This window comes from Drosophila takahashii, chromosome X (assembly GCF_030179915.1).
Source record: "Drosophila takahashii strain IR98-3 E-12201 chromosome X, DtakHiC1v2, whole genome shotgun sequence".
Taxonomy (NCBI): Eukaryota; Metazoa; Arthropoda; class Insecta; order Diptera; family Drosophilidae; genus Drosophila; species Drosophila takahashii.
Window position 1 is genome coordinate 10,864,507 of NC_091683.1, and position 287,130 is coordinate 11,151,636.

Consider the following 287,130-nt stretch of genomic DNA (forward strand, 5'->3'; position numbering starts at 1 on the left):
AATTTTATTTTTTCAAAATCACACGGAAAGTTTTATGGATTTATAGCAAATTTTGTTATCTTTTCAAAACAGTATGTATTTTTTGTGTAGGACCATTTTTGGCCAAGTTACAGCAAAAAAACCAAAAGAAAATATTTCAATTTTTGTCAAAAAATGAAATCCCGAATTTCCAAAAAAAAAACAAAAAAAAAAAAAACCAAAAGAAAATATTTCAATTTTTGTCAAAAAATGAAATCCCGAATTTCCAAAAAAAAAACAAAACCGTTTTTTTCGCTAAAACAAAGCAAATACTGATTTAAAGTATGGAGTGTCATACCTTTCTGAACTCGTTATTAAATTTTCTAACGATTGGCATTTAAATCTTGACATTTTATGCATTTTAAATTTTTCGCAAAAAATCATGGGGTACCCCCTTATAAAAAAATTAAAATTTGGCGAAAATTTTATTTTTCCAAAATCACACGGAAAGTTTTATGGATTTATAGCACATTTTGTTATCTGTTCAAAACAGTATGTATTTTTGGTGTAGGACCATTTTTGGCCAAGTTACAGCAAAAAAACCAAAAGAAAATATTTCAATTTTTGTCAAAAACTGAAATCCCGAATTTCCAAAAAAAAAAACAAAACCGTTTTTTTCGCTAAAACAAAGCAAATACTGATTCAAAGTATGGAGTGTCATACCTTTCTGAACTCGTTATTAAATTTTCTAACGATTGGCATTTAAATCTTGACATTTTATGCATTTTAAATTTTTCGCAAAAAATCATGGGGTACCCCCTTATAAAAAAATTAAAATTTGGCGAAAATTTTATTTTTCCAAAATCACACGGAAAGTTTTATGGATTTATAGCACATTTTGTTATCTGTTCAAAACAGTATGTATTTTTGGTGTAGGACCATTTTTGGCCAAGTTACAGCAAAAAAACCAAAAGAAAATATTTCAATTTTTGTCAAAAAATGAAATCCCGAATTTCCAAAAAAAAAAAAAAAAAAAAAAAAACCAAAAGAAAATATTTCAATTTTTGTCAAAAACTGAAATCCCGAATTTCCAAAAAAAAAACAAAACCGTTTTTTTCGCTAAAACAAAGCAAATACTGATTTAAAGTATGGAGTGTCATACCTTTCTGAACTCGTTATTAAATTTTCTAACGATTGGCATTTAAATCTTGACATTTTATGCATTTTAAATTTTTCGCAAAAAATCATGGGGTACCCCCTTATAAAAAAATTAAAATTTGGCGAAAATTTTATTTTTCCAAAATCACACGGAAAGTTTTATGGATTTATAGCACATTTTGTTATCTGTTCAAAACAGTATGTATTTTTGGTGTAGGACCATTTTTGGCCAAGTTACAGCAAAAAAACCAAAAGAAAATATTTCAATTTTTGTCAAAAACTGAAATCCCGAATTTCCAAAAAAAAAACAAAAAAAAAAAAAACCAAAAGAAAATATTTCAATTTTTGTCAAAAACTGAAATCCCGAATTTCCAAAAAAAAAACAAAACCGTTTTTTTCGCTAAAACAAAGCAAATACTGATTTAAAGTATGGAGTGTCATACCTTTCTGAACTCGTTATTAAATTTTCTAACGATTGGCATTTAAATCTTGACATTTTATGCATTTTAAATTTTTCGCAAAAAATCATGGGGTACCCCCTTATAAAAAAATTAAAATTTGGCGAAAATTTTATTTTTCCAAAATCACACGGAAAGTTTTATGGATTTATAGCACATTTTGTTATCTGTTCAAAACAGTATGTATTTTTGGTGTAGGACCATTTTTGGCCAAGTTACAGCAAAAAAACCAAAAGAAAATATTTCAATTTTTGTCAAAAACTGAAATCCCGAATTTCCAAAAAAAAAAAACAAAACCGTTTTTTTCGCTAAAACAAAGCAAATACTGATTCAAAGTATGGAGTGTCATACCTTTCTGAACTCGTTATTAAATTTTCTAACGATTGGCATTTAAATCTTGACATTTTATGCATTTTAAATTTTTCGCAAAAAATCATGGGGTACCCCCTTATAAAAAAATTAAAATTTGGCGAAAATTTTATTTTTCCAAAATCACACGGAAAGTTTTATGGATTTATAGCACATTTTGTTATCTGTTCAAAACAGTATGTATTTTTGGTGTAGGACCATTTTTGGCCAAGTTACAGCAAAAAAACCAAAAGAAAATATTTCAATTTTTGTCAAAAACTGAAATCCCGAATTTCCAAAAAAAAACAAAACCGTTTTTTTCGCTAAAACAAAGCAAATACTGATTTAAAGTATGGAGTGTCATACCTTTCTGAACTCGTTATTAAATTTTCTAACGATTGGCATTTAAATCTTGACATTTTATGCATTTTAAATTTTTCGCAAAAAATCATGGGGTACCCCCTTATAAAAAAATTAAAATTTGGCGAAAATTTTATTTTTCCAAAATCACACGGAAAGTTTTATGGATTTATAGCACATTTTGTTATCTGTTCAAAACAGTATGTATTTTTGGTGTAGGACTATTTTTGGCCAAGTTACAGCAAAAAAACCAAAAGAAAATATTTCAATTTTTGTCAAAAACTGAAATCCCGAATTTCCAAAAAAAAAACAAAACCGTTTTTTTCGCTAAAACAAAGCAAATACTGATTTAAAGTATGAAGTGTCATACCTTTCTGAACTCGTTATTAAATTTTCTAACGATTGGCATTTAAATCTTGACATTTTATGCATTTTAAATTTTTCGCAAAAAATCATGGGGTACCCCCTTATAAAAAAATTGAAAATTGGCGAAAATTTTATTTTTCCAAAATCACACGGAAAGTTTTATGGATTTATAGCACATTTTGTTATCTGTTCAAAACAGTATGTATTTTTGGTGTAGGACTATTTTTGGCCAAGTTACAGCAAAAAAACCAAAAGAAAATATTTCAATTTTTGTCAAAAACTGAAATCCCGAATTTCCAAAAAAAAAACAAAACCGTTTTTTTCGCTAAAACAAAGCAAATACTGATTTAAAGTATGGAGTGTCATACCTTTCTGAACTCGTTATTAAATTTTCTAACGATTGGCATTTAAATCTTGACATTTTATGCATTTTAAATTTTTCGCAAAAAATCATGGGGTACCCCCTTATAAAAAAATTAAAAATTGGCGAAAATTTTATTTTTCCAAAATCACACGGAAAGTTTTATGGATTTATAGCACATTTTGTTATCTGTTCAAAACAGTATGTATTTTTTGTGTAGGACCATTTTTGGCCTAGTAACAGCAAAAAAACCAAAAGAAAATATTTCAATTTTTGTCAAAAACTGAAATCCCGAATTTCCAAAAAAAAAACAAAACCGTTTTTTTCGCTAAAACAAAGCAAATACTGATTTAAAGTATGGAGTGTCATACCTTTCTGAACTCGTTATTAAATTTTCTAACGATTGGCATTTAAATCTTGACATTTTATGTATTTTAAATTTTTCGCAAAAAATCATGGGGTACCCCCTTATAAAAAAATTAAAAATTGGCGAAAATTTTATTTTTCCAAAATCACACGGAAAGTTTTATGGATTTATAGCACATTTTGTTATCTGTTCAAAACAGTATGTATTTTTGGTGTAGGACCATTTTTGGCCAAGTTACAGCAAAAAAACCAAAAGAAAATATTTCAATTTTTGTCAAAAACTGAAATCCCGAATTTCCAAAAAAAAAAACAAAACCGTTTTTTTCGCTAAAACAAAGCAAATACTGATTCAAAGTATGGAGTGTCATACCTTTCTGAACTCGTTATTAAATTTTCTAACGATTGGCATTTAAATCTTGACATTTTATGCATTTTAAATTTAAATAGTAACAGCAAAAAAACCAAAAGAAAATATTTCAATTTTTGTCAAAAACTGAAATCCCGAATTTCCAAAAAAAAAACAAAACCGTTTTTTTCGCTAAAACAAAGCAAATACTGATTTAAAGTATGGAGTGTCATACCTTTCTGAACTCGTTATTAAATTTTCTAACGATTGGCATTTAAATCTTTACATTTTATGCATTTTAAATTTTTCGCAAAAAATCATGGGGTACCCCCTTATAAAAAAATTAAAATTTGGCGAAAATTTTATTTTTCCAAAATCACACGGAAAGTTTTATGGATTTATAGCACATTTTGTTATCTGTTCAAAACAGTATGTATTTTTGGTGTAGGACTATTTTTGGCCAAGTTACAGCAAAAAAACCAAAAGAAAATATTTCAATTTTTGTCAAAAACTGAAATCCCGAATTTCCAAAAAAAAAACAAAACCGTTTTTTTCGCTAAAACAAAGCAAATACTGATTTAAAGTATGGAGTGTCATACCTTTCTGAACTCGTTATTAAATTTTCTAACGATTGGCATTTAAATCTTGACATTTTATGCATTTTAAATTTTTCGCAAAAAATCATGGGGTACCCCCTTATAAAAAAATTGAAAATTGGCGAAAATTTTATTTTTCCAAAATCACACGGAAAGTTTTATGGATTTATAGCACATTTTGTTATCTGTTCAAAACAGTATGTATTTTTTGTGTAGGACCATTTTTGGCCTAGTAACAGCAAAAAAACCAAAAGAAAATATTTCAATTTTTGTCAAAAACTGAAATCCCGAATTTCCAAAAAAAAAACAAAACCGTTTTTTTCGCTAAAACAAAGCAAATACTGATTTAAAGTATGGAGTGTCATACCTTTCTGAACTCGTTATTAAATTTTCTAACGATTGGCATTTAAATCTTGACATTTTATGCATTTTAAATTTTTCGCAAAAAATCATGGGGTACCCCCTTATAAAAAAATTAAAATTTGGTGAAAATTTTATTTTTCCAAAATCACACGGAAAGTTTTATGGATTTATAGCACATTTTGTTATCTGTTCAAAACAGTATGTATTTTTTGTGTAGGACCATTTTTGGCCTAGTAACAGCAAAAAAACCAAAAGAAAATATTTCAATTTTTGTCAAAAACTGAAATCCCGAATTTCCAAAAAAAAAACAAAACCGTTTTTTTCGCTAAAACAAAGCAAATACTGATTTAAAGTATGGAGTGTCATACCTTTCTGAACTCGTTATTAAATTTTCTAACGATTGGCATTTAAACCTTGACATTTTATGTATTTTAAATTTTTCGCAAAAAATCATGGGGTACCCCCTTATAAAAAAATTAAAAATTGGCGAAAATTTTATTTTTCCAAAATCACACGGAAAGTTTTATGGATTTATAGCAAATTTTGTTATCTTTTCAAAACAGTATGTATTTTTTGTGTAGGACCATTTTTGGCCAAGTTACAGCAAAAAAACCAAAAGAAAATATTTCAATTTTTGTCAAAAACTGAAATCCCAAATTTCCAAAAAAAAAAACAAAACCGTTTTTTTCGCTAAAACAAATCAAATACTGATTTAAAGTATGGAGTGTCATACCTTTCTGAACTCGTTATTAAATTTTCTAACGATTGGCATTTAAACCTTGACATTTTATGTATTTTAAATTTTTCGCAAAAAGTCATGGGGTACCCCCTCATAAAAAAATTAAAAATTGGCGAAAATTTTATTTTTTCAAAATCACACGGAAAGTTTTATGGATTTATAGCAAATTTTGTTATCTTTTCAAAACAGTATGTATTTTTTGTGTAGGACCATTTTTGGCCAAGTTACAGCAAAAAAACCAAAAGAAAATATTTCAATTTTTGTCAAAAAATGAAATCCCGAATTTCCAAAAAAAAAACAAAAAACAAAAAAACCAAAAGAAAATATTTCAATTTTTGTCAAAAACTGAAATCCCGAATTTCCAAAAAAAAAACAAAACCGTTTTTTTCGCTAAAACAAAGCAAATACTGATTTAAAGTATGAAGTGTCATACCTTTCTGAACTCGTTATTAAATTTTCTAACGATTGGCATTTAAATCTTGACATTTTATGCATTTTAAATTTTTCGCAAAAAATCATGGGGTACCCCCTTATAAAAAAATTGAAAATTGGCGAAAATTTTATTTTTCCAAAATCACACGGAAAGTTTTATGGATTTCTAGCACATTTTGTTATCTGTTCAAAACAGTATGTATTTTTGGTGTAGGACTATTTTTGGCCAAGTTACAGCAAAAAAACCAAAAGAAAATATTTCAATTTTTGTCAAAAACTGAAATCCCGAATTTCCAAAAAAAAAACAAAACCGTTTTTTTCGCTAAAACAAAGCAAATACTGATTTAAAGTATGAAGTGTCATACCTTTCTGAACTCGTTATTAAATTTTCTAACGATTGGCATTTAAATCTTGACATTTTATGCATTTTAAATTTTTCGCAAAAAATCATGGGGTACCCCCTTATAAAAAAATTGAAAATTGGCGAAAATTTTATTTTTCCAAAATCACACGGAAAGTTTTATGGATTTATAGCACATTTTGTTATCTGTTCAAAACAGTATGTATTTTTGGTGTAGGACTATTTTTGGCCAAGTTACAGCAAAAAAACCAAAAGAAAATATTTCAATTTTTGTCAAAAACTGAAATCCCGAATTTCCAAAAAAAAAAAACAAAACCGTTTTTTTCGCTAAAACAAAGCAAATACTGATTTAAAGTATGGAGTGTCATACCTTTCTGAACTCGTTATTAAATTTTCTAACGATTGGCATTTAAATCTTGACATTTTATGCATTTTAAATTTTTCGCAAAAAATCATGGGGTACCCCCTTATAAAAAAATTAAAAATTGGCGAAAATTTTATTTTTCCAAAATCACACGGAAAGTTTTATGGATTTATAGCACATTTTGTTATCTGTTCAAAACAGTATGTATTTTTGGTGTAGGACCATTTTTGGCCAAGTTACAGCAAAAAAACCAAAAGAAAATATTTCAATTTTTGTCAAAAACTGAAATCCCGAATTTCCAAAAAAAAAACAAAACCGTTTTTTTCGCTAAAACAAAGCAAATACTGATTTAAAGTATGGAGTGTCATACCTTTCTGAACTCGTTATTAAATTTTCTAACGATTGGCATTTAAATCTTGACATTTTATGCATTTTAAATTTTTCGCAAAAAATCATGGGGTACCCCCTTATAAAAAAATTAAAATTTGGCGAAAATTTTATTTTTCCAAAATCACACGGAAAGTTTTATGGATTTATAGCACATTTTGTTATCTGTTCAAAACAGTATGTATTTTTGGTGTAGGACCATTTTTGGCCAAGTTACAGCAAAAAAACCAAAAGAAAATATTTCAATTTTTGTCAAAAACTGAAATCCCGAATTTCCAAAAAAAAAACAAAACCGTTTTTTTCGCTAAAACAAAGCAAATACTGATTTAAAGTATGGAGTGTCATACCTTTCTGAACTCGTTATTAAATTTTCTAACGATTGGCATTTAAATCTTGACATTTTATGCATTTTAAATTTTTCGCAAAAAATCATGGGGTACCCCCTTATAAAAAAATTAAAATTTGGCGAAAATTTTATTTTTCCAAAATCACACGGAAAGTTTTATGGATTTATAGCACATTTTGTTATCTGTTCAAAACAGTATGTATTTTTGGTGTAGGACTATTTTTGGCCAAGTTACAGCAAAAAAACCAAAAGAAAATATTTCAATTTTTGTCAAAAACTGAAATCCCGAATTTCCAAAAAAAAAACAAAACCGTTTTTTTTCGCTAAAACAAAGCAAATACTGATTTAAAGTATGGAGTGTCATACCTTTCTGAACTCGTTATTAAATTTTCTAACGATTGGCATTTAAATCTTGACATTTTATGCATTTTAAATTTTTCGCAAAAAATCATGGGGTACCCCCTTATAAAAAAATTGAAAATTGGCGAAAATTTTATTTTTCCAAAATCACACGGAAAGTTTTATGGATTTATAGCACATTTTGTTATCTGTTCAAAACAGTATGTATTTTTGGTGTAGGACTATTTTTGGCCAAGTTACAGCAAAAAAACCAAAAGAAAATATTTCAATTTTTGTCAAAAACTGAAATCCCGAATTTCCAAAAAAAAAACAAAACCGTTTTTTTCGCTAAAACAAAGCAAATACTGATTTAAAGTATGGAGTGTCATACCTTTCTGAACTCGTTATTAAATTTTCTAACGATTGGCATTTAAATCTTGACATTTTATGCATTTTAAATTTTTCGCAAAAAATCATGGGGTACCCCCTTATAAAAAAATTAAAAATTGGCGAAAATTTTATTTTTCCAAAATCACACGGAAAGTTTTATGGATTTATAGCACATTTTGTTATCTGTTCAAAACAGTATGTATTTTTTGTGTAGGACCATTTTTGGCCTAGTAACAGCAAAAAAACCAAAAGAAAATATTTCAATTTTTGTCAAAAACTGAAATCCCGAATTTCCAAAAAAAAAACAAAACCGTTTTTTTCGCTAAAACAAAGCAAATACTGATTTAAAGTATGGAGTGTCATACCTTTCTGAACTCGTTATTAAATTTTCTAACGATTGGCATTTAAATCTTGACATTTTATGTATTTTAAATTTTTCGCAAAAAATCATGGGGTACCCCCTTATAAAAAATTAAAATTTGGCGAAAATTTTATTTTTCCAAAATCACACGGAAAGTTTTATGGATTTATAGCACATTTTGTTATCTGTTCAAAACAGTATGTATTTTTGGTGTAGGACTATTTTTGGCCAAGTTACAGCAAAAAAACCAAAAGAAAATATTTCAATTTTTGTCAAAAACTGAAATCCCGAATTTCCAAAAAAAAAACAAAACCGTTTTTTTCGCTTAAACAAAGCAAATACTGATTTAAAGTATGGAGTGTCATACCTTTCTGAACTCGTTATTAAATTTCCTAACGATTGGCATTTAAACCTTGACATTTTATGCATTTTAAATTTTTCGCAAAAAATCATGGGGTACCCCCTTATAAAAAAATTGAAAATTGGCGAAAATTTTATTTTTCCAAAATCACACGGAAAGTTTTATGGATTTATAGCACATTTTGTTATCTGTTCAAAACAGTATGTATTTTTGGTGTAGGACTATTTTTGGCCAAGTTACAGCAAAAAAACCAAAAGAAAATATTTCAATTTTTGTCAAAAACTGAAATCCCGAATTTCCAAAAAAAAAACAAAACCGTTTTTTTCGCTTAAACAAAGCAAATACTGATTTAAAGTATGGAGTGTCATACCTTTCTGAACTCGTTATTAAATTTCCTAACGATTGGCATTTAAACCTTGACATTTTATGTATTTTATATTTTTCGCAAAAAATCATGGGGTACCCCCTTATAAAGGAATTAAAAATGGGAGACCATTTTAATTTTCCAAAATCACACGGAAAGTTTTATGGATTTTTAAAATTGGTTGACAAATTTGTTATTATTTGTCACGTTATAGGAAAAAAACCTTTTTACCCTAACCCTTATCCTGATTTTTCGGCAAAATTGATAGGGACAGCTTAAAGGGATTTTAAACGTGAATCCCTGAAGCTGTATTATATTTACCCCTCACCCCTTTCGCTTTGCTGGCTTTCGCACAATTTGATAATAACCATGCCCATATATTTGCAAAATAAAAACTAGTTTGCCCACTAACTTGGCGGGCTGCGAAAAAAATGTAAACAAGTAAGAAAAAAAAAGGAAAACAACAAACGAACATGTTCGAAAAATGCCAAAACAACTTTTGCAATGGGTGAAAGATATTTACAGCCAATTTCATGCTTTCCCCGCTCCTCGTTTTTAACGCCATATTTGTGCGTGGGTGAGTCCAAAAATGAAGGAAGTCAAAGAAATATCTGGGATAAGCGAAGATCACAAGATGACGAAGGCAGGATATAAAATTGATTCGAAATAAATGTGCATCTGCTCTCTTGCTTGTAAATGATTTCGTACCATTCGCCTTTTGAAGTTCAGTCACTGATCAATGGATCAACGATCTAAAGTCCAATTATCTCAGCCGAGTTTCAACATTATTTTCTTCGCTTCCCTTCAGTGGATTTGATGAAAAGGTTATTGATCGATTCGCCTCGAGATTCTTGACAACTTCTCCACTTGTCCCCTCTCTTTTTTTCCCATTTTTAGTCTTTCAGCGAGCAGCTGCGGATGAGCCAGATTCCTCCGTCTTCTACTGGAAAAACTCGTTTCGCGTTTTTCCTCGAGCGTTCAGGCCAAATGGTAACTCCTTTGGCGCCTCACTTCTCTTCGAATTTCTTTAAAATCAATTGAAATTATACGCACCATTAATTATTTTAAATTTGTTAATTGAAAACACATTTAATATTCCACATTTAACATCATCTAGCAGCATCATTTAAACTGTCCTTATTTTCTCTGCGTGCACATTTTCCTCTCTTAGCTTCACTTGAGTTTTTCCTTAAAGCGTTAACAGGTTTTCGGTCAACTTGGCCAATTGCTATTCGAACCAATCCGCTTTTGCCCCTTTTGTGCCGAGCTGAAAGTATTTCTTGCCTTGCTGGTTTTCCACTGCGGAAAATTCAGGCGACAACTCAGCCGATTCTGCTCCCATTCTACTTATACTCCCATTCCCATTCCCGTTTCCCAATTTTCTGCATTCCATCTGGCGCATTTTCCACTTTTCCACTGCAATTGCACTCTTGATCGGTTGGAATCGCATCGAACTGTCTTTGGTTCTGGTCCATTTCAAGCGGAATTCTAATATTTCCACTGGGGACTTCGTCGGCGGAATTGGGACAAGCGGAAAATGGAAAATTGCTGGAGAAAGGAGTCATTAAAGATGCTGCAACGGGAAGCGAAAGAACAGAGAATGGATGTCCCAATTATTGTGTGCAATTTCGGATTGAAGAGATCTTTAGAAAGGAACTCCCGAAATCAAAAAACAGCGGGACACGAAATTTGTAACCCACGATTAGGAGATGGAATTGTATTTAAATAAATATTAAAAAGGTTATTTTAAATTGATCAACCAGAAATAATAATATTATTTTTATATTCCATAGCATTTTGTTCAGGTTTTATCATTCAATATAAGAAGATTTCTCAAAATATATTATTTACTGATTAGTATTATACTTGATTCACATCGAAAGTCTACTTTCCTTGGGCCTAAAACTAAATAAAACCTCTTTCTGCAGTAAAACCAGTTAAGGATCCCCAGCGATCGTTTGACATTTTGTCGCCTGGCGCACGATCGCAAAATAAGGGGGTTACAAGGGGTGGGGGTTACGACTTTGGGTGGTGGGGCCGAAAGACCTCGTCTACGCGACTCGGTCTTCGGGTTTCTTCGCTCTTTTCCAAGCAGCCCGAAAATCAAGCCGCCAGTCTTCGGTTCGAGCTCAGCCAACGAAGTCGCAGAGCGGAGAGATATCGCAGAGAATCAGAGAGTTTATACGAGAGAGAGAGATATACAGTGTATCCCGCCTCTCTGTCGCACCCAATACGAGCTGGGCTTTTGGCCAAACTGTGCGTGAAATCGGTAAACCAAAACCAAAACCGAAACCGAAATCGAAAACGAAAACCCTTGGCTTAAAAAATAATTCCTTAAGTTCGCGTCGCGTGTTTTCTGCCATATACTATTTTTTATACATTTTTTTATGGTTTATATAACAAAGTTTTGAATTAATTTCATATTTTTTAGCCGACACACGAATTTGAATTTAAAATTGGACACATACCAAAAGGTGAGCTAAATCAATATTTGTGCTTAAGCGGGGGTCTAAGACTAGTTTTTGAGCAGGCTGCAAACGGGTCTATAGAGCTCGGCTCAATGTCAAAAGTCGGGCTTTCGAATGGTCCATTCGATTATTCGACCACACCACCCCCCGCCCACTGGAATTCGCTAATTAACATGCCAAGCTGATCTTGGCTTTAAGCGCAGATCTTAAAGATCTCTTTCGAGATACGAGATTCGAGATCTGAGAGACGAGAGACCCAAGCTCGTGCCGAATCGCTTGAAAGCCATCAATCTCCATTTAAACCAGCAGAGACAATAAAGCGACAGATATAATTATGCGAAAACAACGCAGTCTGAAAATACCTCAAGATATACTTCTTAGTATCTCAGTTCGTAGTTCGTAGTTCTTAGTTCTTAGCTGAATGAAGTCTTGGGAATGCGTGGAAGAAAACAAAAAAAGACCCGGTTGAATGGCTTGGAATGCAGGTTATGATATCTGAAAGACGTGACAAGGTCAGCGGGCAGTGACAGTCTCAAAGGGGCGAAACGGGATCCTGTTCTGGAATATCTTCCCCTGACTTCGATTCCGATTCCGATTCCTTTGTTCCCCAAAAGCCCGCTTCGGGCTCATCACAAATTCCAGGCAGGCACTCACGACCAAGACAAAAAAGTTGAGGTCATTGCTCAAATCGCTTAAGATTCAGATACGTTCTCAGTCTTCCACTTTGAGACTCGGATATATTTTCAGCCGGGGGAAAGATGATATAGGGGCAGATTCTGCGATTTAGACATCAAAGACCTCTTCACGCCACAGTCTTTTGTCTCTGGCTCTTGACTCGATTTGACTTCACTTTATTTCACTATACTTAACCACACTCTCGAGTTGACGTGACTCGAAGCGGGCTAATTGAAAGTCAGGGAAAATACCCTCTAAGTTCTGCGACTGTAATACTCCAGCTCATCTACTTTTTGGGCTAACTCAATTTGGAATATCAAACTAATTTTAGTACGGCAAACTAATAGCAATAAATCTTGGATATTATTTCTGATATAACTGATATAGCCACACCTTCTAAAACTAAAACCTTCACAGCTTCCCTAGAGCAACTAAAATTCGACCTTAAGATCTCTTCCCTCCGCTCAAATTTGTCTGGGTTTTCTTCTCCACACTTTGTGGTTCTTTTTTATGGCCGCATGTTCAAGTGAATGGCATTAGAAATGAAAAGAGGGAAGTACGAGGGGCCCGGGGGCAAATAGATCTGCCAAAAGAGATAGAAAGATGCTCGAGTATCTTGTATCTCCATTTGGTATTTGTTTTCCACTTGCTGGAAGATCGGAATCTGGATGATCTGGGTGTGGTCCCCCGTGGAAAGTATCTCTCTCCGTCTCGGATTGATTGCATCCTGGTCTCGAGATGCAGGCGGGCCGAAGTGAAAGCTAGATCGGTTTACCTGCCCTGTTGCCCTGATGGGAGATGCGAGATCCTTAACTAAAGGCCCCAGCATCGACAGCCATCGAACCTCGAATCCGGCAAAAGACAAAAGTGAAATTGCAAGAAAAACTATACAAAACAAGATAGAAAAAAAAATAAAATGAAAAAAACCTGCACATAACGACAAACAACTAACAATAAACGACTTTGGACGACCGAGGACGGACAAACTGTTGGCCATAATAATTGGCGGAACAACAACAACAACAACCACTGCAAGTAGGACGCTTGAGTGGCTGCCAAATGCCCGGAATCGATCCAATGCGATACGATCCGAGCCCCACTCCACTGCAGTGCAATCCACTCCACTCTAATCCAATCACATCAAAATGTTTACTATCGAAAACCGAAAAAATTAAGCCGAAAATTACGAGCAATAAAAATACCCTAGCTGCTGGGAATATTTTCGGTCCATAAAGAGGAAATGCAAGATGAGATCTCTAACTCCCAGGCACCATATAAAGTTTACAGTCCATATAAAAACCAATCAAGGGAAACCTTTTTAATTATTAAGTTATCTTATAAAACATGAATAATATAAATATGAACAGTAATTCAGACTTTTATGAACAATTTCTAAAATAAAATGATAAATCTACTGATATCGAGGGTATCCATCGATTCGGTTCGGATCCTTAGCAATCCCAATTTCGTTAATCGAATCGAAATGGAAACCAAATTGGCCTCCGTGGGGCTGGCAAAGCCAAATGAGAAGTAAAAAACCGCACAGACGTAAAAACAAATAATTAAGCATGTACGAAAAGAGAAATATGATTAAAATTCCCGGGGCATACGCAGATCGCCCCGTCAAGACCTCCATTATAAAGTGGCTGCGCCAAGAAAGGAAAGCGCGTTCGGGACGGCAAACGGCAACGAAAATTATTTCAAATATTTTCGCAATTATATTGAAAGTGTTTTCGATTTTTTTTCCGACGCCAAAGGGGCTAATGAGCCAGGGGGGCTGGAATCCACTTGGCGGCAGGTGTTAATCGGCAGAATATGGCATGAAAATCATTATAGCCATTGTTTATTTGGAATTATCGTCAAGCGAAATATTCTTTGATCGCAGTTTAATATGTTTGCCTTTGAATTGATAGAAACAATTGAAATATTTAATTTAAATAAATACTCTGTAAAAATATTAAGAACCTATAATTTACTTAAAAAATAGAATAGCATTTCAAAATAATAAGAAACCTTTATATTATATTACCAGTTTATCTATAAGCTTTCTTTGAATTTTTTCCAGATAAATGCGCTTTCTTTATGGTCCTAAAAAAACCTTTTTTCCAATACCTTAACTCCGATTTTTTTGGTTCCATTCGATTGCATTCCTTACTGTTATCAATTAGCTGGCGATTTTTCTTGTGGCTACTTTTGTTTTTTTTATCTGCTTTTTTTACGTTCTGTTTCTGTTCCATTTGATGCGTGACATTCGTGACTTTTGCGACATTCCCCGGAATACAACCATATAGCCCCTTTGGCTCCAATTGCACTATATACTATATACACTAGATCCCACCTGTTCCAGTGTCCATTGCCAACTTGAAAAAAGCTGAAAAGTGCATAGGAGGCAATCCAATCCAACTGGTTGCCAGCAGAAAAAAAAGAAGAAATAATAAAACAAAAAACTGAAAACAATCAAATCCGAAGAGGCAGAAGAAGTAGTGGCTTTTGCAGCAGTAGAAATAGCTTTGAAAGTGGCACAAAGTAATTTTAATGCTGAATGGAGCGTAAAGTTGTTCAACTGCAATTGCAATGGATTTTTTCTTCGCCTTTTTGGCCAACAAAAGAAGCAGAAATCCAAAATTAAAACCAAGTGCAATTATTTTTGACACACACACACGATGCAATCGCACTTGCTTTTGTTTCACCGATTGTTTGGCTTACAAAATACCCGAAACCCAAAGGCTTTTTCCAGAACGGAATAACTTTGCATATCTCACAAGCGTATCAACGGCCATCTCCTCAAATTGATCGTAAAGTGTTTAGGTTTATTGATACGCATTGGTCCCAATTTGCATGAGAAAGCGAATGAATGGGGTGAAAAAGAAACGCCGATGATGGTGAGGTAATAGCTAATAGGCGGAGAAAAAAGCCAGAGAAATGCCTAAATTAAGCTCGTCTTCGCGGGATGACAAACTCAAGTTGCTCGATTGGTCAACCTAAAAAGTACGGAATGCGTATCCCCCGAGCAAATCGAATCGGTACTAATTTCTATATACAGGGACAAAAAAAGTTAAGAGTCGAAATAAAAAAAAAAAATATAAATGAATTCTATTTTAATCGAGTAAACATATAATTTTACTATTTTTATATAACATAATGATTTAATAATATTAAAAAGATATTCTTGGATTTAATTCTTGTCCAAAATAAGATTCAAAATCCACAAATTCATACATTTTTTTTCTCTGTGCAGTGGGTTGTACTTTTTGAGGCATCGTGGGACCCTCCGAGTGGGGAATTACCTCATCCACTGCATCAGTCGCCCCTTGATTATGAACTGTTTTAGTCCCCACCCAAGAGGATGATTAAGTGCAGCTGGTTCGCATTGTTTTCAGTTAATTTTTAAGTTTTTATTACTAGATCTGTGTTTTTTAACTCGCAAATTACCTAATTTGATTTCATTTACTTATGATTTCTAAAAAATACTAAACTCCCAGAGGCAAAACATTAGGGCAACATTTGTTAATCATCATGTGAAATAGGTACATTCATTTGGAAACTAAAGCTAACCAATTTCCAATCAATATTTAAGAGGATTACTGATCCCAAGCGGAACAGGTTTTTTCTTTAGGAAGGCTGAGACTTTGTGACCCAATTATGTTTGGAATTTCTGTGAAATAACACATCTAATTTAATCAATCTTAACTGTTAATACTTTTTTATTTAATTTTAGAGTTTTACATGATCATCCCTAAGATAAAGAAAGCTTTCTTCTCGCTGCTAAATGATAATAATTTTCTAAATAAAACGAAAAACATTCTTGGGGATTGTCAAATATATACATCAGCATTCTAGTCCACTCCCACTGCAAATGGCCACATTTTGATGGATGGGTCGCCATAATGCTGTCATCCGATCCCAAAAACTCGGAGTCGAGTGCCATCATCGCAACGCCCGCGCTTAGCTCACTTAGTTCACTCGACTGGAAGGCGATGATCTAATCTCGGATGGCAAATGGCGACATCGAGCACATCGCCACTGTTTTACATCTGAACTTGAAAACTGCGCGAGATCGAAAAAAGGGGGAGTTTTGGGGGGGCACTCCAATTGGAAGACAATGCCGCAGACTCCATGGAAAAGTGGGAAATACAAAAAAGAAAAGAGCAGCGAAGATTTGTGGTTAACGCTTGTTTGGGGGAAAAGTTCATTGCTCTTGGCGGTGAAAAATCGCTGACTGTTTATTGCTGTTATTTGTTGTCATTGTTGACTTGTTGTTTACTACAACTACAGAAGTTGTAGTTGTTATTTTTGCAGACCAAATTGGCGAGGAGGAGGCAAAAAAAAAAAAAAACAAACGGAAAAAACAAGGTACCCATTTTGCCCCCCACCTTGAAATATTGCAATTCAATGACTCGAGAAATTTGTCGGCTGCGTTTGTCGCTAAATTTAGGTGGAATTTCGATGCGAAAAGGAAAGTGCTGCGTGACTATATAAAAAACTTATATATAGCAAAACAATTGCATTCAAAGAGCAATCAAAATGATTATAGCGCCATTTTCAAAAAGCTTAAAATTCTTATTTAATGGGAAGTATTTAGTGGCTTTTATCTCTTTATATAAAATTAATATTTAAGCTACTTAATAATGCTTAAAATATTTAGTAATGTTTGAGTTTACCAAGTTATGGATCAAATAAAATCAAGAAATATATTTATTATCTTTATTAAACATAAAGAAAGGGCTTTTTAGGTTAAACACCTCATTGGCTTTCTAAAAATACCTATAAAAACCCTGTATGTCGGTATGCTTTTACAACACCTAATTTATTTGCCTTGGCTTGTCCTTCCCTCACTTTAAAAATGCAATGGCACTCGGCTGTTAAGACAGTCACGTCCATTTCGACAGGAGATTCTGCTGATGGCGCATGCCAGCGTTTAAAAAATAAATACAAAAAAATATAAACAAAACAAAGAAACAAAAAACACCAAGACCCATAACACGAATTATTGAAATTCATGCCACCTACACGGGCCAAAACAAACCCAAAAAACAGGCAAAACGAACAGAGATTTTGCATATTTTCACCTTTTAAATTGAGGTTTACATACATACATATGTGTGTGTTACTGCCTGTGCTTTCGGCCATCTCACCGGTATTTAGGCCAAAACTGAGGCACTGGCTCCGGCCAAATTAGCACTTGAGGCCCGGCTGAAATGTTAAATGTGTTAAGGCGAAGTAGAAATCTCGATCGCACCTGAACATGAAATGCAAACGATAGGCAACAACAACAGCAACTCAGTCGGCAAATGGCCAAAACAAAAACGAAACGAATTCCAATTGGAACACACCATCCAGAGAGGGGAGGGATATGTACAGTATACAGTAGAACCTCCATAAGTCGAACAACTGTAAGAAGGAGTTTGAGTAATTTTTTGAATAATTTTTTAATAAATACTAAGGGAAGAACAACAGAAATAATGATGTAATTAAAAAATAAATGTAATAAAGGGAAAACTATTCTTTTTTACGAACGAAACTTAAATTTAAGAACTCCCCGGTATTATTTAATTTTATTTTCATTTTAATTTTATTCAATTTCGCGAAGTACGACTGTAAACACTCTTTTTTCTAGTACTTTTTACCACCGTCGAGGTGCAAATTAATTGGGGCTACTCGATTCGCTTCGTTTTGGTTTCGTTTTGGCTGCGTTTTTTCTCATTGTCTTTTTTTCGCTGGGCGTTTTTCGCTTATTTCTTCGATCGATTCTCCAATTATGGCAATTAGCCAACAATTTCGCTTTGCATGTGCATCAAAGCAGACGAAGGGGGAAAAGGCCAAGCCCAAAAATCAGTTTCGGTTTCGGTTTCAGCCATATCGAATATCCCCCATCTGAATCAACATTTATCGCTTCGTTGCATTTCAACTTTTTCAACTAATTTTCGCCACCAAAAAGGGAGCAAGACGCGGGGAGTGGGGGAGGGAGGGGCTTCGGACCTCCAAGTGGGTCTATTAATCTACAGGGATGGACGAAGAAAAAGAAATGGAGGTTGAGCCAAAGTTTACCTTAATATGTTGTAATGCGCGATGAAGTTCGTTGACCAACTTTTTTCTTATATTTTTTAAAAATTTTATACCATATTAATTACTTTACTAACACTGGCTAGACATGTTAGCCAACCATTCAAATTAATCATTAGTTAACTGAAACCAATCAAAGATTAATTAAATTTTCTAAAAAATAACTTCGCCTCTTTTTGAACAGAATTAGAATTTAATAAAGCCTTTACCAACACTATATTTTGCATTGCATTCAACCAACCAACACTGTTTAGGGAATCAAACAAACACTTGCCGCAGAAAATAACTCAATTTATCCACATAATTATCTTTGCCCCTCCGTGAATCCGGCGGAATCATTAATCAAGCGACCCAACTTTTAACCAACTGCATTCATAATCACCGCCACGCTGCGTATACGTAATGTGGCTACACAGATATTTGGTTTTATGGCCAAAGTGCCGTGCCTGCTTGCTGTATGGATATTGATCTCATGCCATTGGGATGCCTGTCTGGCTGCCGCCGACTGGCTGACATATTTGGGTTGAATGTTAACAGAAAAAAACAACAGAGGAAAACAGAAAACAAAAGCTACAGCCAGCCAAACAAATGAGAAAACCAAACTTGAAGTCGAAGTCGAAGCTTATGAATGCCTGACCACAGCAAAATCGGCAAATGTCGCAATTAACATATTTCTCATGTGTGAGCAAGTGCAAATGTGCAGTTGTGATGGTGTTAAAAGGGGGGCCATAAAACACAATAAAATCGGGGAATCAATGGGATTCTGAGTCGGAATATGGCACATATAAATTATACTTAAAATTCGTTATTTTTTTCATCGTAAAAGCCCCCCTAAAAGTACGCCCCTGGGTATTCATATTCACCTGACATTGTCTCGAACTCAACCCAAAGTGTGAGTAAGGCATGAATCGTGGCCCGAACAAGAAACAAAGCGTTTGTTCAAGTGATTAGCCCAACCCTGAACAGATTTTGGACCAACCCCTTTGAAACTGGAAACATGTATGGGAAAGATTTGCGAGTACATTTGGGAGTAATCAGTCTGAAAGGTGAGGAGAGCCATGTACTACATAAAAACTACAGCTGCGTAGCTGGATAATTGCAGATTATGATGGGGATTAGCTGAAAAATACAAATCCCTCAAAATACATATATCTAAGTAAGCACTCTATAAGATATGTAGGCTATCTGTAACCTCCAACTATCTTCCGCTCAAACAAAGATTTGTTTTATGTGACATTTCAATTAGCGCAGTGTCAAGAGACCTGACATCAGCATAAAAGCAGTTCAACTATTGTTGAATCACAGCGACAGAGAGACAATAGACAGATAAACATAGAAATATATGTAAGATATACACAAAGGGCGGTAAATAAGACTATATAAGAAGAGTACAAAGCATGAAAATTATCGATATTATCGATATTTTGACAATAACATCGATGTTTAAAAAAAATAAATATCTTTAAATATAAAACTGTCGTTTTTTTCAAAGCTCTACTAGAAATACCTATGAAATACGTATGATTACTGGGGGTTCGGAGTCACTAGTCCACCTGTCAATCGTTAATCATTAGTCGTTAATCGCTAATCACAGGTGCAGTCACCTGGTAATCATGGCTAGAGTCGCCGGCACACTCCACGCATTCCATTCCCAGGCGTTCGATGCCGATAATTCCGGAGTAATTGCCTCGGATCGGAGTAAGTCGAGCTCACTTCATCACTGACACATTCAACCGGTGGCTAATGACACACTTGGTTTGTTTGTCCAGTTTGCAGTCCGATGATTGGCTTGATTGAATGATTGGCCAATTGATTGATGCCAAAGTCAAAGACCCGCGCTTCGCGTTCCATTTGGGTCAGCAGCTCCAAGCTCTAAGATCCATTAGAACTGTCCGGCAGTTGACATAACCACTTGCGCAATCGAGAGCCACCAAGGCGACTCCACAAGTGGTCCGCATTCTGCTGATGCAACCACTGGTTGGCCAGAGATCTTGGCTAATGAAGCAACTCATTAAGGCAGCTTATTTGGGTTTTAGAGAATTTACAATGAACAATTAATGCAACGGTTAGTTAAGATCTAGGTACTTTAAGTTAAGTCTTTAAATAAGAAGGTTTTCAATTTCTAATAATCTTAAACGGAATCTGGGAAATTTATTTTTTGACTGAAAAAATTAAAAATTAAAAAATTAGGTTTAAATGAGAGTCGATTGGGAATTTAATTACGAACTCATCGATGTATGACACTCCATATTTGGATCATTATTTCCATTGTTATGGCCAAAATACTAATATTTTAGAGTTAAAAATATGGATTCGAATTTTCGACGAAAACAACCTTTTCTTATGATTTTTTAGTCGAAGCTTGGACAATTCGAGGCCTACAGCTGAAAGACCGTTTTGAACAGCTAACGACCTATACTATACATATTAAAAGCCGAACCATGGACAAAATCTTTCCCCAAGATCTGGCAAACCTCAAAAAATTTCTCCCTGCGTTTTCTCCAAGTTGCACGTATCGTTTGGCTGCATTGTCCATAATGCATTTGATTGTTCCGCTGTTTGTTTGTCTAATTACGCAACCGCCAGCGGATGCAGTGCCGCTGCATTGGTGGTTTGACCAAAAGCGACTCCCATTCCGATTCCGTTTACCCCGCACTCGCCCCCAAATTCCAAATTGCGAGCCCAAAACCGCAGTGCCGGCAAATATGGCAAACCCATTTCCGCGTGTCAACAAACTTCTTCATCGGCTCTGCACATAAGTGAAATTTTAAAGAGCAGGAGGGTGCAGGGTGGAGTGGCGCAATAAAGGGGAACCACCGGAACCTGGAAAGTGTCCGCTCGAGTAACTGCACCCACAAGCGGTGCACCGAGAGAAAATAGGGCACATATGTGCTAGAAATTCCCTAGATTATATACCCTAGAAATATTAAAAAAATAAATGAATATGGTAACAGACAACCAAGTGGAAATATATATTAAATAAATAAATAAATTATTATTATTTTAATAAACTATCTTTTTAAAACAAATATATACAGCAAGGTAAAAATATTTTATATAAAAGTATATAAAGAGGTTATTATATTATTATAATAATATTAAAATTATATAATATTATTTATTTTTTTAATTAAATTCTGGTTCTGAGACAATTGTGGTGATATGAATTATTTTATATATTATTATACAGGTTTATTGCATTGGCAAATATATAATATTAAAATGATATAATATTATTAAATAGTCAGAGATTTTTTTTTAACTGTGTGACTGTCTGAAAAAGACATGGCATAGATCACGGTTTGCTCCGGCTTCCAAACTGCAGTTGGTTGGGTTCCAACTTTTACTTACGTTCATCCTCCGCCTCCAAATAGCCCATCCCCCATCCCAGATCCCCTCCTCTCCCAACTCCGCCACCTCCCCATCCTCAGTAGTGAAAAGCCAAGAAGCACGTAGACATAATTTATTGCCAAATGCATGGAAGACTCGAAGTGGACACGCCTCGCTGACCACGTTCGTGTGTCGTGGATCCATGGATCCACAGATATCTATCTATCTATCTCCCCCTCTTGGAATTTTTTTGATTTCTTCGAGGGCCCGGCCGGGTAAATTGTTAAAAACTCGTCGAAAAATGTGCAATAATTAAAGCGTATTAAATAGAAAGAAAGAAAAGAGTGCAAGGCAAGCGTAAAGTTGTTACCCGATGCGTCGGCAGCCTAACGAGTCTTAATTAAAGTGAAAATGCCAAAAGATCGACATGGATACGGCTGTGGATATATATCCACGCTATAGCTATAGCTATATCCACTCCATCCATTGCGAAGTGCAGTGTCTGGTTACCCAACTCTAGAGGGTGGCGAAACCCCCCGTCAGGGAGAGAGTGTCCATTGGAGCCCAGATATAACAGGCGCTTTTCCATTAAATGGGACTAAGATATCAATGACAGACCTACTATATACACCGCTGAGCTCTGAAGGTATTATATCATACATTTAAAAGGGTTGTCCGTTCAAGAGAGCGTCCGTTAGCAAACACTTTTCAGGTTAAGTTCCTCTAAGTCTCTCAAAATCGTGGATATTTAGACTTCTAATAAAATTAATCTAGAATTGAATATTCCCAAAATACGATCTGTTAAGTTTAAGCCAAGCCACATGTGCAAAAAGGCTGTCCATTCAAGAGAGCGTCCGTTAGCAAACACTTTTCAGGTTAATTTCCTCTAAGTCTTACAAAATCGTAGATATTTAGACTTTTCGAATAATCTAGAATTGAATTGTCCCAAAATACTATCTGTTAATTTTAAGCCAAGTGCAAAAAAGGCTGTCCGTTCAAGAAAGCGTCCGTTAGAAAAGCCTCTAAAAATCGTGGACATTTCGACTTTTCGAATAATCAAAAATTGAATTGTCCCAAATACGTGTGCTAATTATAATTAAATGTAATTTTCACCCTGCAATATTTTCCTACTTTATCAACTGATCTCCATGAACAAACAAGAAATACAGTTTGTGCAAAAGTGTCAATTGAATTCTGAGTGGCAACGAATTTAGAGGCGAACTAAATGTATTTTTTAAGTATTAGTATCTAGTTGCATTTAAACTAATATCAGATTGATTTTATTTATGTTCCCATTGCAGCGATGTCATAATGGAGCCAATGACCATGCTGGTGTTGGCCTTCCAGCTGCTGGCGCTCTTCTCGATCGCCGGCGCGCTGCTCATCTACCTGATCTGCAAGGTGCGCGAGGACAGCGCCTCGGCGAGTGCGGACTCGCAGCCCAGTCGCGTGGTCCTGGTGACCAGCGCCGATACCGCCTTGGGCCTCCAGCTGTGCACCCATTTGGCCAACAAGGGATGCCGCGTCTTCGCCGGCATGAAGGAGGCCCACGACTCGCTGCCCGCGAAACTCCTCTGCGGCTGGATGAAGATCCGGGAGTACAGCGAGGAGCCGATTGCGGGCACCATTATACCGATGCGACTGGATGTCACGCGGGAGGATGTGCTGCGCGAGGCCACCGTCTCGATGGGCGCCCATTTGAATGCCGATGAGCGGGGCATTGCGGCCGTCATCAACACCAGCGGCAGTGTGTTCCGCGGCAAGGTGGAGTCGCAGGATGTGCAGCAGTGGGAGCACATGCTCAAGACCAACATCCTGGGCACGCTGCGTGTGGCCAAGGCCTTTGTGGGCTTCCTGCGTCCCACGCGCGGCAGGCTACTTTATTTGGGCGGCGGCGGAGAGACCGCTCGGAGCGGCGGCGATGGACTGGTGGCCTTCAATGCCTCGCGCGTGGCGGTGGACAAGTGCGCCGAGGAGCTGCGCAAGGAGCTGCAGCCGTATGGCGTCAGTGTGGTGGCTCTGGACACCTGCGGCATGACGGCGGAGTCGCTGTACAAGGCGCCAGTGGCACAGAGTGAGTTACTCCTTGGATTTCCAAACGAAACATAATGTATATTCCCTCTTACAGCCATTTCCTCAACTGCCGGAGCTCCCACGCAATACACGGCCGACGTGCTGAGTCCCGGCGCCCTGCAGGTCATCGAGCGGGCGCTGTGGGACTTTGCCCCGCAGCAGCGCTATCCGCTCCTCAGCCACAACAAGTATCAATTCACGTTGCCATGCCGCTCCTCGCTGCGTCTCCAAAGGGCGGTAGTTCCATCCGCTGTCGGCGAATCGGCCACTCAGTCGGTTTGAGATCGGATTCTCCTCCTGCTTCCATTTCCTGTATATATACTCCTGATCCCGATCCTTATCCCGTTTCTCCAGGTCCCGTCTCTCTCCGTTTTTTAATCTATCTGCAAATTATTTTTGTTCGATAATATTGCTTCCTTTAGGAAGGCCTCTATAATATTTACTTTATACTCGTTTTTTTACACACTGCTAAGGGTGTTGATTGATGGACATTGTACGTAATGTTGCGATATATGAAAAAATAAATCTTTGTGCTAATCTATTGTGTTGTCTGATGTCTGGATTCGATTGGTTCTGGATTGGTTTGTCTGGGCAGTTCCTATTCGTACTTGGAGATAAAGTCGTAGCGCAGCACGGAGGCGGGGAAAACTTCACCAGCCTTTGCAGTTGGACGATCGGAGGTTCTTGCCGGCAGGTTGACCAAAACATCGGCACCCACAATGCTCTGCAGGCGGCTGCTTATCTGGAATAAGCATGGTATTTAGTTGGGGTTAAATTCAGAGGAGCCACCTGGCTTACCTGGTCGCCATTAATGCTGGCGTACAGCTCTCCGGATTTGGAAATCACCGAGGCGCGAACGAATTCCGGACGGCCATCCAAACTGAGGTCGTTGAGCAACTGTAGGATAATTAATAGAAAAATCAGTTAATTTATATGTTACAAGGGTTCACCTAGATTAATCATAAAATATAATCACTGCTAATTTAAACAGGGTATAAAAACTTCCGCATTTACTCAAGCTTTCTGCTGACAAACTATTTCTTATCGCCTGTAAACAAACAGATAAGGCGACCCACTCGAAAGCAAAAGTGTCAGCGCGTCAGAAGCGATGACCTACAGCAAGCGGCGTTCTCGAATCCTCTTGATTGATTTCTATGAGATAGCCTTCATCAATCACAATCGATTTCGCCATGTGGTTAAATGGAACGAGGAACAGGGAACCTACCTTCACATTGATCACGGGCAGGGAGCACTTCTGGCGATCCCAGCCAGCCGCCCAGCGGATGGCGGGCAGGGCGAACAGGTGGAAGGTGACGAAGGCGGACACGGGATTGCCGGGCAGCCCGAAGAAGTACTTCTCGTTGCGGCTGGCAAAGGTCATGGGTTTGCTGAGGGGGATTTACAGGATTAATCAATAGATTGCAGGCATGTTAGGGTTTTCCTACCCTGGCTTCATGTTCACCCGGCCGCAGTGAAGCTTGAACTGCAGGTCCTCCAGCACGGGCTTCACGAAATCCTTGTCGCCCATCGACACGCCGCCGCTGCAGATGACAAAGTCCACCACCTCGAAGAGATCGGAAAGGGATTCCCGGGTCTGCGCGAAGCTGTCGCTCAGCACACTCGTGTGCAGGCAGTCGAAGCCAAAGTAGAGCAGCAGTTCCGCCAGCATGGTGGTATTCGAGTCGAAGATCTTGCCCGGCGTCGGTTGATCGCGCGGCGAGAGTAGCTCACTGCCCGTGGACACAATGGCCACGCGGGGCTTGGGCACGGCCAGCCGATGGCCCACGGAGGCCAGCAGGGATTTGACCACCACAGAGGAGGGATCCGCGGCGGGAAAGATGCGATCCCGGGTGCTTAGATCGTGACCCACAGGTCTGAAATAAAAGTAAGGGATTTAAGTGGGCTCTCCTTGGGATTCGGGACTGCCTACCGCACATCCAAGCCGGCCTGCGGCTCCACCATTATGTCTACCAGGCTCTCCTGGCCGTGCTTGTCCCGCTGCAGCAGCCTGGTGTCCTCCACCTGGACCACACAGTCCGCCTCCAGCGGCAGCGGTGCTCCAGTGTTTATTTTAAAGCACTCATCCTCAGCTAGAGGCGAAGAATTGAGCTGAAATATTAAAATATATATTTATTTATAGTTTACTAAAGTAGACCCACCTCATCGCCGGCGGCTATGCAGCCCAGAACTCGCTTGCTGCCCGAGAAGCCGGTGGACTTCATGGCGTAGCCATCCTTGATAGAAGCCCTAAAGGGCGGAATATTCACCGGCGAGTTGAGCTGCCAGAGGATCCTGTCCAACTCGCTGGTTCTCTGCACCGTTTCGAAGATAATCGAGAGCACCTCGTGGACGGGCTGCATGGGAAAGGGTGAATTGCGATCCGAATCGCTGCCTGCGCCCGTTTTATGGGGGCAAATGTGATTGCTGGTAGGAAAAGCTAATCCCTGAACCTCCGCATGTGTCTGCCGCACCAGCGACACCTGGTCACCGATGAGATGGAGGGCGTGGGGCAGGAGATCCCTCACCGTCGCAAAGCACTCTTTTACAGCCTTTTCGCTGCCGGGAAAGTTGAGGATCAGGGTGTTCCCCGCGATGCCACAGAGGCCGCGGGAAAGGGCGGCAAATTGGGTCTTCTTCAGGGAGTCCAGGGTGATGAGCAGCGCCAGTTGCGGGCACTCCTTTTCCAGCAGAGGTTTAGTGGCCTCCGGAGTCACATCCCTTGGCGCAAATCCTGTTCCGCCCGTGGTCAGGATCACCCGGAGATCCTCCTGGTTGATCCACTTCCGCAACTCCGCCTGAATTAAGTCCTTCTCGTCGGGCACAATGCTCCCAATCACCTGGGCATTGGCAAAGGATTCACCAATCAGTTGTTTTAAGCAGGGACCACTTTTATCCTTTGCCGGCTCCTTGCAACAGGTGTCACTAACTGAAAGGCAGGTGAATTAGGTGCTCCACGGCGGTTTCAGGGCCACTCACTGGTCAGAACTCCAAAGGTAATCGACTCCATTACGTCATGTGCAGCGGTTCTGGTTGCTCCCACTCACGAATCCCAATTAAATTGTTAAATACAATACATCAAATTAGCACGCAAACTTTCCGCTTGCAGGTGGAGACTATCGGTAATCGATAATTTGGTAAAAGATTCTGGTGTGTGAACACTGGCTCAGAAGCTTTAACCCTTCAATGGGCCGTGTCAAAAAATGAAAGGAACATACATTCTTGTTGTCATACAGCTAGATGGGCTATTTATTTACACTACCCTACAACAGTACAAAAATCACGCATCACTTGGCCTGCTTCTCGGCCCGCACTCGCTCTTCCAAAGGATCGTAGCCCTGGGCCATCTTCTCCTTGAACTGCTCGTAGGTGCGCTTGCGGTCGAAGTGCTTGACCCACTGGCCGGGACAGGATTGCTCGAACAGCTTGCGCAGACTTTGGCAGGCGGCGGGCACCTTCTCCCCGCTGGTGGAGCTGTGCTTCGGAGCGTGCTCGTCCAGGCACTTCCAGTACTCGTCCCGATTGCTCCAGCACTTGGTGCGCTCCGCCTTGTCCGGGAAACTCATAGTTTTCGATGTTTTCGCCTAGCCGGTTTCCGGTTTTCCGACTCTCCTCTTCGCCGTCACTTGGGTTTCGACTGGTTTTCGTGTAGCAGTCCCACTCTTCTGGCCTTGGCAACCGCTTTAACAGAACAAACCAGCCATTAAACAGTGGAATTTAATAAAATAGCAGGAGAACCCTAAAAACCAACCTCAAATATTACAAAACAAAAAATCAGCTGCTCGTTTCGATAACGATGGGTAATCATCGGACCGAGTGGCAACACTGGTAATCGATTCTTTTGGCGCGCAAGTTTAAAATTTCAAATTAAATTTAGAAAAATGAAACCCCATGCCACACCCAGAAAATACCATTTCTTCTGCACACTGATGATATTTGTTTATTGATCGCACCACTTTTGCTGTTCGTAATTATTGTTTATTTGATTGATTTAATATCTTATGGCTAAACGTTAACGTAATTGCAAAGAAAGTGTCTCTCCCACGGAGGTAAACTTTCGATTTTCCAACTAATCAGCAATTTTGGGTCGAAAAACAAAAGAAATATGGGGGAATCAAGGCAAACAAAACAAATAAGACGACAGCTTTATTGCTGTCCGCGATAACAATTCAAATTAAAATTAAAAACATACGTGTTCCGTGTGAGTTATGCTATAATTTCTAGGTGTGATCTTCTGATCCGATCCGGATTCGGATGCGATAAACCCGGGGACATCGAAACCGTACATATATATATTCATTGTAAATCTTGTTGCTTATCGTAGGTACACAAATACGTATAGAAAGGCCAGTGGAAAAGTCGCAGGCCGGAGACCTGTCCTGTGTGTCCTTTGTCCTTTGACCCTTGACCTTGCGGCTGGCGGGGAAGGGGGGAGTGAGAGGTCTGGGGGGATAATCTACATCTTAAACTACATACATACTCCTATATTGTCGTTACAAACATTTACACCTTATACACCTATAGACGCAAAACACACATCAAAGTTTATAGCCCGATATATCCAAGTCTATATAGCACACACGGGAATCAAGGGGGGGTTCGTTAGACGCGGGGGATATGCTATACTATACTATATATGATCGGAATCGGAGAACTCACACATTAAGTAAACCGCAGTCCGTCGACTATCGAGGGTCGTGTCCCAAAATGCAACGCAGTTTGTGATCTTGGTCGATTGATAGCTGTATAGGTAGTTCCTGTATATAACCATCTTGGTCTGAAGCCAAATCGGGGGGTCTTTTAGATTTCTAGAGCGTGTTAGGGTGTTGGGATGTTGGGGTATTGGTATTATTCTCTTTGAGGCACTTGTGGCTTGGCTAACGTTGCTTGGCAAACTGAAAAACTCTAACACGAATTGTGCAATATAATGCTTTCGATTTTGGTTAGGATGGGATTAGATTGGAGGAGTTGGTGGTGTCCAGTTGGGTGCGTGTGTGCATGTGTGTGTGTGCCTGGCTAAATACAAAAAACAACTTCAACTTATTTCCTGTTAACGACTATCAGTACTTTACCCTGCAACATATTATATGTATATCAGCTAAATGCTAGTTTAAATCAATGCCTGATATCAAAAACATGTTTTCTGCTCCGTTATTTATCATGTACTTTGGGTTATTGTTGCATTAAATCCTCCTAATGAAATTTGTATTGTTAAACGGAGAGGAAAACCTAATTAAAAGCTTTTCTATGAACTATGAAACTCACGAAACGAGTTTTCCCGCTCTCTCTCTATTTTTAAACTTCCGTCTCCCTCGTTCTTATGACTAGATGCACTTTTCCGTCTACAAGTCTAATTCTAAATTAAGTTTAGGACATTTACATTTCGCACACACACACCCAAACAGTGGGGAAGGGATGGGATTTGCACGCGGCAACTTGTTGCCCTTCTTGTCAATTAGCTTCTCGTAAATAACATAAAAATAATGGGTGATTACAGGTAGCGGTAATAAAAAATTAATTAATATTAGGGGGCAAAGGTAAACAAATGAATAAAAACCAAATAAAATTAATAATAAACAAACACTAACTGTATGCATAAAAATAGACAAAAAATTTGTAAACCATGAAACATTTGGCAGTCGAAGAAGAAGGCCCTTCCTTTTTGACGGGCTCCCATTTCGATTCATCATGCATATGATATATACTATATATACTACATATATGGCGATCTTTCCTGCTGGTGCTGTGATGTCAGATGTCGGCTGTCCGATGTATGTGGCTTGGTTGCTGGTGGCTTGTGGCTTTTGGTGGGGATTCTGGAATCATTTCGAGTTGAGGTCATGGTGGTGGCGGCCTACGCCTGCTCCATCTCCTCCGAGGCATTTGCATTTTCATTTGCATTTGCAGGTGGCTGCGTTACCGTTTCCGGTTCCGCTGCAGTCGCTGCATCCGTGGGCGAGGCATTTGTGCTTGAGGATTGGGAGGCGTACTTGCAGGAGGCGGCTAGGCAGCGGCAGCCCACACTGGAGCGGTGCTCCACGCGCCAGAACTTCTCGCCGTAGTCGTAGCTGAAAGGAAACCAATGAAAATAATATTTATTCTAGCTTTTTCAATTGGTTTCTCAAAAAACGAAAAGGAGAATAAGTGGTTCAATTAAGTTTATGGAAAATAATTGATCAATAAATTGTTCAATTGGCCTCTCAAGTACAATACCAACCAATTTACAAAAAAAAACTATTGTAAATTTACTCTATAATTATGATATATAAAAAAAAATATATTGAAGATTTCAGGTATTTTTTTAGCTGCGAAAAAATAAGAATATTATAGGTAACGTTAACTGATATACAAAAAAGTATTTAAATAACATTTTTAAATAAAAACAATTATTCTAAAATAAACAAAACATGTAGTATATGAAAATAGCAAATAAATAAAATCTATATGCCTTCTTATTCTGTTCTAGTTATTTGTTTCTACAGATCTTTAAGATTTCAGGTATTTTTTTAGTGTCGCAAAAAATAAGAATATTTTAGGTTATTATTAAATATAAAAAAAAAGCAATTATATTTACCCTATCAGGTGATATCAGTGTCGCAAAAAATAAGAATATTTTAGGTAACGTTAACTGTTATACAAAAAAGTATTTAAACAAGATTTTAAAATAAAAGCAATTATTATAAAATAAATATAAAATGTAATTTATGAAACTAGCAAATAAATATTGTAGATCTAGATCTTTTTTCACAGCTCCTTCGATCGGCTTACCAAATCTCCTCCCCGGCATCGATGTCGCGGCAGGCGAAGAAGGCGATCTTGGGGAAGCGGTAGTCCTGGTGCTCGTAGAAGACGCGAACTGGCAGCACATTCGGCTCGCACGAGTGGTTGAAGAAGCGGGTCACATTCCCATAGTAGTTGGCATCGATGCAGTGCCCGTTGTCCAGGTCAAAGTAGTAGCTGTCGTCGGTGCGCCGATCGGCCTCCATGGCGGTCAGGATCTCGCCCGTGTAGCTGGCCACGAAGGTGCCTTTGGGCACATTGGCCAGTGCCCGAACGCCCCATCCTTTGGCCTGTTCCTCGCACTCGACGATCTGCAGCGGTGTCCTTGTTCCGTTCTGAACCACGCGGTTCTTGCAGGAGAGCTATTAAGTAACAGACAAAAAGGTATGAATATATGAATAATATCTGATTAAGAATAGACTCGCACCTGATTGCAGCCGCAGACGTCGTTGCACTCGAAGATCACCGCCGGATCGTCGTAGTTGAAGTCGGCGGTGAGGCGGCTCTCGGCGGTGTACCAGTTCTGCGAGGAGGCTCCGTTGCACTGGCACCGATCGCTGCTGCAGCTGTCCGGGCAGGAGCAGATGCGCATCTGCGAGACGCGCCGGTCGATCTGCACCGAGTTCTGCTGGATGATGCACTGCGTCACGTAGCGGAAGTCCGGCCACATCAGCGAATCGGCCTCGTCCTCGCTCTCGGACATCGCCAGTTCGTTGCGCACCGCCTGAATGGGTCGTGCCTCGCGGCCATTCGAGGCATCGGCACAGACCACAAAGGTGCGCAGGCCCAGCGGTCGGAAGCTGCGCATCTGCATGTTGAAGCCCACGGTGCGGCCGCATTCGGACTCCTCGTTGGGGATGCAGTCGAAGGGCAGCTGCTCCGCCTTGTTCTTGATCATCAGATCGGCGCCGTTGGCAATCAGAGCGATGCACATGCGGGTGACCGAGTGACGGCAGGCAATGTGGCTACAAATCAGACATTTAATTATTCCTTAATTGACTAGTTAGTAAACTATCCTTACAGTGGCGTATCCCCCTCCACATTCTGCACATTACAATCAGCACCCGCCTGCAGCAGCACCGTAATCGTGTCCAGACCATCGTTGTGCAGCGTCGACCAGTGGAGCACCGTGTTGTTGTCGTTGTCGCAGATGTTCGGATCGGCCTCCTGGTTGAGCAGGAAGCTATAAAAGAATAGGGAATATTAATCAGGGAATTCAAGGGCTAACCAAAAATCCCACCTAACGATATCCGTGTGTCCCAGCTCCGCTGCCCACACCATGGCCGTCCAACCGCCCTCATCCTGGGCATCGATGAAGCTCAGGAAGCTGGTGATGTTCCGCGAAGCTCGGTAGCTCTCCACAATCAACTGGGTGGCCTCCACGTTGCCCAGCTTGGCGGCAATATGCAGACAGGTCTTGCCATCGGGGCCCTTTTTTAAAGATATATATTATATATATATTTTAATCATTATTTTATATCATAATTAATATTCACCTTGATGGCCACATCGGCTCCGCACTGCAGAAAGAGATTGAGCATGTCGCACTTCTCGTTCATCACCGCACACATCAATGCCGTCCGCAGTTCGCTGTCCACTATGTTGACGAAATCCTGCGAACTGGCGCCCTTGCAGAGCAGCAGGTAGGCCATCTGGAGGCTGCCCGAATGGGCCACCAAATGCAGGCAGGTGCCGTTCAAGTACTCCCGAATGGGGGTCAGCACATTGAAGTCGGCAGCTATTGGGGAAAACGGGGAAATTAAAAGATAGATAGGAGGATTGCAGTCTAAGAAACTCACCCAGAATCTCCGCCACCCTTTCCAAGTCATCGTTTTGCACCGCATAGTACATATCCCGGGAGGTAAACTCCGTGGTCACGCGTCCACTGGCCGAAACCACATGGCCGCGCAGCACCACGTTCATCACGGAGTCGGGAATCAGCTGGGCAAAGTTGATTGTGTTGAGGGCATGGCTTCCTGCTGCTTTGCTCCGTTGGCTGCCGTTCGACTTCGAAGCTGAACTGGTTGCTGCAGCAGCGGAAGATCCTCCCTTGCCTTTAACCTTGGCTCCTGGACTGCTGCTGCTGACCTTTCCAGCCGCTCCGAATTGCGCCAGATGTGAGGAGGTAGTCAACTTGGCGGGTTTGCTGTTTAGTGGGTTATAAAGCAGTTAAGTAGTTGCTACAAAGAGAGTTAATCACTCACATCTTGTACTTCTGGGTGGGCAGAAAGACGGGCAGCGACTGGCACTTCATGGTCACCGTGGAGGTGCGCTCGGGCGTGTCCAGTCCGCAGTGCGGGCACTTGAGCACCAGCATGGGACTGCTGAACTTGGCTGCCGGTTCCTCTTGGTCGCCATTACGTCCCTCCTCGTAGGGAGTGTTTAGGATGAAGCGCTGGGCGCAGTCGGGATGAAAGAAATGCTGTTGCTTGCACAGCACAAATTTACCCTGTAATAAGTGGTTTATAAATTAAAATTGGTACTTATATTTGAGAGTAATCATTCTATACCTGCGTGCAGAAGATCCCGCATCCTGCACAGCAGTTGTGCGAGTGCAGGCGCTTCTTGTGCTCGTCGCACAGGATCATATAGCTGACCCTTTGGCTGGGACGCAGGAGGTTGTGCACCTCCGAGGAGAGCTCGTTGCAGCAGCCGATCTTCTGCTCGTCAATGTGATCGATGGCACAGCAGTAGGACGAATCCGGCGCATTCCTGGCATAGTACTGCGAACTCTTCTGGCACAGGCAAATGAACTTGGCCACTTTCGAGGTGCTGGGCCGGGCATCCAGTTCTCTGATGGGCGCAGCATCGGCCAGGATCGAGGTGTTCAGCGAGTGCAGTTGTTCTGGATCGAGCGTGGTTGATCCAGCTACTCCTCCAGCTCCTCCTTTTACTGCCACTCTTCTCGTGAGTTTGGCTGGCTTTAGGTTGGCTTTCTGAGCAGCTGCTGCCGCGGATGTTGTGGGCAGCTCCTTGGCCACCGTGTTCCTCACCCTCAGCGTAACACTGGGCTTGCCCACCTGCACCCTGGTCGTGGGCACAAACTCATTGTCCGTATTGGAACTATCGTTGTCGGAGGCCTCCTCGCTGTGATTACGCTGCAGTCCCAGATGCTTCAGGTGCTTCTCCTTCTGCTTGGCCAGCTTCCTTTGCTGCTTCTTGTTCAGCTTGCGCTCCTCCGGCGAGCGATTCGCCATGATGCGCGACGCCTTGATGTCGCTGAGGAACTGCTCGACATCCGGACAGGGACGCACCTTGCTCTTGGCCAGCATGGCGGCTCCGTAGTTCTCGATGTCGCGCTGCGACTTGGAGAAGAGCCGCTTCTTGATGGCACTCGTGCCGGCTGGATGACCTGGAACGCCATCGAAGTTGCTGCCATCGGATTTGTCGCTCTTTTGCCGCGAAGTTGATGAATTGGAACCGCCTCCTGTTGGTGTCTCAAATTCCCCATCCGCTGCTGAAGCTGCTGCTGCTGCTGCACTCTCCCAGTGGGTCATTCGCTCGATGTGCTTCGTCTCGAACTCGCAGCGCAGCTCATCGTTCTCTAGGATCTTGGGCGTGGGCTTGATGCGCCTCTTGGAGCGCTTGGGCAGTTGCAACTCGGATGATCCTCCAGCTGTGGGAGTGGTCTTCTTCTGGCTGCCATTGGTCAGGGCAGGAAGTGCGGCGGAGGAGGTGGAGCTGCCTGGCGGAATCTTGGCCTTGCGACCTCGTTTCTTAGGAGGGGTCTTCTCATCGAGCACCGCAGCTGGTGGCATTGGCACCGGAGTGACCTCAATGAAGGAGAGCTCTGCCGGCTCAGTCTTCACCTCCTCCCAGGCGCCTCCATCGGCGGGTAAGCGATTGCCCAGTCGGACACTGCGACGCATCCTTTTTCCATCGCCACCCGAGGGAGCATCCAATGCCAGCTCCTCCTGCTCGGTTTTCACCACCACCAGGTCACTGAGATGGTCCATTTGTTCCTCCGGCAGCTTCCTCTTGCGTCCCGGCTTCTTCTCCACCACCGAATCCTCGCCTGGAGGCAGAATTTCACTGGTTTCCACTGGCATTTCGGTCACATCTGGTCTTATTTTCTTGGCTCGACCTCTTCCTCGTTTGGGAGCAGGTGCAGAGTTCTCCTCCGGGGAAGAAGTGGTCATGGACGACGGCTTTATCTCCTGACCACCACCAGCTGCTGCTGAGATCTCCTCCAGCGTGCTGATCTCCTCCAGGCGATTATCAGCCTCTTTTGGGAGTTCCAATGCCTCCAACTCGGTAATCTTCAACTGGGCGGGTGGCTCATCGGTGGTGGGCGTGGGAGTGGGCGTGGCACTGCGCGGCGTTTTCCTAGAGCGTCGCGTTCCTCCTGGCGAAAGCTGTTCCTGCAAAATAGAGACACTCATTCAGTAAGTCCTTCGTTTCAGATATTTTAGATTAGACCAGCCCCAAAGGAATGCTTCGAATGGCTTCGTCGGTTGCCAGGACAACTGATTCTACCAAACACACGCGGCCAGCTGGTTAAAAGGATGAATGAATTGGAATTTAGATGCAAAATTAATTCATCCCCCTTGGGATTTATGCAAATCTATTTATTTATTTGCTTTCATCTTCCTGTTTAACTTTCGAGGGGAGCTTGTTTATATTCTTATGGCAATTGCACATCACATCATCTGGAAGAAAAGCTATGCTTGCAATTTTATTGGGGCCTGAATCTCAGATATCTCGATTTCTCAATCCGGTTTATTATATGTAATATACGAAACTTTTCTTTTCTAATATAATAATAAAGAAAACTTCACTTCTCTTAAACTAATTGATTTATTCCACTATTCTATGCCCCTTTTTAAATTAAGAATCGTTCTATTTACTTTTGTTAATTATTATTTCTTTGTCAAAAGACAAATTTACCTCAATTAACATATGCATATAATCTTTATTAATTTTTGCATATTTGGCTAAATCGAAATTTGAGTAGTACTACATTATTCCCTGTTTTAAGTTATATTTAATCTTAAATTATAGTATAATATATTTATGATATCTCATATTAATCATCAGAATTATTATACATCGTTTTCCTGAATGAATTTTATGACTATAATTTCTTTTCATAAACCCAATGATGAGTTGTAAGCAGTTTAAACTCATGTTATCTTTATAGTAAGCAAGATAAGAACTTTTTTCCGATTCTAATTTTACTTTTTGTATTTCTTCTTTATTATAGTTTAGCTAAATGTTTTCCGGTCATTAAAAGTAACTATTCTCTCGGGTGATGAGTTATAGTTTTACAACAACTCGTTATCTCGAATCAGATAATGATTAGAAATCAAAAAAGTGAGCCAAAGTCTCAAGTTGAAATGGCGTGGAAATATGGAAGTTTTGGAGTTTGAGGAGCTGTTTTAACTGGGCTGTAAATCATTTGTATAAATTAAAAAAAAAATACAAAGCTTAAAAGCTCTGCATAGTTATATTTTTTACTCAATACCACGAAGCTTTTTCCTAGGCGGACGATAAAAATTAACAATGGCACATCTGTTGAATGGCACAAATGTGACTTAAACATGGGGTAGATAAGGGAAAAACTCTTAAAAATAATAAAATTAAAATCGCTTTAAAAATGTTGGCCAGTCAAGGGTTAAACAATTTCTAAATAAAAAAAAAACAGCAAGAATTTCGAAGCTCACACACACACACACGCACATTTACTTACATTTTTATCAGCTGCTGCCGCTGCCTCAACAACAAGTGGAGATGCTGCCTCATTTGTTGTTGCTGGTTCTCTTGCTTCTCCTGCTGCTTCTCCTGTTGTTGTTGTTAATTCTGCACTTGCTTCCTGTTTTTCTGCTGCTTTTGCTTCTTCTTCTTCTGCTGCAACCTCCTTTCCCTGCTCCTCCTCCTCTGCCTCTTCCTTTTCCAAGGCTTTTTCCTCTTCTTCCTTTCGCTGCTCCACTTGCTCCTCTTCTTCTACTTCTTCCTTTTGTTGTTGTTGCTGTTGCTCTTCCTTTTCCCCGCTGCTTCCTTCTAGCTTTTCTGCATTCTGCTGTTTGGCCTCCGCTGCAGCTGCTTCTTCTTCCTCCAACTTGACAGCCGCCGCATCCACAACATCCGCCAAAAGTCCCTTGATATCCTCGATTTCCACATCCTGATTTCTGGATTCCTGCTCCTCCTTGTTCTCCTCCCTCTCCCTCTCCTCCTCCTTTTCCTCCCTCTCCCTGTGCTTCTTGTCCTTGCAGGCAAACTGATTGTTGGCCAAATTGCGCCACTTGAGCGTCTTGTCCTCGGCCAAATCCAAGTTGAGCAGCGTCCCCCCCTCGGCCGTCGAAGTGGCACAGTCGCTGTTGAAAGTACTCGACATGCTGTTCATCAGCTCCACAAAGTCCGTCATTTTTCCCGACTTTTCTTCGCTTTTCACTGGATATTATTCGGGGGAATCAATAGTCCATGGCTAGAAACCATCAGTTTTTCTGAGGTCTCTGGAATATTATATATATTTCTTTTTTTTTTTTTTGGGGCGATAAGATTGCTGTGGTGCCTCTGTGGCAGCGCAGCAGCAGCGTTTTGTTCGCTTCGAAATTTGTTCACTATTTTCACACGGATTTTCTTGTTTAAAACCAAAAACCAATAAATACGAATGATTCAATTCGTATTTTACTTAAAATCGCTCCCCAATCTCTTTCTCTTCTTCTTCTCGACTGCGCTTTTTGGTGGCCACAAAGTTAACTGTTTTTCTTCGCTCCCGTTTCTTGTCTCTCTCTCCCTCTCCCACTGCCGTTGTTGTTTTGATTATTGGGCAAAAAACAGGAGAAAAACACGCGACGTCACTTGAATAAATCATTAACTAAATTATTAATAATTTGTAGCACTTCTTCTTCGCTTTTTTTTGGTGGCCTTAAGAAGCAGAAATGTTTGTAGAAATCGCTGCTTCGCTGATTAGCTCACATGCTGTTCGAATCGAGTATGGCCCTCTCTCTTGCTCTCCCTCTCCTCTCCACCACCTAGATTGCTGTTGTTGTTGCTGCTGCTGCTGCTGCCGCTCTGCCGACGTCGCTGCTGCTGCGTTTTTGTTGCTGCTGCTGCTGCAGTCACTGTTTTATTTTTTGTTTTTGTGATTCTGGAATTGTTAAGCCAAAATTCCGGGGGCGCAATTCTCTGGCTGCACTGCTTTCACTTTCTTTGGCTTCTGCTGCACTGCAGTCTCACAAGAATTATTATTAACAAAAAAAAATATTAAGAAAAGCACACGCACACACACACACGCCGTTGTGTTGGGGACGCACGCACACGCACGCACACCGCGCTGAAAACTCTTGAGGCACAAGAAACTCGGTATTATATTTTATTGTTGCTAGTATATAAATACCGGAAAATCGCTGTAAAGCCGTAGGCAAAAGATCCTAAAATTGAATGTATATAAATACCGGAAAATACCGCGGTTGGTGACACGGCTAAATTAAAGTGACCGTTTGGGGCATACACCCTATAAGTGGCAAGGGCGTAAAAAGAATTGTTAAAAAAAACACAGCTCTTTGTTGTTATTTTTGTTTATTAATAACAATAATTAATAGCAAGCAATATTGTTATTAGTAGCAGAGCCACACACACAGAAAACCCGAATACAGACGGCGCCGGGGGAATCCCACGTAGAATGTGAGAAAGATGCGCATGCGCGGACGAAGATTGCTTCCGATTATCCTGTCGCTACTCTTGATCGTCCTGCTGAGTTTCTGCTACTTTTCGGGCCACCTGAGGGACTCCGATGCCGGGGAGTCCTCCCCCGTGGACCAGTTCCTGCTGCACCTCCCGCCCGAAACAAAGGAGGAGGTGGAGGTGGATCCCCCGCCCAGTCCAGCTAATCCCCTCCTGAATCTCACCGATTTCCAGTATCTGCTGGCCAGCAATGTGTGCCGCAAGGCGGAGAGGGAGCTCCTAGGTGAGTGGATTGCTAGAATATCACTAAAAATCCTCCTAATCCCCTCCTGCTCAGCCATTTTGATAGTCACCTCCTACGCCGGACACGATGCCCTGCGCTCCGCCCACCGCCAGGCGATTCCCCAGAGCAAGCTGGCCGAGATGGGCCTGCAGCGGGTCTTCCTCCTGGCCGCTCTGCCCCAGCGCGAGCGCTTCATCAGCCAGGAGCAGCTGGCCAGCGAGCAGCGGCGCTTCGGGGATCTGCTGCAGGGCAACTTCATCGAGGACTACCGGAATTTGAGCTACAAGCACGTCATGGGCCTCAAGTGGGCGTCGCAGGAGTGCCGGAACAGGGCCAAGTTCATCATCAAGCTGGACGACGACATCATCTACGATGTCTTCCATCTGCGTCGCTACCTGGAGGCCCTGGAGGTGGGTCAACCGGGACTGGCCACCTCCAGCACTTTGCTTTCCGGCTACGTCCTGGACGCCAAGCCACCAATTCGGCTGCGAGCCAACAAGTGGTATGTGAGCAAGAAGGAGTATCCACATGCCCTGTATCCCGCCTACCTTTCCGGCTGGCTGTATGTTACCAATGTGCCGACGGCCGAGAGGATTGCTGCGGAGGCAGAACGGGTGTCCTTCTTCTGGATCGACGACACCTGGCTAACGGGCGTGGTGAGGAGCCGGCTGGGCATTCCGCTGGAGCGCCACAACGATTGGTACTCCGCCAATGCGGAATTCATCGACTGCTGTGTGCGGGATCTCAAGCAGCATGGCTACGAGTGCGAGTACTCCGTGGGGCCGAATGGCGGCGACGATCGGCTGCTGGTGGAGTTCCTGCATAACGTGGAGAAGTGCTACTTCGATGAGTGCGTCAAGCGGCCGGCGGGCAAGACGCTCAAGGAGACCTGCGTGGCGGCGGCCAAGTCGCGGGCACCGGAACACGGATTGGCCGAGGTGAAGCCACTGCGGCTGAGGTGACCTCGCGGGCCCACCGATGCCAATCTCCACCGGCTAAGCCAGCTCAGTAACTAGTAACTAAGGACTTTCATGTGCAAGAGGACGAGTGAGGGAGGTATCCTGCCAAACTGGATATCGTCCTGCCGTCACTCAACTTAGTTTGTAGCCTAGCCTAGGTATTGCTATCAAAAAATGCAGAAACTTTAAACCATTTTGTAATAACTTGTTTATTTATATTGATTCGCACAGCGCGAGATTGACAAGTTTCTGTAGAAATTATCATAAAGATTCTTGGTAATCTCTGAATTCAACAAAACAACAGAAGAGCTAACCCAAATCCTGATTATCATAAGCTTTTTTTGTGAAAATCTAGGATTAAATTGATTCATTTTTAAAGTAAAGCCGTTTTAGTATTTATAACTAAAACCGTATTATTAATTAAACCGTTTTGACGAATTCAGCAATAGTATAAGCATAGCATCCTTGTAACTATAAAGTTTTCAGCTTAAACAGACTCCGTCCTCATCAGATTGTTAGATTTCAATAATTGTCTAGCGATTAATTATGGATAAAAACTGCATTTATACAATAAAATTTAAATAAATGAAGAAAAATTTAACAAAACACCCAATATGTTGTTCGGTTTTTCATTATTTTATCTTGACCAAGTTATGCATTTCAAACTAAAACTTGCAATTTATTTCAATTGAAACTTTCTTTTCAAAGTCAGCATTTTGACCGTAACAATGGAAATATTGTCATACCTTTCTGAACTCGTTATTAAATTTACTATCGATTGGCATTTAAACCTGGGCATTTTATTTATTTGCCATTTTTGGCCAAGTTACAGCAAAAAAACCAAACGAAAATATTTCAATTTTTGTCAAAAACTGAAATTCAGAATTTCCAAAAAAAAACAAAACCGGTTTTTTCGCTAAAACAAAGCAAATACTGATTTAAAGTATGGAGTGTCATACCTTTCTGAACTCGTTATTAAATTTCCTAACGATTGGCATTTAAACCTTGATATTTTATGTATTTTTATTTTTTCGCAAAAAATCATGGGGTACCCCCTTATAAAAAAATTAAAAATTGGCGAAAATTTTATTTTTCCAAAATCACAACGAAAGTTTTATGGATTTATAGCAAATTTTGTTATCTGTTCAAAACAGTATGTCTTTTTGGTGTAGGACCATTTTTGGCCAAGCTACAGCAAAAAAACCAAACGAAAAAATTTCAATTTTTGTCAAAAAATAAAATTTTGAATTTCCAAAAAAAAACAAAACCGGTTTTTTCGCTAAAACAAAGCAAATACTGATTTAAAGTATGGAGTGTCATACCTTTCTGAACTCGTTATTAAATTTCCTAACGATTGGCATTTAAACCTTGATATTTTATGTATTTTTATTTTTTCGCAAAAAATCATGGGGTACCCCCTTATAAAAAAATTAAAAATTGGCGAAAATTTTATTTTTCCAAAATCACAACGAAAGTTTTATGGATTTATAGCAAATTTTGTTATCTGTTCAAAACAGTATGTCTTTTTGGTGTAGGACCATTTTTGGCCAAGCTACAGCAAAAAAACCAAACGAAAAATTTCAATTTTTGTCAAAAAATGAAATTTCGAATTTCCAAAAAAAAACAAAACCGGTTTTTTCGCTAAAACAAAGCAAATACTGATTTAAAGTATGGAGTGTCATACCTTTCTGAACTCGTTATTAAATTTCCTAACGATTGGCATTTAAACCTTGATATTTTATGTATTTTTATTTTTTCGCAAAAAATCATGGGGTACCCCCTTATAAAAAAATTAAAAATTGGCGAAAATTTTATTTTTCCAAAATCACAACGAAAGTTTTATGGATTTATAGCAAATTTTGTTATCTGTTCAAAACAGTATGTCTTTTTGGTGTAGGACCATTTTTGGCCAAGCTACAGCAAAAAAACCAAACGAAAAAATTTCAATTTTTGTCAAAAAATAAAATTTTGAATTTCCAAAAAAAAACAAAACCGGTTTTTTCGCTAAAACAAAGCAAATACTGATTTAAAGTATGGAGTGTCATACCTTTCTGAACTCGTTATTAAATTTCCTAACGATTGGCATTTAAACCTTGATATTTTATGTATTTTTATTTTTTCGCAAAAAATCATGGGGTACCCCCTTATAAAAAAATTAAAAATTGGCGAAAATTTTATTTTTCCAAAATCACACGGAAAGTTGTATGGATTTATAGCAAATTTTGTTATCTGTTCAAAACAGTATGTCTTTTTGGTGTAGGACCATTTTTGGCCAAGCTACAGCAAAAAAAACCAAACGAAAAAATTTCAATTTTTGTCAAAAAATGAAATTTCGAATTTCCAAAAAAAAACAAAACCGGTTTTTTCGCTAAAACAAAGCAAATACTGATTTAAAGTATGGAGTGTCATACCTTTCTGAACTCGTTATTAAATTTCCTAACGATTCGCATTTAAACCTTGATATTTTATGTATTTTTATTTTTTCGCAAAAAATCATGGGGTACCCCCTTATAAAAAAATTAAAAATTGGCGAAAACTTAATTTTTCCAAAATCACACGGAAAGTTGTATGGATTTATAGCAAATTTTGTTATCTGTTCAAAACAGTATGTCTTTTTGGTGTAGGACCATTTTTGGCCAAGCTACAGCAAAAAAACCAAACGAAAAAATTTCAATTTTTGTCAAAAAATGAAATTTCGAATTTCAAAAAAAAACAAAACCGGTTTTTTCGCTAAAACAAAGCAAATACTGATTTAAAGTATGGAGTAACATACCTTTCTGAACTCGTTATTAAATTTCCTAACGATTGGCATTTAAACCTTGATATTTTATGTATTTTTATTTTTTCGCAAAAAATCATGGGATACCCCCTTATAAAAAAATTAAAAATTGGCGAAAATTTTATTTTTCAAAAATCACACGGAAAGTTGTATGGATTTATAGCAAATTTTGTTATCTGTTCAAAACAGTATGTCTTTTTGGTGTAGGACCATTTTTGGCCAAGCTACAGCAAAAAAACCAAACGAAAAAATTTCAATTTTTGTCAAAAAATGAAATTTCGAATTTCCAAAAAAAAACAAAACCGGTTTTTTCGCTAAAACAAAGCAAATACTGATTTAAAGTATGGAGTGTCATACCTTTCTGAACTCGTTATTAAATTTCCTAACGATTCGCATTTAAACCTTAATATTTTATGTATTTTTATTTTTTCGCAAAAAATCATGGGGTACCCCCTTATAAAAAAATTAAAAATTGGCGAAAATTTAATTTTTCCAAAATCACACGGAAAGTTGTATGGATTTATAGCAAATTTTGTTATCTGTTCAAAACAGTATGTCTTTTTGGTGTAGGACCATTTTTGGCCAAGCTACAGCAAAAAAACCAAACGAAAAAATTTCAATTTTTGTCAAAAAATGAAATTTTGAATTTCCCAAAAAAAAACAAAACCGGTTTTTTCGCTAAAACAAAGCAAATACTGATTTAAAGTATGGAGTGTCATACCTTTCTGAACTCGTTATTAAATTTCCTAACGATTGGCATTTAAACCTTTTCGCAAAAAATCATGGGGTACCCCCTTATAAAAAAATTAAAAATTGGCGAAAATTTTATTTTTCCAAAATCACACGGAAAGTTGTATGGATTTATAGCAAATTTTGTTATCTGTTCAAAACAGTATGTCTTTTTGGTGTAGGACCATTTTTGGCCAAGCTACAGCAAAAAAACCAAACGAAAAAATTTAAATTTTTGTCAAAAAAAAAAATTCAGAATTTCCAAAAAAAAACAAAACCGGTTTTTTCGCTAAAACAAAGCAAATACTGATTTAAAGTATGGAGTGTCATACCTTTCTGAACTCGTTATTAAATTTCCTAACGATTGGCATTTAAACCTTGATATTTTATGTATTTTTATTTTTTCGCAAAAAATCATGGGGTACCCCCTTATAAAAAAATTAAAAATTGGCGAAAATTTTATTTTTCCAAAATCACACGGAAAGTTGTATGGATTTATAGCAAATTTTGTTATCTGTTCAAAACAGTATGTCTTTTTGGTGTAGGACCATTTTTGGCCAAGCTACAGCAAAAAAACCAAACGAAAAAATTTCAATTTTTGTCAAAAAATGAAATTTCGAATTTCAAAAAAAAAAACAAAACCGGTTTTTTCGCTAAAACAAAGCAAATACTGATTTAAAGTATGGAGTGTCATACCTTTCTGAACTCGTTATTAAATTTCCTAACGATTGGCATTTAAACCTTGATATTTTATGTATTTTTATTTTTTCGCAAAAAATCATGGGGTACCCCCTTATACAAAAATTAAAAATTGGCGAAAATTTAATTTTTCCAAAATCACACGGAAAGTTGTATGGATTTATAGCAAATTTTGTTATCTGTTCAAAACAGTATGTCTTTTTGGTGTAGGACCATTTTTGGCCAAGCTACAGCAAAAAAACCAAACGAAAAAATTTCAATTTTTGTCAAAAAAAAAATTCCGAATTTCCAAAAAAAAACAAAACCGGTTTTTTCGCTAAAACAAAGCAAATACTGATTTAAAGTATGGAGTGTCATACCTTTCTGAACTCGTTATTAAATTTCCTAACGATTGGCATTTAAACCTTGATATTTTATGTATTTTTATTTTTTCGCAAAAAATCATGGGGTACCCCCTTATAAAAAAATTAAAAATTGGCGAAAATTAAATTTTTCCAAAATCACACGGAAAGTTGTATGGATTTATAGCAAATTTTGTTATCTGTTCAAAACAGTATGTCTTTTTGGTGTAGGACCATTTTTGGCCAAGCTACAGCAAAAAAACCAAACGAAAAAATTTAAATTTTTGTCAAAAAAAAAAATTCAGAATTTCCAAAAAAAAACAAAACCGGTTTTTTCGCTAAAACAAAGCAAATACTGATTTAAAGTATGGAGTGTCATACCTTTCTGAACTCGTTATTAAATTTCCTAACGATTGGCATTTAAACCTTGATATTTTATGTATTTTTATTTTTTCGCAAAAAATCATGGGGTACCCCCTTATAAAAAAATTAAAAATTGGCGAAAATTTTATTTTTCCAAAATCACACGGAAAGTTGTATGGATTTATAGCAAATTTTGTTATCTGTTCAAAACAGTATGTCTTTTTGGTGTAGGACCATTTTTGGCCAAGCTACAGCAAAAAAACCAAACGAAAAAATTACAATTTTTGTCAAAAAATGAAATTTCGAATTTCCAAAAAAAAACAAAACCGGTTTTTTCGCTAAAACAAAGCAAATACTGATTTAAAGTATGGAGTGTCATACCTTTCTGAACTCGTTATTAAATTTCCTAACGATTGGCATTTAAACCTTGATATTTTATGTATTTTTATTTTTTCGCAAAAAATCATGGGGTACCCCCTTATAAAAAAATTAAAAATTGGCGAAAATTTTATTTTTCCAAAATCACAACGAAAGTTGTATGGATTTATAGCAAATTTTGTTATCTGTTCAAAACAGTATGTCTTTTTGGTGTAGGACCATTTTTGGCCAAGCTACAGAAAAAAAAACCAAACGAAAAAATTTCAATTTTTGTCAAAAAATGAAATTCAGAATTTCCAAAAAAAAACAAAACCGGTTTTTTCACTAAAACAAAGCAAATACTGATTTAAAGTATGGAGTGTCATACCTTTCTGAACTCGTTATTAAATTTTCTAACGATTGGCATTTAAACCTTGATATTTTATGTATTTTTATTTTTTTCGCAAAAAATCATGGGGTACCCCCTTATAAAAAAATTAAAAATTGACAAAAATTTTATTTTTCCAAAATCACACGGAAAGTTGTATGGATTTATAGCAAATTTTGTTATCTGTTCAAAACAGTATGTCTTTTTGGTGTAGGACCATTTTTGGCCAAGCTACAGCAAAAAAACCAAACGAAAAAATTACAATTTTTGTCAAAAAATGAAATTTCGAATTTCCAAAAAAAAACAAAACCGGTTTTTTCGCTAAAACAAAGCAAATACTGATTTAAAGTATGGAGTGTCATACCTTTCTGAACTCGTTATTAAATTTCCTAACGATTGGCATTTAAACCTTGATATTTTATGTATTTTTATTTTTTCGCAAAAAATCATGGGGTACCCCCTTATAAAAAAATTAAAAATTGGCGAAAATTTTATTTTTCCAAAATCACAACGAAAGTTGTATGGATTTATAGCAAATTTTGTTATCTGTTCAAAACAGTATGTCTTTTTGGTGTAGGACCATTTTTGGCCAAGCTACAGAAAAAAAAACCAAACGAAAAAATTTCAATTTTTGTCAAAAAATGAAATTCAGAATTTCCAAAAAAAAACAAAACCGGTTTTTTCACTAAAACAAAGCAAATACTGATTTAAAGTATGGAGTGTCATACCTTTCTGAACTCGTTATTAAATTTTCTAACGATTGGCATTTAAACCTTGATATTTTATGTATTTTTATTTTTTCGCAAAAAATCGTTATAAAAAAATTTAAAATTGTCGAAAATTTTGTTTTATCAAGATCACCCGGAAAGTGTCATGGATTTATTTATTATTTTCTTATCCCAACCAAAACAAGAGTGTTCAAATAGGTCATTATCGTTTCTTTATTATCATAAATAAATTTAAATTAAATAAATGCAATACAATTAAGCACAATTCCATTGATTTGCTATCGATGAAATTACTTTTCTTGTCTCTGCTTCTTCGTTCAGTTATCCTTAGTTCCATTTTGATTGCTTTTGTTTGCTGTTTATTGCGTTCAGTTTACAATTAAATAAATGTGAGTGCGTGTGTGGGTGTGTGAGTGTGTGTGAATGAGTGTGGAAACGGGTGAGTGTGTTTGTTGTTGTGTGTGTGATTGAGTGCGAGTGTGTGCGGCTGCAGTCTCTATAGAAGTTACAAAAGGGATCATGATACATCGTCCTGTTTCTTTCTCTCTCTCCCACTCAGCTGTCCTCCACTTCGCGCTCTCTCTCTCTCTCGCTCTCTCTTTTTCTGGCGAGGACAATGTTTCATTTCCGTTGTTCCCTTTCGTAACTTTATAGAAAGTACTCGCTCGCAGCTTTTTTCCATCTAGCTTTCTCTTTTCTTCGCTTCTTTTCTCCTACTAATTCGCATACGTGAAATGTGCTCATGTGTGTGTGTGTGTGAGTGAGTGTGTGTATGTGTCTACTAGGAAATCATTTTTCTCTTCTTTGCTCTCAAGGGAATTTGTATCTCACGCTCTAAGTCTAAATAAATATAAATAAATAAATTGTATATTAAGTAATTAATTTATATGTATATCGTTTAAAAAAAAAAAAACAAAAAATTATACGGTTGTCAGTAGTGTGTGTCTGTGTAAGTGGGAGGGGCTGAGCCCGCCTGGGCAAGAGCGAGACAAAGATATAGATTTAGAGTGTCTATGTGTGTGTGTAAGAGAGAGAGAGCGTATGTGTGTGTGTGTGTGTGAGTGACAATTTTGTTGTGTACTTTCTTTTTGTTTTCTTTTCTTTCTTTCTTTCTTGTTTTCTTGTTTCGATTCTTTCGTTCTACTGCTTCTGCTTCTTCTTGCTTCTATTTCATTTTCCACTCGTTCCTCACTTATGCTACGATCTTGTGGGGCTGCATCCACTTCTTCATGTAATAGCAGAACAAGGTGGAGATGTAGAGCAGGATCATCAGCGCACAGGTGACCGCGAGGGCCAGCACCGATGTCTTCGTGGGGCAGGGCTCGATGATGGTGACCGTTTTGTCTGGTTGGAACGAAATGGAATGGAACGAAGGTACAGTCATCAGTATGGCGAACTCAGAACTCAGAGCTTAAATGTAACACTCACCCTTGGCAAAGTCCGTGCTGGGATCTGCCTTGAAGAACTCGCGCTTCTCATCGCCAAAGTCCAGGACCAGAATCTCCTGCGAGATGTTCATGTCGTCCTCGCTCTTGGTCTCATTGCTGGGAACGAATGGAATGAAACGAGGGATTATATCATGCCGTTTGATACCATACCGTAAAATTTATAGGGCCATGTAAATTTCAGCTCTTGCAAAACCCATATCGTTTTTACATGAAACACTCTTTTCGACCACGTCAAATTGATCTTAAATAATGTAAAATCGATCTACGTTTCATATTGATTTATTTTTTTGGTGTAGTGGAATGAAATGAGGGATTATATCATGCCGTTTGATTACCTACACACAAAAAAAGTAGTATTTCAGGTCATGAAAAACCCAGATCGTTTTTACATGAAACACTGTTTTCGACCAGGTAAAATTGATCGTAAATAATGTAAAATCGATCTACGTTTCATATTGATTTATTTTTTGGGTGTAGTGGTATCGTTTTTGCAAAAAATACTCTTTTCGACCAGGTCAAATTGATCTTAAATAATGTAAGATCGATTTTTTTTCGGGTATAGTCACCACACTTACCTCTCGATGGAACGACGACGCCTCCTGCCCAGCGATTCGAATGACTCCATGTTCCATTCGCACACAGCCGGCTCACAGGGACCCAGACAGTACTTGACATTGCACTGGAAGATGACGCCGTAGCTCTCGGTGAACCGGAATGCCTCGTATGTGGACTGCAGGGCATTGCCGTCGGCGGTGAAGCCGGGGAAGATGGTCGGATCGGTGGGGCAGCCATCGTCGTCGATGATCTTGAAGCTGGTCCGGGCGTCCTTGGCCATGGCCACACAAGACCGGGCGAAGATGCCATAGGGAGCTGTAGGATATGCATATGGATTAATAGAGCAAAGCCCTTGGAAAGCCCTACTCCACACTCACTGTCTTCGGGGATCTCGATGCGGAAGTTGAGGCGATCTCCGATGCGCACAGTCTCCACCTCGCGCTGTCGTGTGTCCAGAATGCGAATCCTTGGTGGCGGAGCCTCCGGCGACGAGTTGATGTGGATCATCTCGGGGTCGCGGATGGGCATCATGCCGAAGGTGATGTTCTTGGAGCTCATGTCGTATGTGCACTTGACCTTGTAGATCTTGTCCGCCTTGGTCATCACCACGCTGTGATGCTGCAGAACCACCGTGTTGGAGTAGACACCAGTCTGGAGGAGATCGGGGTGACTAGTTATCCTCCTCTAGCCTTAGATGATCTTTCACTTACCACACTCTGTGTGTTACAATCCTGCCCGGCCATGGTCAGATCCAAACGGAAGGCGTCCGAGTTGATCACATCAATGTTGCAGGTCTCCGAGCGTCCCAAGGCGTAGATGCGTCCATTGAAGGGCTTGTTGGTGCGCACCTGGACGGCAATCCTGGTGTCCTTGCAGTGAACAGAAACTGTTAAAGGAAGAGAAGATCAGTTAGAGATCCTCTGATGCATCATCTAATACTATAAAAGGAGGGCTATTTTAAAAGGCAAGTTAAAAGGGTAGAAAAAACGAGTTAACAAAGAAGTCTAAACGAAAATACCGAAATTCAGAAATAATTCGAAGATTAAAATGGAAAAATATCTTGGAATAAGATTAATTTCAACACTACACAATCATCTAATACTATAAAAGGAGGGCTATTTTAAATAACAAGTTCAAACGAAAGGAAAAACGAGTTAACAAAGAAATCTAAATAAAAATATCGAAATTCAGAAATATTTCGAGGATTAAAATGGAACAATATCTTGGAATATGTTTAATATCAACATCTAATACTATAAAAGAAGGGCTATTTTAAATGGCAAGTTCAATAGATTGGAAAACCGAGTCAACAAAGAAATCTAAATGAAAAAACCGAAATTCAGAAATAATTCGAAGATTAAAATGGAACAATATCTTGGAATATGGGTAAGTGGATCTCACAAATCTTCTTTCCTTGGACTTAAATGCCCAGTGCTACTTCCTTTCCTAAGCTACCTGGTCCAATCAATACTTACCATCGTAGCAAGTTCCCGTCTTGTCGCAGTTGACATCGTTGCGCGTCAAGTTGGTCAGATTGGGATCCTCGATGGTGTCCAGGCTAACGGGCAGGGTGTCGATCTTGTCCAGCGTTCCTGGTGGAGTTCCAGCTCCCGAGCCGGCTGCCTTCTCGCACTGATTCTCAAAGTACTGGCCAATGGGCTCGCCATGATCGATCAGCGGCCGTTCGTGATTCAGATAAGTGGAGGGACCATCGGGCAGGGTCTTGTGATCCAAGTGATACAGCCGGCAATTGTACTGGGCGCCCTGCGGTTGACCCAAGTACAGGAAGGAGCGGCACAGGAACTCGGATTCAATTTCGCAGGCCAAACGGCACGCGGACTCGGAGGTCACCTGGAGCTCCTTGTCGGTGTAGTAATGCAGACCCACATATTGGGCCACCTTCTCCTCGGAGACGCCCATTTTCTGGGCATTGCCAAACGAGCGTGTGTTCTTGCAGGCCTGCGCGGGCTTCAGGCAGAGATTCTCAAAGTAATCCGTACCCTGGGCATCGACCAGCTGGACAAACTGACCCGAGCTGCGACGATCGGAGTCGCTGAGCACACACTTCATGTTGTTGTAGTCGTACTCCACCGACCGGCAGACGAAGCGACGTTCGTTGAGGCAGGCGGACAGGCAGGCCTCCTTGGTGCTGGTGTAGATCAGGGCATTGTCCAGGCCACGGATCACCTTGTTGGGAACCCTCTCGAAGCTCCACGGACGATGGCAGACATTCTCGCTGCGCAGCTGCAACTTGACCATGTAGTACATGTTGGCGCTCCTCTGGGGAGCTGCCGACGGATTGGCCGCCGACGAGTCGTTCTGCAGCTGACAGTGGGTCTCCTGCGAGGGCGACAGTGGATTCACCACGAAGCTAAAGGCCGCCGCCTGGCAGTCCGCTTCCTCGCGACACCATCCCTGGCATTCGTACAGCGAGAGGTTCTTCACGCTGTAGTATGTGTTGCCGGGGAAATCAAAGTCCGTCAGCTTCTCGAAGGCCATCCGGGCATGGATTTGGCCGGGCAGAGCCACCAGAAGGACCAAGATCACCAGGGGACCCAGGTGGAGACCCATGTGCGCCGACAATCGGTTGGGATTTCTCCTACTCTCGGCTGACTGCATTCTGCGTTCTGGAAGGAAAAGATCCAAGTAGATAGCTTTTAATAAAATGAAATAATCATCTGATACTATAAAAGGGGTGCCATTTTAAATGGCAAGTTTAAACGATAGGAAAAACGAGTTAACAAATAAATCTAAACTAAAAAACCGAAAATCAGGAATAATTCAAAGATTAAAATAAAACAATATCTTGGAATATGAGAGAGTACATACTTTAAAGGTGTACAAATCTTCTTTCCTTGGAGTTAACTGCCGAGTGCTATTTCCTTTCCCAAGCTACCTGGTCAGCAATCTCCGCCCTCTTCGTTCCACTTCTCTAACTGCCAGTGCCGACAGCCTCCATTTGAATGGAGGAGGTATATAGATCCCAACGAGAACGGGGGAGAAGCAAGCCAAGTGCCTTCCAGTCGAGGTGGTTCAGTGGTGCAGTAGCTACTACTTCCGCCCTTCGGACTGGCCCATTACACGCTTAACTAAGCGCCGAACCACTGAACCACCGAACCACCGAACCAATAAAAAACTGAGCCACAAAACCATGGAGATCCCTGGCCAGACCAGACCAGTTCGTTGGCTCAAGTGCAAGACATCTTCCCACATCCATGTCCACATCAAACTCTTTGACTTGCCACAGACTTTAATGAGCTGTCCGAAAGAAAGGGGCCTGCGTTTTATTGACGATCTGCGGTTGGGGCTTCTAACGGCCCACTCCATTCCCGTTCCACAAATCCTATTCCTATACCAATAGCAATTCCAATTCCAATCTCTGGCCGCTGCGGAGAAACAACTTTTTGGCATTCTTGTGGTTTTCATTGGAGCATTGGGCAGGCAGCAGCAAATTGCTTTCTGCGGACAGACTGGTAATCCAAGTAAACCCATCCACCATCCCAGCCAATTGACCCCCGAGTGCGCATGGCGGTTCAGGGAGTTGACCTGCAGGTGCAAAAGGAGCGAATGGTTGCCATGTGGTGGAGGCTCATGTGCCAATAAGTGGGTGGTCGCCACCAAAGAAAAGGGAAATCGAATGGTTGGGGAATGAGTATGAGTGAGTTGAGCTCATGGAGTGAATGGGCTATTGATATTCTGAGTAATTCATTCAATCAGTGATGAGCAGCCATTACCTATTCATAAGTTACCTAATAGATAAGTTGGTTATGAGTGGAAATTTATATTCTGGATAATTCAATTAATCAGTAATAGTCGAGTCTTATAAGTAAGTTTCTTATGAAGTGAATGGATTATTGATCTTCTGAGTAATTCATTCAATCAGTAATGAGTAGCCATTACCTATTCACTTATTGCATGACTTATTCATTCAATTGATTAGTTATATATGAATGGAAATTGATACTCTGGATAATTCCTTCAATCATTCATTCACTAATTGATAACTTGGATATGAGTGGTTACTGATATTCTGGATAATTAATTTAATTCATAAGTTAATATCAGAATGCATTGAGTTCAATAATCATGTATTCACAGTTTACCGTTTGTAGTTGAACCAAAAAATGGGTTAACCCCTTTCCCAGACTGAGTTATTCATCTAATGGCACACCAATTCGGTTAATTATTCAGCTTACATTCATTCTGCGGCCCGTGGGGCAGGAGCCATTTGATTCATTCATTCATCCCGAGTCATGGATTATTTAACCGCATGCATTTGCATTCATTTATTCATTTCTACGGTGCCATCTACAAATGGTCAAAGTCTTGCGGAAGCTAATGCCATATAAGTTAGCCAGCAAGTCTTCTCCTTGGACTTCTCAAGCTCTTATATGTATTCTTTTTCCACCTCCCTCACCGACTTATAGAGCGGCATTTAAGTCGAAATTTATGGGTTTTTAAACGCCCCCCATACGAAGTGGAGTGGGATGTTCGTACGTCGGAAGGAGGAGGGCAGATCGAAATAGCCCCCCGAGCAATTATATTTACATATTCAATTCAATTTGTTTTGTGAAAATTGTCCAGAAACGACTTGAAACCTGGACTTGAAGTTGCAGTTGGGGTTTGGGGTTTGGGCACTCTGCCAATGCAATTTTTTCATGCATTTCCCCCGCTCGTCGGTGATTATAGAGCTCGAAACGTGGCCATTACCAGCGATATTAAACCAGCCCAACACGAGCTGCAAATGGCCAAATGAAAGCCGAGAATCGGTTTGCCACACAGTGAAAAATAGAAGATTTGAAATTACATACTTCGGGTATTTGAACTTATACAGGTTAACCCCATTTCTCGCTGTGCATTCGAGAATTCGGAATGGGAAATGGCAAACGATATAGCCGGGGCATCGAATTCTCCGCGGGCCAGTGCCAAATGTTGCCCAGTTGCCGGCGTGTCCGATTGCAGGGCAACATCAGCAACATCGACAGCGACATCAGCAACAGCAACAACAACACTAAACAGCGACAACAAATGTTCTGTATGCTGTATGAAATAGGTGGCAAAGACAGCGAAGAATGCCCGCTGATGTTGCTGTTGCAACTTGCGATCCCCCTCGAAGCGCACGACAGCAACAACGGCAACAACTGCGACAGCGACAAGAGCAACTGCAACAAGAGCAGCAGCAACATCAGCAACTGCAGCAGCAATAGCAACCCGCAGCATCGCCGGCAGCAGCAGCAGCAACTCAACGGGAGCCAAACTGAAATTGTCGTTGGCCCAGCTGCAACTTGTGTTGCATCTTCAGCAGCAACATCTGCGATTGCTCTCTTTTTGCATGGTAAAAAAAAATCAGGGGAAGGGGCAGGCAGGATTAATGTCCAAAAGTCAGACCCGAACAATGCGACAAAAGTCCAAGTAAATAGCTCAAATTACTTAGTGGTGATTTTTAATTAAATCGAAAGGGAGTTAAAATGATCTAGGAGCTCTCATCACTTGGAGAACAGATCTGTATTATATAGTGATCTTTATTATATAGTGATATATTTATCATTGAAGGATCTAAACCCTAAAGTTCTCATCACTTAAAGAACAGAACCATACAACTTTATTCAGCTTTATTCACTAGATCTCCATTATATAGTGATATATTTATCATTGTGGGATCTAAACCGTAGAAATAAAATGCATTTGAAACGAGAAACTGGACTTTAACAGAAGCCAATTACAAGGGCCGCGGAAAGATTGCAGAGATCCGAGCTGCGAGATAAAGCCCTTCGAGATTGCCCTGTTGACGTCATTGTTGCGAATCTACTGGCTCTTCTGCACTTCTGTTCTTCTGCCATTTCTGCTTCTGCGAAGAAATAAGAATTGCAATTGGCCCTGCGACGATTGCCAGCTCACGAATCTCGTTATTTATAGCCGAGTGTTGGGTTTATTTTTGGCCTCCGCTTAGCGTCCTTGACCATTTCTAATTTACGGGGTGGGTTCTCATCATTCTACTGCCTACTGAAATTACAGAATCCTCAAGGTTCATGAAGGTCACCCAACCCCACAATGCCAACTGTTTTCTGTTCTCTGTGTGGTTTTTTCCTCGTTTTTATGCGAATGGTAATTATATGGCCGGGAATCGGAGATCGATGGACTGCAGCGCTTCTCATCAGCTGGTGGCCATCTCAAATGGTCAATGGTCAGTGCTGGCACGCCCCCTTTGGGCTCCTCTCCGGTTTCTTCTGGCTTTGGTCAATTCTTGTGGCCAGTGGCGCGTACTTGGATTTAAGTTGGCTACCCGGTAATCAAGAAAATTTGCAGTTACGACGGGGAACGCGATGGGAACAGAAAGAAAGAGAGAGAGAGAAAGAGAGAGATAGAGAGAGAATGAAACGGAATCGAAACGAATCCCGAAGAGGGGTCTTCAAAAGGTTATCATTAGGCACGCTTACTTCTTCTTCTTCTCATTGCCATTCTCATTCTTGTTTGGGACCTCTAATTACGCCAAAGAGAATTGCATCATAAGCAGATACAAAGATATAGGAATAGCGTAGGAAAGAGAAAAGAAAAGAAAATAAGAGAAGAATGGACCTGATCAGTGATCACATCATTAGAGAGTGAAGGGGAAATGGAAAACAACTACGCACGATGAAAGGTCAAAGGGGTTTGGCTCACACTAATGACAATGACCAGTGAAAGTAGCTTGGTCAATTAGATACAAAGTATGGAGATTTCCATTTCTTTCGCAGCCCGAAGAAGCAGCTCCCACTCTTCAGTCACAGTGACAGTCACAGTCACAGTTGCAGTCACGGCATAACCAATTAAACGCAGATGAGCAGGAAACAGTAAATGCCAAATAATTGGTCATGCCAAATCCAATGGGATTTGCCTGTCAATCAAGGGAATTTTTTCATATCATACAAGATCGAACGAAGAAGGCAGATTTCAAAGGAGGGAGGGGTATAAGATCCTCGACCATTCACTTTGCACACGATGCTAAAACTAAAATAACCTCTGGAGTGCACACGATTTCTGGTTTTCACTCACAGTCACTGTCAATAGCAAAGTGCCAAGTTGGAAATGCAAACACTCACCGCCAAAGGAATTATGAGGCTTTGGTTGGGTTCTTCTGAGAATACCCTATATTTATTACCATACCAAACCATAGTTATTTAAATGGTTTCAAAGATATACATAGATTATAATCTAATAATTATCATCCATATAAACCAATTTTTAGTTAACTAACAATAAATCAAAGGGAACCCAGTACCTTATAGATACCCCTTAACTCCATTTCAACGTTCTCTTCTCGTTATGAGTGTGAACGGATGTCAGTCTTTCGGTGTTTGCCTGTCCACTCGATCAATTGGCGCAAAAGGAAATGGGAAACAGCAAATATACACACATTCGCCCAGGAGAAACCTTTTCATTTAATGCAATTTGTTGCTGTTGTTGTCACAACACGCGAATGTGATGGTTACACGGCAAGAAAAGAGCACAGATTGTAAATATATGTAATCATATCAAATTGACATGCGCTCATATCATTTCTCGCTGTGCAGAGCAAGACAGAACACACTCAATCACTTAGTTGGTGGCAAAAGACCTCGACTCTTTCCACTCTTCCACTCTTTTCCACTGGCACCTCTCTCGCTGCATTTTGCAATTATGTAATTTTCAATCATCGCTGGCTTAAAGATGCGCACTGCGAAAACGTGCAGCCGACCAAAGTTGAAGCACCTGCCATGCACCATGCGTGCTGCAACTCCCCTTTTCCCATTTTTTTTTCTATTTTTCTATATTGCTTCGTATACCTATAGAAGAGGCCTTTGTAATAGAAGTGCGAAGCAGCAATAATTGCTATCGAACAATGGAAGCGCTGGCCAGCTTTTCCTTGCATCCAGCTGGCTTTTCCCACTCGCAGTTTCCACTTTTCTCAGGCTGTCGTTCTCATTCCCATCCTCAGGTGGTCAAACGTGCATTTAAGCCAGCTTCTAAACGAAAATATTAAAAGTTATAATTAAAAAAGAAGGAAAAAGAGATGGGCACTTGAGTGGCGAAATTAAATGTTTGCCAGTGTTGGCTGAAAATTGCCTGGAAATTTTCTATACGTTTTTTAATTTGGAGCAGGCATTTTACCCCCTTCCATCCCCTTCATCCTTCTTGGCCACAAAAAACGTGGCAAGGCGCCATCTATTAGGCCCCACATGTACTATTAAGAACCGTTACAAATCTAATCGAGTTGACACCCACTTAGTGATAGGAATCCGGGGCTAAAAATGAGGTGGGGAACTACTAAATTTGATCACCCATTCGATATGAGAAGTAGCGAAACGTTAGAAGAGAAACTAATGAAAAAAACTTTAAAATATGTAGATAACATGTATAATTTTTTTTTCAGTAAAATTTCCAAATAAAATCTTTAATATTCCTATGAAAAAGATTTTAATTCATAGAAATATTCTCTCCTTGCTATATAATGCACTTTAAACATGAACTGTTAAATGGTTTCCTCATAGTTAATGAAAATTGTAAAATCTGGAATCTCTGGGGCGTAAAAGATGATTTTACCCACTGCAAGGGCATCATAATAGCACACAAAATCAAGTTGGCCAACGAGAACAAGGCTAAGAGAAAGGTGCCGCTCCCAAAAAGAAGAAACCAACAAAATAAAAGGGGGGAATTTTCGCGGACACTGTTCTTTGGGCATGTGAAAAATGGTTGCAGCTGTTTGGCTCTTTGTTGTTGTTCTTGCTCTTTTTTCTATTTTTTTCTATACCCATTTTTTTTTTCGGTTAGAACCGGAAATTTATTGCATAACAAGTTGGCAGAAACGATATCCTCTTCTGGAGGAGCTGCCTCAAGGTTGTTGCGCAGCGCACACATAGCAACATGTGGGGAGTTATTTGAAAGTGCTGCCCCATCGACTGCGATGCAGGCAACAAGATATGCAACACGGCAGCTCAGGAGGAGATTCAAAGGGGGGGTTGGAGTTTACGGGGGACAATCCATGGGCGGGACAGCAAACGGGTGTGGTTCCAAACCTCCTGGTCAGCCGATGGAACGTGCAACATTCAGCAGAAAACGAAAAAGAAACCCAAACATTTCATAAATTCTTCGCCACGGCATAAATATTTTGAATGCTGTTCTTCGCTCCAGATGCCTATCGAAGAGGGGAGGGATGAGGGCTTTATACCTATAGGTCCCCGTCTTTGGCCCCACTCTTTTTGGCAGTTGTCTCATCAATCGCTCATTGTCAGTTGGCAAGAAAGCACCGAAAAAAATGCTAATGGAACTATCTGTAAGTCTTTAAATAATATTTATTTGGAGCTGTTTGGAATCACTTGGCTAGAAATCAGTTCTTAGCTAACATCTACACTATAAAGGGAATATTTGGTAAAAATTTAGACGTTGTAGCTTTACTGGTTTGGAATATGGAATGATCTTATACATTTTAAGCGCCGTTTTTATATAATTATAGATTAAATGCAATTTTAATAAAAAATCCTAAAAAGAGAGATTGATTCTTGATCTTACAATCAGCTGTTTTGATAATTTAAATACAATTTATTTTTTTTCCAGTGTAGCAAGTGCTTGGTAAAAGAGACTTTTCGTTCTTGGAATCAGGATGGGATGGCGGGCACTTGGTTCTTCGCCTCTTTCGCGGAAGTTGGCCAACAAAAGCCATTAGCCAAAGAGCCAAAGAGAATGGACTGAAAGATGGAGATGGGTAGATGGGTTGAGAGACCGAAACCGAAGATGAGCAAGAGGATGAGGATGAGCAGGAGGATGAGAATGAGGATGAGTAGAGGATTGGGGCTGGCAACAAAGAACAGGAGTCATTAGAGGCGCATTTGAGGCCGCGGAATGTGTCGGAGCTCCGATGAAGCCAGAGAAACTCTCTTTTGGAAGACCGAAGACTGGAGACTGAAGACCAAAGACTGGAGACTCCAACTCCAACTTCAACTTCAAGTTTCAAGTGGCGGGAAAAAGAACGTTGCATGATTTATGGCAATTATGAGCAGCAACCTCCAGTTTTGCCACGCCAGAGAAGAAATGATGATGACACGAGGCGAAAGGGGCAGAAAGCAGCAAACAGCAAAGAGCAAACTGCAAACTGCAAACTGCAAGTGCAGGCTTCAAAGTTTCAGCAATTAATTGCAATTGTGGGCCCTAAAATGTGGGCATGGTCAGGGAAATCAGCGCTGGAATTCACCGGCAAATGGAGGCAAAAACCAAGCAAAACCAAACCGCTGCAGTCATCATCCATTCCTCAGATGAGGATCACCATCATCATCACTACACCACAACCGACTGAAGAATGCCAGAATGTCAGAGTTCCGATCTAGAGAGACTCTCAAGTTCAGATAAATGAGAGGTGATCTTAAAGAGGCGACTTCCTTGGGATGGCAAATGGAAAATGTACAGATCAAAGAAAGTGGTTCTTGGAATCGAAGGATTTTCTAGAGTACTATGGTTTTTATCAGTACTCTCTTGATAGCACTTTTATCATATAAAGAATATTTATTAGATATAAAACTATCTTGAATATATACATATATTTTTCCAAATATTCTGAGACACAAAAGTAAAAGTAATTATTTTCCATAAAAGAAAGGCTCTCAGTAAAACACACATTTATTGTCTCCCCGAGGACCAACTCCACATTCCCACACCATCCCACTGATCCGCCTCCAGATGGGAAAAGCCATTGCTCATCGATCACCGGACTCGAAAAAGAGATAGCCAACTGTCAGGCGGCATCATAATCGAGATTGTCCAGCGGATCGCATCGGCATCACTTTGTGGTTGACATCTCTGTTCGCTGTTCGCTTCGTTCCCCGCTCATTTTTCAGTTTTCAGTTTTCCAGAGGCTATCTGGGAATGCATGTATTTTTAGCCATCTATCTTGACCAACTAGCTGGAGAAACAAGGCTCATTACAATGCAACCGACACTTGGCAGAACAGCAAAACAGAGAGGAACAACTACCGCATCTGCATATTGGATAACCCATTTGGGTGTGGACCTGGCGCTAGACATCCTCATCCTCATCGGGAATCACAATCGCCCCGCTTCGGTATGGGCCTCATTAAAAATATTTGCAATTTAAAGAGGGAAACAAGAGGCTCTGCTCTGCCTGCTGACCACTTCGGCCTATTTTTAAATGCAAAACTCGCGCCGTCGCACGACAAGACAATCAGGACATGGAAATAATTGAATGCGCCAGGCTGCAAGTCGGGCTAAATAAATGGGAAGGGGTTTATTACACTCAAAATTTTAATAATATATTTCAAGGCAAAAAATTGAAAAAAATCAGATTGCTATGTGCTGGTCAATTTTATATTTTTTAAAGATCAAGTTATTTATTTCATTCATATGATATATGATTTCATTATATGATAAAATATCATGTTGAAATGAAATATCTACATTATTTTTTATTGATATAAAATTTTGCATATCGAATTTTGTTTCTGTGTATTAACTACAGTGATACATTTTTATAAATTCTACTTTGTTTTTCTCTCTCTGCACTTGGACTTAACTTGGCCACAAAAGCGAGTGGAATGGCAAATGGCAGCAGATGAAGATGACCAATTTGCTGCAACATGTGCAACGGCCAAACCCCGAGAAGCCCCCGATAAGCAAATGTAAACCAAGTTGGCCACAGGTTCCTTTTCCTGCCCCTTCTTGGCCACAACGTTAAGTTCGCCTAAGTGGCCCATTGTGGCTCATTTTGTAGTTTGTGCAATTTTAAGAACAACATTTAATTAAAGCCGGCCACAAGGTGGGGGGATTTTTCGCGGGTGGGGAGGAGGAGGAAGTACGTGACGTTCACCTGATCAAGTGCCTCTAATGTGTGTGTTTCTATCTCTTCTTTGATTTAGACTTCCTACTCGCATCCACTGGAAAATAGTTCCCTGGGAAATTCATTTTTTTAGTGCATTAAAGTCAATGAAAATTAATTGAATTTTAAATAAAACGAATTTTACTGGAAAATGTTTTTAAAAAGCCCACTAAGACTGTATTGATTTTTAGTAAACAGCTTATAAATATATATAATGGCAACAATGTTATTAGCTTTTGACTTTAGTGAACGAAACAAAAAACGAAAGACTTAGGCAACGAACTTGGTTGACAAAAAAAAAAAGAGTCAAAGATTGCGGATAAGCTCAGAAAGTCTGAGATATACCGTTTCGCTTCGTTCCAGTCCGTTCCGCTGCTAACTGTTCAAGCCGATTAGGCCAAATTACCAACATTTTTCCAACAATTATAGGCTATTATTGGACCAATTAGATGGCAGCGCTGCTCTCAAATGAAATGCGCAAACAAATTGAAATTGAAAGAAAGTCGAATGCAAATTTGTGCGTAGCAGGTGAGAAGAAGTTGAAGTGGAAGAGGAAGCGGCATTGCTAGATAAACAAGCCAAACGAGAAGATGCGGGCTTACAGAATACAGAATACAGACTACAGAATATGGAATATAGAGAAAATCGGGGAACGGGGGAAGTGCTATTTGTTTAAGTTGGCTTTAACAGCTTGCGGACGTTCGCCGTTAGTTGACCTGGTTAACTGTCAGTTGAATGAGCGATTGAGAAGCGAGGGGCGGGGGCTCAATACTACTTCACTATCCTATCCGCAATTTGAATGCTCAAAATTTAAAACTGCCAGATGGCCAAAAGGTCGCAACCCTCCGCATTGAACCCACACAGAAAAACAACAAGAAGGCAGTACAACGCACGTACTTAGAGGAGATGATCAAAGGATTGGGAGGAGGCGGATTTGCCAAGGGGCGTGGCAGGGGGCGTGGCCCGGCACTGTCATTAGACGGCCCTCAACCCACTGGAGATGATCAAACGATAATGCTGTTTGCTCAATTCACTTCTCTCTCTAGTCTTTTGCTACACGAAAAAAAATAAAGTTTAGAAAAATTAATTCAACTTGAAAAAGTGGCATAAAATATATTTCCGAAGCAGTAGTTCCCGGAAATACATTTAATTCTAAGTTAAAAATATTCTACTTCTAGCAATGGCCATTTTTTTTTCCCCGTGTAGCCTTATCCCATCTCTCTCGCTTGGTTGCATGTTAATGACGCTCAATTGCTGGCTGCAACATCAGCAACATTGCAACATCAGCCACACAAAAAACGCATTGGAATGCCAACAATGGCAACCTGGGCCCATTATATTCCAAATGGACCCCACGTCTGTCGCATTAGCCGATTTTGTCGATTTAGTTACGGCTTGTTATACGCCTAAAAAACTAAAAAAAAAAGATCTAAAGAAGACAAGAAGATAGCACCACCTCCCATTTTCTGCCCACTCTTTTCTTCTGGTGCGTGGCCAAATCCATTGGATTAGTTTTGGCCATGTTTTCCTTTCAGCCATGAGATATGCGATGAGTGCTAATGATGATGCCTGCCCTACGCTGGTATACCTCCCCAGTAATTGACCCCTTCTTTGACGACTCTATCTTTGCCGCAATCTTTGCCTTTCCTCGCTACTTTCATTGTTATTCATAGGAGAGATAAACGAAAAATACCATGACTTGGACATATTATTTATTATAGTATGTAGTTATCTTCAATCGAATTTTCGATACTTAATAATTTCTAAAATAAATATTTCAAAATATTATAAAACTTTCCTTTTGATATTTTAATGACTTCATAGTTTTTAATATGCCATTTACAAAATATGATTTCTTTTGACAGTGAAATATCCAAAGACCTATCGAAATAATCGACCATATTTTTTAAACTTTCTTATTGATCGATGGCAAAAAATCACTATTTCCCCACTTTTTAGTATTTCATATGTGATTAAATGAACATGACATGCAATATATTAAAGATCCCTTTAACAATTCCTTGGTCTATCGAATTAATCGTCGATTATCTGGAGTGGATGTCTCTTCCACTTCCTAATGCCATCATCCACCGTCTGTCCCATGGGATCGATCAAACAATCGGCGATAATTTGTTCTGCCTGGGTGAAACTTTTCCACTTTTCGCTCAGGTGTCGAATAGCTTGGATGTGATTGGATGTGCGCTGTTTGGTTTGGATTGGGAAAGTGCGTTGTTACCCCTTCTTCCCCCTGCTACCAGGTTCTTCCGCCAAATCACACTCAATTGGAGAAGTAAGCGAGGTTGGTGAGTCTCGAATGCTGGGATCGGATCGAGAAGTGGGAGCCCGAGACCGAGTCGGGAAAGCGGTCACATGGAAGTAGGCCAAGTTCTGGCCAACACACATATACTTAATCGTACATACAGACACGTCGCCAGTGGCGAATTCGGTTTTAGTTTGGGTTTTGGTTTGGGTTTCGGTTTTGGGAGCCAGTTGCAATCTCTGCGACTGGGGCATGCAAATCCGTTCAAATGCCGCTGCAATTGGATGTGGGTCAGGCGGATATTCCATTTGGCTGGGTCCACTTGGGTCCACCGATCTTGGACACTTGCTGCCCCCGGTTCCTTTTCCCACTTGAGTTTGAGTTGGAGTTTGAGGAGCTGAGCTGAGGTGTTTGGGAAGTCGGCTGAATCAAACTGAAACCAGTTCCCAAGCCATCTTTCTTTCCCTCTCTCCTGTGCCTTTTCTCTGCTAACTACACAGAACATGATTTTTTGTATATATTTTAATGATTGTATGAGATCTAATAACAAAGTTTATTTTCTAAAAATTATATTAACTATTTTATGATATTAAAATTGAGTTATTGCGGCATTCAACTATTTTTATATCGTCCGGAATGACCTGTTTTTTCTCTCTGCATGTCTCGATTGTCACTTCTTCTTCTCCTGCTCAAATGAGAAAATGAGTTTATGCGGTTTCTCGGTTCGGTTCGGTTTCCTTCTCGACTCGCTTTTTATGCCGCTGGTAATCATAATGATGAGAATGGAATCTCGCGTATTTATGCCAGGCATTAATCGGTTATAGGTGCCACAAAGCTGTTCGCAGACACCAATTGAAGAGCGACTACACTACTTAGACAACTGGATGTGGATGTGGATGTGGATGCTTAACCGGGACTCGAACTCAAACTCGACTCGTTTAATGTGTAAACCATAAATCTGCAGTTTCATTTGCTACCTTTCATTCCAAGTTCGCCATGTTTACTACCTGTAATTTCTCCAGCCTTGCGGTTAGATTTATAATACGATGCTTACGCTGGAGATGGTCTCATTAAACGCTCGATTTAACGAGCCATTATCGATTTTTTATTTTATTTCGAGCACTTACTTTTACACTTGGCCACTCATATAACATTTATTCCCTATCGTAGAATTTCTATGCTTGTAATTTGTTTACAGCGTTTTGACTCGCTCTTAGAAATTTTTGACTGACCATCTGTTCGATATACGATTATTTCGATATACAGTTCAGTTTCTTGATCTAATTAAACGTTTTTAACGTTTTTTTTTTAGTAAAATGCAGGAAAGTGATAAACAGGAAATGCTGTTATCGTATCTTTCCATAGTTTCTCTTTTTCACCAATCAACTGCCAATCGATCTGTTTCTGTCATCGATATCCTAAACACTTTACTTTTGCTGCTCTAGTTTCAAATATTTTCACCTCAACTATTTGCTTTTCGTTTTTGTGCTAATTGGCAACTAAATTTTCCGACTTCTTGTCTTTGTATTTTCGTTCACTTTTTTTTTTGTTGTTTGTCACTCGAATGTGGAGCGACCTAACCCGAAAATGCTCATTATGCACGGTGCAGTGCCAATAGCCCCCGCCCCCTTTTCCACGATTTTCCACCGATTTCCCCCCTTCTCACGACTACGTGCCTTGTCAAAAGGTTTCAGCTTCAACTCTGTTTTTTTTCCCCCACATTTGTCGCTTGAGAACTTTTCATTTTCATTTCTTTTGGCTGGAAGTCGAGAAGCAAAAATTTATTATGCGCATCGCTCTTGGCACGACCTAAGACAATCTGGCCCACAGAAGAAGACCTGTGTACCAAATTTCCAACCGAGAAACCACCTCATTCACATGCCACTCAGGCTCTTCTGACTTGGACTTGGACTTGAATTTGGATTTCGGTGGGGCTGGGACATGGGACATGGGATGTGCATGTGGACAGAGGTGGTGGAAAGTGGGAAGTGGGCACTGGGAAGTGGAAAGTGGAAAGGGGGAGGAGAAGCCGAGATCGTGGCAAGCCGACATGTGACTGCGATCTCCAAGAGCTGTGACTTCGTGGTCACAGTGCTTCCTAAGACAAAAATTTTCAACTAAAAACTATAGAAATATATGAAGCAAAAAAACCTTTAAAACTGATCCCCCATATTTATTATTTATTTATTTAACACCCCAGAATGTTAGTTAAATTTGGAATAACAAGTTTTAATTCTAATACTATTATTTTAACCACAAAGAAACGAAACCCATGCCACTGTACCTATTGCAGCCATTGTTGTTGTCATAACATATATGCCAAATGGATATGGCCAAACACAACACCAACAATTGGCAATAGGCAGGCAGCAAAAATGGTAGAAAAGGAAGCAATGGACAATGACAATCGCCCTCCGCCCATTTTAGTTATCACTTTTGTCGGAATTCTTGACTTTGGGCCTGCCTTTACAAGCATAAGTCGAAAAAAAAATTACAAAAAATATATATTTTATTTATGATTATTATATTTTGTTAATGAAATCTACATATATTTTTTAATTTTTTGAATTAATGGTCTATAAAATTTACTTTGGTTAAATGTTTTTGTTACATTTTTTTGTTAAATTTTATTTTTTTTAGCTTAACAAAATCTTTTCCTGTGTATAATCTATATACATATGTGTACAATAGATATACCGACATGCATGTTTCGTTTCGATTCGTGAAAACGTGCCTGACATGCAGAGAATTCAATAAATAAAATAAAATGAATTCGGTGAAAGCGAGAACTTTGGGGGGCGGCAAAGGAGGCGGGGCAGAAGCAGAAGTCGTGTTGCTGCTAATGGCCTGCCCCTCCTCCCGCCCCCAACTCATAACAAGCCACAATACACCCCCTCCCCCTTTTTGGCATTTTCCCATGGACCTCTTTTCGTTGTTCTTCGTTTTTTATGGTTCAAACGCGCCTCACGCCTCGCAAAAAAAAAGAAAACAACCACAACAACTGGCTATCATAAATCAATCAACAAGAATAGTAAAAACGAAAAGAATGAGAGAAGGCGGCCCCAAAAAAATATAGAAATCATCAGACTAATTAAAATAAACGACGAAACGAAAGCAAAACCCTTAAACGAAATGGAATTTTTGCTTACCTGATTTGCTTTCGATTTCTTCTTGGCTGAAGACGCGTCTTCTTCTGAAAGTACAAACAGAAAATAATAATGAGCAAATTTGTATGTGACTTGTTAGGGTAAACAATAGAAAATAGAAAATAATTTTGATAAATGAACCAAAAGAAGGCACTTCTTTTTGCCTTATTTTAAAGGTGCTTAAAAAAAGTACCATAAAAAAGGCTATCAAACTAATATACAAATAAAAACCCGCATCGGCTTCAATAACCGTTACATTTAACATAAGTGACGCACGAGACGCTTTTTTTTACACGTTTAAGGGGCGTATACTTGGTATTCAGGTTGCTCATGAGGGTAGACACGAAAAAAGAGCAGAAAAAGTATTTATTTTCTCTGACCGTGACACAGAGATAAAAATGCAGAAGGCAGAAATTTAGTTGGCGGAAAGAAAGATCATATTTAGAAAAGAGCCGAGAGTAAATGGGGAAATGAGTGAAAGTTAGGTACTTAGCATAAATCATGCTTATTAGGGTGACCTTAAAAGTTAGGATCCCCATAATTAGCTTTTTAAAAAGAGCCTTTAAAGAAAGCGATTAGAACTGAAGTACTTAAGTATTTGGTATATCTGGAGTTGTTTGCTTTCTCACCGTTTTAAATTACTTCTTGTGGTTCCCCGGGCAATCATAATCCTCGCCCATTTATCCCCAGACTCATCTCTATAAACAAAGCCCATCAATCTTGTGATCTAATCAAAAGCCACCGATCGAAGCTCGTAGATCACACTAAACTTTTGTGGTTTGCTGCACTTTTCTACGCCAAGTCCAATATCTATTCAGTTCTAACGGTAAGTCGCAGCTCATCCATAACCTTTTTCTTCTTCATCTTCTTCTTTTTTTTTTACCACTTTTTCGATTGTTAAATCAGAGGGAAGAAAAAAAAAGAAAAAAACTGAAACTGAATTGCGTTCGCTCTGCATAAATTGCGGTCCAGGAAAGTCTCCCTCTGGCCAGCAGTCTTTTGGCCACTTTGCAAGTCTTTATAATAAACCAAACCAAAAGAAAAGAAAAAAAAGAGCAGGGCCAAGAAAAGAAAAATATGTTATGCATGGCAATTTTCCATTTTGAGGCCTCCGACTTTGTCTAATGTCATGTATTATCCGAGGAGCGGGTAAGAGAAGAATAAGCCAAGTGTCCAGAAGGCCAGGTCCATTGTCTTTTCTTTTTTTTTCTCTTCTTCTTCTGTGGGCAGGGCGCTAGCCAAAAGTGAAATATTTCAAACACCAAGTCGTGTCGCATTCCCAGAGATCTCTGCCCCCTCTATAAGTCGTATCTTCAAGATGCAGATTGCCATTTTTTTTCTGTTCTGCTCTCTTCTGTTCTGTTTGCAGTGTCATCTTTGCTTGAGTAAACAGAGCAGCACAAATGGAGAAAGGGCTGAGCTGCGAAGAGGCGTCTTCTGGGCAACGGAGATTTGCATTTGCGGCCCGCAGATGGATCTTCTTTTGTTCGGCCCTCACGTGTGTGTATGCAAATCTCGGCAAGATTTAATGGTCACACACAACGGATATGGATATGGCCAGATGGTTAGATGGCTAGATGCTTAGAAGGTTCTTTTTATCCATTCTAATCAATTCAATTACACTCCAAGTCCTTCACATAATTGCAATGGCGGCGATAGGGTTAGGAAGTTAAGAACATGTAGGTAAGATGAAGATGAGTTGTACGGGAAGAGATTATCTGAATTAAGTTTATGAAGAATGCATTTCTTTGTGGGAAATGGAACTTAAATCATAACTAGAAATTTTTTATAATTCTTAACTATTTTTATATAATAGTTAAGTTACATTTGTGTTCACTTAGCAGCCAGTAGAGAGCTATTAAATCCGAGACCATAAATCTTATTTAGAAAACCCTGTGAACTTTTAACACACTCACTGCTTCACTCCGAAGAAACCAAACTATAAATAGAAAACCATTATCTTAATATCTTTAGACGTTTATGCCAAATGAATATATTTCAAGGACCGAGTCATTCTGCTCCAGATCTTTACTGAAATTCCCCAGGGGTTCGGGTTCGGTTTGGGATCTTTGTGTTGGCTGTGTTGTCCAATCGATGTCTTTCTTCCAGGTCCCTCTATTCTCGCCTTGTGTTTTCAGCTGCTTTTGATTTTTTTGGCCATTAAATTCGAGCAGCGACGACATTACCCAAATGGCTGACATGCCCGGGACATTGATGATGTGGATGTGGATGTGGATGTGGATGTGGACCCCAGAATCTAGAGTCCAGAATCCAGAGCTCCTCCGACAGACTAAACTTCTCCTTGGGGATCGCTTGTGCGATCTTTTGGTTGTTCGGTTGTTGGTTGTTCGTTGTTCGGTTGTTCGTTTGGTTGTTTTGGCTTGTTCTAATTGTTGTTTTACCTCGTTCCTTTGGCGTTTGCGTGTGTGATGGGCTGGCGTGGTATACATAGAGATATACCTATGCCTATATAGTAGGCTGCATATCTTCTGGCTCCTCCGGTTCGGTTCGGTTCAGTTCGGTTCGGTTTGGGTGTTTAACTGCGATTTGAGTCACGTTTCATTACTCGTGATGCCAGACAGTAATCACTTGATTTTCGAAGCGGCTTTCTTGTTCCTAAGGAGTTGCTAGTTGGTGTTGCTCCTACTGCTTCTACTGCTGCTGCTTCCACTGCTGCTGTCACAGACCAGATCAGACACGAAAAGCTGGCCAACTGGTGGTGCTGGCTGGCTGGCCAACAGACCTTGGCCAAAAGGTGCTACCAAAAGCGGCAGCAAAATGGCACACAAATCTTGTTAGGCAAGTACAACAGCAACATCACAGCAGCAACATGGATTCCTCGCCGGGTTTTAGGGGTATTCTTTAGGGGTCATAAATAGAGCTTTGCACTTACGCTGCACAGCGGAAAAAAAGAAGTAGTTTAAGAACAAGGGAGAGTACTCAGCCAAAGAAAGTGCGAGAGCAGTAAAGCGACTGCTTGCACTGCTTGAATTTTTACATCTTTATTTGCTCATAACTTATAAATGAATGATCCGATTTGAAAAATTTCTTCTACATCTATTTACTCTTACTTTACTTTTTACTTTAACTATTTAAAATATTTAAAATTTGCTATATTTTTCACAGTGACACGTGACTCACGAGTTCGTGCCCTCGGAGGATTCGGAGCTCGGAGTTGCCGATGGCCAGTTGCTTCTAATTTGGTTTTTATGCTTTGATCTCGTGACGCTTGTCATTGCGGTCACTCGCACATAAAGAGAACCAGATAAAGGGGGCTAATAAGGGGGGGAGAAGGAGGCAAGAAGGGGTTTGGGCCAAATTGCCTGCGACGCCAGCGATAATCAATTAACCTGGCTCACTGGGCAGTCGCCTTCGGATGTGGCCAAGATGTTGCTGCGGTGCATGTTGCATGTTGCTGCGGGGATTCTCGCCTACTCCTCCTTCTCCCCACGAGTCTCCGAATCGCCGTTGATGAAGTTTTCCGCTGACTTTGATTGCGGTTGAATTTTCATCGCCACATTTTCCCCGACCAGCGAATTTTTGTGTTTTTCAATTTTCCTTTTTTGCGGTTAGCCTCGAAATGAGGCCCAAAGAAAATTCCGCAATTGCTTTTCACGGGAAAAACTCACGGGCGCATTTAAATTTCTTCACTGGGAGAATGTAGCAACATGTACTTAACATTTTTTTCGTTGGTTCACTTATAATATTTATAATTATATCGCTTAGAACATTGCCATTAAACTGGAAACGTAAGTTTATGGTTTTCCCACTTCCTTTCTTGTGGAGAAAATCGTTAACAGATTGTTTCGACGATAGAGCGATTGAAAGTGGGCGTGTCTTTCGGTGGGCGATTTAACATCGCGTGCGACATTTGACTTGGTTTTTGGCTTTGACTCCTTTTGGTTATTTTTCCCCTATTTTTTTTCAGCTTTTCCCGCCTTTCCCGCCTTTCTTCTCCTGGCCTGCCACTCTTCATCTGATTTTACATGGCACGTACCGCAGATTTGCTTTTCTGTTTTTGTTTTAGGCAACTAAGAAAGGCTTCGGAGGCCCAAAAAAAAAAGACGGCAGCTGGCCGAAGTCGAAGCCAAGTCATCCGCAGTTGGCCTCCACTCTTAAGTAGGTTAATTTTGACCGGTTTGTCTTCGCCTTCCCTCGTTGTCTCCAACTCTCCACCACCTCGCCACCTCTTTTCTCCCAGAGAGGGGTAGACATTCTCAATTTCTCAGTTTGTCCGTGGTCGCTGATGTTCCTGATTGACTGGCGACTTGGGACTGCGGCATTTGCCTGATTAACCCAAGTTTCAGCTGCTTTAATGAGGCAGCCACATGTCGCCTGGGATGTTTCCCCTTAACAACTCTTGAATTTCCCTCAACTTCATTAGAAAACTTTGTTAAATGCCTAACAACTGGCGAAATTTCGATAGAACTTATGATCGCTTCGATTCCGATTCTGGGTTCACAATCTGCTATAGCATTTCTCTTTTCTTTCTATATAAGCAGAAAAGCGAGGGAGACAGATGCCTAATTCTCGACTGACTAAAGACTTGTAAGACCCGCTCTTCTCGATAAGCCTTATTTGAGATCTGCGGCAATTTCTTCTTTCTATTTCTGCTTGATGACGCTAATAATGATGTTGCCACATAGCGATCATTGTGATCATTGTGATCATTATGAGCAAGTTGGTCAGCACAGCGTGGAAATGGAACAGATTGGAACGGAGCGGAGCGGATCGGATTGGATCGGAGCATTTGTCGCCGTGAAATCATGTTATGTTAGAAATTTGATACAAATTTCTTTGTCGTTTGCTTTCAAATTGCTTTTGGCCACATTTGTAGTTGGCGTCTAACGGCAAAATCAAATGGCAAACGGAATCAGAACGGAATGCCAAAAACCGGAACGGAATGGAATGGGATGGGATGGAATCTAATGGAGATTCTTACAAAAGAATTTAAAAAAATGTTATGAAGGGTATTAAATTCAAGTATTCCTTGAAATATTTAGCGAATCTTAAGTGGGATATGTAGGGTCTGATCTATAACTGATTGAAAATCCCTGTAGCGAATTATTCAAATTCTTCGGCAGGGGTTCCCCCATCCTCTCTTTCGATTCCACCTTTTTTATCATGTTAGTCCTCCCCACTTCTCTCTATATTCTCTATAGCCCTTGCTTGATTTATGGAACCATTCGGATCACTCAATAAGCGACTTCTTCGCGGGCCCTTTCGACACTTTCGGTCGAGTGCTGGCCAAGATCGGTATAGATATGTATACTAAGCGTGAGCGGAGTGGAATGGGGAAGGGAATCTGGGGAGGAATGCACCTCGATGGTTTCACGTATTTACATAGCCATCAGCCCCAGTTAGCACTTGGCTTAACCCACAAATGGACAGGCCGTGTTCGACTTGGCAGCGGGTCAAAAGCAGCCCATCTGGCTGCCAAAGGGTTAAGGCTAAGGCGGTGGGCTGTGGTTTGTAGTTTGTAGTTTGACTTGACTTGACTTTGGCTTTGGCTTTGCCCAACATCAGAGTCAAAGTCAGAGTCGTTTTGGCCTCGCTGCCTTAACAGGCGAAAAAAGCGACCAGAACAAAGAGTGCACTGGAAGAAATAGTAGCTAAGTTTAAAGGTTTTCTAAGAGTTATTTTATTTAAGATAAACTATTTAGTGTTATTTCAAGAAAGAGACACCTGTTCACCAGTAACCAAGTTATGAAGGTTATAAGAAAAACAACTCTTTTTTATCAACCTACAAAATTTTTTTCTTTGAATAGTCTCTCTGCATTTTCTTCCTGTGCACTTCCTATAGTGGACTCTATATAGAGTCGCTGGTTATCTGCGTCCTGGTCGTCTGCCCCTTTAGCATAAAACATAAATAGCAACTGCATTCAAATGAGTCTGACAAACAAACTAAGAAACTGAGAAACTGAGGGGCTGTGTGGCGTGGATGAAAAATGCAAATGCTTAGACCATGTTGGGTTCGAGATGTCGGTTTCTGTTTCTTTTTCTGTTTCTGTCTCTGTTTCTGGAGGGGCTAAGCCCAAGTCTTAGCCAGCCGAGCGTGGGCAGCTCCATAGATGGCGATGCCGCCTCAAAAGATGATGATGTCCTTTAGCCGCATTTGGGGATTTCGACGGCCCCTTTTCGGAGATCGGAGAACGGCGAACGGAGATCGAAGATCGAAGAACATCGAACATCGCAGCAGCAAAAAGCGACCGCTGAGCTCAGCAAATATTCAATAATTGCAATTATTTCTCATATTTAATGAAGCCCCTCGTCGCTTTGGCCATCCGGAGTGATTTTTTTCCTATAATGAGACTCGCAGTTGGCAATTTGGTGGCTCGTTTATGGCTAAATTGCTAAGTTTGGCTCGACCAAAGGTGATCTGAATTGAACCGAACCTTCACTAGGTATCTTTCTGGAACTCTTTCATTAAAAACCAAAATTAAAATAACGAAAATTAAAAAAAAATCCATAAAAATATTTAAATTTATTTTTCTGAGTACCTCCTATGAGCCAGGTTCCCTTGAAGAGCTTTTGGGTCACTTATCTGAGATCCCGGGCCGAACTTGGATTGAATTCCCGGTAATCGTTGGACAGAAATCTGGCCACGAAATGGGTCACGGCGAAAGACAGCTCGAGCGGATGGATGGATAGATGGTCCCGGCTTTGTTTCTTTTTTTTTTACTTTATTTTTTTTTTTGGCAATTAAACAAGAACCAAACAGACTGTCAACCTTATTTGACTAACGCCAAGTCCGGGGAAAATGCTGCCTTAAAGAAGAAAAACCCCAAGCCGATGCCATCGCGAGGAGTGGAAAAAGAGTGATGACAGACAGTCGGGCTGATTGACTGATGGGCCCTAAGTAACTGAAATTGCATAAGTCCGCTGCTAGGCAGTCCCCATCCTACCATCCTATTCCCATTCCTATTCCTATTCCCAATTCCTTGGCGGATCCTCTGGACTCGCTGGCCCAGCTCTATTCCCGATGCGATTCGCTTTGGTTTTCTTTGCTTTGGTTTAATGCTAATCGAATGTCTCCCGTCTGGATCTTTGTCTTCTGGCCCCCATCCGCCTGTCAGTCAGTCAAAGATTCTTCTTTTCGCCGGCCAAACGAAGATGAAGTTGGCAGTCCGCGCAAGATGGAGAATTCTACAGGAGACAGTACCCCAAAACAAAACCTTCACCGCACACGGCTCGCTTTCATAAACTGAGCAAACAAATGAAAGCTGCCAGCCACCGTTGCTTCCGTTCTCGCGCCAAATGGTGGTTCTTCTTTGGAAAAAAAGAATGATTTCTGCTCATTCTGATGAGTTTTTCATTTTAAGCTGTGTTGCGTGCCTTAAGGTTTCGAAATGTTTATGGCCAATGTTTATGTTTTTTTTTTGGAAATTCGGAATTTCGGTTTTTGACAAAAATATTTTTGTTTTTTAGCTGTAACTTGTCAAAAAATGGTCCTACACCAAAAAGACATACTGTTTTGAACAGATAACAAAATTTGCAATAAATCCATAAAACTTTCCGTATGATTTTGAAAAAATAAAATTTTCGCCAATTTTAATTTTTTTTGTGGGGGGTACATCATAATTTTTTGCGAAAAATGGTCAAAAAATAAAATGTCAAGGTTTAAAAGCCAATCGTTAGGAAATTTAATAACGAGTTCAAAAAGGTATGACAGTCCATATTTGGATCAATATTTCCATTGTTTCGGTCAAAAAACTAATTATTTTTTGGTGGAAAATTGGGGTCTGGGTTTTTGGTAAAAATTGAATTTTTTTTTAATTTCATATTTAGGTTTTTAATATTTTCTCATAAAGAATATTCCCGACTCCAGGTTCAAAGTACATATTTTTTAATAAAATCTATTTTATGGATCACATAGTTATATTTCTTCCAAAAAGTGTATCACTAGCTGATGACCTACAGGCTCTATAATTTGGCTCATGATTTATAACTCCACCGTAAGCCTGTCTTGTAAGCCCAATGTTTTCCTTGTTCGAAGTGAAACTGTACAGCAGAGTACAGGCTTTTGGAGCTGTGGGCCCCCGTAAATCAAAAATCGTTCTCATAATCTTGCCTTATCAGCGCCCCATCAACAGATTTCTCCTCTTTCTTTCTCCGGCTTCTTTCTTCTTTTACTTTCATGCTCAGCTGCATGTTTTTCTGTTTTTACTGTTGATGTTGCTGCTGCTGCTGTTTGTTGTCCGTACTGTCCGTATTGTCCGTATTAGGCAGAGCTTATCTCATTGAGGTTTTTTTCTAAGGGGGGGTTGGATCTTGAGTCTTAGAAAGGGGGGTTTTGGGAACAAGCTGGAACATTGTGTGACAATTTGTAGTGCACAATGCCTCGCTTTGTTGCCCCCTTAGCTTTGGCCAATATTGCTGCCGTTACTTGCTTTGCTTTTCAGGCTTTTTCAATCTTTTTCCATCTTTTGCCATCTTTTTCCGTCTTTTTCCCTCACCTAGGTCTGGTTATTTTTTCTAGAGTTCTTCTCCTTGGCTCTGTGGCTCTTGAAATTGCCCATAAAGTTCAAAAATGTATGTGAATGGCCTTTGGCAACGGCAACGGCGGCAACTTCGCTTTTGCCATTTGCTAGTTCATGAAGAGCACACTTTTGTGCTGTTGTTGTGCTGCCTGTTGTTACTGCCGCACGCAATTTGGAATTTATTTACACAATAATTGGCAAGCTGAATCAATACAAAACGCTCTTGGCTGCCCACAAACAATAAATTAACAATTGCCACTTGATTGCTGAATAAAAAGTGATTACCAGCAGGGCAGGCAATCGATAAATGTAATTGAAAAGGTAAAAATATAGCTAGAGAACAAAGAACAAGGAATAAAGAAGAGAGATCTGGTACAGAAGAATTCTATAAAACATAATGGGCCACCGAATTAATTGATATCCACTTACGGGTCATATAAATGTAATTGCTGGGAGTAGATATTCAATACCTACTTATTTATGTAACCGAATGAACTATCTAACCATTTTTCGGTTCATTTACTGCTATAAAACTTGTATTATTTCTTCAACTGTACTTCAATGCAAGCAATTTCGAATTTGATTCCGATTAAACTGACCATAATAAACGATTTATGATTTCGCCTGAGAGCAATGGCAAATAACTGGAGAAACTTTTCAGATTTTTGTGTGGAAAACAGAACTTCCGCTTGCCGCAGAGAATCGGATAAAGAAAGACAGGAGGGGGATGGCAAAGAAACCGCAGAAAAGCCCCAAACTCAGATGCCCATGGCTTGATAAGCTCTGAGCCTGAGTCTCCAAGTTCCAAGGCATTCTCTAGATACAAGCGATAGATATTATATCCAAAGACCAAAGACTTCCTCATAGCTGAGAGCTGAGCAACGAAAAAAAGAAGAGTGGATGGGCGAAAAGAACCAAGTGCATAACTTAATTAGTGCATGGACAATGACCGAAAACTTTGGCGAGGCCGCGACAGAGATGCATCGGTAACTATCGATTATCGCCCAGGCATGTGAGAACTTGTGGTAACGCCCTCGGGAAAAAAAAAAACAAAAAACCAGCGATAAGCTTCAAGGCCCGAGAATAGAGACTCCGGACAAGCCCAGAGAAGAAGAGGCGAATTAAGAATAGACAAAGACAAAATTAATTGCAATGACAGGCGACTGCAAAAGGTGCGGCTCTCCGACCGAAACGCATCTTGGCATCCACATCACCTTCCCAAACAGCATCCACATCCAGATAATAACTTTGAGGGACAGGCGAGTCTGTCCTTCTACACAGAGAACTATTCTCTACATCTTAGCTAACTGCCTGCATTTATTGAAAAAGCTACAAATTAAATAGGAAAGCATTTACCACTAGCGCCCGAACAGGGACTACGCTTTTAACATATTACATGCATATTTTTTACTGATATTTTTTCACTGTGCACTCGCTCTGCCTTTTGTTCTCCTTTTCAAATTCTACCATTTATTTTCGTTTTGTCAGCAGTAAGCCAAGTGGCCAACTTAATTGTCGAAGAGTCGTCAAGGCGGTTCAAACAAATCAAAGCGAGCTACACTGAACCTGCACCTGAACCTGAACCACTGAGCTATAGCACCATTGCACCGCCTTTCGCTGCTTCTTCGGGCATTACTCAATGTCACCAGGGGGGGGGCGGCGGAAAACAGGAGGCGAAGAATTGGTGGCTGGGCGGTAAAATGCCGCCAAAGCGTTTTGCGTTGATCGTCAATTAGTTACACTAAGCCGCCACTGGACAATTTATGGCTGCTGGAGATGGGAGAGCAAAAGGCTCACGAAGATTTCAAAACGATTTGAGATTAAATATAGGAAATCACAATATTAATACCAATAAGAATATTTTTGAATAGAGAAAAAAAGGGTTATTTGGTTATATATTTTATATAAGAACTAACTATTATACCAATTCAATCTAAGTTCACAATTTAAGATTTCTTATGAATTTCGGTTTTTGTAGATTTCTTTCCATTTATAAAAGGCCTTCTTTTATAGTAACCATAGATGGTCGTGTCACGCAGCCATCGCTAAATTAACAAAGACAGACCTAAATGATTGTGAAGACGATTGCAAGTCGAGGGTGCGCATTAAGGCCGCTACAGATGGAGAGATGGATAGATGGATGGATGGGTGCGATGGCCAAGTGGACAGATGGATGGACGAGTTTCGTCTGAGTGACTAATTGCCAGGCGATTGCGTCCTGCACCTCAACTAAAAATAGAAGAAACACTGTCGCAAAAAAAGGCCAAGAGCCGGACCGCAATGATTAGACTTAGATTGCATTGGGTGGAAAGGAAAGGAAAGCCATTCTCCGCTCTCAGCCATTTCTGCCATTTCTGATTTCTTCTCCCGCAACCTCGACTTCTGTCTTCTGGGTTCTGTCTTCTGTTTTCTGTCCGATCCAATCCACTCAACACCTGCCTTGATTTGTGATCGCAATTACAGCGGAAGACATAAAATACACAAGTCCAAGTTGAACCGAGCCCGAAGTTGAGTGGAGTTCACTTCACTCTCCCACCCAAAACAAGAGTTTCCTCCACAGCCTGTCTTTCTTCCATTTGTCTTGTCTTCTTACCTTTGCTTCTGCTCAAATCTTCTCGTCTTCTGATTCCTCTGCGATTGCTTGGCGGCCTTAGCTGCAAGTAGATGGAGAAAGAGAATTTGTTTCTGTTTAGATAAGGTTTGATTAAAATTTATTATTCTACAGGGATATTTCTTAAAGGTTAAAATGATGATTGTTAATAGGCCTGGTTCAAGGAAATCTACAGAGGTTTCTTCACTCACTAAAATACGAATTATGTAATTTCCTAAAAGCTTATTCTGTCCACTTCATAATGACTTTCTCTGAGCATTTTTCACAAAACATCTCAAGTACACAGGTTTCTTTTACCAGCTCAATGCAATCTTCTTATCGAAGCTGCACCAAATTTATTAGGAAGATTGTTTTCCCCACTTTTCGGGTTTCGTTTTTTGCTGCTCAAGAGAAAAACCCGACTTTCAACAAATTATTGAATGATCTTGAGTGAAGTGAGCTCAAGATGATCCCAATTCCGGCATTTCTACGCTTCAAGTTCGTCTCGAGATTGGGATCTTTTACTCCATCAAGTGTTTTCTCTAACGGATCGCACTCCACACTCCACAGGCCACTCCACCTGAAAACAATGCCACTTAATTATAACATATCTTGGCCCCTCCATCGCATCTCCTTCTTATATGAACATATATATATATATATATATTAATAACAGAAAATGCACTTTCCAGTCAAATGATGTTGAAAACGAGTTTCCAATCGATTTGTGCTGCTGCTGCGCGGCTTCTTCTTCCTTTGTTGTTATTTTCTCTTCTCGTTTCGTTTAATTTAAGCCACTTTCTGAGGAGGCACACACATATATATATATATTGGCCTTTTACGATGGCAAAAGTTGAAAAATGAAAATTCCATTTGAGGCGGCCAGCGCGCTCCACTCAGTTTAGTTTTCAGTTCAGTTCATCCATCCATTCAGATGCCGAAACTCCGATTCTGGTTCTTTGAAAACATGTTTTTTCTGTGGCATCTTCTCTTGCTGCGTAACGGTAACTACTAGTAGGTAGATACACACAGATACAAAAAGATACACGGCTTTTACACCGCCAGCGAAAAGCTAATGACATATTGATATACACAGGCCCCCCTAACTATATAGCATATATTGCATATAGCATGGCAAATGCCACACCCATTTTTGTGGGTTAAAGTCGCTCGGGTTTTTTCTTCTCCTTCTTCTTCTTCTTGGATTTTCCAAGCAATAGACGAGATTTGCATGCAACATGCTGAGTAATTAAAACAACAGTGAGCGTCGAGCGGCGCAACATGCCGGCAATTAAGGCGGAGAATAAATGATTACTTGACCGAATTGCAAGTCTCCACCTCTCCAACTCTCCACCTCTACAACTCTCCACGCCGAGAGGCCATAAAACAAAAGACTCAAGACACAAACGCGACCAAATGCGGCTAGGGAAAGCGAAGAAATAAATAATCATTCTCCATTCAAATGAAATGGCCATTGCCATTGCTATGCAAATGTAAATGTAAAGTGCAACGCCTGGCTGGATTTGCTCTGGATTTTAAATACCATTACATTATAAGATCGTAGCCAAGAGAAAGAACATTCGCACACTCCAAAAACACACTTTCCACCATACACACACATTGCCATTTGCATACGCATGACGTTCGTAATTAGCCCTTCTTTGTTGTGTACTCATTAAATGCCGAGTACTGAGTACCGAGTACTGAGTACCAAGTACCAAGTACCCAGTACAGTGAACTCCAGTCCAGCCCACCTGAACCAAAGAACAACGAGGTGTATGAACCTAATGGGCGGCACTCACGCACCCAAGAAAAACTACCCAACTCGTTTTTCCCTCGAGCACGTCAAGTGCACCAAAAAATAAAGAAATAAAAACCATTTGGAATGTGTCGAAATGAGAACTTGAAATTGACACTGGTCACGGACCCTAAGAAAATGAAATGGGAACACTTTCACACGTTCACCGGTTAGTTTTTCAGCTTTCTGTGTTGTTGGGGCAGAAGACCTTTCTTCTTTCTTTCAGCGCCCTCGCCATCAATCAATTTAAATTTAAATTTGAATTTTTTGGTAATTTACACCGAGTTAAATACAAAAAGAAAGGAAGAACAGACGGCTTTAATTGGCCGTAATTATGAGCGGGGCATTTCGTGCTTTAGGTAGATAAAGCTTGTGAAAGCTGTAAATGCATAAAATGCCTTTCTTACCAAATACATTTTTTTTTGTTCTCAAGGAAATATGCTAATTTAAAATGAAGGGAAATTTTGTTTAACAGGTTCGTAAAGATAATTGTTTTAATAAATATTTAAAAAATTCTTGAAACATCGACTTTCTCTTAAATTAGTTTATTTGATTTGGAAGAAAATATTTGCTCAATGAATGAAAACCATTCAGCAAATGATGGATCGAATGACTCATTCTACTTTAAGGCGTCTCAATAAAGACATACCATTCATAAGGTATTCGCTTGTTAATCATAAATTGGGTAGGATTTATTAGGTCTTAATAAGTCTTCAAGTTCTCTACAGAATGAAGGTAAGTTTATGGGCGGATTTCTATTTTATTATTCGGATGATAGGATGGGCACTAAGAAATGTTCTATAATTCGAAACTAATTGTCTTTATGCATTTATGCAGGCGGATTTAGTCTATAATTTATTACTACTCAATCGGCATAAGTGATTCGCTTTGCTCCGGAACAATCAGCTATTCAAATTAGCCGGCAGTTTGATTTGCATTCGTTTGGAACCGGGCCATTCATTCCATTCCATTCATTCACTCGCCGATTATTCACTTCACCATCTTAAGTGCATTCATTTAGCGTTTACTGCTATCGGCCTCATATTCCATTGAATAATTTTATGGCCTAATTGGGAACGAAAGTTTTGGGTCCACAGCGTCATTGTGCTATGACAAAAATAAAACACAGAAAAAGCATAAGCCAATATACCGAATCCCAAATACCGAAACCAAAGCCAAAAACAGAGATACGAACACAACTTTGGCCCACATTTTCCTCCTTTTTCTTGGCCGCCGCCGAGAACCAGCTATATAAGTCATAACTAAGAAGCATTTCGTTTTAATATGGCTTATAATACCAAATATGGGGGGAAGTTGGGCTGGGAAGTCGGGGCTGTAAACAAAACAACCGTTGGAATAGCACAGATTCCTCAAGCGAGATCTTGGCTGCCTGTTCTTTTTTTTTTTGATAGCATAGCTTTTTATAACACAGTGTTTTCGTTTTGTTTCCGTCAAAAGAAAACGAAAAGATTTCAGCTGGAACGACGACACAAGTGCCAGATCATCGTCATCATCATCATCGTGGCCGAAGAATCAGAATCTACACCATCACGATGATGATCTGGCTTATATTCGGTGTAATTACCATGGCCAAACGACGAAGCAAATTCGATTTGGAACAGTTTTCGTTTTATTGCCAAAATAAAAAAGAGAAAAGAAGAAAGACGAAAGAGCCACTTTCCTATGATTCGTTCGCTTCAAGGCCAGTTGGTTTTGGAGTGTCTGTCTTTTTTTTATTTATTTATTTTTTTTTTTTTAATTTTTTCAAATGATCACTACTTTTACCAGAATCCCAACAATGCAAATGTAATCCTTTAAGCACTGAATACCTGGCCCTTCTAAAACAAACTCTTTCGCTGACTTTGAGCACGTCTGAGTGACTGAGCCCATCTCTCGAGAACCCACTTCAATCATCACTCGTCACTCATGTGATCCTCACTCGCCACTCGTTGCTCATCAGCCATCACTCGGTCTTGTATCGCTTCACCCATTCCTCAGCGGGCCCTCGAAATCCCAAGTGGTAAGTGAGTGGGTGAGCTCTACTCATTCGCCTGGCGAATCTCCAACTCCAATTGTGTGTTGTCATGCGTCTGGGGCCGAACAGGTGCCACCAATTGAATCCGATTCCGAATCCGAATCCAAGCTGACCCACATAGGCAACCCAAAAAAAAAGGCAGTAGAAGAAAGATTACAGGGGAGGCGAGGAGAATCTGTGCCAAGCCAAGCGGCACAAGCCAAAAAGAAGGCCACCAAAGCGGCAAGCTAATGAAATCGGAGATGCTAATGAGGGGAGGCTGCGAGCACGAAGAGTGCTGTTCATTAGGTAATAAAGCATCAGTCACAGACTCTGCAAAGAATCATTATTTCAATCTATTAAAGTGGCAAGGATACAAGGAATCATTATTCCAATATATCCTAACTCATTAAGACAACATAAAATCCCTAAAGCAGATATCCAATGTAAAGAATAAGGATGGAGAAATTACTATAAACCAATTAAGACACAAACTCAATTTAAACAAATCTATATTATCTATATTGAAGACAAGAGAAAGAGGAAAAGAAAGAGCAGCTGCAGCTACCGCCAGAGGGCGCTGTCTTACTACTGCCCATGTTTAAGTTCCCCCCCAAAAGAAAATTTCCACAGTCCGTTGTATTTTTGTGTGTTTGATGTGCCAGATTTTAACCGACCGAAGAAAGGGGGACTCGAAGATAGAAGACGGAAGAGGCGAGGAAGAAGAACGGCCAGCTGGAGTGACCGCCAGAGGGCGCTTTTCCCGGCTCATCTCAATCAGACCGAATTCATTCGTTTCATTTGGAATTTCAAATTAGTCGGCCGCCCGCAACCAATTTCCGCTTTTGGTCTAAACTGGGCCAAAAACGTACGTTCGCGTTCGCGTTTAGCGTTAAATCTTTTGTGTTCTGTTTTGTTTCTTTTCCGTTTTTGGGTCAACTTTGAACACGCATTGGAAAAGAGAAATGTGCCGAGTAAGTTGAGAGTTTAAAGTGGAAATCCGTATTTAATGAGGAGAAAATGCGATGTTATTTGTCTAGTTTTTCTCTACCATACCATTCGATATTTTTTTTCTTCAATTTCTGCCTCAATTGATGGATTGCGAGGCTGGTTTAATGGCGCTGTCGTTGATTTGCATCGCGGCAAGACATTAATTGATGTTGGGATGCTAATGCCTGCCCCTTGGGGTCGGCATCTCATTTGGGTTCTTTGTTTGCCGCTTTTCTTTAACCGAAGTGCAGAAGTTTTCCGCCTGCAGGTTCCAGGTTCCAGGTTCCATTTCCCAAATCGCCTTTAATGGCTTCTCTGTGTTCTATGGTCGCTGTGTTCTTTGCGCCTCACTTTTTTTTCGTAACATTTTTTACGATTCGATTATAAAAGTATAACCCGCACTCACAGAGTCGAGGTCGTTTTTATGCAAGATTATTACATTATTTCCGGGGCGCTGAAAACAATAAAGTTTTCATTCGAACCAAGTTCGTTTTGCTACTGGGAAACCCATTAAACCAGACGCCAGACACAACACACCACACCATCTGGAGGCCCCCTAAAAATGGGGTTTGGGTTGGGTTGGTTTTGGGCTGGGTTTTTGTGTTGTCCCCGGTATCTGTATCTCTACCCATCTCTCTCCCTCACTGTTTCTTCACATTTCCAACCGCAATGTTCTTCTGCTTCTGCTTTTCTTCAGCGACGGTGGTTTTTTTAATGCGTTTCTCATGCTCTCGGGACCGTTGCTTTAGTTTTTCTGCGCACACGCACAAGAACACTGGCCACTAAATGCTTTCCTAATGAATTGGGTGACCATACCGCTGGGTAATAACGGTTAATTGCGTTAATGACTTTAGCAGAAAACTGAAGAACTGAAATAGCCAACAGCCAAACAGCGGGAAAAGAGCATGGAGGGTGGGCTACCCACCAATTGCAACTTTTAGTTTTTATACTTTTTTGTAAAGCATACTTTAGCTTTAAATTCACCAATTTTTAAAGAGGAAAAATAATAAATATTTTAATTTAAATTTTTAAGAAACAAAACTATTAAATATTTTGTGATAAAAAAAATGAAATATTTATGAGGCAGTTCTTCTTGGCCACCACTTTAAAGTCTTGCGTTTTCCAATGAAATTAAAAAGGTGGCAGCAAGCTCTGCAAACGCATCCCCTATTGGTCATGCACATGAACAATTCAAGGAAATTTCGAGTTTGCTGCCTGAGTCTTTCCTTTTCAAGTTCGTCTCCCAAGTCTTTCGTTTTCAATTGCGTTACGGGAAGAAAAAAAAAAGCGTAAAAAGGTGCACGAAAGGGGCCTTTGAGCAGGTGACAATTGGCCGGGCAAATAGTGGTATAAAATAAAATAACTGAGAAGAGACCTCCTGGCCAGAAACCTACTCACTCCGAAAGGTGTCACTTTTGACGACGAGAAAGGAGGTAATCATGCTCGTAATGGAAACGAAAAAAAACGGAGAGAAAGAGGTGCAATAGAATGGAAGAAGAGACCAACGCATTTTTTAGATGGAATTTTCTGAAATTCTTTTCTTTACTTTGGCTGTAGATATTTAAAGAAAGATTTTTGTTATTTTAAGTTATTGAACAGGATTCTTTGGCGTTTTGGTTTAGGAAAAACCCGATTTTGTAAAGATTAGCTATGTAAATTTATAAACTATACTTTTTTATATAAATATGGGAAGCTTTAAAAAATTTTATTTTAAATTAAAAAAATCTTTCTATTTTTAATTTTGGTTTTTATAAAGTTTTTTTAAAGGCTTTAGCAAATAGATTATTATAATTGTTCTTTATATTGGCCTCTTGTATAGTTTATTATTTAAAATGTTTTTGATATAAAATCCTTGGGCGCACGACTTTAAAAATTTGTTTATCCACTTTTGTTTTGAAAAAAAAATGTAAAAAAAATCACTTGTGCGTTTTTTGCGTTTTGGTCTCTTACCTTTTGCTTCGTTTATATTGCACGTTAATCCTTTAGCGAGTGTTTTTCAGTGTGTTTTTGCACTTTCACAGTTTGTGTTTTTTTTGTATTTGACGGTGGTTTTCGGTGGCTGTTCACTTGTGGTTGTGTTCACTTGCCAAAATCGCAGCCGCAAGGAGTGGGATTTTTCACACACGCGATTGAACCAAAAAAAAAAAAGAAGAAGTACAGAATGTGTCCACGCTGCTGATGAATCCGCTGGGCGATGATGATGATGGTGTGGTTTTTTTTTTGGTGATTGGCGATCAACTGCTGGCTGAAAACTCGAGCGGTACGAGGTGTTAGCACTTCAATTGCATCACGCGCAATGGCTGCTGTTGGCGGTCGAGCGCCACTTTTATGCCTTTCCCAGCGGTCCGAGCCATCCAGCCACAAGAAGAAGAACCAACCATCCAAGCCCAGACCCAAGCCCGAACCCCCAATCCGAATCCGAATCGGAATCGGAGTCCGAAACCCGGAGAGCGGCTAAGAACGGACAGAGAAAGCAGCAGCACAAGCCCCATTTCCACCGCACTCACACACACACACACACAGAAGCATTATCAGCGCTCTCACACGCTCCAGCGATCGTACACTCGGAGAAATATTTTTAAAAATATTATTTTCACCTAGGTGGCATTATAGGCAACATTTCATAAAAAGCACAAGAATGAACTTCTTGGATAAAAACTACTTATTTTTGGGTTTATATGAGCGTTCTTACTCTTAGAAATTGGAAAATAAATGGACTCTTTTCCAAGTGTACAAAAAGTGAGAGAGCCCGCTGAGAGAACGCTCTTCACAATTACAACTCTCTTCCGAGGCCGCTCTTTGTTTCTTTCTTGTAAAGTTCATAGCATTGAACTTGAAAGAGAGAGAGAGAGAGAGAGATCAGAGCGACCTTCTTCTTTTGCAACGGCACCTGTTAACAGAGTTACAACCATTTGCATGTACAGTGGGCACCTCGGTAAGGAGAACTCCATATTACAGTCAATAAATGTGTAAAATGTTTCCCAATAGTTTAAGGAATTTTTAATGATATTCTTATAAAAAATGTCTTCAAGTAAAAATATTTTAATATAAAAAATACAATAAAGCAATATTTGCCCTTTTCCTTTTTTTCCATTAGTTCATTATTTCTAGCTTGCACTGTTTACCACATTTCCACGTCAATAAAATTTGCATATATTTTTCTATTATATAAATATGTTTTTGATAAATAAATATTTAACACTACGGTATAATATTAACTTTAAATTAAATAATATGCGTACTTTCCCTGGCAGGGATCTCCTTACAAATAAAGACCAAAGATGATTTGGATATTATTATTTAAAAATTTGAATTTTTCCCCCCAGCAAGGATAATGAAACGGAAATCCTACGTAAATCCTCCAAGTAAGCAGCATCTAGCGGTTGGGAAATCTTTATCTGCCGAGTGTGTACAATAGTCGTAATAAAGCTGATAGTTTAGCCACCCAGGGCGGTATTTCTGGCAATGCCACCTGATATAAATGTATATGTATATTCCCCACTATATAGCAAAGTAAGCCATAGCACGCCCATTAAAACAGGGTCGTAATGAACAAATTTTGATCGCCCCGGCAAAAGTGCGGAACGGAATGGAACGGAACCAAGCGGCACTTTATTTGAACTCGCTCGGTGAAGGGGGATTCTCGAGGAGAGAAGAGAAATGACGATGTGAAACACATATTTGCATTATACATTAACGGTCGCCAGTGTCAAGGGAGGGAGGGGCAGGGGCGGCGAGGGGGGGCGACTAGGGGAAGCGAGAAACCAAGAAAATAAACATTAAAGTAAGTCGCGGCGGGGTTAGTGAGTAGTTGGTGCACTCAGAAAAAATTTTTTATTATTTTAAATTTCTTTTTTTTTAAGTTCTGTAAATTTTAGAATTTTAGGTATCAGACTTAAGAACCTAACAATTTTTTTTATATATTACTAGAAAGATATTAATTCTTTATATAATACTATTTTTCTCTTTGTGTAGCACTGAGTGAACAGTGAGCAATGAGCAATGAGAACTTAGCCAAAGTCGCTCCACGCACTCAGGTCATTGCCATGCTGTCGTTGCCTAACATTTGGCCAACAGCAAATGGCTAACAGAGAGCGCCGAAGAGTTGGCTAACAGAGAAATGCTCCTGCTCTCTTCAAGTGCAGCTGCAATGGCAATCATAATTCATTAGAGCAACATCAATCGGTATCAAAATCGGGGCTTAGCACACAGGAAAAAAAAGATATTAAATGAAGATCGATTGGATTCCTAATTAACATGATATATTGCTGTGAAAAATGGGGTATGCTTTGCTACTAAAGCCTAAATTAATATTACATAATTATATCAAAAAATTGAATAGACTGAAACCGTTTTATATGCAGTTTTCCATTTGGAATTGATCTGATTTTCTTTTTGTGTGCGGAATCGGGAATGAGCAAAGCTTGACATAACAGCAAAATGAATTGCTTTTCACCGAGGTGTGGAGATGCAGTTGCAGTTTGCTGCGGTTGCAACTGTTGCAGTGGCAACCGTAATTAAGATTGGAACGAATTGCAGAGCAGAGTCGTAAGAATTTAAGAACAGGAACGAGCCGGAGAATCAGCCACAGTAGCCACCGCGAAAGCGTAAAGAAATCACTTAAATTGATACAAATAAAAGCTGGGGATATTTGTCAGAAAGATATGGGGTATATACGTTATAAGCAATAAATCAAATTTTTAATATATATATATATACATATATATATATATATGATTTTTTAAATAATAGGTATAAAAAATAATTAAGAAAACAGATCTCATATAAAAAATGTAGATCTTTTCTTATTCGTTTGACAAACTTGGTTAAAAATTGATCATGATCTCTTGGAATCTTCTTATAGAAGAATTGTTCGTTGCGCTCTTTGAGTTCCGCTTAGTTTTCCTATGCCCCCTTCCACAATTTTCCACCTTGCACTGTGTCACACAAACCAATAAACAAACAAACAAACATGTGTGTGTATATATGGAAAAGCACCGTTGTGTCAACTGTCTCGCTCACTGGATTTTGGGCGCCATCCCCCAGAAATTCTTGAGCTTCAGCTACCAGATCTTTCAGATCTTCTGGTTCCGGCCGATGCATTTTCGATCAACGTAAATTGCCAGGCTTTCTGGTTGTAAACCCCTTTTCACCATCACATTTTCCAGTTTTCGCGCCATTTATCGAAGAATTCTGGACATGTTCTAAATTTTTGCAGAAGCTTTTACTTTTTTGGTCTTTGTTTCAGTCCATCAGATGATCTATACAAATTTACAAAAATTAAGATGTTTAAATTTTTGGTAATCTATAAAAATGATTATTATATTTATACCCTTGCAGAGGGTATTATGATTTCAGTCAGAAGTTTGCAACGCAGTGAAGGAGACGTTTCCGACCCCATAAAGTATATATATTCTTGATCAGCATCACAAGACGAGTCGATCTAGCCATGTCCGTCTGTCCGTCTGTCCGTCTGTCCGTCTGTCCGTCTGTCTGTTTCTACGCAAACTAGTCTCTCAGTTTTTGAGCTATCGGGATGAAACTTTCCCAAAAGTCTTCTTTCTATTGCAGGTAGTATATATGTCGGAGCCGACCGGATCGGACAACTATATCTTATAGCTCCCATAGGAACAATCGGAAAAAAAAAACTTTAAAAAATTCTAGCTTCGGTGTTTTTTGAAATATCACCTTCTACTTTTGGGGATGTTATTTTTTAAATATATTTGAATTTCGAATTAATTATTTAAAAAATCGGACTACTATATCATATAGCTGCCATAGGAACGATCGGAAAATTAATGGAAAAGTAATAGGAAATAAATTCTAGCTTCTTTGGTTTTTATTGTATTATCTTCTACTCTAGGATATGACTCTTTTTAAATATTTCCGAATTTCAATTTTAATTTAATCAAAATCGGACGACTATATCATATAGCTGCCATAGGAACGATCGGAAAATTAATGAGAAATATTAGAAAATTGAACATTTTTGCGATTTGTTAATTAATAGGAATGATCTGCAAGGGTATATAAGCTTCGGCTGGCCGAAGCTAGCTTCCTTTCTTGTTTTCTAAACATTTTATGTTAACCTACTTATATTTGCCAACTGACCTATATATTCCATTGTATCCCATCTATATAATTTGGATCTGCATGAAGGTCGGATAACCTTTCACCGTCAGCGAAATCCGAATCAAAATCCGTATAATCGCTTGTTGATTTTAGACCGCTGCCTGATTTAACTTCATTTCTTGTTAATTACTTTTTATCATTGGCTCGTCTATTTGGTTCGTGATGCAGGCGCCGATATGGCCCACAGATGGCCATTAACCCGTTAGCTTTCTTTCAATGGGAAATTGATTGTCCCAACTAGATTCGTGCCTCCGACTTTTACGATAGCTCAAAAAAAAAAAACAAAAAACATCGAAACACCGGCCAAAAGTCGTCAATGGATCTCGCCCCGTTTGATCATTATAACCGGAAGCTGTTGATCGCCAACGGGAGAAGTGGAGAGGTCGAAAGAGTCCCAAGAGGAATGGTTTAACCAAATGACGTAGAATGAGGAGATATAATGATGGATTCCCTTTATTTTTTTTTTGGGCAGGGAGGGGAGGGGTTTTCATGTTCGGTGTATTAGATGTCTGGATTTTATGGGCTGGGAAGCGGATTGTGTTATTATCTATTGCCAGGGGAATTCCTCGGGGAGCATGTGATTACATAATTAGAGGATCATCTTAGAACTAGTATCCATTCAAAAAGAGAAAAATTCAATCTTCTGAAAATTAAATCATTAAACTTAAGGATGGAAAGATGCCCGATTGCTTATTTTTGTGGTGCAGCCTAAATGCTATTTAAATTTCTTTAAAAATGTATATCCTGCTACCTTCACCAAAGGCTACGACTAAAAACATTGGGCGTAAGTAGCAATGATTTATTACAACTCAAATGCGGCCCTAAGCTATAACTCGGACTAAGGCTAAATCATCTCTCCTAACCAGAACTCGCGGCATTAGCGCTAATAAAGCCGAGAAATCCCCATGATCATTGCTCATCTGCGTCTGCAATCCAATCTCTGTGCTGTGCTGTGTGGACCGCTTCCAGGTGTCCATCATGACTTGGCCTAAACCCTCCTTCAGCTCCGTCAGTTACCACTTTCCTTGGCACTCTTCACACCTTTGCCAAGTGCCGAGTGGCAGCAATTCCGTTTGTCCGAAAACAAAACGGCCAAAAAGGCCCAAAAAGCCATTACCAACACACAATCAGCCAACGTGGCTAATTAGCGCCTTCAAAGGCAGTAGAAGTTGGAGCGGAGGAGCAGAAATGCACTTGGAAAAATACACTGCTAAAAGGAAAAAGGTCTATAATGATCTTAAAATGGTCAACAAAGAATTTGAATATCGGCAGTATCAGATGTGATATATTATTATAATAAAAAAATTCAAAATACTCTATAATATATATTTAAAAATACTAAACGATAATATAATACTATTATGATTATTATTAAAAAATATTATTGGTTAATACTTTAAAATATATATTATAGGGAATTTTTTATTTTATTTTTTATGCATTTTCTTTCAGTGTTCCTGCCGGAGAGAGCGAGATGGAGACGTCAGAATGGTGGCTTTCAAGGAGGAGGGAATGCAACAAGGATCGGGAATGGGAATGGGGATAAGCCCGGTCATTTATTATGGCCAACGGCTGACGCTGAGCCACTGAGCCACCAATCCAGGTGATTAGCGTGGATTGCGGATTGGGAACTCACTCGGATTTAGCAGAGCAGCAGCAGATTTAGCAGCAGAGGATCAGGAAGCATTTGGGGGCCTGAGTGGCAGGCGTTGCCCATTTAGGAGCCTAATTAATTTTGTCCCATTCGCCGGCTGCCCTGACATTTATCTTAATATTTTTTGGCATCACCTGTTGACAAGATCGCTACGAAGTGGAGGTGGTGGTGAAGATATGGAGGTGGGCAGACAGACGACAGTGATTGCCATTTTGCATTTTGCCAATTTAAATGAAGATGCCGGAGACATGCGAAGCGCACATCGATCATCATTTGCGGCACGATAAAAAAAGAAAAAACATAGAGACAGGGGAGAATCTGCACGAGATGAGGAAAAAAGTGAAATGCCTTGGAATCCATGGAGGCGGGACTAAAACAGAGAAGGAGGAGGAGGTGGAGGCCCGCTGGTCATACAATTGCTGGCCAAGATGATGATGATGATGATGCTCTCCGCCATGAGCTGCAGACACTGTCTCTCGCACCCTGGGCATTAGAATTAAGCTGTAACTTTGCATCAAAATTAAATTTATAGCTCCGCAAGACAGCCAAAGGAAAATCAGAAAAATTGCTGGCACAAAAACCACAAAGAAAATAGAAAAGATTTCAGTTCCCAGTTGATCGTCGAATAGCTAAATGCCCTGGAAATTAAAAGCAAGGCCATAAAAAAAGTACAGGAGCTAACCACAAAATGAATAACTATGAAAATTCAAATTACAAAGACAACCACTGGAATTCACCGGAAAAATTCACTTGAAAAAAATCTACCAAGGATATTAAATTATCTGGGGTAAACATAGCTATACATATTCCAAATATTATAATGCGCAAACTCATAATTTTACTTTCACTTTAAATACCTTCTTAATGTTATATATAAATATATTTTAAAACATTTAAATTTTGTAATCTTAGAAATCGTAAATCATCAAAACCAATCACTTAAAAAATAATATATATATTTCCCAATGGCATAATCGGTTTTTAACTATTCCATCACTTCCAAATACCCTGTTAAGCACAAAGCACAGCTGAAGAGACTACAAAATATATATACGAGAAAAAATCACCACTATAATAACCGATGCGGCCAAGACATTAACTCGACATCGGGTTGAGGGGGCGGAGAAAGATGATGATGGTGGGGTGGTGGGCAGGGGACGTTGGGGAGAGGTGGCGGTAAGAAGTAAGGGGGGAGGGGGAAGGCGATGACGGCCGTCGTCACATTCACATGTGAAAGTTGTACGAAATCAAGAAAATTTATTTAGAAAATCACAAAATGAGCCGCCAAGGCAGCAAAAACAAAACCGAAACCGCGACACAAAAACAGTTGGATACTAAAAAAAAACGAAAAAAAAATAAGTGGGGCTGAAAGGGGGTGGGGATTTAGACGGGATTGCATGCTGGTCGAAACGACCTCAGATCATGACATATGAGTTTGTTATGATGATCACGTCTTTGGATGGTCCACTCTAAACAGTGTTGGAAAGTACCTAGGTATTTTTGGGTACCTGTTATATTTTTTTATCAACGATCACAGATCAAAAAGTGAATTTTTCATAGCTTTTTATATAGAAAAATTTATAATAAGTAAATAAATATAAAATAAATTCTTTCACTTAAAGTGTACTTAATTTTGCAAAATACCTCCTGCATAGTTACAATGTCTAGTTCCTTTCCCAACACTGACTATCACTCATCAGCGAATCCACATGACCCATTTGTGGTGATGATGGGATGATGGCACATATATGCAGATGTCGGCGAAATTGGGTTTATGTTCAAAACCCAAAGACGCCGCATGAGCCGCTGAGTCCCCCAACTAAACAAAAAAAAAAACAGAAAAGGAAGTCCAATCAGCGGGCAACTGATTGCAAAGACTCGCCGAGTGATCAACACCTCTTTCTAATCGTTAAGTTGATTTCGCCCGGGTGCATCACAGATCGTTAATCGCCACTGCGGCTTTATAATTCGGGGGTTCTCGTTAAAACCGAGAGAACCACTGATTGTGCAAGTCTAAATTCGAGTTAACGTCTCGACTGGGTAATGAATCGTAGTAATGAATCAAGTGATCTTTGTGTTGATTTCAGTGTGCATTGTGCTCCTCTCATCACGGTTCTGCAATGTGAAAATTATTATTCTGCACGAGTTCTAAATTCAAAGGAAATGCATGCAAAGGCAGCGAAATAATTACAATGATATTAAGAATCTAACAATGTTCATTAATTGTTACAATCAACATAATGGTTTATTCGATACATTAACCACGGATTACCATTGAAAGCTTAATTATCGGCATTAAAATTACTAAATCAAAAAGAAGAATATTTCTAAAAATGTAGAATTTTAGTAAGAATTTTATTTTGATTGATTGAAGATTATATACATTTTTTAAGAGCACCATTTTTGAATTCAAATCGACGATGACCTTCACTGATTTTGTGATACAGTCTCCATTCTATTTTTGCGTTCGACAGCAACCCATTTCCTTTTGTTTTTTCCCCTGCCGACCTGAGTTTGTTTTCCATTTGCATTCTTGTAAAGAATTTTCTATTTGCTCAGGCCGAGTGGTTGGAAAACAAATAGCGTACAACAATGCGGGAATTAGTGCAAACTTGGCACATCTCATTCCAGGTCCGTTAGTCAGCTAAAATCTAAAATACAAACAGACGGAGATGGGCGGCGATTTATGGATATAGAGCAGGGGCTGAACGAACACGTATGGCAGAAGGGGTCGAAAATGTGTTCGCAACGGAAGAGGCGAAAAAACAAAAGACTTAGGCAACGAACTCGCCGCCTCTTTGGATATAATTATCACCCTGTCCATATTGTTCTAACGTGAAAGTAAAAACCGTTAAGAATTAATATCTATTTGGTCAAAATGCGCAAAAAAGCTAAAACGAACAACAGAGGCCGCCAAAAAAAACAAGAACAACAAAAATAAAAATAAACTTTTTCTTTTACTGGGTCAGCTGTGGTGATTTTTTTTTTTGTTTTTCTGTCTCAGTTATTTGCCTTTTCTTTTCTATTTTACCTCTTTTATTTCGCTTTGTTTTCTTTCATTCCCCGCGCAAAAAAAAAACATGATCCCACAATTGACGGGGGCAAACAACAAACGCCGCTCGCTGTCTTCCAAATAGAACCTCCATTTGGCCAAATAAATATTTGGCGATTTATGACGATTATCAATAGGAAAGTGATACACGACCCACACGACAAACTCGAGTCCAGAATTGCTGACCCCGAAGAACCCAACCCAAATTTAAATTGGCTAACGGAAGAAAGTGAAGAAATCCAAGGAGGATATTCCCTTTTGGGAAAGGTATTGATAAATGCGAATAAGACGGTCTCTTTATACTCTTTATGGGACTCTACTATTATTATATTATTGGATTGCCATTCTTTATAACATCATATTCCAACATTGTAGCCAAGTCCGCATGCCCCAAGCACTCTTTACGATCCATAATGAAATGGCAAGACAATGCTAATCAATTTGCATACAGAGGAGGCGTCGAAGCAAATCTGGTGGGTTGGGTTTCGATTCCGATTTCGGATTCGGGATTAATGATGATGGTGACGCCGATGACGACGATTGTGAGTCATCGTTAGACGTTAGACGGCATAATGATTGCTCCCAATCCCGACGAGGAACGGGTTTCGATTCAATCGTTCGTTCGTTCGGCAATCATGTGCCGTTTTCTATTGCCATTCCTGTTCGATTCGATTCTATTCCAATGCGATACGATCTGCTCCGAGGTGGTCGTCGCCATTTATCGGTATCGGCGCATATAGTTTTGTGTAATATCAATCATAATCAACGACAGTCGTTAATTTCGTTGGGTTTCGTCAATTTGCCTGGAACGCGACACATTCTGTCAGCGATCGCGACGGCTAACTGCAAGATCATTATCGCTAGATTATTATCTCCGTGGTCCATTCATTATCATTATGCTGATTAACAGCGACAACAGTAGAACACGCCAAAGAACTGTTAAGATCTGTTAAGATACTATATGTAACTTTGCGTTTAAGGAGTTGGTCGGCTGGGGAACTCATCAATTTTACTTATAAATAGATTTAATTTTAGATTAAAGCTTGAAAAAATTTCGGCAGTTTGTTATATGCGAATCCATAATTTTCACCCCAAAATATCGGTTCTTTGGTCGTAACAATTGAAGTAATGATCCAAATATGGAGTGTCATACCTCGATGAGCTCGTTATTAAATTCCCAATCGATTGGCATTCAAACCTAGAAATTTTTAAATTTTGTAATTTTTTTCAAAAAATGCGAAAATTTATCAAAAAATAAATTTCCCAGAAAGTGATGCCATTCGTTAGTATAGGTCGTTAGCTGTTCAAAACAGTCGGTCTGTTAGCTGTGGGCCTCGAATTGTCCAAGCTACGACTAAAAAACCATAGAATAAGTAATATTTTCGTCGAAAATTCGAATCCATAATTTTCACCCCAAAATATCTTTTTTGGTCGTAACAATGGAAATAATGACTTTTAATTTCTTTATACTTTATTATCAAGTTTTTCGACACTGACAAGTTATCACTTAGCTTCCTCTCTCCCAGAAACAAAAATGCAATCAACATATAACCCCTCCCATCAAAACCTGTACTTTATGAATATGAGCAAAGAAAGTGGGCTGGGTATTTTCATAAAATAAACTCAATGGATTTGCCAATTTATTCCAATGACCATTTGTGTGCCAAAGTGCTTTGCCTATAACTTCATTTGCCGCGTTGCAACTGGAAACCCCACCCCGAAAATATGTTGAATGTTGAATGCACCGGCGATGTCAAGTCTCATTACCATTTGGCCATTGGACTTCACCTTGTCCCACTGCCCCGCCGGCTCATCGGGTTGTTAGCCGTCTTGCCAATCCATTTGGAATGCCATTTAGGCCAAAAAGACAATATGGCACAAGACCGCTTGGCTGACAGTTTGACCAGGCGGCAACAATTGACCGATTTCCATTTTGCGGCGGCCTCTCCGCCTCTCAAACCTCCAATCTCTATTTTCCAGCTGCAATCCTCAGCATTCAAAACATCCCACTCCTGGGTTTCGCCTGTTCCGCCAGCCAACTGATAACTGAATGAGACGTTGGCCAACACCAACATGCAACATGCAACACACAGAGAGAAACAGCTGCTAATTTAAAGATTTTTAATTCTGGTTTTGTTTTTAATAAATTATTTTATTTATTAATTTTAACTACGAACCAAATTGTTTTGCTAATATTTGTTTTTAAAATATTATTATTTACCACAATGCATTTAGATCACCGAATAAATCACATCACTTTTTTTGTATCCATTAAATATAATAATCATTTTCTATGATGGGAACTAGTTCTTTGTTTTAAACTTAATTTCTTTCAGTGCATCAACTCGGTTTGGCCTGCTCCTAGTAGTCAGTGACCTAGAATGCAGACTTGGCTTTAACTTGAGACGAAGACGAAGACTCAGCCTCAGCTTCAGACTAAGATTCAGATTCAGCTTTAGCTTTGGCTTTTACTGTTGTCTTCTTGTCTCTGACGTTCCGTTGTTGCTGTTCTGCAAGCTGTTGCAAGTTGTTGTTGCTGCTGCTGCTGTGCATGTTGCCCATGTTGTTGCTGTGGCCCCTGTTTTTGTACCCTCTAAAAAGGGTCTTCCAATCTGACTATGCTTTTTTAACATTTGATAATTTTTTTCAATTTAATTTCTTAATTTTCAAAGTTGATTTATTTTCTAATAATCAACATAAAATATTTTAAGGTGGGACACATTTGTGGGAACTTTTTATGTTATCTATTTCAAAGTTTTCCAAAACTTGGATTAAAGTATTTTAAATATTTTTGGAATTTTTGTACAACACTGTTTGTAATAAATCCCTAAACTAATAGGTTCGGAACTTAGATGTCCAGGGTATTACAAACTTTGGTCAATGGTGTTCTGTTCTAGGTTTTTGTGTCGCTGTCGTCGCTTGCAGCGTTTTAGTTTGGTTTGGGCCAACTCTTCGGTTACCAATACCGTTTCGGCCAACAAAAACTAAAAAAAAACGCGGCAGCAGCTCGCCAACTTATTAGCATAATCTCAGGCATCGCCAGCCGTCGTCTCTCTCCGCTGGGTTTCTCATTATGCCTGCAGTTTTTGGAGTCTTTTCGGTCTTCGGTCAGCAGTAGTAGTAGTTTCCAAGTCGAGGTCTTGGCCAGGGTCTTAGCCAGAATCTTAGTCGCCGTCTTAGCCTTACTCTGACTGACTGGCAGCTCATCATCGGCGGCATCAATTCGCCGTTTGCTGCCTCGCCGGTTGGCGTGTGAATGCGAACTGTCAAGCACTGGGAGAAATCTGCACTAAAAACTATAGATTCTACGCATCCATGTTTTGCACCTTTTCACTTTAGTTAAAAACATATAGCTGATAACTGCAAGCGTATAAGAAATTAACTATGTTCAAAGTAAATTTATGGTATTGCTGGTCAATTCGAAATAGAGCGAGCATATCGAATTGAGCTGCCCGCATATCAAGTCAAATATTTCTCTTCTAGAATTTTTCCAAGTTTATTTCTCTCAGTGTGCTTGCATGTTTGGCATTCCTGTGCCAGTGCAACGCAGTCCCAGGCCAAACAAAATTAGAAGCGACTGGGCTGGGATTCTTCAGCTGGCACTCTTCTCTCTGCGCAAGATTTGGCATAATTTCTGACTTTATGGCAGACTGTCTTCAGTCTTCTGATGTCAGATAACGGCATTTATAACCTTTTCATTAGTTTTTGATTTGAAACTCAAATTTGTCTGCGATTCTTAGGCGATTCTCCCCCGATTTCCCGCAATTCTTTGACTGTTTCTTTCTTTCTTTCCGCCTTGGCTTTTGCCAAATCTTTTTTTGACCATGTTTAGTCGACTAATTTCGAATGAGGGCGGCATCTTTTTGCCAATTCTCGACTAATTTCGAGTGCAAACAAATCTGTATTGGGATCACCAGCGATGACGAAAGTCAACAATTGACGATGACTCTACAACTCAATTGAGTCCAAGAAGCGAGAATTGAGAATTGCGAATCATGTGGGAAGCCCTCGAAGTGTGGCAGTCTTCTAAGAATGCGAACTAATAGCAGATTTTGTTTCTAGTCGATCTAGTACAAGTACAATTGGAAGGGGAGCACTGGGCTGGAATCCCAATAAGAATTAGACTAGTAATAGCTTCAGTTCAAATTAATTAATAGCATTAAAAACTATATTGATCAAATATTTTATAATTTCCAATATTGTTATTTGTGAAATTACAGAGCAGCAGAAAAACTTGTTCATTCCGTAATTCCGATTGAATAATGAAAACAAAGAAAACCCAATCAGTCAACAGTCAATCAAAGAGTTTTCATTGCTGCTTTTCTCAAAGGGAGAAGAGTGCGAAACCCTCGCTTTTTACCCGTCTGTCATTCATTCTGTCAAAGGTATGAATAAAAAAAAAAAACGCCATGAAGATTTCACTGGCCAATGAAAACGAAAACGAAATTAATTTCACAATTGTGGCAATTAAACGCAAAATAAATGCGGTCTTAAGATGCAGTAAAACCTCGCTACCCTTTTTTCTACACAGAAAGAAATCTTGTTATACGATTTTTGAAAAAGTTACCAGATATGAGTTTAAAATTTTTCGAAAAATAAATGTAATATTATTGAAATAACAAAATACTTAATAATAAGTTGAAAATACATTAAAGATTATTTACTCGTCAAACGGTTTTGCAAAATACAACCTTTTTTATACGTGTATTATCTCTCTTCCGAAGAAAGCCGAAAAGAATGCGGGAAGCAGAGGAAACTTGGTAATGATCTACGCACTTTTCATTGCGGACAGTGCGTGTATGTCCCTGCTTTTGGGTCTTCTTTATTTTTAGCTTTTCATTATATACCCTAACTTTATGAAAAGTTGATGGGCTGTAAAGTACGACATTTTTAATCATAAGGATGAAGAAATATGGTAGAAGAATGTAATGTTTGTAATATTACAACATCATTGAAACTGAAGCTATGTTTAAAACTTAAAATTGTTTAAATTTTGCTTCACTAATGATTTCCAATTCTACATTTTTGAATTATTAGAAAAGTTTACCCAGAATTCCTGGAAGGCATCTAAAGATCATCCGAAATTCGGTATTCTAAGAGGGCGTTAGGCATTTCCAGTTGATGCAAGTAAAATTGCTCGCTTTTTGTGGCTGTGGGCCCCCTTTGTAGACTTAGTGGCATTGAAGGAAATTTCACTTTGAAGAAAGGGCACACGCCGCTCTTCCGACTTGGATTCGAACTCGGACTTCTCTTATACGTTAGTTATTTTTCTATTACGCCTTTCTTTTCGAAGCTTCTCCGCTTTTGACAATTATTTCTTTCTTAATTTTTTGTTTGTGTTAACTTGATTTTATTTTAATGTCTGGCGTGTTTACCTGCTTTCTTGTTATGGTCATCGTCGCCACCATTGAGACTTGAATCTAATGGGTTTTACTTTCATTGCGGCCAAATGCCGAAAATAACTTCTGGTTCCCCCAGCTGATTTCACTCGAGTATTTGGCTCTTTTGGACCTTTGGTCATCTTGGTCTTGGTCTTGGTCTTTCTTCGCCTGAGATAATCTCTTTACCTATTTTTCGAAGAGCCAACCCAAAAGCAGAAGCTTCAGGAAAGGCCATTGATTTATGACTCGCAGCCCAGTTGGAATTCTCAAAAGAAAAGTTCAAAATCAATGGGTGAAAGTGCCAGCAGAAGTTAGCTAGACAAATGAAGATTCTGTTCTGTAATGCAAATGAGTTTAAATACCAAATTAATAGAGCTTTTGATCTTAGTCAAGTCCAGTTTAGTTTAGTTCGGTTTCTCCCCCCCTCCAAATGGACAGCTCGACTTGACTTTTCTGCCCTGTAATGGCTTCTAAGTAATGCCACAACTCTGGTTTCTGGTTCTGGATTCTGATTCTCCGATTCTGAACACCGGAAATGCGAGAACGAACCACAAAAGACAAAAGACGGCAAAACGAAAAAAAAACAAAATAACAAAACGAAACGAAGCTATAAATCCAAAGAGCGCGGCAAAACGTCGGTGAAGAAAGTGAGAACAGTTATGTAGTGTAACCGATGCCGTTAGATAGCTCCGAACTCCCCAACTCTGATTCAGATCCAGAACCAAAATCCCACAAAATAATAGAAAAAAAAAGAGAACAAATGGGGAAAAGACAAAGGAACGAAACGCAAAGACAAAAAGCCAAATCTTTGGGCGATCTGTTTTTTTTTTTTTTTTGTTTTTCGGCTGGCGAAAAACTTTCTTTCTCAAAAGGAAATGCAAGAAAAACGATTCTCGTAACGGGTCCATGGGTCCACCAATTCTTCTCCCCCAAATCCCCCGAAAACCCCTAGCGGAGATGGAGATTCTCTTCCACGAACCGCATTTGTCGCCATCGGCTCTCGGATTCGATCTCTTGGACCTGAGGAGACCATCTCCATCTCCATCCCCCAAACTCCGCTAAACGATCTCGTCTTCCACCTTTTTGCCGAGGCTGTGAAAAATAGTTTTCGATTTTCGTTATGGTTTCTGTTTCTCCTGTGGCCATGGGGGCTTTACCGGATCCAAGGATCGATCAGACTGGACGAAACGTAGATTTTAGAAAGAATAGGATACAAAATATTCTACTCTTATTGTTTTAAATACCGAATATTACATTTTGTCAGTTATTTTAAATATAGCTTAAAAAAATAGCGACAGTTTGCTATTTCTCGATATTTAAATTGTGTTTTCCCTCAAGACATCGAAATTATCGAGTCGATATTGACCAAATATCGAAAATATCGATAATTTTAAAACATTACTTTGAAAGGACAGTCGAATCCAATCCACACAAAATGATGTTATGATCAATCTTTTTAAGACAATATAAAATATAAATGTAAAATAATATTAAGTAATTTTTTATAATTTAAAAAAAAGCTTTAAGGATTTTTTATTAAGTTAATAGCAGCTTAAAAATTCATTTGAAACCACAGTTAAAAACCTGATAAATCCGGTGATCCTTTTAAAAAGAAAATGTGTTGGATATGCGAGGTATCCTCCCAGTCCGTCTGAAGTCTATAGAAAATGGCAACAAAGTGCCCGTTCTTCTCCTGCAACTTCTGCCTCCGAAACTCGATTGATGGCTGACGGGCTCACGTCATCGACTCACGTTTTATGTTGTGCCTTGCGCTTTTTTTTTTTTTTTGCATGATTTGAGTGCATTCCGTTAAATAGATTTTCCCAACATCACATTTCACCCACTTGGAGAACGAGGAATGGGCACAAGCTAGGCTAAGCTGGCTGGTTGGCTGGCTGGCTGGAATTGGGAATAAAGCCGCGAGATGCGAGATGGATGTGTTTCTGGTCAGCATTCGGCGAAAGAAAGTGATTTCTGATAATTGGGGATGATAGATCGCAGATCGCAGTTTGTAGATCCGATCCGATTCGATCCCATCCCAGAGATCTCGGATCTCGGATCTCGAATCTCAGGATCTCGGTGAGTGAAAGCCACCGCAGGGCGGCACGACGATGTGTTCTAACCCTATGGAGGCGACCTCAGTTGTCTCTGCTCCACTTGGGAAAGTGTAGCCAGGCCGCGAGCTCCACACGCATGAGCAGCTAAACCATAATTTGCTCGGGCTCTAAGCATTTCATTAATGGAAATGGCAACGGAGAATTGAATAGAATGGAGGCAATGGAGCCAAGGAGCTGCACAGGAATAAGTTTTAAATATAAGTTTTCATATCTATTTGATGGGAGAATATACTGAGGCCCAGTTTAAAGGTGCTAGGTTCGAACCCCACTGGTGATATATAAAGTTTTTTTTGTTCTTATATTTTAAGGAAACCCTGATTATATTTACAATATTTTTTGGTTACTTTTGTTTTAGTTTACCCACTTTAAAATATATATACAAACGTATCTTTTTTTCTGTGTGTGTAGGCGGATGAACCCCAGCGAAGCGAGCGAATTTCGTATTTGTGGTTAGTGACTCTCTCTCTTGACAATGACAGTTAGATGCATTCCATTTGAGGAGGAGGCCCACCGACCGACCCAAGATTCTTTGCGGTTTCAGCTTACATACCATATACCATACCGCACCACAAAGAACAGACATTATCAGAACGAGAACCCAGAGATGAATCCATTTGGCTTCGCCTCGGAATCACTGGCATTACGTAAACATCGAAATTGTGTGCTGTGCAACTGTTGTCTCCATGCTATAAGAAGAAAAAAAAAAAGAAAAGGTCTATCCCGACAATTTTCTTGGGTCTTGAGTCGAAACTCGTCGCGATCTGCGATAAATGACTGGAAGACTGGTAGAGGGAAATAAAGACAACACTCTGGAGAACTCTGGAGCATGAAGATGGAGGCGGTGATGGAGATGGAGACATCCCTTCCATTTCCTGTCCTCCAATCCGAGCACAAGTGTTTATGAACTGTTAGAGTTAACTAACTAAATCGGAGCAATAACACTTGAAGATCAGCGATGATGGCAGTGCTTCTTCCATCAATTTACCGACTCAACGAAGGTTGAAGAACTTAAGCACAAACCTAAAACCCAAACCCTGCTCTTTTCGGCCAGACCTTCTACGGTTGCTCCAGTTTTCATTCTTTTAGGGACTTTGGACCACGGAATCATCAATCATGTCGGCCATGATCCATTAGGATCCTAACATGGCTTCAGTTCAATGCAATTTGTCCATATTTGCTGCAGCCAAGCCCCATATACCCATTCCAAAACCCCACAAACTCCCGATTCCGATTCCCCGCCTCCAAGTTGGTAACTAAATATGGCAAAAACACCAATTGGTGTCGACAGCTCTTGGCCATTCTTCGCCTTTTGTATCTGGCTGGAATTGACACCGCCCAGGGGGAGTAAATGGGGGGGGGTTCTCTATAGGTATTGTTCGGATGCAGATGCTCCTACTGACACAGATTCACAATGGATACAGGCCCTTCAAAAAAAAGGGGAGATACAACACGAAAAAACGCAGGGAATGGGGCAGCGGTATCCAAATGAACTGGGAGATATTTTTTAAGATAAGCTAAAGAACACTAATAAAACAGTGGAAATAAGGGTCCTTACCCAAACTAAAACCCATTCATTATGATCGTATTTTCCACAAAAATCACTTAAGAAAAACTTCTTAACTACCTTTACTTTCACAAAAAAGGGTAAAAGGTATCTATGAAAATGAGAAAATGAAGTATTAAGTATGGCTTTTAGCCAAGAGATTCAATCAAGAGTTTAGTTAATGAGGCTACAATTTTCCTAAACGAAATGCAGTTGGCATAAATACATATAATGGCCAAATGTGTTCGTTCTCATGTTTCTATTTATTTTCCGAGTTCCAGTGCTTGAGTTTGACCGACTTCTCCACTTTGCAGACTTTTTGCCGAGGGTTCAAATCTTCTTTGAATCACCCCGAGAGCCCCATCTTTGCATCTTTCCAGAGGTTATTACCGATGATTGGGCCACGACAAGAGGTGGCATGTTGCATCTGCCTGCCGAGCTTGTGGCAGATGCTAATGCACTCCACTTTGACTTCCATTTGCCTAACTGTTGCAAGCAAAACGCAACCAGAACTGGGTCATCGTCGTCATCATTGTTGATTAGATTAGAGTGTGTGCAGAGTGTTGAGGAAGGAAGGGGTATTGTATAGGTATAGCCCATGTGATTTCGATTCCCCTTCGGGTGTCACATTTAGCCAGCGTCGGAATTGGAGCAAATATGCGCATCAGGGCATCCAGACTGCCACCTAACCCCCTGATCCCATAAGTTTTCCGCTTCTGCAAAGCACTGAGGGAAAAAATTTGCACCTTCCTAAAGAGAAAAATAATATAAATATAATATAAATAAATCTATACTAATATATAAAGGAGTACCCAAAAAAAAGGCAAGTAGTTTCTGCAACCTAAACGAATTGATATAAAAATCTAAAAAAAATAATAGAAATTAGGAAATAATATAAACTAAAAAAAGACGCTTGATTTAAAATTAAAGAGTACTAAAAAATATATATTTTCGAAATTTTAGTCTCATTTCTTTCAAAAAATTAATTATTTTTGTTGACACTTTTTCCCTCCGTGTAGCTTTAGCCATCTCTCGATCTTATTATGCGCGCTCGTATTATAACGGTCCGCAATTACCATTCACCGCTACGCTACCAACGCGAGCAGCTCGAGCAGCGCCCGCTGCTAATGTGGATCGTTCGTGGATGGTCCGTAGTCGTAGTAGTAACCCCCTTAAGCCCCTTGCAGACCCCATAAGCCCCCCAAAACCGCCCCCTCGGAACCTCAGAGCCTCAGAACCTCGAAACCTCGGGCTGTTTGCCAGCACGTAATTAGTCATTTTCCTGGAGCACCTCCCGCACCATTGTTGTCAAGAGTCTCTGCTAACTTGGCTTAGTGTCGTTGTTCTCGTTTTAATATTATGTGTATTATTATTATCTCGTTGCCTGGCTTTGTTTTAGTTGAAGTCCCCCCCTTTCTGCTTCTTCACACGCCCCCAGAGATATTCACTGAGAGAAAAGTTATGTTTAAGGTGTTTTAGATTACTTTTTCACACAGAAAAAATATAATTTCTACCTTATTTCATATCAACATCATATCAATTTAATTTTTGGATTTCCCTTGTTTTTCTCAGTGTTCAGTTTCGGAGGAGCTGGCAGGGCAGCATCTTCGGAAACCGCAACTAAAACAGTTGTGGGTCTCAATTGGCTCAATTGCAGTCTTCAAGCGTGACAGAAATGGAGCAAAAAACTACACGGGACAAAATGAGACAAAGGTGGAAATGGGGGTGGAGTTGGGAATTTTTAGGTTGGCGACTCCAGCAGTTCAAAAAAGAAGGCAAGGAAGTGCTGATGTTGCGGACTTTTGGAGGCGTGACGACGTAGCACTGACATTCGCCGTTGCCCATTTTTGGCCCCTGATGAAATCATTCTAAATAGTTAGCCGGGCCAAGATCGAAAGAGACAAGCGCGAATTTAAGCTGGCCAACGGAAAATGTGGGGAGAACTTAATGGAGATGGAATGCATTTACATAATTGATTCATTTGGGCGAGATGTACTCTTTAAGGTGAACTAAAGAATTAGTTTCAGTCAAAAAGCTGCCAGCTAATCACATGGAAAATATTTTCTTCCAGACAATATCAATATTCATGATAAGATCATTAATCAAGATTGAAATGAAGAGAGCGATTAATCATCAAATGACTGTATAATTAAGATTTTGTCAGGGTAATCGATAACTAATCGAATTACCCTTCCTTTTCAGTGATTTCAACCAGTTATCCAAGGAACCACTGGATTGTCTCACCTCCATATCGGTAGATCGACATCTCGGGAACATCCTGCTCAAAGTCACAGAGTCACCTTCGAAACGATAACGAAACCGGAACCGGATTCCATCTGGATGATGATGATTATGATGATGATGATGATGGCCAGGCCAAGAAGACCAGAGGCTGATGTGAGATGTGAGCAAAAAAGAAAAACATTTAGCACAGTAGTCGCAGAAGCAGAAGCCGAAGCGATCTGGTTGCATTTGCCAAAGGTTTGATGAACCCCGTCAGATAATTTGCATTGGCATTGGATTCTAGTCGGTTGCGGAATAAATTGAAATGCGAAAGGCGAGCGAGTGAGAGTCGAAGAGTCAGTCAAGGAAATCATTTTGCACACTCGACTGGGGACAGTGGTGGCAAGATAATCGAGGTACTTGTACCTAAAATGTATTTTTTTACTGATATTTATTCATAATAATAAGCTAACCTCTATACTAGAATATTTAAAAATATTTTGTAGAGTACAAAATATTTTATTTATGTACTAATCTTGAAAATGATTCCATCTTGCCTAGGTACAAACTATAGAACAACACTGATAGACTTGAGGCTTTGATTGCGGTTAGCAAATGGAAAGCAGTTCTCAGATTCAGATTCAGATTCAGACTAAGATTCCGATTGAGATTCCGATTACTCGTGTCTGCTCATTTGTCGCTTGGCTGATGATGGCTGTGATCTGTGATTTCCAGTCTTCAGTTCTCTAGTCTGGTCTGGTCTTCGCACTTCGGTCTTGGGATCTCAAATCTGGGCATCAATTTAATGTCTGCATTTTCAGCGCAGTCATTCCAGATCCTGGCCCCGGGCTTTTTGAGTGGGCTTTCTGGATTTCTGGCTGACTTTCTGGTTGGCCAGCAGCACACCAATGATGCGGGTGCAAAGCAGCCCAACCTGCATGTCTGTCCAGAAACTCCAACGCCTTCTGCGGGTTGGGAGATCCATAAAACTCATCCTCATCCAGCACTCCATCGGTTCTCCAGCTGTATAAACTCTGGTGCACTCTCAAAAAAATAGTTGGGATTATCCCAACAAATCCAGAAACAACAAATTACATTATAGGAATTTTTCATGACTTAAGAATTCGCGTTTTTATGATTTAAAATACTAAAAATATCAAATAAAATTTTAATTAAAATTCAAAACGCCTAGTTTTAATATTATTAAGAAATTACACTAAATAGGAGTTTTTCATGACTTAAGAATTCGCGTTTTTATGATTTAAAATGCTTAAAATATCAAATAAAATTTTAATTAAAATTCCAATCGCCTTGTTTAAATATTATTAAGAAATTATACTAAATAGGAGTTTTTCATGACTTAAGAATTCGCGTTTTTATAATTTAAAATGCCCAAAATATCAAATAACGCCTATTTTTAATATTATTAAGAAATATCTATATATATTACACTAAATTAAGGTAGATTCGACTTTTTTGCAAGTGCATGCACCAGCCCATTCAGTCCGCGTCTAAGCTTTCAACACTTCGACGCTGGCTGACAGATTTCCATCAGCAAGTTCATCAATTTTAGAAATTGAAAAACCCAAAGGAGGCGACGACGACTACGTTGCAGATGGTAGATAGCCAGAAATGGCTGGAGAATGAATCTCAGGGCCCAGGCCATCATGAGATATAATTTCTGGCCTAATGAAGCATAAAAGTGGCCGCCCGGCGAATTCTTTCGATTGTGAAAGTCTCGCCAAGTCGGAAAGTCGGAAAATCGGAGAGTTGGAAAAACCGCAGATGGGCAAGTCTCAATCTCAGATGGATTCCCATGATTCTAGGCAAATTAGACAAGAGGAAAACCCCGACCCCTGACCCCAAACTGAACTTGATTTGACCCCCCGCCTGGTTTTGACCCCTAAAAAACAGCCTTGAACTTCGAACACTCCGCAGCCAATTCGCTTATGACAGTTCGAGTTAAGCAACACATCAAAATCAAAAGGCTCTTCAAATTATATGTCTGTCTAGATGTGATTTGATTGATTCTGATTTCTGTTTTCAGTTTTCTGTTTTCAGCCTAGCCAGCTAGCGAGCTCTTCACATTTCCATTAGGAATGCATTCTGGTTAGCAGACAGGCAGAGAACTTTGCCACCATTAAAGCTAATCAATTTCAACCACTGGCCGTCCATCAAAATTTGTAACAAGCCCCGCGGGGCGTTTGCACAGCAGATGAAGATCAGGGATCACTTGGCTGGTTTGTGGGTTGCTTGTTTGGTCGGTTGGTCGCTTGGTGTTGGCCAGCGAAAAATAAACAGCAGGAAAAATGCAGCAGGAGAAGCTCTGGTAGAGCTCTACTGTGTGATCTCCATTTGACATGGCCTGATGCTCGAAATGATTAACATGTTGCACTCCTGGTAGCCGCCGAACACGAGAGGATGGAGGATAAATGGCATGGTTAGCTGGGTTAGCTGGGTTACCTCAGTTACCTCGGTTAGCTGGAAGCCAAGGGGGCTGGCCACTTGGCGTGACGAAAGCAGTCAATCAACAGAAGGATCAACATGGGTCCAGTCCAGGCTCTCGCATCCTTCGGGCTTCTCTTGGATAATTTCCATTGGCAAATGTGTTTGCACTCAAGTAGATGGCTTACAAAGTGTTTGGGGCAGGTGGATGGGTCATTAGACCCGACCCTTTAAGCTAATAGTGGTGGAACATCGGTTGCAGTTTGCATGCAACATTAAGGAAGGAAAGAAAAGATAATGATGCTCAAGAGTTCGCGTCATATTCTACCAAAAGTTATAACATCATTTCAGCTTAAAAAACTCTAGAAAGGGCTTTCTTTATAAAATTGGGCGAATTTGCATAATTTTTAATTATTCATTTACATTTAAAAGTGAAATTTTAGATATATAAATGATGCTCAAGAATTCGCGTAATATTGTACTTAAGGATTATCCCTTAAAAAGGATTTTCTTTATTAAATTGCAATAATTTACATAATTTTGCATTATTAAAACTGAAATTTAAAACTGAAATTAAAGATCGAAAATAAAATGATGCTCAAGAATTCGCGTAATTTTGTACTCAAAGATTTCCCAGATTCTTACAGCTTTCGTAGTCATTCCTTTCCAAATTAAACAGTTTTTAGCCCTTTATTACAATCTGCATAGTTTAAGCTTCAAATCCAATGATTTGTGGCCATAAAATCAAACTAATTTGCGTAACCGCGAGGCCATTCGTTCGGCAAGGCATGAGCTTATAAGTTATATAGCTGAAGTCTAGTACCAGACCAATGGATTTGTCACACATCATTTGGGAAAAATGGACTTGCGCTTGGACTGCAATCCGAGAGCAACGGAAAGTCAACGGATATGTCAACGCTGATGGATCCCCAGGCTCATTAAGCCAGGCTCTCCAGCCGAAGAATGTCGGCGGTCTTTGGGGCTTTGGGGCACCTTTTGCCGAGTGCGGTTTTGACCAGCACCAGCACGAATATTCAATTAAGGCAAATTACAAACTTTAGAGCAGGAAAGTGATTCGCCGGGGCAGCCGAAGCAACCGACGTAGCCAAAAGCCGCATCAGAATGCCCGCCAGCGGCAATTTGCACACTTATCGAGGACCCGGGGCTACGAGGCCCCAAGATTGCGATTGCTATTGCGACCGAGTTGAGTTGTCAAAAGGTTGAAATTAGCCTTGACCCCTTGGCTGATGGCTAATGGCTGATGGGCTGACGGCTAATGGAGATGCCCAGTAACAGTAATAGTACGAGTATTACACAGAGAAATAAGGACTATATCGAAAATATTAAAAATTATATACCGACAAAACTTTTATTCTCTATAAATTCTTAAGATATTTCGTATATGCTTCCTTAGTATTTTGAGTTATGCTTTAGAGGAGTTTATATATAGTCCTATATCGATAATATCAAAAATATCTAAGCTATTCTAAATACTTCAAGTATTTAATATAGCTTTAGTACAATTCAAGGGAAGTTTTATATAAAAGACTATATCGATAATATCCAAAATATTGAATGTTTATAATCTAATCTAAAACAAGAACATTTGGTGACTCTACAGTTTTATTAGTTTGAGTTCTTCATTGATCCCTAATATTTTTACCAGAGTTTAATAATGTTTTCTTTCTGTGCATCACCGTTTGCCATCCCACATCCTTGACTCTAAAACGCCGAGAACGCGGAAAATCAGGCATGTCCAATCCAAGTCCAATTAGTGGGTTGAGACACGCGGCCTAACAAGATCGTCCGATTGTCTCGCCAATGACAAGAACAAAACAACAGAACCGCTTGGGTAAGATAATAGAATAGAATAGAATGGGAACACAGGAATGGGATTATGATTAAGTGCGTCCACGTTCCATGTGACGCGCTCCAAGCTCCCAACTCCCAACTTCCAGCTCCCAGTTTTCCTCACAACTCACAAATGAAAGTTACCTTGACGAATGACCCATTTAGCCACAATACCAAAAAGGGTCAAAGATAAATGCGGAGGCACGAGTGCAAAGACCCAGAGCATTGGGCCGCTCGTTTTATTTCAAATTAAATTATTATTTTCCTCTCTTGTTTACTTAAGTCTGTGTTCTGTGGGGCCAATTATGTCTTTATGGGCATAAGTAGAACCCCCGAGCAAGAAGCCGAGAAACCAAAAACGAAAAACGAAAAACCAAACCGAACCAGACCGAATCGAAGAGCTCGAGGGTTTGCCCCGCATAATTGCATAAAGCCAAGATCAGGGTAAATCGGTAAATCGGTGAATCGAAAATGGCTATGGCTCTGGGTTTTCCACTTTCGAGTTGAGAAGATAACACACACACAAACCACATTCAATCGATTCCCAGTTTTGGGCCATGTAATTATATAAATTAAAGAGCATTTAGAAAATTTAGCAGTTCTAATGACCTACAAAGCTACAAATTGTGAATGCCCGAGAGAGAGACCAATAGATATTTATCTACGATCGATAGGTGACTAGGTAATGCGCCCCGAGTTCTGAGTTCCATTTATGGCAATTGGTTCGAAATGATGGGAAATCGGCAATAAAGCAATCACTGTAAATTACAAGCTTCTGTTGAAAACGAAAACTGAAAACGGAAAACTATCCTAAATCGATTTTGGATTGCTAGAACCTGTGCGCCGGAGGAGAAAGTCTATCTGTATTGTGTGTAGCATTTTGAAAGTCTCCCCCCAATTTAAATGGTTAACCAGACTTGGCTAGTGTGTCAAAGAGTCCCAGAGTTCGAGTACCTAAATTATAGCAACTCCTGCACTAAACTTGTGATTTATCCACCGATCTCCGAACTCTGCGAATGATTATACAATCCCATAGCCCTTTCCTAAAAACGATTACAAATGGTTCTCTCATAAATCGCAACGCCAGCATCGACAGCTCTGCAAGTTATGGGTCCCTGGAACACCTGTGACCCCCAACGAAGATCGCGCTGACCATTCGAATCCGAAGAGGAATCGCACATGCAGATGATACAAATGACCGGCGCAGCTGGACGATCTCCTAACGAACTGGGCATTGGGATTGGGGAATGAGAATGGGAATGGGAGAACCTCTTCCTAGCCCGTTACCTTTACCAAATTCGGAGCCCTGGGTTCCGTCCAATTGACGAATTGAGCCAACCATCAAACGGAAAAGTAGCGAAGGCGGCACAGAAAGAAAATTTGGTCAGATTCATATAAGATTATATTTGATTTATTTTTAAACTTAAGATTACCGAAAGATTATCATAAGGTTAGTCCCTTTCCTATGGATTTAGAGGAGTTTATTTCTTGAAAATTAAGGGTTAGACCTTTTCCTACAGATTTAAAGGGGTTTATTCCTTGAAAGTTAATTGTAAAAAGATAATATTTGGTATAAACTGAAGGTTACCAAAAGATTAACTTAAGGTTAGAGCTTTTCCTTCTGATTGAGAGGAGTTTATACCTTAAAAGTTAATTGTAAAAATCGTAATACTTGGTTTATATCTCTTTTTTTGCTGTGCAATTACTTGGCCAACTGGATGGGCTAACTGGATTCTGGGATTCTGGGACTCTGGCATTCTCGATGGGCCATGGGAAAATGCAAATGACCGGGGACACAAGGCACATTAGCATATAGCATGCAACATACAGTCCCGATTATGGTTATATGATCAGCGGCGTCCGCACATGTTAACAATGTGGCTCGAGTTAACGGTTTCCCAAGCCCTTTTCCATCGAAAGGGAAATCCTTGGGTAAACCGCTTAGACTCAAGAAACGGTAGCTTGATCTCTGAGGCTCCACTGATGGATTCATTGACCTGGTAACCCTGGCAAAGCCAAATGGTGATCAGCCCATTGTCTTAGTTCTCCCGCTTCTGGGTCATCAACTATCAAAATATTTTCGCCATTAAGATCGGTGATTATATATTGTGCTCCGTTCTGTTCCGTTCCGTTCGCGGATACAACTGGAATTCCAGTTGTATTGCCCGAATCGCCTGCTCCGCACTCAAATAGATGGGCAAAGCTTCATTTGGCCTGATGATGATTACTCCACTCGCCAGATTTTCAGATTTCCAGATGCCACACGATTTTCTGGTCCTCGTCCACATTCGCTAATGTCTTCTGCCATACCGTTAGCAGTCGTTAGGCGCTAAAATCGTAATAAGTAAGCGAATTTCGCCAAAGCACTGAGAATTTGTCATCATTTACCTATCTGTATCTATGGCAGTGCCAAATGCAATTGGCAAATGCCTTCATTTTTGGTCTTAGGAAATTTCGAGCAATCTTCATAGTGGCAGAAGATTTTTTACGAAAAATGGTCAAAAAATAAAATGTCCAGCTTTAAATTCCAATCGATTGGAAATTTTATAACGAGTTCAGAAAGGTATGACAATCCATAGTTGGATCAATATTTCCATATTTTCGGTCAAAAAAGAATTATTTTTTGGTGGAAAATTGGGATCTGGATTTTTGGTAAAAATATGCATTTTTACATTTTGTTTTTTTGCTGTAACTTGGCTAAAAATGGTCCTACACCAAAAAGACACACTGTTTTAAGCAGATAACAAAATAATAAACAAATCCATACCACTTTCCGTGTGATTTTGGAAAAATAAAATTTTTGCCAATTTTCAATGGAACATGGAACATGGCGCATGGAACATGGAACATGGAACATGGAACATGGAACATGGAACATGGAACATGGAACATGGAACATGGAACATGGAACATGGAACATGGAACATGGAACATGGAACATGGAACATGGAACATGGAACATGGAACATGGAACATGGAACATGGAACATGGAACATGGAACATGGAACATGGAACATGGCACATGGAACATGGCACATGGAACATGGCACATGGAACATGGCACATGGAACATGGCACATGGAACATGGCACATGGAACATGGCACATGGAACATGGAACATGGAACATGGAACATGGAACATGGAACATGGCACATGGAACATGGAACATGGAACATGGAACATGGCACATGGAACATGGAACATGGAACATGGAACATGGCACATGGAACATGGCACATGGAACATGGAACATGGAACATGGCACATGGAACATGGAACATGGAACATGGAACATGGAACATGGAACATGGCACTTGGCACATGGAACATGGCACATGGAACATGGCACATGGAACATGGAACATGGAACATGGAACATGGAACATGGAACATGGAACATGGAACATGGCACATGGAACATGGAACATGGCACATGGAACATGGAACATGGAACATGGAACATGGAACATGGCACTTGGCACATGGAACATGGCACATGGAACATGGAACATGGAACATGGCACATGGAACATGGAACATGGAACATGGAACATGGAACATGGAACATGGAACATGGAACATGGAACATGGAACATGGAACATGGCACATGGAACATGGAACATGGAACATGGAACATGGAACATGGAACATGGAACATGGCACATGGAACATGGAACATGGAACATGGCACATGGAACATGGAACATGGAACATGGAACATGGCACTTGGCACATGGAACATGGCACATGGAACATGGCACATGGAACATGGCACATGGAACATGGCACATGGAACATGGCACATGGAACATGGAACATGGCACATGGCACATGGCACATGGCACATGGCACATGGCACATGGAACATGGAACATGGAACATGGAACATGGAACATGGAACATGGAACATGGAACATGGAACATGGAACATGGAACATGGAACATGGAACATGGCACATGGAACATGGAACATGGAACATGGAACATGGAACATGGCACATGGAACATGGCACATGGCACATGGAACATGGAACATGGAACATGGAACATGGAACATGGAACATGGAACATGGAACATGGAACATGGAACATGGCACATGGAACATGGAACATGGAACATGGAACATGGAACATGGAACATGGAACATGGCACATGGAACATGGAACATGGCACATGGAACATGGAACATGGAACATGGAACATGGCACTTGGCACATGGAACATGGCACATGGAACATGGCACATGGAACATGGCACATGGAACATGGCACATGGAACATGGCACATGGAACATGGAACATGGCACATGGCACATGGCACATGGCACATGGCACATGGCACATGGAACATGGAACATGGAACATGGAACATGGAACATGGAACATGGAACATGGAACATGGAACATGGAACATGGAACATGGAACATGGAACATGGAACATGGCACATGGAACATGGAACATGGAACATGGAACATGGCACATGGAACATGGCACATGGCACATGGAACATGGCACATGGAACATGGCACATGGCACATGGCACATGGCACATGGAACATGGAACATGGAACATGGAACATGGAACATGGAACATGGAACATGGAACATGGCACATGGAACATGGAACATGGCACATGGAACATGGCACATGGAACATGGAACATGGAACATGGCACATGGAACATGGAACATGGCACATGGAACATGGAACATGGAACATGGAACATGGAACATGGAACATGGCACATGGAACATGGCACATGGCACATGGAACATGGAACATGGCACATGGAACATGGCACATGGCACATGGCACATGGCACATGGAACATGGAACATGGAACATGGAACATGGAACATGGCACATGGCACATGGCACATGGAACATGGAACATGGAACATGGAACATGGAACATGGAACATGGCACATGGAACATGGAACATGGAACATGGAACATGGAACATGGAACATGGCACATGGAACATGGCACATGGCACATGGAACATGGCACATGGAACATGGCACATGGCACATGGCACATGGCACATGGAACATGGAACATGGAACATGGAACATGGAACATGGCACATGGAACATGGAACATGGCACATGGAACATGGCACATGGAACATGGAACATGGAACATGGAACATGGCACATGGAACATGGAACATGGAACATGGCACATGGAACATGGAACATGGAACATGGAACATGGAACATGGCACATGGAACATGGCACATGGCACATGGAACATGGAACATGGCACATGGAACATGGCACATGGCACATGGCACATGGCACATGGAACATGGAACATGGAACATGGAACATGGAACATGGAACATGGCACATGGAACATGGCACATGGAACATGGAACATGGAACATGGCACATGGAACATGGAACATGGCACATGGCACATGGCACATGGCACATGGAACATGGAACATGGCACATGGAACATGGAACATGGAACATGGAACATGGAACATGGAACATGGCACATGGAACATGGCACATGGAACATGGCACATGGAACATGGCACATGGAACATGGCACATGGCACATGGAACATGGCACATGGAACATGGCACATGGAACATGGAACATGGAACATGGAACATGGCACATGGAACATGGCACATGGCACATGGCACATGGCACATGGCACATGGAACATGGAACATGGAACATGGAACATGGCACATGGCACATGGCACATGGAACATGGAACATGGAACATGGAACATGGAACATGGCACATGGAACATGGCACATGGAACATGGCACATGGAACATGGCACATGGAACATGGCACATGGAACATGGCACATGGAACATGGAACATGGCACATGGAACATGGAACATGGCACATGGAACATGGCACATGGAACATGGAACATGGAACATGGAACATGGCACATGGAACATGGAACATGGCACATGGAACATGGCACATGGCACATGGCACATGGCACATGGAACATGGCACATGGAACATGGCACATGGAACATGGAACATGGCACATGGAACATGGAACATGGAACATGGCACATGGAACATGGAACATGGAACATGGAACATGGCACATGGAACATGGAACATGGCACATGGAACATGGCACATGGAACATGGCACATGGAACATGGCACATGGAACATGGCACATGGCACATGGAACATGGCACATGGAACATGGCACATGGAACATGGAACATGGAACATGGAACATGGCACATGGAACATGGCACATGGCACATGGCACATGGCACATGGCACATGGAACATGGAACATGGAACATGGAACATGGCACATGGCACATGGCACATGGAACATGGAACATGGAACATGGAACATGGAACATGGCACATGGAACATGGCACATGGAACATGGCACATGGAACATGGCACATGGAACATGGCACATGGAACATGGCACATGGAACATGGAACATGGAACATGGAACATGGAACATGGAACATGGCACATGGAACATGGAACATGGCACATGGAACATGGCACATGGAACATGGAACATGGAACATGGCACATGGAACATGGAACATGGCACATGGAACATGGAACATGGAACATGGAACATGGAACATGGCACATGGAACATGGCACATGGCACATGGAACATGGAACATGGCACATGGAACATGGCACATGGCACATGGCACATGGCACATGGAACATGGAACATGGAACATGGAACATGGAACATGGCACATGGCACATGGCACATGGAACATGGAACATGGAACATGGAACATGGAACATGGAACATGGCACATGGAACATGGAACATGGAACATGGAACATGGAACATGGAACATGGCACATGGAACATGGCACATGGCACATGGAACATGGCACATGGAACATGGCACATGGCACATGGCACATGGCACATGGAACATGGAACATGGAACATGGAACATGGCACATGGAACATGGAACATGGCACATGGAACATGGCACATGGAACATGGAACATGGAACATGGAACATGGCACATGGAACATGGAACATGGAACATGGCACATGGAACATGGAACATGGAACATGGAACATGGAACATGGCACATGGAACATGGCACATGGCACATGGAACATGGAACATGGCACATGGAACATGGCACATGGCACATGGCACATGGCACATGGAACATGGAACATGGAACATGGAACATGGAACATGGAACATGGCACATGGAACATGGCACATGGAACATGGAACATGGAACATGGCACATGGAACATGGAACATGGCACATGGCACATGGCACATGGCACATGGAACATGGAACATGGCACATGGAACATGGAACATGGAACATGGAACATGGAACATGGAACATGGAACATGGCACATGGAACATGGCACATGGAACATGGCACATGGAACATGGCACATGGAACATGGCACATGGCACATGGAACATGGCACATGGAACATGGCACATGGAACATGGAACATGGAACATGGAACATGGCACATGGAACATGGCACATGGCACATGGCACATGGCACATGGCACATGGAACATGGAACATGGAACATGGAACATGGCACATGGCACATGGCACATGGAACATGGAACATGGAACATGGAACATGGAACATGGCACATGGAACATGGCACATGGAACATGGCACATGGAACATGGCACATGGAACATGGCACATGGAACATGGCACATGGAACATGGAACATGGCACATGGAACATGGAACATGGCACATGGAACATGGCACATGGAACATGGAACATGGAACATGGAACATGGCACATGGAACATGGAACATGGCACATGGAACATGGCACATGGCACATGGCACATGGCACATGGAACATGGCACATGGAACATGGCACATGGAACATGGAACATGGCACATGGAACATGGAACATGGAACATGGCACATGGAACATGGAACATGGAACATGGAACATGGCACATGGAACATGGAACATGGAACATGGCACATGGAACATGGAACATGGAACATGGAACATGGCACATGGAACATGGCACATGGCACATGGAACATGGAACATGGCACATGGAACATGGAACATGGAACATGGAACATGGAACATGGCACATGGCACATGGCACATGGCACATGGAACATGGCACATGGAACATGGCACATGGAACATGGCACATGGAACATGGAACATGGCACATGGAACATGGAACATGGCACATGGAACATGGAACATGGAACATGGCACATGGAACATGGAACATGGAACATGGCACATGGAACATGGAACATGGCACATGGAACATGGAACATGGCACATGGAACATGGAACATGGCACATGGAACATGGCACATGGAACATGGCACATGGAACATGGCACATGGAACATGGCACATGGAACATGGCACATGGAACATGGCACATGGAACATGGCACATGGAACATGGCACATGGAACATGGAACATGGCACATGGAACATGGAACATGGCACATGGAACATGGAACATGGAACATGGCACATGGAACATGGAACATGGCACATGGAACATGGCACATGTAACATGGAACATGGAACATGGAACATGGAACATGGAACATGGAACATGGAACATGGAACATGGCACATGGAACATGGCACATGGCACATGGAACATGGAACATGGCACATGGAACATGGCACATGGCACATGGCACATGGCACATGGAACATGGAACATGGAACATGGAACATGGAACATGGAACATGGCACATGGAACATGGCACATGGAACATGGAACATGGCACATGGAACATGGAACATGGAACATGGCACATGGAACATGGAACATGGCACATGGAACATGGAACATGGCACATGGAACATGGAACATGGCACATGGAACATGGCACATGGCACATGGAACATGGAACATGGAACATGGAACATGGAACATGGAACATGGAACATGGCACATGGAACATGGCACATGGCACATGGAACATGGAACATGGCACATGGAACATGGAACATGGAACATGGCACATGGCACATGGCACATGGCACATGGAACATGGAACATGGAACATGGCACATGGAACATGGCACATGGAACATGGCACATGGAACATGGCACATGGAACATGGCACATGGAACATGGCACATGGAACATGGCACATGGCACATGGAACATGGAACATGGAACATGGCACATGGAACATGGCACATGGAACATGGCACATGGAACATGGCACATGGAACATGGCACATGGAACATGGCACATGGAACATGGCACATGGAACATGGCACATGGAACATGGCACATGGAACATGGAACATGGCACATGGAACATGGAACATGGCACATGGAACATGGAACATGGCACATGGAACATGGAACATGGAACATGGCACATGGAACATGGAACATGGCACATGGAACATGGAACATGGCACATGGAACATGGAACATGGCACATGGAACATGGCACATGGCACATGGAACATGGAACATGGAACATGGAACATGGAACATGGAACATGGAACATGGAACATGGAACATGGAACATGGCACATGGAACATGGCACATGGCACATGGAACATGGAACATGGCACATGGAACATGGAACATGGAACATGGAACATGGCACATGGCACATGGCACATGGCACATGGAACATGGAACATGGAACATGGAACATGGAACATGGAACATGGAACATGGCACATGGAACATGGCACATGGAACATGGCACATGGAACATGGCACATGGAACATGGCACATGGAACATGGCACATGGCACATGGCACATGGAACATGGAACATGGAACATGGCACATGGAACATGGCACATGGAACATGGCACATGGAACATGGCACATGGAACATGGAACATGGCACATGGAACATGGCACATGGAACATGGAACATGGAACATGGCACATGGCACATGGAACATGGAACATGGAACATGGAACATGGAACATGGCACATGGAACATGGCACATGGCACATGGAACATGGCACATGGAACATGGCACATGGCACATGGCACATGGCACATGGAACATGGAACATGGAACATGGCACATGGAACATGGAACATGGAACATGGCACATGGAACATGGAACATGGCACATGTAACATGGAACATGGAACATGGAACATGGAACATGGAACATGGAACATGGAACATGGAACATGGAACATGGAACATGGAACATGGCACATGGAACATGGAACATGGCACATGGAACATGGCACATGTAACATGGAACATGGAACATGGAACATGGAACATGGAACATGGAACATGGAACATGGAACATGGAACATGGAACATGGCACATGGAACATGGCACATGGCACATGGAACATGGAACATGGAACATGGAACATGGAACATGGAACATGGAACATGGAACATGGAACATGGCACATGGAACATGGCACATGGCACATGGAACATGGAACATGGAACATGGCACATGGCACATGGAACATGGAACATGGAACATGGAACATGGAACATGGCACATGGAACATGGCACATGGCACATGGAACATGGCACATGGAACATGGCACATGGCACATGGCACATGGCACATGGAACATGGAACATGGCACATGGAACATGGAACATGGAACATGGCACATGGAACATGGAACATGGCACATGTAACATGGAACATGGAACATGGAACATGGAACATGGAACATGGAACATGGAACATGGAACATGGAACATGGAACATGGAACATGGAACATGGAACATGGAACATGGCACATGGAACATGGCACATGGCACATGGAACATGGAACATGGAACATGGAACATGGAACATGGAACATGGAACATGGAACATGGAACATGGAACATGGCACATGGAACATGGCACATGGCACATGGAACATGGAACATGGCACATGGAACATGGAACATGGAACATGGAACATGGCACATGGCACATGGCACATGGCACATGGAACATGGAACATGGAACATGGAACATGGAACATGGCACATGGAACATGGAACATGGCACATGGAACATGGAACATGGAACATGGCACATGGAACATGGAACATGGCACATGGAACATGGCACATGTAACATGGAACATGGAACATGGAACATGGAACATGGAACATGGAACATGGAACATGGAACATGGAACATGGAACATGGCACATGGAACATGGCACATGGCACATGGAACATGGAACATGGAACATGGAACATGGAACATGGAACATGGAACATGGAACATGGCACATGGAACATGGCACATGGCACATGGAACATGGAACATGGCACATGGAACATGGAACATGGAACATGGAACATGGCACATGGCACATGGCACATGGCACATGGAACATGGAACATGGAACATGGAACATGGAACATGGCACATGGAACATGGCACATGGAACATGGCACATGGAACATGGCACATGGAACATGGCACATGGAACATGGCACATGGAACATGGCACATGGAACATGGCACATGGCACATGGAACATGGAACATGGAACATGGCACATGGAACATGGAACATGGCACATGGAACATGGCACATGGAACATGGCACATGGAACATGGCACATGGAACATGGAACATGGCACATGGAACATGGAACATGGCACATGGAACATGGCACATGTAACATGGAACATGGAACATGGAACATGGAACATGGAACATGGAACATGGAACATGGAACATGGAACATGGCACATGGAACATGGAACATGGCACATGGAACATGGAACATGGCACATGGCACATGGAACATGGAACATGGAACATGGCACATGGAACATGGAACATGGAACATGGCACATGGAACATGGAACATGGCACATGGAACATGGCACATGTAACATGGAACATGGAACATGGAACATGGAACATGGAACATGGAACATGGAACATGGAACATGGAACATGGAACATGGAACATGGAACATGGAACATGGCACATGGAACATGGCACATGGCACATGGAACATGGAACATGGCACATGGAACATGGCACATGGCACATGGCACATGGCACATGGAACATGGAACATGGAACATGGAACATGGAACATGGAACATGGCACATGGAACATGGCACATGGAACATGGAACATGGCACATGGAACATGGAACATGGAACATGGAACATGGCACATGGAACATGGAACATGGCACATGGAACATGGAACATGGCACATGGAACATGGAACATGGCACATGGAACATGGCACATGGCACATGGAACATGGAACATGGAACATGGAACATGGAACATGGAACATGGAACATGGAACATGGAACATGGAACATGGAACATGGAACATGGCACATGGAACATGGCACATGGCACATGGCACATGGAACATGGAACATGGAACATGGAACATGGAACATGGCACATGGAACATGGAACATGGCACATGGAACATGGAACATGGAACATGGCACATGGCACATGGAACATGGAACATGGAACATGGAACATGGAACATGGCACATGGAACATGGCACATGGCACATGGAACATGGCACATGGAACATGGCACATGGCACATGGCACATGGCACATGGAACATGGAACATGGAACATGGAACATGGAACATGGAACATGGAACATGGAACATGGAACATGGAACATGGAACATGGCACATGGAACATGGAACATGGCACATGGATTGTAAGGGGGTACATCATAATTTTTTGCGAAAATTGGCCAAAAAATAAAATGTCCAGGTTTAAATGCCAATTAATAGGAAATTTAATAATGCGGTTATTCCACTACATTGTTCGGGTCATTCATTAGTGCAATTTTTTCTCAGCATATAAAATTTTACGTAGGTGCGAGCAAGACAGATATATGTCGGCTGCAATAAGCAATCAATGAGCAAATTGTAAAAACCGATGGGCACTTTTGGTATTTTTTTTTTAGTATTGTAAAATGCCTCAATACGGTACTACCTGAACCGATGAGCAATGAGCAAAATTGAATCTAAAAAGTACAATTTTGCTCATTTATTAGAGCTACTGTGAAATGGGATCAATAATAAAAATTGATTTGATTTTTTTTGGTTGAATTGCCAAACCTTTTGCGTCTAATAAGGTGCTATAAACAAATATGAACAATACAAAAATTATTTTAGTGGCCTAATTACTCCGTTGCCAACTAAAAATAACTCGCATATTTCTATATAAAGACATAACTGCGTCTATAAATTTATATAAAATTGCCTTCCTAAAAATTAATGCCGGGTATGATAAAATTAAAAACAATTACAGATGTACTTTAAACAGCCCAAAACAATTTAAAAACTTGGTAAAAGTGTCTGATTTTTTGGCAACACACACTATTAATTTTACAGCCTTCAACCTTAATGATTTAACCAGTCAAAGTTATTTGAATTATAAAGTTTAAGTTTAACGTCTAAATTTTAAGTGACCATGCCATCTTATCCAAACAAATCCCAAAAATAGCATATATATTTGTCCCTTTCTAAGCCTCCAATGAATGCTCTAATGAATGAGCCAAACAATGTAGTGGAATAACCGCATAACGAGTTCATAAAGGTATGACAATCCATATTTGGATTAATATTTCCATTGTTACGGTCAAAAAACTAATTCTTTTTTGCCAAAAATTGGAAGCCGGGTTTTTGGTAAAAATATGACTTTTTCCTCTTTGTGTTTTTGCTGTAACTTGGCCAAAAATGGTCCTACACCAAAAAGACATACTGTTTTGAACAGATAACAAAATAAAAAATAAGTCCATACCACTTTCCGTGTGATTTTGGAAAAATAAAATTTTTGCCAATTTTCAATGTTTTTATAAGGGAGCACAACATGACTTTTTACGAAAAGTGGCCAAAAAATAAAATTTCCTGGCTTAAATGCCAATTGATTTTAAATTTAATAACGAGTTCAGAAAGGTATGACAATCCATATTTGGATCAATATTTTTATTGTTTCGGTTAAAAAACTAATTATTTTTGCGTGGAAAATTCGGGATCTGGGTTTTTGAAACCCCATAAGTATGCTCAACTTTATTCCACAATGCAGCCCAAAGGTGTGCTGCGTAAAATGTGGCGATCAACAAGTAAAGATTAAACAAGGCATTTGCGTTAATAAGTATAAACCAAGCAAAAAAAAAAAAAACGAAAACAAAAACAACTATGAATTTTCCTTTCCTTATTTTTGGCAGAGCTTCCATTAACAATCCGGTTTTATTTTCGCGAAAAACCAGGGGAATTCATTCACTCGTTGCCCAAGAAATCGCCAATCTGCAATAACTCAAGGCATTTCCTTTCCTTTGGATACCCTGAAAACAGCCATAGCCATTTTCCGCTATATCTTATAGACTTTGTATTATATATATTATATGTGCAGGTGTTGTTGGTTTCTTGAGAATATTCTCTTCATTAATTTGCAGCCAGTAATTTGCATTTTGGTAAATTTTTGCAAGACACTCAATGGCAAAAACGATGGAAAACCAATCGCATCGGTTGCAATTTGTTCCGGTATTGGCAAAGAAAATTTGTTAGCGTGCTTTGGCCATTCGGCTTTCGGTTTTTCGCTGGCTTCTCTGCTTTCGGGGCTTGCTGTTTTTTATTGTTCCACCGCCTGGCCAGCGTAACCATGGAGTTTCTGGCAAATTGCATCACAAATACGGCTCCGGCGTTTACCAATCCACACTCGCTGGCACACTCACTTAATGACGACGACTATCACCATCACCCAGTCAGCCAACTGCCAACTGCAAACTGCCAGGCTGCCCAGTCATTGGAAACACTGCCTCGTTGTCGATCGGCTCGTGCTGATCCAGAGATCCCAAAATCCAGACAACCAGGGGTGTGTGCCCATTGGGGAATCACACAGAAAGAAAAGCGGTCTAATTATCGATTTAAGATGTCATTTTGGTCCACATACCATCGATTTGTTATATATTTCTATTTATAATACGGTCTACAATACATATTTCATTATTTTATATGTCATTTTAGACCAGAAACTAGATACTTTAAATCTATTTGATGGGTATTTCGAGTGAAAAAGGAAAAAGAACTGTAAAAGGAAATGGAAGGTATTCAAAAAGTATGCAACCAAAAATTTGGTCTTGTATTAGACACTGTTTTAAAGTAACATATTAATATGATATTAATTTTTAAGGAGTTTTCCAATACTTTACTGTGGTCAGTAAAATAAATATCATATGACAGCTGTGGAATTTTAGCATTCCATTTTTTGAATAATTTTTTATAATAATAATAATATCCATTTGACCTGTAAATATTAAACTTATTCTTTTCTGTGCAGGGAATCATCTTTTGGAGCCTCATCTACCCATTTCGCAAAGCCGAGGTCGTTTGTTTCATTTCATCTATTGGGCATTGCAACATGCTGATTGTCTATCTCCTAATGAGTCGCTTTCTTTGCGGCTGACTTCTGGCTTGGCCAAAAACTTTTCCAATTACCCAACGAACGCAATTGGCTGAGATCACCTGATCTCAGGTGTTGGACCTCCGCTGGAATCAAGTATTTCATGTTCAAGTCGCGTCTCTGGTTTCAAGTCTCAAGTCCCAAGTCCAATTACGCATTAAGTGTTTTAAAACGCAGACGCAATGCAAAGGAAGAAACGTGAAATAGTTTGTCAACCTTTCGGTGGTTAGCTTTCCAGTTGTTTGGTTGATTGCTCTTTTTTTGGGGACTTGCATCTGGAGGTTGGCAGGTGTTTTCCGAATTTTCCATGAGATTTTTTATTAGACGTCTTTTTTCTTTAATTGATATATTTAATCGCATTTCCTTCAATTGATAAATTGGTTATATCCATTTAAGCACATTTCATTCAATTGATATATAGATTATATATATTTGATCATTCTTCCTTTAATTGATATATTGATTATATATTTTTAATCATATTATCTTTAAGTGGTATTATGATTATATCCATTTAATCCTTGTTTTCTTTGATTATATTAATTATATCTATTTAATCACATTTTTTTCAATTGATATATTGATTATATCTTTTTAATCACATTTCACTAGTTATCAATATTATATCCATTTGATCACATTTCATTCAATTGATATATATTTACAAATATATATTCTAGTTCTATCAAGTTCTATATTCTATCGTATGGATAACTTATCCCACTGCAATCTGGGTTATCCCATTTCGCAAACAAACTTTATGCAATCGAAAGTGTTCCAAGAGGCGGATAAAGTTGATCTGTCAGGCTTTCCACTGGACATTGAACACATTGTTTTGCGGTACGAATGAATGGATTTTAGATTTTGGATGTTGGATTATTGCGACATTTTTATGCCAGGTGCCTGTCTGTCGTCGTGCCGCCACTACTACTATTATTATTATTGTGGTAATTGTTTTGGGCCATGCATATGGGGAGCGAGTTCTGCCAGTTATCCGATCAGGTCACTCCACTCTCGGCCAAACTCCACTCCACTTTGCTACAATCCAATCGAATCCAAACCAAACCGAGATCACCTCTCTTTGCTGGCGAAAATTGATCATAAAAAGCATTCGTTTGGTTTCATTTAGGCAGTTGCTTTTGCAGTTGTCAGGTTTTTGCGAGTGCACATAATATGCCTTCTGCTTGTTTGCTTTATAGCGCTTTTCCACACACTTCGGGAGTCGCAGAAAACTCCCATATAGCCACGAATCCGAGTCTCAATCCGAATCCGAATCGGAATCCGAGCTCCGAGCTCCCAGTTCCCAGCTCCCAACCTCTTGGATGCAAAAGTTGGCGGCGCTTGATCAGTTGCGGTTTTTACTTTCATCGGTTCGGTTGTCGTCGTGGTCTAGCCCAAAAAATTACAAAAAAAAATCCAAACAAAAATCACATACAAAACTTAAAAGACCTGTCCAGCTAAAAAAAAAACAACACACACATTTCGGTGGGCTTTTCTTTACATTGGCTTGGTTTTGCTTGGATTGGCTTGGCTTGCACACATATGTTTGTCCATCCAATTGCCACTTGGATTGTGTTATTTTTTTTGTTTGTTCGCTTGGGAAAACAATTGTATTGCACTAAAGAGTGGGTGTGTGGGGCAAAACCGACCCTTACCTTTCACTTTTACCATAGCAAATCGGCCATTCTAATCACTCTTGCTCTCTATAAGCTCAAGAACTCTCCTGAAATCTCTATGGAAATCTGTATTCAAGTCGAAAAAATTGCATAATATGGTGCAAGAGTAGCCAGTGGGCAGTGGCCGATGATCATCGGCACTCCATCTTGGCGAATTGATACGCGGAAGTTATATAAGCAATGATACCATACCAATAACCTCCCGACGCGTCGACGCTTTTCCAGCTTGGCCACCGACCACAACACGTTTAACAAGTTTTTCTCTTTCGGTTTTTGAGTTTTCAGGAAATTTTGCAATTTTCCCCTAGCCTAGCTGCTAGTTTTTTTTTTCGTTGTTTTCGCAGACAGCCTCCATAGAAAGAAATCAAAATTGAAATCGTAAAATCGATTGATAAACAAGTGAAACCAAGTTCCTCGCTCTTTCGAATCTTATCATGTCTTATCATGATGAAGCCTTCGTTTTCAGAAACTGAGATTGCGACAATGACAGCGGAGGAGCACAAGGAAAAACCGCGGGAAAACCAGCAGAATACCTAAGCCCAAAGACACCAGAGCTTTCAAGAACCCAGAGGTCCAAAAGCGAGTGCAACCAGAGTCTCAGAAGTAGAGAAACGGGGAAGGGCCAAAGGAAGCCAACTTTCCATTGGCAAATATGCCATACCCAAGGATTGCCTTAGTGGCTCTTCTACTGATCGTCTCCAGCCAGTCGATTGACTCCTCCAATGAGACACGTGGCCAGGAGGCAGAGGCCCTCACAGGACATCGGTTTGTGGGAAGCAACATTACAATCCTCCATGAAGTTCAGGAGTCCGAGGAGCACCTAACCGAGTCACCACTAGTTTTAAACACACACGAGACTCTGCCACTGAAGCCGCTGAAGAAGAAACCCTACCTGCCGCTTGAGAAGATCCTGCCGAGCATTGAGTACGTGAAGCCACCGCATCCGCTCAAGGACTATGAACTGCATCCGGTGACGTTCGACTTCAATTTGGGCGATCTGGAGGATTTGGAGCATGAGGTGATCAAGAAGGGGGATCTCAGCAGTCAGGAGCAGCATGTTCTGGCCTCCTCCTCCGCCGACGACACCAGCTACAGTCCCTCCAATCCCGATGAGAACGATACGGTGGATGTGGAGCTGTCCACGGAGCCAACAACGGCAACTTTACCGGGCACCACAACGACGACTGTAGCTCCTGGGATAACCAGTAGTACCACTTCCAGCACCCACATACTGAAGATCCTGCGAAGCAAACCCCAAACGGGGCCCAAACTGGGTCGCGATCTGCTCAAGCAGAGTGCCGATGACGATATGCAGCTAAAGACCCTGGGCAGTACCATCAATAGCATCAATCGGTATCTGGGCGCAAATGCCAATGGCACGGGCAACGGCAGCATGGCCGAGAGTCTCTATGGCCAGGCCAACTACTTCCAGTTGGTGGCCAATCTGTACGATCACTTCTACTGGCAGATCTCCGAGATTCGGACGAGTGTTCGCACAGGTTGCGGCCTCGAGATGCAGGCCTACCTCACGGCCCTGCATTCCAGTTACGAGTGGGCCCAAAAGGGTAAGATCCGATTCCGAAACCCTTCCTTAAGATCTATTCTAAAAGTCCAAGACGAAACGTTCTCAGTTTCAGAATTAGTGCTGTCACTTATTCGAGAAGAATCTCTCTTGAAATCAAGGCGATAGTGCTCACAAAAAAATATATATAAAACTATCGAAAATATCGAATTTAAATTAATCAAATAACGAGAATGTTTTGAAATTAATAATATTAAATATAATATTAATACTAATGAGTGTTCTCACTTACTCGAGAAGAATCGCTCTTGAAATCAAGACGAAAAAAGATCAAATAACTATCGAAAATATCGAATTTAAATTAATCAAATATCGAGCATTTTGTCTCATTAATAATATTAACATTTTCTGTGTATACTTGTTTTGTGAGATAAATATGGAACGAAAGTAGTCTCGTTTTAGAGAATTTGAGACTGAATCTTCGCTCACTATGGAGGTCAAATGAACGTTTAAAAAAATGGTTTATTTTCTGGGTTCTTCTAGCTTATGACTCATCTGGACGATATCGCGGTCAGCTGCTCTTCGGCAACGACAAGTGGCTGGGTCAGCTATCCTTTTGCTATGAGCTCAATCGCCAGAGTTCCAGTGAGGAGCGCAAGCACTTCGATCTGGAGTTCTATGTGGCCGATGTGGCGCTTCATTTGCCGCGACTGAATCGATCGGTGGGTTTTCTTTTTCCAAAGTAATCCAGCTAATGCTTTTCGTCCCAATCCAGATGCTATTGAGTCTAGGCGAATGCCTGCCGAAATCCTGCTCCGCCCACGATGTCAAGTCTATTTTGTCCCTGGATCCATATGCTCGAATGCTGACCGTTTTGGGGGCCCACAATAACTCGATGCAGCAACCTCCGCTTCAGGTTCTGCATGTCCGCACGGTGCCTGGATTATATAGTCACTGGCGACAGCTCAAGTTCCAGGTGTTCATGTGGGTTATAATATATAGCCTATAAGCTATAACTATACTCAACCTCTTATCCCCTTGCAGTAGCTTTATGCTCACACTATTTCTGGTGATCCTGGTGGCCTCCTATTACCAGCTGAAGATCGACGAACGTCGCCTGGTGGTGGCCCCGATTGCGGCCATTAGTGGCAAGTGCGATGGAACTGCGGCCAAGAATGGTGGCTTCTATGGCAAACCCTTCGAGCTCTTTCAAATGCGTCCCTTGGGCAGCACGAATGCGGCGACCGATGGGCCCGAAATGGATGTGAATGGGAATAGACAGCGATCGGGCGACTCAACCGATATGGCGGATGGGGTGCCCGGTGTGGTTGGTGACCCCAACACCTCCTCTTCGATGGCGGGTAAATCGGAAATGACCGATTACCAAGCTGTGGAAACGGGAAGCTGTGCCGGCGCCACTGGAACCTTTGAGGCAGAGCAGCCTATTGGTGAGTAGGATCTACATTTATTTCAGGGTTCGGAGATTAACACACATGTTAAAAACATGAAAAATCGTATTTTACAGCGTGAGCAAAATTCAAAAGTGCTAAAATGTCAAAAATAATAGTTATCACACACAGCTCACTTGTGTTTTTTGAACAATGTATTATTAACACGAATTTTTTTTACACACAGTGTTTTTAACACAAATAAAAATTACATTTCTTTTACTTTAGAAAACCTTGCAATATTCAGTTCCAAAACTCTTTGTGTTAAAAACACGCTGTGTAAAAAACACGTCGTGTAAATAACACAAATGAGATGTGTGTGTTATTTATGTTTCTAACATATGTAGGATACAATAACTTTTTTTGAACTTAACACTTTGACATTTAAAAAGTTTTTACATTGTGTGCTATTTTCCGAACCCTGATTTATTTCTAATCCCCCTTTAAATCCCATCCAGCTTTGCACCAACAAATACTCTTGTGCTTCGCCTTGCAAACCAATGCCAAGGCCATCCTAAATATTGACAAGACCAAGGAGGTAAGTTTAGAGGTAACGTATCCACAAAGATCAATTCATCTGCTACTGCTGGATTCCCTTAACAGACCCACACTTCCTGTCTCCACGGCTTGCGGGTCTTCTCTGTACTGTGGACCATGATGGTTCACACCTATCTGCAGATGTTTGCCATTGGCGAAAATAAGGTAAGAACTTGGAATTATGAACTTTATGATTAATAACAAATTTAAATCCTAGTTCGAAAGGGTCATCACAGAGCGTTCCTTTTGGTATCAGGTGATTGGCAATGCCACCTTCTCGGTGGACTCGTTCTTCTTCATCAGCGGCCTGCTGGTCACTCTGCTCTACCTCAAGCAGGATCGCAAGCATTCCAACGATACCTGTCTCTTTATTAAACGCAGCTGCTCGGAGTCCCTGATGATGCTGCTCTATCGCTATCTGCGACTCACTCCAGTTTATCTTTTTGTGGTCATCTTCAATGACTTTGCCGTAAGGTGAGTTGCGTTCTATTTTCTACACAGTGTGTGTTGCTGGCAGCGCGACGGCAGAGCCCCTTGCAATATCTTAATATTACTTATTTTTCAGACAAGGCCTGGAATCGTCGGTGTTTCAACCGGCCAAAATCGAGCATAACACATGCCGCGTCTATTGGTGGCGCAATATTTTGTACATAAACAACTACTTTCCACAGACGGAGATGTGCATGATGTGGAGTTGGTATATGGCCAATGAAATGCAGTTCTATATGATGGCTGCTCTGCTCTTGGCCTTGGCCAGAAAGTGGGTTAATGGTCATGTATCTCTTGAGTTCCCTATTAAAGTTAACTTTTTTTAGGTACTTTAAGGCCGTGGCTGTCACGTTAATCGTATTTCTACTCAGCTCGTGGAGCATCTCTGGTATTATCTCCCTGCAGCACCAGTACACCCACAAAGTGGCCCTGCCCTTCGAGTCCTTTGACTTTCTGTATGACAAACCCTGGCAGCGAGTCGGATCTTATATAGTGGGTGAGTATTATATTGAACTTAAAAATTATATCATAACATAACTTTGAAAAGAAAATAAAATTAGTAAGTTAAACCATGCAAATATAATTGTATACTGTGTGTGTGCAGCAGACAAACTTTGTAATCCAAGTTGCTTCTGTTGGCAATAATTGATTTAAAGCTACGAATGATACGAATGATCATATAAAGTGATCATATCAAGTCAAGATTTTTGCTTATAATTAATATTGAAAAAATATGGACAGTTTGCTATTTCTTGATATTTTTCCTACAAAACATCGATATTATCGAATCAATATTATAAAAATATCGAAAATATCGATAATTTGCTAGCTCTAATATATCGATAATATATTTTATAATCCTTTTGACTCACCCGTCTTGATCCCTTGTTTATTTTCCAGGAATGTGCGCCGGCTATGTTTTGTACAAGGTGAAGACCCCACCGCTGGTCTCCCGGCGACTGAATTTATCCCTCTGGGCGGGCAGCCTGTTTGTGCTCCTGATCGTGGTCTTTGGCGTTTGGGAGGGACAACTGAGCACCGTCAGCACCGCGTTCTATGTGGGCGTGGCCCACACCGCCTTCGGATGCGGACTGGTCTGGATCGTATTGTCCTGTTGCTGGGGACTGGCGCCCACCGTGAATGCCATCCTGTCGTATCGCGTCATGTGGCCCCTGTCGCGGCTCACATACTGCGCCTATCTGATCCACCCCATCATCATGTTCATCTGCTCCTCGCACATGAGCGGCACCGTCCACCTGAGCAATCCCCTCATCCTGACCCTCTTCCTGGGCAATGCCGTCGTGTCCTTCGGCTCGGCCTTCGTCATATCCGCCTTCTTCGAGGCGCCCGTCATTCGGATCCTCAAGATCTGCTTCAAAAAGTGATCGAATTGTTTGAATATCTAGCCGTTGGGTAGCCGATTTCGTTAATTGTTGGACGAGCTACCCATATTCAAATTTGAGTTTTTGTTTTTTTTTTTTTTTGTGCCCCGTGTCTGCAACGAAATAATGCACATAACGATGTCAGCTAATGTTTATAAATATCCCTAGGCCTAAATATGTGTTATATACTTGTATATATTAAGAGGGTTTCGTGAGTGCGAGTGGAGTGTTTGAAATAAAATATACCTAAACCAAAAATGGGATTTCAATTTGTATATTATTTTTGAAAAATGTTCTACAAATTTTTTTGGACAATTATTCCATTATTTAAACGTCATCAGGAGTCAACAGTCAGATATTATAAATATGTATTCGTATAACAAATATATCACCTTCAAATTACTCTTTTTTGGAATGATACTAATATGTATCATTTGGCTGATATGGCTCGTAATCCACACATATAGAAGACAATTGGCCACTTGGGAACGCCGACGTTACATCAGTAGATTAAAGACTATGAAGTTAGACGTACAAATGGTTCTGAATGAGGAGCAGAAAGTTATTGATTCCGTATCCGCAATGTTGAAGGCCGAAACGAACGAGGACGATCTCGAGGATGAAAAGTTTCATCATGAAATGCATAAACTTCGTAAGATTGTACGGACCACAAACAAAGAACTGCAAAAGCTGGAGAATGAGATATTTTGAATGTTCTTTGAAAAGCGCTATAATAAAGCTAATTTATTTGTTAACTTAATTACCGCAATTTGTTCGATTTATTCGATTTTCAAATTTATCGATAGGTTACACATTTGTAGTTTACAATGACCATCACTCAACGCTATAATAAAGCTAATTTATTTGTTAATTTAATTACCGCAATTTGTTCGATTTATTCGATTTTCAAATATATCGATTGGTTACACATTAACCATCACTAGTAACTTTTTCTAGCTGAAAACAGCCTCATTTGGCTTGAAAATAGCCAAGTTGCCAGCACAGACCGCTGATACACGTGCGCGTGTTTTGATTTGTTCGTAAACAAAAATGCCCTTAAATTGAATTTAAAGCTTAATTATTACGATTTACCCACAAGATGTCGCGCATTATAGTGAAGCAGCTGCCCAAGCATGTGAGTACACTGTTGTTTTTCACTAGCAATCGAGTAAAACAGCTACATTCCAGATCACCGAGGACAAACTGCGTCAGATTTTCGGTGCCCAGGGAACAATTACGGATCTGCAGCTGAAATACACGCCCGATGGCAAATTCCGGCAGTTCTGCTTCGTGGGCTACAGCTCCGAGGCGGAGGCCCAGTCGGCCATCCAACACTTCAACAACACCTGCATCCAGACCAGCCGGGTGCGCGTCGAATCCTGTGCCGCTTTGGGCAGCGAGGAGAAGCCCCAATCCTGGAGCAAGTACGCCAAGGACAGCAAGAAGAACCTGGAAAAGTTAAAAGCCAAGGAGGAGGAGGAGGCGGCTGCCAGGGAGGCCAAGGATGCCAAGAAAAAGAACAAGGAGAAGAAGCTGGACAAAGTGGAGCAGATTCTGGGCAGGCACAAGGATGATCCCGAGTTCCAGGAGTTTCTGCAGGCGCACGACAAGTCGCGCACCCTGTGGGGCAACGATTTGGGCGTGGCCAGCAACCAGGAAGAGGAGCAGCAGGATGGTGAAGATGAAGATGAGGAGGAGCCACCAGCTGGCAGGGATGACAGTGGCGTGGATGCCGATGCAGGGGAAGATGACCAAGAGGAGGAGGAGGAAGACGGCGACACCAGCAAGCTGGCCGAGAAGCCCATCAGCGATCTGGAGTACATGAAATCCCTGATGGCGGCACCCACATCCTCCTCCAAGGGAGCAACCAAAAGCAAAACCAAGTCGGACAAATCCAACCTGGAGCTGTTCACCATCAAGATTCACAATGTGCCGTACAACACGAAGCGCCAGGAGGTGCTCAAGTTCTTCAAGCCGCTGAAACCCTATTCCGTGCGTCTCCCCAGCAAAGTGCACGGCTTCTGCTACGTGGGCTTCAAGACGGAAAAGGACATGGCCAAGGGGATGCTGAAGAACAAGAGCTTCATCAAGGGCAAGCAGGTCTTCTTCTCCGACTTTACCGAGAAGAACAAGGTGACCAAGGCGAACAAGAGTGGGCAACCCGTAACGAACGCTGGGGAGGCGACAGGCAATGCCAAGTGGAAGCACCAGCAGGACAGTTTGTCCAAGGAGGACGACATCTCCGAGTCCGGCCGCATATTCTTTCGCAATCTGGCCTACACCACCACGGAAGAGGAGCTCCGCAAGCTGTTCGAGCAATTTGGTCCAGTGGTGGAGGTCAATCTTCCCGTCGACAAGCTGACGCGAAAGATCAAGGGCTTCGGCACGGTGACCTACATGATGCCGGAGCACGCCCTCAAGGCGTTCAACAGCCTGGACGGCACGGATTTCCATGGCCGCCTGTTGCACCTGCTGCCCGGCAAGGATATCGAAAAGAATCCGCAGGAGGAGCTGGACGAAAACGATGCCAGTCTGTCGTTCAAGGAGAAGAAGGCGCTGAAGCTGAAGAAGAGCGCCCAGAAGCCAATTGGCTGGAATACCCTGTTCCTGGGTGGCAATGCGGTTGCCGAAATACTGGCCAAGCAATTCAAGACCTCCAAGGAGCGCATTTTGGACACCAGCGACGGTGGCAGCGGTGCCGCCGTGCGTTTGGCTCTCGGCGAAACCCAAATAGTCATCGAGATGAAGCGTTTTCTCGAGGAGGAGGGCGTCCGGCTGAATGCCTTCGATGAGCCGGCCAAAAAGCGTTCCAACACTGTGATACTGGCCAAGAATCTGCCGGCGGCCACCGAAACCTCCGAGCTAACGCCCATTTTCAGTCGCTTTGGTCCGATTGGCAGGATTGTCCTTCCGCCCAGCGGCGTTACGGCGCTCATCGAGTTCTGTGATCCACTGGAGGCGAGGCAGGCCTTCAAGAAGCTGGCCTACAGCAAATTCAAGAATGCCCCGCTCTATTTGGAGTGGGCACCCGAGCAGGTCTTCACCAAGACGCTCAGCGGCGAGCCGGTGATTCCCAAAACGGAACTTAAGGAGGAGGAAAAGCCAGAGAAGCCAGAGGTTAAGAAGGTGGAGGAAAAGGAGGAGGAGGAGCAGAAGCCTCTTGCAGAAGATGCCGATGATGAACCGGAACCAAACACCACCCTCTTCCTGCGCAATCTGAACTTCAAGACGGTGCAGGAGACGGTGGAGCAGCACTTCCGCCACCTGGGCACCATTCACACCGTGGAGATAGCCAAACGCCGGGATCCCGAGAATCCGCGCAACTTCAATTCCCTGGGCTATGGCTTCATTCAGTTCAAAAAGAACTCGGTGGCCGAGCATGCGCTCAAGAACCTGCAGCTCACCCACATCGATGGCAATCCCGTGGAGCTCAAGCGCAGCGATCGGGTGCTCAAGTAAGTAGAGGTATCCATAAGGGAATATCCACTTGATTAACCCTATTATTATTATATTTTCCAGAACCCAAGACAACGAGGGAGCACAACGTCGACTGGCCTCGCAGAAGAAGCAAACTGGCACCAAGATCCTGGTGCGGAATATTCCCTTCCAGGCGCAATACCGCGAAGTTCGAGACATATTCAAGTGGGTGTAGTGTATATTCAAGTACCTGTGGGGGCAATTCTTGATACTATATATTTGAAATCCTTCCAGGGCCTTTGGCGAGCTGCGTTCTCTGAGGATTCCCAAGAAGGCCACCACCGGCGAGGAGGCGCATCGCGGCTTCGGCTTCGTTGACTACATGTCCAAGGCGGAGGCCAAGCGTGCCTTCGATGCTCTGAGCGCCAGTACCCATTTGTACGGCCGCCGTTTGGTCCTCGAGTGGAGCGCCAACGATGACAACCAGGACGTGGAGGAGCTGCGCAAGCGAACGGCGGCCAAATTCGGTGATAGCCAGGCGGCAGCGTCGGCGAAACGCAGCAGGAAATCCTTCTTCGATGTGGAGGGCAGTGTGCAGCCAAATCAAGATGATGACGACGAAGAGGAGGAACGATGATGATAATCCCCCGTAGTTAGTTAGCTTAAAGTTTGATTCAGATGTATAAAGTACAAGATGTAAACAAAAATATAAATTATAATTTTATAAAATCAAATGGAGAGAAAACCCTGCCGTTTCTAAATAGAATATATTTTATTTTACGCTTCTGTTTATATAAAAACCTAAATAATTAATATAAAACAAGACGAAAAAAAAAAACAGAATTTTTTAAGCAAACACATACATCGTACATCGTATATCAATCATTGATCAATCAGCCGGAAAAACTTGCTACCTCACTTTAGTAAATTATAGTACTAGTAGTAGTAATTAATTATATATAGGTTGCGTATATATGTCTCTAGATATATACGTGTAATATTGAAAATATTTGCAATTTTCTGCTTTCCCTTCTTTCTTTCTCTTTTTTTTTTTGCAATAGTTGCAGTAAGCTAATAAAGGTCGCAATCTAAAGGTAAAGCAGCATACAGTCTACAGATCTACGGAAATATCTGTAATACATGGGAATAATATTTAGTAAGCGGAGGAGCAGCTAATTAGTGTTAGACACTTGATCATCCCAGGTGTGTGTTGCTGATGTGTGTGTGTTGTGTTGTGTTGCGTTGTGCGTGTGTGTGTGAGCCCGCCATTGAGCAGATTTGTTCACATCCCCGAAAAGGGGCCTCCTCCGTCCGTATTCCTCGCCAGATCCATCCATATCTTCAGCTTTTAGTTGCAGTTTCGGTTTCTGGTATATACAATTGGCAGCGCAGGTGTATTTAAGTGTTTTTTTCAATTAGAACTTGAAAATTATCGATATTTTCGATAATATTAATTCGATAATATCGATGTTTTCAAATTAAATATCAAGAAATAGCAAACTTTCGATATTTTTCAAGCTCTATAAGCGTTTTCAAGGTGTTTTTTCAGGCGTTTCCCGGAAGGTTTTAAGGTGTTTAGCTGTTTTTTTTGTGTGTGTATACTTTGTGCAGGGGGCGTGTGGTGGCTGACAGGTGGGGGCGTGGTGTATGCGTAGGCTATCCATCGAATTTCGTTCGTATTACCGCTATTGCTATGTAAAAAAAATATATAATTTATGTGCATATATATATATATGTTTATATATATATATATTCCATATGTATATCTGTGCAGACGGCTGTTCCAAAGTCCTAATCCTTCTTGATGCGCGCCTGCAGGAAGCAGTAGAGGATCCCGGCCTGGGCCATCACATCGACGGTGCTCGCGGCCAGCGGATCCTTTTGCTTCACCTGCGTTTGTCCCGGCCTCAGCAGGGTGGGCCCGAAAACCATGGCCAGATTGTGCAGCGACATCTTGTTGTCCGTCTCCTTTTCGTGGACTCTATAGGGGGAATATAATTAATAATTATTCCTTAGATAACAAACGAATTACCCACCTAATCAGATGATCTAGAATCGAATTGATGGAGGCCTTGTTGACCTGCGGCAGCTCCTCGAAAACTTTGAGCAGCTCGTTGATTCGCGTGGATTCGTTGTTGTTGCTAAAGGCGCTGAATGTGTCGAAGAATCGTGGATATAGCTGATCCGTGAATAAAGCCTCGGGCAGCTCTCTTAGGAAGGTCTTCAAAATGCCCGTGACCGAATGGATGTCCACTTCGCGCAGCAGCTGCTCCGCCTCATAGGCATCTGAATATGAATATATAAATACATAAATATTATATACAATTTGGTTACCTAGAAAAACCATTTACTCACCCGACTCAAATGCCTTCTTGAGCTTGGCCAAATCGGAGGCGGAACCGCTGACGCGATAGCAGCCAACCTCCAGCATTCCCCGCCGCTCCACCTCACGAATGCAGGCACTGATGATGAACGGAATGTCGCGTTTCTCGCGTCTGAACATAAACGAAATAGTAATACACAGTAAGTAGGAAGAAGGATCGATGGGTGGAGCTCTCTACGCACTTTAATACTTGACTCATTTTGGCACCAAAGAGGGCTCCTGGCTTAGTGGTGGCGCGGCATAGCTCGCCGGGCACAAACCGGAAGCTGCAGCCGAGCTCCAGGGTCTCACTAAGCTTAATTGTTCGCGGCTGCGTGGTTTCTGTCAGCCAACTGAGGCTCAACTGTAAGAGATCATAGAATAATTAGTTATAATATTAAATATTGTAAAAAACTTGTGTTATTAACATGTTAAATGTCAAAGTGTTAAGCTAAAAAAAAGTTATTGACTTGTGTGTAAAAAAATGTATCCTACATATGTTAGAAACATAAATAACACACACATGTCAATTGTGTTATTTGCACGACGTGTTTTTTACTCAGCGTGTTTTTAACACAATGAGTTTTTGATATTAAAGTGTCAGAATTGTATGTTGAACTAAAAACGGTTTTCTAGAATATAAGAAATGTAATTTTCATTTGTGTTAATAACACATTGTGTAAAAAACACAAGTGAGTTGTTGTGTGTGTTAACAATTATTTTTCACATTCTAACACTTTTGTATTTGACACACATGTCAAAATTATTTTTAAATTTTTCATGTTTTTAACATGTGTGTTAATCTCCGAACTCTGATATTAAATATAGTTAGCTGGCTAACCTTGAGTATGTGCTTGGCTCTCAGGAGCGGCCGCTCCTTGGCCTCGTAGAGAAGAATGCGCACATTCTGGCTGCCCTCCAGTTCCAGCATAAAGCTCTCGTTCCACAACGGCGTCTGACTGCGACACACCATCTTGGTGGTGGCCTTGCGGAAATAGTGACCGTAAGAGTCCACCTCGATGCAGATGTACAGGTCGGCCGCCTGCTCCAAGCCGCCCAATCCCTGGACGGCCATGTGCAGATCTCCCACCAGCAGGCTCTCGTCGTTGGTGTTGCGCATCAGATACGAGCCCATTTCAGTCTTCATGCCCTTCTGCATGGCCACAATGAAGGCGGTGACCTCCAGCGAATTGATCGTATTGGCTCCGGGCAGGTTGCACTTTTGCTAAGGGGAAAATAATATAATTTAAGGCAAGTTCAATCCAGAACAAGAAAGGAAGGTAGCTTCGGCCAACCGAAGGTTATATACCCTTGCAGATCATTCCTATTAATTAAGAAATCGCAAAAAATATTCAATTTTCTATTATTTTTCATTGATTTTCCGATTTTATTTTTATTCGGAATTCAGAATTGAATAAGAAATGGTATTTTCAAAAGTAGGAGGTTATATGTTAAAAAACAACCAAGATATAATTTTTTTAAATTTTAGCCCCGATTATTTCTATGGGAGCTATAAGATGTAGTGGTCCGATCCGGCCGGTTCCAACTTATATACTGCCTGCAATAGAAAGAAGACTTTTGGGAAAGTTTCATCTCGATAGCTTTAAAACTGAGAGACTAGTTTGCGTAGAAACATACGGACAGACGGACGGACAGACGGACATGGTTATATTTACTTTATGGGGTCGGAAACATCTCCTTTACTGCGTTGCAAACTTCATAATACCCTCTGCAAGGGTATAAAAATGATTGCGAACCCACCTTGAGCGACGTGATCGAGTCGATCCACTGCGTCCGCTCGAAATCCGAGCTGAGGAAGAAGGTCATGGTCTTGTTATTCGCCTTATTGGCCAGCCGGAGCACCAAATTGGGCGTGGCCAGCACAAGCTGTGACTCCAGATCGGCCAGCTTGCGGCGATACTTGTCGCCGGAACGCACACCGCCGCCTCCACTGTTCGCCACCTCCATGGCCAATTGATCTCGAACGGAGCGCAAATTGCGCTTCACTTGCGATATGTTCGCTGGACTAGATTCCTTCAGTTCGGCCGCCGGATCCGCCTCCTCGATGATCGAAATCTCCTTCAGTGGTATGAACCATTTGAGCTCATAGTCGATGCGATCCCTGCCCAGTGCCTTGTACTTGGCGCATGCGATCACATCGTTGAAAAGGAAGAGATGCCGCAACTTGCGATGGCCATCGACCAGCTCCACAATGAACGAATTACGGACCATGCGTCGCAGATTTCGATTCGATTCGCTGGGCAGCCGCTGATTGACGACATTGAATTGATTCAGGAACATCTGGATGATCTTTTGCGCCTGCCGCAATGGCTGGTGATCCGGATGCGCCATCGGCGTTTCGCGCAGCAAATCATTGAAGACCAAGGCATTTATTTGCACTCGAGCCACTGGCTTGTGCAGCAAATCCTCCAGCGTCAGCGATTGCTCCGTCTGCAGATTGACCACTATGGTGGAGACGATCTTCTTGAACTGCGGATTGTTCGCACTGCACTTCTTCACCGTCTCGATGGCGTTCTTGTAGTTGTGCAAGAAGGCGCTATACAGATCGAACATATCGGCCAGTCGACGGAAGGGCTCACCGATCAGCACATCGCCGCCCTCGTGGGAAACGATCGTCTTCAGGTCGGACAGGAAGGCGGTGTGCAGATCGTGGAGCTCGTCGATCTTGAAGAAAATCGTGTTCTCCTCCTCCTCCTTGATCACAGGCTGCGATGTGTTCAGGGTAGCGTGGATCGCCTTCTTGTACTGCATTTGGTAATGATATCAATTAGCCACTTAATAAATTTGAACACCTTTTCTACGTCGCGCTTCAACCTCTTCAGGTCGTACGACATAATTCTGTTGTGTTTTGTGTCTAGAATTTACCCAATTTGACAAGAATACCAATTCGATAAAGATTTTCAAAGATTATTAACCGAAAATCGCGCCTAAAATTTCAGGCATATCGTTTTTACCATGCTATAACGATTTCTCTATTTTATAGAGCGAGATAGCGCTTAAATTTACATGAGTGGGAGGGAAAGACATGTTCGAAATTCGAACTGTCGTTTTGTTTTTACATTTCGAGCATATCAAGTCAAAACTGATACCACATAACGTAAAATCGATAATAATTTCATATTAAAATGTACTTATAATAACATTTCACCCCCTTATAATAACATCACTCACCTGCATCATTTTATTGAGGCACTCCACGTAGATCGTCTCGCTCTGAATGATTGAGCTGAGTATAGATCGTATTTTGGCACCGCGGGCATTTCCAGAAACCTAATAAACGGAAAAACGAACCACTTGGATGAGATGCGAGGTTGTGAGAGTGACATATATGTATGTACATTGTACAAGTAAAGTATATGGTGGATGCGGAGGTGTCTACAACCCTTTTTAAAACCATTTCCAAAGCTAAATACAAATTATTCTATAATACATTGTCTTTTTGCAAGGCTATGGTGGAAACATTGAAACCAAACCAAAATCTGGCATGAAATGGATGAGACAGAGATGGGAATACGCTGGTCACAGCACAATGGATGGGAGCAAACAGGGCAAAAAAAAACCATATATGGGTAAATCGATCTTGGGATCGTGTGCATACATATATACAATTGAACAAAACAATAAGATGGGCAAAAGACAGAACTCAAATAGGACCAAAACACACACATTAAACGTTATAAATGGAAAACAGGCGCATTCATAAGCAATAGCTATACATATTATGTACACAGATATATATGTATAAATATATACATCGTGGTTGCTACAACGATGGAATAATCATTCCACCTTATCAAGCATCCACTGTACGAAAGTTGAATGCTACATTTATAAGAATCCTGATCCGGGTACTCACAAGTATCGCTGAAACTAAGTTCTGTTGGGAGAAGAGAGCAGAAACGAAAAATCTTGGTTAGTAAATATTAGTATTAGTAAATAAAGATTTTAAATAGATTGTGTGTAGAATGGTTATGAATTTCGATGGGGCAGGAATTAATTCAAACTATAAATATTGCTTTTTAATTTCAAATCAAAATTAAAGTTCTTAAAATCTTTCTTAGATTACGAAATTATGATTCAGCTAGCGGACTTTTCGTGACCACCAGAGATCATGATTAATGGAATAAATTAATAATGAACTTATGCATGACGATTTGTTATAAATAGAAAATGAATCGCAAATAATCTTTAAGTAATGTCAAAAGAGCGAAGAATATTTAAATGTTTCAAGATAATTAAGCTTTTCCTCTCTCTAAAATATTCGGTTTCAGGGTTTTCGAGATTGTACTCCCCCTACAAGTAAGCACATGCATATTGAAATCAATTGGCGATTACGAAAAACATGTTAAGTGCTGAAGCGTGCGCTTAGTCATCTTAGTCATCATCGGGAGATGGAATTGCATCAACTATAAGTTAGCTTTTAGCCTGACTGGGGGATGCGGATTCAGATTCAGACGATGCTTGGAAAGTTAAGTTAAGTTAAACGCAACGAATGACAACGTTAAGTTGGCTGGGAATGGAAAATGCGGCTGGGGCGTTCATCCGTGAACTCTGAACGAACCTTGCGAAGTGCTCCCGGCGTAGTTTGTGACGTGGTCTGCTCGTCGTGGGAAATGGTGCGCAATATGGGCGGACCCTCGTACTCCCCGTCGCTGTCCAGCGAACTGGACCGCGTCTCATTGCTTTGCCTGAAAATTAGATAAATATATTAATATATATATATATATATTATAGGTATATAAACCCACTGTAGGAAGTAGTCGATGTTGACGTAGTTGGAGGTCCTGCCTGGAGATTCGGGATCCGCCGGATTGGCCAGCGGCAGAGTGCTGCTGCCGGGCGTTGACAAATCATCGCGACTGGAGGAGGAACCGGTGCGACCGGGCTTGATGAACACGTACTCCCCGTCGCCGTTGTCCAGCGGCACGCTATCGTAGTACGGCTCGTTGTCCGCCGCCGATTGCTGGGATGCTGCCGCCGTCGCCGCCGCCTTGGCGCTTTCCGAACTCAGCGAGGAGACACTCTCGTAGCTCTTGATCTGCAGGGGATTATAATATAGATGTTAATAAGGAACAGAATAGCTGATAGTTTATCTCTACATACCACCTCTGATATGCCTTGCGATGCCAGCGACTCCTTGGAGCCCACACTCCGCTGATTCGTTCCCGTTCCACCCTCTGCATCGCTGGCCTGCAGGCAGTTGCGCGACTTCTTCTCCAGACTGCTCGTCGAACTGCTGTCCGCTGCCGCCAGTTTGGCGGTCTTGTTTAGGCTACCCGTGGGCGAGGCCCCGACGCCCGTTCGTCCCGGTGTCAATGATCGCCCCGGTGTGGAGGCAGTGCGTCCCAGACTGCCGCCGCCCGAGGGCGAGGAGTCATTCCGCTTGGCCTGCTCCAGACTGTCCGTCTTGCCCACCATCTTGCGGCCCAGCTCCTCCATTAGCTCAGGATTATTGACATTCACAAATTTGCCCAGCTCCGGTGTTGTTTTGCGATTCGCCGCATATTTGGAATCCAGATTCTCGGACGACTTCTGGCGCAGAATATCCGAGGGCTTGATGTTGCGCTCCAGCGAATTGCCCGGACTGTCGGAGGAGAGGCTGCCGCCGGAGCTGCTGGGCAGCGGCATCGAGCTGCCCACAAAGGGAGTCTCTCTTTTTGGCGACGACGACAGCTGCTGCTGCTGCTGGCTGGGAATGGTGGGCGGCTCCACGCGGCGAATGTTCTTTGGCGGAGGTCTGAAAAAAGAGGGTGTTTATTAGTAAATTATAGGTTATATAATTAAATGGTTTATTCACCTGGGTGGCATTTTCTTTTTGGCCTCCACGTGGGCTGCGTACGAGGTGAGCGACGGCGACAGCGGAGGAGCACTGGCCTCCGCATAGCGAGCGAATGTTGAGGGCGGCGTGGGCTGCTGCGACTGCTGTGGGTCACTGGCTCCTCCATCGTCGCCCTCTTTCTCTTTGGCCTCCTTCACCTGGATGACGGTGACGTATTGCGAGGTGGATTTGCGCAGCGGTTGTTTCTCCTTATCTCCGCCATCGGTTGATCCTCCTGCTCCTCCAGCTCCTCCTCCTCCTGTTGAAGATGCCCCATTATCCGGCTGGGCTTTTATCGAGGCCGCCAACTCTGTGATGCACTGCTGCAGAGCTCCGTTGGTGTCCTTCTCGTTGCCACTGTCCTTGTCGCGCTCCTCTCGCTCGAAATTCAGCTCCGCTATCCGTTTGCCCGTCGGCGGGGCAGAGTGAAGCGGACCGCTGGTGGATCCCGCCCCCGCTCCCGCTGCCGTACCGCCGCCACTCCCACTGCCAGCGGCATTCGTGTGTGTTGTGTACTTGTTGTCCGTGTTGAGCGACAGGCGATCCTTGTCCTTGCCGCCGGACGACGTCGAGGACTCGCGCAGATTTAAACTGGATTTCTGCAAGTGAAATAAAATAAAATGAGTTAGTTACCAAGTTTCGAGCAAATCAATTCGGTGATCTTTGAACCAATCAGTAGCATTGTTAATGTAACTCAATTAAGGCAAGTGAGTCGCACTGAATTTACATTATAGAATACTAAGAACTAAAGGCATACGATCTTTATAAACATAATAATGACTTATCAATGTAATAAGTAGATATGTTAAACTAAAGCATTATTTTATCAAATTTAATTTTTCGGTTGCATATAATTTAAATATTTATGATATAAGCTTATGATACAGCTAAACTTTAACTTGAACTATACTTTAAGAATATTATACACAACATAAATTAATTTAAATAAAGAAAAGTTGTCCCTGATTTTTTAAAATTTTTAGGGTCTATAAGAAGTTTATAAGAACTCATATATTCCAAATATTGTAGGCTACTATCTATTATAGTATTCATTTAAATATTTTATCTTCCAGAGTTAAAAGTTCAATCGTTTGCCCCAGAGAGAGTTTAATTATGCAAAACGCTACCGAATAAGTAAGCTAAATTAACATATGCGAAATATGCAAACAAGTTGAGAGGAGAAATCGGTAAGAATTCTTTGATTGCAGAACTAAATCGGGAGTAGGTAGAGATAGAGATTCTATCCAATTTCCCCGGGCCAAGTGTTAATTAAGCGGGCTCTAATCCCAAGGCAAATAGCATATCATATCATATCATAGCCACAAAAGGGCGCCAACGCCTCTGCAAACTATTTTTATGTACCATTTTGTTTTTGTTTTTTCCTTTACTTTTTTTTTGTCCAATCGAGATTCCAAGCACGTAGCGCATTTCATTTCGTTCAATTTCATTCCGATTCGAGCCGTTTCTCCACTTTAAATGGCTAAAAACCGACAAACTTGGCTCAAACTCAAAACGCGTGCGTGCGTTGGATCTTTCTTTTTTACTTTTCGTGTCTCATGTCTTGCCACACAATTTTTGGGCTTTGAAAAAAGTGAAAACTACATGGGTAAGCAGAAACAAACAAATAAATGAAAGAAAAAAACTAAATAAATAAAGAGAGCAGCGGCCAGACAACGCGCTTATTACCCCAAAAAAAAAAAAATAATAAGACGAAAAAAAGTGAAAAATTGCCAACCGAAAATTGTCTGGGTAGCGGGATATCCAAGTATCCAAGTGGGTGGTGGCCAAAATGGATGGATAGTCTACTGTGGATGTGGATGTGACCAAGCGGAGCGATGAAGAAAGCGTGCCCAAGTGCGACTTGAAGACCGAAAGGTCGATGGCTACTTGCCCAGAGCTTTCTGCACCGAGAGGACAAGTATAATACTATATTAATATTACAGTTGGAGGTATTATAATCGTAAACCTACAACTAAGCTAAGGTTACCAAGTTAATCCTTAGAAATGCACAAAAAGTCATCAAAAATTGTAGAAGCAATGTAAAAAACGTAACCATTAATTTATATTGAAAAGATAAATTAACAAACTAAATGTATTTCCAATAAAAAAGTCATGGCAACATAATAATTAAGTTTTTTTCCCCCAAAAAAAAGTAGTTTTTTGACCGAAACAATGGAAATATAAATCCAAATATGGATTGTCATACCTTTCTGAACTCGTTATTAAATTTCCTATCGATTGGCATTTAAAACTGGCCATTTTATTTTTTGGCCATTTTTCGCAAAAAATCATGGGGTACCCCCTTAAAAAATCATTGAAAATTGGCGAAAATTTTATTTTTCCAAAACCACACGGAAAGTGTTATGGATTTATTTATTAATTTGTTATCTGTTCAAAACAGTGTGTCTTTTTGGTGTAGGACCATTTTTGGCCAAGCTACAGCAAAAAAACTAAAAGGAAAAATTCATATTTTTACCAAAAACCCAGATAAAATTAAAAAAAAAATGTTTTTTTCATAATAATATTTTTATTTATTATTTTTAAATTTTTCTCTCTGTGAGCCTCCGTTCTCCCCCTTTCCTCGCATTTCTTTCCTTTTCTCCTCTCTGCATTGATACAATTACTTAGCATATTGTTCAATTAGCAGACACTTGGGGTCATAGGCAGCTTATCAGAGCCGCATTTTCTCATGAATGTGCGGGTGAGCAATGACAGGTTAACCCCTCACAGACACTTGTCCTCCAAATAGGACAGACGACATGCCTCAACGTCACTGGCTCAAAAAAGAAAATAAGATATCACTAGAAGCCATAAACCAATTTATTAAACACTCAAGTATATCTTTATAAAAGTTTATTAATATTTGTCCATTTATTTAAACTAGATTTTTTTATATAAAATAAATTAAAAATAAATAAATAAAATTAACCCTTGTATCTTTTTTATTACTAATCCCTATTTTAGATATGATATATTTATAGCAGAAAGATGAGAAAAACCTGCATGCAAATGAGTGTTAATTAAAGCAGCACTCGTTTTTATGGCACAATAGACATTTCCAAAAAAAATATGATTCAATACTTGGTATTTCGGAGACAATTCAAAGTGAGGCAATTAAGATCTGTAGATGTTTTTAGATGATTCGGTTTTTCTCTGGAACTGTTCAGACGCTTATATTGATTTCTGAATTCTGGGAGTCCCTTTAAATTACTAAAGTGATGATAAAGACTTTATTTTATACCATTTAAATACCATTTCCAAATTCAGAACAGCTGTTACCCCCATTTCCTTTTTTTCTATTTTGTTAGTCAACTGCAAAATTGTAAAATCGCTCTTCGGGCTGTTTTAATCGCAATCTCCTGGCCAAAAGTCGCCCGCATGTAACTACAAGTGCCCCTTTCTTTTGTTTTCCCCCAGCTCCCCTTTGTCCACAGGCCTTATTGATATGGATTGCAGCTTATCAGCGGACACATTGTGCGTCGCTCACGCCTTTTTCAACCCCTCGACGCTCTTTTCTCTGACTTCTTACAGCAAAGTTCAAAGAAATAGCACTTGGAATGTTTATTAATTTATTATAAGATCGAAAATTACAAAAATCTCGGTAAATGCGTTGAATTAAAAATAAAGGCGTTATCCGTATACTAATTAAAATTGGTTTATATTTTGTATTGCCTAATTTTATGTAAAGAAATAATATTTTTAATCCTTCTATTTATTAGGAAACCTAGAAAACTCCTAGTTTTATATGAGCTCAAATCCCATAATTTTAAACTTTAGTTAAAAGACTGTTAAATAATGTTAAATAATTATTGTGTTAACCTTAACTGTGCTGTATGTTTGTATTTTTTCCAAGTGCTCTGCCTTAACTTTTTTTTTTTTAGCCGCTATTGCTTAATTTCTTGGCCACACAAATATATATTTATATACTGTATATAAGTTCATAGATATAGGGGGACCCAAGATATAGTGTCTACGTGTGTGCGCTTTGTTATATGGCATTTTGCGATAAGTTTTTATTGATTTCGACTTGTGATAATACAGCAACAATTGTTGCAGCTTTCGGATGTTTGTTCTTTTTTTTTCGTTTTGAATTTCTTTACTTTGTATATTTTGGAATTAAGTTGCTAAGTTTTTAGCCGAGATTACGCACCCCTCTGGACCATAATTTGAATTTCTCCTTAAAAGAAGCCATGCTCCGAAATCAGCGCCACTTTGTTGGGTTATTTTCCTTATTCGCCCCCTTTGTTTTGGTTTAAAAATAATAATACGACCGCAAATCCGAGGGAGTGTAGTACCCTATTGTAATCCCGGGGCTGGAAAAAAAGGGGGCGATCCGACGACTTAGTGACGATGACTAGGCGACGACGACCACGAAACTTGAGTCAACCGAAAAAAAACACGTTAACATAAACACACACACACGCGAAAAACGGAAGACGGAGCTCTACGAATGCAAAAAAAAAAAATTATAAAAATTTTTTACGTAATTTTTTGTTATTGTTTGCCCTCCGTGTTTTTTGTTTTTTTGCAGGTGTTTAATTGGGCTTTGTTATTCCACTCAGTTGTAAACACAACAACAACAACCACTCACAAGCGGCGGGAAATATACGGAATTTTTACCATACAGAATTTAGATCTCTATGGATATTTTTTATATTTCAACGCGTTTCCGTATCCGTCCGTTTGTCCCGTCACTGTTATTCACCCAAAACTATACTGGCGACACAATATATGACAATATATGCAGCGACGCTAGCAGCAGCGCGAAAAACCTAAAGAAAATAATACTCACACACACTCCCGACAAACCCGCGTTCAGTAGAAAATAAAAAAAAAAAAATGGAAAAAAAACCGGTGGTGTGGGTAGATAAGGGGCCGCTATTCGAGATATCGGAACGAGTGCTTATAGAAGTGGTAGAGCCCATGGACATACGCACACACCTACAGTCCAACTTCTGTAACCCAAACTTCGTAACTCCCAGCTCAAAAATCATAAAAACATATATCAAGATCAGTTTGATATTATAATGTTATTATTATATTATTTAGATAATCCTACCATTTAATTTCATCATCTTTTAACATTCTAAAGATCATAAAAAGTTTCTTTCCCTATCAAAGGTGGTTTTAATAAATCCCCAAACAAATATGAACAGTTTATAGTTCGTGTTATGAAAGTTTTACTGTACTTATACAGGGTCAGGGAAAAACAGCTGTTCCATATAACTCGGTATTGTCAGGCCTTAAAAGTAAAGCTGCTACTGAACTTTCCTAGCATTTCCCTTAAACATTCTTATTATTAAGAGCATTTTTTTATTTTTAATATCTTTAAATTCTACACACATTTTTTGAACTAGTTCTCTTTCGATAATTTTGAATGCTCCGCTCTATAAATGTGTACATTAGCTTTGCTGCCCTCCCCGACTCTCCTCCTCTTTCCCCACTCGATTTTGATAAGCAGGCAATGACATTTGCGAAAGAAATTGAAACCGAAGAAAGAACCCACACTCCATAAAACTGAGCGCCTGGTAGTAATACCCCAGCCCTTGTCGATCGGAAAAGAGAAGCTATATAGGCCCCAGAGTATTAGTCACGAGGAAGGGGAAGATGAAGATTTTACAGTGAATTCAGTTGGGAACACGACAATCATTAAAAATATAATGAATGGATTCGAAATATTTATGTACATAAAGCTTATCGGAATTCGGTTTTCGTATGAAAGTCGATTATTTGAAAATCCCCAATGGGTTTTAAAAACTGAAAGACAATTGGAAAACTTATAAATACACAGGAAAATAATTCGATATGAAGGTCAATACTACCTTATTTGATATCAATAAAAGATCCAAACATATCATATAAAATACCAAAGTTAGTATTTTTTGAACCAATAATGTAAAATAAGATAAACATAATCTGTATTCATATCAAAATGATATGATGCATATATCTTTTAAGATAATTTAATGTATGTTAAATTAAATACATAAGTAAGTAACTTTAGGTAAATATTATCATTCCTAATCAATTAAAATATTATTGTGCAATTAATTCCATTAGTACTTTCGAAATTATTTTTTTATTTTCAAGATATAACTTATATACTCACAAACTCTTTGTCCACATTGGTGGTGCCTCCGCCTGGCGGTGCTCCATTGGTGGTGCCACCGTTGTTGGTGCCACCACTTCCGCTGGCCGCCTCGAAGAGGGCCGTGGGATCCCCGCCAGAGGCGCGATACTTCTCCACATCGGACAGCAGGCGCTCCAGGTACTCCACATAGAGGGTCTCCTGTTCGAGCTCCTTGGTCAGCTCAAGGATGCGCAGCTTGTGCCGCTCGAGACTCGCCCGCACGTCCTGTTCCCAGGCATCGGATAGCGAGCTCTGCGGGAAGCGCTGCATCCACAAGCGCTGGAAGTCGTCGAAGACGCTCATGGTGACCAGGTGGTGCTCCTCCTTCTCCTTCTTTTCCTCCTCCTCCTTCGATTCTTCTGCTTTTGCCTGCACTTATTCCTCACTCCAGAGATGCGGTTTCCGATGATGCTATATATTAATGATGATAATTCCTCGAGATGATGACGAAGAGAGGGCGAGGTTGCCTTTTATGTAACAACGAGCACCAGTTGTGCGTTGTCGCCTTCACCGCCTGCAAGAGTGTGTGTGAGTTTCAGTATCTGTGTGTCTTTTTGTCTTATTTTTTCTTGTTAATTTTTCTGTGTGCGTCACAGTTGAAGACTTGAAATCTTGAATATCCTTGCGTGTGGGCAGCCAAGACAGCCGCACAGCCACAGCCAAAAACAACAACAACGAGAGCAAGAGCACCTCGATGAGAAGTGTTCTTTGAGGGCCCTTTGTTTTACTAGGGGGAACAGAATTGGGATTGTGGTGCACTGAACTACTAGTAACTTGGGTAGCAAATCCTTTTAAAAGTTTAAAACTTTGAGTTTATGAGAAATTCTAGGGATACAACAAGGTATCTGAGAGATAATTAAATAATCTTTAAAAAAAACAGAATACCTGTTAAAATATTAAACTTCCTAATACTTAAAATCCTATCTAAACGGTAGTTTTTATATATTTTAAATCCTTTTTAATTTGTTATTAAAATAAAAATATATATAAAATGAGAATTTAATTAAAGAACTTCTTCTAAACTTCTAAAGAACATTTAGTTTTTTTCTTTATTTTTATGAAACATCTTTGCTCAAGATATTGTAAAAACTTAAGCTTATCACTAAGTTATGAATCCTGATAGCAAAAGGGATATATATAGTAATATCAGTTTAAATATTTACATAAATAATCTTGTAAAGTTTATCTTTATTGGCTTTTTGCGATTGCAATATGTATGTTTTAACCCTAGACTGAAATTTTACAGCTTTTATTGGGAAAATTTATAATTTTTACTATTTTAGAGAAAGATTTTTGAATTCTTGAAAATAAAATAATCCAATTTGATTTACAATTTCAAAGAAGCGGTTAAATAATTTGCCCAATTGGATTTCGAGTTCGAATCGAGCGGTTAAATAACCGGTTGCACTTGCACTTGTGTTTGTTTTTGTGGTTTTTTGTTGTTGTTTTTCCAGTTGCAGATGCTCTTTTTGTTGTTGTTGTGCTTTTGCCCTTTCAAAAGGCCTTAGTATGCGTGCGTTTTTTTCGCTGCCGTGCAACATTGTTGTTTTCTTTAATTTTTTTCGCCTTTTTGCCAAGGCCGAAACTGTTTTTTTCTGGTCTTTTGTTTTTGCAATGTTTTTTGTTTTTGTTGTGGAGGCGCAGACGCAATGAATTTTCTTAGAGATTTTCTCGTTTTTCGGTTTTTATCAAAACGACAACAAAAGCGTCGCACACACCCACACACGCACACACAAAGAGCAGCGCACACCGACACGGAAAAAGAGCGAGATTTCTATTCCTTTAACAATTGTTGTTGTTGTTAGTTTTAGGTTGTTGTTTTTCTCCTCTTCTTCTTCTCTTTTTTCGAGAGACAAAATCAGTGGGCGTTGCAGCCTCAAAAAAAAAGAAGTAAATAAAAAAGACACTGCACTCGAAAAAAAACGTTGTGCTTTTACAACGTACACACATTTGCACAGGTATCCTTGTATTATCTTTTACCGTTTGCCATTCCAATTAGTTTTCGCTTAGAAAAAATCCACATATATATATTTCACTCTTGGGCAAACACACAAACACATTTGCATATGTGCAGCACTAACGCGCTGCATTGGTGTGGGTAAAAACTCGGCTTTGGTTTTTCGGCTGCGTTTTCAATTCGCATTTCCCCGTCGCTTTCCCAGCCGCCACTCACGTTTCATTTTCCGCCACGATTTTCATTCACTATTTTCACGATACACTTTCACATTGATTGGATATTGAACATATATACACTACACATAAATATCCCAGCCGATTTTATATTACAAAAAAAACGATTTCATTTCGTTGGCGATTGCGATGGCAGCAAGTATCGATACTAAATCGGTGCAGGAGCGACGGGCGATATTAGAATCGATAACGCAGCAATGTGATATATCGATAGTGTATTTGAATTATTTTCCAAGATTAGTTTTAAACTTTCTTTTAAATATTATTATATTGATTATTATTATATTGATTAATCAATGCTAATAAGAGCGGTATATTTAGTCGATATATAATATCGGAATTTTCTGGCGTTGCCAGAATTCGTAAGCCTTTATCCGTTATTTAATTCAAATGCCTAATTTAAAAAGTAATACTAAAAATCCAAGAGAATTCCCCCAAGATACACAATATCTATATTTATTCGCCAAGTACAAGGTCAAAGTCCAGCAGACTTGTTTCCTTATCGAGCCCTGTTATTGCTCATTGATATTAATTAGTTTTTCCAGCACGGCACCCTATTTTTAGCCGCGAAAAACATTCCAGATTGACCTTAAATCGGCTTATCGCCACCTGCCAGATATAAATTAATATAATATGATTCCGTTTCTTTGGTTTTTGCCGGCCTCTTAGTCAGCCCGAAACTTTCTATTTCTGACGTAGCCGCGGATTTGGATACGGATTTTGCTTTTGATTTCGGTGGTCTCTTGTCTTATCGCCCATTGAAAACCCAGATAACCGGATGGATATATAAGGCGCTCGTTGCCGTCCGATGGCCATTTAATTAATTCCGGCCTCGGCGATTTTGCTGTACTTTTTTTTACCCGTTCCAATTTAATTTAAGTTCGTAGTCTTAAGGATACTCACACACAAAATGCTGTAAGTACGGGGTTGGTAGAGTCAGTGAAGGGATAATATAAATTTAAAGAACTTTTCCAAGAACTAAAATCTTTTTTTGTTCATAAAAAAATAAATTATAGTTCTTGGTCTTCAAAAAGATTTAGGAAAAGCTTTTCCTAGAAAATGTATATATTTTTTGATAAAAAAAAAATGTCTTAAGGATACTCACACACATAGTGTTGTAAGTACAGGGTTAGTAAAGTCAGTAAAAGGGTGATTTTTAAATCTTTCCAAAAATTAAAATCGTTTTTTTTTATAAAAAATAAAATTCTTAATATAAAGTTCTTAAAATAAATCCTTAAAATAAATTCTTGAAATAAATTCTTGAAATAAATTCTTCATATAAATTCTTAAAATAAATTCTTAAAATAAATTTTTAAAATAAATTCTTAAAATAAATTCTTAAAATAAATTCTTAACATAAATTCCTAAAATAAATTCAGGGAAAGCGTTTCTAAGAAAATGTATATATTTTTGATAAAAATAAATGTCCGGGAATAAAAATATCCATAAATTTTTCGAAAAACTGAAATAGTTATTAGGTATTCAAAATTAAATTTCATTCTTTTGATGAGAGAAAACTTTCTTAGAAAAGGCAGTGGATAGAAAATTTATATATTTTTGATAAAAAAAATGTCCAGGAATAAAAAACCCCCATAAAATGTAGTAAACTAAGCTTTAGATCGCAGCACCCCTTGGTATTCCCACAGATATTCAAAAAATAAAACCGATATACCATGTTGTATGGGGAGCTGTTCGACGCCTTTGGTGACCTATTAGTCGGGTACGGTGACCTATTAGATGGCAAGTGTCCCCCCATCCCCGTTTAGATAGCACTTACCAGCCCGAAAAACGATCCCTTTCCGAGCTAACCATGAGTAATCCCTTCCTCGTTTTTACAGATGCTGCAAGAAGTATGCCGTCTGCTGGATCATCCTGGTGGTGGCCGCCGTGGGCGTCACTTTGGGCCTGGTCTTCGGGCTGCGGGACAAGGCGGAGGAGCCGCGTCGCATGGGCGCCGTTGCCTCGAACGGCGTGGGATGCGCCGAGGTGGGCGGGACCATGTTGGATATCGGAGGATCGGCGGCGGATGCGGCCATAGCCACCATGTTGTGCGAGGGCGTCATGCTGCCGCACAGCTTGGGCGTGGGCGGTGGCTTTGTGGCCACCATTTACTCCAAGGAGCTGGATCACAAGGAGACGCTGATTGCCCGCGAAACTGCGCCGGCGGCGGCCACGCAGGACATGTTCGTGGGCAAGGAGATCACGGGAGCTCTCTCGTGCGCCGTTCCCAGCGAGATCTATGGCTACTCCAAGCTGCACACAAAGTACGGCAGACTGCCGTGGAAGACGCTCTTCCAGCCGACCATCGATCTCTGCCGTCACGGCATCCTGGTCTCCAGATATCTGGCGGGGGTCCTGCAGCGCGAGGAGGAGCGCATCCGCAGCGAACCGTCCATGGCCGAGATCTTTGTTAACCCGAAAACCGATGAGGTCTACAAGGAGGGTGAGGTCATGTACCGTCACACACTGGCTGAAACGCTGGAGATCATCGCCAATGAGGGCGCCCAGGTCATCTATGGCGGGGGCAGGGTGGGCAGGAAACTGGTCGAGGACATCCAGGAGATGGGCGGCATCATTACCGAGGAGGATCTGCAGAAATACGAGTGAGTATAGAGCAATTTACACAGTTTACGAAGGGTGGTGACCCCGAATTTTCCAAAAATGTATCAATTAAAATTAGTAATTAGTCAATTACTCTAGAAATTCATTTACATTTTTCATGGTCTTTTGAAAATGCTATTATTAAACCCTTATTTTTAAGTTTAGAACAAAAGTGGTGACCCCAACCACTCCGAAAATCGATTATAATCAAGAAAATAATATACATTGTTCGTAGTCTTTCGAAATTATATTTATACGCATGAACAAACACCCATTTTTGAGTTTAGAAAAAAAGTGGTGACCCCAATCAATACAAAAACTTGACAATTTAATATGATAAATCTATAATCGATCAAGAAAATAATATACATTGTTCGTAGTCTTTGGAAATTACTTTTTTAAGTATGTATAAAGACTCATTTATGAGTATTAAAAAAAGTGGTGACCCCAACCACTCCAAAAACTTGAGCATTTCATATGATAAATCGATTATAATTAAGATAATAATTTACTTTGTTCGTAGTCTTCCGAAATTACTTTTACACGCATGAATAAACACCAATTTTTGAGTTTAGAAAAAAAGTGGTGACCCCAATCGTTATTATAAATCAATTATTATCGAAAATCGTACGTATTATTTCCCCAAAAAATACCTACTAGTCATTTAAAGCTTAGCTCAGAGATTGGTGACCCAAACGCAACCTAAAAATCAGTTTAAAAACCGACTTCTAAACCCAATCTTTGCAGTGTTCGCTGGGAAATGCCGCTGCACGCTCGCTTTGGGAACTACGATCTGATCACCTCGCCACTGCCCACCAGTGGAGCCGTGCTGACCTTCATCCTGAACGTGATGGAGCCGCTGTACACGACGAATACGGACAGGTACTGGCAGCGATTGATCGAGACCTTCAAGCACGCCTACGGGCATCGCACCAATTTGGGCGACGTCCACTACGAGCCGGATGTGCAGGAGATCTACGAGAATCTGGTGGATCCCAGCTTTGCCGCGGAGATCCGTAAGCTGATCCTGGACGACAGGACCTTCGAGGATATGGGGTATTATGGGGCGAATTTCGCCAACGAAGAGGATCACGGGACGGCGCACATTTCCGTTTTGGCCCCGAATGGCGATGCCATTTCGGTGACGAGCACTATTAATAGTCATTTGGGTGCCAAGGTGAGATCCCGCCAGACGGGTTTCATTCTAAACGACGAGATGGATGACTTTAGCACCCCGGGAAAGATCAATGCCTACGGGATACCCGCCAGTCCGGCGAATTTCATTAAGCCCGGAAAGCGTCCCATGTCCTCCACATGTCCCAGCATCGTTTTGGATTCGCATGGCAATGTTAAGTTGATTGTGGGAGGAGCCGGTGGCTCAAAGATCACCACCTCGGTGGCCCAGACCATTCTGCGTTACTTTGTGTTGAATGAACCGATTGAGAAGGCTGTGAATGCCGGTCGTCTGCATCATCAACTGGCGCCCATGCACATCGACATGGAACCGGATGTGCCCAGGCATACGGTGGCCTATTTGCGGGCCATCGGGCATGATATTAAGTTCCTCGAAGATGACAAGGCCTATTCCGCCCAGACGGCCATCGGAATTTTGGGCGGCGAACCGCATCCCGTCTGCGATCGAAGGAGAAGGGGCAGCGCAGTGGTCGTGGAGCCAGATCGCTTGGATTAGGGAGCTCATCTCATCTGGAATCCTCTCTATAAATATTTTCTGTTCTGTACTCTAAGAATTCGTTTGTAATGCCCTTTTTGTTGTTAACCATTAAAATTGATTGTTTATAGGAATCTCGCTTTATATAGTACATGCTTTTCTTCGACAAGATCTGGGGGTAATGTAACAAATTTCATTTGCAAAGCCGATTTTATAAAATATATATAGGTTCTCTTTTGGGAGATCTCGTTTGTTACCAAAGTATACAAATGCATATATTTAAATGCACTTTATAACAGAAAAGGAAGCTAACGTCGGCAAGTTCAAGTTTATATACCGAAAATTCGAAGAAATCGTAAGTTAAATTTTTTACTTATTTTTCCATTACTTTTTCGATCGATTTCTTACTCTGAAATTATAAAAATAAGCTAATTAAGCAACCAAACGATGTCACATGACCCAGTTTCCGGTCTGTTCATTCCAAATTACAAATATCGGGGTGTTCAATTGAATCTATTAAGGTTTATTTTGGGCCTAACTAAATGTACATGTAAAATTGGATTGGCAAATGAAAAGAAATAAGAAAAAAAGAATACACCAAATATAGGGTAAAAACTGGTTTTGATTTTGAGAATGACACTTTTCAAGGCAACAAAGCGTTTTTTTTTCACAAAGGTTCAAAGCCCTGCGGTCGATTAATTCGACGCATTTCATTTGCATTCTTATGTGAAGCGAAGCAAAAGTGAAATATATATATTTATACCCTTTTCGTTGGTATATTTATAATATTACGACATCGGCTAGCCGAAGTTAGCTTCATTTTCTGTAAGTTTCCGTTTTTAGATAGCAAAAATAGATGATTATAGATGGTCTATATATAGGCGCACATACCGCGTGTGTGTTTTTGTGTATGCTTATGGTAAACTAGGGCACATAACTAACTAAACAATATCTCCAGATATATATATATATATGTAGGTAAATAAACTCAACAGGCACAGCTCCTGGATTCAGCATCGGATATTTGAGATTTGCAGGACAGCGAACTAATCATCGTCGTCGTCGTCGATGCGCTTGCATCGCTTTTTGGCCATTTTTTGCTTCTTGTGCGCCGCCTCCATGCGCATATCCTCCAGATCCTCCTGCATTCCCAGCTTCTTGCTGATGAACTCCTCGCGCTGCATTTGCGCAAAGCTGGACTCCATTCCCCGGTCATCGTCGTCCAGTCCGCGATATCGCCGCTTATCATAGCCGAAAATGTCGCGAATGTGCGACGATATATCCTCTTCGCAGTCGCCATCATCGATGAAGTCGTCCAGCTCCGAATCGTACTCGTCCTCATCCTCGTCGTCGTAAATGCGTCCTAAAAAATGGGAAATATATTAATTAAAATCTAAGATTTATGCTGATTCTACTTACTTTTATTGCCCGGCTGCTCTTGTGGTTTCCGTCTCTTGACATCCGCTGGCGGGAATTGCCTGCCGCCCGAGGATCTCTGGACATCCGCTGGTGGAAACTGCCTGCCGCTTGAGGATCTCTGCACATCTGCTGGCGGAAATGGTCGCGTTTTGCCCGCCGGAGCAGCTGGACGAGCAGCAGGAGCAGCAGCAGGTCGATCCCTGGGTGGAAACTCCCGCACAGCTCCGTTTTTAATGGCCGCCGCATAGGGATTTTTGGAGGGAGTTGGAGCGGTCGCTTTACTAGAACTGCTGGAGCTGCTTTTACCCGCCGCCGCTGCGGATGCAGTTACTCCTGGCTTAGCGGAGGGAGCTGTTTTACTAGCGGCGACGGCGGGTTTTGTACTTGAGGCGGGACTGCGGTTGCTAGAGGAATGGGAATTGTAACTAGAGGAGCTAGAGGAGCTGGAGCTGCCCTTCGCTGGCGCTGCTGAGGGTTTTTTGAAGCCATCACTGGGGGGATTCGTCGCCGGCTTCCCTTGATTCAGCTTGGGTATGCGTCCGTTGGGCTCCATGCGATTGGTTGCGGCTTTGGCTGGCTCCGCTTCCCGCATCTTGTCGCGCAGGGCGCGCTGCTCCTTCAGCCGCTGTCGCTCCTCCATTTCGCGCTTCTCCCTGGCGGACAGCAGGCGCTCCGTTTCCTTCTTCTTTTCGGGTTCAAAAACGACCGGTTCATGTTGCTTCTTCTCGGCCAGGCGAAGCAGGGCCTGGAAATCCATGGGCGGCGGCTGAGCTGGTCGCTTCACCTTGGCCCTGCGCTGCTCCTCCTCCAGCCGCTTCTTGCGCTCCTCCTCCCGCCGCTCGGCCTCCGGATCGTACAGAGTACGCGAGGTGCTATACGAGCGGGCCACGCTGGGATCCTTGGATTTGGAGGAGGAGCTGCTGGAAGAGGGAGTGCTATTGCTGCTCCTCTGACGCGTGTGACTCCTGGCCTCCTCCCTTTCCCTGGTGATGGCCGCCTTGACGCGCTCCTTGGTCCCCGAGAGATCTCGCAGGGATTGCGGTCGGCTGGGCGCAAAGCCCTTGTCCTCCTGCACATCGCGCACCTTCTCGATGTACTTTTCGTAGAAGGCATTCGCCTCGTTGGACACATAGCCATAGTCATCGCCCTGCCCTTCGCCCGCCTCGTGGGCAGCGTCTCCTCCATCGCCGCCCCCATCCTTGGCATCCTCCAGCACCGACTTATTCGCCGACTTGGTCACCTTGAGCATTTTCCTTATCTTATTTTTGGACTTTTCGTCCCTTTTGGCCATCAGCTCGTTGAGCTTCTGGCGCTCCTCGCGCTTTCGCTCCGCCTCCTCGGCCTCCTTCTTGCGCAGGAACTTCTGGATGTTGTTGGACAGCTGCTTGGACTCCTTGGACTCCTTCTTGGGCGGCGCATACTTGGTGCTGTAGTATTTGCCCTGCCCGGTGGCCTGAAAAGGGTAAAAACATGGTTTAAAGATGATGGGTTTCCATCTGGTTTTTTGGGGTCATCTATTCAGGAGGTTCCTCTGCTGCTTCCTGGGCGCCCGGGGGGGTTGTGCCCCTCTTGGACAGCTGGCTACCCACCTCGTCCTTGGTGGCCGCATCGTTTTTCTTCTTCGCGTAGTGCAGCAGCGCCCCGAAATCCATTTCGTCGTATCCGTGTCACAAAATTATTTCCCTTTTATTTTGGCTACAGTGTTACCAGATGGTGAAACGGTTTTAAAGCCAATCGATGGCTGGAGTGTCGAATCGATAGTTAGCCCATCGATAGGCGGCCAGGCAGTAGAGTATCAATCGATAACCAGCTGAGGTGGTTGAAAAGAGTATCCGAGTATTTTTAAAAAGCCTTAAATATCTGAATAAACTGCCTGCCGAACGGCCCACGGACCAGCCATGTCCACTGATCCCGACCCGATGGCCAGCGAGTGCAGCAAGTCCGCTAATCCCAGCGCCCAGAGTACCGATAACACCAAGGAATCCTCCTCCGCCGAAGATCTCCTCCAAGTGGAGGCAAACCAGGAGGAATTAGATGCTCCTCCGCCCAAAGACTCCACGGCGGACATGGACATAGACAACGATCTGACCACCAACGAGCGCATGCCCACGGTGGACGAGCTGGAGCAGCCGAAGGAGACCAAGGCGAAGCCATTGGAGGTCAAGGAGGAGGAGGAGGTGGATAACCTGGAGCAAAAGCCACTGGAACCCCCGCCCAGTCCACCCGCAGCCATTAAAATCGAAGACGAGGAGGACAACAAGCCACTGAAGCCAGCGCAGCAATCCTCCCAAGAGGAAATCCCGCCCAGCTCCCCGGAGGCGGCGGCGGCACCAGCACCGCTGAATCCCAGCCCCCGGCCAGCTGGCAAGATCACGCGCAGCAGCCTAAATGGCACCGGCAACCCACGGGCCACGCCCACCATCATGAAGCGGCTGCGGAAGAGCACGCGCTTCAAGGCCAAGCAGACGGGCAAGGGAATCTCCGGCAACAGAGAGTCCAATGGGCACAACAATGGTCCCAATGGCAGCAGTTCCATTCACCTAGCAGGAGCCGGTGCCCATCCCAGTAACACCAATAAGCACGGCAAATCAGGAACAGCGGGTTCGGGAGCAGGAGGAGCCGCAGGAGCGAGGAATCGCCGCTCGCTGTTCAAGCGGCCGGCACAGAAAACCCCAAAGGTGCAGGCCTGCACGCGGTTCGTAAAGAGCGTCTTCTACAAAGGCAGCTACATGCAGATCGGGGATATCGTGAGCATCGTGGACGGGGAACAGAATCTGTACTATGCCCAAATACGCGGACTGCTCGTGGACGCCTACTGCGAGAAGTCGGCCTTTCTCACCTGGCTGATTCCCACCCAGGATAGCCCCGATCCCCAGGAGGGCTTTGATCCGGCCACCTACCTGATTGGTAATCATATTATATTAAATTATTCGATATAGCCATGTCTGTCTGTCCGTTGAGATCTCGGAAACTACAAAAGCCAGAAGGTTGAGGATTTCCACACATATTCTTGGCCTTCCTACGCAGCGCAAGTTTATTTCAGCCGAGCGCCACGCCCATTCTAACGCCCACAATCGCCCACTAACGACTTTAAAGATTTCCGAGAAGTATAAATGCTATTTTGTTGTGTATATTTATACCTATTCAAAAGTAGAAGACATTTTTCTAGTCGGACCATTTATTAAAAAGTTATACGCAATCAAAAAATTTTATATATCCATCTCCCTCGCACTCCCTTTAGCCGAGTGACGGGTATTAGATAGTCGGGACACAAACCCGACTATAGCGTTCTCTTTTGTTATATTTATACTTATAATCCCCTGTTTTTAGGACCCGATGAGGAGCTATCGCGAAAGCTGTGCTATCTGGAGTTCGTGATGCATGCGCCCAGCAATTACTACTTCGATCGCAGCACCCCATTCCCGCTGCCCGATGTGGATGAGTATACCGCCCAGAGATCGGGCGGTTATATATGGACGCGACTGCCGGTGGTGAAAAGGGAGAAGGGCGGCGGACACAAGGCGGGCGGAGGAGGAGGCGGAGGAGCCTCCTAGCAGGAGAGACGGCCCAAGGGCAAAATTAAGAAGATAAAGGCCAGAACTCTGGCTCTGAATTTGAATAATCTTATTTATTGAGTGGAAAATATAGAAAAGCGTCCAGAGGAACTCAATGTTTTACTTTTAAATTTGTATTGTATAGAGCCAGATTTTAAAGATTACTTCACAATACTCGAGAATCATCCAGATTTGATGAATATATTCTATAAGGAATCCTAATACTTTATTAAACAAGCTAATATTAGTACTCTAAGCTATTTTACTCCTATTAAATGGGACACTATGTATTCTAATTCGAAAATTACTTAGGATACTGTAGATTAAGAAAATATATTGGAATTTTTTAGATATAAATGTACAAATAAAATATAACTTTTTGAAATCTATAAATTTAGAAGAATTTTCATCCTAATTATTTTAATTTATTATAATTAATATTACTAATAATTTTAAAAAATTAAAAACTTAAAAAATAAACGGGTATCGAATAGATATCAACTTGTATCCAAATATCGAATAGCTAACACTTGCAGCCGACGGTCACACCGGCAGGCACACCATTTTCGATAGACTGCTCCTATCGAAACGGAACTGGCAAAAAACGCGAAATAATTGCAATAAATTGCAAATTCTCAGGAAACCGGAACAAACAGGCAAAACCGCGACAATGGAGGTGGACGAGGAAGAGTTCGAGGTGCCGTCGAGCAGCAGCAAGGGCGAGAAGAAGCGCTTCGAGGTGAAGAAGGTAGGTTGTCGTTGAGTCGAGCAAAATGGCTGGGTCATTGGCATTGGAAATATATATTCTCTTCTCTTCTCTTTCCCCTAAAAAAAATAACATGTAATAATTAACAGTGGAACGCCGTGGCTTTGTGGGCCTGGGGTGAGTTAAAATAAAGCACTGGAATAATCAAGGAATAATCAATTAACCGATAACAATCCTTTCCAGACATCGTGGTCGACAATTGCGCCATTTGCCGCAACCACATCATGGATCTGTGCATCGAGTGCCAGGCGAACCAGGCGTCCGCCACCAGCGAGGAGTGCACCGTGGCCTGGGGCGTCTGCAACCACGCCTTCCACTTCCACTGCATCTCCCGCTGGCTGAAGACCCGCCAGGTCTGCCCGCTGGACAACCGCGAGTGGGACTTCCAGAAGTACGGCCACTAAATCGGCAGTCGGAAATTGGAAATTGGAATTCCAGGATAACCAGTTGGAGCAGCGCATCAACCTCACCCACACACATCCATAAACTCCCCCCAACTCAAAAGCCTGCTTCATCGGAACACTTAAATCATATAATACCTTCTTAGATCTTAAGCGAATGGGCCAAGTCGCGAGAATTGGCAACGATCTTCGGGACGCGCAGAGTTCCAGTTGCCAATTCCAACGATTACCAGCCAACAAACAGACCTTTTTGTAACGCAAGAAATAAAAGCTGTAGAAGATGGAGAAGACTACCCGCGTATAACTTTCGCTTGAAATGAGGAATACCCATGAATCATAGGGTTCTTAAAATCATTCACTGAAGAACTGGCTTAAAACAAGAAATATTTTATATTTCTCTTATATTTTTTCTGGCTAATTTAAAATATTCCCAATATCCATTTTTATAAAATAGTTAAATAGTTGACCTTCAGGATGGAGAGATATATTTGCCAATTCCCTCGATTACCACCCAAAAAACAGACCTATTTGCATACCTTTCGGTTCTGAAAAAGGTACATGTAGAATTTGAAGAGATAATCGCATATTCTCGTATATTTCAACTTTATACTGGCTAATTGAGAATATTTTTACCTTGTAAAACCTTTTATCCTAATATATATTTTATAAAATGGTTAGATAGTTGAGGTTCCTTTTAAAAAACCTAAAAAATTGTAATAGAAAAACTTTAGAAACAGATAAAATAGCTTGAAATGAGGAATATCCATGAATTCTAGGAATCAAATAATAGCAAATTCTCTTATATTTCAACTTTATACTAATTGAGAATATTATTACCTGGTAAAACCATATATCCTGATATCGGTTTTATAGGATAGTTAGATTTTCGCTTCCTTTCAAAAATTCTCAAGAATTCCAATAGAAAAACTTCAACACCAAACCCAACCATCAAAAAAACTATGCTGTGTGCAAGACCACAAAAATCACATCAATATTTTCACATAAAAATAAAAATATAAAAAGCTTTGTTTGTGATTCGCCGGAAGTCCTTTGTTCAACACATGTATCATGGAATGGGGAAAAAATCGACGTGAGTGATGAGGAAATCAACTGTTGATTTGGAAGAAGAAAAAACCATGCATTTGTAAAAACTAAATGTTCTTTTTTAGTTTATTATGAATGTTTTGCGGCCGTGGCTGCCGAAATTGTTGTTGGTGGCTTACAAAATAATACACAGTAGTTACACATATGAATAAAGTATATATAATATATATTGAATATGATTAATGTATAATTATATATGCTAGCAACTAAACTTATAGGTAAACAAAAAATAATCATATCGTAAAAAATCATATATTTATATTTATTACTATAGGTAATAAAAAATATAATCAAATCGGTGTTTGTGTGTGTGTGTGTGGGCCAAGTACATTTCGTGTGAGTGTGTGTGAGGTTGATTTAGCTTTAAGTTTTCCAAAACTAAACTTCAACGAAATTTTGGATGAAATGTTTTTGGGGATGATAACAGAATGATGCGAGCTGATTGGATTGGGTTGGATCGAAAACCATATAATATATGTATTGTAAAGCAGAGTACTTGGATCAATCACCATTTTTGTTTTCAAATTGTTTTTAGCAGTTTTATTTGTATGTTCGGTTTAATCATTTTTCGCTTTCGCTGGCTTTATAATTTAATTCTCCGCTTTGTTTTTGTTTATATACATTGTATTCTGTTAGGTGAAAATTTATGATTTGCTAAGTTTCGCTTTATCCCCTTTTCTTCTACTATTTTCGATTTGTTATTAATATTAAATTTGTTGTATATATATATATACTATATATATATATTTAATTACTTAATTGAGTTGTTTATATATTGCTGTTCTTGTTGTTGCTGCTGCTGCTGCACTATTGTTTTGTTGTTGGCTTTTGTGGGATTTTTCTAAAGTATCCTTTATATATTTATTTTTGTAAATATAAGGTTGTTTTTTTTTCTTTATATAAGGCGTCTAAAACCGCTGCTAATTGCGTTGTTGTGTCTGTGTGCATTGTTAAATCCTTCCACATTTCATTTTGTTTATTGTTTTGAATAATGAATGGCTGGTTTGGGGGACTCCTGGGCTCACTGATCATCCTGATCCTGATCCTGCTGGCTGTTATTTCTCAACTGTACATGATTTGTATGCGATTTAACTCTATTCTTAGCTTTTTAACTATCAAATTGCTGCTGCTGCTGCTGGTGTTGCTGTTGCCGCTGAAGATGTTGCTGCTGCCGCTGCTGCTGTTCGTTTTGCTGGTGGCGTTGCTGCTGCTGCTGCTGTTCCTCCTCTGGCTGCCGTCGCACTTTTCCGACCTTTTCCTACTCCTAAGCCTTAAATTTCCACCTGCAAAAAGAAAAGCACACCAAACAACACACAACACACACGCACAACATGCAACGCGAACACAAAATAAAAATGTAGAGAAAAACGGGGGGAGCAATCACAAAGAGAAAAAAGAGAGAAATAGAAAAAGAAAGCGAAAAAAAAATCAATTTATAATCAGGTATATATATATATATCCGGATTCGATTTGTCAGCCTGTTTTCTAGTTAGCTTCCTGAATATATATATGGGTATATAGGAAAAAGGATCTACTTGGACTAAGATCTTAAACTAGGGTTCTTCTATGGGAAGTGTGTGTGTTGTTTCACAGGATCATCAGCAGCAGCAGCAGAGGCAACGACGCCAGCAGCGCAGCGATCCTTCCATATTCTCCTGGTTTCTCCTCCTGGTTTCTCATCCTCTTCTCTTGGCAATGGCAGCTGTGCTTAGTCAATTTGCTTGGAGATCAGTCGTTGGTTATTTCTGGCCATGATGGTTGTTATGATGATGATTCGGCGCATTCGAAGTGGCTGTGGATGTGGTTACCACTCCCTTTTGCTGGCTAATCCCCGGCGGCTGGTTCTGCAAACTAGCAAAACTTGTGGGCGCCAGGAGAGCGCAGGTGCCGAAAGTGTGCTTGGGCATGCTCATGAATCCAGCAGCTGCTCCTCCTCCTCCTCCTCCTCCACTGCTGCTGCTCACAATGGCCTGTCCTTGGCCAGGACTCGAGGTCCCGGAAAACTTGCCCAGCTGATAGTAGTGCATCGCATACGAATCCTCGCCTTGCTTGCCATTCGGAAAATAGCTATTGCTGTTCGTCGTCGATGTGCAGGCCGATTGAAAGGAGCTGCTGGTCGTGGATGAGGGTGATTGGGCTGCAATCGTAGTGGCACCCACTGTGGAGGAGGAGTCCACTGCCTCTCCTCCGGTTCCTCCTCCTCCTGATGAACTATTTGTACTGCTGGAGGAGGTATTCACCGTCAAACTGGTGCTGCTGGCATACGAGACATTGAAGGACTCATCACCACCTCCTCCGCTGCTGTTCAAGTCCTCTCCCTCTGCTGCTCCTCCTGCTGCTGGTGGAATGTCTATGGTGTGGGATTCATTGCCAAAGATCAAGCGTAGTCGCTTCTTTTGCGGCGTGCCATATACACTACTGCTGCTCGGCGCCGGCGATCTGCGTTGGCTGCTCCTGCTACGGCTGCGCTGTTTCTTTCGCTGCTTCTTGCTGGGCAGCAGCTGTTGCTCTTCTTTTAGAGGCGGCGGTGGTGGCTCCTCCTCCTCTGGCTCTTCATCTTCTTCCTGCTCCTCCTGCTCATCGTCTTCCTCCTCATCCTCCTCATCATCGTTGCCATGCTCGGAAATGCCCTCCATGCGCAGAATCTCGTACTCAATGCCATTCGAACTGCTGTTGGTGAGATTTAGCGCAGCTCCCTCTCCTGCTGCTCCAGCTCCTCCGCCTCCTAATCCTCCTCCGCGATGAGAGGAAGAGGCATTGCGGCCGCCGTTGCTTAGACTCGTGCCGAGCTCAATAACTTCGTCGAGGATGGGTGAACGTTTCATGCGCAGCGTTAGCTTTAATCGGCGCTCTGGTGTCTTTAGCAGGGGTTCCACATTACTGATGGTTGAGGTGGCTGTAGCTTCTCCTGCCGCCGCCTGCGTTGCCCTCTTGCGCTGCCCGCCGCCCCCGGAACCCGTTGAGAATCCGCCGAGAGCCTCGCAATGGATGCTCTGCGCCGCTGCCAAGGCGGCTGCCCTGCGACTTCGCTTCTGTTTGACCACCGGCGGTGTGGGTCCTTCGTTTTCTGCTTTCTTTTGCTGATCCAAATCGGGATCGAAGCTGGCCAAAAGGTTCTTCTTGTAGGCGGGACTCTGGCTGCGACGCGTTGCCTGCTGCTGTTGCTGATTTTGCTGATTTTCTGTGGATGTGGATGTGGATGAGGGTGTGGACGAGGCCTCACTTGGTGCTGGCTTCTTCGATTTAACACTAAGTCTACCGCTAAGATTAGAATTATGATTAATTCTACTGCTATTATTACAATTATGATTATTACAATTTGTAATCGTTGTGGTTGCTTTGCTGCTGCTGCTGCTGTTTGTTGTTGTTGTGGTTGCAATGTTATTGTTATGGGCAGTGGCTAATCTGGCTACCAATGCTCCTCCTCCTCCTCTTCCCGCACTATTTCGCGTCACACGCTTCTCCTGCTGCTGCTCCTGCTTCTCCACCGGATGTGCCTGCTCCTCCTCCGCCAACTGATGCTGATTCTGCTCCCTCTTCTGCTGCTGATCGCTGCTGGTGTCGCTGCTCTCGCCATCCGTGAGCTTCTCCTTCTGGCGTTCACTGCGTCTCAGCTGGCGCTGCTGTCGCTGTTGCATGGCGGCAATGGCCATCTGGGCGGGCTTGCAACGTGGCACCAGGACAACAGGCGCCTTGGTGGGCAGCGGAATACTAGTGGCCACCACCACGGGCACCGCCTCATCCGTGGAGGCTGTGGAGATGCTGCTGCTGGTGCTATTCACACGCATCGATTTGCGCAGACTGCTGGAGCGATTGCCATTAACCTCGGAGCCCGCTCCGCCGGCCACTGCTGTTCCTCCTCCTGTTCCTGCTACTGATCCTCCTGCTCCTCCTGGCTTTTGCATGGCTGCCAATTGCTGAACAGCCGCTGTGGCCTCGGCTCCTGTACTCGCATGCTGGCCATGATTGTGGTGATGGTGATGATGATGATGGTGGTGATGGAAATGATGCTGATGATGGTGCTGCTGCTGGTAGGCTGCATTGGCCATTATCATCTCGGCATCGTACTTGGTCATGCCCTTTTGGCGCAGCTCCTTCATGGTCAGCGGGGAGACGACAACATTCGGTAGTTTCTTTTCGAGCAGCGAAACGGGTGCAGTTACAGTGAGCTCCTTGCTTCCGCCAGCTGATGGCTGTGATGGCACTGCAGGCACAGAAGCTCCTCCTGCAGCTGCTCCTCCTCCAGAAACCACCGCCAATCCATTTGTGCTGCTACTCTCGCTGGTGCCAGTGGAATCGTTTGTATTGCTATTACTGTTCGACGTGCTGTTCGTCGAATTGGCCCGGCTCTTGATGCGATTTATCCGATTGTCCGTCTCGCGCAGCCGATAGCCACCGGCATTGTTGCCCGGTCCATTGGTGGTTAGGCCTAATCCCATGCTAAGACCCAACATTAGACCATCATCCTTTCCCGCAAAGGCGCCTGTGCCGCGGCGTTCGCATGTCTCGCACTCGCAATAGCGATTCGAGTCGCCGAAAAAGTCCTCGCCATAGAAACAGGTTATCTCCTCGCCCACCTCGATGTCGCGCAAGACTTTCACGCATGCCGTATCCCTGCCGGTGGCCAGAAACTTGCAGTTGGCGCGACAATCGTGATTAATGTAGGCAGCCGGTCCCAGCCACAATTGGGCGCAATTTTTGCGGCAACTATACATCACGGAAAAGTCATTCTTGCCCGAATGCAAAAGGGCCGCCTCCTCGGCCTCCGTCAGCTCAGCTATGCAGCCCACCAGGCACTCGATCTTGTCGTTCTTCGACCAGCGCTTCGTCGAGCTTATCTTGGCGCCGCGCTGCTCCTCGAGCGAATATCTGTAGCAGGCCTCGATCGCAAAGCCACTGTCCTTGTCGAAAACGCGCAGGTAGCGGACAATCTGCAGGGGGATTAAGGGAGAACTTTATTAATAAGATATATGTATGCCCTTAGAATTAACAAATTAACAAGAAAGGAAGTTTATATACCCTTGCAGATAATTTTTACTAATTTACAAATCACAAAAATGTTAAAATTCCTAGTATTTGTGATTAATTTAACGATCTTTCCTTTGGCAGCTATATGATTTCGATTTTATTAAAACTAAAAACAAAATTCGGAAAGAGTTATATTCCAAAGTAGAAGAAAATACAATAAAAACCAACTAGCTATAATTTATTTCCTATTATTTTCCCATTAATTTTCCGATCTTTCCTATGGCATAAAATTTAATTCTAAATTCAGAATTAGATAAATAATGTTATTTCCAAAAGTAGTAGGTTATATGTTTAAAAACACCCAAGATATAATTTTTTTTAATTTTTTCCCCGATTATTCCTATGGGAGCTATATGATATAGTTGTCCGATTCGCCTCGTTCAGACTTATATACTACCTTCAAAAGAAAGAAGCCTTTTCGGAAAGTTTTAGCCTCATAGCTTTAAAACTGAGAGACTAGTTTGCATAAAAACGGACGGACAAACAAACGGACAAACGGACATGGCTAGATCGACTCGTCTAGTGAAGCTGATCAAGAATATTTATACTTTTTGGGATGTAATACCCTCATAATACTCTGTGCAAGGTTATAATAATAACTATCAACTAAATTATGAAGTATTAAATTATTAAAGTATTAACTTCCGCACTTACATGATCATGCAGCCGCTTGGTGGCTATCTTGTTCTTGTTCTTGAGATGACGCGGTATCCAGGGACCATCGTAGATCCGCTGAATGGCCACATCGTAGTTTTGCGTGTGAATAAAGTCATCCACAATGGCCTTCAGCTGCTGCGTGTCCACCTTCAAGGGGCGAAAGCGTATGTTCATCTTGTGGGTCTGGAAACCCAAATGCGGATCGAGGATCAGCGATGTGGCCAGGTCATCGTTCTCGGAGAGTTCACGCGGCGACATCCCAGTGGATTGCGAGAGGCGGCTGACGGCGCTGCCGTTGCAGCCATTGAGTCCACTGACCACCGATCCTGATGAGGCTCCTCCTCCTCCTCCACTGCCATTCGACTGATGGTGGTGGCTGCTGGGATGCTGATTCGCCTGCTGATAGTGGGGGGTATGAGGATCATGGTGGTGCTGATTCGCCTGGTGGTGCGCAGATGGCGGGGCGGATGGCGGTGGGCCATGACCCTTGTGGGACATGGACGACAACAGAGCCGCAGCCGCAGTCGCCGTCGACGTGGAATTGGAATTGGTGGCTAGTGAAGACGTTGCGCTGGTGGTGCTGCTGGCCGAAGCGGTGGAACCACCGCCGTTTGAGCCACTGGAGCTGCTGCTGTTTGTAAATCTGCTGCCAGTTTCACCGCGCCGCGTGTGATTCGAGCCGACGACCATTCTGCAGGACAGTCTGTAAGAAAAAAAAAAATTTTATTACAAAAATTTGTTAAAAAAATTTTTTTTTCATATATATTTTAAGAATGATTTAAGAAAGTCGAAAGCCAAAATTACGTTAAAAATTATTTGTCAATTTAATTTTTATGTTCTATTGGTCACATGCTATTTCAAGTATAGAAAAACATTCAAAATCTTAAAATTCGGAAACCGGCAAATATCAGCTGTTTTTGAATTCAAATCGCTAAGAACCGCAAACTGTTTTTCGCTTATCTGGCAACGCCGCTGTTCTTGGGTTACATGGCTGAGAGCGAGATGGCAATACGATTTCCAGGACTAGGACAAGTGCAAAAGTATTCGCACAGACACAATCCTTCCCTTTCTATCTCTCTCTCTCTCGCGACAAAGGATAGTTTTGCAAATGTTTAATCAGCACAAAACAGCTGTTTTTGCACAATAAAATTTGTGCTATATTTTTCACTTATCTCGTTCTGCTCAAATTTATGGGCATAATTTTATTTTTACTCATACGGCTTCGCGAGAGGGAGAGAGAAGGGGAGTGTAACTGAGGTCGTCGACAGACATCCCTCCCGCTCGCACTCGTTCCAGGCTCTTCAAGCACACGCACACACACGTGCGAAAAAAAAATCAATTAACTTGACAAGCACATGTAAAAAAAAGTATTGATCCACAAAAAAAAACAAAGACAATATGGTAATCCTGGAATATGCAGGCACACACACACACACACTTACTGCAAAAAAAAGTATTGAACGTGTGTGTTGATGTACGAAAAGCAAACAAAAATTGATTATCGATTTGCATGCGCAGCAAAGCGTACTTTTTAATTTAGCATTTTCTTGAAGCTGCGCGGTAGGCGAAACGGCAAACTGCTTTTCTTGCTGGACCATTAAATAAACTAACATAAACACAAGTGGGTGGTGCTGGGAAACATGGCTGGAAATGGGAAATGAATATTTGTTGCTGGCCGAATTGTTCTGAATGGAAATGACTTTTTTTTTGCTTGCAAATTGCTCTCTCAGCTGTTTACAAACGCATACACACACGCACAGGCACACACGCACGCAGGTGAGAGCGAGAGAGCAGCATATGCGCAGTGAGAATGGCAGAAAAAGGGTTGCCAAGCGCAAGAAAGGCTTGCAAATTAAATTAATTAATTAGAAGGGGCGGAAATAAGGGAAAAAATTATGGTTAACTGCGGTTCACCGGGCGGTTGGCTTGATCCAAATCCAAGTTTGCAAACTTCTTTGTTTATAAGAGCATTTTCAGCGATTTGCCAACCCTAGACGCTCGTTACATGGGAACGAAAAATGGCGGCGCCTGTTACACACACACACGCACAGTCCAACACACACACACACACACACTCTGGTGTGCTGTTTTTTTTTTGTTTTTGCACTTTTTTCTCGATATTCGATTTGTTGTAAACATTTACCTTAAAAGAATTATTCACTAAGGCGCTATTGCCTCTCGCTCGCACCCGCAAAACGATGCTTTGTCTGCTGCTGCTGCTGATGCCTCTGTGTGCGTGTGTGTGCGTGCGTCTTTTTCCACGGCTTTTCGTCGAGACACACACATACACAGAGCGATTGGAGTTGGAATTGGTTATCGTTTTGGATGGCTTGGATTTGGCTTTGGCTGCGTATCCAAAATATATCGCCGCTGCTGTGCCAAATCATTTTAGCTCTTGACGCCTTTGTTCCCCAAAAACATCCAAACGCCGTCCATGGCTCTCGCTCTCTGGCTCTGCCTCTCTCTCTTTCGCTCTCTCTCGCTCGCGAGACGCTCCAAAAGTCGCGAGTCGGAAAGGGAATGGGAATCTAGCCCCCTCTCTTTCACGCCTAGAAGCTGCTGCTGCTGCAGCGCACACCAACACACGCACACCCAGACGGATACATATATTCCTGCGGACGAGCGAGGCGAGACGTGTGTACGTGCGTCTGTATGTATGCCTTTTTCTTCACTTCTCCGCTTGTTTTCTTTTCTGCACTTTGCCTCTGCTTCCGTTGCGATTTTGCGATTCTCTTGTAAAAGACCTCTGTGTCGGATCGGTTCTAATTCGGACTTAATTTACAAAATGCGGCTGCTTTTTTTTCCGCGATTTGGTCCCGATTCATTAGAGGTGGCACAACGTCGAGCGATCGATGTTTGGTTGCCTATCGATGGTAAGCCAGATTCCTGAAAATATACTATATACCGAAAAATACTGAAAATACCATAAATAACGTGCGGAGTGTGACACGGCTAAATTAGCAAAGGCACGCACCTATCGCGTGATTTCTGGGCCATCTCTAATAGGGTTGTGAAAATGAATAAAAAAACAACAGCCACTAAACAGAAACGCTTGTGACGAAAAGTGTAGTTTTGATATCACAAATGAAAGAATTTTGGTACTAAAATACTTTTTGCAACTTCATTTCAGATCAGTTTGACTTTTGAAATGTCAAAAATATATTTTAATAATTAGAGATATTCGATATATGAGGGGAAAAATACCACGATATAAAATATCGATATATTGCTAATTTGATATATTTTTCACATCACTAATCTCCAATCGTTGTTCCACCTCTAAGTGCTCTGCATATTTTTTTTCTTCCCGAAACGAATCTTCGATTGTGGCTTATTTTTCATCCCAAAAGGAGCTCCCGTGCAAGTAGTTGCAGTAATTCGAAGACAATACCTTAAGGTAAGTGGCACTTTAAGACGAAGCCCGCGAAAAGCGGGAAAAAGTGCTGTGGGGACAGCGAGGAAAACGCACACACACACACCAGCAGCCCGAACGTGCGTGTGTGTAAGTGCGCATTTCTGGAAAGTGTCGCTGTTTTTTTTTTCTTCATCATTTCGATTATATTTTTGTGCTCATCGTGTTTCAGTTTTGTGTTTTTTTGTTGCACCCAAAGCCCTTCAAAGATTCCTCTAGAAATATCAAGTTAGACTGGTAAATTCAAGTGATTGCCCAAGATTGCAAACAATTTATTTATCAGTATTTGGCGTGAATCACTTTTAATTGCTGGGAAATGCGATATAAAAACAAACCGTTTCCACTAAAAAACATTTCTCAGTTTGTACTCAAGTACAAATGTTGTACCAAAGTTTGTCATTCAGTTCTGTACCTAACCGTTTCGAGGAAGAGGGAACACAAAGAACGGTTTATTTACCCATTTCGAATCGGTGCTGTGAACTTGTACCTCATTTTTGTTTAGTGTACCTACATTTTTCCTGGAAAGGAAAACCGAAAAATGTCCATTATCCATTTTATAAACCCTTGTGAACCATTTCTGTACCTATTCTGTACCTTTATATTTTTTTTTAATAAACCGGTAAAAATTTCTGCTTAGTGCACCTATAAATCCTTGTAAACCATTTATGTACCTAATATTCGTTAAAAAAAACCGGTAAAAAAACGCAAAAAAATTGTTGTTTTAAATTTACCTAATTTTTGTTTAGTGTCCATACATCCATTTTATAAACCCCTGTAAACCATTTTTCTTCTCATGTATTTTGTACCTAATATTTGTTTTCAAAATAAACCGGTAAAAACCGCAAAAAAATTGTTTTAAATGTATAAACCAATTTTGTACCGTTTCTAGAAAAAGCGATAAAAAAATAAGCAATATGCCCAGCATCAAGTTGCAATCTTCGGACGAGGAGATCTTCGACACGGACATCCAGATCGCCAAGTGCTCGGGGACCATCAAGACCATGCTGGAGGATTGCGGCATGGAGGACGACGAGAATGCCATTGTGCCGCTGCCCAATGTGAACTCGACGATCCTCCGCAAAGTGCTCACCTGGGCCCACTACCACAAGGACGATCCCCAGCCGACGGAGGACGATGAGAGCAAGGAGAAGCGCACCGACGACATCATCTCCTGGGATGCCGACTTCCTCAAGGTCGATCAGGGCACCCTGTTCGAGCTCATCCTGGCGGCCAACTATCTGGACATCAAGGGACTGCTCGAGCTCACCTGCAAGACGGTGGCCAACATGATCAAGGGCAAGACTCCCGAGGAGATCCGCAAGACCTTCAACATCAAGAAGGACTTTACGCCCGCCGAGGAGGAGCAGGTGCGCAAGGAGAACGAGTGGTGCGAGGAGAAGTAGACCGCTCTCGACCAGGATCAAGTTATAAAGCAGGAGGAGGAGGAAGACAGCAGACGGATGCAGATGCGAAGCAGACATGGAGTCATGCCGATGCCGCATTGGAGCTTTATTTAGTTGCTACTCTCATTTCACATTTTTTTTTGTTCTCTACCCTGAAAGACCCTCATTTTGAATTTGAATAACTGAACGGGCTTGATGTGATTCACGGGGTTATTCGTTCTATGCGAAAATGCATAACTCTATGTAGCCTACATATATGAATAAGAACACTATGATTTCACCTTAATAAATATGTACTACCCAAACACACAAAACAACTGGCAATTTTGTGGGATTACCCGTTTTCTGTTTAGCTGCATATCAATTTCATTGACTTGGGGAAATCTCTCGAAATTCTCAGCTAGACTGTACTTTCTCGAAATTCAATAGCCTTATCAGAGAAATTGTTGTGCTCTGAGTCACTGGTCCTATTTATAAATTGATGTTTTCATAATCCCAAATAATTAATTTTTTTTTTGGTAATTCATAAATAATTATTAACAAGTTTTAAGCAACATAACTAAAATCATCATATGTAATAGTGCTGGAACAGCTGTCTATCCATCTTCAGGCCTTCGGGACGATATCCAATGCGCTTCTTGGTCTTGATCTGGTAATTCTTGCAGAAGGTGTGACGGCAATAGGTGACCACGGGAATTTTAGGCAGAAGGACGCAAATGCGGCACTTGTAGAGTTCTGGATCCCTAGTATGTGGGTTGTTCTCTCTTCCACTCATTTTGGGGTACGTTTATCCAAACTGATGTTCGATTCAAATCAAGCTAGAACTCTGAAATGGGGCTCAAGGGCAACTGGACATTACAAATGTGAACCTTTTTTAAAAGTCTACTTCAACAAATTTGTTTTAATTATTTGCAAGAAAATTAGAAACTATATAACTTTTTGTTTTTAATTAGAAAAAAATTATTTACAAACGTAAAATTTTATTTTAAAGTAAGGGGATCTAGTTAAAAAAAACAAATTCAAAATAATGAAAGCTGCGCGCCATGTTAAAGTTCGCATTTCACAAAACTTTAAAAGCTTTTGGATTCGCGGTTAGAACTTATAGTTCGAATAAAACCGTTAGCAAAATATTAAAAATTTAAATTCTATGGTTTTTTCTTTTCCTTGAATTTCCTAAGTTAAAAGCTAAAATTTATTTAACATTTGTTTCACTTTTTAATCACTTTTTATTAAAAAGCTTTTACTGGTTTAAATTTTATATTAACCGTTTTGACATTAAACGCGCCAAAATTTTGAATTTGTTTATGTTTTTAATTTATTTATATTTAATTTTATAGAAAATCTATACTTTTTTATCTAGAGTTTAAAAGCTTTGCAGAAACTAATTATAAAAGTTTAAAAAATGTATTTATTTTTAATAAGTCTATTGCTTTGATCTTCTATCCTAGGACATAGTACATTGAAAAACGGTTTGCTATCTTGGCAGGATGTCAGCTCCTGTTTTCGCTTCTGTCGCTTTGGCGTTGGCTTCCTTTGTAGTCGCGCGCTCATTTCGCTGGCCTGTTTATGCGTCTCGCTTGCCAATACTAAACAAAGTAGATAAAGGTCCTCCTCCGAGGACCTCCCCCTTTGTCCTTTCCCGCCCTCATCGATGAAAGGCGGAAAGAAGCTTTGAGAGCGGCAAATGTATTGAACAATCGCTTTGAGTGTGCACTTGGCTTAAATGTCCGTGCCAGACCTTGGAATTGATCGATGGCCAAAAACCAGAAATTGCGAGAGAAAAAAAAGAAGGGATAAACTTGGCAAGCGGAGATTCAAAGCGAAAGTTTGCCATTTTCACGGGGATTTTTTGTTAGCCTAACTGACATTGAACTTAAGCCGAACATTTTGGTATTGAAAAAGTAAACAAGTTGGGGAAAATCTGTTAAATTTTTAAGGCGCCTAAAGTCGCTGCATATTTGGATATGAAAAGAAGAGTTCAATAATAGCAACTTTTTATATTGAAATCGAAGAAATCGATTGGTGTCTTGTCTGCAGGTTTGATAAAAAAATCTTTTAAATATTAATATACCATTATCGTTTTTTATAATTAATAAATATCGACTTGTTCTTTGTAAAACGGAAAAAATCTATAAGTCATTAATTTTAATTAAATAAATACATTTCTTATCGGCTTAATTTGTATAATATATTTGATTTATAATAAAATCTAGGAAATTTCACAGGTTCTATTAAATCTAAAGCCACATAAATGCAATATTCTAAATGTTTTAAAAATGCTTAAAATGTATTACCCCGAAATGAAAGATTAATTGGCCACCATAAATTGTAATTTCTTGTGTTTATTGTCTATTTAGTATGCAAGTGCCAATTGAAATTAAATCGAAATCGTAATTTCAATTGGCCCTTTGTATTATGATTGCGCAGCGCGGCAAGTTATTAATATTGTTGGTTTATTATTATTATTTCTCTGTTTTTATTTGCAACGAGTAACAGAACGGGGGCTATTGTGTTTGACTTGGAAGCCCCCCGCCCCCCTTTTAGCCGCCTCAGACTCCAGGGGCGCTCGCCATTTCAATTATCATGCGGAAAAAGGGGGAGAAAGGGGAGACGAGCTCTTGAGTGAAAGAGCGAATGGAGAAAGAAGGCAGGGCAAATAAAAGCAAGGCAGAGCCAAGAAAAAATTGTGAAAATGGCCTGAGCAGGGGAGCGGAAAAGTAAAAAGGGTTTTCCACTCCCACTGCCAAGGAGTAATTAGTGTGCATTTCCTTCCCCTCCCCCCCTTTTCCGCACCCATACCCCCTTTTTCCGCGTGTGTTTGTGCAACATTTGCTTTTCCACTTCGTTTGCGACAATCAAATGTAACAAAGGAGCGGAAAAAAAGGTTCCAGAAAAAAAAAACAGTTCAGGAGGAGAGGGTGTGCAAGGAACAGGATGAAGACGGAAGATCAGGAGCAGAAATACACTGGGGAAAATTAGGGATATTATTTAAAGAAATTATATTTTTATTATTATAAATATTTTATTTTGAATTTTATAAAATTTCAAACTAATTAATGTGAAATTATAAGGTTTTTTTTTCACAGCATACTTTTAGACACCTTTATAAATGATTTCTAAACCATTATTTTGCATTATTATAGCCACATTTTAATCACAATCAAAGTATTAAAACACATAACTGGTACATGGATCTACCCAACAAAAATCAGAGGTAAAAGTGATGGAACCTCTGCCTTCCCTTGGGGACTTCGGAACGACATCCAGAGCGCTGCATCTTCTTGATCTGGTAATTCTTGCAATAGTCGTGACGGCAATAGGTGATCACGGGAATTTCAAGTAGAAGGTAAATGCGACACCGGAAGACCTCTGGTTGCCCGAGAATTGGCATATTCTCCTTTCCACTCATTTTGGGGTATGTAAGTATGTATTTTCAAAGATCGTTTAAAATCAAGGGTATAATTACGTAAGACAGGGGGTTCTAGGGTAACTGGATAGTAAACTAAATATAGGAGCTTGAAAATGATCGATATTTTCACCATTTTGATACGATAATATCGATGTTTTCGAGGGAAAACTCCCTTTAAATATCGAGAAATAGCAAAATATTGATATTCTTTCAAGCAATACTATTATTTGCAGTGCATTTGCTTGGAGGAGCACCTGCCATTTGCCTTCGCCACTCGGCACTCACCTGGCTGGGCCCTTTTATCGTCTAAGTCGTCGTCCTCCACTGGAACGTGACATTGAATACGTCTGCATCCTGGTGGCTCCTGCTCCCCCTCCCACTCCCCCTTCTCCTTTGCACCCCGATTTCTTCCACTTTTCAGTTCCTGGCCAATGCTAATCTCTCTGTAATTAAGACTGTCACTCATTCAGGCATTTGCTTGCCATTCAGTTTGCCCATCTTGGCAAGTTGGGAAGTTGGCAGCAAGTCCTACTCCTTTTTCGTCCTGGCATCAATGGCGTGGGCGGTTGGATGGGCGTGGCCCATTTGAATTGCCTTTAATTGCATGTTGTTGTTTCTCCCCCCCTTTTTCTTGTTGTTGTTGCTGTGCATCCTTTTGCATCCTTTATGGCGAGGATTTTCCGGGGGGCGGAGTGCAGGATATAAAAGGTTTGGATTTCAGGTTCATGATCAACTTGGGGATCACTGAGGGTGAAATTGGCTGGCCTAAATGTGATTTTTATTTACTTCCTCTCGACTTAGGAGTTGGCCTTAGAATATTGAAGGCCCACAACAAAGAGTACAATCGGTGGGCTTAACAATGGCGAAAAAGTCTAGTAATTAAACTGCAAATGAAGCTTAATACAAACCAAGGAATCCATTTAGAATAATAGCAAAATGTCTATCTTGAAAGAACTTAAAATATTATGAGAATATATCAATAGTTTCTGATTTCATATTTTTGTCCCGAATTTCCGGAAAAAAACAGTTTTTTGACCATAACAATGAAAATATTGATCCAAATATGGATTGTCATACCATTCTGAACTCCTTATTAAATTTCCAGTCGATTGACATTTAAACCAGGATATTTTATTTTTTGGCCATTTTTCGCAAAAAATCATGATGTACCCCCTTATAAAAAAATTTAAAATTGGCGAAAATTTTATTTTTTTATGATTACCCGGAAAGTGACATGGATTTACTTGTCACATTGTTACCTGTTCAAAACAGTATGTATTTTGTGTGTAGGACAATTTTTGGCCAAGTTACAGCAGAAAAACAAAAAGAAAAAATTCATATTAGTTTTAAATTTGTTAAACTTAGATATAAATCAACTTTTGTCTTCTAAATCTGAAAAATCTCTTATTTTGATTTTGAAATTTAGGAAATGACACATATTGCTTTACTAATTAGGGTCACCACCAATTTGAGGAGGTCACCAAATCGTTAAGTGTCATTTGGTAAATTTACGATAAACAGATTTTCGCTCCCCCGATCTTTTAAAGTTTTATTCGATTTTGTTTTGGAACAAGTGTTGTGTTTCTGCTATTAAGTTGCTTTATGATCCGCCACCATAAATTAGCGCTAGCATTGGATCAGCCGGAGACTTGGACTCCACACACCACACTCCATTCCGAACCGAACCACTCGACTCGACTCTATTAATATCCAAGTGGCGGGATTGCCCCACCCCCGGCAGAAACTCGAGATTTATGGGCTCCAATGGGAATGCGTGGGATGTTATCGTAGGACTTGGTCTATCGTCTAAATATCCACAAATAATCCACACATGCTTATGTTACTGGGGATATACATGCATATATATGTGCGGTACAAGGCGCTGTAAGTGTAAGTGTAAATTTCATCTGGCCTCTGAGAATAAACCCCCCACCCTCCCACTCGCATCACCAATGCAAATGTAAATAATGCAACTTTCGGTCGCTCCATCTATCAAAGTCTTGTGGGGGTGGGGTTTTCCAAGGGGGTTTTCAGCGGGGAAAGGCTGCTAAAGCGTTTTGTTTATTGTTGCCATCGACTTTTGTCGGGCCAACTCTTTCGCACTAGAAAATATATGAACTAGAAAGAATATATCTAGCTATAAAGAGGGATAGTAATTTATTAAAAATTAACTTAGGATAAATAGAAATAAATATAATAGCTAGGGTTGTAAAATTAGATTAAAGAGCTTTCATAAATATATTTTCTTTTAAAATAAGATGTGAAGACATTAGTTCCTGCTGATTGATACTAAATCTTTTGTATCGTTGAAACTGAACTCAGCCTTCGCTATATATCACCCCCCCCTCTTTTACCTTCCAACTCATTCATTTCAAATTCTATTTATATGCACTCACTTCAAAAAAGTACATAAGAACTGAAATCTTTAGTACGTATACGTACATACATATTTCTTTTGAAGCACATCTTTATTGTTATTGTTGCTGGCCCTGCAGTTTTGAAATCTTCATTGGCACTTGAACGTGAAATGCCATGTTCATATCCGTATATTGCGATCATGATTTCCCTTCCCTTTCTTCTTTTTTTCGCTTTTCAAAAATTTTAGTTACTTCGAACGGCCATTGACTTGGAGAAGATTTCCTTAGTCTTATTTCGGATACCATCTGTTGTCAGTTCATATTGGTCAGAAAGACAGTGCGCTTAAAAAATATAAAGCTATTTAAGGGAATTTAAATTATAAAAAATGATTTTCAAGAAAGTTCACAATAATTGAATAATAAGTAAAGACCCTCATAAAGTAATTTTTAAACTTCGAATGTTTATATATTTTCTAGATTGATAACATACTTTTGATTTCACAAACCAACGTAAAATGTTTTTATAACTCTTTTATTTCACCAATATCAGTTGTATAAGTTTAAAAAACGAACTTAAAATGTTGCACCATATCGTACCTTTTAACAGATGCTTACTATATACGCATATATGTTCCTGAACAGTCATAAACAGAGCGTGCCGAACGGTGCTTTAGTGGCGTCATAAACTCTCATTTCTCATTGCAGCCCTTTCCGTCGTAAATGTATTTCTCAAAACAATAAAAGATACGAGAAATTTACGGAAGAATATGTGCTAAAATCTCTGAGTTTTATAGAATTCTTTTTCTTTTCGATTTATTTTGAAAGTTTTCGGACGTGTGGATATTGCCTTATTTTTCTATGCACATGCTGCCCTGCATATTTCTTTATGGGCACTCGGTTTATTTGGAGCTGATATATAATTTCCGTTCCACTGAATATTTTGCTGCAATTAACAGCAGAAGTTCAGCTGACAGCTGTTGCATGGAATTTCCAATCGAGTAATGGTAATATCAAATCGGGAATTCTCTAGGGAAAGGGAAAGGGGTGAGAGGGGGCTCCAGGGCTCCCCATATATTTATGCAGGCAATGTGTGTGTGTGGAATAAACTGAAACGGAACCGGCCAAGCGTCCATGCAAATTGTTGAAAATCATACACTCACAAACACATTTCCACTGGGCCAGGGGTGTGCATAAAAGGGGGTCAATGGGGAGTGTGGGGCGGGTGTATAATTCGAGGGGAGGCAATGAACAGTTGTGCATGAAATTTACATAAAAAATACAAAGTGAAGAAGAACTAAGAAAAATGTCTTTTGGTCTAAAGTGGGATTTCTCTATACTTACTAACTATCGATATTCGAACGATTAACAATATTTTCGATAATTTGTTAGTATAAGAATAGCTACAAAGCAAAGAAAACTTTAGAAAACTAATAGTGAACTTTTAAATGATGATGAAAATTAATAATCATGTTTAATTATTTTTAAAAATAATTTCTTAATAGCTTAGTATAGGGAAATAATTTAAACGATTATGAAAACATAATTATTTCGATTATTACCGATAAATTCTCAAGTACCATGTTTCCATACTTCTTTTTTAACTCATAAGCTTCATTTTAAATCACAAATGCCATCGACTAACCAGCACGCCCTCTAGAAAAATGGAGTATAACCCTGCCAAGATTGGCAGCAGCTGTTCGGATTTGCTCGGACAATTGTATCCCCACTGCCGTCTTTTGCATTTACAGCTCCTCCTTCGCACACCCCGAAAATCCAAATCCAAATCATTTAAGCAATTGCAGTTAAAGATTGGATTGACTGGCCAAGGGAATTTCGGTTGGCTGGGCTATATATACGTATATATATTATATAAAGCGGAGCAGTTGGGTGGCTGAGCAAATGTTTGCCTTAGATGCACACTACACCATCTGCTGGCCAGGACAATGTCTTTGGGAGGAGGGCATGTCAAAAGACAGGAGCTTCGGAAAATGCGGGCAGCCAGAAGGACGCACAAAAGTGTGCAACAAAATACGGCAGCAATGCAATCGAGGGAAATGAATTAAAAACTTAAAGGACAGGGCGGAAAATGTTTTAGGTGAGTGGGAGGGGGTAGGCGGTGCTAGATTGCGAGATGATAGATAGGCTGGAAAAGCGGAAACTTCGTGACCATCCAAGTTCCCGCCGGATTTGCATGGACAAAAGTGAAAAGCGATAGGCGATAAGCGGCTTAGGACTTGGCTAATGAGTCGTTACCCTCGTACAGCCCTTATTTAAGTTCGTTATCTATTGCTTTCACTACCTACATATTGTATCTCCCGCTGTTCTATTTTTCCCTTTATTAAAAGTACCCTTACTGAGGGTAGGTCCCTTATAAGATATCACTTATCATATAACTTTAAAATAAATGTATTACGAGTGAAAACTTATATTGAATGCTATAAACTTTTATTTCATGTGTATTTTTCCTTTAAATTAAAAAATAAAATTTATTTAATACCTTCAAAATGCCATTAACACCTATCTTTATCACCCAAACTACCATTTTGGGATCGACTATGATACCAATTTAATTGTAGTATTCTTTTTTAAATAATTTCCGAGCTTCGGATTTTTTTTTAAATAAAATGCCATTATTTTATTAGTACTATTTATCATAATGATCCGAAACACCACTTATCCTCTCCAAAAAGAGCATATCCAAAGCCACAGTGACCGCATTAGGCGCCTCTTTTTCCCCGGTTTGAAGTCGACGCGTGTTTCCCGAACTTTTTGACAGCAGCCCTCACATGCCTCATGCCGCATCCCTCGGATTCCCAACGCAACCCCAACCCTTGGAAAAACCCTACCGCAACTTTCACCACAAAGTATTCAAAATTAGCACGCAGCCCTGGCAAACCACATACAAAGTTACTTGGCCAGGGTGCAAAAACCATAAAAGTGAAATTGATGTCAGAACAGTGGCGGTGGTGAAGGGGGGATTGGGAAAACAGGAAAGGCAGGAAAAGAGGAAAAGCATGAGGAGATTGGATGGGTGGCTGGGGGGTGACCAGATTATGACACGTAGCTGGTGCATATATTAATGGCAGGCTCCTCGGTTTCCAACTGGGCTGTCACCTCATAGCAACCTCAAGTCATCTGGCGAATGTCGAGATTTTGTGCGGTTTCGGGTGGTTAATATTCGCTGGCTTTGCACTGCGTTGGGTGGCTGGGATGTGAAGGGTGGTATGCGGATGCTGGCCCCCTGGGGTGGTCAACAATTCATTACCTGCTTAGAGCCATTAGCGTTTCCCAACCACATAGGCGGTCAAATCTAAGCATTACGCCTAGAAGGCAATAAAGCTGCAGTTCAGCTTCTAAGATTCGGAATTTAAGGAATTCTAGAAACTACCAGTTCTCAAAAGTGCAAACATTATATATTACAAACAATTAAACGTTAACCTCCTTTCGACTATAATCGATAGCCAAGAAGTTTCGATTACGCTTGCAAGTTAAGTGCTGCACTGCACCTGTGATTGAATTTGTTGCGATTGCAATCTATAACACAATTCATCAGATATCAAGAGCCTTGAATTGAGTGCAATTTCTGCTAAATTGAAATAACTTTGAGACTTCCCCATCAATGCAGTTACCCAAACTGGAATGGAAATGGTCAACTGTGGGTTGGAGTACACGGATAAAAATAATACATTTTGTATTTGATATGGTAAAATGTAAGTAAGCTTAGGTGGAAGTTATAGTGCTCGTTAGCTTATTTTTGGACCTTCGAGCCGGATACTGTCAATATAAATACGGTATTTTAGCATCATTGGAATCCCCCGAGTATAATAATTGCGTTTTAATATGTATGTTGATTGTTTTATCAAATTGTTTTTCTCGATAATACCGTTAAGACATTCTCGACATTTTGTTTGAGTATTATTGGCAGTGGCTCGGGGGTTCGGGCTACCTGAGTTATGCAATCCAAAGTCATTCGTTTTGCCTGGCTCTAAAAAAAGAGGAGAGCTCCTGGCTTCTTCTCCGTTTCGCCCGCTCTCCCCTCATAAACTCACCGCCCACCTTTGGCTCACTCACCTGCCATTTGCTGTGTGTGTTCGCTTGTTTGTTAAATTGAACAATTTATTTTTTTTTTTTTGCACTCGCCATTTCGATGTTTGCCGCTCGACACTCGGGCACTCCTGCAAGGATATCCTGCTGCTCCATAAAGGACAACAGCAAGGAAAGCTCCTTTCACCTTGCCACTTCCCCTGTTTTCCTTTTTTCCTCTGCTGTTTTTTTTGCTCTCAAGTGGAAATGGCAGTGAAGTGCGATAGTTTAGCATTTGTTTGCCTTGCCTTTGTTGCAAATGAATGCGCTAGATTTCACTTGCATTTTATTTGCAAACAATTTTCAATGTTTTTTACCCCCGGCGTCCCTCTCTCGGTTTTCCACCTTCCTCTCTTTCGAGTTATGACACACAGCGCCAGTTTTCCATTTCCCATTTTCCGAAACGCAGCGAAAGTTGTCAACTCTGACCGAAACGGGCCATCGGACCGGAAATGTCCTGAACCCAATTAAAAAAAAGAAATCTGGGAATGTAATCAGAAGGGAAATTTAAGTGACATACCGTTTTTCCTTCGAGAGGATGCTGTGGCAATAAATTCGTCAAAAATGTAACAGAATATAATGATATAAATAAAATAAATGCACACATAAAATAGCCTACTTGCAAAAGCTAAGCTAATTGCATATTATGCAACCATTTATTATTTTATTGATTAATAAATATTTTCAGAGTTTCCGCTAACTTTAGCGAGCATTGATTACACAATTTTAGCGAGCATAAATTAATTTTAATAAATATTTGTTGCGCTTTGAAAATAATTAAGATGTTACCATTTTAATTTGCTTTTTAGAGCTGAATGACAATTATGCAAATAGAATGCAATGAAAATTTAATTGTCATCTATGGAAATCATAAATTACATTTATAAAGTTGTCACTAAAAAGCGTATCTTTCAGTTTATTGATTTAATCAAACAAAAACACCAAGAGGTAAAAATCAACTAACAAAAATTTTTACATCAAATTTTATGACATAAAACTTTTTTTTCTAAATTATGATTTACATTTAAAATTTTCTTTAAAAGTAGCTTAAATAAAACAAGACCATATCCAATTCACAAGAAGTCCTTGCTTATCCTTTTAATTTAATTGCCAATTAACGCCAAAAGCACTCAATTATGAGCATTGCCTGTGTTGCTTTACATTGCTCTTGTTTATATCCTTTTTGTGCCTTCGGAAGCCAAGGATTGCAACGACTTGGGGGCGTGGCGCATCGGCCAATCGCTCCTGATTTGGCCCGCATACAATGCTAATTACGAACTTGATGGCGGTCATTAAGCTACAATTGTGCCTCCCGATGGGACGCCCATTTTTGGCGGTGGGCGTGGCAGTGGCCACAATTAGAGCAAGTGCATCGGCGATGACGATGGTGTAGGTGGTGGTCACTTTCCCATTTCCATGCCATTTCCCCATTTCCACAACAGCTGCTGCTGTTGCTGCAACTCGAGTTCCAAAGAGTTCGTCAACGAGCTTGCGTGTTGTCACGCCTGGTCGGCAATTTGATGACTGCCCATAAACAGAAACAAAAAGGAGGCCATAAAGAAGCTGAATGATCCGGCTCGAAGGACCAAATACCCTGGTTGGATTAAAAATGGAAACAAGTAATAGTTGCTTTCCTGATCAATATAATAAAAATGTTTTAAGAATATTAAGAAGCTAAATAGATCTTACAATCGAAAAGTATATATATTTAATAGTGAAAAAAGAAACACTTTTCTTTATGGGTCCTCGAAAAATACTGGCTGCATTATCATGCCCACTTGAGGGGTATAAAAAAAGATTGGAACAAGTGAAGGAGCCCATAAAATAAATCACTCATACAAACTGGGGGGCAGTTAGAAAATAAAGTAAAGGGTTTACCAGTGGGAAATGGTGTTCCAATTTTTATTCAGCCGGGGGAAATAGAAGGGTAAGGGAACTCTCCTCTCAGTATCCCATTTCAAATAGTTGTAATTGAAGGAGTCCTGTGCGCCATGTGGCAAATCCCAAAATATATTCTACGTCAATCTCTGGCTGCCTGATTCCGTTCACCCATTTTTCCAGCAGGAAGGGGAGGGGTGGTGGGTCTTAGCCTTGGCTCAGCTTTCCACTTAACCTTTTTTCGCTTGGCTAAGGCCATGGCTCGGGTTTGGCTTTGGTTTTTGGCTTGTCTCGGCCTTGTCCTCTTGTCATCCGCGCGCTGTCGTCGTTTCCTTATACTTGTTGCCCCCCTCTTTTACACACCCCGATTTCGCAGATTTTCACCCAAACTTTGGGAGACACTGTGAGAAAAAAAGAAATGTTAAAAAAATATTACATTTCCATAAAGTTTTCAAGACCAGTTTGCATTTTTGGGGAGCAGTCTTAGTCCATATGACCTTAACCGGTTGGGAATTATAACGCACTAGTGTATATTTTCGTGTGAAATAACGAATTTCTTTGGAGTGCACTTTCCTCCGCACTTTTCGGAGCTTCTGCATGTTCTCGGATTTTCACTTGGCAATTCAATTGCATGAAAAAGTAGACTGCCTCGGCTTCTATTTTCCGCTCCTCCATTCCCAACGATTTTCCACCATTTTCTTAGATCCCCCTTCCCATCTTTAGCTCGTTTTTTTTGTTTTTTGCGCGCTTTTCTTTTGGTGTGATATTAATTCTATGGGAAATCCATTTTCAGCATAAACGTGCCCATTGAATCGCTTTCTAGCAGCCGTCAAACGCTTGGCGCCAGACTTTTTGCAACTACTGTGGCTCCTCCTTCGACTTCCTTAACCTGCATTGCTCTATTGCTGCTTCCTCCTTCCGCTTTTCATTGTTTTTTTCGGGCTGTTTGTGCTGTGGCACTTGCTTCATTGGCTGCTTCACTGGCATCGAATTCAATTGGACGCGCGACTTGTTGGGCGCCATTACGCCATGAAGAGTTGGCCATTTAACAACACTGGGGGCGAATTGGGGGCAAGTGTTGGGCAGTGGCGAAAAAAGCGGTTGGGTCGGGAAAACGGAAGTGGCTTAAATTGCAATCATTGATTAGGATTAAATTTAATTTAATTTTTTCTTATATTATATCGGTAGCTATTGACCATTTGATTAACTCGATTCAATTTGCGGAGCCATGAAAGTTAGATTAGACGGCTATTGGGATTGCGTAAACATTCGATTGACATTTCGGTGCCACACTCAATTGAGTTTCTGTTTGGCATTCGATAAGCAGTCGATTGCCATTCGTCAAACATTCGGATTGGATAAGAGGGGTGGAAAGGGAGAAGACTAGACTCTGCACATATATCCATATCCCATATCCCGTATTCCAGTTGCAGCAGCGAACAATCCATCTGTCTATCCATCTTCCCATCTATCCGTCACACACCCACTTTACAACGGCATCTGCATGCTACAGTTTCTCCACCCACCACCCACAAACACCCTTTAACCCCTTATCCCTTAACCATCCCCCCCCATCCCCCTTCACACTATCCCTGTTAAACTGTTGAGTGACTTTCAACGATTTTTGGATGCATCGCAGTGACGGAAGCTGCCGTCTGCTCGCCCAAGATAAACCAAGCCAAGCCATCTGTGTCTGCCCCTCCTTCGGTTTCGATAGGCCCCCCTTTCGGTGCGCCCCTGGAGGCGGCGTGTGTGGGATTCGCCTTTCTGCAGCAGTTGAGCCCTCACCTGTGCCAGCTTGGAAATCTCGAAAAACTTTGCTTGATGAGACTGTTGCTGATGCACTGTGAGAAAGTATAGTGAATTAAAAACTGTAGAAATTTCAAGAGAATTATTAAAGTGTCTAAAAGTAGGCAATAGTTTTTAAAAAAGAACTTTAAGAATATTTAGTGAAAATATAAACGTTGTAGCTTTGCAGGTTTGGAATCTGCATTGATTTTTACAACTTTAGGAAGATTTTTATTTATATAGATCTATAATCTCTAGTGATGTTGCATGTAACACAGTTTCCAAGAATTTAAGGAAAGGTTTTTAATAGCAAATACAAAAAGTTATAAGAAGGTTAATAACAAATTCACCATGAGTTTTCATATTTTCATATTTCTTAGGTTACCATATTATAGGGCAGTGTTCTTCAGACTGCTTATGCGGGTTCAGGCTTGGGTTTCGTACATGGACTGGAACTGGGTGCTACCCCCTTTGGACAGGAGTCGTGCAAAAGTTAAGCAAATCGCATATTTTATTCATGTGTTCATTAGGCAGCTACAATGTGCGACCGAAAATGTTTAAAGGAAGCGACAGGGGGACAGGTGTGGGTACGGGTATGGGTATGGGAATCCTTCTGCTTTCGAGGAAAAGGAGTTGAGTTGAGCTGAATGTGTGGGCCCGGCCAGGCTGGCAATTCATGAGCCTGCAAAATGGGTCGCCAAGCGAGAACTTCAAAAGGGAAACCGAAAAGGATGCAGGGACATATTCAGGCACCTTCTGCCAATAGAATTCAAAGGGGGGCTCTGAAATGGGCTGAGTGCATCACTGTTGGCTGTTATATAAGCCAAAAAATGGGGACACCCTGATAAAGTCACTCGACCTATGTGTGTGTGTGTGTCTGTCCTTAAAGCCTGGCTGGCTGTGAGGACATAAATTTTTACTTAAATTATATGACGCGACATGACTCCAACCGACACACACAGAAATATTGCTGAAGAAAAAGAGAAAAAAGAGTGGAAAATGCCCGCCGCATAAATAAAACTCTTCATTTGGATGCAGGGCAACTGCAGCTAACTTCACGTATGTCACAGGAATAATCCCCCCCCCCCCCCTCCTTGGTTATCCTTGTTAGCTCCTTTCACGTTTTCTGACGTGGTCAAATGCATTTCCATTTCCACGCTTCCTAGCCAAAACTGCAAACAAATTTGTCGGTTGCCGCGCGGTTTTTGACCAAAGTCAGCAAACCGCTGGGTAAAATGGACCATGGACAAGTGCTTCAGTTCGGGAAACACGAAACTTGGTTAGTGGCCACCAATGGAGAGAAGTCTGGGAAAGTAATATGTAGTAATATGTTCTAAGGGGCCAAATTGTAATCAAATAAACCCTACTTCACCTATACTTACGATAACAATAACGATTTTCTAACGATAAAAATTATGATGGCGAAACCGATAACATTTTTCCAACAATATTTTACTTTTTTACATTCATAAATTCCAAAGATTAATCGAATAAATGGTTCTATAAACCCCTAACCTAAATTAGCCACTGATATTAAGCTACATTTAAGTCATTTTAAACACTATCGTGCTCTTAATTTAAAATGTATCTGAAATGCTGATCGATTGCGCCACCAAATCGATGACTTTTCACGCCATCAATCGTTTGGGAAATATCGCAGAAATACGCTGCTAATTACCTTTCGCCGACATCTAATGAGGGGCCACCGAATCGCACATCATGGATGGAAATGAAAATGAAAATTCCCAGCACAATCATTGATTGACCACACCACTCCATCACGAAGTCCCCAGTGCGAAATGCCCGGCTCGAAACACCCACTGTCGATTATCGAATGGCCATAATTAAACACCCTTCGAGGTGAACTTAATACATTTTCGGATTTTGTATTTGCTATTTGGCGCTTCGAATTTTAAATTTTCATTTTAATTTCGATTTGCCAACAAGGGAAACATTTGCTGCCGGTTCGCATCTAATTAGGGATTTTGGTTTGAATTCGGTTTAAATTTCTATTGCCTTTTAATTATTTTAAATAAGCTTTTTGGAATTTCCGTTGGTTTTTCGGACTTGAAGTTTGTTTCGATGGGGTTTCGGTTGTAGTTATTAATTATGCTGGGCCATAGGTTTTATGCATATGCGTATGTGTGTGTTCAAAGCGACATCACATTAATATCGCGCATACGACAGGTGGGACCGTAATTTCATTTTATGAACATTTTCTTGTCATTTTTCGGTCTCACTTTTTTTTTTGTTGCCCGCTGTATTTTATTTTTTTCTTTTAATAATTCGACGCCAAATGTTGTTGCTGCTGTTGCTGTTTGCATAAATTAAATGTTGCATTTATGCACATCAGTGCGCATTTAAAATTGTACAAATTGATTAAGAACGATTCGCATTAAAAATTTTCAAATTGGATGAGTGCGCTGTGTTCGATGCATGTTGTTCTTGTTGTTGCTGTTGTTGCATTGTTGTGTTGTTTTATTGTTGCTGTTGCCGGCTCGCATTGCTGATAAATGATGTGAAAATCAATTAAAATAAATTACCAGACTGTAGTGCGATGGGACTCTCGGTTCAGGAGAGAAATGTCAACTTGCCCATCGGAGTGCGAAGCAAACATGCGAGGCACAGTTTGTCCATGTTCCAAATTGGGCGAGCAGAGTTATGCGATAGTTGGGCAATAAATAAGATAGGTGGAATAATTAAAGATTTTTTAAAAATATATATAAATTTTTTGGAAATTTTAGAAATTTGTTTTTACCAAAGAAATAACTAGAGTTAAAAAAAATGTATTAGGGTGTCAAAAAGTATGCAATAAAATATTTTTTCATTCCTTTAGTTCAAAGGAACGCCTTATAAATCCCCCGCCTTATTTTTCTAAAATATAATTTTAATATATTCTTGAAAGAATCACTTATTATTCTTGATTTTCGGCCATAATCCATTGATTTGGCTCATCATGAATCATGAATATACTTTATTTAAGCCTTGTGCATCGCCGCCAGATAATACGCTGTTGATCGAAATGATTTTATACGATTTTAATATGTTGACTATTAAATTAATTTCATATCATTATTGCGGCTGAGCCAACTGACAGATTATCTCGCACATTACTCATATTTATGGCGAAAAATGGCGGATAATTTCGGAAGGCATTTCGGCTCCATTTAAAAGCCGATTTCACGAGCTTAGAACTAAAAATAAAAGAAAAACTGTCCTGATCCTGTTTACCATCTTTAATTCAACACACCCAATTTCCATTTTAATTGTTTTGCCATATTATGTTATAACACTATCGTCATGTTTTTCCCGCGATTTCCTTTGTCATTGTAAGCGCATTAACAAAAATGTGCAACAAAATGTTGATGGTTGACAAAGATGCTTTGCCGCTCGGCCGTGGCGATTATTTATGCATATTGTTCAGATTTGCATATGGCGAATGTTCAACAACCGGGGATTGCCAAAAGGCGGTTAGGGGGATCGCCGGTAGGGGGCGTGTCACGGTGACATACAGTGTGCCATTTTTCTGTTCTGTTCTGTGTGCTGTGTTGCATGTTTTTAGGCGCTCGACGTTCGACGTGCATATTCATTAATAATAAACCAAATTACCTATATTCCGTGCTCCCTCCCTCCTTTTATGCCCCATATTGTGGCTATATCGCTTACGGCCCCTCTATATCCTGTGATTTTTACCGCCACCACCCCCTACCCGTTCAGTTTTTCCTCCCTTTTTCACCGCTTATCCGCTTGCCCAGTGCAATTTAATTATGCAGAACTCGACAAATAGGTGGGAATGGGGAATGGGGGCTTTTGGAGCAAAATCGGGGTTATAGAGCCTTTCTGTCTGGACAGGAACAGCGGCTATATCCTATAGCACAACCCCCCCATGTGTGTGTGTATTGTGGCGTACATAATATGCATGCACACGCAGCACTTTTGGGAGCAGTTCGAGTTGTTCCTGTTCGTCCTGTTGTTGCTTGTTGTTGCCAATAGTTTTTTCTCACTTTTTTTTTCGTGGCCTGGCGGACGGTGGAATTGCCTGACCCGGATGTTAGCCAAACACATTGTTGAAAAAGGAAAATAATGAAAGTATTGCACTCACTTTTTGGCCACAGAAATCACTATGGTTTGGAAATCTTTTCTAAAGGTGCCTAAAAGAATGCAGTAATATATTTTATTTCTAAAAAATCCCATAAATTCATTTTGAAAGACAATGGTATTTTTCCATGGCATACTTTTGGACACCTTTAAAAGTGTTTTGAAAAGCATTCAGGTTTTTAGAGAATAAATATAAAATTTAAAAGTTCAGGACACTGTGCATTTTGTACTTTTGCCACCTGTTGTTGTTGGATCCTGTTTGTTCTTGTTGTTTTCGCTTTGCGTTATGCATATTCTGCTCATGTTCGACAAGTAAAGGGACATGTCGTGTCAGTTTTTTGCGCTTATATGGGCCAAGATGCCCAACACATTGGGCGCCATTAGCGGCCATCGGGATTTGCATGTTTGAGCGTGTCTCGCTTTTACTTTCACATTAATTGACGGGCGAGGGGAGGTGGTGGGAAAAAGGCGAAAGAGGAAAACCAGAAAGCATTTAACGCGCGTTTCGCGTGAACGGAATGCCCTCCACCGCCACCCACAAAAAGTGACCGCATCGGGGGCTTTAATTCCACGTAAACAGTTCTGTTCCACTTCCACATTCCCCAGTGCATTGAACTGGTATTTTGTTGGCCCGAAACGCAAAAAAAAAATATGAATGCATAAGCTGAGTAACAAAGCAACGCTTAAATCCCAGCGGATCTGGGATGATGATTAACCCCTTAATGACCACTGGGCAAATACAGACCATTATTCGGGGTAAGAGCTTTTGAAATAACACTAATTTGGTGAAATACCAAAAAGTACTTATTAGATATGAAATCAAATAATGAAATATTTGATTTAAATATACGGAGTTTACATTTATAATAGACTTGATATATTTTGCTGCTAAAAATCAGATCAGCCAAAGTTTAGCTGATAAATTCCTGAACAGAACGAGTGTATTTTTCTTAAGCCCTTTTGGTTTTTCCTCTTTGGCTGCTTCTGCTGCCACTGCTTCCTCTTATTGTTTTCCCTTGATTTTAGCTGACTGAACGCATAAATCTGCGGCTGCGTGCGACTTTTGCCACCCACAAGCCCGTTTAAACCCCCCCCGTTTTTCTACCCTTCTCACGCTGCCGGAAGACTTGATAAAAATCTTTGTTTTCGTTTCGGGAAATGCTTAAATTATGTTGCTTAGGCGACGACGGCGCGTCGTTTGTTGTACTCGACTGCATGGGAACCAAAAACAGCAAATGGCAAATCTTCAGTAGGAACTCAAGGGGAGGCAAAGTGCAGCAGTTGACAGGCAAATGAAGTGCAGCAATTTACATAGTTCAACATGCGGAAAGCAAGGGAAGTGTGGCAGTGAAATGGGAATGAAAGACAGAGAGAGAGAAAGGGAAGATCCCATTTCTATTCTTGGCGAATAACTATAAAGTACTACCTATTTTTCCAGAAGATCAGAGATCTTCAAACGAAATTCTAATAAATTCCCAATTTTTCTATGTACTTTTAAGAGCATACAACTACATCACTCTTTCTACCTTCAAATTAGGCAAATTTCATAAATTTAGTAGACCGCAAAAGAAGTGAGCCAAAGTTATACTTGTCATTCCTGTGCTGCGCTGTGCCATTACTGATATTCTGCTTCTTGTTCTTTGGCGAATGTTGCTAAAACGTGTGCGCATAAATATTTAAATGCCAAAAAGTCACGTCTTGAATAATTGTTTAACTTGTGTGTGCAGAACGGGGTGGCACATGTGTATTAGGGTGCGGGGTTAGCTTGCTATTGCTATTTTAAGAACTTTTTCAACTAAGTGCAGCTGTTACTGCCTGTACTTTCCCTCTACATACTCGTATACAGCTACAGCTCAGCCCCCCTCTATATTGCCCTCATATCCTTATTTCGACTGCGACTTGCGTCAACAGGCACAAGGATTCATTATTATGAACGCAAATTACTCAAACTCCCACACTCATGCACAATTAAGTAATGCGTGTGTGAGGGTGGTGGTTCGTTTGCCTGTGTGCTGCTGTTAATTTTCATATTAAATCCGTTAAAATGTGCAAATACCCAACAGGCACTCACCGAGCACGGACCCGAAGCACGTCGCCTGCCCAGAGATGGCAACGTGACACGCATAAGCAGTTTTAAGTCATTTGTATATAATATAAGACATTAGGTAAGCAACCATTTAATTGGCGCCCATCGTGGGGCCAATTTCAAGTGCTCGATGATTTAATGTGACATTGCTAAACGGTTTCAGATAAGGGTAACCGAAATGAAGACTTATAAAATAACACATTTGGCGCCCAACGTGGGGCCATTTGTAATATAATTTACCTATATTACTGTAATATCGACGAGTCTTAATAAAAGCTTTTACCTTCAGATTCCGATCTCATTATCACCCCATCACGCAATCATCTCCGGATCGAACCGCACTAAACAAAATCCATTCAAGATGAAGCGAGGGAAAGTCAAGTCAAGAACGACGACGCCGCGTGCCACCCTCGGGTGGGGAATTTCAATAAACGAGCATCGTGTAAGTAAAGTTATTAAAGGTACTTATACAACCCCAAACCACCAGTAACAACAGCCCCACAGCCACCTATGTGTACATATAGTTACCTACTTACCTGTGTAACTACTTACATTATGCATATTACTTTCACCCACTTTCCACGGCATTTTTGGCTGTTCAAATGCGCAAAATGTAATACAGGTTTCGGATGTGTGAGTGTGTGTGCTGGTAGTATTGAAAACTGGGTGGAGAAAGGTAGCGCACTACATCATATTTGGGAAGCAAAAGACCTGCTTCGAAGGAGGCAGGGATCGACCAAATGGTGTGAGTGAAAATGAGCATCGAAGCAAAATCAGTTTATTTTAGATATTAAAATGATGGAAGATAATTGGTATAATTTCAGTCTAATTACGGCTCAATAAATTATAATTGAAGCTGAGACTTTAATTGGCGCCAATCAATGCCAAACTAGTGATTGTTTCATTACTGCACCTGGAAATGTACGTTGAGTCCTTGTACCAAATACATTGAGGTTTCTAAGTAGCATCTTCCTTGGTTTCGACTTTGCCTTAAGCATAACAACTTCCGTATGATTGTCAATTAGGTTGGGTCAGGAGAACCGACAGCAGAGTTGCATTCCGGTCCGACAAGCATGTGCAGGTCAGGTGAGCGCTTGACAGCAGCAACTAAAAAATGCCGAACGCAACTGTACCGCACTACTGTGTATGTGTGGGGCAACATTGTGCCAGGCCAACCGAATTGTTAATAACTGGCAACTGGCACGTGCTTACCTGCAGCTAACACGGCTTTCTCCACCTCCCCCCTGCCACCTCATCCCTTTTTTATCCTCCTGCTCTCCTTTCGAAGGAAAATGGCCATAAAAAGCCGGGGCAAAGGAAACATTTCCACATGCCCACAAATTAGTGGCACATTTGGGAGAAGTTCGCCATGTGTGTGTGGATGGGGATGTGTCTTTTGTGGCTTCCATGCAGCAAAGTTGCAGCCACCGAACAACCCACAACAGGCCACAAAAACAGCATTAACTAGCTGACAATCCTAAAAGTGGCTGAAGCTACGAGATTCAGGTGGCAAGTATAAAATAAAATGGCAGGATGACCGAAACATAATAGGATGTCAAGACGTTTTTCGGTTCTTATGTGCGCACCAAATGGGGAGTCAAGTGAATGTACCATCAAAATTATTATTTTTATGCAAGGTTGAATTGCACGAAAAAAAATTGTGAAAACAATGTAATCTATTCAGATTTGAAGTAATGCCCTGGCCAACATAAATTCATCAATTTCAACGATTTCGATAATTGGCGCCCCCGGGCGGTCTTTACCGAATTGCAATTGAAATGCCTTCAAAAAATATTTTTCTTTGTGCATATTTGCTGCTTAATTGAAAACCAACAAGATGGTAATGACAGTGAAAAACTTAAACTGATATATGTACATGCATATGGGCAAAACAAATGAACACGTATCTGTTTTTATAAGCACGTGAAGCTGTCAAGGACATGAAATCGGTAAGTTGTTGTTGATTCTGTTCGAACAGAACGAGCAGAGTAGTGTAGTTCAGGATTCTTTCAATCAATAAAGAGCTCCCGGGCAGTTCCATTCGCCAAAGCTCATTACAAACAATAAACAAACAATGGACGGCCAACCAGAATAACAATAATACAGAAGAGGCCAGAGTTAAACAATGGAATAATGAAGTTAATATGCTCCTTGCAACACAAAACATTTTAATTGGGGTATTAAAAATCAAATAATACAACAGTTGGTTATTTTTTATGATGACTCGATATATATAAAATAAGACATTGGGTATGCAACTGGCGCACAACCTTAAATCTTTTTACATGCTTTTCTGAAAATCGAATAATAATCTGAGCTGCCAGTGCCATTTGCCAACCCTTGAGGCTGCATCCATCCAAGGATCCCAATAATATCCTTGTTGGCATCACCTGTCAAAGGCTATCAAACATAAATAAACGGCTTTCGGTTCGGATATCAAATGGTCATCATTATCACACTACCCACTTTAAAGTGCCAAAACGGCGAGGCAATCACACATTTTATGGGCTTTGATTGCTTTTGACATTTATTGATTTATTTGGCCAGAGAGAGAGAGAGCGAGAAATGCAGTCGAATGTGAGTGTGCAGCTGGGATGTAAATATTTATAAATTGCTGATATGCAATTAAAAATTACAGCAACAAAATGACAGCTGCCTCAGGTGCAGGACCACATGCACATGCAAATTAAGCTTCGTTGCCAGCCAGCTCTTTAAAATGCAAATGTGGGCGAAAAAGGGTTCCAGATTTCCACAATCTCGGATTAAAACGTATTATTCTTAAAATGCATATCCATCGGCTTATAATCATGAAAGTAAGCAAAGTACATCTTATGAAAATAAATATTTATCTTAGATGGGAATTAAGTTATTTTCAACTACAAATACATTCTTTATTGTGGCTTAAATTCTCATGTTCTCAGGTGTTAATTCAATACTCCTGGTTAACCATAGTAAGTTGTGCGGAGGAGTGCAAAAAACTGATATGACATGCTGATTACCTTCATGAAGGTGTTGAAAGAGATGGGTGGAAAGGTGGGCGGTCTTATAGAGGCGGGCTTATGACTGCGCGCAATAATAAATTTCAGTATGCGTTTATATTTGGTGCTGCAGGGCAGCCAGTTTTGATTGAAGGCCGAATGGCCTATCCGTGAGCTCTAAAATATATAAATATATAAATAAAAAATATATATAAATTAAACATTTTAGAAAACTCACCGAGGAGATCATTTCATCACCGTAATAGCAGACCACAAAAACCTGAACCAATGAGGCTGAGAAAAAGATAAAGTACAGCACAATATCCTCGACATTGGAGGCTGTTATCTGAAAGCCAGCGAAGCAAATGACCAACGAGGCGGCAATAAAGTTCCATAGGATCAGGAAGCTAAATATGTTGTTCACCTCCTCGCTAAGGCTGAAAAAAAATAGGTGAGTAGGTTATAAGAAATATTTGATAAGGTAACATAAATCTCTACACCCAAAACTAATATCAATTTTAACTTTATATGCGGCCCCGTAAATTCGATATGCTCGTAATGAGTATGTCATGTTAAAACGATATTGCATAGCCAGAAATTTATATGCTTTTTTTTTGTATGAAGAGATTATTTGGGAATTAAAATTTTTCGAAATAACCTCTAGAGATATAAAAACAATATTTGACCTACTCCAAAGCTCTGGCATGATAGACGACCAAATCGTGGAGATATTTGATATTTTCCTCATCCGTATGATCGCCGCCATCGTAAGCCTCCAGATCGTCGGCTATAAAGTTGAAGTGCATAGTCAGCTGGGTTATGGTCGTGATTAGCAGGAGATCCACGCAGACGTAGGAGACCCCAGCCACATAGGCACAATGAGCCAATCCCCAGTAGGAGAACCAGTAGACCGTGAGATCCGTTTCGGCGTCATACGGAAATAGGATGTGAAAGCCGTAGTTGCGTTCAAAGATCTCCGAACCCATGAGGTAGTACTTAATGGTGGACTTGATGGCCGGATAAAAGCTGAACGACGAGGTGTAGGTCATGCAGAGGATGGTGAACAAAGTCATGACCCTGTTCATGTGCTTCCTATAATACGGCACATGGTACTTCGCTTGCGACTCCGGATCGATAGGATATATCTCCTTCAAATCATCGAGTAGCTTCACCAAACGCTTCCGATTCACCGTCAGTCCAAATTGCTTGAAGTCGGCCATGAAACTGAAGCCAATGCACGGCGCTACGGCGGTGGCCTCCAAGAGAGTTGTCGTCGACATGATGTGCACTATGAAGTACGCGATTTCGCCCACCACATACGCATTGAAGTTGAGGAACCCGAGCACCAGATAGAATCGCAGCAGATAGCGCCTTATCACATTGGGATCCCGGTCCGAGTACAGATCCTCGCCGATGGTCTTGTAGAAGGTCATCGGGAATCGGGTGAGGTCGTCAAAGGAGACCACCTCATCATCAGACTTCGGCTTACGTTTGCGGAACAGCATGACGATGCGGTTTAATCCCCGGATCCACTGGGCCTTATCCTTTTATAGGACTCACCCAGGGGGCTGCAGGACTCCACCATTAAATTGTCATGAGCCAGCCAGGCCGTGCTGACCTCATAATTACTTAATTGAATTTGAGGTAATTGCAGACACCTGCCAACATTGGCTTGCTGAAATATTTAGCCCTTAGAGCTAAGCCGTAGGAATGTTCCCATGGCTACACGGAGAAAAAATTTTATTTCATTCAGTGGTGGATCTAGAATTTTGTACTGATATCACCAGTAAAATTTTTTTTTACATCATAAATTTTTATGAAAAATGGCAAACAAATAAAATGTCCAGGTTTAAATGCCAATTGATTGGAAATTTAAGAACGAGTTCAGAAAGGTATAACAATCCATATTTGGATTAATATTTCCATTGTTACGGTCAAAAAAAGAATTTCGATCTGGGTTTTTGGTAAAAATATGAATTTTACCTTTTTGTTTTTTTGCTGTAACTTGGCCAAAAATGGTCTTACGCAAAAAATAAATACTGTTTTGAAAAGATAACAAAATAATAAATAATACTTTTAGAAATATTTATAAGTGATTTGATAAATTCTAAAAAGTTCTTTCTTTTTTTCCCCCAGTGCACATATGAATAATCCCCGATGGCTGATGTGAAATTAATTCAATTAAATGCCAAAAGGATTTTCAGGGGCAGGCCTCAAAGTTCACCGGCGTTCGACATCAAAGACAAGTTCGCAAATCAAGTGGCAAATGTAAGTACCATTGTGCCTGGGGAGTCCTTCAGCCAAGATACTCGTAAAATGCCAAACATACAGACAATATATTCTTACATTCAGCCAGCGATTCGGATTTGACGAATGTGTGGTTTCCATAACTCCCTTCGTCGTCTTCTTAACATCTTGGCATTTTGATGTACAAAAGGCGCCCGGGCCGCACCGAGCTTTAATTATTTATTAGGAATGCCGGTCTACTTGTGCCAAATGTATGTTCATTCAATATATCTTAATCTGCAAACAATGTGATTGCGTATTTGCGCCATGGACGCGTGTTCTTAAGTTGAGATTTAATCTAGTCGGCCAATGAGAACAAAGAATTTCATTGGATTTGCTAGAACAATACCCTAACATAACTCTGGCTTTCGAAGAAAACAAAGCTCTGCCTGTTGATCAATTAAAGGATAATGGTTCAATAATTGAGTTTAGTATTCTGAGAACTACAATTGGTATTTGTGTTGTTAAATGATTTTAAACTCATTTAGATGGCATACAGATTGAGTCAAGGAATAAATTATAATTTAAAATTTTTTAGAATTTACTGCGCAACTTTTCCGAAATCTATTTAAATTTTTAAGTGTAAATCAAATATTCTTGTGTATCTAGCTAAAAATCACAGTACATATTTGTCGAAAAAGGACAACGGAGTTTTCGAACTCCCCCTCTCAAATTCCCCAATTCGAAAGGTCTATAATAGATTATATGCACTAATTTCCAACACGCAAGAGAAAATGGAAAACATTCCTGATCACGGACATGGAAAATATAAATTCGATGATTTGTTTACCTTACGCTTAGTTTGCGGTTAAAGTTTTGCAATTAAATGCTGCATAAATTACATGGCTTTGCGAATGCGTCAAATAATTTACGGCAAATTGAAATTAATTTGAGTTATATGGCCGCAACCGAATGCACAAGCAAATCAAATGTAAACTTTAATAATAATAATTTGCAGCAAAAAAGCCAAAGGAAGCCAGACATGTTCAGACTTGCAGGCGTCGTCGTGCTTCATCAACACAAACATACTCATACATTTTATGGTCCTGGTAATTAGTTTAAAAAATACTTATATATGGTATTTATGGCCTCGGCCGACAATGTGAAAACGAGTTGATTTTCGTATTTATTGGCCGGCAGCAGCCAGTGTGTAAATAAGTGTGTGTGCGCTGGGTAAACAATTAAATCGGAGATATCAGTGCTCATTGGGCTAATAATTGAGTTAAATATTTGCACATGGAAATTCAAAACAACTCAGGGCCTTCTGCCGTCGCCGTATGCCGTATGCCTCAAATTGAAATACATTTTAATTTGAAGCGTTGACTCAATTATTAATGCAAATTAATTGTATTGCCATTAGCACAAGCACAGGCACAAACGTGTCGCAGTGTGTCAGTGTGTCCATGCCGATGTCTGTTATTTTTACAGCGAGCGGCGGGGCAACACTCAATGCAACAGTTGTCACCCGATCGCCTCGCCACTCTTTTATTTGCGTTAAATTAAGATTTTAATTAGATCCGCCGGACATATTGTTTTTCCTTTGTGTGCCGTGTTCTTCTGCTGTAAAGTATTGTATTACCACAATAATAATAATGAAAGCACGCGGATTTGCATGGGCGGTATTTGTTTTCGAAGGATTATGGTTCATAAAGATTTTGAGTATACACGGAAGTGTAAAAATAATTGTTATTCCCATTAGATTTCGAAAATATTTAATCGATAATTTCGATATATTGGGAAGACAACACAGGTTAAATATCGAGAAATAGCTAACAGTCGATACGTTTTCAAGCTCTTATTTCCATGATACACAACACACTTTATTTTTTCGAGTGTTGCCCTAATTGTATCGACTGTTGTTCAATATACATTTGTTGTGCAGTTTGTGCGCCTAGTGAACTGCATGATTAGTAGTCGTGTAAACACGTGTAATACCATATTTTAATTTGCATGGCATTTATCAGAAAATATACTGCAAATAGGCATTTATTTTCATTTGCAAGGGAGGCATAAAGAATTATCTGCTTTAATTTACTGGAATGCCAATGTGATGTGCCAATCGAGACCATCGACAATGGCAATTTAAAATATTCTTACGCCCATACGCAATTGGGCAATTGGTAGGAAAACTTCATACAATATAGTGGGCCGCAGGGTTTTGCGAAAGGGGAAACTTCCATCACTTGTCGATATTTGCCATTTGTGGTGTGTGTGCAGCACAAAAATTTCTATTACAATTTTTGGCTCAATTTTTTCCCACTCAGGTTTGAACTATCAAAGGCCAAAGGCGCATTGGGTTTCAAAAGAGATGTGTTTTTGCCCCCCATTTTGCCCTTTCTGCATTTTCCAGCTATTCCAGCTGAGAATTGAGCTGTCGGCTGTCGCTGTCCGTACACACAATGCGTGCATCTGTGTGGGTAAATTCTGTGTTTGTGTGTGTGTGTGTGAAAGGGTATTCTCGGCCATCAAAATGTCCTTAGACATTTCGTTGAAATTTTGCCCAAAATTCCTCTCCAAGTGGTCCGCATTCTTGGCTCTAAGCTCCTTTGAAAAATCAACTTGCTCGATTATTTAGCTTACAGTGAATAAGGATGTTGTAAGAAATCCTTTCCCAAAAAACTATAGAATAAAAAACTGAGGTTTTTATTTATTTTGTATTTGTATCCTTTTGCTAAGTTATTTTTTTGAATTTTTAATTGTGTTCCTATTTTGTAAAAATATTATGAAAAATATGTGATATTGTTTTTTTCAGACGGTTACCTAAAATATCCGAAATATTATAATCGAAGGCTGAATTCGATCAGAAAACCTATTTGCAAGAGCATCCCACTTCGTTTTGAATAGTTTTCCTGCTAACAGCCTCGTTCCCTCTAACGTTTTCCGGTTTTTTACTTTCTTTGTTGGCATAATATTCAAATTGGTTGGCCGGGCAAAGAAATGCAAACTCAAAGAAGTCCTTTCTACCTTCACTGGATGCCCACTTTTTTTGTTTTTTATTTCTACCTTCGGGATGGTTTCGGAGCACTGCTTCCGACACTTCCAACATTGTTTGCGAGTGGGGCGAAATATCATCAGTCTTTTGGCAGCAGGGCAAAGGTAACGAAATCTGGCCAGAAAGCGTAAGGAAATCCATTAAATGCTCGATTTGACACAACATTTTGTTGGGATGTTGGGGAGGTGAGAAAAAAAAATAATACCGATAACGCTTTAATTGCAAATAGAACATTTTTCGTAGAAACTCAAAGGAAAGTGCAACACAGAAGAAAAACTCAATATCCCCTGGGTGCATAACGGTAAATGCAACGGTGAACCTGGTACGTTGTCTTCTTTTTCTCGCTTTTATGGCCACTTAACGCGAATAAGAAGAAGACGATGAGGAAATTCTTGCAATTTATTGACTACCACAGCCAACGGACAGCGTCCATTGATTGCCAATTGATTTGTCGAGTGTGTGGGCGTGCCCGGTGGGCGGTAGGCGGGGAAGTAGTGTGTCTTTGGGGGCGTGGCCGGTCGGTAAAGTGTGGGCAAGTTAAAGCCCAGAAGTCAAAGTTGATCGTCGGTTTTGGGTGTGTGTCCTGCCCACAAAGTCGTATGTTTAACCCGTTGCTCGTTGATTACGGAGTCGGAAAAATGACTTGGGAATTATAGCAAAAATTTCGAAATGTTTGTTTTTTTTTTTTGAAGAAAAGGAAGGGAAGTTCCTCTTATTTTATTCTAAATATTAGTTCTTGCCATAAAGAGAACCTTAAAGGGTTAAACAATTCCACAGCGAACTTATGACCCGAAATGAACAAGAGGAGCTGCCCAGAACTTGCATATTCGTTAAATTTACCGCAGAAAGCGAGACGGAGGACGAAGGTTCTGAGCCTGAAAGGAGACAACCACATAGCTTATGCAGACGAGACCGAGACCGAGAATGGAGTGCCGTAAACGGAGGAGTGCACAGGTAGAAAATATATTTGTACATACATTTCTCAAAACTATATTTGAATGAAAGTTATCTAAAATATAGACATACCCTCTCAGGATACCTAAAGAATTCCGAACATTTGAGGTAAAATATATTAAATTTATATTCTCCAAAATATTATGTTCCAAAAAGATGTGTAAAATCATCATATTGATCATGATATCATATCAAATCATATCAATTTTTCTTTCTCTGTGCCCATGGAGATGGCAATGGAGCCGGGCAGAAACTATAGCCGTATCCGTACACCCGGACTCGCACACCGGAGCCAGAGAGCCGGAGACCGGGAGTGATGGCTCGTGGCCCAGGAATCGCAGCGGATGGGGAACCCGGAGAAGCTCAGGATGGCAGGACGAAGTACCAGGAGGTGGCAGTCGGTAGTCGGCAGTCGGCAGACAAAAGCACGCAAAAACTTTGTTGCAAAACACTTAGCACACACATATGAATGTGCGACAGGCGACAAAGGTTTCAAAAATGATATTAGCAATATCTTATGGATTCTTATGAAATTCCAATCCATATGTCTTTAAGAAATATACCTAGACCTAATGAAACCATATTTCAAATATTTTAGCCAAAAAATTTCAACGCCTCAGACAACCTACAAAAGAATTTTTTTTTTTTTTAGAAATTGTTAACTTAAAGAACTTCTTGGTTGCATCACCCTCGTCGCCTGAATTTTACATGTTAAATGCGCGCCGCCACACATTTCTCATTGAGTGCGGCTATGCGGAGTACGAGTGCAAGGATGTGAGTGTGTTGTGCATTGTCTGGTTAGTCCTTTCCGCATATATTTGAAAATAAAGTTACGACAAGTTGCACTCAATTTTCAGCATTTACTGTCAGCGCACAGGCACGCCACGGCAGCCAGTTGAGCAGTGGTACAGTGAAGTCAGGGAAGGGCGGAAAAGTAGGGTGTGGGTGGGGGCGAGGCTACTGGGCCCAAGCCAATGTGGCTACAAAAACTGTGTCAGGCCGGTGGACAGGACACACAGTGAAAACAAATCCCAACACACTAGAAAAAGAAAAACAACAGTTAAGATAACAATTTAATAGTTGTGTAAATGTGAAGATGGTATCTTGAACCTGAACAAACTCTAACTTGATTTAAGTTATACCTTTTATACTAGTAATAAAAAGTTGGGAATTATAAGGGCCTGGCTTGTGCAGAAAATTTCTAGAATAAAATAAGTGTTGTAATTAATTGTAAACTAAAAATTTTTAATTAATGTTAAAAGCTTACCATTTTGTGGTGAAAATACCATGCGCATTTCTTTGAGTGTAAAAAGAAAAGCCAAGCAACGCATAAAACGCTTGAAATGAATACGTGTAACAATTGTTCGCCCCGTAATTCCCCTCGGGCCCCGGCCCCCCTAACCCCTTGGCATACCGCTATGCAGAAGGCTACGCCCATGGGCATAGCGACCCCTTAACCCCTCAAGCCCTCAACCCCCCTCGACTGCTGCTCTTCGTATGCGATTTGCAAACATTTTCATTATGCTCATGGACATGGGAGCGTGCTACTAAATTGATCAGGAATATAGTTTTACATATGCATGAGTGAAATGAAAGGCAAACTGTATCGTTGCAGGTGCTTAAGACCCAATAAAGTGGGGGAATAAATTAGCCAGGTTGTAAGAAAAAACACCCAGTTTTTTAATTGAAACATGATCCCATCATAAAATCCCTTAATTGGTATTCGGTATCCTAATGGCCCAAGGCTTGGTCCTCAGAAATCCCAAGGAATATCAACACAAGGACGTGATTTTTTAAACTTAGGAACCTCACATATATAATAAACCCTTTATATGTGGTTTCCAACAGTGATGACTGGTGAAAATAAATTCCTGGAAGTGCTGAGTTAGTGATAAGCGACTTTTCAAAGGACAATGAACGGATGACTCCAACGGTACGTGAATGTGAATCGTGGCTTGCATTTTTGGTGGGTACACTCAAAACAAACAAACGAATAAAAATTGTAAATGTAAATTTTAGTGAATTAAAAAAATATTTGTTTCCTCACGCTTGACTGCTATAATTCCCAACTTATTTTTTAGAGTACTTTGTATAAGCTTATAAAACTTAAATAAAATTCACATAATTAATTCTCTAAAGTAAAACAGTCAGTAAATTGGTAGCTTATTTTATTCATGGTTAATTTCCGTGACTAAAATTATTTTAAACTATTTTTATGGATACAAAATATATAAAATAAATATAAATTCATATATTTTTCCCTTTCTCCAACAGATTTTTTGTGTGCAGCTGGTCGACTCGGACCGCAGATAAGCTCTGCAGGTGGTTCCCCATTTTCCCGGGCATTTGCATATGGAATTGTGTGGTGCGTGCGAAGTAACGTCAACATAAGGGGGACAGGCTAAAGTGGCAAAAGTGGAACCAGTCCACCGCCCACGTCCACGTCCACCACCCACCATCCACATCACATTCACATCTCACTCTGAAAAGTGTCACAAGCTGGCTGTCACAGCCTCCGGCAGCTGCAAGTGTATTTAAATTTCAACAAATTAGCTTAGTAAATTAGCTGCTCATAAATCTGTGGCCATAAAAACACGGACACACGGAGATTCTCGCCGGGGGAATTGCGGGGCTTCTGTTCCGTTTCGTAGAATGAAAACGGAGAGACAGTTGAGACAGCCAGAGCGACAGCATCTGTCATTGGCTTAGTTTCCATTTAGCCAAGATCCACACGGCATTTCCATTTCCATAACCATAATTAAGAGTATCCAGTCACGTACATACATCACAGGCAGCTACTTTTCTAATGATTTTCGGGACTAAGTTCGGTTTACGGTCTGTAATGACCTGCTCTCTAGGGGTTATCCTCACTCAGAATGTATTCAAAGTGTTTTAATGCCTTTAGAAATTAACAAGAAAAAAAGTGTGTTTACAGACCATCGATTTAAATCGTATTTAATGAAGGGTATTGCCTCTCAACGTAAAGTTAAAATATGTACAGTCTTAATTTTTTCAGGCTCCAATGTTAAAATTAGTTAATGGGCCGCGGATCCCATGGATGTATTGGGTTTGCCGGGATCAGTGTCTCCATGTCCACCCTCTTCAATCTCAGACGAAAGGCCATATGGATTGCCCAGGCGATTGTGATAGATTCCAGCCGATCGAAGGCGCTCGTCCAGTTGATAGCGATTGTTAAGCATCTCACGTTGGCCACTCGGATCCACCATGCGACTGGCCACGCGACGTCCGATGGTCAATAGCTGGCCCGTGCGGTAAATGTGCGATGATCCGGCTCGAGGGACCAACGATTCAAAGTCGGAAACCGCCCGAATGCCGGACAATTCCGGGCAACTGAGCAACACGTCGCGGGAACAGCACGGTATGTTAAAGTAGTCATCATCGTTGGTATAGCGTTTGGAATTTTGATTGACCAATTTTTCGACAATCTCACTGATCTTCACCTGATCTTCGGTCTTTAAAAAATTGGCCATTCTGTGTAGGATAGTTAGTTCGGTATTACTCGCTATCAATTGTTACTCAAGTAGAAACAATGAACTTACCTGGTTTTGTTTTGCTTTTAAGGAAAAAATGAAAAGGTTATATAAAATGTGCTTGGCGCAAGGCACCGAATCTGAATGAATAGAAAACGGACAGTCGATAACAATGAACAAAGCCAGCAAAAGGCAGCTATTTCAATGAAGAGTTGATTGGCCAAAAAGTTTCAAATTATTTTGTAGCATTTGGTGTGTCCATCATAAGTTAATTAAGAACCGTAAATTGTTTGTGATAAAATTGCAATCATATTAGGAAAAGTTTTCCCCCATTTGCTGGCTGCACTCTCTCTTAGTCCAGGCATTGCTGGCCCTTATCAAAACCAAGTTTATTTCCTCATTTTTCGCTTGGCCAGCACTGCAAGACTGCCGCTTTTTCCATCGTCCTTGAAAGGGAACGGCCACCATACATTAGCTGCACAAGCACATGTGTGGGCATCTAAAATACACAGCAAACAATTTGATTTAAATGTGTAATTATAATATTTCAAAATTAAAAAATTAAATAACAAAATAACTATAATTAGAAAAATTAGAAAAAATGATAGGACAAAAGTGGGTTTCGAACCTGGACCCTTTTCAGCCCCTTTTAGATTTTTTTTTTTAGAATTTTGGTTAGAGAAATTTATTTGAGACTGCAGTGGGAATCGAACCTGGACTCTTTCTATTTGGAAAAAGGTTCGGATAATTTTTTATTTACCTGAAAATCTCAAATCAGTTATCGAGCTGTGTAGAGTAACATTTTGAAAAGGACTTTTGGGGTCTTGGCACGTGGGCCCCAGAAATAAGTTGTAAGTTGTGGAGAGTGCAGGGCGGTGAATGGAGAATGGTGAATGCAGATGGGGTGACGGCAATTTCCAAGCAGTTAAAATAATTGCAACAAATTTTCAAGTTTTCCTTATTATCCCTTTTTGCATGCTCCTGCACATAATCCAAACGCAAACAACAGACTGCAGCATGGGCGCCCCCAAATGGGGGGGGGGGGTGCAGCTCAAGGGGGGAGGGGGCTTGGGGCTGTCTGTGAGAGCTCGGGGCGGCAGCCACATAAATGTTTTAAGCTGTTGTGAATTATGGTAATGAATGTCAGCGCAAACTTCCGGATGCCTGGGCTCAGACCGAAGACCAGACCGGGCTAAAGCCTGCCATATCCACCTGACTCCCTCCAGAAGAACCCCCTCCCTAAAGGGGAGGTTCAATCCCCCCTCCCCCTTCAGTGCCTTTTGTTTTGACCGTCTTTTGTTCTCGGCCACGTCGCCACTCGACATTGGCCAGTAGCAACGGCGGCGTCGGAAATGCAACGTTTTCAACTGCATGCGAAACATAATTGACAGACGGTTACAATGACAATCGCCAACGGAGGGCGAGAACCCTGGAGACAAATGGTAATATTCCGAAAAAATCACTATTTGTGATATGATATCTCATTGATCATGATATGGGCTTTGAAAGACAGGTATCTGTCAATTAAATATGAAAACTTATGAGGGGAATTACAGAATAGATATATTTTTAATCAGCAAAATTACAAAATATATATTTGTTAATACTTTTAAAGTATAGTGTTTTATATTTTCACTTAAAAGTAAGAAAAGCCCACTGTTTAACGAATTTTTGGGTAAAAACAGAAAGAGAATTTTATATATGCCGTTGGCATGAGTGTACAGTGACCATGTTCATAGAAAATGGGTAATATACAATATAATTGTATTTAAATAATAATTTCTAAAATAAAAGATATAATTTCTTAGTAAAAAAAAATATTTCATATTAAAATAACTTTAATATTTTTATTAATCCCATAAATTTAGCACCACTGTGCGAGTTGCATGCCGCAAGACAATGCCACAATCCGCAACAATGCTGCTGCCTTTGCCGTTGCTATTTGCTATTTGCTGCTGGCCAAGCAGTCTGCCAAGTGAGTCTGCCCCTGACCAGGACATTTCCCCTGAGAATCCCCGCCAGGAGGTGCTGGCGGAGCAGGAGGCACTCCTGATTTACGGCATCGCGCATTGCCATTTTTACCTGTCCATAACAAATTGGACACCAGTTGATAGAAGCTCCAACTTGTCGCAATGCAGCAGGCGCCTCGGCGAAACCGCAAAACCGCTCCTCCACCCACTCGCCATTCAAGGGAAATTACATACTTATAGAGGGGAAAATGAGAACCTGAGGGAGAGTTAATCGAAAAGAAACACAAGTTCTGGGTAAGTATCGAAAGAACATTTCTTAAATTTAATTATCACTTTTTATATATGTATGTATAATGATTTTAAAAATATTCCTTATTAAAAGAATCGCAAGTTATCATAAAGAAGGGAATGAAATTTAATATTAATAAAAAGAATATATAGAATTAAAAAAATCTTTTAGTTAGTAAATAAATTATTTGTAATTTTTTAAGTATTTTTAATTTAAAATACTTATTTTTTACCAAAAAATGTTGCATAGTAGCCTTATCTTTTCTGTTCATAAATTAATTTTTTCACTGGCGCTGTGACTTTCAATGCGAGGCAACTTAATTAAATTGTGCAAGCTGGCAGGCATTGAAAATAATTGTAAATAAATGAATTTACGATATATATAATTAAATTGTACACATATTGCACATAAAGAAGCTGATTTTTCTCGACAAAGCCTCCAATAATCCGCAACTAATTGAGAGATTATCGACAAATTCCCCATGTGGAGCAGCTTTTGACAACTTAAGCGGTGAGTTAGTTACCTTGTAATTCGGCTCCCCCTTTGCCACCCCTTCAAAACCACCCCCTCAAGCAAGCTGCGTTGTAATTTCGTTAATCGATAAAGTGTCAGATTAACAATGCTAGACATTCAGGTAATGACAGCCAACGGCTTTGCAATGGATATGTGTATATGCAATATGCCATTGACACCTCAGTTTTCGACAATTACGCCCACCGGGCGCTGCCACGCCCATCACTTGCGATGCACAAACCAAAGTCTATCAACTCCTGGAGCTCCATCTCCAGGATAACCAATAACCAACAACCCCTTCCCTTCGTATTCCGCTGATTCGCTCACTCAATGTCGCATTAGTCACACAAAGAGGATGTTTGATTAAATAAGCTGCCATATACAAACACTCTCACACGTGTGAGTGCCACGCCCACTTAACACTGGGAGAAAATAATGTATAATTTAAATGCTTAATTTCTTTAAGGTTTTATTCTAAGAAAACAATTGTTAATAAGTAGGTATAATTTTTGCAGAATTTTGGTCTAATTTTTAATTACTTTTTATTATAATTATAATTAAAAAACTATATCTCCAACTTCTGTTAAAATATTATATTATTATAATATTATTGAATGGCCCTTTAAAACTGTTCTCCAAGTGTTAAGTGCATTCGCCTGATGCGCTTCATTTGACTGAAATTTAAATTCGATTAGCCAAAAGTGTTCGTGTCCCGTATCGACAGTCCATGTCCGCAAATCCGCATCCGCAGTCGTGTGTCCATTCAACATCTCCATCTCCATCGCCATCGTCATCGTCATTTCCATCTGCATCCTCAAGTCCTGAAGTTTCCGTCCACAGCCACGGCGAATGCCAATAACGCAAAGTCCTGGCTTATATCCCTGTCAAAATGGCATGGCCATGGGCGGCGGTAGAGGCCAAGGGGGGGTAGGTGTTGATTGGCAACACGAAAGAGGGGTCAAAAGTTGCAAATGCCGAAGAACAAACAGCAACAACAATAAAAGGAATTGGATTGAAATGACTACTGCAGGAACTTGTTGCGCTTCTATTTCTCCAGCCCAACCCCCTGATTTTCCAGGGGCGCCCGCGGCCCATTTGGGTGGAAAGGGGCTGGAGAGGGGGTTTACGTGGTTGCAGTTGCGGTCCGTGGTCCAAGCAGATGGATTTTCGTGCGCAAATAAATTTGACAGCTGCTAGTCCGGATTAGGATAATGCCCTTTCTGTCTCCTCGTCTCATTTTGTACATTCTAAATTTGTTAACTTATTTTTTAAGATATTTTTTTAAAAGTAGGCTCTTATTCAAAAAACGTACTAGTAACATCATTAATTAAAGCTTCAAAACTATAGTTATTTTCTTATTTTTAATGATGTCCTGGTTATGCAACTTAAGAATTCGCGTATTTGACTGAATAGATGACATACCCCAACTTAAATAAACATACAATAATAGTATGTTGTCACTTAAATATATATTTAAATTGATCAATTAACATAAAAGGGCATTCAAAAATGGTTAGCAATTGCAATTCCCAATTTCTCTGTTGTTTTTCACGATTTTTTTGTTGTTGTCGGTGAGGTATTCGTTTGTTTTTGTTGCATACTTTGTGTGATTTGCCAACGAGCTTGTCAACACCAAAACCCCGTGGGTTCTGGTTCTAAAAGGGGGGTTGTGAAATAATGTGGGTGAGAAAAAAAGGGGGGTTCCGGATGGCAATAGGTGAAGCTTGGTTGGTCGGTTGTGATTTGTTTTTTTCCAAATGCATTTGGAAATGCTTGCACAATGACCACACGGAAACAAATGATTGAATATTTTATTTTAATATAATATTTATAATATATATTTTCTTTAAAGTCAAAAGTCAGAATTAAAATTTTAATTTTAGGACTTTTAAATACAAAAGCTAAGAATTTCCCGTTGATATCGAACTAGTTATGGGTTTTTTTTCTCTGCACTTATTTTCTATTTCCCATTTTCCAATTCACCCACACCTTTTTGATTTCTATTTTTTGTTTTCGCTGTTGTTTTGTTGTTTTTGCCGCGTCCGTGTGTAGCATAATTTTTTAAGCACATTTCAAATCAATTTGAGTGTTAAGCCATGTCCGACTGACCAATCGACTGGCCATGTGGAAATTGAATGGATCACAGGTCACATGGAAATATGGGGGAGTGAAATGCTCCGTTAATCATTTAACTCAATTAGGCATAATAAAGTTTTATATTTTTTTCCCCAGTCGCCGAGTTTGGGGGGAATTTGTAATGAAGAGTCAAATTGCAATGACAGAAAATGTAGGAATAAATAATACGAAGATGGGGCATCTGGGATGGCCATTTCAATTACAATTAATAGCTAAAAAAAGGCACGTTTTTCACTTTCAGACTCAATGACGTGGAAATTTAGAGTTTGTCTATTTCACTTTTAATTAAGTTGGTCATTGAAATGTGATTTTATTTCATTTTTTGGCTTTATGCAACTTATTACACTAGTTGAGCAATGTCAATACTTGTTTATGTTATCTCCAATGGCTTCTTTATACTTCATTGATCTTGCATATATATTTTTTATTGACTGCTTAATTTACTGCATTTGATGCTCAATTTATTTTATTTAATTTAATTTGGTAAGGCATTTTATCTCATAATTTACATGAATGAAAGGGAAATTAAAAAGTTAAATGATAAATGCCGTCGGTAAAATAAATCTCAGTTTAAATAATTTTCCTTGGATATTCAAACAAATATATTTTGTTCTTCTCTATCCGTTTTTTATGTACAAATTGAAAGAGAATGAAAAACACCATCATCATTTGGCATTATAATGGCATTTTCCCCGTTTTATTTAATCAACTTTTTTGTTTTTCTAATTTCCTTGGCAGCTATTCAAAACGTTGCCCATTTCCCGCTTGCTCTACAGTTGCACTTTTCATGGGTTTTCATCGCTTTTCCTGATTTTCCGGGCGTCTGATATTTCAGCTCCCAAAGGTAGGCAACACTTTTTTGCCATTTGATAGGCAAAGAAAACTTTTGCCTGGATTTCCGATTTGCGTGTGTCCTGCTTGTCCTACGTGTGTGTGTGTCGGTCTCCCTGTGTGTGAGTGTGAGTGTGTGTGCCTGGCAAACAGAGGAGTGAAAGTGGTGAAAGCGTAACTCAAACACTATTACACGGCTACACCCACACACAGCCGTCGAGATTGTGATTCTCGTCGTCGGTTGGATTTTGCCAACTTGTTGCGCAAACGACCAAATTTCCAACTCAAAACAATACGACACATGCGTGGGGGCAAAAGGGGGGCGTGGCTGAAAATTGAGTGAAATACAATGCTCGAGTTACTTTTGCCTATTTGCTTGAACGAGTGCAAAATAATGAAGGGAAAGTGACTCACAGAAAGAAAATATTGGCATAATAAGACGAACAATATGATTTCAGAGCATTATTATTATTATAATCATATAGGATTATCTTAGTTATAATTTATTTTAATTTAGGGCATTTTTTTCATTTGCAAATATTACAAATTTTATAAAACTTTATTTTTTAACTGAGCTTTTTAAGGTCGCATTACCCGTAATCGCCAGCAAGTGCACTTTTCGCCAACCATTTCCATTTTATATATATCAACATATATATTTTGTTGATTAAAAAGTTCTTCTTTTTGGCGAGTCCTAGCCCCTGCCACGCCCCCCTTAGCCGCCCCTTGGCCGAGTAATTGTTGTGTTGTTAATTAACTGAAATCGCATTAATAAAGTTACTTGAAAATGCGCTTGCCATCGTATGTGTGAGTGCTTACGGGCGATGTGTGCGTGACACGCACGTCATAAGGTTTTATAATTTTAAAATTAAAAGTATTGGAAACTATAGTGGAAATATGTGGTTCAAATTAAATTGGTAATATTTATACGATACTATTTTTCATCTCCAGAATTGACTTTTTTTAAATAAGAGTCTCTTTATAATCTTTTCTAATATTCTATATTATAGTACTTTAAAGTTCGCTCTCTAACCAAACTAAAAGACTACAATTTTTAAACATTTTCCAATACCAAAAATAAAATGGTATCCCACATTGGGGAACTGTCATCTCTGGAAAGGCTGTTTATGCTGCTCGTTTTGTGTGTGGAGCCGCCGCAGCGCATAAAAAGTTTTAATTGGCAGGCGACGAAGTTGACCTGTGACCTCTGGCGGGACACACACGCACACACACTCGCCCAGAACACACACACGCACACACACAGAGGAACGACAACAATTTTTAAGTGCATTTTGAAATGCACATTTTATTTCGCATCTTTCTCTGCGTGTTGTGCTGCTTCTTCTTCAACTCGTGTGTGTGTGGTGTGTGTGGAAATGGGAAAAACACGCACACAACTTACAATTGCATTACATTTTGCATACATTTTGTGTGTGTTTAATTTTAATGCGGAGAAAACGCCAAGTTTAATAGCCAAAATGTGTTGTTAACACACTTAAAAAATGTATGCGCCAAAATAAGAGGCGGTGAAAAGTGAAAAAAGTGAAAAAAGGGGTAGCGTAATCAGAATTTATTTATTTTGCATATTCGTACATGCATTTTCCATTAAAACACGCTCCTCGAATTTCCCACTGCCAGAGGGCCAAAAGTCAGCTGGAGCTGCAATTAGAGCATTCTTAAATAATTATTTAGGCGGTTCTTTTAATTTTTTATTAAAAAACCATCTAAAAACCTCTTGAAATTAAAGTGACTTTTTGGTAATTTCCCCTAAAATGTATTAAAATATCATAATTTGGTTAGGTTATTTTAATAATTTTGCTATATTTATTTTATTTACTTGAATTTTTATTTAACTCGTCCAGCATAATTAATCGGTTTCGTTTTTAAACTTCGCCAATCAAACGACAATTGAATGCCACTCCAACCATCTCCTGCTCAAAGCTGAGTGAAGTTGGCGATTTTGAGTGACTGTGTGCTGGTTTTGAGTGGAAACTGCACAGTGGGACGTCGATGATTGGCTTGACTTTAATAAAAGGCAAGGTGTTTTTGATGGATCAAGATATCAACCACAAAAGTTATAAATAAAAATAAATTAATTTGTTTTTAAATTTTTAATGCAATTAATTTTATAACTAATTATAATATTACTAACGATTATCTTTATATTGCTTATGAACATTGCTAAATACCGTATATTCATTAATATAACTTACATTTTCTGCATTCAAAGTTAAATTTTATTATTAAATACTTTTTGTTTAAATAGGTTGGCACTCCTAGTGTTTAACTTTTCTTAACTTTATTTTACTTAAAACATTTAAATAGTATAATTTTAGATTATCACTCTCCTTCAGTTACGACCTACTTTCGCAGGCTCTGCGGTTGCGCCACTCGCTTCGTCCGATTTCGCCCACCCGCCCCACTGTGCGAGTCGTCGGCAGAGGCAGAGGCCGAAGCAGAAGAAGAAGAAGCAGCGGCGGCGGCAGCGCAGCAGCGCCTGCGACAGAGGCAGCGCAGTTTGTTTTGTGCGCGCGTGGTGAACGGTTGTTTCTCGGCTGCTCGTCGCGAGATTGCAGTTTCTTCGATTTGCGAATTGCGATTGTGCGACTTCTGGACTGCCGGACTCCGAGTTTTAGTTGATTGTTGTGATTTTGAGCGTTCTGGACCCGGACAAAACGTAATTGTTGTTACCTTTGACGCTCTCTGGGGGCAGAGACAAGTACTACAACAAAAAGTTATCCAGAAAGAAGAAGAAAAGCAGTAAGCGCGCCGTCTCTTTCCCACCGATCGCGTTTTTTGTTGGTTTTTTGTTCTGTTTCATTAATGTTGTTTTGTGTGTGAAGAAAAGCCGCCAAAAAAGCAAAAGGCCCGATGAAATGAAATAAACATTTGTTTATTTAACAGAAACTTATTAAATGTTTCTTAGCCACGAATATTTGCCAGCGTGCGTGTGTGTGTGTGTGAGAATTGCATGTGAAAAACGAGTTTAAAAACCAGTCTTAAAAACCCAAAAGAAAAAGGGTTCAAAAACAGTGAGAGCGAGAGAGAGAGGGAGAGGTTTTTTTTGGTTTTTGCTTTTGCATTCTCATTCTCTCTCGATTAGTTCTTGATCGCGCTCCCTCTCTCTCTCGCTCTTTTGGCTTACCTGTGGCAGGTGTGCTTGTGTTTGTGTGTGCGCGAATGGCTGGCACAAAGCAAAAATTCAAAAAGTGACGTTTAAAATTTCATGTTTCGCTTTATGTTTTATGTTTTAGCCAAAAAGATGTGAGAGATGCATAATTAAAACTAGACCTTAGACTAAAAAGTAGAAAAGACGAAGGAAGACGAAGGCGGCCAAAAACATTGAAGGAAATCCAAGAAATACCAAAAGACAACAACAAATGCTCAAATCCGCGGCGTCGTCGCTGCGTCGACGTCGTCCAAAAACAACAGCAACAACAGCCATTGAGATGCCGTCGCTGCCGCAGTCGGCGTCGCTGCTTGCAGCGCTGCTCGTGCTCTGCTACTGCGACAGCTGCTCTTTTTTTTGTTACGCGGGTAAGTTTTTCTTCTTCTTGTTCTTTTGCATTCCCCTCTTCTTTTGGTTCTTGGTTTGGTTCTCTTCTTTTTTTTTGACGAAAACAAGTACAAAACAAACAGCCGTGGGAATTTCGAAATACGAAAGAGCCGCACAAAAGGCAACTCGAAAGGAAACCGAAACCCTCGCGTTCGAATTTGAACTCGAAATTCGAACGATCGATCGGCTGCATTTCTTCGATTTTCTGTTTTGGTGTTCTCATTTTTCCGCTTATCAAAATATGGCAAGCAAACATAATAAATATTAACTACAGAAAGCCCCCAATAAATGGATCTATCGATTTTCGAAGAAAAAGATTCGAGGCTTTCCTTATCAAAATGATAAGTTAAATATAATAAAAGTAACTAAAATTAGTTTACTCCCACAAAGTTTCAATCATAAGAGTGCCCACTGTGAATTGAAACAATAAAAAAAAACCTGCTTATCTAGCCTTTCTTTCTGGAGTGTGAAAATATTTCACGCTTTTCCACGATCTTCTGGAATTCGTATGGTTTTGTTTTGCCGTATTCTTTCTGTGTGAAAATTATGAAAATGGAACCAGATTCATTAAGCATAACTGTGAACTGAGCTTTTTACTCGGGATTCTAGAACTTGAGTTGAGTGATCTTTTACTGGAGTTTTATTGCAAAAAAAAAGTGATAAGTTTTCTGACATATCATAATTCATGGAAAATAAATGTTGGCAAGGAACTTGGTAGAGGAAAATATCCAGTTGCAGACAGGCTTTGTATTTAAGTTTCCAAAAATTATTCTATAACCTTTCCAAGAAATGGAAAACTTGTTCTTATTTATTCCGTTATTATTTGATCCCATTTTTGTACTGTGCATTGCACTTTTTTCCATTCACTTGCATCTTTTGAAGATATTTCAGATTAAAGAAGAATGAGTTGAAATCTGCAACGACACGTAAGAATGCGATATATCTAATCAGCATTATATTTTACCAAACATATGTCAAGATCACCATATTTATCTTTATTTCCATCGATCGATTTAACTAGTAGCCTCATGAAACGCACTGTATACTGTGCATTCTTGCATTTTGTTCATTTATGCGCCGAATTGTTTGCACAATAAATCTTTGCCCCCGAGGTTGGCGAACCAAACATTATATTTTGCATTGTATTATGTGCCCGCTAAACCAAATATTAAATACAGAATCAACAAATTTCCGATTTGAATTTCGCGCGGGGGCTTACACACATAACCTCACATTTGCGCTGGGGTTTTCAACATGGTCCGTCTGAATAGTTTATGGTGGGGCTTTTCGGGGCATATGTGGAGTCACCACAATGAGTCCCTTAGGCTCTGTTTGTGTTGCTGTTTGTATTTGGAGGCCTTTGGTTTTGCGGGGGCGTTCCATGGAGCCTGAAATTGTTGTGCAAATTGAACTCCGCAGATAGGGAGTTGTAGGCCCGCCTATTGTAAATTAGATCAATCTATAAAGGGCAGATTAATTTCATTCTAAACCTTGATTTAATATTAACTAATTTCTGCGCTCTGCAAACATTTCTCACTGTGTAGATATAAGCGACGGAAATAACTCACAGTTCAATCAAAAGTCTCCGATTTATCAAGCTTGGAAAAAGGGAAACCACTCCGATCTTGTGTATAAATACTTTTGCGATATTTAGGTTTACGCTCATTTGCAATCTGACCTTGTCTGTGGGCCGTGGGTGAGTTGGGCGGAAATCGCGGGGAGTTGGCTGGATATATCAACTGCAGCTGAGCGTGGAAAGTGCTGAATTAGCTAAATAGTTTGTGAGCTTTGTATCGTCTTCCGTCTGTCTGGCTGTTCTTTTTGCATATTTATTTCTTTTTTGTTTTTAGCCATCTGTTTCTGCCACTTCAGGTGCCCCGCCCCCTTGCCACCGCCCTCTTTCCCTCCCACTCTCCAGTCGATGTCAAACTGCTTGCCTGACTGAGAAATAAAAAGAACACGACGAAGAAATCTGACAAAAAATGCAAATTGTTTGTCCAGCTGCTTTACTTTTGCCTTGTCTTTCCGCACTTGTTGCCCTGCCTCCTTCCCCCTGCGAATATTCTTACACGAAAAATAATTTATTTTTACTTTAGAAAATATTCCATATCTTAAGCTTGCTCTAAAAAATAGTTGAGCCATACTCATTATTCTAGGAAAATGTTATTTAAAGACATAAAATGTTAAAAGCAATTTAAAATATAATCTTCTTTTTAAAAACATGTTTTGAAAAATTTTACAGTAAATATTACAATTTTTAAAGGCTAAAGTAATCGTATCTTTGATATTTATATCCAAAAATATATTTTGGAATTCCTTTTCTTATTTTGTAGAGAGCCTTCAAATATTTTTCCCTGTGCACTCATTTTGTGACCAGTTTTTGGTCTTCTTTCTGGCATTTCTTTTTTCCATTCGTGTTTCCCATAGATATTTTCCAGCCATCATCTCGGGTTACACGGCAAACACACGGAGCCAAAAACTAAAGATGAAGACGACAGTTTTATAATTGGCTTCAACTTGCCTCTGCCTTTGTTGTTGTTGCACCTCAGGATCCATTCCATCCTATACCATCCCCAATATCTTTTCCTTTCTCCCACTACTGTCTATTCATTAACTTGAGCCATCAATTTAACAGTGCTACGAAATCGCTTTTCAAGCCAAAAAGGCAACAAAATGAACTGCGACAAACACCAAAAGTTATGAAAACGACCGAGAAATCACTTTTTAAGCTCTTTTTTTTTTGGCTCTCATTGTTGTTGTTTCAGTTGCGAATGGGGAAGGTTAAAGCGCGAAAAAAATAGTAAAAATAGTAGCCAAAAAAAAAATATAATAAGAAAGAGCAGCGGACGAGCTCAAAGAAGCTGGGTTGACAAAAATGAAATTTTTTAAATTTGAATAGCGGAAACGTTTGCCCATCTTTTGCCCATGTTTGCCCACCAATTAGTTTTTTTTGCCCACGTCCAGTTTTCGAGATATAAAATTTCGAAAATTTTCGAAAATTTTCGAAAGTCACAAATTTTTGGAATTCGATTTTTTTTTTTTTTAATCGTAAGAGAATCGTTTGCCCACGTTTGCCCACCTTTTAGAATTTTGAAAAAATTTATACTTCAAAAGTTATCTTAATTATAAGTTTTTCCTTAAGAAAAAATCGTTTGCCCACCCTTTAAAACTGAATATTTTTGGAAAAAAACGTTTGCCCACCTCTTAAAACTAAAAAATATTGACTGCCCACCCTTTAAAAATACATTTTTATAAAAATTATCGTTTGCCCACCTCTTAAAACTAAAAAATATTCACTGCCCACCCCCCCTTAAAACTAAATATTAATGAAAATAATCGTTTGCCCACCCCTTAAAACTAAAAAATATTCACTGCCCACCCCTTAAAAATACATTTTTATAAAAACAAACGTTTGCCCACCTCTTAAAACTAAAAAATATTCACTGCCCACCCCTTAAAACTAATTTTATATAAAAACCATCGTTTGCCCACCCCTTAAAACTAAAAAATATTCACTGCCCACCCTTTAAAAATACATTTATATAAAAACAAACGTTTGCCCACCTCTTAAAACTAAAAAATATTCACTGCCCACCCCTTAAAACTAATTTTATATAAAAACCATCGTTTGCCCACCCCTTAAAACTAAAAAATATTCACTGCCCACCCTTTAAAAATACATTTATATAAAAACAAACGTTTGCCCACCTCTTAAAACTAAAAAATATTCACTGCCCACCCCTTAAAACTAAATATTAATGAAAATAATCGTTTGCCCACCCCTTAAAACTAAAAAATATTCACTGCCCACCCCTTAAAAATACATTTTTATAAAAACAAACGTTTGCCCACCTCTTAAAACTAAAAAATATTCACTGCCCACCCCTTAAAACTAATTTTATATAAAAACCATCGTTTGCCCACCCCTTAAAACTAAAAAATATTCACTGCCCACCCTTTAAAAATACATTTATATAAAAACAAACGTTTGCCCACCTCTTAAAACTAAAAAATATTCACTGCCCACCCCTTAAAACTAAATATTAATGAAAATAATCGTTTGCCCACCCCTTAAAACTAAAAAATATTCACTGCCCACCCCTTAAAAATACATTTTTATAAAAACAAACGTTTGCCCACCTCTTAAAACTAAAAAATATTCACTGCCCACCCCTTAAAACTAATTTTATATAAAAACCATCGTTTGCCCACCCCTTATAACTAAAAAATATTCACTGCCCACCCTTTAAAAATACATTTTTATAAAAACCATCGTTTGCCCACCTCTTAAAACTAAAAAATAATGATTGCCCACCCTTTAAAACTAAATATTAATGAAAATAATCGTTTGCCCACCTCTTAAAACCAATAAATATTGACTGCCCACCTCTTAAAAATTAATTTAAAAATGTTTTTAAACCGATTACCAGCTCAGAGAAGCTGGGTCGGGTAAAATTAAAATTTCGAATTTTTAATATGGGAATCGTTTGTCCACGTTTGACCACCTTTTAGTTTTTTTTGTCCACGTCCAGTTTCAAAAATATGGGATTTCGAAAATTTTCGAAAATCAAAAGGTTGAATTTTTTCAAATAATTCAGAACAATTTTGTTTAAAAAAAAAAAAAATGTTAAAGCAAGAGCAACTAAACTTTTTCTTTCGCGAATCATTTACGGATAAATAACTGCAAATTCCTATTAAAAAAGATTTTGGAAATTTTGCACTTTAGTGGGGGTTGATATCAACTTAGCAGAACATCTCATAATTTTAAAAATAATTGAGCGGCAAATTTTGTTCTTTCACGAATAATTTACGGAAAAATAACGGCAAATTGTCGATAGAAAAAAATTTGCATTTTCAAAAGTTGCATTGCTAACTTTATGCACATTGTATTTTCTAAAGTTTTGACTTTTTCAAAATTCTAAAGGGTGGACAATCGTGGACAAACAATAGACAAAAAATTCCATACAAAAAAATTTGAAAAATTCAACCTTTTGATTTTCGAAAATTTTCGAAATCCCATATTTTTGAAACTGGACGTGGACAAAAAAAACTAAAAGGTGGTCAAACGTGGACAAACGATTCCCATATTAAAAATACGAAATTTTAATTTTACCCGACCCAGCTTCTCTGAGCTGGTAATCGGTTTAAAAACATTTTTAAATTAATTTTTAAGAGGTGGGCAGTCAATATTTATTAGTTTTAAGAGGTGGGCAAACGTTTGTTTTTATATAAATGTATTTTTAAAGGGTGGGCAGTGAATATTTTTTAGTTTTAAGGGGTGGGCAAACGATGGTTTTTATATAAAATTAGTTTTAAGGGGTGGGCAGTGAATATTTTTTAGTTTTAAGAGGTGGGCAAACGTTTGTTTTTATATAAATGTATTTTTAAAGGGTGGGCAGTGAATATTTTTTAGTTTTAAGGGGTGGGCAAACGATGGTTTTTATATAAAATTAGTTTTAAGGGGTGGGCAGTGAATATTTTTTAGTTTTAAGAGGTGGGCAAACGTTTGTTTTTATATAAATGTATTTTTAAAGGGTGGGCAGTGAATATTTTTTAGTTTTAAGGGGTGGGCAAACGATGGTTTTTATATAAAATTAGTTTTAAGGGGTGGGCAGTGAATATTTTTTAGTTTTAAGAGGTGGGCAAACGTTTGTTTTTATAAAAATGTATTTTTAAGGGGTGGGCAGTGAATATTTTTTAGTTTTAAGGGGTGGGCAAACGATTATTTTCATTAATATTTAGTTTTAAGGGGTGGGCAGTGAATATTTTTTAGTTTTAAGAGGTGGGCAAACGTTTGTTTTTATAAAAATGTATTTTTAAGGGGTGGGCAGTGAATATTTTTTAGTTTTAAGGGGTGGGCAAACGATTATTTTCATTAATATTTAGTTTTAAGGGGTGGGCAGTGAATATTTTTTAGTTTTAAGAGGTGGGCAAACGATAATTTTTATAAAAATGTATTTTTAAAGGGTGGGCAGTCAATATTTTTTAGTTTTAAGAGGTGGGCAAACGTTTTTTTCCAAAAATATTCAGTTTTAAACGGTGGGCAAACGATTTTTTCTTAAGGAAAAACTTATAATTAAGATAACTTTTGAAGTATAAATTTTTTCAAAATTCTAAAAGGTGGGCAAACGTGGGCAAACGATTCTCTTACGATTAAAAAAAAAAAAAATCGAATTCCAAAAATTTGTGACTTTCGAAAATTTTCGAAAATTTTCGAAATTTTATATCTCGAAAACTGGACGTGGGCAAAAAAAACTAATTGGTGGGCAAACATGGGCAAAAGATGGGCAAACGATTCCGCTATTCAAATTTAAAAAATTTCATTTTTGTCAACCCAGCTTCTTTGAGCTCAGCGGACGGGAGCGAAGTGAAATAATTTACGAAGATTGTCCAAGGGAATTGACTGTGAAAGAGATATATGTAATTTAAACAATATAGAGCGAATGATTATGATGGCTGTTCGGCTCTATAAAGTAAACAAAGGAACACAGTGCGTTTCATAACAGCAAGTCAATTACACTCGAGTGCGGTAATCAGAGCGGCGCTAAAAAAAATGAATGTCAAAAGCGAAAGTCTGATATTCGATAAGAAAACGATGATCGAAAAGCGATCATTGGTTGAATGAACATGATACATTGAAGGTTCAATATTTATTAACTTTAATTTAAGCCTATTTTCTGCCGTTTGGTTTACAGAAAGAAGAAGAAAATATTCTGCCTTGGCAATCTCGGTAGTTTCATTTTCAAGCCGTATCCGAATCACACCAAAAATCATCTTGTTTCCTTAATTTTGCATATATCCTTGCTCCCGATTTCCAGTAACCATTTTATCGTAGTCTAGTTATGTGTCCACCTACGAAAATTCGATTAGTTTCCTCTGCATCTCACTTTCCGGTTTCTGCGTTCTGTATTTGCGGTTTTTACCAGCAGATATTTTTCGTATGGAGAGGGGGGGGATTGAAATTGGGATTGGTAGGAGGTTGGTTATATTCATCAACATAGTGACATGATATTTTACTGTTATTCCAGTGTCTATGGCTGGGAAAAAGAGTTTCCATTTCGCTCTTCGTCCGACTATCTCCCTTTGGGGGACATATTCTCGATGTCCTGTTCTCCTGTCAAACTGCTCCTGCCACAATCCTGACAATCTCGGCAACGAACTGAAAATCTCCTTTCGTTTTGCCACTGCCACACATTTTCCGTTAACAAGCTTGCTTTCTGGATTGCCATTTTATAAGCCAGTAAGCGCCTTTGGCTAACAAATTTTCCCTCAAATATTCCAGGGTCGAAGGAAAAAACTGGGCAATTCGATGAGGGAGGGCTGCGGCAGCTAAAGGATCAAATGTTTCTATTTGTTTCCCTGGCTAATGATGGCCAAAAGTTAAATGTTCGACCATTATGGCTTTCATTATTTAACTGCCATAATGCACATATCGGCATTGGCATACAAAACACTCGCCTAATTTAATAAAGAATTTCCTATCGAAGCGGCGAAACGACCGCATTAGATAAATCAAATTTTTCCGGCCAATTGTTTGAATGCGTCAAAAATTGATTGACCCACAAATTGCCATGGGCGGGGGACGCCCCCTTGAATAAAGGGGGGCTTTTGTTTGTCCTGGTGTGGCTTTCGAGCATTATCCTAATGTCTTTCCATATTGACAATGTAAATCGGACGACGCGCTTGGATTTTTGCATTAAACGGACATTTACCCACTCGGAAAGCCGGAAAACACAAAAGCCCACAGGGGCGTAGACCAAAGGGGGCTAAAAGATTTTAAATTAAATTTAATAGACAAAAAAGATGAAATAGAAAAATTTCAATAATTTTAATAAAGCAAACAAAAGTCAGGAAAACTCTAGAAAAAATCACAGGAAGGCTAAAATCAGTGAGTAATAGATTTGAAATTAAATTTAATAAACCAAACGGAAGAAACAATGTTTACTTAATATGACAAAAAATAATATTTTTTTTTTTAAGTCAAGAATTTTATTCAAGTTTGCATAAGAAAGAAAACCATTAAAAGCTATGAAAATCTTGGAAAAAACACAGGCTTCCCGAAATCGGTGGCGTCATAAATAACAACAATAACAATTATCCGCGATCTATCGGAAAATGCAAAGTGTTGATGTATGGGAAAAGCGATAGAGGGAAATGCTGAAAAAGAGGCAGCAAAACGGAAAGCCGGTCAACAGCATTTACAATGCCAAATTACAACCAGCGGGACAATGTTTGACCAGCATATATAGAACATTATTCCCCCTCTCCGCCCTCCGAAAATACGACACCCATTCCCGCATTGCAGTTTTTCCCACTTTCCCGCTGCTTTTCCCTAGCATAGGTTTTCTCCCCCCATGGAGCGATAGATTGACCAAAAGTCAAATGTGTCTCGCACAGTTTGATATTTTCGCTGGCAAACTGTGACAAATGAGCCAACAGTTTGATGATCCCTAAAATGAAGCAAATTAAAACGGTAGAAGATTGTTCGTCCTGAGTGTCCTTAAAACTTTGATACGGTTATTAAACAGATTAGCAAGTTGGCCGCTTGTTGCGAAACTTTTCGGAAAGTGTTTAAAAATCAAAACAACTACAAAATGAGCAAGTGCAATTCGGAATTGAAACTCTGGCCAAAGGAGACGGTTAAATACGAGCTAATTACGAACTGTAATTTGAGAGAATTATTTGTTTTGAAGCTTACGCGAAATATGACCAATAAAATGGTAGCAAGTTTGGGGGAATTTTTAATTACTATTAACTTAAAGTTCTAGTGTAAAGTTAAGGATACTTGAAGATGATACCCCCATTCGAAGTGATTAAGATTCGCTGTCTGTTTGGCTTTTTCCTTTTCGTTTAGTTAAAACCGAAAACCTAGTGATTTTCAAATTGCTGCCAAACTGTGTGCTCAATTGTGCTTAATTGTTTGAATTCATAGAAATACCCAAAGATACAAGATACAGCAAGTACTCGTTAGTTCGTATGTGTATAGATTGTAACTGCTTGTGTAAATATTTCTTGATTTTTTCCATGCCTTCGTGTTGGTTTTTCTGACTGATTTTTCTTTCTGCTTGCCACGCATTTCAATTAGCATTGATCCACTTGCAACAAAAGAAACTTGGAAGTAGCAAGCAGTAAAACAAAAAACCATTAAAAAAATGCAATCAAAAATGTGTGTTTCCCCTCTTTGTTTTTTTTTTGTCCAAACGCTCAATTATGATTTATTTATAAATTTGTGAAGAATATTTTTATGGCTTCTAATGAAGCACGTCTGAGGATACAGTTAATGTTCACTAATTAATAAAGCCACCCCCTCCCGTTTAATCGCCCCCTCTGAATGTTGATTACAAATTTTTTCATTGTTTCTCCTTTTGTTACCTTGATTCATGAAGAGTTTTATTGCATTTTCCCCCCAGCCGCCCCCTCCTTACAATGATTTTTTCCTTCAATTAATATGCGAAAGAGGTAAAACCATCACGGCATGTCAGAGGTGTGGCAAAAGGGGGGTTTTGTCGGCACGAGAAGGGGGGTTGACGCATGTCAAACTAAGCGAGCGAATGATTGAGTGAAGAAGAATTTCTTGCAGGCAAAAACACCACGATCAAGGCCAGGTTAAGAAGTTGTTGTAAGTAAGGGAAAAGTAAGGGGCACAGGGGCGCAGAGGGGGGTTCTGGGTGCAGGGTAGGTCATTGCATGTGTGTGCTTACCTTCGCTGGGCACATTTGCATAAGCTGCAGAGCAACAACAACAACGGCCGAGACATTTTATTGTGACTTGCATACTGAAAAAGAGGTTGAGAATGCCGCGAACGCAATGTGCAGATCGAGGGTTCTAGTACCCTATACTTATGATGGTTTAAGAATATTTGTGTTGTTTTTTCTTTTTTGTATTGATGTCTAATTTTTTTTTTTACCTTAAAATTTCTGTTTTTTTTTGCCGAAACAAGGAATATAATAGCCCAAATATGGAGTGTCATACCTCGTTGAACTCGTAGTGAAAATCTGAATCGATTGGCGTTCAGATCTGGACATTTTAATTTTTAACCATTTTTTGCAAAAAATCATGATGGTACCCTTATCAAAAATGCGAAAATTGGTGAAAAATTAAATTTTCCCAAAAGTTATAGAGATCGTTAGTTTAGGTTGTTAGCTGTTCAAAACAGTCATTCTTTTAGCTGTGGGTCTTAATTTGTCGAAACTATGACCGAAAAACCATAAAAAAAAGGATTTTTTTTGTCGAAAATTCCAATCCAAATTTTTCACCCTAAAATATCCGTTTTTTGGCCGAAACATTGGAAATAAAGGTCCAAATATGGAATGTCATACCTTGTTGAACTCGTGGCTTAATTTTGAATCGATTGCATTATAATCTGGACATTTAAATTTTTTAGCCATTTTTTGCAAAAAATTATGTTCATGTTACCATTATGGACCCATAATGGTAGAACCCTCAGTTTATAGGGTATTAAAACGAAGAAGCGCCACGAGGAGCAGCGGACCGGAGCCAGGTGCAAGTTGAAGGCACAAACACCAGAAGACGACGACTACGACGAAGAAGAAGAAGGAGAAGACGTCGCTGAAGAAGAAGAAAAGAGAAAGGAGAGGACATATTCTAGAAGAAGAAGAAGACTGCTATCATTAGACATTTCCGGTCTTTGACTGCACTCACACAGATACTCCACGCATACTAGAATTCTTTGGGTTACCTTTTTAGGTTCCCAAAATCACAGATACAAAACACACATGTTGCAAGACAAGCACACACATGTGCGTTGAAGTTGCACACGTTTTGGATTGCGTGGAAAGAGACGGGGAGAGACGGAAGGCAGGTAGAGGAAAGTAAGAAAAGTACCAGAAGTAGCCAAGTACCATACCAAAAGTATGACTCATGGGGAAAATGCCGCCAAAGAGTGCGAAACAATCTGTGGCATGAAGTTTCAAGAGGTTTTCCACAGCGTGAAAAACTCATTGTGCTGGCTTTGGCTTTTCTTTCGCCATTAATTGTAGCAAAACTTTTAACTACGAATATCCCACAGACAGACGACGACGACTTATCTATCGATTGAGTCGTCGCTCTAATCAGAGGTTTTCCGTGGTTTGCATTTGAAAAGTTTTCCGCTTTTATTAGACTAGTTTAAGGGTATTTTTGTTGCTTATATCTTAAGGATTACATGATCTTGGGAATGGATTGTATTGAGAATATGAAAAAGATTCTTATTACAACACATCAATCTGTAGTTTGTACTCCTTTTATCTTACCTTTTAAAAAGCTTAGCCCGCTGAAACTTCTTCTTATCCTAACTATGCGGTTACACGTTCTTATACATTTGTCTGTAGCCTACTTAGCATATAGCACCCTAGAAAAAGGGGTTGAGTTGGAGAAAGGGGGCGTGGCTATTGCTAATTTTATTATGCACACACACACACACACACACCCAGACATTTTTACATTCCACTTTCGAAGCGCTGCTTTATCACTTTCTACATGGACTCGAATCTGGTCATAAGGAATTCCAACATTCACCTTAACGCCCCCTTCTCCGCCCACCGCCCACCGCCTCGATTGTTGACGCTTTTAAATATTAAATAAGAAGCGGAGAAGAGAACAACAGGAGGAGAAAAACAAGCAGAAGGTGAAAGAACAGAGGGAAAAAGGTGAGCCATATATTTTTCAGTGCTTGGGCACGTTGTCAATACCCCGGCTCCTTGTTGAGAACAGAACAGAAAAACAGCCCACTTACCAAGTTACCACTAGGTTTTTCGAAACGAAACTCCCCCCACCCTATTTGCCGGAGTCACCCTGTGTCGGTGTTTTGAAGTTTGCTCAGTTTGGTTCCTTTTTATGTTTGCATTTTGATCAGCTTCAACTTTGGAGATTTGCTAAGTGGGTAGGGGTTTCCTCTCAGCGCTACCTTTTGTTTTTTTCACCCACTCTCCTTTTTCCTCTGACACTCTGTTGACAAGTTCCCTTTCCCGCGCTAAAATTTCTCCTGTCTTTTTTTTCCGCTTCTTCTTCTTTTGGCTTCTTGAGTCGCATCGCCGGCTACTTCATCTTGTTCTCCTCGTCGCCTCCTTCATTCCACTTAATTGTGGCCACATTTTGAGGGGGTTAAGTGTATATACAGTCGGAGAAATGGTGATGTTATATTGGTCAAAAAATGGTCAAAAATGTTCAAACATTCTTAAAAATATTTATTTAAAAATAACCAGAAATCCCAATTATTTGATGAACATTTCAAAATAAATTTGAGTAAACATTTCAATGAACTTTCCTTGTAAATTCTCAATTGTTCAAAACCAATAGAATATGTTTTCATTTTATAAAAATATACTTTAATGTTTATTTTATTTAAAGTATGTTATAAATATTACATGACCTGTTTTCTATAAGTGCATAGTGGGGCGGATATATCTCGTGCCTTAACTCCTTGTACATTTTATTGCTTTTGTGTTTTATGACGCCTCAGCGTGTGCTGCAATTTATATTCATTTTCATACCTTAATCGCTTATCCCCCAAGCAGCTGGATGGAATCTCCCAGAGTTTCTCCCATTTTCCCCCCTTGCCATTCCCATTCCCCTTTCACCAGCTATCCGTTATTCATTCCGCCCTCATCCATTGTTAATAGCAATTAAGTTTGCTTTTAATATCTCATAATTTGCCAATTTGACCTGATAAATGATCCGGGATATAATGTAGGGGAGTTTCGTGTGAAAGTAGATGACTTAAATAAGACTCCTTTGAGCTGTTGCACCTGTCCTATCAGTTGGGGATTTATTTCATGGCTTTCAGTCCTCTAATCTGTATATTGTTCATATTACCTGTATCTTTCAATAGGGATTAACATTTAGATTTTTATCTAATCTTGTTATCTAGAGTAAATAACGATTGTTTCAGAGTATTAAATAAACAAAAATGTAGTTATTACATTTTTTTTATTAAATAAACGTGGTATATTTTGTTTCTTATCAGAAATCAAATATAAAATGGATTAGATCCCCCCGTCATTTCCTTTGCCAATTTCCGCACTCTATTCTTTATTTTCTTAGATATAATCTCGAATGGTTTTGGCTGCCGGTGGCAAAACATTTCTTCGCTCTCAACAATTGCAACAGATAATCATAACAAACCATAATGACGAGTACACACGAGCTTGATAATGGAGCCAAAAGCTCGGAGCCCATGCATAATTTGTGATAATGGGGCAAACACACACACACACACACAATCCAAAAATCCACAAAAACAATCGGGCAGACACAAAAAGAAAGCACCCGAAAAATCTTATCACACACAATTGTTGACAAACGAAGGTGGAACGTAAAAAAAAAAACACAGAATAGAATTTGTGAACGAGTGGGGTTTTTTTGGTTTCTATCCGGCTTTTGTTTGCACTGCCATTGCAACCATGTTCCCCACAGCCCCCCACAATCACGCCCACTCTAATGAGCCTCATGTGTTGGCTTAAATGTTTCAACATTTATTTTACCTTCATTGTTGGCAACAAAGTCATACTACATTTGTGTGTTTGTATGTTTTTATCTCTAGTTTAGCGCTGCCCTTTATTTTTGTCGCTTTTTGAAAAGGGTTCTTACATATGTACGGGGAAAATGAAATCATGATGATGCAATAAATATTTTCGTTTGGTAATATTCTATTTTTGTAAAAATTCCAATCAATTGTGGTCATATAAATAATCTCTTTTTTTCCCAGAGTTTTGTATACATAATAAATATAGCAAGTGGGATTGTATCATTGTTCGTAGCTATTATCAGAAGTTATTCTTATTTTCTTTTCACCGATAATAAAAAACTTAACACCGATACATATTTTACATAGTTTTTAATATAACTAGTTTGACTTTATTTCTCAATAAAACTAGTTTAAATAATTTCATCAGATATGCGAATGTTTTAAGCAAAAATGTGTTGATAAATCCCATTTATAGAGCATTGAAATTTTTGTTTCTTTTTCGCAAATCTTTCTTTTTTTGTTGTGCTTTTTTCGCTCATTGGTTATCAATTTGAGTTGCGCTGGTGGCCTGCCATGTTCAATTTGGTATCGATGATGGATGTTGTGGCCCGGCGATTAGCTAATAACACGGCCAGCAAAAACAGTAAGGTGTTTTTCACTGGGAAATGAGAAATGAGCTCTAAATGGGAAATGAGACAGAACAGAACAGAAAATGCGGCCAAACGAATCGAGCCGAGTTGAGTTGAGTTTTTTGGCTTTGTCAAGCAGAGAATTGTGCTTAACTCATAAAGCCGATGGAAGAGCACATACATATATATACTTGTACATACATACCTACCTAGCTGTACAGGTACAAAAACCCCAACCCCAAAACTCATTGGTAACCAGATGCATGCCAATGGCATGAATCATGAATATTGATCTCCCTCTTTTGAATGGGTCTTGGTGTTGTGTGACTCAGTTCGGTTTTAGCCTTTGGTTGTGTAGCCTCCTCCTCCTCTTTTGTTGCCTGTTGCCAACCGCTTTTTGGCCAAGAGAGTGCAGAGCATGGGGGGCATAAACAAGAAGCGGATATGGTCAACACCGAAGTAGTAGTACACGGCTAAAAACAACATCCTAATAACAATTTTATATTCGCAAATCAAAAAAATACTTCAATCGTGTATTTTTAATAGGTCAACAGAGAGGTTTTAAATATTTTAAAAACTAATCATATCATATCACCATACAAATTTTCTTTCTGTGTAGTAGCAGCAGCAAAATGTATCCGAAACTCTTCAAAATGAATTGTCATCATCATTTTGTTGTCGCTTGCATCTCTTTTGGGGCCAACTGGGGCGACACCTGGCGGACACTACTAAACCAACTAGTTTCCAGGCGGGGAAATACTTCTGGGAAATCGGTCTTTAATGGTTCGGCTTTATGGATTTCAGTAATCTTTTGCGGATCTTCGGGGAACTCGTGCTAAGGCAAACATGATTTCTTTGGAATTTTGAATCGCTAATTGACTTTCAACAAAGCCATCTGTTGTTATGTAAATATCTGATGACTAATGTAGATTTTCGCTATAATACTCGCGACATTTCGATAGTAACTCAATTTAAAATGATTTAATTCAAATCTTGTATAATCAAAAAGACCTTCACTGGTATTGAATTTCAATGATGGATACTTTTCATTGATATAAAATGGATTCCAAATGTGCATTAGAGCTAATAATTATGCCCTGTTTTCATTATACCACTTATTTTCCCCCCCCCAAATTGCGACCTTCAATCCCCTTGGTGAATGCCATGTCATTATGAGTGCATCAATCACACTGGATCAATATCATTACTTTCCCAATTGTTAATTGAAATTAAATTCGTGTGAAATTGCAATCATAATCTTTGCTGAAAATTTCGGTCGGTTGGGGCTTCACGTTCGCTTTTAATCCCCCAGGCAATTAATTAAGTATAAGGGAACATGAATTTGTGTAAATTCTTGAACTCGGACAAAAGGCTGATGATAGAAGAAGGCATTTACTCTGGTTTCTCGGCTAGGGAAACAAAGATTACAAATAGAGTCGCTTCCCCTAATTGGGTAAGTGGCATATATTCTCATTCCCATCCATACATCCCATAGCCCCCCCATAAATAAACCCCCTCGATTTTGTCTGTTCTTTGTCCAACTATTTGAGTTATTTGTAGTTTGCGTGCGGGCAGCGCATTTCGCATTTCTCCCCCGTGGAATGTTCCGCCGGAACCGCCCTTAAATCAGTGTAATTGTTGAGATTTTTCCTGCCCACGGACGGTAGGGTTAAGTCTTAGGGTTCCGCGGATCCGAAAGCGATTGACAGTCCCTAAAACAAAACAAAACGAAAAAAAAAGAATGAAAAACCATTGCAAAAAAAAAATATATGGGAAAAATGCCTGTTTCCAAGTGGAGAGCAAAACTTTCGTTTTGATGTTTTCTTTTGTTGACTCTATATATATTTATGGGCTGGGTGGTTTGGGAGTGGGGTGCTACTCGGTACTTATATAATTATGTGGTAATTATGTTGTTCAACTCTTTGTCCCAGTTGTTGTTTGTTTGTTTGTGTGTGTATGTCTCTCTTTATGCCGTTACAAGCACAAGTACGATGACAATTGACAAAAGCGAGTAGAGAGCCAAACAAATGGAGGAGGTTTGGGGGGAAAATAACAAGCCGAGCTCTTTTAAATCGAAGTTTAAGTGGTCTCCCGCCAAAAGGAAAATGCGGGGAAAGAGGGGTTCTGGCATGTCCCCATACACGCATTCATAAATAAATATGCCTTAGTTATTCGATGTTCAACGGGTATCCTAAGTTTTTTAAATACTTGAATATTTTCACTCCATCTTGTATGTAATTTTAAAATTTTTAATATAAATATAGTTGGTAAAAGACTTAGTCTATAAATATGTGTGGAATGGTAATTCAGGTGAAAGAAAAAAAATGTTATAATTATCTATTATCATCTAAGATATCAATGGTATTTTAAAGTGTTCTTTAGGATTTTCTTTAGTTTTTAGGACTTTCGGGGCATTAGATGTTTCGATATCATAGTTAGGGTATCCAAAGTTTTAGTTACGCCGAAAAGATAATCCACGATTCTTGTGCTTGTTTCTGGTTTCTGTTGTTGATTGCGCATCTTCTTAATTAATTTGACATAAATTGCAAGCGAAATAAAACGCAAAGAAGGGACACAAAACATGTGTACTGTGTCTGTGTGTGTGTGTGTGGCGCCCCCTGTCGGAATTTCCACCCCGTCGGCAGCTTCTTCTTCTTCTTTCTTGCCAACCAGTTGCACACAGTCTGTTGCAAAAGTTGGCGCTCGGCAAATTTGTTTGCTTTAAGCCCTTTTGTCTGCCGCCTGTATGTTTGTATGTTTGTAAGCTTGTACATTTGTATGTTTGTTTGTTTGCTCGCACGCACGCCTGTTTGTGTGTATTTGTGCGAGTCTGAAAAGGACGATTGGGCAAAGTAAACTTTTAATTGCATTCACTTTGCATCAAACATCTACATACAAACATCCATACATACATACATATATCTTGTATTACACACTATACTTAATTGGGCATCATATTGATCGGAGCTGGCTTTATTAGCACAGCCTCGAAAATATAGTCAAAGTTTCAACTCTATTCAGTCGAGCGGATGGAGAAGTTTTACAGAACAGAAGCGATTTAGTGCTAAAGCCATTAGTCTGGTGAATAATTAGTTTTGGGTGGGTTTTGATTGGAATTTATATGGGAGCGCAGATTACCTTAGATACTTGATTGTTATTTTATTTTTATATATTTTTATTTTTATGCTTTGTATATAATTTGTATATGATTTTTATAATATTTTTATATTATTTCAGAGTTTTTATTTCCTAAGGGGAAACTTTTTTTCAAACCAAAAAAAGGTTCAGTGGATGATTCAGTGGGACCCGACTGGTTGGGTCATCTTGATTGTGAAAGCTTAGCACCTTCGTCGCTATCTGCCTTTTCCTCTGCCTTTCTGCACATTTGTTAATTTTAATGCCGTAATTTTTGTTTATTTCCCTCTCCTACTCATTAAACGTAATCGGAGGCCAGAAACCAAATCAAACTCGGTAGAGTCTACCATTTTTTTCGCTTTCCTTTTTATTTTGCCCATTTCAATTGTTAATTTCAGCGTCAGCAGAGCGGAACAAAGGGAAAAGAGGGGAAGGTTGGTTTGTCTTCTTCGATAAGAAAAGCAAAAAAAAAAAAAGTAAATATTTTGCCTATTAAAAGCTGAAATTGAAAATTGCTTTATGTGGACCTGCCCCAATGTGATTTTTTCAGAGCTGCTGGCAAAGAAAATTGAGTCAATGAATTGGAAAGCCAAGAAGCAGCAAAGGTTGAATGATATTAATGGAGGGTGGTGGGTGGGATCAACCCTTGGTTAATCAGTTAAGTTCATCTGATTGTATCTGGGCCATTTGTCTTTTTGCAGTAGAACAAAAAGGTGCGGAGTGGAGTGCTTTTATTTATGGGTATTTAATGTGTACACCCTGAAATATTATTTAATAAATTTGAGAATTTAATTCCAGCTGTTCCTTACCTGTAAAAATTTCCATTCTTGTTTTTCTCTTGGCTGCCACGCCTTGTTTATTGGCCCGCGGTCGCTTATTATAATTGTTTTGTTTGTTTGCTTTTGCTTCTGCTCCGCTTTCGTTTGTTGTTCCTCGCTTTCTGCCTCACAATTTAATTTCTATTCGGTTTTGATTCGCTACTCATTTTCCGCACATACTTGCTTAATGACTTTCGGTTTATTTATTTAAAATTTGATTACGTTTCAATATAATTTTTAATAATTCTTTCGGAGTTTTACTTTCTCACACTTGATGGCAAGTTTCTCGTGTGTGTGTCTGTGTGTTTTTCTTTCACTCTTGGCTTTTTCGCTGCTTTTTGCGGCATAACGCAAATATTTACGCCCTTTACAGCAGTTGCACCCCACAACACCCTACCATCTTTTTGCGTTGCTCGTACATGAATTTTTCAATAAATAACAAAAATAATTAATTCTGATTTTTCTGCTTTTTCGCTTAGCCAGACGACTTTGTGTTTTCTTTTTAGGGGAAATTTGTGAAATATTTCGTTGCGAAAAAACAACTGTTCATTTTGTTTTCTGGGGAGTATATTAAGGTCTCTTGCAACCTTTAAAGGTTTCACGGTTAAACTTTTAAGTGTTTAAAGTGAAAACTTAATTTAATTTATATTTAGGTAAATTTATGCTATCGATGGTCCTTAAGTTCAATAACTTCTATAAATTCTTTAATAGAAAATATTAATTTTTAAAAGCAAAAATTTGGGTATCTATCTCTACAAACAATTTGTGAACATTCCTTTAACAATTTTAAGGGCATCTCAGATTTGGAACGGAATTTCCTTCGTCCTCCAGTTTTTCCTTTGACGAAATTGTAGCATTTTTCAAAGAACTTGTGCAACGTGGAAATTCCGTGTGAAAAGCGCTTTTGATGGGGCAAGTTTTAACTGTTTGCCAGGCAGTCTGACCGCATGCCACGCCCACTACTTACCGCTGCCGCCCACCACAAGCCACCCACTCATATGCAGGCATAAAAAAAAAAGAGTCGGCCACATTTCTGTGTTGCCTTTGTTAATTTTCTTCGTTTTCAGGTTTTTCTGCGGTTTACGCTTCATTTAATTTGGTTTTCTTTAAAACAAATAATAACTGTGACGAAACATGGGTTTTGTGGGCGAGAAGAAAGAGAAGAAGAGGAAGCGGGGGCGTCAAAGCTCGACTTTTTCTGCATTTATTTTCTCTAATATTTTAAAGTTACTTTTTATTATTATGTGTTGATTTGTTTTACTACTAGTATTTGCATCTTGTCTGTTGGCTATTTTTTTAATTCTTTTTTTTTTTTAATTATTTTATTATTATTATTATTATTATTATTATTATTATTATTATTATTATTATTATTATTATTATTATTTTTTTTATATTTTTGTATTTTCTTAAAATTGTATTTTTTGCTATTTTCTGTAATATATATATTTTTTTTTATTTGTATTATATTTTCGTTTACTTTATCTTCTTAGTGTTTATCAATTTTTGGTTTCTGGTGACACTGTTGACTCTGCCACGTCTCTTTCTTGCCCCTATTTGCCGTCCCTTTCCCTGACTTCGCTCCACTGACCCTGCTGTCTCTTTCTGACGTTGCTGCTTAATTGAGCATCAATTAAAAATGTCTCGCCTCATTAAATATACGTTTAAAGAAAATAAAACCAATGAAAAAAGATACAAAAAAGAAGCGAAACAAAGTAAGACCAAAGAAAAACAGATAAAGCAGAGAAGCAGCAATGAAAATTCATTCGCAATGCTTTGCTTCATCTCTTTTTTTTTTTTCGTTGGATGAGAGTGCGCTGCAAGCATTTATCAGTTCGTTGGCGATCTTCAGCTTCTTCAATGTCTTAAAAAAAAGAACAGAGAATAATAAATACAAAAAACCCCAAAACCCCCTCTGACCCCACCCATTTGTCTGTGCCTCTTCTATGGCTTTTTATTTAAATATCAACTTACGCCCCGCGCTTCCCATGTAAACTCACTCTTTAATGAGTGCTCCTTAAGTGCGAGTTGTGCATTTCGACATGACTCACTCGTTTGCATATTTAAGTCGTGTGTGGGATTCTCCATTCTCCGGTTATGAATGCAGTTGTTTATTTAATGACGAACTGGGGCTTAAACTTGAAAGATCTGAAAAGAGCTGAAATGTGCGACTAAAGCAAATGTGAATTTGGGGAAGGTCAGTGGGGAAAATGTGAAAATGGAGTTTCATGCATTTTATGTATATGTTTTCCAATATTGTACCTCCAAATATATAATCGATATAATTATATACACGTCATGTTAGGCAAACAAAGCTAAGTTTGCTAAGTCAAAAAGTTACCAATCAATATAACTGCATTTTAAGCATTTCCCAATAGCTGCAATCAATTTTTTGACCCATTTAAAGTTAAACCAACATTTGTTGTTGAGAGCGTTTATCATCAATTTACAACTTGGTCGGAATTCTCTGACCAATTTGAGATTATCGATTGGAGGCCTTTCAGCGCTGATTGACAGCGACAAAAAACACTACGTATCAGGTTTTTTTGAGTGACCTGCGACCTTTGGTCCACTTGGGCTCTGTAATTAGATTAAAGAGTTTTTCTTTTCCGACTCGCTCTCGCTCTCCATTCCATTTGCACTGTTCCTCTTCCTCTTCCCATGACCAAATTAAAATAATTCCAGCGAACATAAATGCCAAGTCCTCGCATATAAATCAAATCTTTTCCACTCCACCCCTTCTTCTCGGGCTGTGCTCGTAATTAAAAGATGCACAGCATCCAGAAAGCAGCGGGAAATCAGGGGGTTAAGGGTGAAAGGGCACGGGGAGGTGTCACTGAGGGGGGATGCTGGATGGGGTGAGTGAGTGAAGATATTTCGGGGGTCTCTGGTCTGTGTGTGTGCCACACATGTTTGACACAGATGCGAAAAGCTCGTAAAATGCGATAAAAAGGGAAAGCGCAGCGCAGGAAGGGCAAGAATTTTCCAGCTGGAGCTCACTGTGCTGTGTAGTGCAGTGTAATTTAAAGCTCCAAATTATGTAGTGCAGTGTGGCCAAGATTTATCTGGTGTAGTTAGGTGTAAAATAGTGTGGTAATTACTTGCGAACTTAAAAAGGGGATAACAAATTTTCCAAAGCTGAAGCTAAATGGTTTTCAATTCATAATTAATTTATTTTAATGCTGCTCCCTTGGTATAAAATGAATTTAAAGGTTGAAAGCCAAACAATTAAATGTGTGGGCGCATGAAATATAAATGACACCCGGCAAAATAATGAAGTCAAGCTTTTGGGGGCACAGTGAAAAAAGTGTGTGGCCTTTTGCAAAATGCACATAGGTCAACCAAGTCTCCTCTCGTCGGCAGATATGATGTTTGCATCTAGCTATCTTTTTCCATCTCGTTTCGGTATTGTATCTCTCGGATCCAAAGCGCATCCTAACCTCAAAAAGCGAGGGAATCGTATACCCGCCGGCGTTCTCGTCCTCCTCCTTCAAAAAAAAATATACTTGTGTGTGTGTGCAATGTGGCGCACTTCCTGGTTGGGCGCAGGTTGCTTTCCTGTCCTCCCACCCCCCTCATTTCCACCTTAAAAAAAAAACTCCCTCCTAGTGTTGTGTTGCTGTTGTGCCTGCTTCTGTTTGTTAATGAAAAGAATAAAGGCAACCGACCAAGGGAAAAAATTTCAAAGAGCACCAACTGCTTAATACCGTACCTATACGAGTATAGGGCTATAAGAAACAAATTTTTAAAACTTTAAAAATGTAAAAAAAAACTTGAAAGATTATTTAAGATTATTATAAAAATAGGTATTCTTGTAGTAACAAATAAATTATAATTAAGTTGTATGTATGGATAATGGAATAAAAAAAGGACACTTCTTAGGGTATTATCATGAAATTCCCAATTCGACTCAAAAACCAACGATAAAAGTAAAGCCGAAACAGCTGAGAGCGAATTTAGAGCTGAGTAGAACGCGGAAGCGTCAACATGTTCCCATCTCATTTCGTCCTATCCCATGCTATTCCATGCTATTCCATCTCATCTCATGGCTTCCCATCTCATCGCCTCAGAATGTTTGTTTGCTCAGGTCGGGGCAGACATTTTTCCAGCCATTTTCCCTGCCACCCCCCCCTGAAAACCCCGACCATTTTCCATCATCTTTGCTGGCTTTCTGCAACTATTTTGCAACAAATTTTTTCCGCACTTTGCTTGTCAAATTATTTGTTGTTTCTACTTGGGCTTTTCCACTCTATATTTCTGTTTTTCTTTTTTTTTTTTCTGCCATACTTGCTGTGCCATTCTGCGGAATGTGAACTGGGCTTCTTGTTGCATCGTTTCTAAACCGTTTGCAAGTGTTTCGCGCCCATTTCGGAACGTGTTTTCTTGCCATTTGCGGCCAAAGGCAAACCAAACCGAACCGAACAGAACAGTTTGTTTTCCCAACTCATGGCCCGCATCTCTCCGGATTCTCCATCCCGGAGTTAGTCTCTGTTTTTTATGCTGTTTGCTGTAGTAATTAAAATGCCAAATGTCCATAAATAGAACAACTAGAAATGGGTATGAGAATGAGAATGGGAATATGAGGCAGAGGCACAAACAGAAAAACATGAAACATACACAGAAATGGAAAGGGGAGGACGGAGCTCGGAGAAACAGAAGCTGGAACTCAGATCTTTAATTGAGATCATAATTCATTGGAACTCTGCACTCTCGGACTTCAGACTCGTCGAAGATCCGATCCCTCAAAGCCCAAAACCAAAATGAGAACGCACATAAACATTTTGTCTGTTTCCAGCAGGAAGTTTGTATTTAAAATAAAAACTAGAGACAGTCACGCACATCACACGCACACCACAAAAAATTAAAAAAAAAGAGAGACCAGAATGTTCAGTCAATTAGCATAAAGACCTTTGACTTCTCCGCAGTGTCGAGGCCTACGCCCATTTTCCTACATTTCAATTCGTTTACATTGGCGATATCAATCTGAAATTCGGTGATTCAAAGTCGTACTTGTTAACGAAGCAATAACGAATGTTTTCCTGATAGTTTGCTTAGGCATTTAACAAACTGTAGGTCAACAAACTTTAAGATGGGAGATGGTCAAAGGGAGATATCATCGGAAAATCAGGAAAATGGGAGATTACAGTTGGAAAATCAGAAAAAAAAAGGAAAAGAAAATATTCGGATTAAAATATAGGAATATATTAAAGTATTAAATTCTTTTAAATATTATGTATAGATCACCATGATTACTTTGACTTTGTGGATATTTTTTTTTCTCATTACTTAAACATTATTAGATTACTTTTTCCCCCCTTTTCTTTTTTTTCTGATTTTTTTTTTTTATTTTTTTTTATTACGCTTTATGTTTGTTCTTGTTTTGTTGTTTGTCGTCTTGCATTGAGTTTGCTGGTGTTGTCGTTTTAACGCATTTAAAAGTCATTAGTCGCAGGCCTCCATCAGCATTTCTCTGCGCTCTGCCATAACTGAAAAGGGGTTTCCCCCCGGCATTTTCTTCCCCCTTTTCTCTCCTCTCCTTCTCTCTGTTCGCCCCTGTTATTCATTCCCTTGGTGATTCTCCGCTTCTGTTTTGGTTTGATCAGTTGGCCAAGTTCTCTTCCTCGGGGCTCTTTATCTATCATGCACTGTCATTAATTGTCGTTTAGTTTAGTCCTTGGTTTATGGCTTCCCCGAGAACCCAACATCCCCACATCCCCACCCATCTCACCCACTCCCTGTCGGCGTAATTATGTCCATTAGCGTGCCGTGCCGCAGTTGCAGGCCAAAAGAAGCCAGAAGGCAGTTTCAGATTCTGAGCCCGTTTCGGACTTCCAAGTCCAAAGTCCCGGAGTCCAGGCCATTTGGCTCAATTGTCTTGGCACGTTTCTGGTTTTCTCCCTTCGGACGCCTCGGAACTTCAAACAAATTTGTGCAACTCACGCAGCCACAAACAATACGAACGCCTAACACATCGATATGGAAGGTTGAGCACAGAGAAACAAATACTGGGGCCCTTTAAAAACAGTTCTCTTATGAATATTATTTGATATTTTGGATAATATTCAGTCCATATTTTATGGATAATATATAATAGATATTTATAGTGGGTATATTTTGAATACATAGTTAGGCCTAATCGTCCTCTGATGATTATAAAAGCATATTAATAATTTACATTATTTTTATCCAATATTTTGGATACTATTTAATTGTTATCTATAGTGAATATATTTTGAATAAATATATACTTTTTTCTCGGTGTTGCCATATTCATTCCTGTAACGAGTTGTGCAAGATTTATGTTGCTCTTTCCCTGTCTCCTCGTCCGGGCCACATAAGTTTAAAAATAATTTCCCTTGTTTTTTGCATAACTTCCAGCGTCGGCCTATTTATACAAGCCACTCGAGCATAAGGGCTGGAAAAATGGGTGGAAAATTTAGGGAAGAAATAACAAAGGGAAGCCAGGAGCTGCTAGGAGCTCGTTTTACAGCCAGCAATTTTACCTTGAATTGATTTTTATGCAATATCTTAAAATGTATAAAGCATATTAATTTTCAGTTTTCCCAATTTAATTGCTTATTTTATGGCGTTTAGTTGTCAGCAGATAAAACTTTTAATATTGACATATTTGAGAGGCACTCTATTTTATTTTACCCTAAACATATCCTTTTACAACAATATCATTTTAATGTTTTTCTTGTTAACCTACAATTCAAGATTCAATTTATATTGAGGAAAAATATTTTCCAAAAATTTAACAATCCCTTTGACTTATTTGAGGTGTTCTGTTTCGCCTCGCTGTCTGCAAAAACTCCTTTGCATGCCTTTTAGCATTCCTCCGAAGAAAAGGGAAAGCCGGGGAAAGCGGGGAGGGAAATCCTCTCCCCGTTGCGAAAATGTTGCCAAAATGCATTTCTTGCAGACGTTTGAGAGCGAGACGCTTTTTGTGTTGCTTTGTCGTTTCCCCCGAATTTTATTTGATTTTATTTATTTATTTACTCTTGCCACCGAACGTTGTTCATGACGACTTTCCATCCCTCCCAACAAAATTGCAGTATTTTGTTTTTGTTTGGTTTCGGTCGCGTTTATTTGTTTATGTTTTTCGTATTTCGTTTGTTTGTTTGTCGTTCTTGGCTTTTTGGCACACTCGAATTGAGCGTTAGAACATCCAACAAGAAACAACAAGTGTGAGGCCCAAGCTAACTCAGATATAGTGAATTCTATATTTATGAAATTATTTACGTCCTATTAATTGTTCCAAAGTTTTTACTTAAATTAAAGCTTGTTCGTTTGTTTTCTCCCCTCTTACCTTCCATTAATGGTTCGGGGCTCCCCTCATTTAAATCCAACCGGGGGCGCCACATTTTCATGTCATGTCTAAGCGGTAATACCCTCGTCAGCTTTGAAATGGGGGTCTTCGTCTTCCCCATGTCCCCTTGCTTACAGCCGACATTTTCAGAATTTCTCGAATGAATCTTGTCTTAAATATCGTATGCAGATGGTCAATTTCTTTTAGGAGCTACAAATGTTTGGACAGCTTCCCCCAAAAAGAATGTATCCCCATTGTTTTTTTTTCTGCCCCTGCCTGTTTGCTTTGCCGCTTGTAGTCGGCGTTTAATTGGGCAGATAACGCGCGACGAGTTCATCGTCAGGAGAACATTGTTATTGTTTATGTCACACATAACTGGGACACACACAGAAACGGAGGCAGACACATAAACACAGGAAGAAATATATATGAAATAGGGTAATTTCTACCTTATTTCATATCAATAAAAAGCCGATATGATTAATGTCAAATTTATGATTAAAACATATCAATTTGATATTTTATCATTTTATAAAAGTTATAAAAATACTGTTTTTAAATACCAAATTTAGTATTTTTTGAACACATATTGTAAAATAATATAAACATAATCTTTATTCATATCAAATTGATATCGGTAACTTGATCCTTAAAAAATATTAAATCTTATGTCAATTTATTTTCTGTGTACATATACCGCACACAAAGTAAATGCTTCAACATTTGCCCAAATCATCTGTCTTGATGGCCCCATGGCAGCTGTGTCTTTTGCCCTTTTGTTCGGCTTTAAGTGACCGCTCCCTCCAGACTCAGAACCAAAACCAAATTCCCCCATCACACCTAATCCAAATGCTAAAACAATACCTAAATCTAACTTCACAATTCCAGTTACTCGAATTTTAATTGATTTTCCTTTGTTTTCTTTCGTTTCAGGTGAGTCTCTCGTTTCCTAGAAGATAATTAATCTTCTTAACGTAATCGTACGGTTGGTAAGCTACTCAAAATAATGCGGAAATTCAATGAAAATATTAGGTGCTTAACAACCGATTGCAGATTTATGCTCATTGCATTTTAGTTTTACCTAAATTGATTTTAAATGGAAATCCAATAAAATTTAGATCACATTTAAAGTTAATTGAAAAAACAGGAATATAATTGATGGGCTTTTAACTATTCTTAACCCGTTTTGTTAATACATTTAAAATTCTATGTTCATATGCAAAGCTATATGAAGTCATGTTCTATACCCATTTCGTTTATTTCAACCTTTTTTTTTTGTACCTTTTTAGAATTGTTTAATCCGTTTATGAATGGGTAAACACTATGCATTTTTTGTTAAGCCGTTCTTTTTTTTTGGTTTTGTGTCTGGTGATATAAAGCGCAATCCGCCTATATTATTAACCTTCCTTTATTGGTGTTTACGCTTCCGTATTCCCTTTCATACCTTTAACTTTCCAGCGAAGTTTGGGCGCATTCAGTATATTCAGTTTTATGTATGCTCTCATCCGGATGAGCAGCCACAAAGTCAAATTCCTTCATTACGCCTCTGTTTCCCAGTTGTTTATTGCTCTTCTGCTTTGTTCTTGTGCATGGCGCTTGGCGTTTTGGTTCCCTTATAGAGGGTATATAAGATAGGGGAATATATTTGAAATTGGAATAAAAATATAAACTGATTTTTGTACAAGAAATGATATATTATTAATAATAATAATAATATAAAAAGTTTTACAATGTTCTATTATTATAATATCAACTCGATCTTGATATACATATTTGATATCTACTTTATTTCATGCAACACAGACTTATAATATTGCTAGGAAAGTAGTATAAGAGTATTTTTATTACCGGCTTACAAGCTTAACTCGCTTTTTGCGTAAAAAGTGCTTTTTTTTTTTTTGCGACCGCAGTTGAGAGTTCATTTGTTGTTGAAGGCTTCGGGCTTGAAGAGGAGCATTTGGAGTTGCCGCTGGCTTTACCCTTTACCCCTTCACTGATTATATTTTACTGCACTTGCACTCATGTTTGGATTTTTACTCCATTCAGACGATTTCTGGATGTGCTGCACATGCACTTGCTCATATGCGAATACGAATGCGAATGTTCTTTATGGAGTTAAAAATGCATATAAATCGCATTTAAATTTTATGGTTGACACTTTGTGCCCTGGTTTTTGTCTCATTTTGCCCTCTCGTTCACTCTTTTACTCTTTTTCTCGCCGCCAGTCATAATTCACTCGAAAATATTTCGTTTTGTTTCGTTTCATTTCTCTTGCACTGCCTGCCGGCCCAGGCAATTATTCCATTTTATTAAACCATAATTTATTTATTTTTTGGCTATTTTTAATTAAGTAATTGATAGATTCCAAAAAGGCCGACCGTCGTCGGAAGATTGTGTTGTTGGAAGGAGGTCCCAAAATCGATGGAATTTAATTAAATATTTTCCGTTTTCTTGTCCATAAACTTTTATGCAGTCGAAAAAGGGTTGAAAGAGTTGAATGGAGTGAAGTGGAGGTCACGAAAGGAGCGCTTCTACGCTTTGTATACTTTCCTTCCTTTCCCTTTATTTTTGGTAGGATCGCAGTCCCTGGAATTAGGAACGTTGTTGAGATGTGTAGTCCTCTGTCTCTGTCTCCTAATCCCACCCACTCGCACCTGGCGCCCCTTTTGTTTGCCGCTTAATAATCAAACACAATTTACTACACGCACACCGAGAGAAAAAAGGAGGTGGAATAGCTAGTTTGTTAGTTAGTTTGCCTTTTGTCAGTTGCCTACTTACGGGTGGCTTACTTTGGGGGCGGAGGGGGAGCTAGTAGAACGAGGAGAGCAAGTCACAGGACAAATCACACGATGCCGGGCAGTCACGTTCGTATTTTGTGTAATCTACGGAACTGAATCGGGTTTACATGGAATAATTATTTACAGATTATATGGCCCGTTGTTATTTGCCTCTTGTTCGCTTTGAGAGTGTGTAATTGCCATAAAAGCGATTTCATTTGATTAACTCGGCTGATAATTAAAATCTGGTCACAGTTTAATGAGTTCCCCTTTCATCGATCTATTTAGGGCATTAGTGTAACATTGTTGCGTGGGTTCATGTTAATATTTCGGCAATACGGAAATGTATAGCATGACCAGGCTGACATTGGATGCTTTTAGTGTGGCCAAATGTTGGAAATTTGAAGAACCATTAGATTTTTCATTTTTCGAAACAACTTGTCACCCTGTAATTTTCATTTTCCACATAAATAGAAACAAATGTTTACCCAAATTACAGACAAGTGTGCAAGTCACTTTCCCCAACCAAAAACACAGTCACAGTTTATTTGCCAACACTAATTATCCGCCACTAATTAGGTTTTGCTTCAGCGAAGGCGTGTTGTTCTTGGCGTAAACTAATTTTCAAAGTCAATGTCGCGACGTGGCCCAATGCACCACACTTCCAACTTTTCCGCTTTTCCACAGTTTTCCGCGCCTCTGGTTAACCCCGTTTTCCACGTAACATCAGACCGGCTTTTCCTCTATTGGCCCATTTACCCCTGGAGTCCTGGGGAAAACTTCTCCCAGCTCCATTGTGTTGCTGTGTGTGTGTGTGAGTGTGTGGGTGCGTGAGAAGTTTTCATTATATATTCATGCAAGGTACCACCTCCCCCTCAAAATCCCCCTCCCCCACACACAAACGCACACTCACATTCACACACAATTTGCTATTAGACGCTCGTTGAAAAGTTTTCGACTTTTGGGTTCGCACAATTCAATCAACAACAACTGCAATGGCAACTTCTTCTCAGCAAAAGAGAAGAAAAAAGGGGAAAGTAGGCGGAAAAGGATCAAAACTACAAAGGGGGAAAAATATGTGGAAAATTAGTCATTATGGAGGGAAGTTTTGTATTACTGTGAGGTTGCAAATATTACATTAAAATTCCAACAATTTCAACTAATTCTTTATTATAATAAAATTAAAATTTTATTAGCAACATGATATGATAATTTTTCCCAGTGTTGTAAGACTCATGCAGACTGAGATTTGTTCAAAACACACACACATGCAGCAGCACGTAAGAAGAATAGAGCCATAACAAAAACGTGTTGATTTGCTGAAATCATTTTCATTTTGATTTTGATTTTCATTGCATGAGGAAAAGTTCCTCAATGCAGAAAGTCAATTGTTTCAGCTATTTTTTTTTGGTTTTGTTCCTTTTGTGGATTGTATTTTTGTTGCACTTTTTTTTCGTTTCATCTTTCGGATTTGCCACATCCTACAAAACCTGTCAATGTTTGCTGTCATGAATTTATTTCTTTTTTTTTTTGTGCCCCTTCTTAAGCTCTTAACTATTTACCAATGGGATTTGTTTTGTTTTATTATATATATAGAAAATATAAATATGACTTTAGATTTTTATAATAATTTCCCCTAATGGCTCCCCAATCTATTAAAAATCATTTCGGTTTGCCTTTTCCCACTTTGGCTAATGAATAATTAGGCAGAGAGCAGAACATAGTTTCAACTCGAATAATTGTCCCATCATTTCCGGAACGAAGTGCTCCCTCAAGTGGCGGAAAAGTGGGGAAATTTAGAGTGGACTTCTCGCTAGAAGCGAGTCAAGTTGAAATCCCCTCCGAGTGGTTCATAAATCGTTGCCTACTTTCAGGGAATTTGTTGGAGAACTATTCGCTCGCTTTTGCGAGCTGAGAGCTGAGAGACAGACAGTAGTTGCAACACACATTTCACAGTTACTGTCGAAGGTAAAAATCAAAAATGCAAAATATACAACTGTATTGTTGTGTGCTGTGTGCCCTTTTGGAATTTTGCGTCGCATCGGAAATAATTGGGGGCTTTTTGCTGCTGGAGGAACAAAACGACAAAGGAGAGATTTGATTAGCTTTGTCAAATTGCCCAGCAACAGGAATTCATCCCCTCTTCCGCCCACTGGCCACGCCTCCTCCTCCCGATCCCCGCAACTTGTGTTGCCAGCTTATGCAGTTGGCCATTTCAATGGTTTCGGGCCAAATATGCGAGAGCCCTTCAATCAAAGCGATTCAACAGAGGGATTTCTTAGACGAAAATTCACTACAAAACATGTCAATTAAATATATGGATTTTACTTTCTTGTTAAACAATTTAAACCCCTTCGTGAATCATTTTTCGCCCCACCTTGTTTACAGTTTTCTGAGCTGTTTAACTCTAATCAACAACGGAAAGAAATTCTATAAAACTCGATGATGATTCATGAATAAGCGAGTGAGTAACTGAATGAATGGAGAGCATAGAAATAAGAACTGCAACCGTATATCTCGTTCTGGTAATCTTTATTTTATATTTATCTCGCCATTTTTATGGTCCTTCGCGACCCTTGTCTCTCGGCTTCAATCATTCAATTGGTAGCTGTTATGTTACTGGTTGTTTTTCCCTGCCGGTGATTCTTTTTCACAAACCAGTTGCCTTTGTTCGTCACGTTGCCATAATAATTGGTTGTAACTATGATGGCAGAAAGTAAACATGATTTTTAAAAGGGAAAAATCATAAAGAAGTCAGTCTGATGATCATCTGTTTTGGATCTTTGTATATTTTTCTACATTTTAAATTACCCTGGGCAAGCAATTTAACTGATCTCATCTGCAGACGAGCTTCCAACCAAGCAGAATGGATAATTTCCTCACTTGCGGTTCCTTTTCTCGCGTTTAATTAGATATCATGTCTCGGAACATGTACTTTCCCTTCTTAAAACCAAAACAAAATCCAAATCCTCGCCCCCCATCTCTCCCCTTTTTGGCCTCCTGAATCTCTCTGTGACCCCAGACGTTTCATTTTGTGCGTTAATTAATTTTAAGAAAGAAATAATAAAAAATAGAATAAACTGGAAAATGCAGCTGGGAGCTCCTTATCGTTGTTGGGTTGGAGCTACGAAAAGGGAAATGGTAAAAGACCCCGTCAACTATATATATATTTATATAATCTGGAGAGGGGCCAAAAGGGGGGATAAATGGAAATAAAACTTCTTATTCTTGGCTGCTGTCTGACAGGCGATAACAACACAAGTTGACTGCACTTTTTTTTCCTTTTTTTTTTTTTTTTTTTTTTTTTTTTTTTTTTTTTTTTTTTGGAGTGTCTGTGTTTTTGATGGGGAGAAAAAAAGGGGGTTTCGACTGCACTTATTTAGAAATTATGCGCAACTTAGCCTTGTGTGTTTGTGCGTCCTTCTTTCATTCGTTCGCCACTTGAAGTGGAACACTTCCATCGCTGCAGCTCCTTATTCGTATTCGTATTCTTATTCTTATTCTGCTGCTCTGTTTCTTGTTGTCAACAACTTGTTCCTGCTCCCCGGCAAAAGTTTTGGAGCCATGTCTCAAACCAAACAATAACTTATAACACTCAAAATATTTTTCATACTTTTTTCCATGTCAAAATATATTTAAATTATTTTTATAAATATCTTAAAGTTTTCCAAAAAGGTTTTTACACGTTTTTATATCAATGAACTTTTCTTTATTAAAGTAAATAATATTTATTTAAAAAATCTATGGTCTTAAGTCATTTTAATTAACTCTATTGTTTTTCCTAATTTCTATTAGTAGTTCTTGTTTTACCCCTTTTTTGAGCTCTGTTTCTCCACTCTTCTTCAAGAAGTAGCATCATCAGACAAAGACAAGAAAATCCTTCTACAAGAAGTCGCGAAGATTTTAGTTTTGGCCTCACTTTGGTGTCTCTGCTGCGGGGCCAACAAGAAACTCTACCAGCTAAGTGGATGCAAGCGGGGGAATTAGGGGTACAAACGGAGGAGTACGGGGTGGTGCTCCAATAAGGGGACCAGAACGACGAGGGGGCTAATACAAAAAGCGAGCCTTGACTGGCTTGCGACTGATTGAATTGCCTGATTGCTCTGATTGCCGCCGCCAGACGTCATCAACATCATCAATTCAGCAGACAGAGAAAGTGCTGAGGAGAGGGGTGGAGGAGGAAGGGATGAAAAGATGGGTGGAGAAAGGGGGGACCGGCAGCACAAGTTAGAACTGAACTAAGTGCTTGAGTAGCTGAAACAATTTCAAAAACGGGATGATCAAGTGAGGGTAGGAAAAGTATCATAATAATAATTATATTTTCCAAAAAAAGGATGTATCTAAAATAAAAAATGTTGGGATAATTTAAAAAAAATTAAATATGCAGCTTACAGATAATTATCTTATCGGTTCTCCGATTAATCTTATCACCATTCATCGCAAACAGTATCCATTTACAAGCCACCATGAATCATTTGGATACGAATACCATCTCTATCGAGGGGGCCTGAAATCTCCACCTCCTTTACAAGTTAATCTCCGAACATTTCCGAACACAAGTCTTGTGTCCCACTTTTAATGTTGGTTTACTTTCGGTTTACTTTTGTTATCTGCAGAGCGCCGCGATAAATGTGAAATGTAAACAATTCTCACTCCCCCGATTACGTTTGATTTTTTTTCGATAGCAAGCTTTGACTTAAATGAAATGAAAAAAATATAAAAACGATGATAACGTTGCGACCAGACGTTTCAATGATATTTCAATTGGTTTAATTTCAATTTCTGTCGACAGCGAGTCATCGATGAATTAGTTATTGGGAATTATGCGTATGTGTTCTTTGGAATTGTTTTGATTGATGTATTAATGTGTAATCTTATCTTTTGGTAAGGGATTGCAAAAGAACAAAATGGGGAATTAGAAAACTTAAATAATGAGTGTTTCTCTAATTAAAATATGTCATTGCCTTTAACTCGAAAGTATTTATTTTCTGTGAAACTGAATGCTTTTTATTAACCACTTTTTGAGAATTTATCGATAGTTTCCCGAGCTCTTGGAACATCTGTCGTTTACCTTCTGTTTTAAACGCTCCCTTTAAATGGTAGTGAAGTGGAACCAACCAACCACCGGAGCACCCCAACTTTTGGCTTCCTGTTTTTATTTATTTTTATTTTTTTTTAACTAGTACCAGGTACCCTTAAGCCCCCTTCCCCCCATGTATTTCGATCTTCTTCTTTTTTCTTCCTCTTGCACAAGCCGCTCAACTGAAATATGAAAATTTAAATTAACAAATAAACGAAATTGAGTTAACTTCCGTTGCAGCTTTTCGCTTTCTTTAGGGTGTGGTTGATTTTTGTATGTTTTTTGCTGTTGTTTGTTTTGCTGTTGCATGTTGTTGTTGCTGTTGCTGTTGTTTTGTAGCTGTTGCAATTCTAGAGCTGCAATTTGGGTTAAAATGATTGGCGAGCGGGTTAACAAAGCAAAAGCAAAAAGCCAAAGCAAAAGCAAAAGAGGCCTGAAAAGGAAAGAGTCAATGGCGCAGCAACAAAAGAAGCGAAATAAAAGAGCAAAACAAAAAGGCCAAATTGAACAGAATGCAGTTCACTGCCTTCACTGCACTCCCTTCACCTTTCACCTCCACTCCGCCACCACATGTGTATACATATGTATTTGTATTTGTAGAGTGTGTGTACGTGTGTGTGTTGCAGCCACAATTCATTTTTTTTTCTCGTGCTATCGACACTTGGCGATTTGTTGCAGCGTCCACTCTTGGCTTTTTGATTGCCTTTGTGTGCGAGCGAGTGTGTTCTACTTTTCCGTCCAGAGAGCCAGCGAAATACCCTGTAAAGCCAGAATTAGGGGTAATATGGACCCTCATTTTGGGACTAAAAAAATAAGAAAGCAATGTGTGCATCCTACAATTTTGAAGCCTTGGTGGTTTTTTTTTTTATATTTTATTTATTTAGTAAAATTATGAGTTGTATCATTACTAAGTCTTCTATAAACCAATCAATAAACATTCATAAATTTATATAAGCATTTATTAGATTTTCTTAAATTCTTCAACGTATTAAAGAAAATAAAAAAAAGTTAAATATTCAAGGTTTTATTCCATTTTCTTTTCGTTTTGCATTCTAGAACCGGATTATTTTCTTTCACGAAAGATCTTGAGTGATTTGTGGCCCTTCATCTATGCAGACACCTAAAGTGGCCTTTAAAACTAACAAAGTTTGGGCGATTCCCCAGGAAGTTTCGTTGATTGATTGATTGATGTATTGCATAAGTTTCCCTGTTCCAGGTCCTCTTGCAGTCCATCTAGTTTTTGTTATTTTTTGGTGCAACCACTTGGCTGTTTTCTTTTTCTTAGCCATTTCTGTCTCTGTTGTTAACTGCAGCACATGTCGAAACTGACCCAAAGACCAGGGGGCTTTGGCAGAGGGAAGGCAAATCGGGGAGGTAACTTCTCAGCCAGCCAAAAGCAGCATGCAAAAAGGCGGAAATAAGCCACTCGAAGTGACCTCAAAAGCAGAGCCAGCTGCGAGGGGGGTCTGCAAAAAAAAAAGGGGGATGGGATGGGTGGAGAGAGAAGAGGGGGGTCGAACATGTGAGTAATCGTGCGCGCCACTTGCCACAGCCGCCATACTGAGCACCAAAAGTCTCCAACCGCTTTAGCTTTAATCCAGTAGTGTACCCAAGTAATGTGGAGGTTGAAAAAAAACAGTACCTATGCAAAGGTACAACACTTGTGAAGTATTTAGGTACATTTAATTAAAAATAAATAAATGGTAAATTTGTTAAGTTTTTTGTACCCAAGGAATGTAAAAGTTTTCGAAAAAATTAAGTACCTAGGCGAGGTACACTATTATATAGGTACCTTTTATTTAAACAAGAAAGGAAGCTACCTTCGGCCAGCCGAAGCTTATATACCCTTGCAGATAAAAGAATGCTCACTCGGTGCAGTTCCAGGGATTCCAGATTCAGCGTTTCTATTTAATTAAAATTTTGTTTTTAAGTAGTCAAGAATCAAAACGCCTACTTCCTACAAAGTTACAATGAATTTTCTTATATTTGTTTGAATATTCCTATGGGAGCCTTAAGATATAGTGGTCCGATCCGGCTCGCTCCGACATATGTACTACCTGCAATAGAAAGAAGACTTTTGGGAAAGTCTCATCGCGATAGCTTTAAAACTGAGAGACTAGTTCGCATAGAAACGGACAGACGGACAGACAGACAGACGGACAGACGGACAGACGGACAGACGGACAGACGGACAGACGGACATGGCTAGATAGACTCGGCTATTGGTGCTGATCAAGAATATATATACTTTATGTGGTCGGAAACGTCTCCTTCACTGCGTTGCAAACATCTGACTGAAATTATAATACCCTCTACAAGGGTATAAAAAAGAGTTGTTTTTCTGTACCTTATTATTTTCATTTATAAAAATAAACAAAATAAACTCAACAGTGGTTAGGTAGTATGTTCTTTGTTTAATGGTAAAGGTAGGAAGTCCTAGAAACGTGGCTAGGTACTCCCCAACACTGACTTTAACCCGTCGTGAGTCGAGGTGGTTTTCCTTGACCCTCCCCCTTGCATTTTCCCACCACTCACCTGTAAGCAGCCCCCTGTTGGCACACATGAGCTAAGCTGCTGCAGTTTCTGTTTCTGCAGCTGAAAGACTCCAGCTGGTCTCTTTCCTTTTGAGTTTCCTTCGATTCATTCTGCTTTATGAAATATACGTATATATATAAGTGTATATATATAAATATGTACTCGTGAAATGCCTGAAATATTTCACCAGCAGCCCAGGCTGTTTGGCTGTGTGGCTCCAACAAAAGGTTAATACTTTGACGGCTGAAAAACCTGATTTACTTGTTCTCCACCTTTGGAGCTCTTTCCACTCACTCTTTTCCTTTGGCTTTGGCTTCTCATTCTTTTGAGGCGTTTTTCCACTGCTGTTGACTGACCTGCAGCCTGAATTTTCCAGCGGTTATTTAAGGTTGCACATTAACCAACTCCAAACTCCATTTTCCTTTCCCCCGTTTTTATCTTTTTCACTCCAACGTACGTGTTGAACACATGGCTCCGGAATCAAATGACGCCCAATTGCATTTTATTTGTTTCTATGGGTGCACACATAAAAAAGGATGATATTTATAATTTTATAATAATTTCCAACAGATAAGTAAAAATGTTAATGATAATAATTGTAGGATATGTTTTTTATTTTTTAAATATTTTTTTTGAGCTAATCCATATGAAATTCTAAAGTTAAACAAACGATTAATTTCTTACTGTGTATTTGTGGAGTCTGATGCTGCAATTGTGGCATCATCCCCCCCGATTATTCTTCATCCTATTGGGTGTATAACCCCGCTCCGATCCGAACCAAAATAGAGGAATAAACAAAAACATTTTTAGACGATTTCATCATCATCAGCAGCAGGCTGCTAGAATAGGAAGAGGCAAAAGTTGAAGGAGATGTGGAGAAGAAGAGAAATAAAAGAAGATGCCGCCACAGCTTGAACAAAACTAACGGATGCAACACACCTCCCCGTAAACCCCATCACCCCATCAGCCCATCAGCCCATCATCCCGACAAACCCCATAAACCCCATAGAGCACAGCGCAGCACTAACACCCCCGACAACTTGGCTTGTCTTGCGTTTTCAATAATGAAAATAGCAAAATTGTTTATAAATCCAGAGCAATTGCAATTTGGTTTGATGGCGATCGAGGGGGTGGGAAAGGGGTTAAAAAGTGGAGTGGTGTCTTGCAAACGATGCGTTTTGTAAATTGGGTTAATGCGCGAGCATAACGATTTCAAATCCATTGGGTGTGCTTGCGAAAACTTTGGAAATTTCGCACAGCGCTAAGTGATTGCAAAAAAAAAAGGAACGATAATGTTTGAACAGTGGTTGTGAAACGATAATGTCTGGTTATCACGGAAAAATAAATCGAATGTGATATTTTCCAACCAATCGGTTGGGAAACGGTTAAGAAACGGAAAGAATTCAAAGTTATGCCTTTGAAATGTGCCAAACTCAAAATCAAACCTAATTGCCCTTAGGCAAATTGCTTAAATCAATATTTGCCAAACAATTTGGCAAACTAGACTTGCCTTCGTCCTTGTTTCTGATGAGCAAAAAAGATTGGAGAATGATGTTAATAGGGGCGGGTGCTTTGGGGTTTATTTCTCTCCCTTTCTTTTTTTTTTGTAAAAATAAATTGCTTTGCTCAATTAGCGGTTTTTCCCCGTCCATCTATCTGCCCTCTTGACCATTATTGCATTTCTCAATTGCCTCGAGGAGAGACTCTTCAAGCTAAATTCTTTTCAATTTGGGGCCATCCATTTGCCGGAGGGGGGGATGGATACCCAGCTTCAGATTGATGGAGATGGGCTATATGTACGTACATCACATCGCTCCCTCCCGCTCACTTCAATCTGTTTGATTAGCCAGGTGACCCCAACCCAAACCACGACACCGAACCCCCCTTAATTTTGGCTTCCGCCTTGGCTGCGAAATCTGAGTCGAACGAGAGCGTCTCAAATTGTATGAGAGTTAATCGAGCTCTAAATTGTCAGTCAGCCAGCAGCTGTCGGCTTTGCCCCACCCCCATACAATATATTTCTTGGATGCCCCAGTGAGCGTTACGCTTCAGCGGTGGCAACAAAACCTAATTATAATAATCAGGCAGCGGGAGAAGAACTTACATATGGAAGGGCACGATGAAATAATAAGAGGAGGATGGGTTTATATTTCATGCGAGTTTTGCATTACCGCACACACGCTATACGATTATTTGTCAGCGATGGAATAATCGGTTTATTTACCTATTAATAGCCATACCTATAAAATTACTTTAGGTACTTTGAAATATTTTTAAAATCTCCCTAACTATGCGATACTTATAACTATCGTATTATCTCACGCTACCCATCACTAATCTTTTGGTACTTTTGGATGCTCTGACATTGTTTTTTTAGTACAAAGGTACTTTAATTTTGTAAGCCCTTTTTACCATGTGATATTTGCAACTATCGTACCTTGGCATTATCTCACGCTACCATCACCAATCTTTTAGTGCTTTGGTTGCTCTGGCATTGTTTCAATGTCGGGTTATCTCTCCTCTTCCCGCGGAAGTTTCTTCACTTTGGGCGAGTGCGTGTTTGAAGTGCCAGACACTCTCAAGTGCCGAAAGGGTATGGACCAGAGGCAGGGACGTCGAGGAGGGGGAGTGCTGCACGCTCCTCAGTCACGGATGAGGAGCTCCTCCTGTTCTACTTCTCCTGTTGCAGCTGTCGCTGACAGTGCAAGGAAATGCGCTAATTATGTTGTTCTTGCCACTGTTGTTGGTCGGGTGGAACCCCCCTCCCCCCATTTCTAAACCCCCTTTTTGCGACCTTGATTGCAATAGCGGAAGAAGAAGCGAAGAGGAAGAAGGTGTACAGCAGAACAATGAGCAAAGTTTTGAGGTTATGAAAATGTCAACAGGAAGCAAACAAGTGCAACAAAATGAGAAACGAAAATTCCCCTGATTATTATTGCCACACAATTTCTGTGAGTGAGTATTAAAAAAAAAGGAGCCATAAGTTGAGGTGAAATTTTATATGCAAAAAGAACTCAAAGATTTCTAAATAAAATTCGTATAACTTTATATGGTTTTGGTTATTGGTTTCCATAAAAAAAAACGAACAATCAAGGTCTTTCCTTTGATGTACTATAAATCAAATTGATTAATAGGCAATAAATTTCTAGAAGCTCTGAAAAAAATCCAAACATTAAAACAAACCAGCAAATGGTAAATCTCTTGAAAATTTGTACATTTTTATTGTGCTTTCATTAGTTTTCAATTTGTCTCTCGCCTAAATCCCAACTAATTTGACTTTTGTTGTCTGCTGCTTAAGGAAAGGCCAAGAAAACACCAAAGCCCAGGCAATAAAAGGTCCAGAAAACCAAAAAGATAAAATAAGAAAAAAAGAAGAAAAACAGCACAGACAACAAGCGGCAATAAAGTAAAAAATTATTTATATGTAACATATAATTCCGAGAAGCTACCAGCTACCAACCCAAACTGAACTACTTAAAGTACAAATACGGCAAAGGGGGTGGGGTCTTTTCCACGTTGCCAAGTTGTCGTGTCCAAGTCCAAGTAACTCCCAATTCCAATCCCAATAAGATGGCGAAGGTTGTGCTCCATGTGTTGCCAGCCAAGAAACACTGACAGCTTTTTGAGAGGTTGTCTGGGAAAAGAAACGAAAAGAAGGGGAACTACATAAATAAAGGGACAAGTGCGGAGAATAAGGAAGGAAAACACTGGCGAACAGCAGTGAACAGACAATGACAATTGCTGGAAAATCATATTAAAATAAAAGCGCAATAAACAACACAACACACGAACAACGAACAGCGAGGCGAAAAAAAGCAAAACAACACAACAGGTCGAGGGAGAAAACTGAACTGTGGAAGCTTCCTTTTTCCTGGGAAGTTGTCTTGATTTTTAACACCCACCCACTCCTTCAGGTCGCCGTGCCAAATCCTGGACCTGAAGAACCCCCACCGTTGGGTTTATTAAGTCGCATCAAAACACTCATAAATTACTTGAGATTCCCCCGGATGAGTCTGAATAACTGCAGGCATTAATGTGACCGCAGTGAATGGGGATTCATTTGGGCATATGAAGGCCAGGAAGGTTATCTGATGTATGAAAAAAGATGTAACTTGAGTATTTATTTTTTAAATATTAAGTATGCATTATGAATTAAACATTATTTTTGAGCTAGTTGCGATTTTTCCTGATTAATATCATTTAAAAAAGCCTTCTGAAGTCCCCATTATATCAGAATTTATTCAGCTAAAAAACCCTGAATTTTTTTTTAGAGCTACCTCAAATTAGTGAAATCTAGTGAAAAAAAGAATGAACTGTATGAGCTTCCTAGCGCAATTTGAAGATACGATCCATATATACAGAGTGCGTCCTTCATGCTCAAATGATTTCCGTTGTTGCCACACCGTTGCTGCTGCTTGGCACAAATTTTGCCGCTTTTCTTTAGCGGATTTTCAGTGCTGTTCCACATATTTTCCTTTATATTCCCCTCGCCAGCAGAGTCAGGTGCATTGTTGCCACCGGTGGGTGCCTCTCATAATGAGCCCGAGAGTGAGAGTCTTGGCCAGCAGAAAAGGCAGAAAGGAAAGGAAAGCGAAGGAGGGGCGAGAGGTGAGGTGAGGTGCCACCAAAGCTACAGAAACTGCAGAAGCTGCGGCAACCGCTGATAAAGCAGCTTGACAGCCGAGGCAGCTAAGCTGGAGGAGAATGGCCGTGTGCTAAAGTCTACTAAAAGAAAATTGCATGCCATCCAATTTTTCGTGGTGCACACACGCTGCACTTGAAAAAAAGCTAAGCAGGAAGATATCAATTGGATTAAGAAAAACTTCAAATTTGCACCAAAAATAAAAATCTTGATTTTTCACCCAAAAAAAGCATTTTGGTCATAAAAATGGAAATAATGATCCGAATATGGAATGTCATACCTCGTTGAACTCGTAATAAAATTTCCAATCGATCTGCATTTAAACCTGGTAATTTTTAATTTTTTCCATTTTTCGCAAAAAATTATGATGGTACCCCTTAAAAAAAGCAAAAATTGGGTCAAAAAATAATTTTCCCAAATCAGTCGCAAAGTGCACTGATATTAATTATAAGGTCGTAAGCTGCACAAAACAGTGCTCCTTTTTGATTTGGGACCATTTTTGTCCAAATTACAGCCAAAAATCTAATTTTTACCAAAAATCAAGATCCTGATCTTTCACCCAAAAGAATCTGTATTTACTATTAGTATTTTGGTCATAAAAATGGAAATAATGATGTCATACCTCGTTCAACTCGCAATAAAATTTCCAACCGATCTGCATTTAAACCTGAACGTTTTTAATTTTTGCCATTTTTTGCAAAAATCATTTGACAAAAAGTATGCAACAACAAATTTCTTTTGAAAACTGTGCAAAAGTATCTGTTGACAAATAATCTTTTAATATTTTCTAAAAGAAAACATATTCTCTCTCTGTAAACACTGGAAAATAGCCGGGTGAAAACGGGTTTTCCTGTGTGAATTCTCATCCAGCGATGAGAAACTGCGGCGGTGGAGGGTGGAGGCGAAGGAACTGGTTCGGTGCACATAATATAGTGTGGCTAAATGTACCGGCAGCTTGGGAAAGTTCACTTTTGTTTTAATTGCATCTAACAAGTGATTATCGCTTGTATTCAAATCTGATGAAGGAAGGCGGCACCGCCGTCGGATCATTCAAAGCTTTTTCAAAGTGGAGTATATTCACCATATAGTGACAAAAAGAAGTCTGGATTGCATCGAATGAAAAAAGAAAAAAACAGCATGGAAACTAATAATTACCTGGTCGAGTGCAATTAAAAAATGAAATACAATTTGTTTCCCAATTTCTAAGGCCATTCTCCACATATGTGAAAAATAATTTTCAGCTCGCTGGCACTTGAATGCAATTATCGGAGTAAATTAATTTTATGAACCGAACTCGTATTAATGAAAATTTATGCAGATTAGAAATCTAAAAGCTTTCAATTAGTTCTACTTGATAGCGCTAATGTGCAATTTAGTTTAAAATATAAATTTGTAAATCTTGTACAATGTACTTCAAATTTGTAATTATTTTGTGGCAAACCATGTTCTCTTAACAGAAGTTTAAAATTATTATTGTTATTATTATTTTTGCATTGAACTTAAAAAAATAAGAATATCCGGATAAACATGTTATTATTAAAAACTATTTTACCACAATGAAATCCCTGCTACACCGGTCTGTCTAAATCCATTATGAATCGAGACAGCAAATAAACATCTTTCGTAGGTTATTTTTATCGCAGGTTTCAGTTACAGCTACAATGTTTTCTCCCCTCTTGGCCGCTAAAAAAGAAGACGACGACAAAAACGATGGCCAATGGCCATTTGCCTCTTGGCCAGCAACAATGTCAGCGCAAAAAATATTTTTACAACTGCGCCTGTGACCCCCGGAATCCCCGGTGCCCCCACCCAACTTCTCAGTCCAATGGCAAACTAAATGCTTTCCAGCATCGGAGTCTAGGGCAACAACAAAAATCCCAAAAAAAGGGCACAGAAAAAGTTAAAAAAAAAAAGAAGGAAAACAACGTGAAAATCAATAAACTCTGAACTTAAGTTTTTTGAACTTTCTTGTTCGAGTTGTCGGGCAATTCATTGTCATACATATATATGTATGCTCGGCAATGGAGATATATGGGCATGCCATTTTGGCTTGGGGCATAGTGGATAGATCAGACGATTTGTGTGGTTCTATATGAAGGCTTTAAATAAAATATACTTTTTTGTTTGATGTTTCAAATTAATGGATCGATCGGCATAAATTTACTGCCAGACTTTTTTTTTCCAGTTTAATCAATCAAATGCAATGCAAGATTAATGTATTTTTTCTTTTAAAGATAAATATTAAAAAAAAAAATTAATGTTTATAAAGCAAATAATTTACAATTTATAATTTTATTTAATTTTAATCTTTTAGCTTTCCTTTTTACAAATTCCGTTCAGTTAATTCTGTTTCTAGTGGCAAACATTTTGGCATCGAAATGTGCTTAGCTAACTTCCCCTTTTCCGCCCCCCACTTTTCCCGCAGAGTGCCAAGAATTTTCCGAAATGTCATTTTAATAGTTTTGCTACCACACTCCCTGTGCCTCCATTGTTGTTTAGTCTCTCAGTTTGGCCATTTGTCGCATTCGAAACTTTTGCAGGGATTCAATAAGCCTCCGGCCCCCGGCATACACCCGCCCCCCAGAAAATTTCACCCAACCCACGCCCCTGGGAATTTTCAAGTTGATCGTCTTTTGGCTGCTGGCTTCATTGATTCCGGAATGGTTTTTTCTTGTATTTGTCGGCCAATATACAATAGTTCAAAGTCAGTTGAGCCGGGGAATTAGTGTTTGAATAATGTCTTAATTCTCTTGGGCACCACCTACCTCTTAACCCGTAGCCTGGCCTAGGCCCCCATTTAACCCCTGTTTCGCTGGCCACAGTTTTAAACCCCATTGTGCAGTTTACGTGCGTAAACGGTGCCGCAAAGGATTAAAGTGAAAATCACGGAATGAATTTAAGACGGGAATGAGAGGGCAAAATAAGAAAAAATACAAAAAAAAAAAAAAAAAATGAAACCAAATAGAACAGGACAAGTGATAAGTGCAATTTCTCACGTGACACGACAGACAGACAAGGACGGGGCGACACACTGCGGGCGTGAGCGAGAGGGAGAGGGAGAACGCGGATTAGGCGACGGACCAGCGACAGCAATGAAATTTATGAGACGTGTCAACGACGGCTGCTGGCCAGGAAAACTAAGGGGATGTTGGAAAATGAGGAGGAAAAAGTAGGGGAGAAAAGATAAAACTATCGCGTGAAATAGGGAACTATTTGTGGGGTGTTTGGGGTAACTCCTTTTGATAAACGACAAAAATGTCAGCTGGACAAAACAAGGAAATGAAATAAAAACGGAATGACAGTTGTTTCTTCATTTTTAAATACCCTTGGATTTATTAAAAATACTTTCGATTGAAGATTATTTACCAGATATTTAACAACTAGGGATTTGTATTTCATTTTAGCTTAGGAAAAAAACACACAAGAATATGCTGGAAAATAATACTGCCCCTTGAGATAACAAAACCAGAACTTTGGTAAATGAATTTTTTTTTATTTTTCTACAATTAATTTTTGTTCTTCCTTCTGTGAGCGTAGTTGGAAGCCTCGGTCCCAAAAGCCAGCAGTAATTCCATGTTTTCATAGTTTCAACTCTGGGAATATATGAAGAACAAAGCAATTGCCACTCTCTTTCTCTCTCTCTCTTTTCCTTGCTGTCTCTTTCCCTTCTCAACTATTCATCTCTTTCTTGCCCACAAGCAGCACGCTTTAAAGTAATTTAAGTCGTCACATGTGGTTTTAGCCGGGTGAACAGAGGGGTTTTTTTTTGGGAGGAGTTTTCCCTGCCGGCTACTTTTTTTGTATAAATTATTCGCTTCTTGACTCGGGAAATCTCCCACAACCCCCGGGGAAAAATTTATACCCCGCACTTCAGTTGATGTCTATAATTACTGAAAATTTTCCTCCCCCTCGAAACTATTTCGGGGTGAACGTTTTTATTATTATTGAAAATTTGCTGCCCATTTATCTTTGGTTCCCTTAATCCCCAGTCCCTTTGTTCTTTTTTCTAAATTTGAAGGCAACTTGAATGTGATCATTAACATGTATATATAGGGGCGTTACGAGGAGGCTACCCCTCGGAAATATGGTATATTTCGGAAAAGTGGGAAATGATAATAATTGAACAATATAATGTTTTTGGTTTATTTTTAAAAATAAGTATTTAATAATCCCTTATTTAAAGTACATCTACAAATTTAAGAAACTTTAAGTGTACATTCAATTCAATCATAGAATATTTCACTTCACGCTTCTCTGTGATGTAAATATTTTCCGGCACAAACTTGTGAATCTCGAAAAGCCGCCAAAAGTTTCTAGAGAATGTTGGCCAAAAGTTGCCACCTAGTATAATTTATTTACACTTGTAAGTTTAGCATTCTGGAAACTATTTTTCTTAGCCCGTGAAATGATGTATACGATATAAGTATGTGGGTTAAAAAGTGTCAGAAACGAGGGAGGAAGTCTGGGGAAAAGCCAACCCAAGGAAATCAAGTTGAATTGTTTGTGCGGGTTAAAGTTTGATTGATGTGCCGTGTCCCGCGTGCAGACAACATGAAAATTAGTTGAGAGACTCTCGAAAGTTGAATGCAGAACGGTATGGAATGGAATGGAATGGGGTTTGGATAAATTCCCCGGGTCATATAGTTGAAATGGAATGATTGACGGTTAGGCAAACGAGCTGGTGGGCATTCTGGAAACGCTTTAAAAAACAGCCAACGAAACCGAGACCGAAACAAACTGCCATGTAACTTGATCTATGGCCTGTGTGAGTCATCAATGTTTCAGATTTGGATGGGATAATTCCAACGAAAGGGAAAACCTTGGCGGGAAATACATTCTCAAGTGGAAATTGGAGTAGTAACGGCTTGGATTTTTTGGAAAACTGTAATTCTGAGTGGTTATGAAAATAGCAATCAGGAAGGGCATTTATATTTCAATAGAAAATATTAATGCAAGCGAATTCTGGACAGAAGAAAAAATCGATATGATTAATGCCAAATTTATGATTCAAACATATCAACTTGATATTTTATATTTTCACAAAAGTTATAAAAATACTCTTTTAAAATACAAAATGTAGTATTTTTTGAACAAATTCTGTAAAATAAGACAAACATAAGCTTTATTCATATCAAAATGATATGAATAAGTTGATCTAAATACTAAATTAACTTGCACATATCAATTTGATCTTTTGTCAATTTTTTTCTGTGTATAGGTAAGATGTACAAATATTACCAAAGCATGTCCAGTAAAACTTCAGAACAAAGCCCTGTGCATGTGGATGGGGATATTAACCCGGATCTTGAGGCATTTCAAATAGCTTCCCCTAAAAACGTTTTCGTATCTTGCAGCTTCCCACAACTCATCTTTAGTTTATCCCTCATGCGAAAAGGATATCAGATTCAAGTGTAATGTGTGTGTTTTAGGGTCTTTTCCTCCGTCACCAAGGAGGCGGCGACCTGACCCCGGTGACCACCCAGAAGCACGCCCACTTGAACCCGATTGCCACAGCCCAACATTAGCAGCATGTGTCTGTTTTATCATTAACTTGAGTTGCCTTGCCGCATGAGGAAGTTACTTGGGTGTCCTGTGAGGGATTGCAACCGACTGAGTGTTTGTGTGTGTGTGTGTGTTTTGCATCATTGGGCAAACAAATGCAGCAACAAAAGCCGAGGATGCTGCTGCTGCGGGTTTGCTTTAGTGGCTGCAAATGCTGCATGCAGCAGGCAGCATGTGTTGCATGTTGCATGTTGCTGGGAGTTGGGGAGTTTGGGCACTGACACAGTTTCCTGTCGGCCTGCAGCACTTGAGTGCGTGTTGCAAATTGAGCGCATCACTAAAAACAGACAGCTGCTTTTGGAAAAAAACGTAGAGTTTTGATATGTTGAGGTTACCTTCACTTTTGAATAAAAAGGAAACTGTAAGTCAATGCAATTAATATTTTTTGAGACCTAAGGCTTTTTAATAATTCCCGAAATATCATATTTAAACAAGTATTTATTTTTTAGGAAAGCATTTACTAAGAACTAGGTAGTTTGAACTACATTTGGAGGAGTGTGTGGAACTTTAGAGTTTGATCACTGCCTTTTTTTCTGTGCACATTTAGTTTTGTCACCCGGGGAGAAGGAGGGTCAGCATCAGGGTCTGTGTGCATAAGAAGCAGCATGAAGAAGGTTGTCCGACTGCCACAGCAGCATATCAAATGTCCGATATATGTGGAGAAGCCATGCAAAATGGAATTCGCGGTGGGCTGCGCATGCGCAGAAAACCACAAAAGCCAAAGGGAGAAGTTTCGGGGGGCACGGAGTAGGGAAGGGGGCAGGGAAAATCCATATAGCCAAACCCTGACCGAAGCAAAGCAAACCCGTACGGCAAAGAGCGTGCCAGAGACAGCCACGTGGAGATTCCATGGCTGCCAATGCACCTCGCCTCGATTTCCCACTCCCTGTGCTCATGCAACTCATCAACCGAGCCCCGCAACCCCGAAAACCCTTTTGCCATAGCCATGTCCACCCCCCCAATGATGGCAATTTAACGCCTGCTTTGTTTGATGGCAGCAGGACAACTGGGAGTGGGCCAACTACCAGAAGAGCACAGAGAGAAAGTTGTGAAGAGTAATACTTAATTAGAATAGATAAATATTTTATAAACATTTATGAACTTTATGCTAGTTATATGGCAAAACCTTCATAAATTAATTACATTAAATTGACAAAATATAATTGCAATTGATTTGCTTGTATCTATTCAAAAAGTATTTTTTATAAAGGTGTCTAAAAGTATGCAACCATATATTTTAAACTCATTACTCAAAAAGTGATGTTCCGTTTTTCACAGCATACTTTTAGACACCTGCATTAGAGATTTGAGGACCCAGAAATTGATTTTAAAATCCAGAGGTTTTCATTTGTCTCAGTGCCTTAGGAGGTTGGTCATCATGTCAACGCCTCCGGGGCGTCGGTGGCGGTGGCCTGTGGCAAAAGCGTCATTGACTCGGGCTGAAACCAAACAAGGGCTCAACAACTAGAACAACTAGGCGATGGCCAACAGTCAACAGCCAAGTGGCAACACACACACACACACACTTGCACACTTACCAACACCGGGACAAACGGAAACATCATCACCTGGCCATCAACATCGTCATCATAATCATCACGACGATAATAATCACCAGCATCACTATGGAAATCGGCATTATTCGCACGTTGGAACGACAACGATCAAGGGGTGCAAAAAGCTGCATTTGACCAATTGATTGGCATCCTTAGCGGTTTCCAGATTGTTTTCTACGAGCTGTCAACACTCGAAGTACAGTTGTACTTGAGAACCAAATCGATTGGTTGCGAAACTAGTTTCTGTTTGTTTTTAACTGACCAACATTAATTGGAAACCAAGAGAATAACCTATGATAATTAACACATCCGTTCCTCTGTCTTAGGACACAAGTTTAATTAAATATATATCAGAAATCATTCAGTGCCAGCTAATTAGTATACATTGGGTCCAACTTGTGGTTGGTAGTACACACTACCGCAGTGCTCGAAGGACCAAATTGTTCACGGCCCATAAAATCAAGCTTCCCTTTGATGCTTTGCCACTGGAATGTTACATTCGCATGCCAATTAAATTGTATTTATTGGTAGCCGAAAACGTATGCAGCCCCGTATCTCATGCATATGTTATTCTATATCCTGAATAATTTACTCACCACCAATCGGAGCTTCGGCACTACGCACAAACACAAACAGAGGCACACAAACGAGTTTCTTTTTGGTGTCGAATGCCTCGATGAATGCCGATTTTACCTCCTTTGATAATTGCTCTTGATATCATTGTTACACCATGTAGCATAGTATCTATGCATACAAATGGCAAATATTTATGAAAATAATTTACTCAACTACATATATATTGTCCCAAAAAAAAGGGGGAAAAAAAAGAAAAAATAAAAGTGTAAAATATGGCAGTCTCTGTTTGCATTGAAAACGAATTTATAATCCCACAAACCAGTGAGAACAACAAAATATTCATAATACGAGGAGAATGGAAAGTTGTAAGGTTGGAATAACAGTGCTGCAATTATTGTGGGTATCATCAATTCTCTGTGAAAGTGAAACTTCTAGAAAATATCGAAAATGTTATAATTAAAAATATTTTCCCTTACACTAAATGGTGACTCTTAGAAAATAATCAAATATATTTCGGTTTTATGTTATAACTACTAGATTTGAATTTCGCACCAAAGAGCATTGGACATTCGATTTGTTCGCCCTTCTATATTCCCGACTCCTTTTGCTTTTGTTTCATTTCCCTGGGCTTCTCGATTTCAGTTTTGGGTTCGATTTGCGTGGGCAAATTAAATAAAAATGCAAATAAAAAAAATAGATGAACAAGAACGGAAATGTGTTTTAATATTTTTTACGCAAAATGAAATAATATGCGAATGTTTTTATTTATTAAAGCTGCAATTTATTGTTGTTCTCTGCACCATATTGTTGTAGTTCCTGCAGCAACCTCTTACTTTTGTCCAAACCAAAACCGAAAAAAAAATCCCCCAGAAATGGGAAATAAAATGCAAGTGCAATCGATCTCGCCTGTTTTGGGGTTGTGGGTGGATGGTATCGGGATATGGATACGGTTACGGATTGGTTATATGTATATATGAATGCCGAGTTCAGGTTGTATGATGTACGGATTTTCCGCTCCGCTTTTTTGCCCCGCTCTCTGAACTGCCATAAATCAAACATTTTCATCTTTAAGCCTTTTGGTTTTATGCTAAAGCTGTACAAATCGGCCCTCTGAAACGTTTTGGGGTGCGAAGCTTTTAAGTAAATCCGGTTAATGTTCGATTCAGGGCACGGTTTTATCGTGCCTTGATTGCGGATTTAAATATTGTCTGTGCAAAATGATGGAACATTCTTGTTTATTACTTACTTATTGCACTTGTTGGATGCAGCTTAGCTTACTCGTACTTCAGTGAACCGCATAATTAAATTCCTTGAGTGCCCTAAACATAAACTAAAAGTGTCCCTTATTGTCTTATTGCAGATGCCAATCCACAGCCGCAGCAGCAGAACCAGAATCAGCTTGTCCAGCAGCAGCAGCTGCAGGCCCCACGATTCACCACGCATCCATCGGCATCGGGGTCGATTGTCAGCGAGGGCAGCACCAAGATACTACAGTGTCATGCGCTGGGTAAGTTGACGAACATGATATCATAGTATGACTAAGAAGAGAAAGCCCCAGAGTCCCAGAGACGACGCTCGTAACACCCCTGATATGTATCATCTTCCGACGAAATTCCAATCGTAAGAATAATCTCAGTGGCCCAGAAACCTTTCTAGAATTTAAAGTAAATAATGGAAATAATTTACTTAAAAATCGATATGACTAATGTTTTATTTATGATGCAAACATATCAGTTTGATATTTTATCATTTCATAAAAGTTGTAAAAATACAGTTTCAAAATACCAAATTTAAGATTTTTTGAATAAATATTGTAAAATGCGATTAACATAATCCTTTTTTATATATTTATCTTAAAAAAATATTAGATTAACCTGCACATATCAATCTGATATTTTGACCATTTTTTTTCTGTGTATAAAACTAGTTTTAAAATTGTAAACTTTTCCGTAGAAGGATTCTTGTCTCAAAAGTTAAATTAAATTTTTGCATAAACAAGAACCCTCATTAAATCTTAAATAAACCACCAAAACCTTCCCAACAAAATCAGTTAATGATTAATAGTTTGTTGACAAAACCAAATTTCAATTTGTATAATAATCCTCTATAAACACATTTTATTATGTCCGGGGATTGCGAGGTGCCACCTGCTAGGCGTGTCAAACCTAAATGCCCACCACCGTGAGGGGAATTATAATACCTCCGTTGGGGGTGAGGGGCCAGGGGTTCATCACCCCCTTTCGCTGTCCTTTCGGCTTCCAAAAACACACACAACACTTGTCCCTCAAAACGCCTGACAGCTAAGCTGAAAGCAAAAGAGGGGGCTTAGTGTAAAACGAAACCATAAACGAAAACACTCTTTTTTTTTCTTCTGTTTTTTCTTGCTCCTGTGCTCGTGCGCGCTTTTGAAAGATAATGAAGTAGAAAAACAATAACTTTTATGAGGTTTCCCCCCAGCTGAGACTCCTTGCCTTTTGCGCGAATCGCACAGTCCCACAATCCCGATTCCACACCCACTTTCATTCCCAGGCGACCGTCGTGTAATCCTTTGAGCGCTTTAGGGCGTGCCCAAAGTCCAGAGTCCCAGGATCCCCAGGTTCCCCAGATCCCAGTTCCCAGGTACACGTAATGCTTCCCCCGCCCACTTACACCCACATAGCCTGCATTTGACAGTTTCGAGTATCGGTTTCATATTGTTCTCCCCCCGAAAAAGAAATGTTATGAACTTACTTTAGGCTGGCCGCCTGTGTCCTTCGGCCTTGTAGCGTATACCCTTTCAAAGGCTATTTAAATTTTATTAGCAAGTATGCAAAGTAGATATATTCTAGGTATAAGTTTAAAACTTTAAATAAAGAAAAAATATAAGAACAAAAGGTATTTATTTTATAATATTTTATAAATATTTATTTATAACTTCTTCTCCATGTTTGTTATTTTTGCAAGGGTATGTAAACTTGGGGTTTCCAAAGTTAACTTCCTATCTTCCTTTTTTTTTTTGGGTCTTTCCACCACGTCCACGTGCGCTCGTCTCCGTCCGTTTTCCTCGAAGTCCGGACTTGTGTTTTATGGCGGCCGGATTCGCAAAATTAGTCGTGAAATGTCCAGACTCTTGGGGTGGGATATATGTATGCATTGTTTGTTGTGTCTTAATTGGCAAATTACGGCTAACGGGGAAATGTTTTAGAGGCGGGATTTGGTGGAGGCAAACTTTTTCGGCTGGAGACTGGTGACCCCGATTATAAACTGATGTAAGCAGTTAACCTTTGAGCCACGCAAATTTAAAAGACGAATATTGGATAACGTTAAATGTTATTAATTAAATTATACTGAAATAAAGTCAAAATAGTTGTCAAACATCAATTCACTTAAAGTAAAATAGGGAGACTTCCACTTTCCGCAGAAACCGTTCTAAAATAACTGTTTTGTGTGGGATTTCAGGCATAATCGCAGTTGGTTTTTTGGCCTTTTCAGAGGGCAGGGGGAATCCCCAATGCCTTGGGTTGTCGTCAGCATTTTGATGCACATTTGAGCAGCAAACACACAACACACACACACGGTGGTATCTGTTTTTTTCGTCCGCATTTATGGGGATCTATGCAACGACACCCGAGAGCCGTGCACTTTGCATAAGCTGCAAGTGGGCACCAAAAAATACAAAAAATATAGGGGAAAAAAAAAGAAAGCAAAAAAAAATATAGCGAGTAGAGGAGGAAAATAAAAACAAATGCAAATCTCTTTAGCTGCTCTTTGGCGTTGTCACACATGCCGCAACGTTCGCGCTTTCAGTCACTTTGGCGGTTTTAGCTGTCATTTCGTCTCCCTTTCCCTTTCGCACACTCTTCCCTCTCGCCTCCTCTTCTCTCTCTCAGGCTCCAAGATAGTTTATGGCTAGAAAAAACAAAAAATAGGGGACTTACTCCCTATGAGGAAATTTGCCTCCTACCTTTTTAGTGTTTTGGTTGTGACCATGGAGGGACTCTCAAGTAAAACAAGTTCTACCATCACTCTCTCCATCTCATTTCCCCTCCTCCTCCCCTCGTCATGTCTCTACTCTTTCTTCTATAGCTGTCTCATCTTGGCTCAGCTTTACGTTTGTTCGCGTTTTGTGTCGCGACAATCGTGAAAACAACACAAGAATAGTCCAGGAAGTGGGAACTATGGGTTAAAACTATGAGTATGCCCTATAAAAATAACCTAAACTTAGGATCTACGAATTTCAATTTTTCGAGAAGAATTTAACTATACTATGGGATAGTCAGATCTATGAGTTGAAATTTATAGATGGTAAAAACTTTCTAAAAATGAGAACTATTGTAATAAATATTTAAGGGATATGAAACCTTTTGAATTTGTAGATTGTAGAAGATCAAGATCAACAGGGTTCGGTATGTAAGTACTTAGAAAAGTACAGCCCCAAGTAACTTGGACGTATATTTAATCCCAACTAATATACCCCATTGGTGAAACTTCAGGGGCATAATGACAGTATAAAAGCTAAGCAAAATGTGTGTGGAATTGTTTCTGGCCAACAAAATGAAATGCGATGAGGTGGTGTTGGGTTGGCGAATAGTTTATATAGAGTGAGAAAGGGAATATGGGGCTTCTACTACTTCTTCAGCTTCTTCTTCTTCTACTTCTTTGGCTGCCTCGCAAATGTAGCGCATTCACTTGCAACAAAGACTTTTTTTATGGCAACAACAAAAGCCGCCAAAGCTGTTTTCAGTGGCAATGCTGCAAGCCCAACATGTGTCGAACAAGGAGGGGGCAACAAAGAAGGACAGAGACAAAAAAGAAACGCATTTGTTGAAGTTGAAGAAAGCAAAGAAGAGGAAAGGGTTTTGAAGAACAGTTTGGAGACACACACACTGGCCAGAAACGTGCGTCGTTAAAAATCCTTCTTCTACGTTCTTTACAGAGAAAGAAAAGATATATCAGTATCCCTAATTGGCATCTCTTCGGCCATTAAAGCCAAAGTTCAAATCCCTCTTATGGTGTAGTGATTATAGAAAATTCCATATTAATTCTAAAATCATCTACATTTTTTCTCCGTGCACTTTTCTCCTATTTTTCGCCTTTTCTTCTGCTGCAGAAAAAATAGTGTGAGAGAAGAACACTATAAGAAGCAGAAGAAGGTAAGCTGAAAAATTGCAAACAATTGTTTTTGTTGTTTCCAGCTTTTTGTCGCAATGTTTTTTTTATTATTTTTTTTTTTACTCTGTTTCCCGCTTTCCTTATTTTTTTTCCTCCTGCCGTAAATCCTCTTGTTTACTCGCAGAAAGAGACAGAAAAGGTGGCGGAGAAAGAGACGACACGGGGCCCAGAGAAAGAATAAGCGATATGCCTATATATGCAACTCGTGTCGTCATTTAGGCTGAAGTGGATGGCTTTGCTTAATGTGTTGTGAAGAAAGAATGCGATATATGCAAGTCTATATATATGTACGTATGTACAGATGTATGTACAGGCCTCAGCACCGAAAGTATTCCTGAAACGGAGACTGATGCGAAATGATAGAAAGCAACAAGGATATTGTGTTTACTTAAAGACAAACGCCTCCCTCCGGCAGCAGCACAAAAAAAAAGCCATACAGTTAATGAAAAAATTGCGTAAATACCTGGAAAAAGAAAAGAAAGCAGTCGGCAAATGACTTCCGTATTTATTTGCGACATACAAAGTATTGATATCCCTTTAAAAGCCAGTTTAATGATATTTAAAAGAATACAACTGTTACTGAAAACTCAGAGTTTCAGACTTTTTTTTTAATACTAAATTTCACATAAATTTTAAATTTCTCTAGCACCCTATAAGATTTGAGAACCCTTATTTTTCCAAGTGCACCCTGCACATGGTGGCAAGTAAATTTCTTTAAACAACCAATTTGGCCCAGTGTTATTGTTGTTATTTTGCGGTGTGAGTGGAAAACTAAAATGCATGGAAAAGAGGCGAGTGAGAGAGACTAACAAAATGTGTAAACAAAGGCAGCAAATGCATAAAAGTGAAATGTGCAGTTAAAAAGTGCAACAGCCACAAGAGGCAAGACAAAGGTAAAAAAGCCTTTTAGGCACTTTTAAAGTTTACTTCGCTTTAAGTGCCACAACAAAAACACCAGAAATTACTCCACATGCATTTAAACTCACCTGGCCAAAGCAGAGAAAAAGTACACGGAAAGAAAATAAATAAGCCTTTTGAATTTCTCAAAAAAAATATACTTAATGTAGGTTGTTTTATAAAGGAGCCAGGTTCAAACCCCACCGTGAACTATATTTTCCCTGTTTTTTTTTTTTAATTTTTTAAACCGAAATGAAATAGTAAAACCCCAAGGAGGTTAATGAATTGGACCAGGTTCAAAACCCACCATAACCTACAAAGTTTGTTTTCCCTCAATTTTTTTTCCTTTCAAAATATTTCTCTTTGTGTAGTAGTTTGTTGTCTAGGTCCAAAGGCGTCAGCGCATTGCACTGTGCATAATTTAACAAACATGTGCCAGTGTTGCCACAGAATAACAAAAATAGAGAATACGTAGAGCGAGACAGACAGTAGCTAGGCAGTAGCTTGAGATGGAAAGAGAGGCAGATAGACGGAGGAGCGACCACCGAAAACTGAAGGCAAATTAAAATTGTGTAAGACAAGCTGAGGAAACACGTGTAAAATAATGAAGAGGAAAAACATACAATATATATGTATACAAAAAGTTGCACCGACAAATTGCAGCAAATCATGCAGTATGCATAACGATTTATATACATTTAAGTAAACTTTCAAATTGGTTGGAATTTTGCCAATGAGGCGAACACAGATATTCTGTTAATTTAAAACAGAACACAGGGAAATTAATTGAATTAATCTATATTAATATAACTCATTTATCCCGAAAGCTTTAAAATAAATCACATAAATTCCCGGCATTTAAAATATGTACAATGTGTGTGCTTGACTGCGTGTCGTGTTAATTAGTTACAAACGTTAAATGCAAAGGAGCTAACGGAAGCATTTGTTGTTGCACCTAACTTAAATAATCGGAAATCCTTTAAAGACTTGTTTAATAAACGCTTCTCTTGCACAGAAAAAAAATTGACAAAAGATCAGTTAGATATTTGGTGGTCAATATTTTATTTTTTTTAAGATCAAGGTATTCATGTCATTTTGATTTAAATAAAGGTTAGATTTGACATAAGTCATATTGGCTTTTATTGATATGAAATAAGGTAGAATTGATCCTATTTCATATCATATTTTTTTCCTGTGTGCCCTTCGAATGAAATCCATTGAAAAACTGACTGGCATCACAAAGGAATGGGGTTTTCGGTTCTCGTTCCTGGTTTCTGTGCTTAGGCCAGGATAACCCAGGACCCCAAATCTCTGGGGCCGAGAGTCCAAGTTGACGAATTGGCAAATGGACTTTCGGGGGCGCCCTCGCCCTGTAAAGAGTGCGCTTGACAAACACCGAGGGTCCGGAGTTGGAGTTATGAATGCCGGTGCTCGTTCGTTCCTCTTCCGTTTCCCCATCCATCCCATACATCCTAGAACCCATATCCTAGCAACTCCCAACTCCCAATGCCCAATGCCCATGCCCTGTTCTTAAATGCAATTGATTTCGTGGAGCTTTCGATGTTTCGATGGGTTTGCGCTCTGGCCACAAATCAAACAATTTCCGCTATGCGGAACCGGGGATTCCCCCATTTCACATACATACACAACATACAAATGCAATTTGTTGCATTGCGTCGCCTGTTTATTGAATTTATTTATATGCAGTTGGGCTTGCTTAGACACACTGACTGATTGATTGATTGATTGACTAACTGATTGACTGACTGCCTGCCAGGCTGGATGGCTGGCTGGCTGATTGAGTGAGTGGCATTTGGCTGCTGTGTGGCAAGCCGCAAAGAAAAAGCCACGGAAATATGGTGATGACTTGTTGCCGGTTTTACTAAGTAAAATGAAGAAAAAAAAGAGTAGCACACTTTTATGGGCGGCAAAGAAAATCGCTATTTTATGGAACTGGCGCGGCAAAAGCGATAAAGACAGCTTTGCCAAGCGGTTTAAGTGATTGAATGTTGGCATTTCATTTAAGTTTACATTTTTCCTACAATTTTCGATTCATTTTCCTTTGATAAACTTGGCTTAAAGTCTTGGGCCCTAGAAAATGAAATTTGTTTCCTTTTTAATGAATTTTGCGCTCTGTCAATTCCATTTGGCCTTCGGTTTACCAGAGTCTTCTTCCCGTCTTTACTATCTGATTGACTCTGGCCGCTTCCCAAGAGAATGTAAATTTCAGCTTCTTTTTTTCGGATCCCCCCTTTCTTTTTCTTGGGTTATTTTCATTGGTCTTCAGCCTTCCTTATACTTTTTTCTTTTTTTTTTTGTCGTGCCTTGAGTTTTCTTTGCTTTGTGCAAGGGTTTTTTTTTTTGGAGTGACAGTGACTTTGTATGGCTTGGGCTTAAAGGATTTTTGTCAGTTTAGTTATTAAAAACTCATTACACACATATGTGAACACACACTGAATGACACAGAGCCATGTGCGAGCACTGATAGAAATCGGGGAATTTTACTAAGAAATCTAAGGATGTTATCTAAAAAATACTTTTTTTTTAGAATTTTATTATTGGAAAAAGTAATCCCTTTAAATTAATCCTTCTTTTTATTGCCCATTTAATTTTATAATATAAAAAATGTTTTTATTTTAATATACATTTGTAATTATCGTAATTAAGATAATTTAAATATTATTTTTTAGTTAGAAAGTTTCTCAAAGTGTATTATCTGGTAAGGGTCCGTCGGGGACCTGCTCTTGCTCTCTCTTTCTTTCCCTGTACTTCCTGTCTCTTTCTCCCCCGATTCTCCGCTTATTGGGCCTTCGCTTCGATTTAGCGCTGACACATTTCGCTGGAGAATGTTTGTTTCTTCGACTTTTTTTCTCCTTTTCTTTTTTTTTACTCTCTTTGCTGTTGACTAACGGCACTTTGATGTGTGAGTGTGTGAGTTCATGTGAGTGTTCGTCCTTGTGTGTCTGTGTGTATTTTCCTTACAATTCCCCAAATTGTAATTTTATAGCAGCGTCATTGCCCAAAATGCTCAAATAGACTTTTGCCTTTTGGTCCGTTCATGTAACTTTTTTCTCTCTTTCTTATCCTTGGGTATTTTCTCCTCTTCTTTTTTGGCCAACACTTGAGAAACTTTTGGCTGCTGCTGGGCTTCTTCGGCTGTCTTCTCCGCTCTTCGCCAGCCCAGTTTTCCCTCACTTTCTCCGCTCTTTCTCCACCCCTATATCTTTCTATTCTTAAGTTGATTCCTATTCTCGGCTGGTAGTTTCCAGTTTCGCTTCTAACTCGGCTCAATTCGATTTTGTTTGCAAACTGAATGAAGTGAATTGCATTGCCATTGGCCACGTTTGGCTACCCTAATGCTACCCTGTAAGTGCCCAAGTGTATTCATGATAAGTTTTTAGAAATATGAATTTTTTCTTTCTGTTTTTTTTTTGCTGTAACTTGGCCAAAAATAATCTTACACAAAAGATACAGACTGTTTTAAACAGATAACAAAATAATAAATAAATTCATGACACTTTCCGTGTAATTTAAAAAAAATAAAATTTTCGCCAATTTTAATTTTTTTTATAAAGGGGTACATCATAATTTTTTTGCGAAAAATGGCCAAAAAATAAAATGTCCAGGTTTAGATGCCAATGGATGGGAAATTTAATAACGAGTTCAGAAAGGTATGACAATCCATATTTGGATCATTATTTCCATTGTTTCGATCAAAAAAATATTTTTTTTCGTAAAAAATTGGGATCTGGGTTTTTGGTAAAAATATGAATTTTTCCCTTTTATATTTTTGCCTGTAACTTGGCCAAATTGGTTCCTAAACCAAAAAGACATATTGTTTTGAGCAGATAACAAAATAATAAATAAATCAATATGCTGCGAGCACAGGGTATTCAGGATTACAGCCCAGCTAACACCCAGCCATCAACCCCAATTCTTTGATGAGTCCAAGTCCCCGACTTAAGCTCTTTGCAAAAGCGTTGATGGTCCCGCCTGGATTTGGATTTTGGGTGGGGTTACGGCGATGCCTTTTCCCATCCGTCGGCTTGATGACCGGATTTCGGCCTCGGGCAATCCAATCCGTCTGCTCCCGTTCGGTGGCCTCCATCCTGTGATGTGATGTGCACTCAATCCTGTTGCATCCTGGCCAGTTAGGCGAATCGCATATTTTATTCAGACTTTCATTTAGTTCAGCCGACCCGGCCGCCTTCGTCCCCTCGTCCCTTCGTCCCCTTTGGTCACATGTAATTTTTGTTTAGCCATTCCAATTGCAATTCCATTTCGCAAAGGGAGTTTTGGGCCGCCTGAGAGAAGAGGTCAGGTGGGTGGGTTAGGATGGTGAGCTGGTGAGCTGCCTGGTGGCCATATAAATCAACTTTAATTTAAATGCTCGGCTGCAGCAATGAAATCAGAATGAGCACTTTGTATATATATAGCAAGTACCCCTATATATCCATGGCTCCATCTCTGGAGCTCTCGAGTCTTTGGCTTCTTTTCTGGGGCGGCAGCTCAAACAAATGAAGCCATATGTGGCCACAAGGGTGTCCTTTGTGCTCCTGGCACGCACCCACCATCTATAGCTCTCTTTATGGCAGAAAAACTTGGCCAGCATGCGATTTAATTGCGACAGTGGCGGGGATTGCAGGGGTTAAATCTATTTACCCAATAAGAGAAAAAATCCATGTCAATTAGAAGTAATTGATTTAAGGAAATGCATATTTAAATGCAATTTATTTGGGGGTTTTTATAATTAAGATAAATATTTCTTTTAACTCCGATTTTTTAAAAGAGGAATTTCTTTACCACTTAATAAGACTTAAGCCTATTTAATTTAAGTGAACAGTACAATTAATTAGAGTTAAAACCCTTTTTTACATTCCTCTTTTTTTTGAAAGAAAATTATCTAAATATAATATGTGATTGAATGGTAATCAATCCTTTTAGCGCGTCCCTGCCAATTGGCTGATGCCTTTGTCAGCGCAAATCAAATAAAAGCCAGGGTTTAATGATATATAAAAGATACCCTTTAAACCCCACACCCAACTCCCCCAGCTCAACATGATATTTATTAAAGCATTTCCCTTTTGCTCTTTTCCTTACTCATTCTATATTTCGCTCATTTCGCATCTCCAGGATACCCGCAGCCCACATATCGATGGCTGAAGGACGGCGTCCCCGTGGGCGACTTCTCATCCAGCCAGTTCTACCGATTCCACAGCACTCGGCGCGAGGATGCGGGCAGCTATCAGTGCATTGCCAGGAATGATGCCGGATCCATATTCAGCGAGAAGAGCGACGTTGTCGTTGCCTGTAAGTACATATTCCGCATATTCCGCATGCGGCGGGGGGTCAGAGTCCTTACGTCCTTATATGTCGATTATGCCGCATCATCATCATCGAAATAGTGGTGAAAAATTGGGAAAAATACGAGTTGAAGGCGTGGAAATTTGAGATATTGTCGGGATAATTCCATTTTTTTTTTACCCATTTTGGGTTGGCAACAGATTGAGTTACCAATTAGACGAGAAATTATAGAAATTCAAGGGTGGCCTATTGCGGCTAATTATTCCTTATTAACTAGCCGACGACTATGGATTAACCCTTATTAAGAAAAAAGCTTAAATATTAATAATTATCATATATTTAAAGGTAAACTTCTAAAACTAAAAAAAAGTAAAAACACCCAAACAAATGGGTTAATCATGCGCCAGAAAAAGTGTAGACTTCCAACTTGATATAAGAGAGCGTCATGGGCGGGTGAAAGGGGGTTTCTAGGTGGAGTACTAATCAAACGGCTGTCACAGCAGCAGCCAAGACTCTGCCCCTCTAGCCCTGATAAATGTTTAGCTGCTAATTTTTCTTTAATGCGAACTTAATTACAACAAGAACGGAACGTGAAGAAGTGAAGGGTGGGACTAGGGGGTTAAGGGGTAAGGGTTAAGGGTCACCGGGTAGGTGTGGATGTAACGAACAATTAGACAAGTAAGTGTGAGTGACACTCGAGCTCTGCGCTCTGAATGTGTGCGTGTGTGCGAGTGCTTATTACCCCACTACTTGAACCTAATAAATCGAGCTCTCGACATGAGAACGACCTCCATGAAGAGAGAACCCCTTATGCCATCGCTTATGCTTAGTGTTGGGAATAGGTACAGGGATTTTGTACAAAGTTAAGATATGATATAATATAGATTCAATTCCCTAAAATCGTAGTTTATTCTAAAGTTATTCTAAGAAAACGAAAAAAATTATCAAGAGATCACATTGATATGTGCAGGTTAATAAAATCAAGTTACTCATATCATTTTGATGTGAATAGAGATTATGTTTACCATTTTTTATAATATTTGTTCAAAAAATACTATATTTTATAACTTTGATGAAATGATAAAATATCAAGTTGATAAGTTTAAATGATTAAGTTTACATTAATCATATCGGATTTTTTATGATATCAAATAAGGTAAAAATTACCCTATTTCTGTGTATTTATGATAATTTAGTAGATATTTAGGTACATTTATACGTACTCCACAGCACTGGGAATAAGCAACCTCTAACCTCCCCCCCTTTACAGTGACCTTCTTTTCCGGGGGCGGCTGATGGGCGTGGCTCACTGACAGACTGACTCAATGACTCGTCGACTGGTTGACTGGATGACTTGGAGCAGCAGCAGCAGCGTCTTGAGCACTTAATTAATTGTAGGACCGAGGCGGCGAAAGAGAGGGAGAGTGAGGGAGGGCGTGCTTAAACTGAACTAATAACCTTTAAAGCTCAACCGGGTGGTTCTTAGCGCGGGGGGTTGGAGATGGGTGGGGGGTTGGTGCTGCTTAAGAGCGGGGTCAGAGGTTAAATTGACTTGCCCGCAGGCCGCGCGCGTTGCCTTCAATTCAATTAGCGAATGACACCACAGGAAGGCACAGAGCACAGAAAGCACTTCTCCTGGGTTGCCACGGCATTGGGGTTACTTCGATTTCGCTGTTAGCAGATCCACAACTTCATTCAAGGAATATCAGTTACCTAAACGGAATTATTATGCTCCTAATGAGGAGTTAATTCCTGATAAGTTATTTCGGGGGGAGCTATAAAATTTCACTTATTTTGGAACTTCAGTAGATGGGTTTTCCTATCTCTAAAAAATTATATAATAATTATTATAAAAAATCTTAAAAAACCATCTGTTTATCCCGATTCTTTCCACAGACATGGGCATCTTTGAGAACACCACCGAGGGTCGACTGACTGTGATCAGTGGTCATCCGGCCATATTCGATATGCCAGCCATTGAATCTGTGCCCGTGCCATCGGTTACGTGGCAATCGGAGGATGGACCCCTGAGCTATGACATCAAGTACGCCTTCACGCAGGCCAATCAGTTGGTTATCCTGAGTGCGGATGAGAACGATCGCAAGGGCTATCGGGCCAAGGCGACAAATACCCAGTTGGGCAAGGAGGAGAGCAGCCCCTATGTCCATCTAAATGTCAGCGGAGATCCGTATATCGAGGTGGCACCCGAGATCATAGTGCCACCGCAGGATGTCAAAGTTAAAATGGGAACCGGAGTGGTGGAATTGCAGTGCATTGCGAATGCCCGACCTCTGCATGAATTGGAAACTATCTGGCTGAAAGATGGCATTGCCGTGGAAACGGCCGGCGTGAGGCACACTCTCAGTGATCCCTGGAATCGAACTCTGGCCCTGCTGCAGGCGAATAGCTCGCATTCGGGCGAATATACCTGCCAGGTGCGATTGCGCAGTGGTGGCTATCCGGCCGTAAGTGCTTCGGCTCATCTGCAAATCCTCGAACCGCCTGTATTCTTTACACCCATGCGAGCGGAAACCTTTGGCGAATTCGGTGGACAGGTGCAGCTAGCCTGCGATGTGGTTGGCGAGCCGACGCCCCAGGTCAAGTGGTTCAGGAATGCCGAATCGGTGGATGCACATATCGAAAGCGGAAGGTGAGTCTGGGGATTCTATCGATTATTCCATTCTATTAAATCCCATTGCAGATACACGTTGAACACGGATAATACGCTGGTAATTAAGAAACTAATCCTGGATGATGCCGCCATGTTTCAGTGTTTGGCCATCAACGAGGCGGGCGAGAATTCGGCGAGCACCTGGCTGCGCGTGAAAAGTAAGTCAAGAGCTGATTTTCTACACTGCCTGTGTGACAATGGAACTAAAAAGTGGGGGAGCTGAGGAATTCTTGGTGCTTTCAATTGGATTTTCTAAATTTTTGTATAGAGAAAAACATAAAATCTTTATAATTCTTAAAAAAAAAACACATTGAATTATAATAATATTTTGGTGAATTTCCAATGTCACACAGTGTTAGCTGATGCCTGAATGCCTTTCACATTGGTATATACTAAACAAGTGCTCTTTCCATATGCCTCCATGTCATATCTATACATTTTCTATGATATCCCCCTAACCATTTTTGCATTTTGACCTTTTAACCCATGATTAACAAACGAATTCATAGCAAAAACGGCCAAGATCCGCGTGAAGCGTTTGGCCCAGCCGCGAATCCTGAGGGTAAGAGCTTCGCATGCTGGCTTGGGATCGGAAAAGGGATCGGGATCGGGATCGGGATCAGGTTCCTCCGGTAGACGCAAGGAGTTTCGCTTTGGTATGGGCATGCAGCTAAATGCCGCACAAAAAACACACACAAAATCACACTCACACTTATTTGCACCACAATATATAGTCTTGCACATCCCATTCACCCCCGCCTAAAATACATCCCTCAAGTCATATATATGTATGTATAAGAATACCCCCTAGAAAGTAGCTCTTTTGATTGTTTTGCGATTGAATTTGTTGTTTTATTGGCTTGGCTTGCTGTTATTTTACTGCCTTTGGGGCTCCTAAGTCTAAGCTTAAATATTATCTGCAAGTATTCTTTTGGCTCGTTTCCCTCGCTTCCGTTTCATCTTCCTTTTTTGTGCCATGGACCATCATCATGGACCATTCTTAATTTGTTTTTCACCCTACGGCTCTGGCGGAGCTGCCTCGTTTTGCAGTCTTAGCCAAAAGCGCCTTTGGCCAACAGGAGCAGTAGGAATTTCATCTGCTCTATTCCCTCTATTCCATTCTGTTGCTTTATCAAATTTGTCAAAAGCAGAAAAATTTTTCATTCAAGTTGATTAGTCGCCGGCAACCTTCACCACTTTCTGTTGGATCAACACAAACACTCCTGCCATGGTTAATCTAATGAATCTTTATATCCACAACAAAAAGCAGCATTTTTCTCCATTTACCTTGATTTATCTTGGAGCCTTTGTCTATTTTTAAGGCATTTGGTTACTCTGAAAAAATACGGTTACATTTTAAATACCATTTAAATGGGTGAACAAAAAATATATGACCTATAGTAAAATCTTACTCCAACTATTACTTAACTTGTAGTTACTAGTGGCACCTAGTTTAATCATCCCTTAAATTTACTAATTTATAAGCACACAATTTAAATATAACCCCTTAATAAAATTTGCAGTTACCATACCTTCCATTTAAATGGGTTGTTATGAATTTGTCATATTGAGTGACGGCTAATATAAGTATATGAGTTAGGACTTTTACCTTCAAAGGCTCCCAAGTACCGTTAAGTGCTGGGTCAAATGGCTGCCTTAGGGTTGCCACCCACTCCCGAAAAAACAAAAAAGACACTCCCACTCGGAATATGACTTGCTGTGGGACAATTTTGCATTTTAATGAATTTCATAATGCGAAAATTAAGACTGACACACAAGTCACACTTCTGGGGACAAGAGATTCCCGAGTCCTGAGTTTCCTGTCATGCTGACATGACATCATTTTCCTTTCTTTTTTTGTTTTTTGGCTCGAAGTTCGAAGTTCCCGACTCCCTGACTTGACTGACTGGCCGGAGAATAATTCCTCATTCATGAGCCTAACCCAAAAAGCGAGTGACTCCTTCGCTGACGTTTTAAATATTTGACAGAGAGAGCGAGTTGAGCGCCGAGTAGGAGTCCTTTGACGGAAGGACGAAGGACATATTGTTTTGCGGGTCTAAAATAAGTTTTGTCTCTGTGTCTTTCTTGATGGGACTTTAAGCAAAGTTTGCGCTGCCCCCCTCATCGCTTAAATTTTTATGGCCAGTGCTGGGATTTTCATGTAAATTTGAAATTTCCATGCATATTTTGCTGAGTTATTCTTATGTTGCAGCATCGCCCTGCTTCATTTCCATCTATTTTTATCTTCTTTCCTTCTTTTTTTATATTTCTTGCAGCCCTGCTGCATTGTATTCGAGTTAAACTAGTTAAGAGATTTTGTCGTCAGCGGTTTATTGAAAAACTTTGCAGCTTTTATAGTTGGCTTGGGCAAGTTTCAGATATTTTTTGCTCCCCCGGCATGACTGAATGGTAACCAATCGTTGCGGCTCATTTAATTTTATTTGCCTAGGCTAATTCGAGTCAATTTGTTTGTCTGCGCCAGCGCATTTTACGATCCTGGGCGGCGGGGCCATCATTTAGCCTCTCCAAGTCCCTAATTCTTTGCCCAGTAGTCTATCCCTATCTCGAGGATAAGTTTTATTGCCTGGAGAAGCAGAAGCTGGAGCAGAAGTTTCTCTGTTGTGTCTGACTGCAGTTGGTCCTATTCATGGTCCTATCTGTTGGCCAACAGGATGAAGAAGGAGCTGCTGCCGGCCTAATCGGCTTTGTTTCCGGGTGAGAGTGTGTGCGCCGTGACCCCTCCTCATCGGTCCATGTAGTCCCTCTCCCTCTCCTAGTCCCTTTTTTTCCACAGCAGTGAGCCAGCCTCGTAATTGGTCTATGCCGAGATAATCCAGATCAGGATCAGAATCGGATTATGAACACCTTTGGCCGCTTGATGTTTGACTCTACGTCTCGGTCTCTTTGATTCGATTACCCAACGGGTCCGGTTCAACACTCCCTGAGCTATTTACCGGGGTCTTACACTGGAAAAAATAATCTCTTTATAATAAAGGAGATTCGAGACAATTAATGTTGAGAAAGTCTCAATACTTTGCATTATGAAAAGGATCAAAACTTAAGGGGACGCCTAATTTGGATATTTAAATCCCCTTCTTGTTGCTGTTCAATTTTTCAGTGCTCAGGTTTAATCCTGTTCCCAACCGGGCGCCCTTCTCTGCGCTTCTCAAGTCGCGCACTTGGGACTCGCTTGATTTCATTTTGCAATTTCTTTCGTTTATTGTTTGTGCGCTCGTTTATCTGCTGGTGGAGCTGCTCCTCCGCATCCTCCGCCATTTCCCACCCCTTCTCCCGCTTCCCCTTTCTTGCTATGGCAACAAGTGTTTGGCATTTGTATTGCTGATTTCCCCCCGTCAGTCGACTGACTAGTCTATCCAGAAACAGAAACAGAACCCTTCTCTATTTTCCGCTTGGAAGGCCACTTGAGGGATAATCCTTGTGCCGGAGCACTTTTCACTTAGATAGGCGAAGAAGTTGAGTTGGGAAATTATTTTCCAGCCTTTCGCGTTCAACGGCGAGGATGTGCCGGGGTGTTCCACTTGGAACAGGTCCTAAGACCTGAACTGGCTGCATTTTAATTGCACCTCCTGCCGCTGCCGCCCAGTGTTTGTCAAAGTTTTGCATCTTTCTCTGTTGGCCTTTTCTCTGGAACAGAGCAAAGCGGAGCTTCACTTCATTTTTGTTAAGTTGGCGTAAATCTGCGCTACGCTCGCCGTACTCGTGCACCTGCCACAGTCAGAGTTTTCCACATCGCATTTTCCGGCTGCCTGAGCTTTTCCTTTTCCCGGCTGCCTCAACTCTCGAGTAACATAATTTCGTAATTTCCCGAAACGCAAAAGTGATTTTAATCGCCGCTTCCTGCCATTTCCAAGGTGCCTGCACTTAACACCCACCGCCCAAAAGCCACCTCCCTCCCCCTTTTATTTGTTTGTGTATGTGTGTGAGTAATTAGGTGACTTTTGGGGCGGGGTGGGCGTGGCTGTTTCACTTCCTTTCCGTTTGCCTGATGGCTCAATGCGATTTCCACTGTGCGAATTTGTAGAAATTTTCTTTTATTTGCTCAGTCGAAAAGTTTCGTTTTTCGTTTTTGTATACATTTTCGTTTTCCATGGCCCCGCCAACAGGTGGCGTATTCGTCAGAGGTCAGGGGTCAGCATAGCTTAACCCCATGCCGCCCCAGTGATTGATTGCAGCGGACGTTGGAGTTTCGAGTTGATTGGTCTGCGACATGCCAAGCCCATAAAATGGAGTTTCAAATTCCTTGAGTAAAATTACTATACATTTTCGTATAGTAATTTTGGCTATTTTAAATGGGTATGAATAATTTTGTATGAACCGCAAAAGTAGTCCATTAAAAAATCTGTTATGTTCCATTATTCTTTGTTTCATTTAAATAATAATAATATAACCAACAATGGTTTAATATTTAATTATGTCCAATTAAAGGCAACCAGTTTAGCCAATTATCGAAACATATTTCTCAATTTGTTTTCAATCACCCCTCAATTCGATTACTTCCATAATTAAGCATTTCTGAAGAGCGCTTTTCGATTAGTCAGAAAGTCTGTATCAAAAATGGTGCAGCTCAAAGAATGGGGACCCTTGAAAAGCGGTTCTTTATGCTTATTAAAATAAGAAAAGGGCGCTGCTGCAAAAGGAAAACGGGTGGAAAGCGAAAAACCGTTTAAGCGCCGCCAAATTGGAGGAGGGGAGGGGCTGGAAATTTTAGAGCCCGGCACAAAGGCGGCGGCACGAGGGCTAAAAACAATTCGCATGCTAATGTTGGACTGCTGGAACGGGTGGCCACTTCAATGGCCAAGTAATGGCCAGTTTTCCACCCAGTTTTCCACACCATCACCCACTTTTCCCACTTGTCCGGCTGAGTGAGCGTTTTATTATGACTTTAAGTTGATGGCGCGGCCTCTTTAGTGGGTCAACTCGAAATTAATTACAGCCAACCCCGTTGATGAAGGCAAATGAAAATGGCCCAAGTGGCCATACATTCAAGAAAATATCTCAAAAAGTACATAGGCAGCATTTACTTGTGGAATTTGTAAGGGAAATAGTCTTCTTTTAATTATATAAATATTTAAAAAAAAATCAAGAAGAAGTAGTGCTTGTTTTTCATTGTGTACAGTGTACACCTAACGTATACTTAATATACATTACGTATACGCTCCGTTTGATTGTTGGGCATAAATCATTTGCGAACTTGACTTCGATTTAGTTTGAATTTATGCTAAGCACTCTGCCTAGATGCAGGTGCTTTTATATTTTATTTTATTTTTCGTGTGTTTTAGGTCTCCCTGGCGAATCCTGCCACAAATTGTTTCTCCTTTTCAGGAGCTCCTTGCCTTTCCGTGTCTTTAATATGCGCCTTGCGTGAGCCATAAAAACCGGGCCAAAAGACCCTGGAAAAGTGAGAGGGGGTTGGGGGCTGGGTACTGACCACCGGGGCAGCTTAAGCACACTTAACACGTTGCCCGGGCAAAGGAGTTATCCGGGTCGGATATATAGTATATACTATATACTTTGCCTTTAAATTTTCCATACCAAAATTAAACCCAATGTTCTGCAGCTTAATTGTCCTTTAATGGCATATCATACAGAAGTTGCTTGCTTAATCATATTTAACCCCGACTTAAAGTTGGTCTGTTGCCTGCAATTTTTCCCAACCCTTTGGATTTCCCTTTCCTTTTTATTTATATTTATTTTTCTGCGCTGCAGCCATAGTAGTATCAAGCAGAGTTGATGTCTTTATGATTTCCCGCAACAATTGCAAACTGCAACAGCGAGCACTTAATATCTTAATGTTGCAAGGAGCCAAGGGGCAGGAGGCAGTGTGGTGGTGGTGGTGGTGCTTTTATTGTAATTTTATGCACTTATTTACATAAGCGTAGTTAACGGGAATGCTTCATCATGCGAAATTATTACGAATATTATTACATTTGCGCTCGACGACTCGACGCTCGACTCGTCGTTGCTGCCAGTAGCAAAAACAGTTAAAAGCAGCCTCAGTTTCGGCCTTCGAGCGAATGGCATTTGGCCATAACAATGAAAACAGGCAAAAACAGGAGAAACAGCAGCAGAAACAGAAACAGGCAGCCGTCGTGCCACTCAAAATCCAATAAATAATTTACATTAACCAGCAGCAGCAGCAGCAGCAAGTGAAAGGGCGCCAAATGGAGCCAAACGTTCTGAGGAATGGGGAAGGTCGAAGGGAGCTATACTATATATATACTGGATCCATCCACCTGATGCGACCAAGGAGGCAGCATGATTAATTGGCCAGCCTTTAATTTGGTGTAATCATAATTGCAAAAGTCAGCACGGCACACGAAAGTGAAAGGTGGATTGAGTCAATGGAGCAGTTAATCAAAAGAAAACGTATCAATTGCAATCAATTGAGGGCCAAGTGATGGGAAACACGATTGGGGGATTAAAATAACTAGTTATGGTTAAATGGTTAAACGGTGGCCATAAATGGTGTGACAAAAGAGAGGAGTTTTCATAATAAATATACCAGTGTATTGCCCTTAAATAAATAAGCTTTTATTTGATTTTTTCAAACGGTTGCGATGGGCAAATAAAATAAAATTAATTTTGTTACGACGAAAACTGTATTTTGTAAACACGGAATTATTTAACGGCAAATAAATAATTAATTTTAAGACAAGGTAAACATTTGAAAACGGTAGTTAAATCAGCTGAATAAAAAGAGCTTTCCCCTTAACAGCCAAAAAAAATAGGAAAAACAAAACAATTTGAGTTTTGTAAAAAACTTGCACAAAATCCAGACATATGCATATTTTATATTAACATTCAAATATTTTTTTCGTCACGTATTTTGTCATGTTTTTGAGCATTTAATTATTTAACAGTATCTTTCATAGGCTTACACATATATGTAAATATCCCTTATTGTTTATTCATCAGCAATTTTTGCAGTAGATTTAATTCAATTAATTTTTGTTTCAGCTTCACAGATTTTCCTTACAAGCTGAATGAAAAAAAAATAAACAAAGAACCACCCTAATTACACCCTACTTACAAACACACACACCCACCTTACTTAACCACTAATTGCGTTGAATCTAGCCTAAAAACCCACCGTGATTTTACCTTTAAAGTTAATTGTGGCCTAATTGTAATCGAATGTATTTAAATTTCCGCAGCATCGGCTCCGATTATGGAGTTGCCGCCCCAGAATGTCACCGCTTTGGATGGCAAGGACGCGACTATTTCCTGCCGGGCCGTAGGATCGCCCAATCCGAATATAACCTGGATATATAACGGTGAGTTTTGCAAGGATACTAACCTACAGCATGGCTAGATGATGATGATTATAATGCTAATATTTTTTTATATTTTTTTTATCTGTTTGCCCGCTAACCAAAACCAAAACCAACTTGTAATGCTAACAAAACTGCTTGCTGCGTGCCAACCAACCAACCAACCACCTGCCAAAAAATAACCCATCCATCCGAAATCCAGAGACCCAACTGGTGGATATATCCAGCCGGGTGCAGATACTCGAATCGGGTGACCTGCTCATCTCGAACATCCGATCCGTGGACGCGGGTCTGTATATCTGCGTGCGGGCCAACGAGGCGGGCAGCGTCAAGGGCGAGGCCTATTTGAGTGTTTTGGGTGAGTTCCCCTTTTGCCAACCCCCCAGCCATCCATCCTGCAGGATCCAGTAACCAGCAAGGATCCCCTTCCCACAATTCTAATCTAATTGCCTGCCGCCCGTCTGTTAGTTTCAAGTGCGTCTGTCTAGTCGGGCGCCCTTTGAGTGTTAGCGTTTTAGTTAGCGGGGCTTTTATGTTTTATATATATATATATGTAGCCAGCCCTTTTTGAACTCTTTACCGGAATATGGGGGGGACCCAGAGCTTTTAACCCCTGTTAATATACGCATTTAAAGTATTTAAGCTAGTCCGAAAGCATGCACAGTTTAGACTTTGCTTGTCCATTAGTTGTTTCCCTTTCCCCTTTAAAAAAAATAACCAAACTAAGCTTTCAGCATTTTAGTTTCTCTGTTTGCATATTTATGTTTCAGATATTCAAATAACCCTCTGCATATCTATTGTTTATTTTTGCTAAAGGATAAATATATATTAAAATGCTATTACCGTTGTAAATGCTACTCAATAAGAAAGCTTTAATAGATTTAAGTAAAATTTACTATATTATAAAATAAAATAAATTCATCCTTTTAATAGAATTAAATTTTTTGTAGCCCTAACTCTTACTTGAGCTAAATAATTCCTCAGTCTACCATCTCGATTTAACCCGCTACTCCCCCATCAATTGTTCAATCGCAGGGCTTTGATGTTGGCACATCCTGCGACTGTTACTGAAATGCTGTCATCCGCCGCCCACCGAAAACTCTTGTGTAACCACAAAAGAGATTCAAATTGAGTTTACTTACCAAAAATTTTCTCCATTAAACAGACAGTTGTTTGTGCACCTGTTTTGGCTTCCCACCCCTCATCCTTTATATGTATATCTATCTACTATCTACCTCTCTATCGCCAAATGATTGCCAATGACATTTTGGTGCACACACAGAAAAATATCAATTTCAACTGGCGCTAAGTCACTGTTAAAAATTTCATGATTTTATATTTGAAAAGAATTCTTTTTGATTTTATAATACATGGCATAGTATAAAATATTTAATAGGTATTTTCCTAATACCAAGTATTTTCTTTTAGGTTTAAGTATACGTGTTTTTTTTCCGTGCATCTGCTGCCACATATGTAGGTTGTTATCTGTGCGTTAGTGTGGCCCTAACATCGCATCAAATCAACTAAAATGCATGGTCCAATAATAATAATGTATGTCATCAAAGCCGCAGCAGCCACAACAACAGCAGCAACATCAACAAGGCATAATAATAATGCCAACAACCAAAGCAGTGACAACAACAACCACGATGGGTTCCATTTGAAGTGCTCCCTCCTGGGCAGCGTCAATTGCTTTTGGGATAATACGAAATACGAAAAATACCCAGACCTAGTACAATTTCCACACACATGTACGAGTATATGTCTCTATGTTAAATGGGCATATGGCTTTGACTTTTTGCAAGACCAAAAGCGCCAGTGAAACCAGAAAATCCAAAAGCTTCAAATGATTTTTTAAGGGTTTTGTGTTTTTGTACTGCCTGCCACTCGCCACTCGTTTCGCTCTGTCCATTGTGTTGTTTGTGTAATTAAAGTTGATTTGCACATGCAATATTTTTGGCCCTGAGCACACGAGTGTGTTGTGCGTTTGGCACGTGTGTGCGGTCCTAAAAGGCAGCATCAATGTGCGGCTAATTGGCAAAACGCCGGAATGCGGCCCGTGGACTCTGTGGACTCCGTGGACTGTGGCCACTGGTGCTGATGGCAGTTTTCCATCACCCCTTTAACCCAACAGCCGCCTCCTGGCTTTATTTGTGTGTTGCATAAAACACCATGCACCAGTCGCACAATGAAATAAAAAGGAGCGAACCGAAGAGGCTCTTTTCTAGGCGGATAGCGGATAGCGATGTTTTAAATACACTTTTTAGTTAAGATATATTAACAATACAGCGGTTTTCAAATCTTTGGCGCCCCCGGGTGGATCGACATCAGTCCTTTATTATTTAGGCATCTAAATGGACTTAGTATTAATATTTATACATCAGCTAGACAGTTTAAAAGCTATTAAATGCTATTTCAGTTGAGATATATTAACAATACAGTGGTTTTCAAATCTTTGGCGCCCCCGGGTGGACCGGCATCAACCCTTTGATAAACTTATTATTTAGGCATCTAAATGGACTTAGTATTAATATGTATACTTAAGCTAGACAGTTTAAAAGTTAAGGATACCAATATGTTGTATAATACCTCTTATCCAAGGGTATCACTATAGAGGCTGAATGGCACACCAGGTTCATTTGTGGACCTTTTGCCCGTGCCGTTCAGTGCAATGCAGTGTAGTTCATCTCGTCCCATATGGGGAACAACTTGGCTTATGGCAAACAGACCGACAACAACAAGAACAACTATAACACCAGCGGAACGGAACGGAACCAACACCATCGGCAGAACCACCATATAGCACCAGTAGCACCACTACCAATACCACCAACAAATGTCTGGGCCACGGGGCGCGTTGAACTTTTGATGCATGCGGGCCACCAAGTGACTGAAAAGAGCTAAAAAAAAGAAGAAGAAGAGAGTAAAGAAAAAAGGAAGAAAAAGCGTAAAATAAATAAAATCAAAAGAGAAAGCCATACATAAAGGGAACAAACGAAGGGGGCACATGTGCCTGCCTGCCTGCAAGTGTGCAGTGGTTGGCTCAAAGACTACGCAATACCCTGTAAAGTAAAGATCATTTGAGGGATATAAACTATATAGAAAAAATGTATTTTGAAAAGCTATGAATTGCAGATTAGAAATAACATATTATAAAAATTCATTTTATTTATTAAGACTTATGGTTCTGGTTTTTATAAATGCCATTAATTTACAGAACTTCCAAAAAGACCCCATAAATTCAGGGTGTTTGCCATACGGGCTTCGTGTGTCAGTTTTAAACTTCATTTTCCCCACCTGGGATTGGGATTCTCTTCGGGTTACGGGATAAGCCGAAAGGGGGCGCCAGTAGCCGGGCAATAAAAGTGGGCGGGCCTGTCGCGACTTGTCATTTGCCACACAACTTGCGGTCGTTTAATCTGCATTGCCGTGTTGTTAATGTGTTCCCATCTCCGCCTCCTTCCCCTTATATATTTTCTCTTTTTTATCCTTGCCACTTTCTCTGCTCTCTTTTTCCCCGCAGTGCGGACACAAATCATCCAGCCGCCGGTGGACACAACGGTGCTACTTGGCCTGACGGCCACGCTGCAGTGCAAGGTGTCCAGTGATCCCAGTGTGCCGTACAACATCGACTGGTATCGCGAGGGTCAGTCGGCGACGCCCATCAGTAATTCGCAGCGCATTGGCGTCCAGGCGGACGGGCAGCTGGAGATCCAGGCGGTGCGGGCCAGCGACGTGGGCAGTTATGCCTGTGTGGTCACCTCGCCCGGGGGAAATGAGACGCGGGCCGCTCGCCTCAGCGTCATCGAACTGCCGTTCCCGCCGAGCAATGTGAAGGTGGAACGACTGCCGGAGCCGCAACAGCGCAGCATCAACGTGTCCTGGACACCGGGATTCGATGGCAACAGTCCAATATCCAAATTTATTATCCAGCGACGTGAGGTCTCCGAATTGGGTAAGTTTCGTTGGCCACTTTTATCTCTATATATATATACATACGAACGTATATATATTTTCCCGGTAGCGTAGAGTTTTTTGGGTTGTGGTGGTTATGGTTAGTATTGGATTTATGATTTACGAGGAGTGGGGTGAAAGCGTACTCGGTTGCCATTTATAAGCAAAAATGTTGGACAGAGAAAATAAATACTTTCTATATATATATACTAAATGGAAAACTCATTTATAGAAAATACATCTAGTCCTTAAGAATATTTTTTAGATTTTCTGCTAGTTTAGAAAATATATTAACAATAAGTAGACGGTTTTTATTGCTGTTCGAGAAGACTA

The 287,130-nt window shown here is 40.1% G+C and overlaps 18 protein-coding genes and 1 long non-coding RNA gene across 43 annotated transcripts in view; 10 read left to right on the forward strand and 9 right to left on the reverse strand.

Annotated features, from left to right (window-relative positions):
- The first annotated feature begins 11,243 nt into the window (after positions 1 to 11,243).
- Positions 11,244 to 24,274, forward strand: LOC108056238 (D-beta-hydroxybutyrate dehydrogenase, mitochondrial). Of its 3 annotated transcripts, none has more exons than XM_017139952.3 (4): positions 11,244 to 11,380; positions 11,556 to 11,598; positions 22,962 to 23,734; positions 23,789 to 24,274. In XM_017139952.3, exons 3-4 carry the CDS (start codon positions 22,972 to 22,974, stop codon positions 24,013 to 24,015), a joined length of 990 nt encoding a protein of 329 aa, XP_016995441.2. In that variant the 5' UTR covers positions 11,244 to 11,380; positions 11,556 to 11,598; positions 22,962 to 22,971; the 3' UTR covers positions 24,016 to 24,274. The 3 variants fall into 3 exon arrangements, with proteins under 3 accessions (XP_016995441.2, XP_016995443.2, XP_016995442.2); XM_017139954.2 differs by having other exon boundaries at positions 11,252 to 11,393; XM_017139953.3 differs by lacking the exon at positions 11,244 to 11,380 and having other exon boundaries at positions 11,425 to 11,598.
- cin (Molybdenum cofactor synthesis protein cinnamon) lies at positions 24,124 to 26,862 on the reverse strand. The gene is made up of 7 exons (XM_044394063.2): positions 26,710 to 26,862; positions 25,893 to 26,659; positions 25,664 to 25,842; positions 25,179 to 25,607; positions 24,959 to 25,121; positions 24,532 to 24,630; positions 24,124 to 24,475 (listed from the first exon to the last, which is right to left on the reverse strand). Exons 1-7 carry the CDS (start codon positions 26,738 to 26,740, stop codon positions 24,332 to 24,334), a joined length of 1,812 nt encoding a protein of 603 aa, XP_044249998.1. The 5' UTR covers positions 26,741 to 26,862; the 3' UTR covers positions 24,124 to 24,331.
- Positions 26,863 to 26,949: 87 nt separating this feature from the next.
- Positions 26,950 to 27,463, reverse strand: LOC108056240 (cytochrome c oxidase assembly factor 6 homolog). The gene has a single exon (XM_017139955.3). It carries the CDS (start codon positions 27,294 to 27,296, stop codon positions 27,018 to 27,020), a length of 279 nt encoding a protein of 92 aa, XP_016995444.1. The 5' UTR covers positions 27,297 to 27,463; the 3' UTR covers positions 26,950 to 27,017.
- Positions 27,464 to 27,844: 381 nt separating this feature from the next.
- Positions 27,845 to 37,804, reverse strand: G9a (histone-lysine N-methyltransferase G9a). Its single transcript, XM_017139948.3, has 10 exons — positions 36,200 to 37,804; positions 33,021 to 34,871; positions 32,715 to 32,959; positions 32,310 to 32,656; positions 32,007 to 32,248; positions 31,751 to 31,941; positions 31,532 to 31,693; positions 30,938 to 31,475; positions 30,499 to 30,872; positions 27,845 to 29,798 (listed from the first exon to the last, which is right to left on the reverse strand). The coding sequence occupies exons 1-10, from the start codon at positions 36,872 to 36,874 to the stop codon at positions 29,585 to 29,587; spliced, it is 4,839 nt and encodes a 1,612-aa protein (XP_016995437.2). The 5' UTR covers positions 36,875 to 37,804; the 3' UTR covers positions 27,845 to 29,584.
- Positions 37,805 to 37,952: 148 nt separating this feature from the next.
- Positions 37,953 to 39,943, forward strand: LOC108056235 (beta-1,3-galactosyltransferase brn). The gene is made up of 2 exons (XM_017139949.3): positions 37,953 to 38,419; positions 38,474 to 39,943. The coding sequence occupies exons 1-2, from the start codon at positions 38,146 to 38,148 to the stop codon at positions 39,379 to 39,381; spliced, it is 1,182 nt and encodes a 393-aa protein (XP_016995438.1). The 5' UTR covers positions 37,953 to 38,145; the 3' UTR covers positions 39,382 to 39,943.
- A 6,014-nt stretch (positions 39,944 to 45,957) lies between these two features.
- On the reverse strand, positions 45,958 to 129,307 carry tyn (trynity). 2 transcript variants are annotated; one of them, XM_070218879.1, is made up of 9 exons: positions 129,288 to 129,307; positions 76,083 to 76,143; positions 65,013 to 65,056; positions 49,241 to 50,392; positions 48,476 to 48,651; positions 48,143 to 48,416; positions 47,786 to 48,080; positions 47,191 to 47,306; positions 45,958 to 47,106 (listed from the first exon to the last, which is right to left on the reverse strand). In XM_070218879.1, the coding sequence occupies exons 4-9, from the start codon at positions 50,382 to 50,384 to the stop codon at positions 46,955 to 46,957; spliced, it is 2,157 nt and encodes a 718-aa protein (XP_070074980.1). In that variant the 5' UTR covers positions 50,385 to 50,392; positions 65,013 to 65,056; positions 76,083 to 76,143; positions 129,288 to 129,307; the 3' UTR covers positions 45,958 to 46,954. The 2 variants fall into 2 exon arrangements, with proteins under 2 accessions (XP_070074980.1, XP_016995466.2); XM_017139977.3 differs by lacking the exon at positions 129,288 to 129,307 and adding an exon at positions 82,832 to 83,193.
- Positions 102,449 to 104,078, forward strand: LOC138913823 (uncharacterized). Of its 4 annotated transcripts, none has more exons than XR_011419684.1 (4): positions 102,459 to 102,764; positions 102,832 to 102,903; positions 102,963 to 103,399; positions 103,805 to 104,078. It is a non-coding gene; the product is annotated as an uncharacterized lncRNA (long non-coding RNA). The 4 variants fall into 4 exon arrangements; XR_011419682.1 differs by lacking the exon at positions 103,805 to 104,078 and adding an exon at positions 103,545 to 103,786 and having other exon boundaries at positions 102,963 to 103,416; XR_011419683.1 differs by lacking the exon at positions 103,805 to 104,078 and adding an exon at positions 103,545 to 103,786 and having other exon boundaries at positions 102,460 to 102,764.
- On the forward strand, positions 124,107 to 130,012 carry LOC108055795 (O-acyltransferase like protein). Of its 2 annotated transcripts, none has more exons than XM_070218878.1 (11): positions 124,107 to 124,228; positions 124,886 to 125,984; positions 126,485 to 126,663; positions 126,717 to 126,925; positions 126,986 to 127,389; positions 127,848 to 127,939; positions 127,993 to 128,091; positions 128,144 to 128,400; positions 128,492 to 128,686; positions 128,742 to 128,911; positions 129,316 to 130,012. In XM_070218878.1, exons 2-11 carry the CDS (start codon positions 125,072 to 125,074, stop codon positions 129,798 to 129,800), a joined length of 3,003 nt encoding a protein of 1,000 aa, XP_070074979.1. In that variant the 5' UTR covers positions 124,107 to 124,228; positions 124,886 to 125,071; the 3' UTR covers positions 129,801 to 130,012. The 2 variants fall into 2 exon arrangements, with proteins under 2 accessions (XP_070074979.1, XP_016994803.2); XM_017139314.3 differs by having other exon boundaries at positions 127,848 to 127,927; positions 129,316 to 130,011.
- A 772-nt stretch (positions 130,013 to 130,784) lies between these two features.
- On the forward strand, positions 130,785 to 133,966 carry LOC108055802 (probable RNA-binding protein 19). The gene is made up of 4 exons (XM_017139325.3): positions 130,785 to 130,932; positions 130,986 to 133,252; positions 133,317 to 133,439; positions 133,509 to 133,966. The coding sequence occupies exons 1-4, from the start codon at positions 130,897 to 130,899 to the stop codon at positions 133,849 to 133,851; spliced, it is 2,769 nt and encodes a 922-aa protein (XP_016994814.2). The 5' UTR covers positions 130,785 to 130,896; the 3' UTR covers positions 133,852 to 133,966.
- Position 133,967: 1 nt separating this feature from the next.
- RhoGAP1A (Rho GTPase activating protein at 1A) lies at positions 133,968 to 149,878 on the reverse strand. Of its 4 annotated transcripts, none has more exons than XM_017139319.3 (14): positions 149,719 to 149,878; positions 147,525 to 148,059; positions 141,395 to 142,014; positions 140,701 to 141,334; positions 140,346 to 140,635; positions 140,159 to 140,285; positions 139,454 to 139,474; positions 138,769 to 138,867; positions 137,338 to 138,342; positions 136,418 to 136,801; positions 135,780 to 135,940; positions 135,570 to 135,709; positions 135,251 to 135,500; positions 133,968 to 135,195 (listed from the first exon to the last, which is right to left on the reverse strand). In XM_017139319.3, the coding sequence occupies exons 2-14, from the start codon at positions 147,846 to 147,848 to the stop codon at positions 135,006 to 135,008; spliced, it is 4,245 nt and encodes a 1,414-aa protein (XP_016994808.2). In that variant the 5' UTR covers positions 147,849 to 148,059; positions 149,719 to 149,878; the 3' UTR covers positions 133,968 to 135,005. The 4 variants fall into 4 exon arrangements, with proteins under 4 accessions (XP_016994808.2, XP_016994810.2, XP_016994812.2 ...); XM_017139321.3 differs by lacking the exon at positions 149,719 to 149,878 and adding an exon at positions 149,526 to 149,670; XM_017139323.3 differs by lacking the exon at positions 139,454 to 139,474.
- A 1,464-nt stretch (positions 149,879 to 151,342) lies between these two features.
- LOC108055804 (scoloptoxin SSD14) lies at positions 151,343 to 154,139 on the forward strand. Of its 2 annotated transcripts, none has more exons than XM_070218476.1 (3): positions 151,343 to 151,475; positions 151,574 to 152,338; positions 153,084 to 154,139. In XM_070218476.1, exons 2-3 carry the CDS (start codon positions 151,683 to 151,685, stop codon positions 154,024 to 154,026), a joined length of 1,599 nt encoding a protein of 532 aa, XP_070074577.1. In that variant the 5' UTR covers positions 151,343 to 151,475; positions 151,574 to 151,682; the 3' UTR covers positions 154,027 to 154,139. The 2 variants fall into 2 exon arrangements, with proteins under 2 accessions (XP_070074577.1, XP_070074576.1); XM_070218475.1 differs by having other exon boundaries at positions 151,353 to 151,455.
- An 89-nt stretch (positions 154,140 to 154,228) lies between these two features.
- Positions 154,229 to 157,153, reverse strand: LOC108055803 (protein SPT2 homolog). Its single transcript, XM_017139326.3, has 3 exons — positions 157,014 to 157,153; positions 155,425 to 156,877; positions 154,229 to 155,368 (listed from the first exon to the last, which is right to left on the reverse strand). The coding sequence occupies exons 1-3, from the start codon at positions 157,074 to 157,076 to the stop codon at positions 155,052 to 155,054; spliced, it is 1,833 nt and encodes a 610-aa protein (XP_016994815.2). The 5' UTR covers positions 157,077 to 157,153; the 3' UTR covers positions 154,229 to 155,051.
- A 54-nt stretch (positions 157,154 to 157,207) lies between these two features.
- On the forward strand, positions 157,208 to 159,371 carry LOC108055829 (uncharacterized). Its single transcript, XM_017139365.3, has 2 exons — positions 157,208 to 158,331; positions 158,755 to 159,371. The coding sequence occupies exons 1-2, from the start codon at positions 157,323 to 157,325 to the stop codon at positions 158,976 to 158,978; spliced, it is 1,233 nt and encodes a 410-aa protein (XP_016994854.2). The 5' UTR covers positions 157,208 to 157,322; the 3' UTR covers positions 158,979 to 159,371.
- Positions 159,372 to 159,522: 151 nt separating this feature from the next.
- Positions 159,523 to 160,438, forward strand: Roc1a (Regulator of cullins 1a). Its single transcript, XM_017139312.3, has 3 exons — positions 159,523 to 159,726; positions 159,834 to 159,861; positions 159,928 to 160,438. Exons 1-3 carry the CDS (start codon positions 159,649 to 159,651, stop codon positions 160,146 to 160,148), a joined length of 327 nt encoding a protein of 108 aa, XP_016994801.1. The 5' UTR covers positions 159,523 to 159,648; the 3' UTR covers positions 160,149 to 160,438.
- An 868-nt stretch (positions 160,439 to 161,306) lies between these two features.
- On the reverse strand, positions 161,307 to 169,788 carry Hmt4-20 (Histone methyltransferase 4-20). Of its 3 annotated transcripts, XM_044393956.2 has the most exons (4): positions 169,078 to 169,788; positions 166,932 to 167,637; positions 164,566 to 166,180; positions 161,307 to 162,532 (listed from the first exon to the last, which is right to left on the reverse strand). In XM_044393956.2, exons 2-4 carry the CDS (start codon positions 167,622 to 167,624, stop codon positions 162,312 to 162,314), a joined length of 2,529 nt encoding a protein of 842 aa, XP_044249891.1. In that variant the 5' UTR covers positions 167,625 to 167,637; positions 169,078 to 169,788; the 3' UTR covers positions 161,307 to 162,311. The 3 variants fall into 3 exon arrangements, with proteins under 3 accessions (XP_044249891.1, XP_016994825.2, XP_070074294.1); XM_017139336.3 differs by having other exon boundaries at positions 162,396 to 166,180; XM_070218193.1 differs by lacking the exon at positions 169,078 to 169,788 and adding an exon at positions 168,463 to 168,602 and having other exon boundaries at positions 162,396 to 166,180.
- A 405-nt stretch (positions 169,789 to 170,193) lies between these two features.
- SkpA (SKP1-related A) lies at positions 170,194 to 172,066 on the forward strand. The gene is made up of 2 exons (XM_017139364.3): positions 170,194 to 170,331; positions 171,236 to 172,066. Exon 2 carries the CDS (start codon positions 171,261 to 171,263, stop codon positions 171,747 to 171,749), a length of 489 nt encoding a protein of 162 aa, XP_016994853.1. The 5' UTR covers positions 170,194 to 170,331; positions 171,236 to 171,260; the 3' UTR covers positions 171,750 to 172,066.
- Positions 172,067 to 194,541: 22,475 nt separating this feature from the next.
- Positions 194,542 to 196,056, reverse strand: Or92a (Odorant receptor 92a). The gene is made up of 3 exons (XM_070218497.1): positions 195,117 to 196,056; positions 194,661 to 194,863; positions 194,542 to 194,603 (listed from the first exon to the last, which is right to left on the reverse strand). The coding sequence occupies exons 1-3, from the start codon at positions 195,929 to 195,931 to the stop codon at positions 194,542 to 194,544; spliced, it is 1,080 nt and encodes a 359-aa protein (XP_070074598.1). The 5' UTR covers positions 195,932 to 196,056.
- Positions 196,057 to 203,582: 7,526 nt separating this feature from the next.
- On the reverse strand, positions 203,583 to 204,375 carry LOC108055798 (uncharacterized). The gene is made up of 2 exons (XM_017139317.3): positions 204,219 to 204,375; positions 203,583 to 204,150 (listed from the first exon to the last, which is right to left on the reverse strand). Exon 2 carries the CDS (start codon positions 204,147 to 204,149, stop codon positions 203,694 to 203,696), a length of 456 nt encoding a protein of 151 aa, XP_016994806.2. The 5' UTR covers position 204,150; positions 204,219 to 204,375; the 3' UTR covers positions 203,583 to 203,693.
- Positions 204,376 to 206,799: 2,424 nt separating this feature from the next.
- sdk (sidekick cell adhesion molecule) overlaps positions 206,800 to 287,130 on the forward strand; it is an 88,898-nt gene continuing 8,567 nt past the window's right edge. For 5 of the 12 annotated variants that reach the window (XM_070219316.1, XM_070219321.1, XM_070219320.1 and 2 more), the window contains exons 1-10: positions 212,398 to 212,648; positions 213,143 to 213,425; positions 262,889 to 263,035; positions 272,710 to 272,886; positions 274,777 to 275,530; positions 275,582 to 275,709; positions 276,061 to 276,207; positions 282,727 to 282,846; positions 283,046 to 283,201; positions 286,367 to 286,798. In XM_070219316.1, coding sequence (XP_070075417.1) covers positions 213,269 to 213,425; positions 262,889 to 263,035; positions 272,710 to 272,886; positions 274,777 to 275,530; positions 275,582 to 275,709; positions 276,061 to 276,207; positions 282,727 to 282,846; positions 283,046 to 283,201; positions 286,367 to 286,798 — 2,218 coding nt within the window. In that variant the 5' untranslated portion in view covers positions 212,398 to 212,648; positions 213,143 to 213,268. Of the gene's footprint in view, positions 206,919 to 212,397; positions 212,687 to 213,142; positions 213,426 to 262,888; positions 263,036 to 272,709; positions 272,887 to 274,776; positions 275,531 to 275,581; positions 275,710 to 276,060; positions 276,208 to 282,726; positions 282,847 to 283,045; positions 283,202 to 286,366; positions 286,799 to 287,130 lie in introns of those variants that run through there. The other 7 variants (XM_070219323.1, XM_070219325.1, XM_070219326.1 and 4 more) reach the window with 5 other exon arrangements.

Bases quoted from the DNA above. Each gene is read 5' to 3' on its own strand.
- LOC108056238 (XM_017139952.3), top strand. From the start codon at position 22,972: ATGGAGCCAATGACCATGCTGGTGTTGGCCTTCCAGCTGCTGGCGCTC. The intron at 23,735-23,788 runs GTGAGTTACTCC...TCCCTCTTACAG, and splicing joins CAAGGCGCCAGTGGCACAGA to CCATTTCCTCAACTGCCGGA.
- cin (XM_044394063.2), bottom strand. From the start codon at position 26,740: ATGGAGTCGATTACCTTTGGAGTTCTGACCA. The intron at 25,843-25,892 runs GTGGGTCTACTT...TTAATATTTCAG, and splicing joins GCATAGCCGCCGGCGATGAG to CTCAATTCTTCGCCTCTAGC. The intron at 24,631-24,958 runs GTAGGTTCCCTG...ATTATCCTACAG, and splicing joins TGCCCGTGATCAATGTGAAG to TTGCTCAACGACCTCAGTTT.
- LOC108056240 (XM_017139955.3), bottom strand. From the start codon at position 27,296: ATGAGTTTCCCGGACAAGGCGGAGCGCACCAAGTGCTGGAGCAATCGG.
- G9a (XM_017139948.3), bottom strand. From the start codon at position 36,874: ATGACGGACTTTGTGGAGCTGATGAACAGCATGTCGAGTACTTTCAAC. The intron at 32,960-33,020 runs GTATAGAATGAT...CACTTATTACAG, and splicing joins GCGGGATCTTCTGCACGCAG to GGTAAATTTGTGCTGTGCAA. The intron at 32,249-32,309 runs GTGAGTTTCTTA...TTTCCCCAATAG, and splicing joins AAGGGTGGCGGAGATTCTGG to CTGCCGACTTCAATGTGCTG.
- LOC108056235 (XM_017139949.3), top strand. From the start codon at position 38,146: ATGCGCATGCGCGGACGAAGATTGCTTCCGATTATCCTGTCGCTACTC. The intron at 38,420-38,473 runs GTGAGTGGATTG...CCTCCTGCTCAG, and splicing joins GGCGGAGAGGGAGCTCCTAG to CCATTTTGATAGTCACCTCC.
- tyn (XM_070218879.1), bottom strand. From the start codon at position 50,384: ATGCAGTCAGCCGAGAGTAGGAGAAATCCCAACCGATTGTCGGCGCAC. The intron at 48,652-49,240 runs GTAAGTATTGAT...TTCCTTTAACAG, and splicing joins GACGGGAACTTGCTACGATG to TTTCTGTTCACTGCAAGGAC. The intron at 48,081-48,142 runs GTGAGTGTGGAG...CATATCCTACAG, and splicing joins CATCGAGATCCCCGAAGACA to CTCCCTATGGCATCTTCGCC.
- LOC108055795 (XM_070218878.1), top strand. From the start codon at position 125,072: ATGCCATACCCAAGGATTGCCTTAGTGGCTCTTCTACTGATCGTCTCC. The intron at 127,390-127,847 runs GTGAGTAGGATC...AATCCCATCCAG, and splicing joins TGAGGCAGAGCAGCCTATTG to CTTTGCACCAACAAATACTC. The intron at 127,940-127,992 runs GTAACGTATCCA...TTCCCTTAACAG, and splicing joins CCAAGGAGGTAAGTTTAGAG to ACCCACACTTCCTGTCTCCA.
- LOC108055802 (XM_017139325.3), top strand. From the start codon at position 130,897: ATGTCGCGCATTATAGTGAAGCAGCTGCCCAAGCAT. The intron at 130,933-130,985 runs GTGAGTACACTG...GCTACATTCCAG, and splicing joins TGAAGCAGCTGCCCAAGCAT to ATCACCGAGGACAAACTGCG. The intron at 133,253-133,316 runs GTAAGTAGAGGT...TATATTTTCCAG, and splicing joins CGCAGCGATCGGGTGCTCAA to AACCCAAGACAACGAGGGAG.
- RhoGAP1A (XM_017139319.3), bottom strand. From the start codon at position 147,848: ATGAGCGTCTTCGACGACTTCCAGCGCTTGTGGATGCAGCGCTTCCCG. The intron at 142,015-147,524 runs GTGAGTATATAA...TTTCACTTGCAG, and splicing joins CCAATGTGGACAAAGAGTTT to AAATCCAGTTTAAATCTGCG. The intron at 135,501-135,569 runs GTGAGTAAATGG...ATTCATATTCAG, and splicing joins CAAGAAGGCATTTGAGTCGG to ATGCCTATGAGGCGGAGCAG.
- LOC108055804 (XM_070218475.1), top strand. From the start codon at position 151,409: ATGTTGTATGGGGAGCTGTTCGACGCCTTTGGTGACCTATTAGTCGG. The intron at 151,456-151,573 runs GTACGGTGACCT...TCGTTTTTACAG, and splicing joins TTTGGTGACCTATTAGTCGG to ATGCTGCAAGAAGTATGCCG. The intron at 152,339-153,083 runs GTGAGTATAGAG...CAATCTTTGCAG, and splicing joins GAGGATCTGCAGAAATACGA to TGTTCGCTGGGAAATGCCGC.
- LOC108055803 (XM_017139326.3), bottom strand. From the start codon at position 157,076: ATGGATTTCGGGGCGCTGCTGCACTACGCGAAGAAGAAAAACGATGCG. The intron at 156,878-157,013 runs GTGGGTAGCCAG...TACCCTTTTCAG, and splicing joins ATGCGGCCACCAAGGACGAG to GCCACCGGGCAGGGCAAATA. The intron at 155,369-155,424 runs GTAAGTAGAATC...CCCATTTTTTAG, and splicing joins AGAGCAGCCGGGCAATAAAA to GACGCATTTACGACGACGAG.
- LOC108055829 (XM_017139365.3), top strand. From the start codon at position 157,323: ATGTCCACTGATCCCGACCCGATGGCCAGCGAGTGCAGCAAGTCCGCT. The intron at 158,332-158,754 runs GTAATCATATTA...CCCTGTTTTTAG, and splicing joins TCCGGCCACCTACCTGATTG to GACCCGATGAGGAGCTATCG.
- Roc1a (XM_017139312.3), top strand. From the start codon at position 159,649: ATGGAGGTGGACGAGGAAGAGTTCGAGGTGCCGTCGAGCAGCAGCAAG. The intron at 159,727-159,833 runs GTAGGTTGTCGT...AATAATTAACAG, and splicing joins AGCGCTTCGAGGTGAAGAAG to TGGAACGCCGTGGCTTTGTG. The intron at 159,862-159,927 runs GTGAGTTAAAAT...AATCCTTTCCAG, and splicing joins CGTGGCTTTGTGGGCCTGGG to ACATCGTGGTCGACAATTGC.
- Hmt4-20 (XM_017139336.3), bottom strand. From the start codon at position 167,624: ATGGTCGTCGGCTCGAATCACACGCGGCGCGGTGAAACTGGCAGCAGA. The intron at 166,181-166,931 runs GTAAGTGCGGAA...ATCCCCCTGCAG, and splicing joins CCAAGCGGCTGCATGATCAT to ATTGTCCGCTACCTGCGCGT.
- SkpA (XM_017139364.3), top strand. From the start codon at position 171,261: ATGCCCAGCATCAAGTTGCAATCTTCGGACGAGGAGATCTTCGACACG.
- Or92a (XM_070218497.1), bottom strand. From the start codon at position 195,931: ATGCTGTTCCGCAAACGTAAGCCGAAGTCTGATGATGAGGTGGTCTCC. The intron at 194,864-195,116 runs GTAGGTCAAATA...ATTTTTTTTCAG, and splicing joins TATCATGCCAGAGCTTTGGA to CCTTAGCGAGGAGGTGAACA. The intron at 194,604-194,660 runs GTTTTCTAAAAT...TATATATTTTAG, and splicing joins TGAAATGATCTCCTCGGTGA to AGCTCACGGATAGGCCATTC.
- LOC108055798 (XM_017139317.3), bottom strand. From the start codon at position 204,149: ATGGCCAATTTTTTAAAGACCGAAGATCAGGTGAAGATCAGTGAGATT.